Below are 288358 nucleotides of genomic sequence, written 5' to 3'. Positions count from 1 at the left end.
GTCTGTGGCATGTGAGCTTTAGCTTCCAAAGAGCACTATTAATAAACACACACAGATAAATAACATGGCACAATCAGTTAAATTCACATGGGGTTGGCTCTTACAATGTTTGCCTTTAAAGACAGATGATCTGTCTGTAAAGAGGTCTTTTTATCTGAGAAGAGGACAAGAAATATTTGGCCTGATCTTCATCATTAAAAAAAAAAAAAAAAAAAGGAAAAAAAAGAGTTTGGAGTTCAACAAGAAGCATAACTGGCCTGTGGAAACGCTTCGCTCGTGATCATCCGATGTTGCTGAAAGCACGTCAACCTCCTCGTGGTTGGGAGCGTCTGCTCCGCGTGCGCCCGGGCAGCGCCACCGGCGGGACGGCCAGCCCGGCGGGACGGGAAGTGGGACACCCCGTGGAAACGTTTCCGTGCTGGTTTTCTAGGTGGGATCTGCCTGTCTTCAGTAATTGTTCCTCTGGTAATTCTGCTGTCAAGTCGTGATTTTGGCTCAGTCAGATTATCATTAACATCTTTGGCCTATGGAATAACACACTGACTTTTTCTACTGAAATGCTGCTTACAAATAATGAACCGTATTCAATAGGAGTAGACATTTCTTGGAAGGGGAAAAAAGGTGCCTTTTTAGCCAATTGTACATCCTCAGAGATAGGCTGGTTTGTACAGACACTATAATAAGACTGAAAGCAAATGTCACTGAATTTGTAAGTCTGAAAATTAGATGGTGAAGTCTCCATTTAAATTAGTATGAAAACTGACCTTGGTTTTTCAGAGTTAGATAGGGTTTTCTCAGTCTTTATTTGCTGAAATGGAGGCCTGGTCTGGAGAGAACTGTGATAATGAGCAAGTTCCTTTTGTGCCATTGTAGTAATTCATATTTCAAATTAGTTAAGAAAAGAGGATCTGACTGCAAACAAATATTAGCAGAATTCAGAACATTTCTTTTTATCCCCAACAGGGACTGTCAATGTAGCATACACATTTTGAACATACTTCAGACTATATATCCTGAAAAAAAATGTAGTTTTTAAGATGAAACATTTTGATTAAACCAACTATTAAACAGGCATAGCAATCTTGTGTGTCAGGGGAAAGCATAAATATATGTGGAGAACCTGCATGTTTTACGTTTACTACCAATGGTTCAAAAATAATGTGATATTCTATTCCAGTCTACTGTAAATAAATTCAGTGGTCTCACTGATGTTAGTAAAGGGTATGTAGTATCAGGATAGATCAACATAGAAATTATCCCACAGTGATGTTTAAATCACTAAAGAAATAATTCTGTATAATACCGTCTCTTTTTTGTCTCTTTGTTTTCACTTTGTAATAAATATGAATTATTTGAGCATTAGCATATTGGCTGTAATTACCTTTCATCTTTCCCCTCTTGATTTAAATATTGCCAAACTCCATTAAAACAGCTGTGTGAAACCAGGAAATGGTTTACTAGTGAATTCCAAGTGTGTGTCTTTGCTGCAGTTTAAATTGAAAGGTTACAACAAGTCTTCTAATTGCTTCATATGTATTTTATTAATTGCACTTCTAATGTGTAGAGCACACTAAAACCTTAAAAAAAAAAAAGGCTGACTTCTGGTAAAGCATCAGATGTATCTGAATTGTGGTACGTCTGAATTATGGTCACAAAACATGATAACGTAAGAAAATGGTTCTGAGATCTATTAAAATACATTTGATGTGGGTCCAGCTCCCTCTTATTTTAACTGGCAGTGACATGCTCACCTCCGTTGCTCCATCTATCAGCCCCTTTGCTTCTCAGAGTAAGGGATCTTGGCAAATCCAAACCTGGATTGATGCAGCAAAGCATCTTCCCTTTGCCTTTGTGGGATGCGGTCTTCAGGAAAAGAATGCAGGAATTCTTCGTTACTTGGATGTATTTGTACCTCTTGATTCCTTCAGAAGGCATATTTATACTGCATCATTTCTCTAAAGAAGCATTGACAAGATGAAAAATGAAAGGCCTGTGAGTTAGAGAAAAATTAAGCCTGTAGGGCTCGTGATTAAGCCTTATCTTGTATCTTCAAAAATTGGTGAATAACAGCTGTAGAATAGGTATTTGCCTAATCCTGTACAATGTTGACTCCTCTGAGTGATAAAATACACCCTAAATAGCTACGTTGCAAGAAAATGCATTTTTCCCTTTTTTAATTAGTCAGAAAACTTACTCTGTTGAACCAAAGTCTCATCATTTAATCTTCACTCTGTCCAGTATTGTGATTACTTCCTGAAACACGTGTTAAGCTAATGGTGATACATCAGGACTTTCAGCAATGTTTGATGGGAATTAAATATGTCAGCTTTCAACCAGGCATCATAAAACAAAGACAAGGGAAACAAAGCTCGTTTTAAAGCAACTTACTTAGCGTCAGATTGGAACATTGATCGCTTTTTGGGAGGTTTCTTGGTATTATTACTATTTAGTCCTTAAAAGTGAAATGATGTCCTCCTAGGTCCAACACATGAAATTAAGAAGTGAGGGAGAAGAAGATGGGAAAATACAGTATCTTATCTATGAATGTTAGCCTTTTCCAAAAGAATTCTTATATTTGTTAAAATGGGTAGTGTTCAGCTCAGCAGCCAAAAAGACAATAGTTCAATTGCTTTGTTATTACTGATAAAGCAGGAGATACCTGTTAAACCCAGAACCTAATTCTCAGAGGGTTTTTTTTTTTTTTTTCACCTTACTTGTTTGTTATTTGGAGCTGAATGTGAAATATATATAAAGTATTAGAAATAAAATGGCATCCTTGACTGTTACTTGAGGGTCACATTTTGAATAGAATTTAGTGACTAAAATACAGCACAAGTAGAATTGTGACACTAAGTTAAAAACAAATACTGAAAGCCCTTTCCGCTGGAATTTTCATTCAATTCCACATTCCCTTTTGCCAGAAAACACACACAGGTACCTAAAAGGTCGTGGGCATGCAGCAGTTAAGTACATACTACATTCTGCTGCCCAAAACCTTCCCAAGAAGAGTATTTCCAAGACCCCTGTGAGGATGTTCTTGAAACAGAATTTCATCATCTCATGCATTCATACTGTGCCAGGAAGACTTTCATGTAAATAAAGCTTGGAACACAATCAGGCAATAAAAAAGAGGTATGTTACTTTTATAGATAAGGAATGTTTCCAGAGAGTTGAAAACTCCCCAAAATGTTTTTTAGAATATAGATAGACCATGGAGACTATTACTTCCTGAACTACCAAATCAGACATATTCCTGTGGTAGGTCAAATGTTGGTTGCACAGTATGCGGGCAGAGTTAGTGGCCAAAACTTATGCTGGTGTAAATTGACATAGATCTGTGAGCATAGTGTAGTCAATACTGATTTTATGAACTATCAATCTGCATTGTAGAGTTATTTCTATTTTCAGTTTTTGAGAAGAGATTCCGCCATGATACGAGTCCCAAAAGGCTTGACGGTTTCCTTTGCGAAACTATTTACATTCCTGGCACTGCCTAATAAAATTTTTATTCTGTTCTTTTGTGACGTTTTATTACTCACTTTTGAAACATCATGTTTTATTATCTTTTAGTCCTGTTATCAATACTGAGCAATAATAAGACAGTGATGACCGGTTTTAATAAGCCTATTACAGGGTTCTGTGTTGCTTTGACATGCGTAAGTGTAGTAAAATGGTTTATGAGAAACAAACAGCTGAGAAATATCACATTCATATCCTAGGAGATAAAGAGATTATTTGTGAGAAATAAATAATTGAACAAGACACAGTCTTGTGATTTCAGTTTCTGAACTCCTAAGAAACAACTATGAGTCCATTAGATGCTACAAGGCTTTACACTATGTATTTAGCATCTTTATGGTTTGGTACCACAAAAAAGCTTTGTGTGTACACGTGTTTTCATGTGAACATACCCACGCATAAATAATAATATAGATACATTAAAAGGGAGATTTATTTCTCTGAGCTGTCAGAGTCCTGAAGGACTAGGGGCTTCAAAGCATGAAAGGGCATCTGACATATATACGTGTAGCCACTCCTGACCTTATGGTGTTGAATGTTTGGGGAATATAACACCTAGGAATTAGTCCATGCCTACAACATTACCTTCCTAGGAATTTCGTGTGTTGGTGTATAGGAAAGGGAGAGATCTACTTGCACATATGTTTGCATCCTCTCTCATATAGTGACATGGAGCGTATATGCAGTTTTGCCACAAAGTCCTGGCCAGAGTGGTCTCTGCCACTGCCTCAGGTCTCCTCAGAAAGGTCCATGCCGAGCACAGAGGTTGACCCTGTTGTGATGGTTGTGGACGTTCATCTGCCTAGGCGAACAAGCCTGGACTTCCTTATGGACAAAGGTGCCTCAGTTGAGACTGAGCAGACGCCACAGAGCTCTCATTTAAGGATATTTGTTCACCTCTGGGTTCCTGTGTCTGTACTAACAGCTGGCAACATGGACATTTATTGGCTATTTTCTGTCAGTATGTCTCACTCGCTAACATCCTCACTACTCGGCTATTTGGACATTGATACTCTTCGGAGGAATACGTTTATTTTCAGAACCAAACTAATGTGACTGAAATAACTCATTATTCAACATTTAGAATATTTGTAAATATATAGAATAAACTGTAAGTATATCAATATTTTAATATTGACATTTATGTATTTTTTATATATTTATAAATATTTATTATTAGATATTTTAAAAAACACCAAGCCTCATAAAACTACAAATAATAAAAACCTGTAATTTGAAAGGAAATACACCTTTTTTAGTTTTTTTTAAATTCGCTCAGCTTCAGAAAACAGGAGGCTTGCTCTGTGGAGCCATCACTTCCCAAAACATAAGGGTAGCCACTACATCTTATTAAGGCAAATAGGAATGAGTCAGAGTGGTTACTTCACCAATCTGATGTACAGTAGCTGATGCATTGTAAATCAGTGATACTAGCTTAATGAGTGGTAATTTAAGAGCATAAGGAGTCACTAAGTAAGCTTGCTCTGGGGCACCGTGGAGACTGAAAGAGACCTTGAAATGTGAGCAAAGACACTTACCTCTGTTACTTATTTCTTCCTGTGTTCAGCTAGAGAAGACTTTGTACAGCCTCTGAATCTGCCTGTAGAAACAACATGAGATGTAGCTCAGACCGAAAGGTATCATAAATGTAAGTAACAGTTCCTATACTAAAAACTCTTACCTAATAATTTTTAGTGCATATTTTTACATTTTATTTTTATCTTCCTGTATGTACTTCAAATATCTTTTTGCATCTCATACTATTCTTTGGGAACACTAAAATAAAAATTATCATGAACCTTTCAAAGATAGAAAAATAGGCTGTAATAATCACCACACCAAAGATGTTCTTTTCATAAGCTACCATCAGAGTGTTTATGCACTATGCACTTATTCTAAGAAATAGCATACGTATTCCAAAGATAACATGCAGGGGAATCTCTCCAGTATATTTTAATTTATTTTATAAGTTGTTAGCATATATTCTAAATAACAGACATGGCTTGGGGATGTTTTTAAATATTTAATGTTGACATCCTATATATGGAAATATACAAAAGGAAGTTGTAACTGAAATAAGCCCAACACTTTGACTAATGTATTGACATTTATGCTTGAGAAAGTTCAGGCCTGGAAGCTCTTGCACAGCAAGTTAAAAGGCCAATACCAGCCTCTGACCCAAAAGGGAACATTGCAGTTCAGGCTCAATCAATTGAAAGTGCAGGGCAAAATATGCCTTTAGATGACACAGTTTGCATTACAAGGTACACAAATACATGTATTTTCCATCAAGCTGAGCTAATTCAAGTTTATATTTTGACTGTGTATGTAGAATAATTATAATTTATTTATGATCTATTAATCATATTGTTTCCACTGTGTAAGAAATCCTAATTAGGACCACTGTTTTTAAAAGGGAAACTCACAATTTCTTTTATTTCCTGTCATCAAAGGCACAAAAAGAACGCTTTTGTTTTTGTTTTGTTTTGCTTTGCTTTGGTTTCTTTTTTCATGCTCTGTTGAATGTCAAGAGGCCACACACTTCTGCTGTACAGTTGTGTCTTTTGAAGCCTCCGAAGAATTTCAAAATTCTCACGAAGGGTTTATTTCTCAGAAAACCCACTTCTCTCATGATGGCATGATTCCTGAGGGACCCATGATGCCATCCATAAGGGCTGTTATCTTACAAGCAAATTTATGGGAGGAGTCTGGAGAGTGGGGCAAACAGCATCAGATAATGCTTGGGAAGTTAATGTCTGCCCCAAGGCTTCATGGAGGGACAACACTATGAATAGAAACAGTCTTCAGCCTTGTTCCTGTTTCACCCTTCTGGCCCGCAGAGTCCAAGCTGCTGCCCCTAAGCGGAGCTCGAAGTGGAAGGGCAGAAAGCAGTAGACATTGGGGGACACAACGGCCTACAGATCGTGGCCACTAGTCGTTGTGGATTCCTAGTGGGAGATAACAGCTACCGTAAAAGACAAAGGAAAGCGATATTCAGAAGCACCAGCATATAAAAGTACATTAATATAATGAAGACGTTGGCCCAGATACTGCGCAGGAAGTCAGTGTTGCTCATTGATGCAGGGTTGCTTAAACTGCTTTAGTCGACAGAACTTTTCCCATAATACTTCCTTGGGCAGGAAGGGGTAGGGCTGTGGCAAGAGTACAGCAAATATGCTGTGGATTGCATAAATCTTTGCTGTTTTTCTAGCAAAGACCATCCTTAAAATTTCTTTGGTGTAATCCTGAGACCAGAATGGAAGCCAGGACTAAGTGATGCCAAGGCAGCCTTTGCACCATCCCGTGTAAGGCATATGTATGTTGTACATATGTGCCTCAGACATCACTGATGATCTGGGCAACAGAGCCTGGTCCTGCAATGTAAACAGTGCAAAACCTCCACTCTGCTTCCTTGGTCTCAAAGCATTGCTTGAGGTAAAAACTTAATATAACGTGATTGAAGCCAATCAATTTGTATACTGTCTGACAGAAAGAGGCATATGGTACATTAATTATACTTGCTTCCTGCATATTATTTTTTATTTCACCTCATATGAATATCTGTATCTTAGATTCATAGCAGAAATGTATATTCAGAGTGTGCAATGTGTGTGTACAGTGTGTTTACTGGTAGCCCATGACCTCATTTTCCCTCATTCCTGATCATAAAATTGCCTTGCTCAAAGCCTGGGGCATTAATGAATGTAAATATGCATTCATACTCTCCCTTGTCATTCCTGCTCTCTCTTGTCATATGCTTTATCCCTTTACATTAGGGAGAATCAGCAGGTTTTTGAATGTTGTAGGTATCAGAGCAGTGCTCGAGCAACCGTTGTGGAAGCCTCTGTTCTTTCAGATAAATTAGTAAAAGCAATGGGGTGGATCAGTCTTATTATAGGAAAATGTATTAAGGGATATTAATACAGTTAGGCTAAATAACACCATCAAGTTGGGAGATGTGTTTCTCAGGTTCAGGCTAATGGGCTGCAAGCACCAGACAGGAGTGCAGGTCACGTCTTTCGATGGTGAGTATGAAGGAAAATGAGGGATACTGCTGTGACTGAAAGACTTCCTCATACGAGGACTGAAGTCTCTCCTCAGCACCTGAATAGATAAAGTTTATTTTCCAAGGGAGCTTTCTTGTGTTTGCTGTATTTCAAAAGCAAGAAAACAAAACTGGCTGTGTTTACTGGTACAGTCTTTATAGAAATAAAGGACAGAAAAGCTATTTCTTAGATGTTAAGAGCCAAACAAAAGAATCCTGGGTCAAAGCTTACTTCTTTCATAGTCTTTTATTTCTTCAGTATGGATTTGATTTCTGCATAGATTTGATATTATCTAAACAGTTTTTCTTGAATGCTGTCATGTCATTCTCCATATGGGTCCAGCCAAAAGAATATTGACTCTTGACAGTTTTCCTCTAAGACTTTAAGGTATGTTTTCAAAGTGCCTCTAGGGTTTTCTGTTTCTTCTTATAGCTTAAAAGGCATCTTGCACATGCATTCTTTCTTTCTTTATCTTCATCAAAAATGAACAAAAGATGATGTGGATGGTGAGTTACAGTCATACATAAACCAAAAGTATATCTCAAATTATTACTGTGAAAACTCTCTGCTTTATTGAAGACAGTATTTACTGAAAACCCTTTTTGTATATCAATACTGTGAAAGTCACTAGGGGTTCAGCAAAAGAAGTAGCAATCCTTTTGTTGTTTTGACTATTCATTTAACAGAGTTGCCTGTGCATATAATGGACTGATAGTAGAGGTCTCTATACAAAGCGAGTTACTTAAGTGTATCCTAACTGACCACAGTGCTGCAGGTCCCTCTCTAAGGGTTTGAAAGGTCTTTCTGTAATGGCAAACAACTTGCACTAACTTCCTTGGATTCCAGAAATGCTAATCAGCAGTTCTAGTCTGCAGCACATTTATTACACCCTGACGTGCTGAAGACAGCCTGTTACAAATAGAACTGCCTAGTGAAAAATGCTGTTCCAGTGTTTTATAATAAAGTGCACCAATTAGATGCATTCATTAGGACAAACTGCTTGTCTTTTCTTATATTAGATCTTTTAAAAGGCACAATGCATTTCATAGCTCATTCTGCTCTGTATTATTATTAATTGAACAGAGCACATTACAAAGTTTTAATCCAATAACTGTAAATACATAATGAATAATATTTCCTTGGAGGCTATCAGCGTTGCAGCAGCCCTCCTCTACAACTTTGCATACTCAGAGTGAGATATATTATAGTAAAGTCCACTCTTCCCTTGCTACAGATTCCCCACAGGTATTGCAGGGACATCATCAGAGCAAGGAATACTGCGTGTGCCACAAAAGCCAAATTTGTCGTTTGTTAAATAGCAAATTAGGAGCCAGATCTAAAACGTAGCCTTTCAACTTCTTCATGTTGAAAAGGGTCATATGCACCAGTTCTTCATGTCTTGCAAATCCCTTGATGCCAAAAGGAAAACAATGTTTTAATTTTAGCAGCACGAGGATTCCTAACAGCAGCATATTATTTATAAAGGGCAAATGGCAAACACTAAATGAAGACAAAAGGAAACATTCTGTTCCTCTCTGGGGGAGCACAACATTATTATACAAGGTTGTGAATGGGCATAGTAAGATGAATTGAGCTGCTCTTCCTACTGACAAGAACATTACTTCTTAGATTCTTACTTATACATGAAATAGCTGGCACTCCCAAGTTACACTTACATAATGGATATGATCTACATCAAAAGGACCCTAAACTGAATAATAAAGATAGAGGTGCCTATAAACAAGAACACTCCAGGGCACGCTGAAGTTTCTTGTTTTTATTGTACGTAGTAATATTTTCATATAAAATAAGTACTTGAAGTAACTTATGTTAAGACAATACTCAGGGTGCTTAGCAGAGCTAATTAGCTTGATGACAAGTAGTATGTTAATATAGTCCTATGATCACTTAGGTAGTCCTGTGACTTCTGTTTCTGAGCTACCTTATGGTCAATCCGCAAAAAAATGGTCAGAGGGAGAGCTATGGTCTCTTGGTACTTATCCTTGTAGCTGTATCTGTTAACCTACTCAAAGTAACCACAACATCAGTTATTTTTAGAAATTTAGATTTATGCTCTTAATCAATGTGATGCAGGATTTTTAGGACCTAGGCCTTTGGCATCTATGGATAGCTGGTCCCATAGTATTCTTTTCCTAAGACCTTATCCTGTGACAATAGGAGAGAACTTCAAGAAGAGTTTTGCGCCTATTGCCCTTTGTGCCTGAAAATATCTGTCAACTGGCAAAATCCTAACACTTTTTAATCTAACAGGATCAGAGCATAAAGAAATGATGTATTAAGCTATATATTAGGTGATTAAAAATAATAATAAGGAAAACTATCAAAGTATGGCAGCTACTGAAAAACTGAAAGCCTTAGTACTGGGTTTCAGAACACGGTGAATCTTACATTTGCTATTCGTGGTTTTGGCAATATCACCAAATGCGTTATGTTTCTAAGTACTTTAAGACCCTGCAGATACCTGTGGTTATTAAAGGTTTCATTTGCTAATTTCTATCCCTTCATCGTCTTTCTATTAAATGCATGATGATGAGTCTGCAGAAACATAGTACTGTAACACATACCTTGTAAAACGTGGACAGTTAAGCTATAGTGCCATACTTAGTTCTGAAAGTAAAAATTACAGTGACGTGTGCTTTTACCTGACAGAATGAGACCAAATATTTACTTCATTAGGTTTAAATGGTTCTAGCCTGCCAATCAGGAAAATTTATAAATTTGAAGGTTGCATTGCTGTTGGCATATGCCATAAAATTCTTTTCTGTTGTAATAACTAGGGCTGGTTAGACTACATCATAATTTTCTTAAAGAAGGAACTTGCTACCTAAAGATGAAATTTAGACAGCTAATCCTAATTGTAACCGTAAAATCCAGCTCAACTACTGCCTAACTCTGGAGGTGTCTGACCTCCGTAGGTACCTTCTTTTGGATCAGAAGATTCCTCAGGTGTCAATAATTTGACTTTTAAGCCTATGAAGTTACAACTTTGTCAGTACAAGAGTGAACGGATTTGCAGCATATGGCTACAGCACGTTAGCTTTTTAAAGATGTCTAATGAAAAACTGAGGTTCACAGCAAATGCATTAGTAACAACTATTTTCATTTAATGACCTGCAGAAGAGTCAGAACATCAGCTCTACCCTATGTCCTCACACATGTTCATGCAGGCACACCCTGCAAAATACCCAAAGGGTGTGTGGGCACCAGCCTCAATCTAGTTCTGGGCTTAAACTTGAAAACAGAGAGGATTTCTTTCTAGAGGTATGTTTTAGAAGAAAAATAACCCATTTTTTAAAGCGCGAGGATAGGTCTCCATCTTGAGCAGAGTTTCCTGAGCAAGTCCTTCTGAATGGACATCAGAGTTCTGAGGAGTTCTTCTAAGAAGCAATGTGACATTTTCCAGGAAAATCTGCTATTAGAAAGCTGTAGATAAGAATACCACCCAGCTGCAGCTCCAGGGTGCATCTCCAGCAATCTCCAGGCACTGCATGGGGAGAGAGGGTTTGTAGAGAGGGTTCTGCGGTATGTAGAGCTGGCAGATACTAAAAACTCTGATGTTTGCCATTATGGAACTTAGGTCTGCTCTTCAGGTCAAACCTGGAAGTTTTCATCTGATAGGGAGAAGAGATAACTGCTTATACCTGGAAGCTTAAGAATTCCAGCTGGAGCATAAGAAACTCAGCTTTGTGCATCTTCTTCAAATTTAAATGCATGAAATGAAATAAATAAAATGCTTGAGTGAAACTTCTTCAGTAGACAAAGCACAGACTTAAACCTTGCTGCAGTATTCCAGATAACAATTTAGTTACATATCTACTTAAGCTGGCAGCATCTCTTGACCCTCCCTCCCCAAAATCATGTTTCAACATGCTCGTGAAATGATTACTCTAAGTTTTTTTCACCAGTATGCCATAAATATACATTTTAAAATGTTAAAAATACCTTTTAAGTGGAAAAGTCATCTTACAGTAAACCTCGAGTCTGTTCTAGTTAAAACACCGTATGGTTTATGTGTCATATGACTTTAGAAAAATGCTGCCATCCCTCAGTTGTAGATATTAAAAACAAAGTTGAAACACAGGGAGTCTTTAGCAGACAGGTTCAGGTATAAGAAACAACAAAAGAATTAGAACATACCATGTTGAGATTTCTTAATCAGAACAGATTATTTAGGAATAACTAATCATTTTATGTTGATCATCTCTCAGGTGTTGCTGGGTTATTTTTTAGTCCATGAATTACTGCTATACTGTGGATTGGGAAGAAGGATGCAATTTAGGTCACTGAAAACAGACTTGGTCTCTCCACCGGCAAATTCCAATGAAAATATTTTAATGAAATCTGGAACATTTCATAAATGCTTTCAATACATTTTTTAAAAATGGTCTTCTAAAATCTAGGTGGTATTTATTTCACCATTATGTATGTACAAGAGTTTCAAATTCTGTGTAACTTGTTCTTCTCCTATGGCTTTTACTGTCAATTGGACTCTTAACTCCCTTCAGCAATTTTGAAAATCTCAATTTGCAGCAATTATGATAAGAGCCATTACTTGATAGAAAGAAGAGTTAGTTAAGTTCAAGAAATGTATCTGTATTCCTTTTAAAATAATGAGCACACACAAATAAAAGAAAAGGCAAATTCCTGCCAGAAATCTACAACCCACTTTTTTTCAATTTGCATATTAAATTGTACATCTACCAGTTTCTGTTAATTCAGCAAAATATGAACTTTTTCTGAAAGTAATTACATTATTAGTCTACCTTGGCAGTAATGGTGGTGAAGTCCTAAGGTGAAGGTAGGAAGTAATCATATTTCTAACAGTGTCTTCTTTTTAATAATTATTTCTAAAATTATATGTAGCTCTTCTGCTCTTGAGAACTTTTCTCTCATCTTATGCACTGGGCCGTATTTAAACACTAGTAGCTAAAAACTAAAGCTAAAAATCTTTCTCAAGATCTTTTTTTTTTTTGTTACTACTTGTTCAGCATGTCTTAAGTCAATATTCTGATGCATTTTTCAGCTGTAAATTGCTTTACCAAGCATTATATTCCTTTTCATTAAAGTTTTCCTTACTAATTCATCTATTGTATATGTTATGAAAATAGAAATAATGCCCTTATTTACAAAAGCGTTGGCTTTTTTTTGAGAACAGGAACACTGTAAAAACAACAACAAAACCACCATCAAAGAAATGACGAGGAACAACCAACCACATCTCCACCTCCACCTATAGCTCTCACCAGGGAAGAGGTTTTCAAAATCTAACAGCCACAGTAGTGGTACACTACTGTGTACCAGTTACCACATGCTTTTTACTGAAGTTTTATCCTTGTGTTGCTTTCAGGTTTCTTTTGACCTTTATGTAGATTGTGAGCCCAGCCAAAGCACGCTGGAGTTAGTATTTGACCTCACTTTGTAGTGGACCGAAGCCACAAATCAGAACCTGACCCTTCTGCCCTTGAAGTTCGTGGCCAAAACTCCTCAAAAATATTAAAGCATCTGTATTAATGACAACTATATTAATATTAAAGTATTCCCCCTTCTCTCCTTACTGGTTAAAGAAGAAGAGCTTTGTTGGCTTTTTATTGACCATCTCTAGCAGTATTTTATTACTTTTTTTTTTCTCCCAATGGTGTGAATTTAAGGGAAAAGGTAATCCCGGAAATGTGGAGCCTACTTTAATCTCTCAGAAGACTGCCAGCTGCTGTTTATTGTATGTATTGACCAAAGGCTAGAAAAAATAGTTCTTTATCACAGGTCTCTTATGTTTAAATGGAAATAAAATGCTCCCTTTAGACATTCTCTTTTTTAACAGCTAGAAAGATGCTGAGCACATGTAAGCATAGAAACCAGAAAATAATAGTAATAATAATAATAAAACCAGAATAAGTTGTTGAGGCTGTTGAGGCTCCAGTGAATACAGTGAGACAGTGAAAATGAATTCCTTTTCATCCTGATGGTTTCATTTCATACCATATGCTGTTGCATGTTATGAGTCATTCCACTCTACACAACGAAAAGGCATACCACTATAATTTAGTGTGTTAACTCAATTCTTATTTTAAAACAAAATAAAATAGAAACAAAGGTAGAGAGATCAGTGTCAATGCTGTATTGTTATTTGTATCTTCCCACCTGTCATTAACACCATTGATTTATTCTAGGTCATGCAGGCATTAAGCAGTAACTAGTTGCTTTTGTTTAGACAAGTCATTCAATTTAGAACTTTAGCAATTACAGATTTTTAAAGGGGAAATTTAATTATCTCGTTTATAGCTTTTCTGGTTTTACTTCCAGAAATGTCATACTCCTAGCTGCATTTTTAACCTGTGATGTATTTCATTTAGTGCAGCTAGACTCTGCTTTGAACTACAGGACCTTCTTTCACCTTTTGAGTTTTCACAAATACTTAAGTCAGGAAATAATTCCCATTTAATATCTTTGAAATAGTACTGAGATTTGGAAATGTCTTCTGCGTACATGCACAAATAATGTAATGTCATTGAGAAAGCAACGTAATTAAGTCTTCTGTTCTCAAAGTCTTATTTTTCTTTTGATGAAGAAATTAAAGCAAGGTTACATATGCTACTTATACTGTCCTAGGGAATATTAACTTTAAGAAATACATTGAAATTTGAGGTGAACATATGAAGTAGGCACATAAAAGAGTTGTCAAAAAGAAAATGGAAACTCACTTGTACAAAACAAAGCCAGCGTTAGACGTAATTCAAGTTGATTGCTTGTTCCTCAATGAGCAGTATGGTGGAAGGAACATTTGCCATGTGAGTAGTTCAAAATGAGTAGAAATGATAAACTGTACTGTGCATTGCTAAGAGTACTTACATGACCTTGACTAGATACCAGAATCATTTAATATGATTAGTCATTTTTTTTCCACGACACCCGTTAAGAGTTTGCAAATGTTATCCTGACACTGCCAGAATCAGATTCTCATTGACCTCAATACGTCCAGAAAGGTTTTCTGGAAATTCTTTTGTTTTCCACGTGGTATCTTAGTATATTGGAAGCACAAGTGACTTGTTATTTCTTCAGTCAACCAAGGCAGTTTCTTGTATTATTAAAAAGTATTTATTCCTGTCACATTACTTTACAAAGTAGCATTTATTCTGTGCCAGATAATCCAATGAAACAAACTTTCAGTTTGTTGAAGGGTGGCTAGGTTGAAAAGATGACTTAGACAAGATCAAATTTCTTCTGTTGCATAAAGTAAACGTTAACTGAATTTATCCAGTCTGATCATTAAAATATTGAAGAATCTTGCAGTCAGAACTGTGAACTGTCGTGGCTGAGTCCAATGGATATAGTAATTATAGTAACAAAACTGCGTGTGTATGTGAATGTGTGTATATATGTGGTTAGGGTGTACTTCTGTTTACTGTCCTTGTAACTGTTGTAGTCGGTGGCGTGACTATGGATACATTTCGGAGAACGGAGGTTGCTCTAGTCTAGGCTCGTGGCGACGGGCACGGGCGGAGGGTGGCCGCCTGGGAGCGTCCCCAGCCCTGCTCCCCGTGCAGCGCAGCGCGGCAAGCGCTCCTTCCCCAAAGCGTGCCAGCACGCCTGCCCTGCTGCCGGGGCTGCAGGGGCTAAAAGCGATCCCTGCTTACTCCCAGCTGGAGCAAGTCTGCTGGGTAAATGGGGAAGGAGGAGTGAGAGAAATGCCTGATTTCGGCAGAATTCCCAGTGGGAGCAACAGGAAGAAAACACTAAAACGCTGAAAACTTTCATTATAGTACTTCACATTTTATTTGCTCTTTCTTGAAATATCAGAATTTCATTCTGACATTTTAAAAACAAAAAAAAATCATTTTTCTCTCTAATTTCCTTTTTTGTTATTGTTTACAGTCACTCTTAAGTAAATGGAAAGGAAAAGATAAAAGCATTTTAAATAGAGACATAATTTACATGTTCTGGTTTCACTCAAATACCTTTTTTTATTCACAAAAGAAAAAATCTTCTAGTTCAATCCTAACTATTTTCACATACTAATTGTTCTTGGACTGACCACTATAGTTTGCCCAGTTCTGCTTTTATACAGTTACTAGACAAGATTAAAGAAGTTGCTTACTAATGTAAATGAAAATCACCTTTCACAACATGAAAGGCATTACTGCAGTTTATATAACACTAGAGTTAGATTTTCAAAAAACAGATTGTAAAATGATGGTTTGACGTTATATTTGAACAGAATTTGAAACGTATCTAGCGGTTGAATTTTTGTTATTTGGGGGGGGTTGGTTTGTTGTTAAAGTCTGGTTGGTTGATAAAGTCTAAAGATTAATTAAAAATTGGAAGTAGACCTCTGATATTTGAGAATTGTGTAATAATATGGAAGGTGATTAAAAATAAAGATGTGGCAAGTCAATAATCAACAGTTAGAGTGCAAAAGTAACAGAAGTTACTGAATATTTCTATTCTATTTAAATAGAAACTGGCAAACACCAAATAGTTTGCAGATGATGCAAACTGTATTTTTACAACTATTGTTCTAGTCTGCCAGCTTAGAAACTCCTCGTACTTGTTGACTTCACATTTCTTTGTTGCAATATTTATAAACCTCCTCTCATGTGTCTTTTTAACGAAATGTGAATTAGCCAAATAATGAAGCTAAAATTGTAATCTGTTTGATAGCTGTTTGAATAGAAAATCAAAAACTTCCTGTTTTCCAGCCGTACACTGGAGACTGCCTTCTTTTACCAAAAGGTACTCGTTTTATTACTTGTAAAGATAAAGACTAATTAAATGTTACACAGCCTTTCAGTAATTCAAAAGCTCCCCTAATGAGGAGTACCATCCTTAAAAAAAAAAAAAAAAAAAAAAAAATGTTGTAACACGAACAGGTCTGAAGAGTGAACAGAGCCCTTAAGAAATACAGCAAACGCACTAGAAGGCATCTGAGGAGCGTGCAGTTTGCAGTTGCAGCTGACCTGGCGCGCACACACTCAGAGCAGCACTTGCGCAGTCGCCGTCACCGCGCTGGTGCACAGCACGAGGGCCCGGCCACGCTTTGGGAAACGTAGCGGTTTACGCTGTACTGCTCACACGGGAAGCTCAGGAGAACTGCTGGGCTCGAGCGCAGAAGGGTCTCTTTGGAGTGGTGCAGGGGGAGCCCCGGGAAGCCCCGGGGCAGCGGCTGGGCGAGCAGGCACCGAGGGAGCCGGGAGCAGGGCGCTTCTGGCTGCCTCTGCCCCGGCTGCCCGGCTGCTCCGGCGCTGGCAAGAGTCGGGGGCAACGAGCCCTGCTTGAAAGGGGCCAAGGAAGTGGCTCGTTTCTGCAGGCGCAGAGTCAGGGATGATCATGCTCCCCCTGCATTGACCTCTAAGGGCACCACTGAGCTTAATTACAAACTTTATCCACCTGTCTTCTGTTGGTATTTCTGAAAACTGCAAGTGATTGCAGTTCTTTGGGGGCAGGAGTTGAGTTTTCGTTCAGTTTTATATTTTAGTGCTTTACTGCAGTCAAGGTTATCCAAGATCCCTGCTGGGTCTCCTTAAGTAAAAGTGAATGAGGGGTTAATATCTCATCCTAGGAGTTTGGAATGACATTTGAGCATGAAAAGCAAGATGCATGTGAATGTGAACCTTTTCAAATTATATTTTCTGTGAACTTGTGCCAACTCGATTACAGAAACAGCTTTTGTACTGATCTGGTAAGTAAATTGCCTATTTGTTTTAAATCTAATACAAATGCTTAAATTTAGTGACGTGTGTATTGAATACATTCATTATTTCTTTGAGTATTGGTGGTTCTGTCATTTTTAAACAATCCGTTCTAGAAAATAATGTTAAGGAGGAAAAAATGACCTTTACTTAAGAACTCAAGAGTTACATATGAAAAGAATATGCAAAATGGAATTCAAGTTTTTTATGTAGTAGGACTACTGCAAAATCTTACTGCTAGCACTTAAAAGAGACTAAACTATATTTAGACTCTCCCTCTCATATTTCTAGAGTGACATGAAGTAGCCTAAATGTTAATGAGAATCATAGTCACCATAAATATTCTGATATTTATTACCCTGCATGGAAGATCAATAATCCTATGGTATCTTTATGTCACAGGTACTACCATTGCCATTGATAAGGTGGATAGACCTGGTGATGTTGGGTTGCATTCAAAAAAAGGCGAGGAGTGCAGCAGCTTGCTGACATCTGGATGTGCTAAGAGGTCATCCAGTAATGTCATGCCAGATGACATATCTATATATCCACCACATAAAAGAAAAAGAAAAAAAAAAAAAAAAAAAAGACTTTACTGTGTGCATCCTTGTCAGGAAATAAAAAGGCTTAGGGTGTCATTCACATGGAAGAAAAATAGACTTTGTAAAGGAGAAATCATAGTAACTTGAATCTTACTTTTAAATATTTTCTTTTCTTAAAAGAGGCAAATATTTTTTTTTTCTAAAATACAACAGACCAGGAATTTAAAACAGGAAGTTGCCTTTCAGTAACAAATACATGATAGACATACAATTACATTTGACTTAGTTATCTCATGTGCTTCCACAATAATGTTGGCAAAATTTGAGCTTCTAAAAGTCATGGAGTCTGAAAATCTTGTGTTTTAGTCTTTGGTGCTGGCAAGAATTAGTGGGAATTTTCTTCAAGGAAATTGTGCACAGTTATATTTCATATATGGGTTCCCTTAATATTGTACTGTTTTCCTGCAAACACTAACTCTTGCAAACATATATGTGCGATATGAGGTGATGATGGCTTTGAGTAATCACTGCATGAATATGATGGATAGAAAGAGAAGCATACATCCTACAGAGATCCTTATTTGTTGAATCATCATTGCACAGATTGTACCAATAAGCGGGTATAGAAATAGCTTTCCTTGAACTTTGTCAGCTATATGCAAGTATGGCAGAAAATCTCTTACTCAAAGAATTAGGTTTGTATTTATGTAGACTACTTAACTCCAATTTCCTTGTTTAGTAATTTTTTGCCAGAAATAGAGTGGGTTCTGTAAGCAAGCTGTGGTATAAATCTTGAATGACTGAGGCCTTTGAGAACATGTTGGAGTAATGGATTGAATATACAAGGTTGTGTATACAAGGTTGGCAGAATCTGTCAGTGTTTGGGAAAGCTGGAAAGCTTTGATTTGTGTGTGTTTAAATACCGGTGTGGATCTGTAAGGGGATTCTGTTGTGGGAATCTATAGTTTAAGTGATAGCATACTTAGAACATTAATCTGGTCCCTTGTTCTCATGGCTCATACCAGATTTCAAAGCAACTGAGGACAGTCATATATTCATTCTGTAAAGAACTCGAGTACTTTGAAGAGCTAAAAAACCACCACTCCGATGCAGAAAGTGATTACGTCCCTTGCAAAGTCATCTGGGTACATCTTCAGGCACTGCAATGCCCATATCTGTCATCTTGGCTTACACTTTTTTGACTTAACTTGATTGCACTCTTGCAGATAAGAGTCTTCTGACGCTCCATTTTCCCAGATGAGTTTTGTGGGCTGTAACTTCCAGCTCAGATGTGGTGATAAGCAGCCATGAGTGATAGGCTGCTAAGCCACTCCAGGGTGTCAGGAAGAGGACAGCTATCTGTGGCCTGAGTAAACCTGAGTGTCTGGGGCCTGGGTACGACCTTGGATGGGAATCTGAGGTGCCAGAAGAAAGAGAAAACTTCAGAGAGCTTTCAGAGAAAAGAATTTCTAGAAGGATGTTCTGCCCCATGAGCAGATCTTGTTGACTGAGAGGCTCCCCCGCCTCCTGAACAAACATATCCTGAAACACAGAAGTGTGAGTAATGGTTCATCCCCTCTGCTTAGTGCCAGTGCTTGAGAGACTGTGGTGTGCACTGACAGTGATCATTCTCAGCACATGATTTCTCCTAGGTGGATACATACTTCTGCAAGAGCAGCCTTTTGTAGAAGCGCATTGGAGAAGATGCTGCAGATGCCACTGCAGCAACCCTCCTGGACTTCTCTGGGCTTCTGCTCGTATGACATAGAGCTAGATCTATACTTCCTTGACAGACAAGTTGCCCTTGATTTCAGTTCAGTTAGGAAGATACTTCAGTCCTACCCAGGAAAGCATGATTATCCTACCTTCCAGCACATATCAAAAGAGAGAGAGGAAGGGGATGAGACAGGAGTCCAGATCTGAGCAAAAATAGTGTAGAGAAGGAAGAAGATATCTCCCCCATTTACTATTCTGGTAGGGAACACTTATGTAATGAATACCCTTCATGTCTCGTCCCCTTGAATACTGAACTCCTTCCTTGCTGGTAGGTAGATCTAGATAGACACACAGCAGGTAAATAGTTGTTATTGCCTTCATAGTCAGCATTCAGGGATAGCCTAGAGCAAGCTTCACTGGAGCCATTGCAAGGGCTTTTCTGAGAACTGGTCAGAGAGCTCTTCCCAGTTCCTTCTTTAAAAGGAGAAGACGTATAGGGGAAGTTTCTCATTCCCTAAACAAAAACAAATGTCTTAAAGAAAATTAAATATATTTTATATTATTAACCTTATGCTTCTCTCCAAGTTTATTGTACTGTAAAACTTCATCAGTAATTGGACCTTTCAATATCTTGTGGTCGATCACTTTCAAGTGAATTACTTAATTCATTGCAGCTTTTAACACAGACTCTCTTGCACAAAGGAGAAGTCAGATCTATTGTCTTCTCTGTGTTATGTTATTTAGCTTTATGAATAAGTTGAAAGGTATAATGATCATTTCTGGTGCCACAGAACAGAAGAGGAGCTTTGGGAGAAAGAAAACAGAAAAGTCAAATTACGTTTTTTAACATTGCTAACAATTTATAACATATTAGTTCTCTTTAATGAATATCCTCACATGCACCAGTGTCTTTAATCTTTAAGCTTGCAGGTATTTATTCATATTTATAATTCCAGACCACATGAATCGATTATTACACTGCGGTTTAATACCTGAACATTTGTGTAGGAAGCTTACAGAATCTGTAGAAAATTCACCATGCACTGCTATGTTTCAGTTCAACAGTGATATCCAACTCTTGGATAGTGCCCTTAGCTGATAGACAGCAAACCTACTACAACAAACCTCCAGAAACATATGTCACTTATTTCAGTGCAAAGCTAGCTTTTCATATTTTAAATTGCAGGTGAGATTGATTTGAACCAACCTGACCATGTTTGCAATGAAGTAGATTATGGACATTCATCTCTCTGGCTTCAGAGATCATATATGAAGGGTGGCTAGCTGGCAACGAATAGCTCCTCTAGAATCAGGCTATTTCAATAAAGTATTTGGGTCTAAACAATATGGCAGGAGTGTGTCCAGATCTTGGTTTCCCTGAAGCATCGTTGTGCTCATCTGGGCACCTCTCTCATGAACCTATTTAGCACTCACACTCAACTTTGCTTTCATAGGTATGGGGTCAGAACTCTTCATATCCCTCATGTTAGACATGTCCCCCCAAATTTAAGACATATATTGAAACAGAAAGCAAAATGAAATGTTGTGATACATAGTTTTCAAAATGCTTTGTTAGTTATTTATTATTTTGCATTTAAATTTTCATTTGAAGGTATATTTTAAAATGATACTAAGGATATTGGGTTCAGTGGTCTACATTTCCTGTACTCGGGGGAAGTATTATACTAATTGTTTGTTTGTTTGCTTTTTATTTAGCTCAGAAAATACATAACTGGTTGCTTTCTAATGACCTACTTTCAGGTGCTCAGTTTCTGACTTTTTGCTAAAGACAATGGCAAAATTCTTTATGAATTTTCAGAACCTTTCAAAGCGTCGGGCTGTATGGGAACAGTGAGGTCTCTTAAGAAAAAGAAATTCTTGCAACACCCTTTAACTATCTTAGGAAAGAAAACATTGGAAGAAAACAGTCAAGTTCTAAATTTGAGCAAATGTTTTGAAACAATAGTCAACTTGGATTTCAGTATTGTTCAATTATACCCAACATTAAATATCTAAAGCTAAGGATTGAAACAATAAGTTTATTGAAGACATCAACAAGAATCATTTATTGGTCTCATTGGTCAAAACATCTTACCTGAAGGATATCAAACATCAAAAAACATTGTCAGGTAAATCTGAGAAATGACTTGCTCCCTAACCTAGTCTGTTGGCATTCTCAAAGGTTATCATTATGTAATATTTTTGTTGAGACAGGCAATATTATCAACCAGTTTTTCATGAATTTTATGACATGCTAATTTCCCATCTGTCCCAAGTAATATAGACTCTACACTTTACATCATTCACTGTATCTTAATAGCAAAACTGAAGGAACAAAATGTCTGTTCACTCCTTCGGAAGGTGAGGTGCAGATAGGAATGTGCGTGTTGTTCGTAGGGGAGGGAGTGTTCCCTCTCAAACACCTCTCTAGCATCCGCTATCAATACCTTCATGTTAACAGTGATCAACATAAAAAAAATTCCCTGGTGTGGAAATTCAGGCCCAGACACTTACAGGATTTGTGATACTTATCCGTTGCAACTTCGGCAGGTGCAAACAGATGGCTGACATTTCTGTTAGACCATAAAATGCGGATAACTACTGTCCTGCTATGCCGAACTAGAATCAATTAAGTACGAAGCAGGATATCAGGCTATGAATCAGAAGTCCTTTGTTTCCTGTAAATTGCATAGATTTTTTTCATGTTTCTTTTCATGGAAGCCCCAGGGATAGCGCAAAAATCTGCAGAAGGAGGAGGTAAGCTCGGAGCTGTTTGAACTGGAGTTTAAGAGTGGGCTTCCCTGTTACAGCCTCTGAGAGCAGAACTCGTTCTGGAGGTTAGGGCCATTCCCCACCTCTGGTGTCTTGTTCCTTATCTTATGACCTGATGAACTCCTTTGGGTATTCTGCTGCTTCAGTTGCTTATACTATGCTCTTAATGGACCTGGGCTAAAACAGAAGCAAAACAAATAAAGATATCCTTATCTGAAATTATTTTTCAGAGCTTGATCATTTCACTAGTGCTCTTAAGAAAGCTGTGTCAAGGCAACTAATTGATACAGAAATCTGAAGAACAAATAGCTCCAAGAGACATTTAAGAGCTTTTTAGCTTGCTTTGGGAACTCAGAGTTTAATATTTGGATAGAACAAAACAGCTGTAAACAGAGGAAACTCAATGGAAAATGGCCTGAGGGCAGAAAAAAATATTGTGAAATGCAAAATTAAAGAAAAAAAAGGAGGAAAAAGATGATTAAGAATCTAAAAACAACCTAGTTTTCCTCCTACTTCTGATTTGCAAAGTAAAATGAAAAAGGAAGGTGTAAATATGGTAATAGATATTTCATTTCACGTCCTGCTCCTGTTTAATGTCTTCTGTTTTCTCAGAGTCTATCACAGTCCTTTGCTAATTACTGCCACAAAGCAGAATAAATGGCAAAGAGAAATAAGCAACAATCGTGTACAGGGTGTTTCTAGTGACATTATCTCAAAAGAATAAGTTGATTTGACGATATTTTAAATATGAGCTGGCAACTGCTAGTGAGCTTGCACTGCCTATTTTTAACCTTTAATTTATGAGAATGCTCTGAATAAAGATTAACTATCTTAACACTTACTTTTTAGTGCCTTGAAAATGAAGCTGTCATCATTAATAAAGTTGTCCGGTGTCGCAGTACTTCCCATAAGTTCCTGTTTGTCAGCTGATTATTCACTCTACCAGCACTTCAGCAAAGTCCTGGACCAGTGAGGCCTCTTCTCATGTTGCCCAAACTGGGAAGATTTTGTGTTCAAGATGATTCAGATTAAAATGAAAATTCACAAACACTCTTATAATGCTCTTCACAAGTGCTCTCAGCACAGACACTGAGACAGCTCAATTGCTCAGGACTGATTGCATTTATTAGTTAAATCTCTGAAAGAAAAATCATGGAAAGAACATGTTGGGTCCAGAGGAAGTGATCAAATCCAGAAAGGTTGCTGCTGTACATAAATGTTTAGATCCAGATTTACAAACTTCTTGAAGATGATAAAATTCTAAGCCTAAGTAAGTGTTTCCTGCTTTTTTTCCTTTACCTTTACTTTTTTTCCTGAAGTGCCTTCAGTGCCCCAAAGCATAGGATTTATGGAGTCTGAGGAGTGTGTGATATGAAAAACGTAAGTTCAGGCTGCTGAATGAAGCTGTGTATACTAAAAGAGCAGCCCAGTAAGATACAGCAGTTCATGGCTCTTTAGTCATCTCAGTATCACTTTTAAAATGTGCTTTAGCTTTGATGTATACTTTGTCATTCACTGGAGTAGGGTATGGAAGCCTGATCTGCCACCCACCCACTTATTCATTCACATAAGTACTGTAATATTCAGATTAAAGATTAAATATCATTATTCTTCCCCAACTACAATTACTATCCAAGTGAGGAACAATATTTTAAAATGTTATATTCAAGAGAGAAAAATGTTAAAAATGAGCAAAAACCAGATTGGTTCAAACTGATTTTTTTGTTTTGAGCCAAACTGAAAGATCAGTTATTTGCACAACCAAGAAAAATTTGATTTCCCATAGTTCCCTCACAAAGCAAGTAAAAGAAGGCAAGTACAAGTGAGTCTGTATGAGCAGACTAGGCCAAATCAATATTCACAGAGAAAAATTCATGTTGTATGGTTTATGCGAATTGATGTCAGTTAAAACCAAGGAAATATCTTTACATACTCCTAAGTAAAAACACCACATATGGCTTCAGTAATATAGCTTCTATACTGCTAAAAAAATCCAACTTTTTCCTGTCATCTTTTTTTAGGTGAAGAAAGCTGTTGAAGTTACATTTGTCAAAGCTTAATCTTATGTTGGAAGCACACAATGAAAACATAAAATGAGTTGCAAGAAATGCATATAGAGACTGATAGTCTGCTTCTTATGAATACTTTTAAATATGTATTTCCATTTACTTTCTCTGAAGTTAGAAAGAGCAATAAAAAGAAAACAGTGAATTTCTAGTTACCAGGTGGGCAGCTCTTGCAATGGAATTGGGAAGTAATTTATTTGATGGAAATGGCAAGATACACACCTGAGATGAGATGAAGACACTGGGGAGCACTGAAAGCAAGTTAAATGAAGGTGGAGTAAGGAAGAAAGAGGGGAAAAGGAGATAAAAAAGATGTTAGACCTCTGATGGCAATTTAGAAGGAATATAAGAGGCCTCAAATTCTATTTGCAAGACCCCAAAAGTAATATGATCACAGTGAGTTTTCTTTTCTAAACCCAAAAGAAAACATCAATGTTAATTTGTTCCTGGCATAAAAATCATGTAGGTAGGATAGGGGTTCTCCTTCACCGCTCATTCTTGAAGGCTGTTGTTCAAATTGCTAGCAAGTTGAACTGGACAGGATGTCTCATTTGTGAATTCATCTGCCAAAAAGTCATTTTCTGCACAGAAAGAACTGCTGCTCTTTCACCTAGGTGTAGCTTTCTTTTAAGACGGAGATGAAGAGTGTAACTGCCCCAGAGCGCATACCTTTCTCTCTCTCTCTCTCTCTCTCTTTTTTTTTCTTTTTTTGATATCTGTGCTTCTACCTGCAGTTTATTCATTGCTGTTGTTGATGTCCAAGCTCACCTTCTTTGCTGCATTAAGGTTATTGGCACTGTTATACCATCTTCCTTGGATATTTGCTGCACCTTTTACTGGCAACAGAGTGAATGGAAATTGTAATTCTGACATTAGTTAGCTGACAACCTATATATCACTGCAGAGCGGAGAGAATGTATTTCTAGTAAATCCTTCAGTGAGAGTGATTTTGACAGCTCTGTTGTGGCTGTTGGATTTGAACACTGAAAGAAAGCAGGGTATGTGGACCGTCTGAACATTACGTACGGTGAGAAAGCCATAAAAGACAAGCTGAAACTGCTAAGAACAGACCTCGTGGGTATGCCAGAGTGGAGGAAGTTGGGTGCGGGTCATCGCTTCGCTTTGGCAGAGCGCACGTACTGTTATATCTTGACAAAAAAAGAAACCTCCTAGAGCAATTCTTTGCTACAAATGAATACATAAGTTGCTGTCTTTAAGGCTGGTTAAAATTCTGAGGAAAAGAGCAATGATGCAGTTTTTTATACCCTGATTTTGCAAGGGGAAATGAAAATATTTATCAGTGATTAATAAGTTAGCCTGATTCTCACAAAAGGCTCCTTATTTGTCATGACTTTCCACAAAGCAGGGATGAATAAAATCAATAAATTAAAGAATGCCATGGCTTCTCAGAGTGAAAAAAAGGCAGAGGGTTGGAAGGAGAATTGGGGTGGTTGTAACTAATACGCTACTCTTCTTTCATGAGAGGCGAGGGGGGATCTTATCAATGTGTACAAGTACCTGAAGGGAGGGTGTCAAGGGGACGGGGACAAACTCTTTTCAGTTGTCCCATGTGACAGGACAGAGGCAATGGGCAGAAATCGAAGCACAGGAAGTTCCGCCTGACCGTGAGGGGGAATTTCTTCCCTGTGAGAGTGATGGAGCGCTGGACCAGGTTGCCCAGAGAGGTGGTGGAGTCTCCTTCCCTGGAGATCTTCAAGGCCCGCCTGGATGCAGCCCTGTCTAACATGCTCTAGGTGACTCTGTTTGAGCAGGGGGGTTGGACTAGATGGTCTCCAGAGGTCCCTTCCAACCTTATTGATTCTGTGATTCTATGAAAGCATGCCTGGGCATCACACCTCTGTTGGGTAAGAGATTGGACTGACTCTGTGCTGGATGGAAAACACTTAGCCTAGTACCGCTTCTGACATAGATTACTGACTGTTTGGAGATGCTTGAGGTTTAAAAATGAAGTTTGAAAGACCCTGGTTCCACTGACATCCAACATAAATTTACTGAAAGAACAGTACGTTTCTCAGGCCAGATTTCAAATGCTGTCAATACTGAAAGAAAAGTGCTGCATGGGAGATTAATAAGAAAACTCTGAGGAGTGCATTAGGGATGAAGAAAAGAACTGAACAAGAAGGAAAAAATCTCAGTCTGGATCTTGGAGATGATTGAGTATAGAAGGAAAGCAAGGCTGGAGGCTAGATCAAAGAGATGAACTAGCCAAAACTTAACCGCAGATGAGTAGAGCAAATATCTGGGTAGAGGAAGAATTAGAAGACAGCAATAGAGATTCAAAGAAGGTGTTTGATGTCACTGACAGGAAAAAAAGGGTGAGGTGCTGACATGCAGACAAGCAAGTGCTAGCTAGACAGATGAAAGAAGTCTGTGATGCACATATGAGAATAAAGAAGTATTAAAAGGTATTCATTGGATATGTAAAAAAAGACCATCTCCACTAAACCTGAAATACTACTCAAGAGGCAAAAGAATATAAAAATAGCAAGTCCGAGTAATGCACTAATAACATTTCTCAAGCAAGTAGAGAAATTGTTTCTGTCTGTATTGGCTTGGGGGTAACTGGAAAATGGACCCTTGCAAATGTGTACACTCCACACAAAAAAATTTATTTGAGTTGACATGTTCAGCTGAGTAGTATAGAGCCATAATTTTTTGAATCTGTGTTACATAGTATAAAATTATATCATAGGGTTACCTGAAGAAATACTGTAACAATATATGTAACAAAATAGCACAAAGCTAACAAAGCACAAAGGAACTAAAGGCAGTGTATATTCAGTTTGCCTTTAGTCATGTTTAGTCAAGTCAAAAGAAAATGACTAGAATAACATTAGGTTGGGAACCGAGAACTCAACCAAAATCTTCACGAGTTGAGGTCAGACAGCTAGATCAACCATAAACAACTCATATATGTATTTGTTACATTGGTTAGGATAAGAAAACTTGATTAGAAATAACTACATTTATTTTTGATTTATAGATAATAAATTTGTAGTGTATACAATTCTGTAAATATATATGCTAATATATACTAATGTGGTACTGTTCAAACAGCAGCTCATTCACCTTGTTGTTTTCAGCTAAATCCCATCCCAGATTTTAGTTCATTATTTCCCAAGTATTGCTATATTGGACATGATAATCAAACCTAAATGTTTGATAGCTTCTGTATACCTTTGATATAGAAAATCTGGGTTCTTTCCTATTTCTCTTGAAAGTACTCGGGTCTGATTTTCCTTACTGAAAACCAAGGCAACACATGCATTAATTTTGAGAGTACACAAACCTCGGTACAAAGATACTGACATTAAAAGGTCCAATTTTGTATGTTATCCCTCTTTGCCTCTTACAGTCTTTCATACCATTAATCTACCACAAGTCGTGCACCATCACTTTGTTCTTTTATTTCTCTGTGCAATGGCTTGATACCTGCGCCTTGTTGTTACTCTTCCAACATGCTTCTGTTAACTCTGTTACTTCCAGCCTCCTGTAGTTCTGCATTAATTTTGTTTCCTTATTTTGTTGTCCAGACCCCTGGAATTTCTATGCAAATACTACTTAATCGTTTATATGATAATATGTTTTTCTCTCTGTATCATTAAGGATAGGTCTTCTAGCTTTTCAGTGATGATTACACACTTTTTCTTTTCCTTTTTTTCTTTTTTTCCTTTTTTTATTTCCTGGGGAGATGCCAAGCTTCGGTACATCGGTTTTGGTTAACTTTCGTCCGTGTCAGCAATAGCCTCCAGTTTCTGTAGCCCACAATTATGTTGTAAATTAAATTCCATATGATTTCTCCAAAGTAGCTGATCTTATTTTCTGTATAATTTCTGCCAGGATATTTTTAAAGATTTTTTTTTTCCTTCAATCTTAAAAGAATTATCTAATGGTGTCTGTTATGTACTCATTATTTTTAAATTATGGACTGCATTTTGATTCGATCCATGCCAAAGTATGCTTATTTGATATGAAATAATAATTTGCACTTTGGTAATACCTTCTGCTTGAGCAAGTCAAATTGCTTTACAAATATTAATTACGCAACCCAACACTCTCTCTGATAGCGAAATGTAATTATTTCGGTTTGCAGACAGGTTAAAGCAGAGATACAGAGAAGCCACAGAGGAGCATCCAGATTTAGCTGTGAGAATTTATTTGCTCTCTGATTTAACTTGGCATAGCTGGGTTAATATTCCTCCAGCTGACTTTGGTGTCAACGGCTAGGTTACCTGCTGAGGTGTATTTCACACTAAAGGATTTATGAATACACCATTCCTGTAAGGTTTGTGAGGCTTTCTCTTAAGAACCGATTTACTCACTATCCAACTTTGAGCACTGTAGTCTTTATTGGATGTTTTTGTCCTCTCTCCCATGAAATTGTACCAGAACCTAGAGGTTTCCAGGAACATAGTGAGTGCTACAGATTTGAGCTATGAAGACTTAATTAAGGAAGCATGAGGACTAGCAAAAGCTCTTTCTCTCAAGTTCACTCTTCACCTCATAGTTATAATCTAAAAACCAACCTAGAAACCAAAGAAAATGTTAGAGGAGATAATAACATGTGGATAACCAGCACATGGGTTTCTCTGTAGGCTATGTTGGGAGCAAAGTGCCTGCTGCATATGGTAGTCTGCTTCTCCTTTTACTGATATATAGATAAATTAACTATACAGAGGAAAAATCCATTCTGGGTGCCATATTGCTGCATTTAAAACAGCATCTGCAAACTCCAGCCTGAAATTTACATAGCTAAAAATCCTAATTACAGACATATTTATGGGAATAAGGTACTCATATCCTGACTTATTTCAAGAGTTTTTTTGTTTTTGTCTGCTTAAATTAAATGTGTTTTAATAATTTTTTCAGTACTGAATGATGGTAATTTTTCTAAAACAAATTGAAATTTACCAGTACTTTTGCAGCAATATATATAACTGATCAAAATACTTCTCAAAAAGTTTTATTGGGGAAAAAACCCTGCATTTGTTTGTTTTGCTCCTTTCAATGATTTTCATAATTTCAGATTTTAAAAATATTTTGTCCTTGACATTGAGAAGAAATCCAACAAAAACTTCTTTGCTGTGCTTTTTTGACATACAGATTTCTGTTCTCTGGCATCTTCTGATGATGAAAAGCTTTTAGTCCAACTAACTACTCAATTGAAAGATTGAAAGTCTATGTAAGCTCAAATAATAGATTGTAAGCTTTTATATATTTTTTTCTTTTAATTGAGTCTTTGGCAGGTAAAAATGGTAACATTGATAGATTCAAAATTTAACTGTGATGACATATCCTGGATATAAAAAGAAGTTAGGGAAAAATAGAAATGAAACCATTCCAGAGGTAGTGTACACTAGGTAAAATACATTAACATATGTGCTGAGAAGAATGAAGGGGGAAAATGTGAGTCATGCCATAAAAATAAAATAAAATAAAATAAAATAAAATAAAAAACAGATTCAAAGGACTTCTGGTCTGAGTGTAGGACTGGAAAGCTTATATAACAGCACCTAATGAATTTCATTACCTTTAGAATTTCTGCAGCTGATGAGTGGGTTTATTTCAGACTGAAATTTTGGATTCAGATGCGAAAGTTCTCATACATCCTGATTTTTGGCACCTAGGAGCTTTTCGGGGATATGGCCCTTATGGCAGAAATATAAAATTCTTACTCAGGCTGCGTAACAAAGTATTCTACGAGGCTTTCACATTTTTCTACTTCCCATACATTGTGAGCACTTTGACTAACTTAATGGTGTATTGCAATACTCTTCCTGATGTTGAATAGTTACTTTCCACTATTTATTGTCTTAATGAAGTTAGATAAACTATTTTGGATGCTCATTGTAAGATCATCACAAACTGCTTCATACTGTGCCGAAGTCATCAGATTATTGTGAAAAATCACGTAAGCAACTCCATAATTATGTAAAAAATCAGATAAATGTATTCTATGAAATCTGTGCATTTTATGAACTGTTTTACTTGCTAGGAAGGCACTCTCTACCTATTTTTTTAATTTTTGGTTTACTCCCAGGCTTCTGTTTTGTTCTGGTTTAGTCCTTTCGCTTGGGAAATAACTGTACAGAGAGCGTCACCTACAGCTGGTTGAGGAGGCTTATTTACACCAGCTTGCCTTGCGTACTGTACTGGCTTCAGGTTTGTAATCAGTTCGTAGTTAGCGGGCGATCTGTCGGTTGTTAAGGAACTGAGGAACAAGGCTATATGCTGAGAATTAGTTTCCTCTTCCAAATTGTCATGTAGATGAAGATGGATTTATCATCAATAGCCTTTTGATAAGGCTACAATAGTAAAATAGAAGTGGATGCTTTGTTAGTGTTCCTGTCCTATCCACACATAAGCTTTGTAATTTTATCCAACTTGAATCTAGCTCGGTGGTATATTTCTTTAAATATCTCTTTGCATCTTCCCACCTGGCATTACTGACTTCAGTACTCCCATTTTACGGGTGTTGATAAGCAGCTACATAACAAATTTGTTCTTTTAGCTTGCATAGCCTGAGTGGGTTGTCAGGAAGTCCATAGCATCAAAAATATGATCCCATCCCCGTGAAGCACAATACTGCTTTTTCATTGTTTCATAATTTGGATGCATTTGGACAGTGGTATATTTGCTCATCTTGAATTATGAAAAAAATAAACACTGTAGCATCTTCAGCTGATAGTCTGTGAACCTGAAAATAAAAAGAGAGGCTTTATTTTACATATGATATATTTCTGTTGTTTGGATGGTTTTCCAGATAACCATCTGTAACAGAGAGAGGATGGCAGGAGATCTCTGATTTCTCATACTTGGTTGCCAAGATTCATGAATATCTGCTTAGTATGGCACCGAGCCTAACCAGAGGGTGGCTGGGCTCGCTCTCTCTCGCAGGCTTCAAAATGTGCTCAGAGCCTGCCTTTGGGCAAGCCCTCTGGCACGTAGGTAACAAATGTCTGTACATACGATTAAACTTCGTGTAGGATGGTATCTGCTAAAAAAGAAAGAGAGGAAAAACATAAAGCAAGGGAGCAGGGGAGGTAAAGAAGAAGGATAAATAGGGCAGTGGTGGAGAGCACAAAGCCAAATCTGACTGCCAGCAAAGGCAAATTGCCTCCGGTCCGCTGAAATCTAGGGAGGTTGTTTGGGCCAGAGTATCAAAGTGTGAATAATGGGTAATAATAAACTATAGCACCAAGGGAGACAGAAATCAGTCGGCTGAACTTAGGACACATGTTACCCAGTAAACTTAATAAATCAATAAGGTACTCCACAGGCTTGATCCAAAAGCAGTGTAAGGGCCCCCTCACATCTTCAGCAGGCTTTGGGTCCGCGCTAAAGGAATCCGTCTGTGCAGTTGTATCTGATCCGCAGCAACAACGGGCATCAGAGCAGCAGCAGTAAAATCCAAGGGATCTAGCAAAGATCTGGTAGGGTAAGAATGTTTTACTAATGAAACACAAAGGAAATAGGCAAACAAAATTTTTTCTCTATGGCAATCTCAAAACAAAATTCAGTTTAAGCCTAATTAACTATAGTGATAGATATATAATTATATGTATCTATCTATATATTATAGATGATCTCTCTATATGTTATATATATTTATGTATATAGTGTATATATATGTTATAATTATCCTTGTATCTTCAAATATTTGCTTTTTTTCTTTTCTTTTTTTTTTTTTTTTAGTTAGACTGTGGACATTTTAGTTAGATTGTAGACCCTTTTAACAAATCTATTCATTTCCCTTTTTCTATATTTGATAGAATAGGTGGAAGTTTCCTTGATCTCAGTAAGAAGATCAAATAAAATTAGTAAAAGAGATATTTGATATAATTACTATTTCAGTAGTTATTATTTTGTAGTGTATAATAGAATGTAATTCCAATTACATGATAACAAATAAAAACAGTGCTATATTAGCACTATTTTGATACTATGATATAAAAATCATGCTATGGATCCTTTCAATTAAGGTCATTATTTTGTTTTGATAAAAGGAGAACATTTCTATAGAAAAGACAAGATGTGGGCTGATTCCCAGAAGATGTGGGAAGAAAGATATAAAAATTCACATGCCAAAAATTTAAAATCTGCATTCTGAAGAGGTAAATTCCAAATGTGGAACATACTATAGTCTGATAAACGTTCTCTAACATTGCTGTGTTGTATTTCCTCTGAATCTATCCCCAACAACTTTCAAAATTCATGTGAGAATTCACATATTTTCATTTAAGGGGGCCAATTCCTTGTGACTGTGCTGCAACAGCTCCTGTATTGCTTTTCCAGCAATTTCATCCTTGACTCGTGCAAGAATTAGAGTTAATATTATGTAGTGGCTTATCAAAGAGGTAAGGAGCTGTCCCAGCTTTCAGTGATGGCTGTATACTTGTGAGAATCCAAAGCTTTCTATCATGTTCATGATCTCAAAATAAAAAAAAATGAAAAAAAAAAAAAAGAAAAAGAAAAAGAAAACCTAAACCAACCAACAGCACAAGGCCAGTTTTTCCCCCTCCGTGGCTTCAAAGTACCACCTCTGACACATTTTAACACCTTTTGACATCACTGAAGCAATTAAAAAAATGCTGTCTATCAATATTTGATCATTTGCTCCTTTTGATCACTCCTCAAGTGTGGGTGATTGTTCCTGACCTTCACCATCCCTTTCATCTCAGGGCTGGTGCTCAAGCACATTCCTGTACTTAGACTGTCCTGCTACTTAAAAATGTACTGCGCTTGTAGTAAACAATGATAAAAAAAATCACTAAAGCTACTCTTTTGTTCACTGTGGTGACATTTCCTCTAATTAAAATTTCATCTTTGAAGGTATTTGGGCCTCTCTAGTCTGTCTGGGACATGTTTGCCCTCAGCATTGCCTCAGGCCAAATGTATTTTTGTTGATACACTGAACAGCGCGCTGTCCTCAGTGACTGTGGGTATTCCCCACTGGTGGTTTATTTAGAAGAATATTTCACCAGAAAGTACTTTTTCTGAAATCTTTTCTTTTTTTCTTTTCTTTTTTCTTTTTTCTTTTTTTTCTTTTTCTTTTTTTTTTTTTTGAGAGAGAGAGAGAGTGAGAGAGAGAGTACACTGAGTGCCCCTCCATGCCATTTCTTATACAAATCAATGTGATTTTGTGTTCAAGGAAGAAGTTTTTTAACTGGTTATATGTAGAGATACAGTGAGACAGAGGGGACCGTGCTTCCACACAAGTCACGAGCCACTTGAAGAACTTGATCTTCATAGTATTTCTCTGTGGTTTGAACATCAACCTCAGTGAAATTCCTTTGTTTTAGAAGGGGAGGGATTTCTGACTTGCAGGACAAAGAACAATAAAATCCTATATGTAGCAAAAGGCCTTGTAGGCCTCATTTTATTGCTATACTGATAATATATGCCTTGAAGTCAAAAACTGTTTGCATCTTTTTTTTTTTTTTTTTTTTTTTTACCTTTCCTGTATCACCTTCCTCAGCAAGTGTCTCAGCAGCCAGATTGCAAAAGGTCATTTCTTCACACATGCATTACGTAGTACAGTCAAAGCCATAGTTTATTGACTTAAAAAGAGAAAGGCATGGATCATTGCAGACCGTAATGGAAGGATTTTTTCATTTACATTCAGATAATAGAGGCCAAAGGAAGGAATGTGTCCATATTGGTTATGCATCATAGATGCTTTTTTAATTCTTTTGGGAGAATAGAGTCTCATCATAATGAAAAGACTGCATGGGTTCCTTTAATCGTTGACTCTACTACAGCTCTGATATAATTTAGGAATATCATATTTCAGGAAAAACTGAGGCTACATTTTCAAGGGAATCTGATTATTCAGTAATTAACATTCTAAAACAATTTTATCATATTGAGAGACCTGGGCAAAGGTAGCTGCCTTCATTACTAGAAACTATCACTCTGCAAACTACTTCTCAAACTTCTTAAAAAAACACAACCTTTCTTTTTCAACTTCTACACTCAAATAAATGCAAGAGAAGCTTGCTGAAAGAAGTGACAAAGAGATGGGAAAAATAGGAACAAGCCTCCTGTGGATTAATGGCATTTCTGTGATTTAATTTCACTACTTCTAAATAAAATTATACTGTGAATAAAGCAATGTTACTGCTTCCGAAGTTATACACTTCGAAATTTCCTTGCCTTGCCAGTGGCAAGTGGCAACTCACAAGGAGCTGCTTTCTTTGCTAGGCTAAAACAATATAATAATGACAATAACAGTGTCATTTTAGAGACTATGAATGGTTTGGATCTCCTTATTACTTGAATTCAATGTATCTTACTGTTACGGACTCTTTACCATCATGCCTTGTTGGGTGTATTGTCATTTCCACTTTTGTAAATGAAAAATTTGAATATGAAACTGAGAAACTGGAATGACGACAGTATTTTATGCTGACTTTACACAGATGCAAATGAAACAAAGAAAATGCAAGAAACAAAGATAGTAGAGAGCAAGACCCATACTCTTCTGGTTTAAGATTTCAGCCTTTGCTTATGGGCTACAAAGTTCTCTTCTCTGTGACCTGTATAAATGCAGAATTCCTTTTAGGATATCGACTGCATTACTCTGGATTGACCTCAATATGAATCAAAACCTGACAGTGACAGGCAACCCCCTTAAATGACATCTATAGCCAAATGCTTGAAGAGCTAGGGATATTTGGCCCATAAGAAAAGTGGCTTACGCCTAAGGGAACTCCATGAAATTATTGCAATTATTTTCTTCTTAATTTTGAATATATTTTGTTAAGTGTTGACATAACATCTTCATAAGTTCTGAGATGGCCTATATTCCAGATGTTTTCCTTTATGCTTTTCTAAAAATTACATGAATCCCTGCTTACACTTTATCTCTGAAATGCTTAATTGTACAAGAGGTAGTGAAATTACATTTATTTGGCCCTGGAACCTTTTCCTTTGCAGAGTTTTGTATGGTTCAGGGTACTCAGACTAAACAATAAAAACCCATGCTTTGTTAGTGTGTTTGTCCATATGCTTCAGCAAGTTGTTTTAAGATATGATTTTGTTCCATACTTGGAAAGTACTGTTTTACCCACTCTACACACATATAAATTGCTCATGAAGGAAAAACAGTAGAGGAACAGGTCCCAAGGCTTCCCTTTTGCAAGTGAATAGGGCAGAAATTTTTTCTTCAGCAAATAGGGAAATGTACACAGAGCAAATCTAGCATTAGACAGAAAATGAGTTGCAAGAGTAATATGAAAACAAACTGCATTTTGAGCTTATTTGAACTTGAAAGAGTAGCAGTAGCCATATCTCACAAGTGAAATCTATTTGTTACTATTATTAGGTGTAATGTTTTATCTGGGGAGTTCAACTTGTATTTTAGATATCAAGAGGGCAGTCAGTCCTAACAGCTAAGGACCTGCAGTTGCCTTACTAGAGCCCGAGTTCATGTGTCTTTGCTTATAAAATGAGCAAATTTGCATATATATAAACCATACAAAAGCTCTTAATCCTTTCAAGCAGTAATTTCTTATGGCATGTAATCTTGTCTTCAGGCAAAATATTTGTTCAGATAAAACGTATTAGCAAACCAGGAGAGAATTGCAGAAAAGGCAAAGAGGAAATATTTTTGGACTCTTAAAAAATTAAACGTTCCTGTCTGGCAGTTTCTCCACCTCTTCGATACAACGGTGTTACGAAGGACTCTGTTCCAGTAAGGGTGCCGATTTGCTTTTTCAGGAAAGCCTTGAAGAAATCCGATCAACAAAAAAACCTGCATAAGAAGATACCTCATCTTTTCTGGAAACTTGCCAGAAACAAAGACGTCAAAGGCCTTTCTTAGCGGCTCTGCTTAGTGCAGGTAGGACTGCACCTGGCACTGGGTGCTGACAACAGCTGCTTCACCAGCATCCATAATCTGTACTGGTGGCTTCCTGGCAGTACCGGTGTGCCCTGAATGCAAAAAGCATCTGTTTCACATTTATTCATTTACTCAGATGGCATTATCTACATTACTTGCTACCTTTGGACACAAGACTCTCATTTATAATTCATAGTACACAGATGCTTACAGAGAGTAGAAGCTTTGGCTACATTACCTGTCACTCTTAGTATACTTTGTATTCATGGTGGGTAAATATACAAGTATGAAGCTGCCATATTGTGTATGACTATCTATAATGCATTAGCAAACAGTTGTTTGATCATTTATACTGTCATTCTTCATGGTTGAAATGATGTTGGAATGCAGAATGAAACAAACTATGGGTTCACCCTCTCACACCCGCTCAGCTTTTGTTTTCTTTTCTCCCTATCTCTTCTCTTCTTGTTGTTGTTGGTCCTGTTTAAGTTTTTGGTTTTTTTTTTTGTTTGTTTGTTTTTTTGAAAATGAAGGTGATTTTGTCTCCAATTGTTTCCTTTTGCTCTTCTCTTCGTATGATTATCATTCAGTACTCAGTCAGCTATTCAGTAAGTTCGCCAGTGCAGCTGGCTTCAGGAGAAGATGCTTCCTGTTCTTTGCCTTCATAGGCTCATAAATCCACCCTGCTGAGGATATTAAAGGGAGAAAAATACTCAGGCAGGAATAAAGCATATCAAAAAGAGAAAGTGAATGTAACTGGGGAAACATTTACTCAAGATTACATATTAAGCAATTTGCTCTTTAGTACTGAAGAAATATATAGAGAGAATATATTAACTGTACTTACCAAGAGCCCACTGCATCCATCAAACGCTGTTAAAAATGGTCATTTTTGAACAAGGAGAACATTCTGTATACCTTGTATTGTTTTTAAAAGCTATTTTTAGTGCAGTAAATATTAAAGAATGTCATTGTCCCTTGCATGAGTTCTCACTCATTTTTTAGGAGGGCAAGTTTGCCAGAGATGCTTGACTTAAGAACCCATTAAAATGAAAATGTACTCAGGAGCCTTGCAGGAACACTGCTTGAAGACATGGGCGCCAAGCATGCTTGGCAGCCTGGAAAGCTTGCAGAGCTCTCCTAACAGGAATGCCATCACATTAAAGAATTAGCATAGCCCCGGGCAACAGTTTTCTTTTTTTTTTTCAGTAGACGTGAATGACATTTTGTATCCGAGGCACATTTTTTTAATATTTCTCATCCACATATAAGATTTTTATGACTACATTAAAAAGCAAAAGGTTGGTTTGTTCCTCTTGACATTTGTTCTTACTTCTCTTTCTCACTGGGCACTACGTCTCAAATAAAGCTGCGATGTTCATCTCTTTTTCCACAACTTTCTCACTCCCTCCAAATAGCACCGCTGCCTCTGCTTCAGACTCTTTTTTCTCCTATGCAGAACCTGTTATGTTGTTTTTAAAATCTCCACCAGAAGCCCCAAATTCAGCAAAACTCTTTAAAAAATCCTTGTAAAGTCTCTTAATTTTTTAGCAGTGCCTCCAAGTCCACTCTTTGAAAATATAAATAAAAATATTAATAGAGATATGTTACAGCAAGAATCTGAATTTCAGTGTCTGAAAACCTAAAATAAACTTCTCTTTGCACTGACCCCTGTCTAAGGGAATTGAAGTGAGGGAAAATTGGAGAAATAATCACTCAGCAGCCTCATCAATCAAACCAGTAGTTTGACCTGCTAATTATTCCCACGTAGGGATACCTGAGAATTACAGATATTTGGCTCTTCTGACCACTCACCAAGGAAACATAGGTTATTGATTCTACTACATGAAAATAATCCACCTAACTCATTTTTTTCCCTTAGGAAATCTTCTTGCATAAAGGCCCCTGACAAAAAATGTATAGCCAAAAAACACAGCCGCTGACAGCCAAGCTTCATAATACCCTGGTAGACTCTGTTTTGTCCAATTAGTCTGTGAATCAGCAAGATAGGAAAAACAAATCTTTTCTCCATATCAGTTGAGCAGCTTATAAAAGATAAGATTAGATGATATCTTTGTTTATTAGGCTACGCAAAGCCTGCTGCGTCCCCATGAGCGGAGGAGAGACTGAGGCAAGTCACTGCTGTTATTTCTGGGTCCCTGCATACAGGCAGTAGAGGCTGAAACTACTCTGTTCTGGAGGCTGGAGCAAACTGCTCTTTTAGTCTCTTAATCACAGTCATTGCGCTCATTGCACCGAGGGTGTTTATGTGGGACAAGAACATAGTCATGACCTGGTTTGGGTGGTTTGTTTCTCAGTGCAAATCAGGAACAAGTGGTGCCTGGACTGTCCAGTGCCTGGGCAGTTACCGTACGTGATTTTGCAGAGATGAGCAAGGAGAAGAATGAGATACCCTGTTTCTATGCAGGACCATCCTACGATTTGTCCTAGCATACTCCAGAGAAAGATTCCAGTTTTAGAGACTGTGAACAACTAAGAACAGAAACGGAATGAATTAGGTCAAAGAGCCGCTAAACCATTTCAAGTGAGATCTCGAAAAATTTGTTTTTTAGGTTAGTTAATATGCTTGGGCTTTTGCTTGGTAATTATCCTGTAGGTGTTCAAATACCTTCTCTTTGACTTTCAATTCATAATTGGAGATTTTATTTAATTGTTGTGTGTATGTTATGATTTAGCATATATTTTTTACTTAATATATACAAATTTTCAGCAGCTGTGTCCTGGATATCTGAAACTTATTAGTGATTCTATATATATTTTATATATATATATATATGTATATGTATGTATATGAAGTTTCTATCAGTGTTATTAACATTAATTTTTCTTCTGAAGCATGTGGGAAAACTTTACTGCTAGTGCCTCCAAATGTTTGTATAGGGGGTATTTTTTTTCACTGCTAGCAGTGGTGCCTGCTGAACACTCAGATTCTAGTAGCATAACTTTAATGGCACAAAGCCTGAGAATCCTCATACATCACTGCAGTCTTCATTTTAAATCCATAAACACTCTGTAAAGACAGTTACAACAGATTTTCACACTTTCATAAAAAATGCACTGCACAATTTTGATTTTTTTTCTTCTTTCTTTAAGAAAGCCCCCATTGCCTCACAGTTCTAAGGCCACTTTGGTACGAGGATTTGTTATCTCAGCTGACAACTGCACTGAAGCTTATAATAAGAATCTCCTTCTTTCGCTCTAACAAGCAAATTCCCTGTTTTCCGAGAATCCTCTCTAGGAAGGCAGCACTGAATGTGTATCAGACTTGAAAAGAAAGCCTATCTACTCTGCCATTTTCACTTTTTATTTTTCTAATTTGCAACTCAGCTCACGTCCGGCTCGAAGAAGCAATTCTGCGTTGAAAATGCTGCAGCTGGTTTCCTCCAGTGCTCCCTCTATTCATAGCAAGAGAGGCAGTGGTGGGCTTACGCAAGATTGGCTTAAATGGGAAATCAATACTGGTTCCTCAGTCTCTACAAAAGAGCTGAACTGGGCTGGATTGGCTCCAAGGAGAAAAAAGAGTTGAGTGGAAAAAACTGGCCGCCAGTGGGATAGGTACTCTGTTGCATGCGAGGCTATTTGGGTCTATGCCACTGAACCCATCACACGAAGTCTGAGATAACCTGGCTTACCTCCTACCATCTGTTTTTGAACGGACGATAAATACTGGAAAAATAAAAGTTGGAGGCTTTTTTCCCCTAGGCATATATTAGCTTATAAATATATAAATGTTTCTGTTCAGCATCAGTAGGAATTTGTACCTCATCCTGTATTAACCAGCTACAAAAGGGATTGAAAACTTGTTCTGCAGATAAAAAGTGGAATCATCGGTGTGATTCCTTGTTCTACAGTTAAAGAGAAATATGTGATCTAATTAGCAATTCCATCAGACATTGCTCAGTGATTGGAACTTAGTTTCACAGGGTCTCACTTGACAAGACTTTCTATTTAATCTCTTGTATTTAAATTTTCTGTGGAATAAATCTCAATAAAATTCACATTTCTGAAATCCGTGGCTGTTTGCCATTTTGTTTAAATAGAAGGAAAAAACAGCAGTAATAGTGAAAACAGTGTAAAACAACTTCACTGTTGTGTTTCACTGGATGGTCAGTCCATTAGTTTGGTTATTCTTTAATGTTACTACTACTTTCCAGAATGTGTAACAGACTTTATGATCTGCCACTAGATTTTCTGTCATTATTTTGTAACTCTTCAAAATGGGAGAAGGATATTTTTACTGAGAATCCTTCCTGTACTGAAATCAGATCTCTATGCCTGCTACTCCCCAAATAGTCCTGGAGTTAGAAAAGAAAAGGATGAATATTATGGGGGAAAATTGACAAGATACAAAAATGACCGTGTTTTCATTTTGATTACCTCTATGATCTGAGTTTCAAAAAGCTTTATAATACTTGTATAATCAGTAAGTATGATTGAGGATTATAGGTAGGAAATTTTGGGATACAGTGAAAGAAATCTTTCAACATCAGTCACATTTGGATGTGCACCTAGAAGGCACCACATGTAAGTACAGGTTCTAAAACTAGGAAGGTAGCTGAGTTGAAAGAATATTCCATATTAAAACCACAGACATTTAAAATACGTGCTTAAAAGAACAGCATCTCTATTGTCTGCACAAGTAAATCTTTGTGAATAGTCAAATACTGCCTGAAATACTGTAAACTGTTTATTTTTCAAGATCCCACTGTTCTAATACAGTGAAGATGGTTATTCATGCTCTCCATTCTTATACAGTTTAAATTTTAATAGGTGTCTCAGTTTAGAGATCTTAAGTTTTCCTCTGGTATGATAAAGATCTGCTTACAATACTAAAAAAAGCTATCATCAGCAATGAAATCTTGAGCCAAACTGTGTATGTTTTATTTACGCAATTTGTTTTAGTGGAGTCAGTGTGATTACTCATGTGATCAAGGTGAATAACAATTATCTTCTTGTGTGTTATTTGACAACAATATGATTATTAATGTCTTTACAGAATTTCCTGAATAGAAGCACAAAAATGCATACAGTCTGAAGTATGGAATGAATGGAAAAGTTCACTGATACTCAGAAGAAGGTAAGGCAAAGGGGAAGGGAAAGGGGAAAAGATGAGAATAGAAGGGAAGGGCTTAATGTCTTTGAAAGTTGCATTTTGCTATCTCAAACACACAGGGAAAAGAGAAGAAAATAGCAATATATCTGAACTGAATTTGTTTATCAGTCATTATACCTGAGAATTACTGCATAATACCAGTCCAAGTGCTCAGCATCTTCAAATTCATGTTAACCAGTTCTTAGCGCCATTATTAGAATACTAGTCCCTTTTTCCCTCCCAGAAAGTTAAGCTGAGTAAGCGATGTGACCTCTTATTTTTCAATATCAAGCAACTTCTTCAGGATATGTTGCAGGTTATCGTTCTAATTCATTTTCAGTCTTGGCTGATCAGGAAAGATGGTACCATATAAAAGGAGTATTAGCATTTTCTAAGCTATGACATTCTGCATTTTATAACAGGAGAGGTTCACAGGGTCACTGCACTGCTTGAAATCTTTTTTTATTTTTTAAAACCAAGAGCTGTACTCTAGAAATAGAAGGAAAATGTCTCCACCTCAAAAGGATGCACTGTCTCAAAATCAAGGCAGATAGGGGAAGAGCCTTTATTAAGGACGTAACATAATTTCCAGATGTGAGGAGGGACTGACAAACAAGGACTTGCAGTCTGAGTTATTAGGAACCAGTGGGTTTGCTTTGTTCCCTCTCATCCATCTAATCAAGGAGAAGCCCTTACCGCCCTTCTCAGAGGTCCCCTAGTGACACCACACAAGGGAGAAAAAAAAATCACACACTTATCAGGCTCTTTGGGCTTTAAGGGACAAAGACTTTACTACTTCTCAGCTGCCTGAGGCAAATGGCCTTTCAGTGAAGCCCTGTGGAGTGGAGCGTGTAGACTGTGATTCAGGAAGGGGGCTTCACCCTGCTACCTGAGTCTGACTCATTTTTTGTAACAGCTAGACACTGCTTAGTGTGGCTGTCTGGTGGCTGGACATTAAATCATCTGTTCCTTTTTCTGTAGTGGGCTGCCTTGCTGACTCAGTGTCATCCTACCCATTTCCTGGAAGTTGTTATTTTTTGGGACACATTTTCTCATTGAGAACGGATATTTGGTTCTTCTGCAGGCCTTAAGTACAACAGTTCCCATGCTAGCTATTTCTTAGGACCTGAGAAAGTGATTCAGCTCTGACCAGAAAGCATCCATTTTCCTTATTCTCAGCTCCCAGACTTTCTCTATTTCTTTTGTTTTGGGGTAGGCAAGAGAAGATGCCTTAATTTACCATTCAGTACTTGAAATTCTACTCAAGTGCATTGTGACCTATTATTGGTCCACACTGTAAATTAAAAAATGTGTCTTCAGTTTCTGGATGGCAGTTCTCCAATGATCCTTCTCTGAGTAATTCTTTCCAGATTAAAGTAATGATTTGCTATTGTGATTAAAAGTCGGAAAAAAAATGTTCAGGAGTTTTCCAAGTTGAGGTTCTCTTACTTTCAAACACTAAATGTAAAGTCTGCATTTGCCTCTTTCTGTATATTGACTTACATACAGTTTCACAGGTTTGTAATATATCTTCATGCATTTCTAATGGCCAAGCCAAAATCTTTTAAAGCTCAACGATGTCCTCAGATATCAACAAAAAAAATTTAGTTCCCTTCGCCTAGCTACTCCACTTTTATATGGCTTTCTTTTCCTGACATCTGTTAAAGAATTTTCACATTGCTAATACGAGCTTGGATGTATTCTTTCTGGAAACTGATTTCTCCAACAGTATAAGTATCATACATACTATCATACAATGTATATATGTATGTGTGCATGCAGAACTTACTTTACTATCAATATTCAGTGGACTCCATGTGGGGTTGGGATGGTAACCACAACTGCTCAGATACAAGACAGACAAATTTTTCTTAAGTCTGAGAACCAAGGGCTTCCATGGCGTAGGGCTGCCAAGAAGCCAGGCTTGCACAGACTTTCCCCTCACTAAGAATCTTAAGAAGATTTATTTTCAACCAAGAGTAAAGCAAAATGAAAAAGTGGGATTGCCTGCCAGTTGGACAGATATGCCTAGAAATATAGACATATCTTTGTATATTGGGAGATGCAGGCAAGCAGTGTCTTCTAAGGTCAAGAACAGAGGCTGATTTGAAATGTCATTAGCGAAAAATTTACAATAGTTCTTGATCAGGTTACACTCTGCTCAGGTAAATTAATTTCACAAGTACATACACGCATCTTAAGTCTCCAGGATTTCAATGACTAAGAAACAAAGAGGGAGATAAACATTAAAAAATCAGCAAGTTTGAATATAAATCAACATTTTGAAGAGACCACAAACTATTTTTATATTTTAGATATAAGAATGCTTTCAGTCATCAAAGAGAATAGGCAAAGAAAAAACCCAGACTCTAAGGAAAAAATATTCCTATAATAATAGAGAGAGAGAAACAAAGACAAGAATAATGATACAGAATGATAAGGACCTTGTGAAATTTCATACCATACTTATTACTTATAGATTGTATTTGCCACTTTCATATATTATGATGAGAAAAGTCATAGATAAAGAAATAGCTTATAATCAGAGCACAAATGATTGTCATCTACTTTTAGGATAGGAAAAAATAGCTAAAATGATAGAGAAGATATTTCATATAATATTAAAAGCTGAACTATTGTTACGAACTTAGTGTAGTATAAAATGAAAGTCTGTGATCAGACCTATGTTACTAGTAACTGGTAATCTTTGAAGGTAGTGATAAGGTATTAGTAACACGGAAATCAAACTTCTAACTCCCATTAGTTTAAAAAATAGATGGTTTGCATGGTTTATTGTCACAAAGACCTGTAAAATTGGCAAAAAGCAGTATCTATATTGGAGGATGGGTGGAGGGGCTGCAATGAGAAAACTTTGTTCTTTGGTGACGCTGGTGAACTTCTCTATAGACACACACTCAACACATACATCAGTAACTACTAAAATGAACCTAAGTGGTTTTGACTGATTTAATCTGTGCTGTTTTTATTTCTTTTTACGTAAGCGGTTGTATTCTTTATATAAACATTGCCCCTTAGACTGAAACTTTCCTTCCATTTATGAGGGATTGGATAATTTTGCTTTGTAAATGTATAAATCTCTTGACACTTTTTGAACTAATGCTTGAGCAACAGATATTGCTTTGGCAAACATCATCTCAACTTAATCGATGCTTTAAATGGCTATCCCTTACTACTTACCAGTGATGGATCTTGCCCTCAGTGGGACTGATTACCAAATAGGGAACAAGAAACATATGCTCCAAATCACAGTTCAGTTTACTGAAAATGTTTGAACACTGACAGCAAATAGCAGTGTATCTACAAATGTGTGCATAAGCCTCTTCAAATCTCACAGGACATTAATTACCAGGTCTTCGATCTGCGTTAGAGATAAACAGACATTGAATTATCTATGGATTTTGAACCATCTGTGAACTCTATCACTGAAAGTTTTGAAATTTTCAAATCAAGTATGAAACCTTGTGAAATATGCAAATATGCTACTGTGGCATGTTTACTGCAGTGGACATTTATTGGCTGAAGTGATGTTTATTATACAGCTAGGTATAACGACAAAGAATTATTTCACTTCCTTAAAGAGCCTTTTTGCAGGAGCAGTGCGAAGTCACTGAATTAATGTTATGTCCTTCCACTGTAGTTTTCCCATTCAAGTAAGCACAGAATATCCACCATTTCCCTAGAACATGGACACTAGTTTATGTCTGCAGTTCTACATTAAATATGGGACATACACTAGTAAGTGTGGAATCAACAATGGCTATAATATTAAACCATGTATGTTTTAGGAGGACTGAGAATAGAATTTATCTATCTCTATATAGATATACATATGGTAAAATGAAAATATTATTTTCCCTAGAAAATGAAATCCATTATGGCTAAACAAAAGAGCAATAAAACAACATTATCAATGGAGGTGGCAAGAAGCTTAGATCTGCCTTAGATCAGCTGTGGTCATCCTGTCTATCCTTTTTGCAGTATGTAGGCAATAGAAGCATCAAAGTAAGTGATGACAACTCTGGGTTAGACTATCTCCTTCAGAAAGCCACTGATTCTTTAACTAAAGTCTTATGACAAGGAATTATCACAGCTCTAGTTATTTTTTCACATAGTTAATTACACTAATTGTTAACACACACCACCATTTTTTTGGTATGAAATTGTCTGGCTTGAAGTTGCAGTTGTTTAAGCTTGTTATGTCTATGTCTGCAGAAGAAACAAGCCACCTACAGATATCTTCTCTTCTTACGGACACAAGATGCACCATGTTGATACTCAGCTTCTTTACCAGCTCTTTAAACGCTTAAGTCCACCTGGTGGACTCTAGTTAAACGTTTAAGAAAGCACTCCTCAGTTTTTAGGATTTTACTAAGTTTCTATGCCATATGGCACATATGATAAACTGTCCAAAAGCTGATACCATTCCACAGCTAATGAGCAGTTGAGAATCTAATCTGAAACAGAAGCTGTGAAGGTCTTTCAGAAGTATTTCCAAAGTGGGCATTTCCCTGCTTGTTTCATCAACATGGTCTGATCTTTTCAGTGTGCTCTGAGAATGCCAAAGACAGAAGACAGCTGGCCTCGGAGAGAAAGAGAGAGGAAAAAAAGAGAATATATTTGTGTCCCGCACTACTTTAGATCCAGGAAATCTTGCCACAGACATAGCTGCAGAAGATGGTCAGCCAGGAAATCCAAATTGAGGCATATATACCTAGCAGTATGGGACTTCACAATAGCCCCACTGATATCATTGCTACAAAGAAACATGGGTAATTTTTTAGTTACACTAATAAAATCTTCAAGACTTAGGATTACAGTGATTAGAATCACTGTATTCAGGTTGCACAGCAACATATTAACATTCTTTGCAGACAGCAGTGGCTTTCTAAAAAAGTGCCAAGTGTACAAAAAGAAAGTTGACTATTATTTAAATGTGTTTACTAGAAACAATTGCTGTTTGAATATTACCTTTACTTTGCTTCAGAAGAAGTATTCAAAGGGAAATTTGAATTTATTCAGTAACATTCAAGAACATTTTTATAAATATGAAACACATTAAGCATAACTAAGTATAATCAAAACATGTAATAGTATTTTCAAAAGATCTAAATAATAAAATGGTACAGTTAGCACAACCATCTACTACATTGAGGTAGTAATCTGAATTTTTTTTTTTTTTTTTTTTTTTTTGTAGTTTTCTTCCTTGGCAGGGTATCACTTCATCAGTATCACGTCTATTCCTTTGCATAGGGCAGAACTGCAGGAGAGTTCTGAGAACTCTTCACACGCTTCTTTGTTCAGTGCTGAATTCCCAACACTGAAACGTTAGAAAACAAAACACTTAAAAGCCTCCCATATTCCAAATCCCAAACCAGTGGACTGAATAGTGTTTCTAGCAATGGTAGTGAGCAGAGATTGAAGAGTGCAGATGCAAAGACTCTGTTTTTATAAGCCACTTCGAAATTGTCCTGTGGCGCTTTCTGAATATAACAGGAGGTCACCCCCCACCCCGGGACGGCATCCCAAGGGCAGTGGATCTGCCGTGTCAGCTAGTGCCGCCAAGGTCCGAACTACAAACCTATTTCTTATGTCACCTTAGATAAGTGGTATTAAAAACTTATATTTATGAATATTTCTATTTTCAGATCTGTCACTGACCAAAATAAAGATTTTTTTGGGGGGGAAATGCACATTCTATGGGTACTGATTTTATATGCATTAGATTTTGAATGCTGAATAAAAGGGGGATGATTTGCAGGAGCAGGTATCAAGCAGTTTCTGAAAAACAGATCCTTTACCTGTCTTTTAAAGGGCATCTAAAAATCAAAACACAGGATGACCAGCCATATTTGAAAATTTAACTAAGCAGGCAAGCTGATTAGATTAAATTTCAAAGCCACACACTGTCAAAGTTTGAGCTATTTTAAATGCTAGTGGAAACTGATTGTCCACGTGCTGTAATTTCTGAGTCTTTCAGCCATTAGCTGTTAATATAGGATTAAAAATCAGCTCAGTCTCCTCTCATAGACAGACTCTTTCATTGTATTAGCAATTTCCAGTATGCCAAGGGCATAGTTGGAGATCATTTCAGATAGAAGGAGTGAAAGATTTCTTCAAGATATTTTTACTATGTCTAGGATATTTCCGCAAATTCTGATAATGTTGTATTTATATAACATATAAAATAGCTTTCTTTAATCAAATTTTGTATAACTCACAGATGAAGCAGTTAGATGTAGATCTTAGCGTCAGACTGTAGAACACAACTACAGTAAATAAAAAATACAGATTTCTTTCCATTCTCAGCTTTTCCATGACCATTGATTTCACTAGATATTCCCAGCTCCTACGGACACTTCTCAGTCAGAATAGAACTTGTCTCACAGATATGGTATACCTTCTTTTTAAAATAATACCCTGAATTTTAGATAAAAGCTTGGCATTATAAATGTACAAAGCATTCTGCCAGAGAGTGTAATAAATCTGCCTTCAACTATCACTCTGATGTATAATGTATAGCAAAAAAGAATAGAACCATTTTAAAAGAAATAGGCACTTTTCTGTGTTACTACCTTTACAGTCTTTCCTAACCTTTGAAATGAGGATGGACAGTTCCCAATCAGAAACAGGATAAGGGGCAAGCACTGTATTTAACTTCCTAACTTTGATTTTAGCAAGGGACTTCAAATAATGAAGATTAGCTTCACTTAGAAAAGAGAAAATATATATTCTTTTTTTTTCTGAGCACAGTCACTACACTTATTTCACGGTGAAGTCGTCCCTTTATGTGATAGTTCATTCACTGCCATTCCTTTCAAAATGTCACACACAGACTTTTACAATATAAGAAAACAAAAATCTGAAATGATCCTGTGATGGCTTTCAGATTTTGTACTTTGAGATATCTTTCATCTTTTCTTTATATGATGTATGCATGGCTTTCATTTCCAAACATGTTCCCAAGCAGCTTTATTTTTCATGTTAGAGAAGTCATATAATGAAAAAAAAAGGACCTTACCCATCTCTTTTAGTATTGGAAAGCTACATTTACCTTCAGCTCTCCCCTTCCACAAACAAGAGTTTGGGAAAGTATTATATTAAAAGAAGAGGGAGAGTTTTGCTTAGTTTTGCTTTCTTAATATAGTACAATTTTCTTTCTAACAGCAGAATAAGAATAAGGTTTTCAAATAGATTTGGATAGGAACTAATGGATTGAGGCAATCAAAGCTATTGAATTTCAGGGAAGTTAGAAATTAACTATAAGAGAATATTTTATGTTTTTATCTACACTATGCTTATAAAGAAATTCTAAAGCCATAAAATGTCACAGCCCATTGTTCCATATTATGAAACAAAATAATTATTGATAAAAATGCACTTCTATCAAACATAGTCTATTGAAAATTGAACCCATTTAATGTAGTCATATTCCTGTTACAACAGCAAGCTAGGAAACGGTGATACAGAAAAAATATGGGCACAGTCCTATACCCTTTATGTAAGCAATCCTTATGTGCACAAGCAGCCCTATTAATATTGATGGAACTAGTCGTGTGAATAATGACTACTGTGTAAGTCAGGGCTGCAGAATAAAATCACATATGACTTGCAATCTATTACATGGAATCTATTACAAAATCAGAAATAGAATCAAGTTTGCTGTGTATTCCTATGCTTTACTTATAGAATTAGGATTCTTGCTGTAGGGGTGGAATATAGAAACAGGAGAAGGAAAAAGGAATGTAAGGAAATATTCAGACTTTGGACTTGATTTCTTATTTGCAGGAATAGTCTCATTTTCTTTGATTGAAGCATTTACATTAACAGAGAATAATAGATAATAAAAGCTGCAGGACGTAGATCTTAATGGAAAAAATTCTTGACTGTGTTTTATTTTGTCACTGTTTTATTTTATTTTCCATTTTCCTGGTTAATATAATTAGTCATATGGATTATTCATCTCAGAGAACTCAGAAGTAGGAAGAAACAGAGCCTAGTTCCAGCTATCCCTCCTTAGCTACTCCCTAAGAAGAATCACAGTGGGGACATGCTTCCACTCAGATTCATAGTTTCATATTTGGAATGAACGACTGCTGCTTACTGCAGTGCTGATCATGCCCCATGCTTAGAAACACTGTCACTGCCTTAATGGGAGTCTATTATTTAATCTGTGATCTCCCTCATGTTACCAGGTTAAAAAAAGAAAGTTTCATATTCATTGTTTTTTCCTTCTCTCTGTAAAAGCAGGAGATTACCTCTTCCAACATTGTTTTCCTACCCCTTAACCCTGGCAAGGAGAGAAAGCGGAAGAATTTACTATTCTAATATAACACACAGTTCATTGTATGCATTAAAATATGCATGTCCTCTTCTTCAAAAGGCAGTTTTTGAATGATTCATGAAAAAAGTAATTACATCAATAAAAAAACAGGCTTGCTAAATTCACAAGAAAACACATTTTGGAATGTGCAGAATGGTCAGAAGAACTAACATTTTTGTTTTCTCTATTCTCATTCCCATTTTCTTTCCTTCTCTTTCCTCCCTCAACATTTCTGAGATTTCATATAGGAAGAAATCTTTTATCTTTATGTTGTCTCTCTCTAATACGCATGCAGGCTCCGTGTACATTGTAATCCACAAAAATGTTATTTATAAAGATTGCTACACCAGCAACATACATCAAAGGTATAAGCAAAGTGATAAAGTAAATTCCCTGCATGAAAATGTGCTAGATTTCTCCTAATATTAATTTGACAATAGAGGAAGAAACAAGGAAACTAAGGTCTAAAGCCATGGGAGTGTTTTAATCATCTATCTTATTCATAAAAATTGCCAAGAAGTGGAAGACAAGCATATATCTCATTTTGTTTTTCAGTTATTCTGAACAGTCCTAATGTCCTGTTGACATACTTATCATTCATCAAAGAAATGTAGTTGCTTCTGAAAGAATGCAGACTTTCCTATCACTACAGTTACTATTTCATCTTGGCGGGGGGGGGGGGGGGGGGGGGGGAAGAAGGATTAAACCACTGTCACCTACATTGGCTATTATTTAATTTAGCCCCCGACGATGATATATGTCATTTATAAACTTGTGTTCTTTTCCTGCTTTTTGCTTCTTGTTTCATATGGGCATAACAACGGTATCAAGCTTTGCTTTTACTCTGTTATCCTCTTAGCAGAACAGAAGCCATGACTTCCTCAAAAAATTCAGGCAATTCAGTGGGAAGATTTATACTGAAAGTAGTGGTAAAAAAAACCCATCCTCTTTTCTATGTGGGTATAAAAAATGAGAGAGCTGCTAAAAAAACAGATTACAGATTAATATATATCATCAACTGGATTATTACTGATCTTCAAAATGCCTCTGTAATTCATTCAGTTTATATTTCCTACATAGAGCACACAAGCTGAACTCCTTAACAGGAAGAATGAATTGCAGGTATCTTAATCATGTACATGTTTGAGGTGCCTTGAATAATATCCATCTGATTGCATTCTGTAGTGTAATTGTAGAGAACGGATGCCTTTAATAGCATTTGCCGACTGCTAATTTTGCCTTATGATACTTTGCTTGTAATCTTAGTAAAGAAAATCAGTGACTCTTCCTGTTTAATTCTGAATAATGCTCTTTGCATAATATGTTTGGGGAAATCATCACATGAATATTTCTTTGACTGAATACGTTATCCTACATAAATTAGGAAACATATTTGTATTTACTGTAAGACTATAAAATACATAAAACCAGTTGGAGACAACTAAAATATAAAAGTTTTCAAGTGAATACTTCTAGATTCTGTGCAAAAGGTTAGCATATTTATCAGAGATAAGCTTTGCTTCTTTCACCGATTAGAATGACAGGCTGTAGAAATGGGGCTTGATCATGTAAACTATTGTCTACATGAATTACTCTTAACATTATACGAGTGGTAAGTCCCAAAGAGTCAAGGTTTAAAAGATTTATTTCTTGGACCTGGAAGGTTTTTATTTATTTATTTTTTAATTCAAATCAGATTTACATCTCACATGCACTAGGACACTTCTCGTAGTTTGTCAGCTGCAGAGATCAGTATGTTGAGTAAGCAAGGTGAAATGGCTTTTGTGCAAATGAAAATGACACCCAGCATGGCTGATGGGTCTGCTTCTGATCGTTTACACCAGCGTTATGCGTCTGTAGCCCAAGTTTAATTGGCAGAGTTAATCATGATTGATCAGTCTCATGGTAAGGGAGGCGGCACACCCTCTTCTAAACTGAATACATTTTGGAGCCAGTGAGATGGTGGAGATATGTGACAGGCGCCCTGATTTTAAGGCCAGGCCTGACTCCAATGAAATTAGAAGCTGCTGCCAAGAAGCTTAGTGTTGTCGGGTCCTGGGCATTAAGCCACTGGAAAATAGCCACGTTGGATTTCTGTTCTGCTATGTCCTAGCTCACCCCACATGCTGGAAGGAGGCATGGAGATGCAGAGCCCAGCTGTAGCGCAGATGTATCTGCTCAGGCACATGCTTTCTGGAATACTTGTTTCTGGGTTATAGCACAAAGGGACCAAAACCCAGCTCTTGAATTTTTTATCCTATAACAAGTAAGCTTATTAACAGAAAAGAAAAACAAAATTAGGCAAAAGTGGAAATGTCGGTGTTCAATGCAGAACTGTAGACACCGGAGCATAAAATTCTAGGCTCCCTTTATAGTAAACAGAAAGACATAGGATAATTCAAAGGTTGATGGAGAGCTGTGAGCTGACTTAGGTGCACTGCTCTCCATTTGTTTTCTATTTGTAATCTTCATTTGGCTCTTTTACATGTTGGATGTGAGATAGCCACTTTTTCATCACGTGACACTTTCCTTGATTTCCGTATGTTTTCAAATCTAGTACTGGTAGAAGAAGTTGATACACCTTTTAATCTAAGATTTCACTTTTTCTGTCAAATCACTCTAAGTTTGTGTAATTGCAGATGCCTTTTCTACACTGTCACATTTTATTTCTGTAATTGTAGCTGTAGTGTGTTTTAATTGAAATAATAAAAGAAGACTTCACCTGTAAGGAACCTTTTAATTTTACAGTGTTATAAGTGTATAATGCTTATTTTGAAATGTGGTATTTTAATAGTTTAGAAAGCCTTTCCAAATCTTTCCTTAGTAGGCAATTGCTTGAACTGAATGAATAATTTTCATTTTCTACCAACCAACATTTTTCTAATGAAAGAAAATTGAAAATTTCCCAGCCAGTTCTAAATTTAAACAACTTAGCCTTACTGTGTTTGCACTTCTTTTGTGTCTGTTTTCCTCAAACACTACAGCAAATTAGTTTACTGAGAAAAATACTGGAAAAATAGCAAATAGCAATATAATAGTGGAAAATAATCATTACATCAACATTTCAGACTCTAATGACTAATAGACAGCAGAAACCTGATTTTGCTTATGCCATGTGACCTATGTGCCCATTTAAATCAGCTTGACTTAACATTTTAACTGAGATTACTTGTAAGCAAGCTACACAACTTCAGAATTATATAAAAAATGTGATCTATACTATCGGAACAGATACACACACATACAAATCATTTATTTAATCATTTATTTGGGAGAAAATTGAAATAGAAATGAAGTTGTGACTTTGTTATACAAATATCATTATTATGAGGTATTTGTTCACTTTCCACCAACAGATTTTCTCACTAAAGCAAGTTAAAAATCATAACTTAGATGCCTTTTTTAGTATAAGGCTTTATGAGCAGATTTACACATGGTGTACTTAGTTAGCACACTTGTTCATATGTCAGCCCACAGCCAATCCAAATTATTATGAGAGGAGAGGCAAGCACAATACACGCAATGTAAAACTGTCTATAAAACATTATGATATGATGAGGAGGGTTACTGGCTGCACATCTTGCTTGTTATTTAGAGTAATTACAAAAATTAGCTTTGGACATGGCCACAGATGTTTGAGGCTCATGATGTTCAGACCTGTCCTTTTTACTTGGACAGTTTGGTCCGGCCAGTGTTTAGCCTCACAGTCAACCATACAGCTCACGTCCCTACAAAGAGAAAACAAATGACCTGCATTTACAGTAGGCCTTAAATTAGCCAGGAGACTCAGCCTGATACGAAAGGTCAGTAAGAGAAGGATTTTAGACATACAAGTTTATTACACAAAAGAGCAATCATTTGATGATACTTATTACAGAGAAATGCAACCACTATTGAGCCACAAACCTGTTTTAAGTTCCACTCATTTGTGATAAACAATATATTTTTGTTTCCTTATTGTGAACACAGAAACTCTGCTTGTATTCTTAATACTGAATTTCAACACTGTATTGTCAGCCATATTTATTTAGCTATGAAGTATTTTGGAAAAATATTTTTAATTGAGCCAAAATAAGACTCAGTACACTCTAAGGAGCTTGGCATCTTACAAGAGCTTATGCATATGCATCCTACAGCAAGGTGTGTATCAGCTGTTAGTGCTGATAAAGGGGTGACAATGAACAACTCGGAAAATGACTAAAGAAAAAGATGATAGGTGTTCCCTGAATGAAAGAAAGCGTAATTGGTGAGCCAGAAAGGAGAGGGAGTGTTTGAAAATATGGGGACAGAGCCACCATTCAGAAACTAAAGATGGAGAATAGAAAGCAATTAGTTTTATGTTTTCTGTACCTACAAAGTCTACAGTTTCAGTAAACAAAACTTAGATTAAAAGGTTTAAAGATTAAAACAGGTTTACTTTCAGAAATAAGGACATACTTGCTTTCAGGCAAACCTACCTGCCAGAACACCTCTCAAGGTTGCTCAGATCTGTGCTGGTGGAAGTATGAGTTTACTGCTGGGATCAAAACTTCTAAAAGTCAAACTTTGAAAGGAATTTAGTTTTCAAGGAAGGAAATAGGCACCTTGTGAAATTTTCAGGAGGACCTAATTGTCTTATACTTACTGATCACCGAAGGAATTACTGTAGATGCTTAAATACTCTAAGAAAACCACACAGCCATAAATCCCTAGGCATCCAACTACCTGAAAATATTTGGTTCTCAGACCGTAGAGATATTTAAGAGAGAGATTCAAACACAGACTTAGTGAGCATCTTAGAAATCACGAAAAAAAGGTCACTAACTTTCTTAGCAGATTAACTTCTTTCTTATCATATTATGGTACATTCTATTGCACAGCTCTTTTTGAAATAGCCTACCACAACTGATGTGCAAAAAATAATGATTGACTAAGAAGAAACATGCTTTAAAAATTCAGGACAAGATATTTAGGCTAATAACATTTCTGAATAGCTTGTTTAGGAGAAAAGGTACTTATTTGTACATGTTTGGCAAGCATGCTATATTACATCTACATGAAAAAAAGAGCAGGAACAAGCAAAGCATTACATGATATTAAATTAGATCAGATGCTCTTCTTGAATAATGCATTCAGCTACATTTGTTCCAATTTCAGAACTGAAAAATAATTATTAACATGCTATATTTAAAATATGAAATATTTAACGAAACTGAAGATGTTAGCAATGAAAGACTGATTTCACAAAACCACTGAAAAGAAAACCATCAGAGAATTAAAAAACCAAGAATGTCAATTAAGAATATATCACTGACAAGGGATGCAACAGTACAGAAAGCTGTACAGACAAATTGTGTGTATTTCAGCCTGCACATGGTATATACAGGCAGACACTTATTTTGGTTTAGGACATTATTGTTTCAAGTATTAGTCCAGTAGTAATGTCTATACATTACAAGAGTGCTGAAGCTAAACTGGGACAACAGCAATTACTCTGGCAGATAATCAAATTTTAGTTTAATATGAGGGAGGAGGAATGACATTAATCAGCCCATGATGGAGTATGGTGGCATGTGATCCAGGTTAGGTTGCCAATCATGGCAGCAAGTGCCAGAGCAGTAAGAGTGGTAAGAAGAAATTAAATATTTTAGTTTTAGTGTAGTTGTCTGGTAGGGGAAAAAAATCCCTACTTCTTAAGGCCTTGGTATAATTTCTTCGTAAATGTTTTTTTCTATTGCAAATACCAAATGTGGAATACCGTAGAAATTCCATTAAGTTGTTTCAAATTTAAGATTAAGGAATATGTAAATGAAAGACATGTTATTTTTCATATAAAAGTGAATGTTCCAACATAAGCAGCCATGAGGAAATATCTTACAACATTATCAGTCATATAGAAAACCCTGACACGCCAGACTGTCTTCTATTCATCATAGCTACACTAACTTGAAAACAGTGTGGAGATCCAGGATTTAGCTCTGCTCTATGTAGGACTGCACATTTTTCCTTTCCTAACTATCATTTATTTTATGTAATGTAATTGAGATAAATTTCTGACACTACCATAGCCACGTGGTTATATTCAAGTTGGCTGACCTATGTAGGTCCTGTTGTTATGATGAGCTGAGGCAGCCTTAACAAAGCTAAATGTTTTAAAAAGCTTACTGTACAGATTTATCTGAGTCTAATAAGATTCTCAGTGGCTAGTTTTCAAATCAACCTCGGATATATATTGTAAAGTAGTACTTACGTGTAATCCAAATCTCCAGACTCTTGTTTTTGAAGTGGAAAGGAAAAAAATAAAATAACTTTGCATGTTGGGAGTGAACGTTGAAGTTAAGAAGAATTTATGTTTCAGTGATATAAACCTGATTATTCCATTTTCAGATACAGGGAGATTTGCATAGCATTTTAAGTATTTCTTAAAGGAAGTTTAGGAAATTCATCTGCTGTTTTTCTTTACAAAGTCTGCATTATGATTAGTTCTTGCAAAGAGTTATCTGTAGATCAATACATATCTGACAGGTTACGCACTGTCCCACTGTACCTGGGAACCAACTGAGCTTTTTCTTTCATTTGGGCAATTCTGTGTGATGGTTTTCCAGATGGAGTGTTTTTCATGATCTTCACATTCAGCTGTCGTACTGATTCAGTGATGCGTACACATGTGCTGGTATACCAGAAGTATTTTTTTATTATTATTTATTTTTGCTTTGCAGAAGTGCAAAATTCGAAATCGAGCCAAGGCAGGTCAGAGTTCACATTGACTGAGCTAACTGGTGCTTATCCTTCTTTCAAGCAGTGAAAACCTTAGATCGACTAGCAGTACACCGAAATAAACTGTATATCATAAATCAGAAATACTTGAGAGACAGCTGGGGCAAGGCTGGTATTCAGACTTCAGTGTTAGGAGTTGTCAGGTGGAATAGTACATTCATGACTTTTTTTCCCCCGTTTGCATCAGATACAGCTGTATTTTAATTATATTTTAATATAATCAAAACTAAGCCTTTAACATAAAAAAGATTTCCTATGGTTTACATTTGCACACTGCTCTCAGTTACATTATTGCTTACTCTATGAGATTTATAATGTTTAATATAGTTATCAATATGTTTTCCTTCCAAGGTCATTTAGACTTTGCTTACTATCTTCAGGTTGTTTGAAGGCACCCTATTAATATTTAAATGTATTTTTCTAATCTTTTGAATTCAAAACTACAATCACAGAATGTTGTTTCCTTTCTCCTTGTTTCTGTAGCTGCTTTTCATGGGTTTCACCCTCTTGCTGCTGCTGGAGAGGAGGATTTAAAGCGACAGATAACACAGCACTCGGATCAATTATTTTTACTGTATGGCTACTTTCTGCCCGTTTTTCAGGCCTGCTTCCCCCTCCCCCCCTCGTTTTCTTAAGTGGTTCAAACTCCTTTTAATTCATAAGGAAACGTGTTAGGCATAACATTTTTTTTTAAACCATGATATGTTATGATGTCTTCTTCAAATTGTATTCTTTCTTTGTGTAGATACTGCAGTGTTGGGAGCAATTAACATAACTCAGAGAACTAATTTCCTGTGGTTCTTTAACTCTGTATTTATGGCTTTCAAAAGAATGGATCTGTACTCTAAGGATTAGTACAGTCTATAAATTTTAGTTGTCAGAGTTCTTTCTTTTAAGGAATTAAGATAAGAAAAATTCAGTGGTGGTTGGAGATCTCAGGAAAAAAATACACTTTGTGCATTTTTTCCTTCTTTTTTCCTACATTAAAAACCATGCTTTTAAGTTTTATTACAGGAGTACTCATAAATCTTCCTTATAGCTGGGTCTATCACACAAATACCTTCCTTTCTGAATTTTTTTGGACCCAGATTAGCATGACCTAAACCCGGGCAGCATTCCAGTCGCATTCCTCGAGCCACGATCTGTCCTGCTGAAACTGGTCAGGGGGAACGAAGTTAACAATATTAACGTGGACATAAAACCATTCAGTTTGGTTCAGGTAACAACTTTTGCCAAGATAAGAGGTTCCCCGCCCTCCCCCCTTCCCCAAGGCTGAGCAGTTTGGGGGTGGGCGGAGGAGAGGGGTGGAATTCCCCAGGTGACGGTCCTTGAGGCCGTTAGTGGCCGTTGGAGCCGTTAAAGGCTCCTCAGTGCCCTGGCAGCAGCCTGGATCGCAACAGTACCTAAATCTGCTATTTGTACCGGGAAATTGTTGCTAAAAACCATGCATCCGAAATCGAGGTAAGTTCTGGGGCTGTAAATGCTCAATTGAGAAACATTTATTTGCCAAACCACTTTTAGTAACCCTTCTTAACTTGAAAAATGGCCAGATATAGTTTCTTGCTGTTTTGTACTCCTAAACGTCTAGATTTTTTTGTTGTTTCTTTAATGCTCTGTGCTTTGCTCATTCACTGATTCTTTAGCTATTAATCTTGTGAGATGTAGGGTTTTGTAAAAGGCTTTTTGAAAGAGAAAGATAGCAACAAGTGAATTTGCTTTATTCAGTATGGTGGTAATGTTTTCCAAGAACTTACAAGAATTTAATCAAATTAAGCAGGTATTCCCCTCCCCCCCCCCCCCCCCACACACACTTCTTTTCTTAATGGACTAGTGAGCTTTCAGGTGTTCTTTTCAAAGTCTCTCAAGCACCTAGCTGGCAGCCACAGAAGACAGTGTGAAAGGTCCTGTTGAGCAGAGCTTAACAGTTTTCTTCTTCCTATCAAACGGCCTTGCTTCCTTTGACCTTTAACAAGTCTCCAAAACAAAAGCCTCTCCAAGCTTATCTCCTTTTATGAAAAATTTGCAGGTTGTTGTAACTTAAAAAATGCTATCTGAGGATTCACCACTTTGGATGCATGTCATTGAGACTTAATGTTTTGTTCGTCAACTCTTATAACCGATTTCAGTTTTCATCTGTGCCTGTCTAGCTTTGCCTCTAATATCTCAAAGTTGTCATAAATAGGTAGGTGTGCTGCTCTTTCTCTATGAGAATAAATGCAAATGGAAGGAGTACGATTACTGTACTTAGGTTTCTGAAACTGTTTCGATTCGTAGACTCTCCTCTCCCTCATGATCTCTTTCTATACGAAGCAAAATAATTACTCACAAGGAAATATAAGTTTTAATGCATTTTAGCTGTTTTCTAATGTAATTTAGCAGTGACAATATTAGAGTAGCCAGTACCAGCAGATTTAGAGAAGTATTTTGTAACCAGCAATCGAAGACTATTGCTCAGACATTTCTATTCTTATAATTGTAAAATGGTTTCCTAATCTATTCTTATGCTTCTGTGTTGCTTACTTCTCTGGCTAAAAATCCTGATTATGTTTTTAAAATGGTTATAGTTTATATGAAGGAGTGGAGACATGCAATTTACTTATACACAAAACATGAAGCTAGGGTAAAAGTCTATCAATATGCATAATCTGGTTCTGGAAACTTCTGGTTAAGTGCTGATACACTCTGCACAGTTGGCCAAAATTCTTTGTTGGCTGTCGATAGCAGATACCACACACTGTATCTGTGTGCTTTTTTTTACCCTCTTATCGAGGGGGAGGAGGTGGGACTGAACAAAGAAACATCCTGCTGCCACCACCAGTAGGGTGCGGGGGGAATCCTACTTAATCAGATTCTGAAGATCTTACCACTGTTACTAGGAAAATAATTTTACTTTCTAATTGTATCTCTTAATCATACATACAATAAATAAGATGCTTTTTGAACATTGAATAAAAAACATTGTTATAGAATGTATATGTTCCATCATTCAGGCCACATGAAAAAGAGGAAGAAAAGGCTTTGAGGGAAAGGCTTTTAACTGTTGGCTACCTGCACTGTGCTGACAAAACCTACAAAGAATGCATTGGTGTGACTCCTGTGAGTCTAAATAGGATAAAATAGGATTCAAATTCAGCAGTAAAAGGGAAGGATGAAATAAAATCTTGTGAGCCTGTGTGGCCTGTCTGTAGCTACATAGTGGCCATGGAAATGGCTAAGACTTTAGGGGTGTGCTGCACTGTAAGGGTGTTTCTATTTATTGTATCCAGGTTCTACAGAGAACTAAAATATAGTTGTAGACACAGAAGGCTGCCATTTTCTCTGAAGAATCAGTAGGTGAATCAGTCACTTAGCTAACCAAAGAAGTTGTTTGGTCATGTTATACATTGTACCTACCTGTGGTGAGTTACTCCACAGGTGTGGAGTCCACAGAAAAGCAGATGCGTGAGCTAATAGTGTTTTGAGGGTAACAGGATTACTCAAACCTCTCATAACTAAGTGTTTCAAGATGTCATGAGAATCTGACAGACCCCAGTACATCACCTTCTTTCTGCCCTATTTCTAAGCTCTTGCTCGTAATTGTGGGAACCAGAAACTTCTCTCTTACTAATCAAAGTGGAGACAGATAGCATCAGCAAGCCTAAGCCTGTAATTTCCACGAACTCCCTCTTCCTGTGTCCCTCATCCTTTTGTGTGTATTTAGTATGTGATATGTAGTCAGAAGGCATAGGAGTTATGAATTAAAACTCAATAGACTAGCATGAGGGTATGTGGTGGTGCCTATAAGCCAATAGAAAGTATGCTGTGAAAGTTGCATAGCTTCCCAGCCCACTATCCGTATGCTGGCTGCTGTAGCTCAGAGTGTCTGCTGAGACTTTTCTAAGAGCACTGCCAGTGAGGCAGATTTGGCAAAAATCTTAAAAGTCAGAAGAAGGTGGAGGAAGGTGCAAATGTACAGAATGAATTCTGCCAGCAGTTACGTGTCCCAGCATGAATCAATTAGTCCTTTCTTATTCTCAAGTAAGTTTTGAGGTAGCTTGGCATGCGTAATAACTGACGCACAAAAGATACTTAGCACTCTCTTGTAGTGGTAATAATCTCCAACCCTATGGTGCAAACTAGGTACTTTAAAAGAATTTAGGGGAAGAAAAAGTAATTGAAAACTAGGTAGTTCTAAGGAATTCTGCTGTCCTAATCCCAGTCTGGTTTGAAGAGCAGAAAATGTGAGGTGTCTTAACGTCTGTGTATTCTCACTTACGGAACAGTTGGGATGTTTTTTGGTGTATGAAATTGGCTGAATCTCATTCTGCAAACTTTGTATCCAGGCTCGGAATGGTAAGCCAAATGAATACCTCATGGGGACTTGCATTTTAACTAGAGAGCTAAGGAAAAAAATGCTGTGCCTGTAGGACTTGCTGTCTGTCTCTCTTGTTGACAGTGTTCCACTTTATATAGATGAATACACATTCACTGGAGCGATGAGCTAAATGAGTTTGTGAATAGCATAAGTTACCCTGAAACTACAATTTTCATGTGAGGAAACTATTTTTGGAAAAAAGGTTGCCAAACCTCACTAGAAATAAGGTAGTGATAGACCCAGGCAATTAGAGCTTCCCATGCCTACTGCTTCCTTTAGTTTCTATTGTGATTAATTGCCGTAAAACAGAGATTAAAAAAGAAGGGAGCAAAGAGGGTGTTTTTTCTCCTCCTCCTCCTCCCCTTCCCCAATGGAAAAATTTATTCAAGCGTAGGCCTGAATCTCAGTATTTGCCATGTGTTGCAGATCTCTGAGTCTCTGCAGAACCCCATGAGCTTCAGTAATATGCTCTGCGGGGTCTCAGCTATGTGCCTTTGCAGGACCTTACATGCAGGCATTCTTCTTTAGCCACTACTGGTTGTCTCAGAGGCTGATTCATACCCTTTCCCTGGCCTAACTTTTCCCCTCTCAGATCTAGGGAGGGCTCCCATGGAGCTCAAGAATAGCCTCCTGTGTGGTGTCAGAAATAAAACCTGGGGACAGCTTGCAGAAGTGAAATTGAAATGCAATTTTTACTGCAGACACTGTAGGAAAACAGTCTGTTCCTTTTCTTTGTGTTCCACAGTCTCTCCTTAAATATTCACAGTACTTTCATACCTGCTGTATAGGGCTATCCACACAGGAGGAACACACCAGCTTGGGCATAATGCCATATCAGTACATCTCTGTGACTTCCAGGTCAGCTTTGGCTCTTATCCAGTCAGCTCAGGGAACCACTAGGGGTTGATCTGCACCTAGCCTAAAATACCTTGTGAGTATATTGTATTATACAACTACACGTGTCATGTTGTTGTACCTAACTTAAGTAATTTTTGGCTTTAGAAGTATCTCCTAAGAGAGAAGGCCAGTGCAATGCTATTACTTATTATTGCCCTTGTAATCCTGTCCTTGCTGGATTCTTTCTGAACTCTCAAATTCTCTAAGCTGTCAGGTAAAACAAACCACAAATAAAGAAAGGTTAGAATGTAAAATCTGCAGATCTGTGTTAAAATGCTACTTTGTCTACTACCAAAATCATATATTACAAAGGTGAAGGGAACCATTAGAGAACAGGTGCCCTGAATGAGGAAAGATTTCAGACCCTGGACCTAGAAGCCTCCTTGCTGATTTATTTAAGAAAACTGCAGTAGTTAGTACTTGATTCAAAGCAAAAACAGAGTTTCTCTACTCTTCATCTTCAAGTAAAGATGAATGAGCTTTCATAATGGACCTTGCCCTGCCAATAGGAATAAATGACTGTGATTTCTGAACATTTTCAAGGAGACCTGGAGACTCAATATGCAAAATCTTTCATTCTATCATTGAAAGTGCAGCCTTGGATTATTACTGACAGCCAAGATGCAGTTAAAGTAAAGGTCATGCAGACTATTGACAATAATAAATTCCAGGATTTGCTATCTTTTTGCTGAGGCCTGCATTAGGCCATGCATCAAAAGCCTGCATTAAAAAAAAAAATGGTTTGCTCTCGCCCAATAAAGAATGCAATATACATTTTTCAAGTTTGCTTTTTGAATGAACTAGTAAAAGCCTCTTGCATCTCACTTTCATCTTCTAAATTAACATACTGAGAACTGTGTACCAAACAATGACTTTAATCCTTTGAACCCACCCAAAATGTATAATTGAAGTTACATAAAATAATCTCTTGCTAGTAGGTGTAGAACTCAGCATGATGGCATATGTGAATAAAGACTGAATATAAATATTAGCAAGTTAATTCAGTTTTCAGCGTGTAAGCCTGAGGTAAAACGTCTTTAACATTGCAGGTTAACTAATTGCTTGTTCCTAATTGAGAAACAAATATCTGTTGCTTTGAAAGTCACAAATAGTAATAAAGATGTTGTAAACAAAGAAAAATTAAGTGGGCAAAAATGCAACATGCACAAAAACAATAACTGACAAAGTCTGTGTTTTGGTTATTGATGATGATGATAAACAGTATATGCAAGAACAACTATCTGAAATTAAGTAAGACTATCTAAATGAACTATAATTTCACTGCTAAAAGTATGAAACTTTCCTTTGAGAGTGTTACTGATTTCAGTTTTTGAAGGGAAAGCATCACTTTGAGTGTAATGGATGCATTTGGTTTTCATACGTAGATTTGTCAACATTGGATATTTATTACAATTTTATGAGTTGTTCAGAGTGTTAGTCCACAGGGGGCTACAGTATAAATGCAACCTTACCCTAACAAAAAGGGTTAAGAAAAGTTTTTGTAGCTGTCTACCTTTTGAGGCTGGCAAAATAAAATGCATGTGAAGTACCAGCTTGAGCAGGCAGCCTTGCTACAGGAGTGTTTGCCCAACAGAAGCTCAACGGACCCCATCAAGTAACAGAATTTTCAAGAGATGGTGGTAACTGCTGATTCAAACTGACAACCTAGAAATGGAAGATACTATTTTCTATTATCAGCTGCATGGGTTATTCTACTCTCACACTAAGTATAGAGGGAATTTACATAGTACATGCATCAAGTTTAAGGTACTGTTCAAGTGTGGATTTACTTTTGTATGCATCAGATTTTTAATGGTTGTATTTAATTAATCTCGTTTCAGCTAGGGTGTGGGGAAAGCAATAGAAAGAGTATCTTACAACTTAGCTCCTACATCACCTATAAACAAACATAATTAAGTATTTCTTGGAGCACACAGGACTATAAGAATGCATAGGGGATCTTCTGTTTCACACAGTTACTTCCCTCCTTCCTGCCCCTCCCCCCCATTAACTCGTGTAGGATTTGGCCCATAGATACAATTTAAAATTACAGAATACTTTCTATGTTCTAAGCTATTCCAGTGTTATCTCATTACATAATGGCTAAAATAAGGAAGGCATGTTTACTGACACAGTATCAGAGAGTTAAAGTAAATCAGTAGGACACGCAGAATGTTTGAAATTGCCATAGATATACTGAATAAAATAAGACTGTTAGATCAGACTGGACTTTCACCTGAGTGATACTAACTGAGTGTATGATAAGATGAATACTAAAACACGGTCAACTGAAGATCTTCATATTCTTTTGGAGCTGCAATTGGGTTATACTCTGACATTCCTTTAAAAATTCCTAAAACTAACTGTTCCTCCTTCCCACTTCTCTCTCTCCTCCAAAAAGTAAACACTCTAAATTTATAGTTTTCCCAATTGCTATGAAAATAATATACATTACTAGATAATCCAGAATTCAGATCTAAAACGTAAGAAGGGATAACAGGTGACATGACAACGAGCTGTGAAAGAAAAGTTGATCTTTCAGAGGCACTATAGGGACAATCAGCTCTTCTGTGTATATCGCTAGCCATTTTAAAGGTCATATTGGTTATGGAATACTGGGATTTAAGGCTTCATTTCTAGTAAATTCTAAGCACTCTCAGTTTTTGTTAGCAGGGGCTGAATAACCTTCAAAAAAGACCGTGTTTTCCTTTGTTTGCAGATTTCTTAATAATACAAAAGACTTTTGTACGAAAGGATTTTAAAAAAGAAACTCCTGCAGGAGTGAAAAATAGAAGAAAGACAGCATATACTATCTATGTATAAGTAATATAAGTAATCTTAATAGTCAATACATTGGTTTCAATACCTGGATACCAATGTTTTCTAGCTTGGAAAAAAAGCAAGGGGAGGAAAGTTTTCGACAAATAGAAGTTTTTAGCTTGGTTTTTGTAATGAGAATTTTAACCTCTTTTGATTATGTATCAAAAGAAAAATAACTTGGCTAGCTGTTTATAGCATTCCATGTATTAAATACTAACTTTCAGAAATAACAACTTTTATCAACTGATAAAAATTTAAAACTTAAAAGACAAACTGTCCTCGGTGTACTGCAAACACTACTTACAGGGAAGACCATTAGAGCTACTTCAAAGTAGAATATCTCTTAATAGTATGCGGAGGCCTGTAGGAGCAGGAGAAGAATGCTTATTTGCCTCCCCCCCCCCCCCCCCCCCCCCCCCCCCGGTCTCTTGCTAGTATTGCCCCTTCCAAATGCTTTGTTACTATGGTAACAATGATGTCATGGTTACAGCCCAGGCTTCTGCTAGTGCAAATACTAAAAGAGATCTAAATGTTGATTTATTAATTTTATTTTTATTTTTATTTTTTTGGTTGTAACCAGCTTTTAAACAGGGCAATTTTAAGCAGCCGAACTGGGTCCTAACACAAAGCCTGTCTTAAACACCACATCAGATTATTTCTGTGAGCTTTTCAGAGGGAATTAAGTTTTTCCCTTTATAAACTTCTATTACCAAACTTCCCAAGGTAACTGTGGTGAGCTCATGTCCCCCTTGAAGCTCTCCATTTGCATTATTTCCCTTTAAGAATTATACAAATTGACTTATTGTGCTATGATCCAGCTGTTAAAAAGAAATTTAGGTATGCTCAGAGGCAGGCCATTAGTACAAAAAAGTCTTTCTAACACACCCCGTTGCTGTGGTAGAAAATCCTGCTAACCTGAAGAATTGATCATTGATCACACTGGTCCTTGTCTCCCCTTTGATGCATCAGCAGTGTTTGGAGGTGGCTCAGGATCCTGAGGTTGCCTACACAGGTGTGCAGTGGCTATCTCAGGCTATCTCAACACATTATTGCTGTTTTTCAGGCAATTAGGCTCAGGGAACAATGTGTACTCAAAATGATGTGTATTGGAACTAAGTCTTGGAACTATCTTTTTTTTTTTTTTTTTTTTTTTTAATTAAATGGTTCTTTTTATGTATTCTAAATGTACCAAGGAGGCCTGTCAGCTGACCTGTGCTTTGAACCTTACCAAATGCATTTAAAAAGTTCTGATATATTGGAGACTTTGAGTCTAAACATAGTAGTTTTATTTTACTTCTGGGATTTGTTGGAGGAGGAGGAATAGATCTTGTGTGTATTTTTTTATTACTATTATTCCAAGTTAAAAAATTATATTGCTTACTCAATGCCCTAAAATGCCTTGCATGAATCATGAAATGATTGATAATAGAAATGTGATTGTATGTACACAGTATTCTCAAGATTCTCATGAGTTCACAAAAACACTTCTAAGATTTTTTTTTTTCTGTTGAAGTTTATTACAATGAATCAATTTTAAGACAGATTATGGCCTGCTTTGTATCATTCAGGATAAATTGCTGCTGTTTCTTCCCATGTCCTTGCATCATGACTATATTCTTTCTTTTGCAAAACAGGTGGTAGAAACTGATGGGTTGTACTTGCAAAGTCTTTTACACTACATGGCGCTTCAGAGCGGTCTTGTCTCCTGTGTTTTTTACATATGGCCTAAGTACCTTTTTCTGAAACTTTTTACCTGCTTTTGCTCAGTGAGGGTTCAGGTCTGTGAAGGCAAGCATTCAGAAACATTAATATTAATTTCCAGGCCCTGATCAAACATACTGAATTACAACTATGATGCTTCCAATTATGTAGCTTTCAGTGTTTTTAAAGCAGTATTGCTGTGGCAAGAAAGCTGCCAATTTCCTCTTGCCGATGGTTTCAATATCTCTGTATCTGCAGTCTGCTGTATGAGTTCTGTATTATTTGTGACTGCCCTTGTAATAAATATCCAAAGGGGCAGTCTTGGCAAGTGGGTAGGGATTGCTCACAGTAGACTGAGGCTACTAGTATGGCATCAACATCTTTCACTCACCACAGTGCTTAATTCTTCATATGCAAGTCTCTTCCACATCAGATGTGCATAAAAAGGTATGAATAACTGAGTGCAAGGGTGGTGGCTTGTTTTGTTGGCACAGCTACTTTAGATTTATATGAACTTTAATATATTGTTCAAGAATTCAGCTTTTGCTTCAGATATTCAGGTGTAAAAGAAGAAAATGGGCATCCTGCATAAACTTTGTCTAACAGTGAGTGAGCCGTAGCGTGTTGTAAAGTCCCTGAAATTACTGGTTGGATTTGTGATCCTGGAGATGAAAAAATGTCTTATATTTAGGCCTGATGATATGTAATGATATTTTTATTACATTTTGAATATAGTACACTACCAAAAGGATTCAGCTGCTTAAAATTAGGGTATTTGTGTTACAGGCCTTTATGTGGAAGTTGATTAGTAAAGATAAAAATCCATTTCCTTGCAGTGTACCCTTTTATGGTCATTGTCTCTTTTGAACAGTCAGGTGCAGAATCATCAAGTTGCAAATAGAGATCATATCAGTAGTTCTACATGATGATCTTTCATACAAGATACTTAAACAAAAGGCCTTCAAGGGATTGACTGGGTTGGATACAACCGAAGATCAATGAGCACAGCACTTGTGACGCTACTGGCTTTTCAGTTCCGTTTTCAGTGTGCTGAATGCTTAGCAGCATGTGGTCAGTATCTGACTTTCCAAAGTCACTAACTGAAAATACATGCTTTAAAATGGAATTCTACAATGTCTTACAAATCTGAAACAGGAAAGAGCCGTGCCTGAAGTTCTTAACTTTTGAGCTATCCTTCCTTGCTTCAAAGAGTGCCACAACTAGAGCTAGTTGCTGTATGCTAGGGTCCATGAAGCAGGAAGTCTGTTTTCTAAGTTACTGATCTAAAGTGTTTTCTCTGTAAGATTCAAGTGTCTCCAAGTTTAGTCCTTGAAAGAATTATTTCCCAAATTTTTACAGGTGAATATTGCAACATAATTGGGTTGATGCTTTTAAAAGTTTTATCTCCCTTTTCAAGGAGCTGATGTGCATGCTAGGTTTTCAGTGATACTGTGTTGTTCTCCCTTTGGATCATTACAAGTTACGTTACGTTACATTGGATCATTACACCTGAGTTATCCATGTCTCTTGCTTTTAGGGGGTTTGTAATCCCCCCCCCCCCCGTGAATTCTATATTTCTAGTGTTAACGCTGGATACAAATGTAGTATGTACCTTCTTTGCAAGATGTAGGTGTAGCTTCGAGTGTGTTTGTACCAATTTGACAAAGAAAACTTATGTTAATGTTTGAAACAGGCTGAGAACAAACCTAAGAAATTAATTTTTACAATTCTGTAAAACAAGTGTATAATTACAGTTTTACAGTTGGACAAACTCACAACTGAAGTTATATTTTATATATATATATATATATATAAAAGTTGTATTCAGGTATAATCTCATTTTTCATTTTGCTTTGAAAAAGTTAAAGGAAAAAGGAGATGAAAATAAAATTACAACCAAGAGAAAATGGGGGAAAGTGGAAAAAGATAAAGGAGCTGAGATCACAGAATACTAGAAACAAGAACAAAAAGTTCTCCTGAACCTGGAAAGATAGGAACTATTTCAGCATTTTACAGACTTGTTTCATCCTATCTTTTGGTCTGCAATATAGACTATAATGTATGTTATATCAACATACATGGGATTTTTAACATATGTTATAACATTAATTAGTGTATCAAAAAGTACATAGTAGCTACTGGTGTTATTTGACTTTAAAGGAAATGTTGCGGTGATGTGTGACTACACAGAAATAGAGTAAAAGGAGCTAGTTACTTACCAGATTTTTTTTTTTTTTTAATCCCTCATGCCTGACTCAAAGTAACTAATCCGTGGCCTTGCAGTCATTTTAATTTCAGTGTAATAGATTATCAAGACTATTCCACTTTATATCTATAGAATATTGCATAAGAAAACAATTTTAGACTAGCTTCATTCTAATCAGTCACTAAAAATATATTTCTATATTTCATTTTTAAATGAAACACTAACTGCAGCTTCCTGAGCAGGTAATATGAACAAAGCCACCAATGTGGGATTTACATAAATCAAAAGCAAACAGCTTTTCTAAAGGGTGTGGCCAAATGCTATCGAAGAAATAATATGTAGGTGGGCGATAAACTGCTTTTAAGTCTCACAGTATGGATTAGTTGTGGACTTTCTACAGAAAGAAGGAAGCTGAAAATTAATGGTTATCTACCTTTTCATGAATCTGGATACTAAAGTTTAAACTGATTCCAGAATGATGCTGACTAGTTTCCAAAAACAAACATTTTTACTCTTGGATGCAGTTGTGCATCGGTTTGTTCCTGGAGTCAGTCTGATGGCCTAACCCTGTGTTTTTCTTGTATATGGGATTTTTATGTAGGAACCAATTAAACTATTTGTATGAGGAAGGAATCAGAGTATGCAGAATCAGAGATGGGAAGAATGAAAATCTCCTATGAAAAGAATATGTTAGTAATATACTGAATAATTCTTTAGATGTTGCTGCTGGGAAAAGACCCTTCTGGAAAAACACTCACGTCTTACATGTCCCTGTATGGCAGGGTCTATGTTCCTTCTTATTTCTCAAGGCAAGAGTCTCTCTTGTTCTGAGGGATATTGCTGACTGTTAAGCAATGAGTACTCCGGTAGAAACTCTGCTATGCTTTAGCCAGCAAGGTGATATTTGTGGGGCTGAGGTAGAAGCATCAGGCAAAAGATGACTTTCTAGCCTGGTGAAGAAAGTTCTTAGCTAGAAACTGTAGATCTTCCTTTAAGGAGTAGGCTTTCAGAATTGATTATGTAGCTTATGGTAAATAACTACAGGATAAAAACAGAAATACTCCAGAAATCAGGGCCCAGATTCAGGCCTAGAACCATACTGGGTTTCTTCACCTTTTGAACACTACAGATTTTTTTTATATATATACATACACATATAGTTGCCCTCTTCAGGGCTTATTTTATGCCAAAAGTGCTCACGTTGCCAGTTGCATACTGAACACTTCCTAGGTCAGGATATTTGGGGCTCTGACCAAACTATTGGACTGGGCAGTACTTCTTGGCTTTAGATTTGGGCATATATGCTTATATGCTGGCTGCCTCCCCAGTGCATGCTAAGGAAAGCCCTAGGTCTGAGGGAAGGAAATCTCGGCAAGGAGGTTGGAGGGAGCTATGGCATACTTCAGCCCTGTCCCAGTTCTCTGCAATTCAGGGCTTAGAGCTACAGCTGTGCTGTGGCAAGCACCACTTGCATAGCTGAAAAGTAGCCAGAGGTATATCTAGGCTTCTGAATTAGCTTTGAGTAGACACTAAACCACTGGCAGCTTGGGCTGAGGCACTTCTGAAAAGCACAATAGGGCTTGTCCAAGGAGAGATGTTCTTAGATGTTAATCTTACTAAGGGTTTAGCCCTTGATTCTTATTTAAGAGGTGGTGATAACATTCTGCTTGCAGAGGGAAGGATTTTAATTGGTCTTGATCTTTAGGTGATGTGGTGTTTCTGTGGACTGCTAGTATTGTACATTTTCAAAAAAGTGTACTGTTCTAGGGTGAAATACTAATGTATAAATGTGTAGGAAAAGGAAGAGCCTCCTTAAAAGAGAACAGGCTCCAAAAATTACAGCCAAAACATCAATCCTTTCTTACCAAAGGACAATTAATTCCGCATATAGAATTTGGATTCTAACTGATCATAAATGTATTTTACTCCAAGGACTAATTTAGCAACCAGGGCAGTGGCTGTAATACTGTCCTCATCAGTTATATGATAGATAAAGGCATCTGACATTACCTTCATTTTTTGAAAAGTTTCCAACAGATTCTTCTGTCATTTTGTGACTGTGTTCGATCCTTAGCTTTCAAAAACAATAAAACATGTAATGACTTTGTAGTTACTAATACTGCATATTTATTAAGAACAAAAAATTGTATACCCTGAAGCATAATACTTCATTTATTGTTATTCAGAAGAGTAATACTATTTTTTCATGATGATTTGTTAGTTTAAAAGAACAACCTATTTGCAGAAAACCTGGGGTGAGTAGAGCATCTAATTGCTTTTCTGTAATGTGCATGAGAACGTCGCATTTCTTTTCTGCCTTCAAAAAGACTTAAACATAGTATGAAATTTCAGGAGGAATAATAAGCTAAACTTTTCTTAAGAATTTTCCTGTAGTAATATTTTACATGTTTAGTTATTTATAAAAACTAATTTTAATGCCTAAGCAGTGAGGGTATGTTGACCGTGGTTGAGCCAGGTATAAGCAGACATTTTTCTAGCTTTCTGTGTGCAGTTGTCAGTGTAGGTTAATCCAGACCTGACACAAGTCTCAGATTCACTGTAGGGCCTCTCAGCACAGACTATGCATGTTATGAATAGTGTCAGATAGTATGATGGTTTTGTTTTTGTGATGTAACAGCACCACTGTATCTAGCAGAAAATGCCATTTACTTTATTCTAGGTTGTGAACTTGGAGTACAGGTTTTAAAAACAGAAAAATAAAAAATTTCCATTTAAATATACCCATTAAAGTCCATTTAAAGGTGAAGATTGTTTGCCATCTTTCAGAAATGAAAGGTCATACTATTGTGACTCATAGGTTTTTATTAACTATAAAATAACACAGCAAAAAAAGTCATCAGTGAATTAATCCTGAAAAAAACCTCTACAACCTTTAAATGACACAACATAATATTGTCAGGTAGTCCAAATGTAATTTGAAAACTTGTTTCTTGCAAATACTGGATTTTGTGTGTTTTAGGGACTCTTTAGTTCTGAGACTTCAGCTGTGTGATACTCAGGTATAAACAATATAATACAATTTGATGTGGCTTATATAAGAATGTCATAACTTGCTTCTCTGCAAAGGGATTATACAATAATAAAAGCTGAACAAATTGACTGAAAATACTTTAAAACACACTTTTCTGGAAAGTTTTTTTTTTTTTTTTTTTTTTTTTGCACTCGAGCCAAATCATTCAAGATAAGATCCTATTAATATTGATGCATTGTATAATTCAGGAACCATCTAATAATTCCACTTGCTTTTTTTTCACTCTACTTTGAGCAGAATTTAGATAAAGAGCATGAAGACTTTCCTATTGCTTATAAGTAATAAGAAATTTATATAATTTATAAGCAAGGGAGATTTTAAGTCAGTCTATGGCCAGGTATCTAGAACTCAGAGAAGCAAAATCCCATGGCCACTGGCATCCACAGCATCACTATTTTAGCTCCTTCTAATTTTAAATTTGAGATGAGACCTTTAACAGACTAAAAGAATTGGCTCCAAAATGTCTGTTCTTAATCTGATTTATCCATCTTACTTGAGTAAGTCAGAGGGAGTTTTAACATTCCCTGGGACTTCTGGAACAGAATTGGATCTCTATGTATGACATGGTATGTTCCTCTACATCAATCTGATCTATTTGAGGTGTTTGATATGGGATTAAATGCACCATGCCACAGTGTCTGTCTTTTCTTCTTCTCTGACTCTAAGAGAGTATAGGGTGTCAAACTAAGATATGTATTATCTACAATCTAGAGTCTAAAGATAGGTATGAACTTTGCCTTCAGTACTCTCCAAGCTCCTGTCAGGTCAGTGAAAGGCCTGCCATTAAGTTCTGGGATCCCTAGTGAATCATCTGGGTGAACCTTAGACAAAAGACTGTTTAGCAAGACATTTCTGTTTGGGTTGGGAAAACAGTGTATAGAGTATGAAAGCTTAATGTATCAGAGAATATTTTTTTTCTTTCAAAGCAAAACATTATTGCAGCCTAGGATAACTAGTAGTGAGTCAACTCAGGCATTGAGTTCAGGGTTTTTATATATGTCTGAACTTGCACATCAACTGTGGGAAAATAACAGATTTTTATAAAACTTTGTTTTGTAAGATGCAGAGCAAGGAAATATCCTTGTATCTTGCATTTGATAAAGGCAAACAGACCTTTTTTTTGGGTATTTATTAATGGAAAAATTATGCTTTATTTTTGTTCTATAATTCACTTAGGTATAAATTTTTCAGTAGCCCGTTGAGTGTTTGCTTCTAATATGTTGCGTATCACAAGGAACCAAAAACTGCTGCTATATAGATGGGTGATTTAATTACTCTGCTCTAATGATATTGCCTGAAACTAATGTGCAAAGTATGAAAAAGAATTTTATATTCAGTAACCCTAGTTAATACTTGAGGGCTTTATCTGTCTCTATTTTTCCAATCAATGTAAACCTTAATTTAAGCCAGGTACAGTAAGGTCTTTTATGCTAAACTATGAAGAAATATTCATGGCTTTGATTAATAGTAACTGGAAAACAAGAGTTTGATTTGCTGCTTTTATTTAACATGCACAAAACTTCCTATCATATAATTGGGCATTATGCTGTCTATTCATTTTTAAAACCAAGTAGTGTGGCCATAGAGCAGAGACTTGCTTCAAAGAGTGGAAATATTACCAGTTTTGTTTTTTTTTTTGTTTTTTTTTTTTTTTGTTTGTTTGTTTCAATCTAGAATAATGCTGGAGCAAACATCCCAGTTGCTGAGTTGGCCCCCCCTCTTTTTTTTTAAAAAAAAAAAAACAACCAAGAGGAAAAAATACTGTCTATTATGACTTGCTCATCTTTTCAATAATGAGCCATTGTTAAACAGCAACATCTAATTCAAAATACACTGTAGGATATTTTTCTTTCATGCTACAGTTCTCTCTGTGGTACCCAAATCATACCGTAGTATTTACTAGTGACAGATTGCTTCTTGATGTGTACTAATTCAATATACTCTGCTTTTTTGCTTCCCTGTAATGGTTTATCTGTGTTCCCAAACAGTAACTCTTGATGATGGATGTAATGCAGAAGTAGACTTAGCCAGTAACCTAAGACTTAGGTTGTAGACTGTGGACTAGGTTAAGCTGTTTAACTGACCGTATGCCAGTAGTGTTCCCCTCCCTCCCCTCTCCCCCCCCCCCCCAAAAAAAAAAGAAAAAAAAAAAAAAAAAGCTTGTGACACCATTTTAAGACAGATTAAAAGCCTGCATAGTGTAAACATCGTATTTTTTAAAGTATATGATACTTAATATTATGTTAACCAAACTTAATCATGTGCCTACTCTCAGTATGAATGAAATCCCTAAACTTGGGAGGGCCTGCATGTGTTCTGTCTCTACTGAGGTATTCAACACTTAAACAGAAAGCCTGAGAGCTGAACAGTTACATGACAACTAGGTGATCCAAGATATCTACTGAAATATCTTGTGAATTCATTATGATTTAATTTAGAAGATTTAAAGTTTTCTAGAGAAAATCAACAGGTTTCTGTAGGATACAGTGGTTGCATATGTCTCTGACAGAAAGCAATACTTCAGATTCTAGAAGTGGATTGTTTTGGATAATTCCAAGAACTCTGAAAGTTATTACTTTTAAATACTGTTTCTAGTAATTGTGCAACTGGATGTGTGATACAGTAGGTGATGTTATAATCTGGTTTAATAGTTAGACTGATTGAAAAAAATCAGTTAAGTTTAGTAAGTTAGTAAATCGTGAAGATGGAATTGCTTCTTTAGATTTGCATTCTCAGCAGAAACATGGTACTTGTTTTCTGTCATGTCCTCCTGCCCTTTCTTGTCCCACTTACTTCACAGCAAAGGTCAAATCTTTCAGTGAATGATGGTTCACAGGTTATGAACTCTGGCAACCCTGGGCTGAATGCAGGAAGTGAAACCTGTGCCTAGTCACAGCTGGAAAAGGCTTTACTGTTGTTGTGGGTTTGTATGTAAGTATATGCATGTATATGTCTTATAAACATGAATAAACATATACAGATAATCTCATTCATAGTTGACATTTTTTCCATTTCAAGGATTCAGTTAGTCTTTTATCTCTGCTGATGTCTGCTGATGTCTACAAGTTAGATTCAGTAACAGTAATACATATTTAGATGCAGATAAGGATTCAGGTGCTAGCAGAGTTCTCAGCTGGAAGTCACTGAATGGACAAAATTACCAAAACCATCATTTATACTAACACTGTCAATGTGGAAAGCAAAAAAAAAAAAAAAAAAAAAAAAAAAAAAAAAAAATATATATATATATATATAAAAAAATTATATAGCTATGAGAAGAAAAAGTACTGCAGTCTGGGCTTTACCAAAATGCCTTGGGTTGTCTAAGGATTTTTGTTGAAGGGCATTATTTCTCAGCTAAATAATGCAGATAAATTGTATGCTTAGTACAGCTAAAGTATTTCTATCTGCAGTTCTCTTATTTTACTCTTATGTTCACCATTCTGAATATTTTTCTTACATATTAAACAGTAATGTTTAACAAAATATAAAAACTTCTGCACTGAAGATGCACCCATACTGTGTTTTTGAGGATACAACCATTACACGATATCTCATCTAAAAATCGTAGTTCCACTCAGTTAGCCCAGAAACAGCTATATTGCTTCCAGACCTAATCTAATACACTATGCATTACACCATATAGTCTTACACAGATCTTCGCTAACAGTAGTTCAAATGTATTTATGGGATATTATGAGTTTCATGCAATGATAGAGAATGTGCTTTATATTAAAATACAAATGACTTTTGTAATTTTAAATTAAAGCAATCAACAAGGTGGAGTTTAGCTAACAGACCTTCAGTCATGATCGCAGAACAGCTGAATTTATTCACATGCTGTTGATGTCACCTATGTTCTGGGAGAAGGGGAGAAGTATCATTTTGCAGGTATAACCATGAAACTAAGTTCAAACCTCAGCTACAGGCTTAGTTTCTTTTCAGAGAAAGATTAAGGCTTGTAACTATTCAGAGTTTAACTCCTCTTTTATGTAATTCTTCACAGGCACACATCAGTAACATTGAGTGATCTGCAAAAGCTGGTCCCAGTCAAATAATCTGTTTGCAGTTTTGGCAAGTAGGGGAAAAAAGTAAACTAACACAAAACCTGTGCAAATTATCCTTTCAGACTGGAGAAAGCTTCCTTAACGACTATGATCCTGAAATTTATTTTGGCATCACGCTGAATAAGCAGCTCAAAAGCAGTACCCAGTGCAACTCAGTAGTGTGTGTGAGAGCGAGCGAGCGCACTAGTGAGACCAATGTTGGCCTATTAAGAGATAGGAAATTATGGCTTATCAAAGCTTTTGAGAATTGAAAGGGATGTGTAGGGGGAGAGCTTTTTTTTTTCTTTTTTTTTTTTAAACATAGGAAGATGGATGCTACCGCCTGCTCCAATGATATAGTAAGATAAAATAAGAGAAATAGAAGCATGAGGAATTGCGCGTTTTTGTTTCTTGAGTAGTACTGTTTCGTTAGACAAAGATATCTTTAGAAGATCTTAGGAATGATGTGATATATTCTGGGTTGTATGAAGTGGATAGACCAAGCTGGAAGGCTTCTCAAAAGGTTCTGCTTTCTTCATAAAGACTCCCCAGGTTTGGCATGTGGGGTGAAGTTCTAGGGCCTGTGTTACATGATTGGGCAGAACTGTGCACTATGGACTTAGGGACCTGTGATGAGGAGGTGGAGGCAAACAGCAGCTTTATTGAAGTGCTGCCTCCGATAAGTACACAGTTACGGAAACCTGTGGAGAACTTCCCTGTGTGGCCTTCTATTGCAGTGGGAGCTATCTGTTCCAGCAATAATCAACAGGTATCAAACTGAACATATGCAGCTCTTTTGTGGAAAAGCTTATGGCCAGATATATCTACTGCTGCTTATCTCCAGTGAAATGAAATGTAAACCTCAGTGCTGCTGTTCACACTTTAACTTTAAATTCCTCTTCCTGAGCACGAATGTTTCTTGCATCATCTGTGTGTGTGTGTGTGTGTGTAGAGGAACTAACCACTCCCTTTGACAGACATGTGTATAAACACTTACACATGCATGGTCATATGTGTATATATACACAGGTATCTCATTAAAGAAATGCATTTTCTAAATACTAAGTTTCATGCATACTTAATTAATTCAGCCTCACACTTGGAATGTAATGTATTTTTTCTGTAATTACAGTATACAAAAATACCTTAACAAGGCAGTTGCCATGCATTCCACCTAGTATCACTTCATCATTCATGGTTTTATTATCAGAGCAATTAATTGCAGGTGAAGTCTTCCATACTTAGTATAAGGAATGTATGCATGTTTTTCATTGCTTTGCACATTTGTGCTCACCCTAGACATAGCAAGCTATTATTGATAATCAATTACTGTACAGTTTGTTTTATTGCCTACTTAAAAAAGCATCTTTGAAGATGACTAATTACCTATAAACAATATATTTATTGAGGGGAGCATCAATCGTAGCTCAGAGAAGGCTATTGAAATACTTCACAAACATAGTCAGCACTCTAAAACTTTCTCTTTTTCTTGATCAAAACTTCATAAGCTTCCTTCAAAATGCAGTTTTCTTCACTGGTCCCTAAACTACTAAATTTCTTTATCTTCTGTTTCTTTTGGAGGTACCTGAATAAGGCTGATGGTGGTGTGTGTGGGGGACCCTCAGAATCCTGAAATATGAAACTCATTCCATTTTGGCAGAGATGGTCAGTCATCATTGATGCCAGACAAATGGAGTGGAGTGTTGAATCATTTTTAAGAATGGAACAGAATCAGCCTCTTGTTATACTATGTGGCTGCATGTTGATCATAAACAGTGTTCTCGCCCAAGTCTGGTCTTAGCCTTTTCTTATCCTGTGTAGGAGCCCAAGCATAGATTAAGGTGCAAGGGATATGTCATCTTCAGACTCTTTATCTAGCCAATTTTCTGTTGGTTATTGTGGGAATTAACTCTAGAGCATTTGACAAAATAAAACCTTTTTGCTAAGAGCTATGGGAACAATACAAGCAGAGAAACAGAGAGGCATACATGCATTTGAGGGCAAAGGGATGGGAAGGTGAACTGAAATTTAGTTCTCAACTTTTCTTCATATAAGGTGTCTGGGTTTTGAAACAGTAAGAAATAAGAAGCAAAGCAAAGTTGGAGGGGGGAGAAGGGAGGCCAAAACAGCAAGTGATTGGAACAGTAAAGGGGGGAAGGCCAGACAGATGTATAAAATAGTTTCTGCCATACAATCTCCAAATAATATTATTTAAGTAGATACTTCAGTGATTTACTTATCACTGGTAACAGTCAACAGGATATACGTTAAAACATACACACGCATCTATAAATTTGTATTTCCATTTGCAAATGTCTAAAAATATCCAACCTGCTTGTGATAAGTGATACTGCATACAAATACTTGCTTATATTTATATTTTGTAAGACTTATTTTGAATGGAAGAGTCTTCATGAGCAACTGATTAAATCATGTTTCTGCCTTTACGTATACAATTCCAATGTCCTGATGACTTTACGCATTCATAATAAAATGTGTTAGTTAAAGTAATATTCTTAAATATTCAACAACCTTTGTTTATGCTGAATTGCATAAACAGAGGCACTTGTTTTTCTATTTACTTCACTGTTTAGTCTTGGCTTCTTGTAAAACAACATTGGGGAAAGAAGGAGTAGAAATGGAACGTATCTTGATCAACCCTTAATTGTTAACATCGTAGTCTTGCCAGTAAATAGTCATTTTTAACTGTGTGTGTGTGTATGTATATATATATATATTTTTTTTTTGATTCCCTTACTGATTTTTCAAGGTGCTGTTCTCAGTGCCTTTTACAGCAGCCATTCTCTCTTGCCTCCCTTATCCAAGAAAAAGAATTTAGAAAGCTCTCTCACCTTTGCTAAGGCTCATTTAGTAAACTTTGTCTGCTGGCTGTCTTCATAACACTGCATAGCATCTTCCCAGTTTCTCAAGGAAGAAGTCTATTTGATGTATTACTGAAAACAGTGGCAGAAAACACCTTAATGTTTACGCTGGGGCTTCCGATCTTACTAACGTTAGTTGAACATTGCTACAGGTTTTTCCAAAGATGTCTGTAGTAGATATGCCAGTGCTTTCTACAATGCTTATATTCTGAACAAAGTCAATCAGAGCACCATAAGATTTTTAGCTTGTCTCATGTAATACTGTGTTTGTTTTTAATATTGCCTTTACTATTTAAGAGTTTCCTTTCTCTCTGTTGCCTAGTTGAACAACGTGAATGGTAGAAAGTAGATGGCAATTCTTCCTGCTTTATAACTGTAGGGAAATATCAATGTTTGAACTGTATGTATTCATTGTAGGTATCTATCTATGACAGCTAATGGATGGTTTCTATCACACTGTTATACTTGCATTATATGATAGATATGCAAACATCTACAAAAATGAAAGTAAACTTCTAGAGCATCTGCTTCAAGATGCAGGTTAATATTGGTATGTTCTTTGCTCTTTCCAGTACAGTTTAAGCATTTGTTAGGTACCAGCTGCAGGGGAGACTTTTAACCTGCATGCCACTGACAAGCAAACTAAGCAGCTGAAAACATTACCAGCAAGGGAACCTTCAGATTGTCTGATAATTTGCTGTATTAAGTGTAGATAAGGAGCCTGGTTTTGATTTGATTTTGCCAATATTTTGATGTTGGCAGTGCTTCTAATTCCAATAATACAGTATTTTAATAATTACGAAGCTGAGACGTAGTTCATCACTTAACACTCTGGCTGATAAACTGTACTTAGGCATCTTGTGGATGCTGGACCATTCTTCATATTCTGTACATCTGATTGATACAGTATTACAGATTCAGAGTTTTTCTCTCCAGCTCTACTGCTCAATATTGGAAAAAATCCTTATTCATTTGATCTTACTACCTTTATTTACTTTTCTGATATTTACTTAATATTAAACTTCACATCTCTAATTTTTCTCTCCTCTTAAAGCAACTATTGATGTGACAAACAATGAACTAAACTTATGCTGTTTGGAAGGTACATTTAGTTGGACATCTCTGCCAACCTTTCTCTTCCTTCTGAAAAAGATTTAATTATTTGTGAATTGATCTCAATAGATGGATGTCAAGTCTGAAACACAGCTTCTCAATGACCCTTTGCTATACTGCTTATTAGCTTTTTTTTCAAATGTTTACCTTAAAATATTCTTCTTGCAGCTAAGTCCACTACAGCTTGTACTGTTTTCCTTAGCTAATGAGAATAATTGATCTTTTCTCTTTTCGTCATCCCTTTATCTATCTGTAGACAGTTACATCTATCCTCAGTCTTTCATTTGCTCTAGAATGAACATGCATTATTCTCTTAACCTTTCTCCATATGTCTTGAGGGCTTTTTCTCTCCAAACTGTTGAGCGTTTGGTTTCTTCTCAGAACTTTTTTGATTTGTCTGTCTATTTTGAAATGTAATGTCCAAAGAATGTGGTGCTTTAAATGAAGTCAAACTGTTGTGAGGAGGGGAAGGGCGGGGGAGGAAAGTAGTATTACAAGTCACTAGCTCCAATACAAACAGTGGAGCTTCTTTCATATTTGGTTGCTCTGACCAGTATAATTCTCAGTTGTTACTGTTTAATCAGCAGAAAAATGATCTTTGTTCTAATTAGAGCACTGACATTTCCCTTGCCTGCTTGTGTAGGTGTACTAGTTGGACTCCAGTTGAACTTTTTTGTTTTCCTGCCCCCTTTCATTTTTGATGGAAAACTGGTTGGCTGACTGTTCCATCAGTACTACTTGGTCTATCTGGCCACTGAAGTTGGTCTCAACCCAGAAAAAATAATTTGGGGGTCCATGCTCATGTATAGAGACACTCACATATATATGCTTTTTTTGTGCAGACACACAATGTGCCCAAAATATATAAACAATCTTTACTTATATTAAGACTTGACTCAAAGGATACTTCAGCATTCTGTCACAGATCTTGAAATTTCTACTGAGCAAAAGGATCATTAATGTCAAATTGTTTTGAATGAATAAAGGCTGAATAAGGACAGCATAGTGTGGAACTTGCTGATTCCATAAAAGTAAATTGGTGAGTGCGTTCTCTCTTCATTCTACAAAACATCAACCTAAATATTAACTAATTAAAAAATCCTGAACTAGTCTAACATCATCATCTCAGAAACTAATAAATTTTGCTTATTTAAAACTTCAGCTTATTGACTGACTGTATATTATCCTTATACTTGTAGAGGGTCCTTTTAGGGTGTATTTCTTTTTTTATTCTGGCAGTTCTGATTGAAATATAATCAATTTGAAATAAGGGAGTTAATAAGCAACGGCAGTGTAGCTTAAGTTTTGTATTTCTTAAGAAATATGTATTTTAATAATAAATTTCTCTCCCAACACCTTTAAACTGTAAAAGCACATCTAACTTTACACATGAAATACACTTCCTTCTTTAAAGTTTTGGCCAAAAACCAATTTTTATGCAATGTGGAAATTAAGAGACCAATTTACATCTATCTACCCTACTAGGATAGGGTAGAAAGTATACCAGAGTTTCTTAGAAATTCAACTAAAATTAGCATGTTACTTTCCAGAGCTCCTTTTCAGTTCATGCATCCAAGTGATGAAAAGTTACCTTGTTCTGATACTGAGATGGAAAAGAGCCACGGCTTTTCACCTGTAACCAAGATTTGGAAGCATTTCTTACTGTAGTTATATTTACTAGGATATCTGAACAAATTCGATTATTTTGGTTTTATTTATCTAAGAAGTTCATTTTTCTCATAAAGAGTGTGGAGTGATTTATGTCTCGATTTCTATTTGTGGGTTAAATTTAATTTGGGGGGGAAACTTATGCAAGTAAAAAAACTTTTAAATATTTGACAAAAATCAACATTTAAATTGTCTTGCCATTATTTTACTATTCACTACTCACCAATTTTGATTTAATACAAAATTGGCCATCCTGAAGTTCTGGAATTCTAGGTACTGGTGAGAAATTTTTGTGGACATTTGATGGAAATTGTTTTCCAATGACTTGCACACTTTTGGGAAGATCTTACCTACTGTCTCTTCAGTGCTGAATAGGTTAGAGATATAGATGTTACTTTTTCTCTAGGCCAAAATCAAGCAACTTAACACATGAATGAAATTTTAAAGCAAATCCTATTACAAGCAAAGATGTTTAACAGTGCTGTTGAAAAATTTCAAGTAGAGAAATTAAGCAGAGAAACATGACCAAAAAATGATAATCCAGTTTCATTTCCCTAATGAATTGCCTCAAACAGATACTATATTTGTGGAGTAAAACAGATTCAATTCCCTTTTGGGTTTACAACCCTAAATATTAGCTTAGGCAATTGAAAATCATTATCATAAGGCTAAATAGACAACTAAGCTAAATGGAAGTTGAGCTCCTTTCAACTTAAGCAATTCCTATTTTTGTGGTACTAGCAACTTTTATTTCCTCTTCTTGAGTTGGTTAATGATTTCTAGAATGGAAAGGAAATTGTTGTGCCAAGTACTGTGCTAAAGAGAATGGTAGTTCTGTTACAGTGCTTTATTCTGCAATAGAGAAGAACTTTGCAAGGCTCAGGTTTAAATGCAAAACTTTCCATGGAAAGTTTTCATTCTGGTATGAATCTAGTCTACCCAGATGGGTGGATATAAACCAAAGCTCTTTAATTTCCCTATGCCCAGTGACATCAAGGTGTGCTCTTGTGCCAGCACAATCTCTGTTGTAAAGATGTATGGTGATAAGCTGTATCAGTATAAGCATAATAAAATAGCGTCACAGTTAAACAGGGATGAGAGACAGGAAACTGTTCATTTAAAATCTGTTGGGATAAAGTAGTATGCTGTGGCTGATGAAGTGAAAGGCAGTGATCTTCCTGGTTCAGGAAAATTTGCTTCTTGTTTTCCCATCCTTCTCTGTGACAGCGCCCTATCACTTTGGAACCTTATTCAACCAGAGCAAATATTCATAAGGCTTGTTGCAGGTGATACTATTCAGTAATCCATACAGTTAGCAACTATTTGATTAGATTGTTCAATGTCATCAGCTTTATACTTCTAAAACCCAGCTGAGCGTTGCTGGATTGTTAGTTATAAAGCCTGTTTCTCAAATGCTGTATTTCCGTTGTGTGGGGTTTTTCTCCTTTTTTGATTTTATTTATTTATTTTTCTTACCGTGGAAGCTTTTGTCCCTTCTCATCCCTCAGCTCAATGGATAATTATATGAAGACTTCAAAAAGAACAGAAAAATAGGAGTAGGGAAGGTAGGGTATTTTTTTAACCTAATTATGAAAATTAATTCTATGTAGAGACAGTAAGCAATTAACATTTAAGAGGATAATTAAATTCAACAATAGGGCAATAATGTCGTTTACCACAGTAAAATAACATAGTGGTTCATGAAAACTTACTGCAAGTTTCAAAATGTAAGTTAACAAGGCCCTTGCACAGGCCTTAAGCTTATGTTGTTAGGCTGAGGCCATGTAATTGTGAATACAAACCTATTCATCTTAAACTGGTACTGCATATTGTAATTCATTAAGTTGTCCTTCTGTTGTAAAGGAACTACAAAATAAATGTGATGTCTCTGTTATATCTTGTTAACTGTGCTTAAGGGGAGGTATGCTGAAAGCCCCTGAAGATATGTAACATACTAAACCTAATCAGCCCCTTAAGGGCTTATCAGTCTTTTAAATTTATATCCTACAGCACTATTAATCATAAGTACCGTTATAATATCCATGATATCAGTGTTATTTGTGCATTGTAGAGTACACTTGTCACTATAGGTACAATAAGTTCTGTTACTTCAAATAAATTTACAGAAGATCACATGAAGCTAAGGGGAAGGAACTCCACTTCTTTGCTGTAGGAAGATATCAAAAAAAAAAAAAAGTGAGCTAATGATAGTTTATGTCAGCAAAGTGATATACTCATTTCCAATAAATACATTACAATTACTTTTGAAGGAGAAGATATGAAAAGAGGTCAAGAGGAGGGAAAAAAAAGCTTTCCATGATGGTAAAATCATATATATGAATTTTTTTACCTGACTCTTAAAAGACCTCCAACAAAACCTTGGTCTGCAGACACCCTCTGAAATCGAAGAGTTACTAATTCGTTAGAAACTGATCTCAATCTTAAAGTCCTGAGCTTTGAGACAGTTCAGACTTACCAGTTCTGCTCCATCTCTAATATTAAAGTTCCAAAGTTTTAGGCTTGATAGAAGTCAAGGTATATACTTGAAATACCAACCTCAGATGACACAGAAGTATGGCAAGTATCTCGTATAATATGTAACACCTTAGAAATGCTTTGAGCAGAGTAAGTGAATGTTTGAATGTAAGGGACAGTGGCAGCCCAAAGTGTGAAAGGGGAGCAATTCTCCATGTATGATAATCTCTTTTGGTAGAGGATGAAACTATGATATGTAAGGTCTTTAGAACTGGGATGCTAGACTGGAAGATAAGTAAGCATGTAGTATGCTGCAAAACAGAAATTGAGCTTTTAATAGTGATTCAACATTTCCATGTTTCCATTGTATTCCATTCCTGCCCATATGTAGTAGGTAGGTAAAATTACAGTTTAGTTTAAAATTGCTTCAGTTCTTGAGAAAATAATATTTAATATACTTTTTAATAATTTAAAATATACTTAAAACACAATTACATATTCTCAAAATTTAAAACTAGATCTAACTTTGAAAATAATTCAAAAATTCTGGAGACAAATAGAAATCAAGGTATTAACTTACACAGTGGGAAAAGTTTAAAAGGAGCAGGAGATCTAGAGCTATGAAGTGGAGAAGGAGAGACCCATTTCCTATAATGAAAGCTAGTTATATCACTGAGCTAGAAAGCTGTGAGATTTGAGTGTACATCTGTCTTTGCTGACCTTTCTGCACAAATGACCTGTGGGTTACTCTTTCAATGTTTGTGAAATATTTTTTTTTCCTCCTCTGCTTTAATTGCTTTCACTGTAAAACCTTTAGAGAGGCAAGGCTTGTCACTTAGGGAATTAGCATCTGTTTCAGTGGTGCTGTGATCTCAGGTAGAGACCTGGCCTTTACCTGGAACTCTCAGAAACCTGAAGTGTCCCTTGCTGTGGTTGCCAGAAGTGAGAAAGAGGTCTTTAATGTTCTTTGTTACTGAAAGTCTTCTTGAACTGTAAGATCAGATCTGTCCCACAACTGTAGGTTAAGTAAAAGAATAGTTCAGTTGCACTTCCATTGGTTTTTTTTTTTTTTTTTCTTAAATGAAGGATAAGAAGATACTTGCAGTATTGCTTCCTGACTTTCTATAGGTTGAAAAGTTACAGACCTGAGGAGGAAAACTATGTGATAAATAGAATTATATTGTAATGGAGAACAATTACACAACTCTGATCTGAAAGTGGTGACAAATTTTGTTTATGGAACTTGAAAATGAGTAAATAGAAATAAGGTTCTGTTCCTTCCTCACTGTAAGGTCAGCTGTGCCTCAGTTTCTTCTTCTCTATTGTAGTGGGTATAGTGTAATCACTCGGAATACTGGCTTTCAAAATAACATCATTCCACTTGTGTTAGATGATATTAAGGATAAAATGACTCTCTTGACTTTGTAATTTCACTGGAGCAGAACTAACTCCCGGACTTGTGTTACAGATTCTTAATGAAATACAACTTCCTCTTTTCAGGGTGATGACATTAAGTCAATGAATGGAGCTTTCAGGTAGAGGATTTCTGCTGAAATCCTGCTAAGTAGTGCACAGATCAAAATTATCAGACTCATCCTTAATGATAAAAACAATAGCAAAATCAACTTCATTTGCCCATGTGTGAAAATGGCAGTGTATATGCTCATTATTTGAAAATTACTCGTCTGCTTCAACTTCACTTAATTTTGTGAGCCTTAATGAGGAGTGAAAGAAGAGGGTAAGATTTGGCCCTATAGGGGTAGAATTTCAAAGGCAGAATTATGATTCAGGAGCCTGATGGTATTTGGATCTTTGAAATTATTCCTTAGAGGCTTTAGTCGGCTTCCTTGAGCACATTTTTCTCATTTGTAATAACAGTACTGAATTAGCTGATCAAGAATCCCCTACTGAAACAGAGGAATTCTCTCATGGGGTATGACTATCAGCGGCAAGCACAGTCTGAGTCAAGATCACAGCAAGCCAGTTACTGTCTCCTGATGGAGATTACCTACCTCACAACCACTGTGGTATGACCATTTCTTTGGCTCTGCTCAAAGCCTACTGTAAGAACACCTTTAAAAAATAAGCTTCAAAAACATTCCACCAAAGAGTGGCAGCCTCTATTCAGCAGGACTCTGGAGGGCAGCAAGTAGTGCCTTTAACATTTCCGCTGGAAACACATTTGGTTTATGATACCATACCAGGGCTGTGTTTATGACAGAACAGGAGCAATTGAGATACAGAAAGTATCACTCCTTCCTATGCTCTTTTGGGCTAAGATCTTTCCAAAAAACTTAATACAAAAATCAAGAGCAGCAACTATGGTACTGCAATTTTGGTTCTTCGTTGGAAAAGAATAGATCTAGTAGATCTACAATAGAAAGAATGGTAATAACATCTAACTGATGCTTTTGTTAAGAGTATCAGTTCAACAGACTAGGATTCAACCCTCAACCTATAAAGAAGTGAAGATATGATAGAAGTTTATGAAATTATGAATGTAGTGGAGAAGTTGAAAACTGTCAAAAGATCCTTTGTTCATAAATCAAACAAGCTATTACATGAAACTAGTAAGCAGCATATACAACAATTAAAAGATGCCTCCCTCCACAGTGCATAGCTACTACACCCCTCCTCACTGTGGACTCTTGTGGATTCTACAGGTTTGCTGCCCTCAGTAGGGGGACAGATTCATGGGAGGGGGGGAGCAAAAGAAGAGAGCAAAACAGTAAGGATCATTAAATACAATGGTACCAGTTCATCAGTTCAAACTTAGAAAATTCTATGTCAGAGCACTGAGAGCTAGGAAGAAGCAGACTCTTACCTAGGTGGTTATGGTTGTTCACTATCATTGATAGGTTAACAGGGCAAGATTAAACTTACCTTTCTTTTCCTCAAGTTGATAGTTAACTTATTTGTCTCCCTAGCTGAAAGTAGGTTTCAGATCAGGTCCTATGATTATATCTGGATTAAAAAATGCAGGAGAGTTGATACACAGAGAAACTAATCTGTTGTATTGCTCAAATAATCTAAGATAAATTACCTGATTTAAGAAATACTTTGCTTCATTCTTATGATTTAGGCATTTCTATTAAACTTGTTCTGTTGGCAACTTTGGGACCTACTCAGCAACTGATAGAGGTAATTAAACTACCATAGGTTTGTTGCTTAGAGCTCAGTCTCCAGTTATAAAAATGATTCTAGCTGTGTCATGCTTTAAGAAATCATGGACTAGTTTCTCTCAGGAAGGTGAGACCTGAGAAATATGAAAAATTGCATTCCAGAAACTAGAGAAACAGCATATAAAATCTAGAGCCTAAGTAAAGCATTTGATCTTTCTGAAATCCTGAACAGTCTTTCATTGAAATGTTCCTCCATTGACTGACACAGACTTTGGATCAGGCCCTTTTCTTTCTCTAAGGGACAAGGGAAGACCTGTAGTAACAGAACTAAAATTTACTTCATAGCCTTCAAAACTCTTGCTACCAGCTAAATTAATCTTTTGAGGATCCCAGTGGCATATATTAGGGAAGCATTTCATAAAGTGGACACTGAATCTTCCCCTCTGATGGCTGCTGTTATGCGTATTCAGACATTTAAGGAACAAGTTCACCTTAAATGCATTAGGGGGTTAATTAGGTTTTCAGTAAGCACTTCTCTAATTCCTCTTCCGTGCATAACACTTATCCTGGATCATTTGGGAATAGCTGGCCACTGTAAACATGAACCATGACAACTACAAGTAATATTGATAGTACAGAGATTTAAGGTTAAGGTCATTTAAAGATAATGTCTGTTCATCATTACTCAGTCGCATACAATGCATGTGGCCTAAGGAAGACATTTATTCTGTAACCTAATGAGGATGCTTCCAAGTATACTTCTACCTAAAGCTTTTCTTTTTTGGGAGGAGTGAGGGTGGGGGAGAGTGTGGACAGTGGACAATCTCATTTTGTTCAAGTTTATTGATGAATTTGATGCGCTGAATTTTTTTGAATACAAGAAATATCAAAGTACTGTTCCACAATGCTGCTTAAAAAATCAGACTTCTAAAGTTTTATGCAATGAGATTTTAGATATATCTAGACAGCAACTGAGATTTTCATTTGGGCTGTATGTTTAAACTTATCACCCTGTGGCTATACGTATTTTGCTTAGAGTACTATTTTTTTCAAAGGAATGCATCTTCCCCCCCCAGCAACATAGAGGTGTGTCTTTCCAGAGCATCACTATCCTCTTTGATTATTTCCTGGGGAAAATGGTAGAGAAACAGCAAAAACATTGTTCTCTTGTTAACATGGTTTCCTTAATTATGAGTAATTTAAAACAGGAGTAAATATGATGTTTGTACACTTCCTATACCTGCCTTTGATTTCTCAGATGAGAAAAAGTGTATTGCACGTTTCCTCTTGGAGTTTGCAACTGTTCACTGCATGTTATTCCCCCTGTTCAGACGCAGTGGGACCAGTTGCCCTTTATTTTACCCTGATAACGTGAACACTTATGGATCTAGGTAAATACATGCACATTGTAAACTTAGCCACATACATAAATGTTTGCAAGATCGTGCCTTAGCATATAAATTAGCACCTAATGTTGTTTGTCCTTAGTCATAGCACAATATGCCATGTGTATAGTTTTATTTTTCTAATGTACTGTGTCAGATTCCTGAGAATAGTGGAGTTGCATCAATATAGGGGGAAGAAAAATGAGAGCCATCTCCTATGCAGGTGTTAGGACTTTATTTCCATAACATGACTTATTAAAAATAAGTCATTGTTGTACAAGTTATTAAAATGCAATTGATACTTACTTCAAGCTCAATATTACCTAAATTCTATGTAGTTCTTTAAAATGAATATCTGATAAAAGAATGTAATCACAGTGCAACCAGGAGGAAAACAGGAGAACCTACTGAGTTGATAAAAGTATAGAACTGATATAGAGCGAGATGCGTTAAATTGCATATTTCTGTGTACCCAACAACGGTATATCTTGTTAAACAAAGTCCTTTTATTTAAATAATTGAATCCTAAAAAGAACAGAGGATACTACTGTAATACAATAGACTATCACCTAATCTGTTTCCTACATAGTGTGAAGAATACACTTTTAATGAAGTTGGTTGTGCCTTAAGAATTTGCCTGCAGATACTCGTGGGAATAGTTTTTACAGCTGGTGTCACTCTTAAATCCATGTGTGTTACAATGTCTTTTTTTCTCTGAACTGTGTGTCTTGCTTTCATAGACTTTTTTTGTGTGTGTGTGTGTGTGTTCATGGCCTAAGTTAACCACTTTGGCATTGGGGGAGGGGGGAAGTGAAATAGAAAAATTCTAAAAGGGAATTACCGTCTAGATTTTCCAAATTTATTTCCTAACCACTAAACGAAATGGTTGAGCTATCTTTTGCTTATTCTTTCTATATACCCCAGTGAATCTTGAATTCTTTGAAGCAAAGTGGCATGCCTTCAACCAAAGTATTAAGAATATCCTTCCCATATAGGCAGAATTTGGCTGTGGTTGATAATTATTGCATTCTTCAGAAAGATGCGTATTTGAATTTCCTCAAGCAAATGCAAGACTTGACCCTAAATCTCTTGTATTCCGGAGACTGACCCTAAATCTCTTGTATTCCGGAGAGTGACTATTAATGTGCAGAAAGTTCTTAAATGTAGCATTTTTTTTTCCTGGCTTGTCTTAAAGAGAATAGGGGCAGCCACTACCTCATCCTGCTGCTGTTATTCATCAGCCACATCCTGAGAACGTCTAATGGATCAACTGCTGCTACAGCCTACACTGAGACTGTACATTACTGTATTTTGTACATGTGCAGAGCCAGAATAGTGTGAACCCAGACAATCTGAAAGATAGAAATCAAGAAGTCTATTGAATCATCTTGAGATAGGCAGCAGCTTTGAATTTTAAAGACAATTTCAAGAAAATAGGCATCTGCCTAGTTTTCATGTTCACAATCCTAAACTGGAGTTTAATTTTGGCATTACAGTTCTATTTTAGATGCTAACTTGCACTCTTTATCTAATCTAGATGTTAAGAAACTTGGATTCCCTGGACTTCCCTTATAATGATTAAAGAGGAGGAGAAAAAACTCCCATAAAGACTTCTGAAACTATTTTATGTGAATTTGCCAGATATCTGGTTTGGGATTATAGAGAAATTTTTAGGTCAGAAGGCAAGTTTTTGAAATTATAAAAGCCTTTCCCTGAGATGTTTGCCCTGACAGGCAGGGTTGTATCAGCTTGCCTGCATAATCACTTCACACCCAAAACATGGAGCTTCTGCATACATAATACACTATTTACAATTAGGATACTCTAGGGACAGCACCTATGAAGGTACCCTGGTTTGGCTGAAACAAAGCTGAGAGATCTAGCTTTACATGCTTCCTGAAGGTAATGGATCGCACTTGACAGCACCCAACATTGCAATGTTTAGTACAATGCAAGCTTACTGAATAAAAATAGTTTTAAAGAAGAAAATTAGTTCCTCAGTCTTTACTGACATCGATACTGTTTCTGTCAAGCTACAACTACAGAAGCCAATGAAATTTTTGTAATCGGAATCTCTGTTTGAGGAAGTCTTGACCACTGCAATTTCCTCCAATAATCCATACCAACAAGGGGACCCTTGACCCTTATGTAACTGATGAAGTACCACTGTGATCTACTTTCTTTTTTTTAAAGAAAAGTCTTCACTGTCCAGTTAAAGCGATAGGGAAAGGGTAAGGAAAAAAGGTATTTAACTGGCTTGAATAGTCAGATTGCTAGGAATGTTACAGCTAATTGTAATATGGTGCAGACCTTTCAGGCCCACGTCCAGTGTATCTATCACTGAATTTCTTTCAAGTGAAAACTTTCCTGTTTATGTCTCTTCTCAGACTTCTAAGAAACAGGATTTTTCCCCTTCTAGTAGCCACCGAAGTGAGATCTGGAGCAAGAAGAATCATGCAAGATGTAAGAATTAGGTGTTGTATGAAAAGTAATTACTCTACAGATCCTGGAAAGAGCACAGCTGGGAAAGGACATGGAAAGAAAATGACATATTACCAAAGAAGCAGCAGTTTATGACTATTGCTAGAGAAGAATACTTCAGAGTGGGCTGGGTTGTGACTGTTAAATGCACTCGAAAAAAATCTGTAGATCTAAGAGCTATAGTCTATCAAGGGATTGTGTGTAAAACAGTCAAAACAACCCTTACAAAAAGGCTTAGAGACCATGGTGATAAACTGATTATGTCTTTTCAACTTTCATTTGCAACCTTATTACAGATAAAGACATTTAAAAATGAAGGTCCTTCATTTAAATACTACTGTATTCTTTATTATAGTTATATATATATTATATATATTAATTATATATTATATTCATTCCTTCTCCTTTTAACAAAAATATGTGAATGACCATATAGTCATACTGTAAAAGAGATGAGAACCTCAAAAAGGAATTGGAGAGATCAAGGACTAAAAATCTTCTAAGCATAAAGGTTAGATTTTATTTCATACCAGTACAGTATAGAAAATTCACTAGGCTGTGTTACAAGGAAAGACTTTCTTATCCCCACTTTGCTTACTAACTTATGAACTCAAGGAGAAACACTAAAGATGCTGTAACCTGAGGAATAGGCCACTCCCATTTGGAAATTATGCTGTTTTTGCCTTTCAGCACAAGAGAGAACAGCTGCAGTCCACTTGCCAAGGCAGAGGCCTGTTTAGCAGAGCAATGTGACATCAACCAATACCATAACAACTTTAATGCTTATCCTGTTGATCATCAATTCCCTTGGTCAGATCTTCTCACTATCCTCAATATCCAAGAACTTTTTCAGTGTAGTTCAGGAGAATCACAAGATTCAGCTTGAGGGGGTGTGTGTGTGTTTTTTTTTTTTTTTTTTTTTTAGTAACAGCTAGCATACAGTTTTATATGCATACAGATCTACCTCAGCTGTCTGTATTTAATTATTTTTTTTTTTACTTTTTTTGTGAATTTAGTTAAATGCATGGCCAGATACAAGCAATTGTTATTTTAGAATTTTTTAAAAAAGGGAAGTTATTTCTCCCCATATTTCCCAAACCAACATTTCATGACTCCTTCATTTTATACATGCTTTTTTTACAAGCATTTTCAACATCAGAGTTGACACACATTTATGACACTAGGTTAATGTTAGGCCTACATTTGGTACAAGGGGATTGGAACAGGCCTTGTATTCAAGTGCAATACTACCTGTGGTTTGATGAGTGGTCTATCAAATGAGCTTTTATTAAGCAACACTAGAACTTATCAAAAAAAGTGCAAAGCATGTTTTTCAAAGTCATTACCACAAGATTAAAAGATGATTAACAGTAATTTACACTTCACTTAGTGAGAAATACCTCTTCCTGTTTCCTTTTCTTCCTTCCTAATCATGTTTTTCCTTGTTTCCTATTATAAATGAATATTCCTTCAGAAATTTGGCAGCTATTCAACTCTCTTGGCATGGGAGCAGCACTGAAGATGGGCAGCTTCTAAGACCCTGATGCTATAATATGACTAGCAACTAGCACCTGTGTATAATGTTCAAATGTTAGAAATCATATTAAATACTGACTATAAATTCTGAATTCTCCTTCAGAAGATTATCCTGTAACCTAAAGAATAGGTCAGTAAGTCTTTGCTTTTCTCTTTTTGGAGGTGTTAACGGTGTTACAAAGTGCTGTAAATCAAAAAGAGAACCCTGAGTTGCAGACCTCGCTCAAATTGTAGTCGGACATGAGCCATAAGGCTGTAGAGGTGTTCTCTCTTGCTTCATGCTGGCTCTGGAACTTGTGCTATGAGTCACAGAAAGATGCACTACTTGCCATTTCTCTGTGCTGTATCCTAAGTAGCAGGTGCACTCTCTTGCAGCATGGGAGCCTGGTGTTCTCATCCTCCTGCCAGAAGGAGGATACGAAGCTGGCAGCCAGAGCCAGTGCTCTAACTAACTGGTCTTTTGAGGGGAAAGAAAACTAGTCTGCTACTAATGGATTTTTTGTAAATCGCTTGCTTCAGACAGCTCATTCCGAGAAGGCATGTGCTGGACCTCAGTAGAAGGCGATCATCTCCCTGAGTACTTGATTAGGTGCCAATACGAAGTTCCTTGGTCATGACTGGAAACTCTGCGAGCTAGCCTGCTCAGAACTGGAAACGATACTCAGCGGCAGTAGCAGGATGCTTTCCTTTCCATAGCGTACAGCCAGCATTATCTGGCTGTAAACTGTTACATTGCATAGGAAGACCTGTTCTTCATTGTTTTGTTAATCTAGTCCAAAAGACTTTAAGACTATTCTATGATGGGTGGGGCACCAAACTTAATTTTCCAGCTTTTAACAAATGCTTGTTAGTTATTGCTTGTTTAACAAATACCTGTACTGCTTTTAATGAGCCACTGGATATGTAATGTGTTAAGATGCACACAGATGAACTAGGGAATATTGCAATGAATTGAACCTAACAAATCTGACTAAACAGTGGAAACATGAAATCGAATAGCTGCTGTATTTAGTGAAGTCCAGCTTTCATTTTTTTCAAGATTAGCATTCTTGCTATTAGATCTTGGAATAAGCTACCTATAGCTGCCAAAGATCAGCCTTTGATGGAGGTAAAATGGCATGGCATTTTGTGTCCTACATAGTGCATCAGTGATGAATATTCCATTGGGGTGACCTAACACAGGGAAGATATTTTCTCCAGCTGGCTGACTTTCCACTTGAATGCTGACCATTAAAGGGAAGAAGAAAATAGCCCACAGTGCTGAAGATAATCTGATTCCGATTATAATAGAGCTCAGAGGAAAAGTCACAAAACAAATCCCTGCTTGGAAACAAACAAAAATAGCTGTTTATCCGAGCAGAAAAGTTGTACATACTTATTTTGAACTAAAACTGCATAATTCCAGATTGAATTTGAAAATTAGTTTTGGAGAAAGAAAAGAAAGTTTTGAACTGTCAGAATCATACTATTTGATCATTCTGAAGTGGAGCATTTCTGGTTTTGTAAGCCTGGGGGCTAGGGGGCTGACCTGTAATCTTTGTCTAATTCATAAAATAGACTTAAACTCTGAGGCATTTCATAGCTTTCAATAGTAGCCAGAGGCCTTCTGAGAAGAACCTTTCTCTGTTTCATCAGTTGAAACCCTTCTCCTGTGTATAGATCAATCCTAAGTATTAAAAAAAAAAAAAAAAAAAAAGCTCAATAGTCACATTCAGAGTATTTGAGAAAAGGGGTGAAGAAGAGAGACCAAATGCTTCTATTCTGGGTCAGTTGGTCTGAATTTGTTTCTTTGATTTTTCAAGTCAGTTGCTAAATTGAAAAATCAATTATTTACACATCTCTAACTATGCTTTTCTTCTGTTAGCTAATTGTTGGATACAGGCATTTCAGCTACTTTCCCTCTTGTCCAAGATGCTCAACCTCCTGTCTCTCACTCTGCTTTTATTTACCAGATTGTAAATGTGATAGCTGAATGGTGAATATATCAGTTTTTCACTGATCCTAAATTAGCATTTTCTTCTGGAAACTCTTCAGTCTCACTGTGATCTCTTTCCATTACTGAAATGGGACAGAAGGAAGTTGAAAAGGTGACTTTGAACAGTTTTTAAATCTTTCTGCACAATCACTGAGTATTTATAAGCAATTTATTTATAAAGCTATATGAAAATGTGTAGAGCAACATCTGTGGAAGATTATGATACCAGAGAGAGATTTGACTAGAAGGTAGGGTTCAGATCACTTGTATATTATGCCATTAAAGTTAGAAAGACTAAACTTCATGTGTGTGTTAATGCAAAAATGGATATGAAAAAGGACATATAAAGTTAGATTTTTATCTTTGATGTCAGCCACTCAATTGACTTGTAAATTGTTTGTGCGTCAGCAGTAGAGATGTATAAGAAAATGTGATGTAACATTTAGGTTCTAGTGTGAAAGTGTTAGTGAAGCAATCTGGAAATAGATGACTTAAGAAATCCCTTCTCACCTAACATACTTGAATCACATAGTCTAAAATGATCAATGGAGATTTTTTAATACAAATTCTGCTCAAACTCTTTAATGAGGCCCATCCCCATTCTAGCACCTTACAAGTGAGTGCTGATTAAGAGTCATCCCATTTTCTTACTGTTAAATTCTTTCCAACACAAAAAGATCAAACATACAAGATTATTCAAAAATTTCTTTGCTGTTCTGCTTAATAAAACAAGTGAAAGAAAGTGAATAGCAATCATGCATCTAAAAGACACAGTGCTATTCATAAAGCGTATTCTTTAGACTCCCAAAATTCTAATTAGAACTTTACAAAAGCAATAACAAAGATAGCAACTGGATTCTAAACTAATAATTCTAAGCTCAGTGCAAACAGGAAAGCCCTAGTGCCAGTAAAATAATGCAAGACACCTGTTTTGTATGGTACACATCAAAAGCAAGCCCAAAGGACAATAAATTTTAATATAATCATTATTAAATGTTTATTAGCCAAAGCTCCAAATATCAGGAAATGTATTGTACTAGGGAAACAACCATCTCCCAGACACAAAATCTTTGTTTTGATGATTAAAACTTGGGTTGCCAATAATCTTCTGGCCCAAGGTAACAAACATTATTACTGTACTTATAAAGTAATGAAAGCATATTTCTTATCATTCAATTTCCCTATTTATAATTTAAAGTGCACTTCTGTTCATCTATCTGTTTGAAATTAAATTCTTAAATTAAATACTTCATAGCTTTTTCATTCTCCTGGAGATACCAAAATCACTATCACAAAAAAAGTCTATTCAGAAATTGCAAAGAGAGGGATTCAAATGAAGAAACTCTGGAAAAGTTCATTAACGTTTTGAAGATATACAACATTACCTTGAGTAAGTTCAGGTGTGTTTTATTTATTTATTTGTCTCAGTTCTTGCATCTACAAAACAGGACTGGGTTCAAGTCAGGATCAAACTTACTCTTTAATTCTCATTTTGCCGGGAATGTTCTAACCAACAATCAATGGAGCTATACCGGAATGTGTCATTCTCATAGGCCTCACTTCCTGGCCACTTTATTACGTGCTATTAAGTATACATTGAGACAGAGAAAAGTATTTGAATCTCCTGTGTCTTAAAGGAATAGTAAATAAATGTAAATATGGATGGGTCTTCCCTGTAGTAAGAAAGGAAGGTGGGAACAAACCCTCCTTGTGCTTAGTGCTCTTCTGATAAATCACACTTGTAAAGCCTGCTTTTGATTGCTGCTGACATTTAATTGCTTATAGCTAGGTAAGATGTGGAGCTGGTTTAGGTAGAAAATTTAAAACCAGGTAATACAGAGCCGAAGTGATAGTAAAGTGAAAATCAGTAGGGACAGATTTCTAGTCTTCCCTGATGCTAGAGGAACAGGAAGTAGTGTTAGGAACTGGGGTTCTATTAAAGTAATGTTAAGTGTCTACTCCAGGCTCTTTAAGTTTGAGTATAATTCAATCTGTAGATTTTGTTCCTGGGGGAAACCCTTCGCTCTGCCCTGAAGTTGTGTGTCTTAAGGAGTGAAGGGAGGTTGCTATGTAATAGGGAATAGAAGCTACTGAATAGAAGTCACAAAAAGTAGGTTATAAAGTATCTTTGAACTGAGTGATTGCTGCTGATTTCAGATTAAACAAAAAGCAAACTCAGTTGGATAGCAAAAGTATTTTTTTATGCAGAACTTTGATAAATCAGTAGAATTAATTATTGAGATCAACTAAATTGAATAGTTCAGTTTTTTAAAGCTTTGACGTTACCGTAAATCAGTTAAGATGAAAAATAGATAGAGAAGACCTTCTACTAAAACTGAATAAATGGAAGTAGAATCTTGGAATTAATCGGTATATGAAAGGAAAGAGGACAACAAATGTTAAGAGAGAGAAAGTAAGACTTATTCTACGTAAAAAAGTGGATTTATAGAAGGAGAGGAAATGAAAAAAATAAAAGTAATAGGTCAAGTAAGCTAAGGTTAAAATGCAGAGCACTGTAAGAGTGCGGTTTTGAGAGCAGTTTTCCAAAGAGAATGCAACTTACTAGTCCTAAGGCAAAACTTGATAAGTATCTACTATACCCCTTATATCTTACAATATCTTAACTACAGGAGATTAAAAAAAGATACAAAGCTGTAAGATAAACTGATCTCATCCTTGCTATATCTCAAGTGGATATTCTAATCACTTGATGAAGATGGAGCTCTGGCATTCTCTTTTTCAGTCTTAGGTTGTTTTGTTTCTTTTATGGAAATGTTGCTGTTGTACTTTGCCAGAACTTGGTATTATAGACGTACTTGGAGAATGTCTACTAGACTAAAATCCCACTGATTTGCTTCTGATCAGTTAATGAAGAATTGATATCGATCTAATAAGTTTATTTAACATTCTCTTAGCTACACCTCCCAGTAATATAAATGAAAGCTGGCAGTATGTTGCAGTTCTGGGATCTTTGCATTCAAAACATACACACCTTTAATTTATTTGTAAGGAATGGACTGTGTCTTTGTCTACAGTGAAAATGAATTAAAAAACAAATATGGAATCTTTCTTTCCCATTTATTGCAATTTTTATAGGTTTCTTTAACCTCTGATTAGAGCAAACAGACAAATTGCTGAACACTAAAACATGTAGTATGTCTTGTCTGTAGTAGATCTGGTCTGACAAGAAGCAGGAAGGACAAATATCTATTCCAGAGTATTTTGTTCCTCATTATTCAAATAAATCTGCTTTTAAGGTTTGCTTCAAGGGGACTTCACCTCCAATGCAAGACAAATTACTTTATTTCAATGGCAGGTCTTCTATAAATGCATCTGTAAAATTGTCATTGTGAAATTCATGTTTTTTGCTTCAGTAATTTTCAGTATATATGTACACAGATTACAATTAAATGAAGAGTTGTATTTTTAAACTAGCAAGAATACTGTAATTTGATTCAAGTGGGTTATTTTCATGTTATGCATCATCGATGCTAAAAAGGTTCTGTTAGATAAGTCTTATACTGCAGCTGTGCAACCATTTTTGTTTATGTCTTCAAGATGCTCATTGTCCTCACTGGTCTTACATAGAGTTCTTAGCATTTATGATAATACAGAAGACAGGACAGAATTTGTTTCAGCTGTGTTAGCCTAACAGTTTTATAGAAGTAAGGTAATCAATTAAACCCACATTTTTGCTGATTTTGTAAGAGCAGCACCAATTTGTGAGGTAAGAAGATAATTGTTTCTACATTTTAATAGAGTAGACTTATACCTTGATGAAGAAATGTTTGAGAAATTATAGGAATATATCAGTTTAATTTGAACAAAAAATGAAATTCAGAAATAATATAATAAGTGCTATAGTGCTACCTTTTCGTTTGCACAAATGTGATTTAAAAGTGTAATTCCTCTTGGCTGTGGCTTACTTTGGGAAGTAAGAAGTTCCGTCTTCCAAAGCAAATAAGCATTGCGACTTGAAATTGCCGTGTAGAATACACAAGATGCTGAGCAACTCTATTCACAGGACCCTTACAGCAGGTGAAACAGTAGTACAGATCTCCTGTGGTGTCCCCTAATATTCCCCTCATCTCCTCTGGAGGCACTAATTTTGAGTCTGACAGTGTAGTCAGTCAGGAAACCCGGTTAATGCTTGTTTATTGTCTCTGCTGAGATCGCACTGATAAGCTCATACTGTGATGGTAGTTTCTGTAACACGGACACTCATCCAGCAGGAAAGGGACAAAGTCCACTGGAGTTTCAGACTAAGTTACTGAACAGCTGTACGTGATAATGACTTACATTCTAGAGGCACTATTTAATTAAGTGATCCTCATGATTTCACACAATTGTGAGGCCCTGCAACTTGTAAGAAATAAAGTGTTTTAAATATAGAAATTAACAAGCAGGAATTCCTAAATAGGATTAAACCAGCAGTTTTTTAATTTAAGGGTTTTCTTATGGAAACCTCCTTTATTCTAAAATAGGTATAATATTTTAGAACAAGAGCCAACACAAACTTAGGCATCCAGAGTAGAACTTGTGTGGAATCGCAAGAAAGGTGTGAGCCTAACTTTGAAAGCATCTAAAACGCACTGATTGCCTCCCTATTTCACTTTCTTGATCTCCATGTGCCAACAGTTCTGCCTCTGAGCATACTCTCTTCCTTTTTAAGTGCTTTTTCATCCTGGTATTTCTAAGAACCTAATTTGATTGGTGTGCTTGGAGAATGCTTACAGTAAACTGATAGGTTTGAGATACTTACAGAATGCCCTGAAAGTCCCTTTTATTCTTTCAAAGTGCATCTAGAAAAAGCAGAGGTGGGCTTAGAGGCAGTGACAGCTCTATCTAATCTTTTAGATCTCCAGAAATACCTATCTGCTATGCCTACATCTTCAAGCAAGGTAAAATTTGTATCTCTTGACTTGCAGATGCTGGATAGGAGGAGTCTTTTACCTTTCCAGTTGCAACAGTTCTGTTGTGCAGAGAAAAAATATTGAAATTCATTTGGCCAGGGAAAGGAAAACATTGCTAATAATTTATGATTAAAATACTCCCTAACTCTATCTGTGGATCTCATTTATTTATTTTTTGTGTGTGTGTGATTACTGGAATGTACAGACTGATTTATTATAGGAAATAGCATTTACACCTTCCCATGGATGCTTCTGGTATTCTAACACAGATGTTATTCTAATGTGCTTATACATGGTTTTCTTTCCATCTTATGATTTGCTGTCTGTGGAAGCAACTTTAATTCCCTCAGTAAGATGAACTTAAAAGCAGAAGTTTTACGAAGCACAATTTATAAATGTATATACGTTTTACTTAACATTTCTTAGCAACTCTGTTATCGAAGTTGTCTGACTGTAGGTCACAGCATAGCAGATTAGGGGTGTCTTCACATGTCCTGCTACTCTATTTATTTCAAGCCTCTTTCGTGTTACTCTGAAGGCACTATTTCTAGAGAATGGTACTTGAAGAGAAAAGTAAACTTGTCTGGATCTTTATTGAAGATATAAACAGTTATCTTCCCTCTGATAATTTAGGGAAGGGGCCAAGAGACTAAAGAAAATGTGGAGGAAAGGAAGAAAAAGACAGAAGGATAGCTAGTTCTGAAAACCAGGGAACTGAAATAATTATGGACTCTGTCTGAAGACAGACGTCGCTATCATTCAAAATAAGGCGAGACTAAGCCATACAAATTCTATAGATCTTAGATGTCCAAGAAGACTATGAGATATGGTTATGTTAACAAGATTTTTAGAATAGTGGAACAAATACAGCTTTGTAGCATCTGACTTATTTGTTTAGATTTTGGGAATGGGGATTTGGCTGTAATTTCCTAGAACAAAATTACTTTGGCTGTCATTTAAATCATATTGGGTTAGTCATTGCTAATCTTTATTGGAAATATAGCATCAGTATTTTAACTTACTGTTTGTTCTTGGAGGCGTATATTTTACATGCTTATTAGTCATCTTCATTTACTTAAAATGATTTTGTGCTACTGCTAAAAATATTACAGAGAAATAGGCTTTGATACAGAAGATACTATACTAAGCCCAATTCAGAATGCCTGTTTGGACAAGTTAGTGCAGTAAGGGGGGTACATTGTGATTTACACATACAATTTAATCAGCACCTGCAGTTGCTTTATGATTATTCCAGTGTTCCTCATAATGGCTAATAGGTTTTTAAGTAAATAGATCAGATGGTATTGAAAGCCTCAAAGATTCTAGGAAGATTTGTTGAATACTAGTAAAGGACAAGATTATATCCTCAGGTAAAGGAGAGTGTAAACTCTAATAATCAAGATAATCAAGATTAAAGGATGATACTGGAAGGGTGACATATTTCTAGCAAAGGAAACTCCATTTGTTTGGAGATGAAGGATAATTTTTTGCTATCCTATAGCAAACATTCAATACAAATAGCGACTCAGTCCTATTGTCAGGGGCTAGTTAAGGAAATGCTTGCTGGTCCCGTTTCTCCCTCAGCTGCTCTAGAACCCTGCTTAAAGTTAAGACGTCTTAGCCTGTGTAACCTAGCTTCTCCCTGTAAATCTATATTACCAATTTAGTTTGGCTTTCGTTAGGCCAGCAACTCAAATGCACCAGTAGAGATATCTGGAAAAAAATTTAGTTGTTTTATATTAGAAAATAGCTTCTTTTTTTTTTTCCTTCCAGAAGTATACATTGAGAATATGCTGAGAGTATACTTTCTTTTCATTGGAAGCTAATTTACAAAATGTTGTAGTTAAGTGGAAAGTATTTCCCTTTGAAGTTTTTCTTTTCAGTTGGTCTTTTCCTGTCAAATTGTTGTTTTGACTCTCCAGTGCTGCTCTTTCTGATGAGTATTATCTAGTCATGAAAATCATGTTTCCTGTTTTCCTAGAAATAAAAAAAGGGGACAGACCGCAAATATATGATTGGCATATACTTTCCATTTTCCCTTTCTCTTCTCAAAAGGAAGCTTATGATCATTAAGATCCAGTCTTAGGATTTAGTGCGTAAATGTCCCACTCAGCCACATGCAGCCAGATGTATATTATATAATTCAATCTACTTCAACTTTCTGATTTTCATTATTGCACTTATACTTACTGTGATGTCTATTTGAAACTTTCTAAATGCCAAAGGCTTCAACACTTTCTGCCTAAAGGAAACGTCAGAACTTTGACAGTCTGCTCAGCATTGATCTTGCAGTGCTTGTGCATTTACCTATGTGTCTAACATGACAAAAAACTTACATCAAGTGATGTAAGATGTTGACTGATGTAGAGAGTCAACAGATAGATACTCAAGGATCAATCTTTTCACTTCCAGATGGTTCAAATCAGTTCCGTGTATTTTTATGCTTTGGCTAAGTCTCGTAGATCTTACAGATTGTGGACAATCTTAAACTTTGTTTGCAAGTTTTTATTAGCTTTATTTTAAGAAGATACACTATGTAATGTCTAGCTGTATTCTTGTTTTTGAAACCAAATTAGATTTGAAATCTTTCCAGGAGATTCTCCAGTTCACCCAGGGTGGACAGAAAATATAAATAGTTCCCTTTGTTTTTACCTCTGATCTTGTCCTTGTTTAATTCTTGAACTCCTAATTTTGGTAAATGTGCAATTATGCTTCATGTTTTAAGAAAATACTGGGTATGACAGAAGGGGGATACAAAGTCAACATTTTGATCTTACAGAATAGTTCAGACACCATTAATCGTGATTATCTTAAGACATTTCTTTGGTTTACTCTTTATTTACTTTGTTATTTTGACAGGGGTTGTGTTCTGTTCACCAGTGTTGATAAACTCCTATTTCATTTGTGATTCAGTTCACTTTCATTGTGGGAGTAGCCTCCCTCTGGTTATTTAAATCCAAAAATAAGGGTGTATCTTAACAATGTGTATATTTCAGGGTTAACCATATAATATTAGTTAGTTCTGTAAGCTACTTCTGTTTATTGATTTATACTGCCAGTTATTTCCATTTTGATAATTTCAAATTACTGTAGTCATTAGTAAACTAAAAATAGATCAATACCATCATAAGTACACGATACAACTTGTAGTTAAGTATTATTTTAGATTTAAAAACAAAGTGTAAAACTTCTTAGATTCAATTTCTAGCAATTTATCCTGCAAAGCTTCTTTTAGCCTAATTATATTATGCTCACATATTTTTGCCATGCTGTCTTTCTGTAGGTATATTTTTGTCTCTAGCAGCAACTTGAAATAAGGAAGTACCCTGTACTTGAAAAAATATTAAATACTTATTTTGGAACTTGTAAGGGTATATTCCATTTATGTTCTGTATACTTATGACATAGGTGTTACAAAAGTTCATACTCTTATCTAATGTTTTTTTTCATACTCCTTCACCTTTAGATTTTAATGAGCTGTCCATATATCATGCCATTATGTTATTTACCCTTGGCATAAATTTCAGGTCTCTTTATGACTTTAATGAGATGCATAGTAAAAGCATCATCAATTTATATTAGATATTCCCCAGCTCCCTTTACGCTGATTCCCAAACTAAGTAGAATCAGCTTCAAAGAGCCCTAAATGCTAATTTTTATTGATGGCTACACAGGAAATTAGTAAACAACACATTCTGTGTTCCTATGATAAAAAACATATGCAGGAAAAATAATGGTTTATGATTGTATTATCTCTGGAGATTCAAATTTTTTTATCCTCTTTTTTAACCAAGTGAAACTGTGAATGGAAAGATTGTTAGATTTCAGTACAGCATTCTCTACTAGACATTTGCACTCTGAAATTATAAATCACTGCTATCATGCTTTTTGTTGATATTTTAACATTTGTAATTCATGCAGTTTTAGAATGCTGACACAGTGATTTCTCGGCCTTACAAATCCTGTCTAAGCTCATGAAAGTTCAAATTATACTATTCATATCCACAGCTAATTACGGATATGGAGATCCTCAGTTGATCACGTAGCAGGTGACCTTGGCCTTTTCTCAGAAAGTCCACAAAGGTATGGAGTGGTGTGGTATAGGGCCTAGCACAAAGATTAGCAGTAGAAGACAATGCTCTTGAACACATCGTATTTCTTTGTCTACTCTTCCTCTTGTATCTTGTCTCGAGACTATCTAGAAGAGATCTTGGTATTGAATGACTGAAATAATTTGTATCAATTATTGCAGAATAACAGAAATGAGGTTAATGGACTTGAGTGATGGAAATGATTCGAAGAAAAGATTTCTGACTTATGAGTGATTTTTAACTTGAATTTCTTCCCTGGGTTCTGTTTCCCCTTTATACTGCTTTGTGATCCACAAGTCTCATCAGTGTCACTCTGAAAAGCACAGAAAAAAGGCATGCCTGCTTTCATGCCAGAGTTCAGAGCTCTAGCACAATCCAGGAAGTGTAACTTTTGGTCATAGGAATTACCTTTTATCTGTGATAGTTAAAGGAGCAGCACAAGAGTGTTGTGACCGGTTACTCTAGTTCTGAAGTCTGGTGCAGTCCAAGTGCTGGCTCATGATTCTACTTTGCATTTGATCATGGTACTTTTTCAATCATACTGACATCCAATGTCAATCATGATTAAGCACAGCTCATTCCCATGATGGAACACAACTAAGAAGTAATCCATAAATGAAGTGTGGGTTTCTTTAAGGTTTTATTTGTAACTTTTGTTTTTACTAGTTTAGATACAGTCATATAACATACAGCTGTTCTGGCTGGCTTCCATTTTTCATCTCCTAAAAAGATGGGATGCATGTAATGTTGATCCCATATTTCTGAAAAGCAGGTTGCTTACACTGCTAAATGTAGAGACTTAAAAAACAACAACCAGAAATACATGGTTTCATGACTTATTTCTGATGTAAAATAATTTTGTGAAAGATATTTATAGATCACATGTATATTTAAAGTTGGCCTTTTTCTGTACAGTGCATGCTATGAAAACATAAGATTTAGAATAATTTGTAATTTTAAGCTGTGATATTTACTTGCATGATATTGGCAAGTAGAAAGCAATTGAGAAACATTCAAAGAAACTAATGACCACTTCATTATTTAATACTCTTGGGACGATTCAAAAGTCATTGGGGAAGACAAGAAAAGAGACAAAACACAGTGTTTAAGTGACCTAACACAGACTGACTTGAACTGATTATAGTAGTGTTATAGTGAACAATGAAAATGAACACTCGAGCGACTAAGACTGAAATTACTAAAATGTCAGTATTTTTCACTGTTCTGACCCTTAAATATTGGATGTTGTTTTAATATAAAAATCAAAAGCAATCCTTTGGATTAATACTGCTAAGGTGAAGTTTTGAATTAAGATACATAAATATTTCCTGTTTTTGTTAATGTACAAGTAGTGTATGCAAGAAAAGAATGTTGAATTTATTAAGCATCCCCATAATTACAGAATGATCCTTGTAGAATGAGCGTACGGTATTAGAGTACAGAATTAGAGTAAGGTAACTGCTTTGCTTTGCCTCAGAAATCATAGAATTGGTAAAATCGGAAGGGTCCTCTGGAAATCATCCAGACCAACCATCAAACAAGTAGTCCATAGGGGAATTGAACCCACGACCTTGGCATTATTAGCACCACACTCTAACCAACTGAGCTATACCTGCCCCAAAAGGTGCTTATTATTAAGAGAAATAGTAAAAATAATATGAAGTATATGTTGGCAAGGAAATACTAGGTGAGTTAAAACATCAGGAGGGTTTTGGTTGGTTGGTTTCTGTGTTTTTTTGGGGGTTGTTTTCTGTTATTTTTAGGAAATGCCAAATTACTGGTATTTCCAATCATATATTCTGTCCTATTCTAGAATCTGAAAGGAAGAAAAGTATTTCAAAGCTGTCCAGTGTTTTAAGTACAGTAGTTCTGTGGTATATTTCTTCTGTATGAGAGCTTGATCCTACAAGACAATCCGTTTTAGAGACATTATAGCTTTGCCCCATTAAGATTGGAGGAATAGCTGGAATTCAGCTACAGAGATGGGTAAGAATGCTGGAAATCCGAGAGTGGATCTGTGCTGAATTTTACATATTACTTGCTTTTCTTCCCCATCTTGCAGGAAACTTCTCCTCCCAGTGGAGTATCACAGTCAGCCCCCAGTGGTGGCCTGTTATTTCTTGGGAACTGCAAACCCCAGCAATAGTAATCAGCCCTGCTTCAAACAGCTTTAACTAATTCCCAAGTTTCATGTGGAGTTTAGTTCATTTAAAATTATGCCTCTTAGAGTTTTTATTTCCTAGCTTAAGTACTTGCAAAATCAAGTACTTGGCAGCTATTGCAAGTAATACAATACACACCTTCATAAAAATAAAGTAGTAATTTTACCAGCTTACTGTATTTTTTTCCAGTAGCAAGGTCGCTAAGAATCAGTATGGAGGGGTGGGTGGGTGGGTGGGGGGAAGCATCCTTTGCTGTCTTACCTGCTCTTTTTCATTCTTGTGTCTCATTTTGTTCTGAAGGATGTTTCAGCTCACTCTACTGAAATAGCCGTAAAGGGTAGTTAATGCCGATTAAAAAATAGTTGAAAAGAAGATGTAGCGGCAGAAGAAAATAGGAACGCTAGAAAAGGAATATTATATATTATAAAAATAAGTCCTGCTTCAAAATAGATGTGTGCAATGGCTTGTCTAGATTTTCTCCATTCCTTTAACAAAAAACTTTTCTAAAAGATCTTTAATGACAATTATTATCAAAGACCCTGTTCTGAAATCTTGACCCATGCTTCCTTTGGAAGTGTCAGAGTTACATTAACAGCTTTGAATTTCTAAATCTGTGTTATTGAAGTAGACATAGCTGCTCCCTTATGTAATAAAATAAATAAACAGCACATCATTTCTTATGGTGACTTGACTATAGCAACTAGAAACCTAATATGGTAATATCAAAATGACCTTTTTGTCTGATTTCTAGACAAATTGTTTTGTTTTACATTCCAATAATATCTCCTCTATGTATTGTTTTAACTTATGTTTTAACTTACGGGTCCACTTCCTGATTTAAATTTGGGTACATGCTTGCTGCAATTGCTCATGTGTGTATGGGTAGAGACAGAATCTGTAGATACAGAAAATTGTTTGGATGACTGTTATTGCCTACTTACAGATGTATTAAAGCAGGCCCAGTCGTGGTCTGTTCAAAATTACACTGAAAGCAAGTGGAATCTTTCCATTAATTTTATATTCACCTCAGGCTTTGGATTAGGGCCCAAATTCACATGCAGAATATAAGCACGTGAGTCATTTCTCTGTTAAAAATTAAGCTCTAGATATAAGAGTTACATAAAAAGTTGGTCTATAGCTAGATCAGCAGTCATTAGAAATGTCAGTTACTATAATTTCTAGTGTATTCTAATTTCTAGTGTATTCATAGGGAGTTCACATCCATAGACAACTCTGAAGGGGTATGTTGCCAATAAAAAACAAAACAAAACAAAAAAGCTTCGTAAAGGCTAGCTTTCCATTGTATTTGATTAGTACTCGTCTTCCCTTGACATAACTTGACATATACTGGCCTGATTACACTTTTGTCTTAGCATGACAAAAAGTACTTCTGACTTGATGTGCTAAAATGAGAAGAAATTCTAATGTGAAGAGTTGCAAGTGAAATATGCCAGATCTTCGGAGGCAAAGCAGAGTTTCTTTTATCAGCTGAGTTCTAACAGCCCGTAAGTGTGGGGAGTTGTGTGAATTCCGTTCTTTTCATACTTTACTGTTCTAACTTTAAATATTAGAAATCAGCAAACTCTGTAATGTAGGTAGCTAAGAGTGGAGCATTTTTGCCATGGCACCTACCAAAGTAAGGAAGGTGAAAGATGAAACAGCAACAGGCTGTGACTGTGTATCTTTCCTGAGCTGTAAGGTCAAACAGATGCGGAAGGCTGTTACAGGGTCTTTTCTAAGCATGTGGAGATTTTTGTTAGAGCTGTAGTCTTGCTTCCTCGGTGGAGTTGAGAGGAATCACAGTGGGCTTCCCCAGCTTTGCAGGTCTCTGGGTTGAGGTGTACTGAATGTATATTGCTTCTCAGTCTTTTGCTTAATATTTCCTCCTACTTGTATACTTGTGGGAGAAAAAGTAATGAAATAATAAGAAAAACGTTCAGTTCCCTTCTTGGTGTGGAGGGAAAAAAAAAAAAAAAAAAAAAAAAGAATAGGAAAGGCCTTTCCCACCCCTTTCTTCTGCCTTTCCCCCTAACTTTTCTATTTCTACTTCTTTCTCTTTTCTGTTCCTTTTCTCTCTTTATGTAATGAGATGAAAGCTCCAGAAAGAGATGCTGAAATGGATGATGGTAAGGGAGAGGCTCTGTTACATGAAGTGTTGACCCTCACCAGCTCCCAAATCTTGATATAGGAGGAAGGATCTGAGCATACCTTCTCCTCTTCTCCCTATATTTTCTTCTGTTTAATCTTTTTTCTACCTACATATTTTAAAGAACTAGAGATGATTCTGCATGCAGTCACACACCAAAAAAATCTTACTATGGCCTTTTTTTCTGTTTTGCTCTTCAATTTATGTGCAAACGTGATCAGTAAGATAAATGACAGCTGCTGCATGTGGGCAAAAAAAAAAAAAAATCTAGAACAATGGTTTTTGGTTATGTGCTTTTGCTTCTTGATATGCAACCTATACATCTAGGCAACCCATATGCATGTAGAACCCAAACAAAGAAAAGGAAGTTCTTGAGTGATGAGAAATGCTTTATCCATAATCACAGGCTATTATCCATCTAAAAGAAGAAAAAGCTACTAAAGTTTCCTTTGCTGCAAACATACATAGTTCAGTGAGTTCACTGAAAAATACTTGTCTTTTGGCATGACAATGTGTTTCCATTAGATAAACTATGACCCAACTCTACATCAAATTAATTCTCTTAAGGTGCCTTACCCTAAATGCAAAGGAAGCAGGGTAGGTTTAAGAATATTAAAGTAGCATCCCTTTATCTTCTGATAGAGACACAAAAGCAGTCTGGAATAAAGCCTTACATTTAAATCAGGAATGTAACCACAGAAATAAATTCTCTTCTGTAATGTGTGAAGACTGTACATTTTTAGTAGATATTCAACATACAGCTCAAACAGAAATTATGGACTTGGTGTAGAAACTATTATTAAGATATTTTGGAGCCTTTATACTCTGGGTTAATCAGAAACTGGTCCAAAATTGCCTGACCACTTTTAGCAGACCACCTCAATTGGACTATCCTAATACATTCCACCTCTCTTTATTGTACTTTTAATACCAGGCTGTTTTTGTTATCAGAATAAGTTTACACTGACTTCAAAATACTTTGTGAGTACATCCTAAATGATGCTCTTCAGTATTCTAAAGAATAACTATCATTTCACAACTTTTGATGGTGCTGTTTATGATAGTGTGGTAAGTGAGATTTTCTAATGCCATACTGTGATTAAGCCTAAAAACTTTACTACACTAAGTAGCTTGATAAGTTTAAGAGTTCTAACTAACCAAAATGGATGCAAACTGGTACAGAAAATTTCTGTTTCCATTATGCCCATTCTGCCTAATATGCCTGTTTCCACTCTCTGAGTGATTTTAGCTCATGCAAACCTATGAAATCAGATGAAATAAAAATGAGAATGCTTATCTTCGTAGTGTGACTGTATTCCATTGAGGATTCAGGGGCATACTGCAGAAAGTGTTTCTATTCACTGAATGCTCTGCGAAAAATTCTTCAGATGAGTAAGTGCAAGCTAAAGAAATTCAAGTACATTAATTACCTTTGCATTCAGTTTTTGAAAATGTTTGTTTTAAGCACTGAAAAATCTTTAAAAGTGTAAATAAGCCTTGGGGAGTTGTTTTCAGCTAATGACACAGAAAAGAGCTGAAGCAGCAGAATTCTCTTTCTAAAGTTCAGATTGATTGTCACTATATAACACTGTTTATAGCCTCTTTGGAAGAAAGAAAATATCACCTTTTAATATATGGTTATAATTTAATATTCCAAGCTGAGAGAGAAAGAAAGAAAACAAACTAAACAGCCCTCCCTACTTCCAAAACTTACTTTATGAAATAGAGGATTTTTTAAAAAATAATTTCAGCACTATTTTATGTCCAGAATCTAGCTTGCGGGTTTAGATTCAGTTGAGGCAATAAACTAGCATTTGTTTTTGTTTATGATAATGCAAACTGTGAAGAAAAAATATTAAGGATATATTTTCTTTCATTTGTTACTCACCAGTGGAGGACAAAAGACAGAAAATTAAAAGGGATTAAAAAATACATGCATTCACATTCAGAAGCTGGACTACTCAGTCATTAAAATAAAGTTGTAAGAGAGCCCTATTCTCAGCTTATATGGTTTACACGGGCTGAAAATAAATAGCAGTCATAATTTAAATGAAAATTCTGTTGGTTCAGATTGATCCAAGTCAGACCCCTCCAAACTGGAGCCTTTGTAAGTATGCAGACACTTACGGCATGTTTTGGCACAGGCCTGAGTGTACTGTGGTACATGGAAATCAAAGAGTCTATGCTTAAAATATAGGAAGATGTATGAAATGGGTGAAATTAGTGTCTTAGCCCTAGGTGTGGCTATGCAGGTTATATTTATATTGGCTCTCTAGAAGAGCCTCGAGCAGCGTGTGCCTCTGTGCAAGCCTGCAGGCACGGCCCCAGTGTGGCTGCAGTTTGTCTGCAGTGTGTGTGCGGCTCGTTGAACCTGGTGGGTTCACGTGGTGAGAGGTGTTGCTGCTCGGCTTATCCTCAGCAGCCTAAAGGCAGCTCCCAGCCTCTCTGCTAAACAATTACCTGGATAGAAATTCAGTGGGAAGCAGAACATCATGTTCCAATCTGGTCTTTCAGATCAATCTAAAGAGGGCTGCAATGCCTTCGGTATAATGTTAAAATATGTGATCTACTCCTACTACTGTTCTCTCAGCCAGCCACTTCGATCAAATGCTGGAATTAAGCATTAATTCAATCTATAATGGCTTTTGCTTCAAACTAGGGTAAATTTAATTTCTGCTTACAAAACAAAATATTTTATGCCATAGCTTATGCGCATGAGTACCCTTAAAGCTTTTTCACACTTACCACTTGAAAAGTCACAATTCACAGTCTTAAATTTTAGTTAACAGTCAAGAAACGTGTATTTTCTGCTGTGCAGTGAGCTGGAATGTGTGAGAAATGCACACTGTAGAGCTTGTTTTCCTTCTTGCCTGCTCTGCCTAGGTGAAATAAGGAATTGCTCCATTCAAATCAATTACCATTGGCCAGCACTTAGGCAAGGTGAAGTTGATTGGGGGAAATAGAGAAAACCTTGTTGTGGGAGTGGAAGAACTGGCAAGGGGTAGGGCCTTCAGAACAGGGCCCATCATAAAGCTGAAAAAAGAATAGCAAGACAACGCTGATGTTTAAACAGCTCCAAATAGAGAAGCTCCAAATAAACTATACGTGAACTCTACAATGGAAGCAGTTAAATATTTTTCTTTCTTCATCTGCTTGCCCTTTTCTGGGAGATGAGGTAGAATTACAGGTTCCAACAGTCAATCCATGACAGACAAATTCAAGCACCTTTTGTTTCAGTCACAGGACAATTGACATCTGACCTTCCATTCAAATAAACTTCGGTTTTTAACAGGGACACTGTGCTAGAAAAAAGAAGCTCTGACTGATTCAGATGTAGAGAAAAATATTTCAACAGTAGATAATTTAAAGACATACTTCTACTATTGCACTGCAGTCCCTAGTAAAGAGTAGTGGAGTAAATAAGAACTACAAGTTTTAGTTAAAAAAAAAATAATAAAAACCACTTGTTTTGTCTTGCGGTGGATTTGGACAAAAAGGATTATTTTTTTTTCCTTAAAAAATATGGAGATTGTAGGGAAGTAATTTTTATGTATTCCATAATGCTTCCATTTCTTACCAGCCTCTCTTCTTGTTCTACAGTAGGGTCAATTAACATCTTCTCTTGCCAGTAACAGGAAAAGGTCAGAAGTGAAATAAGAAAATACCGTCTTTCCTAAGGGAACAGATTCATAATATGGAAGGGAGCCTGTAATTTGGCAGCTGTAACTTTGGGAGGCTAAAGTTTAGTACAGGAAGAAATTGGAATGCCTCTTGGTTGGGGAAATAGTGGTCATCGGAAAATGCAGCTGACACGGTTTCTCTGCGTTGAGCTGACATCAGGGTGCTTGGTGCTGTCACTAAAAGAAGGCATGCAAAGGCTCTGTTTTATGCTATTGTCAGTTCTGCTTTTTTATCTCACATATCATGCTCAGAACTAATTGTGTTTACTGTGCTTCTGCAAAGCAGGTAGTGAACGTTTTGTAATTAACTAGGAACTTCCAATTCTTCTTTTTCTTCCAAACTACAGATAGGAGAGCATTCATTCTCATTCTCTCTCTGTGCATGCTTATTGATTTTTCTTTTTTCTTTTTTTTGTTGTTGTGCAGTGCTGATATGTCTTTAGTTAATGACCAGTATGACTGGCTGAGTTTTTAAGCTTTTGAGTTTGGAGATGGAGCAATGTTACATTTATAGGTATGTCACTATGTGGTGAGTTGAATTAACATAGTTCTCTCAGATTGGCTCAGAATTGCTTCATGTCATTATATTTATTTATTCAACACAAATATGCACAGATTACTAAGAATGAAGATAAGTTTTTTAAAAAACGGTGGAATAAGAAAAGAATGAAGGCAGGAATAAGGCTCAATCCAGGCTAGACCTTAATGCAACTGTATATGGCATTCAGTATCCAGTGTACTCCATTCATACCCACAGGGTAAGAAATGAAGTTCTTCTCTCTGCAGGATGATCATCTAGACTCTTGACTACATAGTGCAAGCTCCTGTAATTAATGTGATATTTGGACAAATCTGATCCTAAATCTATAATTTTCATTGACTACTGCTAGTGTATATTGAAAAAAAATAAAAAATTGCGATAAAATTTCTAAAAAGTGATCTTGTGTGTTCAGTTCAGTAGTGGAAATTGTTTTGGATCTTTATATGGTTAATAAGTATAAATATATAATATCGAATAGAATTATATATTTGTCTAAATTGGATTTCTGACGCTGGAACTGGGTAAAACAGGACTGAAAACAGGAAATATCTATGAAAAAAAAAATCCTCTTGCTGGAGATAACGGACATTAAGTTTCTTTAAGAAAAACTTCCGTGCTTATCAAGTCCATTGATCGTCTCTTGTTCCTTAAGGTAACTTTAGCTAGGAGGGTCGTAGTTACTGCCACAGTGGAATTTGTCTTGTGCTTATAAGTAAAGGAAGGCAAATCACATGTGCTTATAGTGGCACCAGTTGATGTAATTTTTTTTCTAATTTTAACTGTCAGAAAAATCATTCATTGTTCTTTGCTTGGGGATTACTTGTTTCAGGCCTTTCTAAACAATGTTTTTTTACTCTTCATGGGGTTTTTTTTGTCTATGTACTGAAGAGAAATCAATTATTCAACATTGCTGCCATCTATTTTTTTTATAATATTAAGAATAATTTGGTTAATGTTTGTCTGTTGAGAATATTTAAAAGTTATCGTCAGAATTAATGTCTGCTAACTGGACAAAGACCAAAGTGAGGGTCGTATTACAGACGTTAATTTCTTTGACAAAAGAAGATGGAAGAAATAGGAATGGAAACCAGAGAGAAGACAAACCATTTCCAGAAGGACCCCTGTGTTGCCTTGACGCAATTACTTTTGAGTAATTCATAGGTGCCAGGATCACGTGTGGCGTAGTTACCAGTGTTGTCATCCCCAGAAAAATCAGGTCATTTCTCCCCAGATAAACCTTTTTACAAGTATTTGTAGCCACAGACTATCACTACCAATTAAACCAAGCTGCTATTATGCTGCAGATTTTAGTAATAATGCAGTCATTGTAATATTGTGCAGTGAATTTGTCATTATCTTTTCTTATTTGTATATGCTGTCTTTTTCCCTATGCCTCTTGTGAAAATTGTTTAGTATAATGTTACCTGTATTGATAGGGTATTCACTGCAGCTATTGGGATTTACTAGAGAAATGAAGGTTTTTTCTTCTTTTAGCGAATAGCCTATTTGGACCTTTACCCATGCTTTGAAAATCCATGTCTGGAGCAGAAATGTTCTTTAATAGCCTCAAACAGTGTCTTTTGGGGGGGAGGGGTGGGGGGGAGTGTTTTTTTTTTTTTTTTTTTTTTTTTTTTTAGGTTGGAAAGACATTTCACACTTACATAGTCTAAATAGTAGTGCCTGATAGTTTTGATTTTCAGCTATAGCATTATTATTTCTGCTTGGGATAAAGGATTCTTTCACAGGTGTTTAATTTATGTGAGCTTTCTGTCCTTTCTCTCAGTTTCACCAATGAGTTTTCCAGAGAATGCAAACAATCAGCTAGAAAGTGGTCCTGGAGTTGTCTTTTGTGACCTTTATAATTGTCACCAATAAGAATGTATAGGAATTAACCTTTCAATGTACCATAAATACTCTGTGTATGTATATGTTTACTAACTAACAGAACGCTCATGATAGACTTGAGGAAGTAGGAGAGAAACTCTGAAACACATTAGAATTAAAATAATTAAAATATTCACCCTTCATTTGTTCCTCATAATTTGTTTTGCCACACTTGATAATTATGGAAGAGATTAAAAGGCTGCTTGTTCTCAGCTAGTCTCCTTTTTCTACTTGATCCCTACAGTGAAGTTGTACTGCTGAATTTGTGGTATCAAATTCATTTCCATAGCAGCACAGATTTTTCACTGTGGTTTCACGTAAGTACAGGGTTTTGACTTCACTATGGGGCTGAGCTGCTCTGAAGAGAGAAGGGAAAAGAAAAGAGAAAACCTCCGTGTGAAAGAGAACAAGTGCAAAAGCAAAGCATATGATGGACAGATCCAACAACTGTAACTCTCAGGAGTATTCCTCTCCTTACTTTAAGTCAATGGATCTACTCAGCTGAGTAGGGATTTCTTTCACGTTGTCCCACAGTGTGATCAAGCGTGTGTGTGTATATATGTGTGTGTTTACCTTCCTGAACACTGTCCATTCCCAAATATTACTTAGCAGGAAAAATTCTCCTTAAAACATGTATGAGAACTGCATTTGTATGTGAAATAATCCAGTTACATGCACTTTCTGATCACATCCTAAAAACCATAGCTGTTAACATACAGTATTTGGCAACGTACCCATAAATGAGTGCTAGAAGTGTGCACATAAAAATAATGAAAGTGTGATGTTTTCTGAGGCTAGTCACTAAATCATTATGGCAATAAAGTGTGTATTTAGAGAAATCTAAGCCAACACCAGTTACAGAAATGGGAAATTAAACCTTTGTAATGAGGACTGTTGTCCACTGCTCTGCTGAGAAATGAAAGACATTTTGATGATGGGTGCAGTGGACTAATGTTGGTCAGTCTCCTGGAAAATGGAATTATGCATAGCTGTTAAACTCTGATAAAATAAAGACCAAAGTCAGTCAGTGACAGGCAAATACCAATTGTAGTCTAAAGATTAGAAGTCTCAATTTTAAACATGGAGAGAGACTTTACAATGTTTAAAATTCTTCTACTGCTGTTTCTAAATATGCTAGTTTAACAGTGTACGATTTTTTTTCTTTTCTTTTTCTTTTCTTTTTTTTTTCCCCCATAGAGGGGAAAATTCTTCCAATCCTCCTAGTAAGAATCCTGTTCCATGCAAAAACCTTGTAATTATAATACCTAAAGCTCTTTTAAAACTGTATTAGATCTAAAATAGAAAGCATTTTTATTATTTTTGAGCCATGCTTTTCATTTTTCTTATTAAAAATGAGTTCTCAACATGAGCAGATAGATGAATGAATGACACTGTTGATAAAGACAGATAAAAGGTGTAGGAATAAAATGGCCCTTTCCTGCCCCCTGCTTCTTCTCTCAAAAATCCTACATCTGATTGATACAAGAACATATTTGACAATGAAAATAGATGGTGCGGGGATGAGAGAGTTAAGATACCTAGAACTATTTGTAGCAGTTTGGACTGTTCTTCAGTTTATAAAATGGTATTTTTGAGCTAAAATTTGTGCTTCCATATTAAAGTATGATGCACTTAGGCTGAACATCAGTCTACTTCTTTAAAATAATCTTAAGGAATGATTTACCTTTAAAGTAAAAATGCTTTTCTTTCTTAAATTAAAACAACAACAACAACAAATTCTTCTGTGATACCCAATCTAGAGCCAGAAGCCATTATGCTTTGTGAAATGTCAAGGATGGAGACCGCACCGTGACACTTTAAAAGGAAAATGATAAAAATCTCCTTTATAGATAGAAAACGCTATGCAAGAGGGAGGTGTTAAAATCATTTCTGAACACACTCTCTCTATTTAGTAGACTACTTCATGAGTTTACCTAAGCATTAGCTAAGATCTGACAGATGGTATGGAGGAGATCAAGGCCATGACCCCATGTCACATAACAGACTTAATTAACGTTTCTTTTTCCCTACCCATTCCATTCTCATGCTCCTGACGGGACATATAATGCACATAAAAGGGTGAAATCTAAGCTATGCACGTGGAAGAAAGTCCAATATTTTTAGTAATCTATCTTTGTTATAAAACCACAAATGGAAATAAATGGAGTGTAATTCACAAAAATAGAGGAAGTTACTTCAGCAGTGTTACCATGATGGATCATTTACTAAAGAAGACAAATTCATCACTCTTCTACCCTCAGATTACCAATTTTAGAAACACTTTATTATATTTCTGAATCGCTGTTTACTCATACAAAGATCACATATCTTCTGATGATTTAGAGTTTGCAGTTGCTGAGTGTGAACAGTTTCATCAACTCTGCAAAATACAGAAGAGAACAAAGCTCCTAGCAGACCTGATTTTGCATCTGTTTCACTTCCCTGCTATTTGTATACAAGCATTTGTCAAAAACATGAAAACGGGGAATTAGACTGTGCATTTGCAAAGGAACAGATTTCTAAATGAAACAATAACCTGAATTTGGGGTTTTTGTTGGGAAATTGGGAAATTTGTTCCCTTCCATTATAATTTACAGTTTAGCCTGGAAAGTTGTCATGCCAAAAAGGAGAAAGGTTCTGAAATGTGTAACTGGTGTCACTCAGAAAATAGATGGTCTTGATGGCTAAATAACATTGTAGGGGACAGCAGTATACTTCTGCTTACTAAATCATCAGTTTCATTTAATCTGGTCATTTTCCTTTTATTGTATGAATTGTATGAATCTCTTTTTGTATGAAGACATTGCACATGTGGAAGGAAGCCTTAGTAAAGTAAAAAGTAACTTTGATTTAGGCTAGAAAGTTAGGTATCATAGACTTGGATGGAAGTATATACCAGTGGGTAGACATGTAATGATGGGATGGAAAAAAGACAAAACAGAACTGTTTATGCAATGCATTTTATGGGAAGAGATTTATCAGTTTTGACTGTTTTCCTTTCTCTTTAATTATCTTGTGAGCACAGGTCATGTCAGGACCCAGTTCTGCAGGTGCATTTATGATTACACAAGCCCATGATGAAATTACAAGCTTGAGTCTCTGTTTTCCCTTGTTAATGCTTTGTCAAACTTCCAGATTTCTAAGATCAGGTTAATACCCTTCATGGTGATGTTATCATACAGGCAAAGTATATGTAGAGTGTTTCATCACCTATAGCAATGTCTTTCTAGCAATGCATATCTTTCATGTGGCACTTTATCAGGAATTGATGGTTGTTCCCCTCATTTACATCCTAAATACAAAACCCAGAAAACGAAACTGGATTATCTAAACTGAATATGAAGTCCTTCCAGGATTCTTTGCATTCTAGCCTTTGTTTTTTACAAGTTACTATCTCTTAGAGAGTTGAGATTGCATAAACAATGATCTTCATCTGTGTACCACACCTGATTTACAGAATTAGAAAATGTAAGGTACGTTGACTTACGTACTGGTTAGGAATGATCTGTGTTTGCTTTGCTTTGCTTTGCTTCAATGTTATTTTCTTTCTTTCTAGTCACAGAGCATACCAGGATACATTTAACTGATTTTGTCTGTGATTTGCAGAATGAAGTTAGAAAAAAGAAGTAGGTACTTTGTGTGTAGCCTTATTGCAAAAATATTTTTTCTTTCTAAAAGGAGGTCCCTGCATAGTACAAATTAAAATACATGGACAAGAAGTTAATATAGTTTCAAATCAAAATCCAGACCACAGTTTTAATCTATATTTAATTTATAAAGAACTACGTCTCACCTTCACAAATACAACAAGATTCCCTGAGGGGTCAGTTGGTGAGCGTTAATGTAGTATCGTACAGTGACCTGAACTGAGGTATGAGAAATAAGTTGCATACCTTTTGAAAATAAAAATATGTCAGTCACTCAGCTAGAATATAGAATATCTTTCATTTTACAGTTCTTTTCTATAGGGCTGAACTCAGAGTACTAAACTATTCATTTCTGTAAAGGGTAATTGAATCTATTCAGATTTATGTGCAAGGATGGCTCATACTCATTTAAAAATGTGTATTCAGTAAGGACATGCAGTTGAGCTACAAGGCAGAATTTAGAAAAACGTGTGTGTTAGATTGGATTGTGGTGATGCTTTCACAAGGACTTTCTAGCTTTCAGTTCAAAAAATGAGACGTGATTTAAAACAATAAGAGTTTTGGATAGGAGGATATGATTGGCTGTTTAACGACATATAAATAAGCACTGTAGAGCTTTCACCTGCCTACTAGCAAAAAAGCGAGATAAATAAATTAAAGCAAATAAACTAAAAAAAAAATCCTAAAATGAGATCCAGTGCTGATTCCCATTATGCTTCCTAATGATGCTCATTACAATCCTAACTACATTTTAATGCTGAAATGTAATGCCTCCATTCATCATCAGAATGAAATACAAATGCTGACAATTGACAAACTTAGTAATATAAAAGTTCACAGGACTCAAAACTCTCTCAGGGCATATTTGTTGGAAGAAAAGACAAAGCTGTGATGTTTGCTGCTCAGGTTTAAAGGAATGCCTCACTGGGCAAAAAAAAAAAAAAAAAAAAAAAAAAAGATGAAAACAAACAAAATATCCCAAACAGAAGTTTTTTTTTGTTTTTGTTTTTTGTTTTTGTTTTTTTTTTTTTTTTTAAGGGTGTAGGGGGGAAGCAATAGACCAGGCAAGGAACACAACAATCAGTATGGACAGGCTTTTAAGTGGTAGCTTTTGCTTGTGTTTTGCACTGAGCCCTGCTTTGCAAGACAGTACTTAATACTGAGAAAGTGGAGACAGAAGAGGAGAGGAAAACATGTTTGAGTGATTTTGATAAATTAGTTTGTGAGATGATAAATGGTACCAGCAGTTACATAAATTATAATCTTTCACTTTTATATCTGTCCCATTCAGAAGCATCCAGAAGTTATTAATATGCCTACCCGGTTAGAGTCACAAAATTATCAGTTGTCAATGCACACCTACATCTTACGATACGTTGTACATCTATAAAATTAATACTGTAAACTGATCTTCTTAAAGGGAGGAAAGATTGAAATTAATTTATTTTCTCACACTGCTTGGTTCCAAGGTTTGAAATATAAATATCCCAGGTGTTTTATGTTTTTTTATTACAATTTCTTATTCTCTCTGGTTACTTACTCAGTAATGTCCCAATAAATGTTAAGGTCTGTGATTTTACTGAATGAAAGATCTCTGTAGATTATCTGGGGTATCTTACTTACCCTGATAGCAAGAGAGTTGAATTCTTTTATGCTTGAAGTCTAATTCTCAGTTCTCCCACATAATCCAACCTTAAAGTAAACTGTAAGTTTAACAAAACCACTATTACTATATATGCTATAGTATGTTAATTCTGTGATTGTAACAGCAAACGCAATAAGAAATAAAAATTTCTTCTAAGATGCCATGGTTGGTGCACTTCATACAATAAACATGTCTTTGAGCTGAAACTGTAGTATACTTTCTTTTTCAATTACTATTATAACATCTGGCCATTAAATTCTAATATCTGGCCATTTTGAACCATGTCCTTTTTATGGTGGATTAAGATGAACCAAAGAGATTCTTTCTAGAAAATTGCATTGAATTTTTCTTCTGTACTTCACAGTTGACTGTTGGTTGTTTTCCCCGGTATCCAAGTTTTAGGTTATTATGTTTATTATATCAGAATTGTCTTTTTCCACTGTCCTTTACTTTCAAGTATTTACCATTTTATCTTCCTCTTTGCTTCTTTACCTTTGAGGGATTATTTACTTTTTTATTTTCTTTCTTTCTTTTCTTTCGTTTTCTTTTTTTTTCTTTATTTTTTCTTTCTTTTCCTTTTCTCCCCCCGTTCTCCCCCCCTTCTCCCCCTCTTTTCACTTATCTCATAAACCCACATTGGTTTCTTTAAACTAAAACTCTCGGATCTAAGTTGTCATCCCCTCAGAAAGTATTCTCAAGCACATCTGTCACAGTTCTTTAAACAGGGCAATAATCTGTTTGAAGTACTGATGGGGAGAGAGACATAAGGGTTATGTATCACTGTGGAGATAGGGAAGGCTTTTAGAAATAGGCACAGTGCATATACACATGTATGTGCATATATACGATTCTATATAGTGTGTGAGGGTGATTCTTTTGGAACAATTGCTAAAGCTGAACAGCAAATTGCACTCCTAAGACATTTGACTTTAGTATTATGTTAAAACTATTTAATCATAAAAAGAAATGTAAAGCTTACTTGTCTGTGCTTAATATTTGTCGGTAGCTTTCCTTTATTTGCAATGCTTTTTGTTCCAAAATCAATTTATTTCTCTCATTTGATGCTATTCCATCTGCACTTAAATTTATAATCCCTTAACAGAACCATAGCCACTATTACCAAATCTTACTGTTTATTAGATCTAGGACTATCTTGGCTCAAAAAAAAAAAAAAAAAAAAAAAAAAAAAAAAAAAAGCGATGAGGTAATCTACCAAGAGAAGACTAATTAAGGTTAAGAAGATATCCAAGAAATATATTTCCTTTTCCATCTGATAAATGACTGTGGGCTGTCATCCAGAGCTATTAGAAAGCTGCATAGAAATATATCTATAATAGAATTTTAGGACTTTTAACCAATATTAGATTGGCTAAACACCAATTTTGTGCTTAAAAAGGAGATCATGAAATCCTGAACAGTAAAACAGAAAATAAGAAAGTGTCTTCCTACTCAGCTTTCTTCAGGCACACACATGCAAAAAACTATGTCTTTTTTTCTCTGATATGAATCTTCATAATATTTATGTACTTCAAAAGTAGCAGCTAAAAAATTCTAAAAAATCTGTAGGTATGGGTACATGCTAGTATCTGCCCAATTTATGAACTTTCTTCTCTTCAATTGCTTGCAAAATCTGGGTTGAAAATGCTGTCATAATCCATTTATCTAGACACATTTTTTCTGGTAATATATTTGGACTTCAAATAAATGTACTGCATGTGATTGGATGATCTTGCCCTATAGCACTGTTGTGCAACTGTGAAAATTTTTCCTCATGAGTAGGAAGGAACTCTAACTTTTGTTCTTCTGGTGGTAATAAAAATGATTGACCACTGGTTTAGTTTTATAACCACACTCAACATTAGGATGCAAACCTGAAAATCCTCTTTTAGCTAGCCACTCTTTCTCTTGCTAGCAGTTTAACATGAGAGATCAACAAGAATCCTCGTCACTTACCGCCATGGGACACGGCGGGAGCTTACTAGCGACTTAGGATCTTTTGAAAATGGAAGTGCGTGAATGTTGGCTGTTGTCTAACTATTCAGAAACTGGAAGATCTGACTCAGTTTTCTTCCCATCAAGATTTGGTATACACACTAACTCTATTTTACTTGAGCAGGATTTACAAATGGCATAGTGTATATATATATATATATATATATATATATATTAGTCTTGGCATTCTTAAGAGTTTCCCAGAGGGTCATCAGTATTTAAGAATAATAATAATACAAAATACTGAAAGCATTGCAGGAAAAGCAAGAACTAAAGGGGCTCATGAAAGCTGACTGCTCTCTTCCTCCTAGAAGTAGTCTGGCAAGCTGATACTGCTGTGGTGCTCCTTGTACGTGTGGGATGTAGACAAAAGACAATTTTTGCCTATGGTGATATCATAGTATCAGCTTTCATGGACAGAACAGTCCTTTGAAATCTAAAAGCTAGTGCAAATAAAATCAGACACGTGCACATGGTGCACGCACACATACACAAATATGCCCCTCCCTCTGTGGAAGAGTTTATTAAAGTTAGCTACTGCTAAGGAGGTACAGCAACAGGATTCTAGCAAGAATTGTTTTTAAATCTCAGGTGTAATAAAAACAAAACTTTGCACAGCAAAACAATTTCTTACACTGCGTGATTTCAAGCAAACATCAAAATCTTTAAAAATGAACTTCTAATAATAAAACAACTTTTAGATTCATCTTGATCCTTTCTGTGTGCTCTTACTTGTGAGTCAGCGTGATTGATACTCAAGTTATTTCCTGAAATGTAAATGATTCAGGTAATCCCATTAGGAAAGATATGAAACTGTAAATTTCTTATGAAGTAAAAATTACAGTGCAGCCTGATGTCTGGAAAGCCATTTCGCAGCCTCAGAAAAAATTAAATTATAAAGACAAGCAGGAATATACAGCTTTAATATAGTCTATAAGCCTGTACTTGTGTAAGTGATACCAATTACCATTGATTGAAAGTCAGTGCTTCATGTTCATTAGACATTCTTGACTGCTTGTCCAAATGGCACCCAACTCTAGGAATTTGGAGTTTTCTTCTATACCCTGCACTGGATTTGCTGAGATTGCATTGAATCTGAGTGGCATGCAAAGGGATTTTGATCACCATAACAAAAGTGTATTTTTCATTTAATTTCTTTTCTGTTAGAACATTTCCAGATGGAATTCCTGATACACTGATACTTGTTTAGCAGTGGATATCATGCTCCATAGAATTGCACCTTGGTGATACTGTTATTTAAGCTCTAGCTTATACATTTTCCTTTCACGTTTCTTTTCATCAATGTGAGCAAGTATTATATTCTCTTTATGATAAAGATTATCTTCTTAAGACATGATTACAGAACTCCATTACATTGTTCCATGATCCAGAACTAGATTTTGTAATGATGTAACTGACCTTTAGAAAGTTAACTTTTGCCCATCAGAAGGCAGCCCTTTCAGTGGGAGAGATGCAAAGCAATGAAAGGCCTTATGCTCTTCATCTAGGGTGAAGTGGAAGAAAGGAATAGGAAAACCTAAATATTGGAGGGGTGAAAAGGATAACTAAGTGACATTTATCAATAATATTTTTTACAGGAAAACCTTCTAGTTTTCTTTTTAAAAGCTGAATAAACATTAGAGTAGAGATGACCCTGGTGTTACAGAGGATGTTGGATTCAGTGGAAGAGGTGGTCAGTTGGTTACTACAAGCTTTTCTTCTACTTCCTGAGCAGATGGTGACTTTTTTTTTCTTTCCAATTTATTAACAAGCTTATATTGGGGGCTGAGAGGTTGTTTGGGTTTAGGACTGATTACATCCTTTGCCTTATAACCCTTAGATTTTTAGTTACTCTGTAATGTGACACTTGCTAACATGCTCAAGATGGTCCTCTCTGATAGAACTGTCTTTGAACTTGCAGTTCATTCTGACTGTTTTAATTCAGTATTTTGCTATGGTCTTATTTTTCCTTCTTAAAATGTAAAGTTTGCTGAGATAAACTGTTCTTTTCATAAGTACTAATCAGCTGAACTTTGAGGATCCAGTACTTAAAGCGGAAAGGCATTTAGCCATATAACTATCTATCTATTTATCTATTTATTTATTTATTTACTAAGACATGGAGCAGCCTTTTCTATTCATTGGATATCCACAGATCCAATAGAGGTAGATCATCTCATCATGTTTTTTCTCAAACTTGCTTTTAAGCACTTAAGTATGGCCATTGAGTCCAATCTTGCGTTCTCCTAAGCAAACACATTATACGTTTTCCAAGAGAACGTATTAAGCTTAGCTTTTGAACAAGTTGTATTTCTTGTCTTCACTACTCCTACTGGAAGTATATTTCAGAACCTTGGTTATCAGGTGGATAATAATGTCTTATTTCTATTTTAAATTTAATAATGACCAGATAGCGACTTTTGTTTTTTACTACAACTATTTTATCTTTGCATAGATTTTTTTCTTCCTCTTTGTGGTAGTTATTCGCTGAATACAAGTGGTCATATTTTCTCTTCCTTCTAGAAAGGCTGAACAAAATGATTTTCACGCCTCATTGTCTGCATTTCTTTTATCAGTGGAAGGACCAGGTCTCTCAAGGAGGCTGAACTCAAGTTTATTTCAGTAGGAATTTGGGTCACCTATAGAGTACAGAGTCAAGCCAAATTGTGTCCTAAAGCCTGCAGTAGCAGAGCACCATCAGTAAACGAGCAGTGACTTGTCAAAGCACAAGTTACGCTGCATGCACTGCCATGCTCTACATGTATTGAATTTGTGATACATTGCATGATGCATAGGTTAAGAAAATATCAAAAAACAGGTAAAGTCAAAATTGAAGATGAGAAGATTTGAGAGTTAATACCTTCTAGAGAGTGTTAAACCTCAGGAAAATATTTCTTTACTTCTTAGGAAAGAAACTTAGGAAAGCTAAACATTTAGAACAGTTTAACATTCAGCAAAGATTCCTTATTTGAGTTGCTTCACCATGATGAATGCTTTTTGTTCATCAAAAATAGTGATATACTGTCTGCGATCAATAGTAATTTGTCTAGGGATTCTAATATGGATACATTCCATATTCCTCTTACTTTTTTGTTTCCAAAGAATTTCTAACGAAGTTAAGCAAAATAAATACACAGAAGTAATCTCTCTGGGATTTTATCGGTTGCATTTACAAGTGTAAGCTGATGGTCTACTATTAAAATGAGAGATATTTAGTTGGATTAATCTGCCTACCAATGTCAACAGCATTTAAAAAAAAATCTTAAAAAAGTACTTTATGTTAATAATGATGAGAGGTTAGATTTGGGGTCTCTCTTTTTGATGTTTCTGTTCTAGTTCCCTGATCTAGTTCATATAAGACACACCTCGATATCTTGCTGAGGATTTGTCTCATTAAAATTTTTGAATGCAATTCCTTATATTAGATATTGACAATCAAAATTTATATCTATTAAGTTGTATAAAAATAGATTTGTCAAATTGATTGCAGCTTGCTAAGCCTTCATATACTCTTATATCTCACTTATTCCTAAAGAATACTCATTTGCACAAACGTGCAGTGCATATACCACTTGGTCAATGTATGTATAAATATGGGGATAAAAATATTTACTATTCATCATCATTTCTCTAAATTTCCTTGCTTTGTACATATAAAGTAAGCTTTTTTTTGTTTCTTCTGAGGATATTAATCTTTGGCCAAGTGCTTCAGCATTAAGAAATTACAAACATTAGTAAAAAGGAAGGACAGGTGAATTAAAGAATGTCACATCTTACGCACAAATTTGAAAACAAATGAAGATCTGACATTTTATCTTTTAAGTCCAGTCAGTACATGATGAAGCACAAACAATACATTTTTCTTGGTTAGAAGAATTAGAGTACATTCATGTTTACTCTGGCAGTGAAGGGTGAGCTTCTAAAATGCATTTATTGTTAATTTCTGGCCATTAATTTTGAGTGACTCAAATCAATCAGTAGAAGAACACAGGAAATGTGTAAGACAAAGATTGTCATCTAATATATAGACATGTGCTCCTTTTCTGTTGTTTTACCTGACTACAGAAAATTACATTTTGCAGAGTATTTATATTGTTTTGAACTTACTCTAAAAACTGGATATAAAGCATTCAAAATTACACTAAAAGAGCTTTGCCAGAATTGATCAAATGTGGTTGAAATGAAATTTTGCCAGCTTTGAACACAGATTTCCTTTCTTCCAATATTTTAACATAAATCTGCCATACTTTTGAGCCAGCTTCTTGGCTGTGCTAATGATCTGAATAGTGGATGCTTTCAGTCCTTCCTGCACCAGCTATATGCAATGAAGATTATATTGATTCTATAATTACCAACTCTCATGTTTCACTTTTTTTTTAAAGGTTCAAAATACTTGAGAAAAGGGCCATACTCATATAGAGTGTTAGCTGGGCTTCACTGAGAGTCCTGAATTCTTAATTCATTTCTAACGATTTTCTGTTTACGTATTTCTTGGTGAGTTCCTGGAGAGGTTTCCTTGTTTAGAGGTATTAATAGCTCCTGACCAACTGGAGTTACCTTCCAAGTTTCTGTGTCAGAATAACTAAGATACTTTTTTGTGGTTTAAAGAGATTCACGTACAAGAGAAAATGAAGGTCTAATTTAAGAATTAAATCTTATAAATGTAAGGATTAAAGTTGAAAGAAAAAGAAATTTATAAACACTTAAACCGAATTTTTTAAAAGCACTATTTTCCCCCTTCTTGGTCTGACCTCTTTTGTTACAGCAATTTGTAATCATCTTTATAGAGTCTATACCTTTCTCTGTCCTATTCATCTTCACATTCTTTGTTGACATACCATAAAGACCTGTTTTTCACAAACTCTGTTCCAGTGCTCAGATCGGTCTATCTAAACAGACCATATGCACAACCTGTGTCTTCTTTGTGTTCCCTCTTACTTACAAAATAAAAATGATAAGCAGACCTATTTTTACAGAATGTCTTTTAAGCTAGAGTTAAACGCAAGATGCCTCTAAAACTGTTGATTGTGTGCCTGAAGAAGATCCATTCAGTCTGTGAATGCTAAATAATTAATATCAATATCAATGAATATCAATCAATATTTAATCAACTAATCATGAACTGATATTTGATCATTTTAAGTTTCTGACGCTGTGTGGCTTTTGCAAGTAGATTCACATGTTCATTTCTACAGAGATGTGTTGATTTCCCTGTGACAATTTCCATGATCATCCAGGTTTTGTTCTGTGGAAGAGTTTTCCAGAACACAAATTAAAACAGCTAGATTAAAAAAAAAAAAAAATATATTTCTGAGTCAGTTTAGTCTTCTTCTCTTGAGACTTCTCATTGATTTTCTACTAGAGTACTTAATTATTTATTTTTGTTGTTGCTATGTATGTTTCCTTCTTGTGGAGACTTTGAGTTATGTAGTGGTAAATAGGCATTTGCTTTCCTTCCTAAATCTGAAGTATTTTGTTGCAGTTTTTTTTTCTTTTTTTCATATTTTATAGAAATATAGATTTTATTCATAGTTGCTCTAACCTTGAAGTAATTTCTCTTTTTAAATAAGCAAAATGCATCCTTACCTTAAATTATATATAGAATTATCCAGTGCTGCCTGTCTTCTTTCCTGTTTTACAGTGAATATGCATAACACGTTTTTCTTTTAAAAGTCTTTTACTGCAAATCCTTGCCCATGATAATCAGCATGTGTATTCACCGTGCATAATATAATTGTTTTACTTGTTTGCCTCATTTCTTTCTCCCTCCCCAAACCAATCCACAGCATCCTTTGATTTCTTTATGTTATACATTTTTCACCATATAGACAGAAAATGGAAAAAAGTATGCTAAAGATTTAGCTACTTTCAGTTTGTTCCAGTGCTGATACTATATATGTTTGTGATTTTTTTCTGGATGGTAAATGGATTTACACATAATCATTTTTAAGGAGAATCTCAATGTTTTAAACTTTTAAAAATCTAGTTAATATTTTAAAGTTCAATTTCTAAGTCAATTCACTGTTTGTAAAGCAGTTCAATTCATAGGTTTCAATAGGTTCATAGGTTCAATAGGTTCAACATTCAAACCTCTGCACGTTGGTTCCACTTTAGATGCCACAGGGACCTAATCCTCACAAAAATGCTACTTGATCCCAGGAAAAAAGAAAAAAGAAAAGAAAAGAAAAAAAGAAAAAAGAAAAAAGATAAGGGATTGACCCTCTCCATGAAACCATGAAACAGCGTTCTGGGTTGCTGCCATTCAAATGAATAGAAACCGGCAGCAATTCTAACACCTTTCCAGTTTCAATTTTATTGCATCTGCAGGCATCATGCTAGAATGGTAAACATTTTAATGGTCAGACTCTGTCCACTTACACCATTACTATTTCCCTATTATCTCCTGTTTTTTGTGTGAAGCAGAAACGAAAAGGTGACAGATTGCTGAGAATGAAATGAATGGAGATACCATTTGCATTCATATCAGTTGAAACAAATCCCCTTCTTTCCTATTTCTTTGTTGTCTTTCAGAGACATCTCTTACAGCTTCTGAAAATCCATGAACCAGGCACTACATTTTGATAATACAGCTGAAATCGTATGCATTGGTGTATCACCAATTTGATAACACTAAACCTCTTTATAAATGCTGTGTATTGTTTTTTTTAATCTAAATTGATTCAGATTAATAGGAATTTTTAGCAATATAAAAGTGCTGAAAAGCTTTTTTTTTTTTTTTTTTTAGTGCTCTCTAAAACACCCACAACACAGAAAACCTGTCTAAAAGCTGATCACCCCATTTGCCCATTTACTTGCACATTTCTATTTATAATAGGCTTAGTTTTAGGTTGTCCTTATTCAAAGATGAATGTACATACTTTCATTTCTTTGGCTGTGTAAGATTGTGTTTATCAAACCATCTTTAAACTTAAGGGTGAGTTATGTATTCTTAATTGTATTCCCTCTCAATGCTGAATCATTTTAGAAGCATTCCCCTTACTAGGCTGTGTAGCTTACTTGGACTTCTCTTTCTTCACTCCCCCTTGCCTCTGAGGTTTTGAGTAGTAAGCAGTTTTTAAAACCACAGTTGTCAGTTAAGAAAAAAGGAACATTTTGAGCAAATTTTTATGGCTAAGAATTTCGTGTCCAAAGCTATCTTCTTAGCCTCTGTGGAAGAGATCTCAGCCCGCCTGGCACTCAGTCCTGCAGGAGAAGGACAAATAACAAAGGAAGACCGCAGTGAGGGCATTACAGCATCGGCTGTGCGAGCTCATGAGCCAGTCGTTTACACTTTACACTGGGAGATTAGCTTTAACAGTTACAGAGAGAGTCAGCATTCAGATGGTTACTGGGGAAAAAAACAAAAACAAAAACACTCTCTGCTCAATGCTGTTCATTGCCTGAAATAGATACTGTTTGAAATGACTTACCACCGAGGGATATCTTGTGTGGTGGGTTTGTGTGTGTGCTAAAGGAGATGCGTAGTCTGCAGTCACAGTACTGTAACTACAGCTGAAGCCCACTGGATTCTCTACAGAAAATGGCAGTACTTGAGGAGTAACTGAAGTACTGTACTCACATTTTTCGTATGTTCTTTTGGAGATGGCTGAGTTAACAGGAATTTTATTCTATGCTGTATGCACATACACAAAATGTATTAATCCAGAAAAGTTTTGTAGTGGGATAAAGCTGATTATTTTTAAGTTCCAGTAAACAAACAGACCCAGAGGAAGGAAGGCATCTGAATTGCCAGCAGCCCAGTAATGCCTACATTTAGGTGGGATGTGGAAGTCCCTGTCAAAACTGATTTTCCTATTTTCCAAATGAGTCTCTTAAACACTGAGTGATTGGTGGAGGTCTGCCCTCCCTACCTATATCTATATAGTGCAGTGCATCTTGGTTCATTAACCTCTGAGCTAATACCAGTCTAGGCAGATACTTTCTAAATGTTATAGTGCGGCTGTGTGGTCATAGTAGCTTGGATTCTGTAGTTCCATCAGGATTAGCATAGCTTAATCCTATAAATCTTTTGTCTCACACTCTGGTTCTGGAGGTGTAGTTTGCAGCAATTCAAGGACCTCTGTACCTTCTGCTCTGTGGGACGTAAATATGCTTTCTCTGTCCTGAAGACTGCTTTCTAGAAAAAGGTTTTATTGAAACCAGACACCCCCCCCCCCATTATTTTCACAAAGGAACATTTTCTGACAAAGTTCTGAAACATTTCCTATCAGCTTTTGGAGAAAGCAGTGAGTTTGTGCCTCTCTCTGAAAACTTTTTTTTTTTTTTTTTTTTTTTTTTACTAAATGTAAAAGGCTTTTAACACCATTAAGGGCACGGGTGGAGGGGCAGCCTTCTCAGATCTCACAGAGACCAATAGTCCTATTGAACAAGGGTTTAATTAGGGGAAGAGAGGAGTTACAGAGAAGCATTCTCCAGTCCTAACTACCTTTCAAAAAACAACTCCCGCCCTGCCCCATCCCAACTCCAAAAAACAAAAACCACCGTGGTAAAGCAGTTTAATGAGCATTACCCGCATCAAAATTACTCTGTTTCTTGCCCTAGACTCCTGCTATCCTCGTCACCAAGACTGGGGATGTGTAGGACGTACCATTCCTCCCCCCCACACTCACCCCACTGTGAGCAAGCATGCAGGGGCAGCACTGGGAGGAGGAGGCAGCATGCCCGGCAGGTGCCTCCCTACAGATGCAGCCTGTGCTGGGCAGGCACCTGGCTGTCAGAGCTGAAGAAGGCTTTAGGTGCAGTTTATGTGAGCTCCAGTATAAACTTTGGCATATGTGATACTGTGACGCTGGATTAAAACAAAATACTCTTACGGTATTTCTTGATATGTAGATATAAGTGTAGCTGGCTATCTGCAGTTATTTGTATTGCTCACCTTTTGCACGTGAAACTCAGAATATACCACACTTTTTATGACATCCTAGAGACATAGATTTCCTACCTCGACATAATCCCTGCATCTCTGAGACAGAAATAAAGGCATAGATCCAAATTCTTTATTTCTAAAAACCAAATTGCAACCCCAACAATAAGTACTCAGCTTTTCCCTGTGGTATATATATTAAGCTTTCTGGGAAAAGAAGCTTTAAAAAAATCACATAACATCCCAAAAAGCAGCATTTATGGTCTCACAGGCATGGAAAAGTCCCAATTCACAGCAAATTTTATACCATTTGAAAACTAACCATAGTCTCAAGCCAGAAAGCGTCATCTGAATACTCTCCAAGGTTGTTATAATTCTGATATGAATTTGGATTCAAATGTTGTGGCTGGCTCACATGAAATCAAATACAAACATGGATCCAAGCACTCTCAGCTTGCCAAAGTTTAAATCCAGATTTGGTCTGAATTGTTCTGCTCTGTTCTTTATTCTTACGTCTGCCCTTTTGTTAACCAAAACTGCCTTTTTCACTTATGACGCTAACATTAAGAGTATATTAGAAAAGAAGATTTTTTTCCAACACACACTCCATAAAATTCACTATGAGCCTGTGTTTGCCAGTTTCAGATTACATGAACAATTTCTTGCAATTTCGTGCAATTACAGGCACACTTCTGATCAGTCAGCTTTCAGGAGAACCATTTATATGTCACTGCACTCACTTGAGTAGTTAGTTTGGTTTCTAATAATGGTTATTTAGTAGTTTGGACTAAATTAATTAGACAATATAAATTGTAATTAATATTTACATAGTAAAATATATAGGGTTTCTTGTGTGTATGTGTGCGTGTGCATAGCCTGAATGGCTTCTAAAATTGTTCCTTCAGAGAAGTTCGTATGTTTATGTGTGGGGAGGGTGGGTATGTTTTTCTTGCAGCTCCCAAGTGATTGCAGAGGATTTATTGTCTCCACAGATTTGGTTCTTCTTACACTTATCCAAACTTGGATACATTACATTAAACCTTCACCCTATTTCTCTGATGTTTATGGAGGTTTTTCTATATTCCTTTTTCTGTTACTTCCCAACCTTGATATGCATATTCCCCAATGAGAAGTATTCACTATCCAAGTTAGATAAGCTGAACTAGCTATGCAGGAAGCCTTAAGCTGGTTTATGGCTAATCATCCTCGTGCTGAAGTTTTATAAATAATTTTCACCCTATCTAGTGTGTCCTCGATTTTTTTTTTTTTTTTTTTTTTTAATTTTGGTAGACCGAAATACAAATATTGTACTGATCAGAAGGTAGGAAACAAAGAATAGTTACACCATGGAAGTTTTTGGCACAAAATAAATGATATGGGCTTAAATGCAGGCTAGAATTCAAGAGGAGGAACAGAAAAATTCATAGAGGTCCATCATCAGTTGTTAAATACAATTGAACAAATTTAATGTCTGGCTCTGGAAATCATTAGTGTCTTTTGCAGTCAGGGAGTTTTATAAGACTTCTGTATACAATCTACTTGCCAGTATCTTATAACTGCCAAGGGTAAGATAGTGTGCGAGGTTTGCTTTTGGTCTGACCTGACAAAGGTTTGTCCATCCCTGCAAGACTATGTCCACTCTAGCTTTCCTCCCTTGCAGCCCTGGGAAACTTTTGTTTTTAGCAAAAACTCTAAGTACTTCATACTGCCATCCTTGATCTGCCAGCTAATTTCAACACAGTTAGCAGTGAGTGTGAATCTGCCTCCCCTGCCTCATATTGTTAACTCTTCCTCTAATACGCACTTTGAAGCATTCTTCTGATTCCTGCTCATATTTTCTATGGATAGATCACAACAGATAACATTTATCATAGATATTTTTCTTTGCTCCTTCAACATCTCATGAATCCACCAGCACAGTATTGGCTTTTGGATAATGCCAGTCTTTTTCTTTTGCCATAAAGGCTTTTGCAAAGCCACCCCATTATCCTCCTCCCAGTCCTTAAAACAACAGGTAGGAACTGAAGTCCTGTGTTTGTTACAGTTTAGTTACTGTGAAGCTCAGCATCCAGTGTGATCCAATGTGATTTTTATTTTGACTTTTTAAAGGATGAGGAATGCAACTACTTTCTTTATTTCTTTATTTGTTACTTTAAGGGCTGTGTCTCAGAGTCTGTTCAGTATCATGTATGCCTAGTATATGTATCATATATATCTAACCATGGCTACTGTACTCTGGCTAAGGTGGAACCTTGCAGTGGAGGGGAAATTGTTGTATCTGAGAGATTAAGTATACTTACTGAGAAAAGCCTCTGGAGCACATCGTGGGTCACGAGGAAAGACTGAGTTTGCAGAAGGAGTGGAGACTTGTAGACAGCAGATACACAGGTATACTGCAGAGGAGCTACGGTAACTGCAGAGCAGTTAAGCAGATAGAAGTGGCAGAAGGACATTTTTCCTAGGTATCTAGAGGAAGATGTGGGCATTTTTTCAGTCTAGAAAGCAGCAATTCATTAGAGGTTTCTTCACGAAGAAGAAGCATAAGAAAGGGGCCTTCTTTGCAAGGACACAGTAGGGATTGTTTATAAACCATCTGATTTCTTATTCAGGAGATCTGGGTTTTCTCCATTTAAGAAGTTTCTTGTTCTAGTGTAATAACAATATGTAATTTAAACTATCAGCAAAAATATAACAGAAGTGACTTTTCTCCTATATGCATACTGCATACACAGCCTTCTTTAGGAAATCAGGACTGCAGGGGTTGTGTATAATTTCTTTTCTATTTGTTGCATAATTTAGAAAATCTTAGTAATCCAAAACCTAAGCACTTCCATGAGCAACTCTTCCTGGAGAGAAACACTTTCTGTATTGCAGTAATAGGCAGAAATAAGTTTATAAAACAACTAAAGATACAATCATAATTTAAGAGCAAAATCTCAGCAAAGGTTCTGAATAGAGCACTCCATGTTCTCCAGAGAGATTGCCATTTTCCTTAATACATTGTTTGCACTTACAGCTGCTTTATGTGTACATTGACAATAAGACCAGCAATTGAAAGCAGACAGCAAGACAAGCATGACCAATAACACTTCACCACTTTACCAATACTTTAATAAAGTTGGAAGATCAATTCAATTTCTGACTTCTCTCAGAGAATTGTTGCCCAACAAGATACAGAATGATGAATGCTGATCTCTTAAAACCACTAAAGTATAAAGCGTTACAAAAGGTTTTTTTAATACAACTGTGTGATAAAGCAGGCTTCTGTTGATGAATCACAGTGATGTGGCTATCCTAAAGCTTATCTAAACTAGTGAAAAATGAAGTTATTAGTGAAAACAAAATGCAGATATTACCGAATATTGGAACATTTTTCTTTACACATTTCAGGTTGCATTTTCCACTCCCTGTGTGACATTTACATACACCAAGATGAAAATAAGATGTATAAACTTACTTTCTCCTCCCACCTCTACTAAGAATGAATTAATGAACCAAGAGAGATGAAATGCCATCTCCTTTTTAAAATGAGATTTGATTCCAAAGTAAGAGACAGTGCAATGACTGTCCTGTATGAAGTATAGAAAGAACAGGGCAGTTGTGATCCACATGCCACTTGATGTCTTTGAACAAATAAGAGTGGAGCAAGAAAGAAGAAAGAAATGATACAACCCTGTTGCCAGCCTAATACTTCTAATGTCCTATAATAATATTTCCTCACAAACCTTGAAGCCAAGTTGTTAAGACATGGCATACTTTTACCCTGCATGTTATTCTCAAGTCACAAGCCTGCATTCAAATTCTACTTGGAGCCCTTGATTTGTCCCTGACACTCTCTGGCTGTTTCAGGATTACTCTAGGGGTGCATGTTCACTCTCAGATTTACATGCAGTGTAAGCTAGTCTTTCTCTCCTGGATAAAAATGATGAGGAAAGAGTTGTGGACTCTTCCCCTGGAGTTCTCTTCCTCTTCACTCCTCTGAGGCAGGTTCACCCATCAAATGAGTGATGATACTGTTAGCCATCCTTGAGCTGATATTGCAAACTGGAACAGAAAGAGGAGAACTCACGTAACTACAATTGATCAATACAGTCTATTCTTAAGCATATTTTTAGATTCTTGCTAGGATTAGTCTGATGATAGCTTAATATAGTCTGATCTCACCTCAGGATACTGAAATGCCTTCATGCCTCTAGCTTGCGCAAAGCCTTCAGGCTTCAGGAGCTTCCAAGCAGCAGAGAACACTGAAGGATGGTTCTCATCAGTGCATATATGATGATAGTATCATCATATAGCAGTCGATAGGTTTGTGTTTTGCTTTACCTGCTACTTACTCACAAGTCAAAGTGAGGTTTTGGTCTTTTTCCACAAATTATCTTTTGTTTAACTGGACTGTCAAAAGATAGTTTGTCAAAAGCTTGAAGCAAGTGGCCCCCAACTTTTCTTCATTACCAAACCGCACTTTTCTTTGAGAGTGTTTCATCAGTGTAAGTCTTGATAATAATCTGAGTATGTGCAATGAATTTTCCGCAGGAACTGTGGTCCATCCAACTTTTTCATCTTTTGTTACTGACAGAAGGCATTTCTTTGGTGTGATACAACTAATTGATAATGTGTATTCAAAAAGAAAAATCCAAAGAAATAAGCCCAGAGCAGGCTGCCAAAAGAAGACACTCTACTGTGCATGTTGCTTTGTTCTGAAAAAGGCTAAGAGAAAAAAATAAGACTTAAAATTACATTATTTTGCTGTGGGAGATGCTGAGGTAACTATGTTTTTAAGCACAATATTAAATCTATATTTTTTAACAATGAAAAATATTATTATATAGAATTTTCCTCTACTGTATGTGTTTTGGCTTTTTGGATGGAAAAATATGAACTAGTCATACACAGATTTTTTTTTCACTGTAAGTTAAGTTAATTGACATTTGTCTTTCATGCATAAAATTCATGCTATTCGTATCAGAGAATGCTAGTTCTGAACAATGACCTTGTCACTGAGGACAGAGCTTTTTTTTCCCATTCCTGTAAGTGATTGCAGTGTAGTTAGAGCCAGTTTTATCATATGCTGTCAAATGCGTTTCAGAGCTGTGCTCATTTTGTATGGTGAGATGGAATAGGTTTAGCGTTGGCAGTTTTGCAGAGTCCAGATAAGTTTGAGATGCTGATGAGTTTCTTGAGTATTCCTAATTATCTTGAAGATCAACATAGTAGTGATAGGTTCACAAGATCATGGGCTAATTCAGATTGGAAGGGACCTCAGGAGGTCTCTAGTCCTTGCTCAGAGTAAGCTCAGCTGTGAGATCAAGCCAGGTCACTCAGCGCTTTATCCAGTTGGTCTTGAAAATCTGCAAGGATGGAGACTGAACAAATTCTCTGAGCAATTATTAAGATTATTCTGAAATGGACATTTGATTTCCATATTTGATCCACAAGCACAATCTTAAAGTAAATCTTCATTTTATTATGTGTTTGACAGGATTTGTGTTTGTGAAAAGTGGCAATTATTCCCCTATTTATAAGTACTCAAATTATCTAAGTCTTTCTTCTTTTACACTTCTTAGCTAAAATAGAAAAAAAAAGAGAAAGAGCTCAGGACAAGAAAATGGAAAGTGTGTATATTAGAGATGGATCTAGCCCCCCCCCCCCAAAAAAAAAAAAAAAGAAAAAAAAAGGAGTTTTCTTACAGAGTGAAACATCATCTTTCTGTCTGTGGGTGATATTAGGATCTATATCTGAAATTTTTTGAGATTCAGAGATCTTAGTCTTGAATCAAGATCATTTCATTTCATCTGATAGATTAGCCTTTGCAGTAACAGGGGTGAATGAAGGGCTATGAAAACAAGTTGTTGTTTTTTTTTTTTTTTTTTTTTTCAGAGCATGAATATGACATTAAATACCATTTGACTATAGGGAGCCTCTTCACCATTTGTAATGTCTCTCTAAAATATCGTCAGTAGGAAATTATTTTAAGCTCTTAATAATTAGCTTAATCCAGGGTTAAATATGAATTCAATCCTGTTTTATCAAAGATCCCAGGTAAGCTGTTTTGCTCTTCAAAATCTTAAAGAAATTAGCTAAGTAAAGATAGGGAGAGATCAGAAAAGAAATGAGGTTTTCTTTGTAAAATGTTTGCTACTGGAATTTTTGAAGCATGAATCTCTATAAAACAGAAATCTTACAGTATAATCATATAGTATTTGTTGAAAAGTTACTTGGTTAATAACATTTAAAAAACACTTCAGTATAAATATATATTAATTAAATCTATAGAGGGTGATTTCACCAGCTGAAAACGATGCAATCAATTACTTCTACTTACTACTTATTTTTGTCTGAGAAAAGTGAAAAGTAGTATTCTCACTTCTTTGGTTAATTAATCATGGTTGGAGTTCCATGAAATACAGGGTCTTATTCCCACAACCACCCTTGTATAAAATATGTATATGCTTTATCAGAGTAGGAAAGTATTCTGCAGCTTAGATGATCCATCAAACAGACAGCGCAGAGCAAGAATGGTACAAGTTTGTCATCCAAAAGTCAAATTTGTGATGGAAGGATTCACACCTTCACCATTTCCTTCACTGCACACAAACTCCATTTGATGAGAGTGACTTAGAATCCACTGCACTAGCTTGCCATGAATTGGACTGTCTTTCCAAAGGCCTGAGATTGATTAATAACGTACACAGAGTACTCTGGTCATCAGAGCAGAAATGAGGTAACTGAAAAATCTTGTCAAGCATGATAGAACCTGCAAATTTTTATCCAGTAAACACAGACGCCCCCCCCCCCCCCCCCAAAAATAATAAAAAAGAGTGGTTCTGGAGTGCCAAACATTGACTTTTGACTTCTGTCATAAAATAAGAAATCCTGAACTTAAACTTTCATTACAAAATATTTGCTTGCTTGGTGAATATGTTAAGTAAATTGTGAGAAAATTGTTCGGCTTTTCTTGTACCATTTATTCGGCTCAACATTTTTGTATGCATGGAAGGGAGGTGATTTTAATGTACAGATAGTGCTAATTATAAGCCTTTTTCATGGAATTTTTTTTCTGTGCTTAGTGTGCATTGTTTTTACAATATTGAGCTTGTTATTTGGGACACAGAGCACAGTTTGCTTAGCACAAAGGTCTTGTTTCTACTAGCATGCAGAGGAGATTTGGAAAGAGATAAAATGCAGTCACTGTGAAATGTCCCTTCTCTATATAATGCATCTCCCTTAACAGCAGGGAGTCATAGTAGTTGAAGTAATTAGGAAAGGCTTTGTTCCTTTCACCTAAAGGAGAATCCATGTGGTGGCAAAATACAGAAGAAAATTGCCAGACAACATGTATTGCAGTTCTCTATTTCCACCAGATTATTTTCTTCTTCAAAATGCTTACCACAGAATATTGATATCTTTAGCAAGCAACATTTATGCTTTGTTAGGGAGAATCTGTGGGTACACATTTGACCTTAAGCCTACATCAAAATTTGGGATATATAAACTGCTTCAAAATGGACTTACAGTAAGAAATATGAAGAAGTATGTCACTTCCCAAAGGCAGATTCTGCCACAGTTTTCAATGCAAAAGTCAAAATGCATCATTTCTTGATATATTTCCCAATGGACTGAGGATTGATTTGTACCAAGTTTTTTTTGCAGCAAATCAGTGTTTGTAAGTTCATGAAAAGTCCATGTAAATCAAAGCAAACAGTTAAAAATATGTCAATTATGAATCAAATAGAATTTCTCACTACTCAAATTGTTACACTAAAAGAAGAAATGGAAAAAGATGGGGAAAAAACAAGGCAATTGAGTGATGTTATCTTTTGTGTTTCAGTTTCACTGGGGAAAGAGGGTTCTGTCTCCCAAGCTAGCTGGCTTAAGTAGGGCTTCACTCAGAGATATTTTGTAGGTTCAGACTCATAGGAGACAAAGTCTGTGAGTCAAGGAATTAAAAAGAAACTTAGCAAAGACTAAAGACAATACAGTAATCAGTGCTCTAGATGAGGAAGAAAGGCAAGAAATGCCTATTTGTCCCTCTATCAAGCAGATAAATTGAAGTAATAATTATATAGATTTATATATAGAGAGAGTTATAGTTATAAATTCTTAGGCTCAAAAGGAAAGCAGGAAAGAAAATCAGTGAGTGACAGCAAGGAAAGTCAAAGTCATGACGTTTCTTGTATGATAATACCAGCTCTGTGCAGCTGCTTAGAAAATTTGCATGTAATATCAAGAAAAGAACATCTGCTGCTCAGTATGCAACAGACCACCAAAGTCGCTGTAGAGGAGAGGTGGGAGGAATGGATAGATAGGAACTACATCATGATAAGTGGAACAAGAAATGGCATCCCACTGAATGGCACAACCTCTATTAGCACTTTCTAAGTCATTTACTCCCACTTCTTGATCTGCAGGTAACATCCACTATGATAGAGGTAGCTGCCATGGACAAGTTAACGTGCTAGCAAATTGCCCCATATGGAATAATTTTCATTGAATAAGTGCTTTTCAGGACTTAGAAAATTCGTAATTTCAAAGCAACCAAATCCTTTATGCTAACTTGGGAAAACATTACCTAACAAACTTCCAACCAGTACCCAACTAGTATCAAGATACAACATGATAAAAAATTATGTCAGATAGAAGTGTGGAGAGCAGTGATGATACCAAAGCAAACGTATAAGGATCCATTTGTGACTAATCATACATAATGCAAGAGAAGGAAATTAGATGTATAAAAAAAGTTTTTGCTCCAGGCACATTTTTTTTTACTATCTTAAGGAGCTTTCTGTTGTTTATTTTTGTTCAGCTAAGTAGATCCTTTTCCTTTTAATGATTCACTTCTACAGCTAGAAGTTACGGCACAGAATTTTCAAATGAAGCTACAACCGAACAATGCAAATAAATATGTTTTTTTTTCTTTTCTGAGTATTTTGATAATTCAGAAGTTGGCTATTAAGAGTATATAAAATGTTACCTACAATTTCTTTATTTTACTTAATATACATACAGGTATGCACTGTTAGAAAAACATATTTTAAAGAGTGATATGCTATCTTTGTTTGGATTTCAGGTTATTTTAACACACTAGAACAGTACCTCTTGTCTTTCGTTAACATTCTGTACTTTCCATATTGAAGCAAAAATAATACTTCTGGTCTTTACAGAAACCCATTTATAATGAAGCAGTGCTTCAAACATGTTGGAATATGGGCTTTACTTTGAGAGGAGAAAAATTATCTAATAATCTAATAATAATTTTAAAATCTGTGATACCATCTGCGCAAAAGCCCCTGTAGTGCTGTGCTTTAGCACAGTATGGTTTGCCTGTAACATGATTGGGTGTCTTTAGTGGGCAGATGTTTCAGTAGTTTTGCTAACAGAATAACCTTTTTCTTTTCTACCATGCTATATGAAAGAAGTCCATTGCTGGAGAAAAGTGATGAAGTCAGTATTGCTGTTATAAAAAGGCCTTTTACTTACTGTATGCAGTAATTCTGGTGAGTGGATTTGGTAGAAATGGAGTGCATCAGCTTTAAAATATCATTTGGAGAATCTGGTTTATCAAATGCTTTTCTTCTTTTATCTCTATTCTTTAACATTGTCAGCACTCCATGGGAGCAGCTGAAAGAGAGGTGAATTTCCAAGTCTGCATGGCTTGCTGAGTAGTTTGGGAGAAAGGTGAGCAGAAGTTAGACATCTTCATCTTCCTGTAGACACAGTGCGTAGAATTAAAAGGAGGAGGGTTTTTCTCCCACTTCTGTCCTCTTTTCTGTGGAGGAAAACCAAGAGATTATTGTTAGTTATTTCTCTGGACCTAGAAAGCAAAGAAGACTCAGAATAAATATGTACCATAACAATGAAATGGAATCAAAATAATTCAAAATACTATAGCTATTGGTGACTCTTCAATGTCCCCTAAGTTTTTTTTAAGCCCTTATGTAGTGTGCTAACCTGAAGTCTAGAATACATGTAGTTACTGCACCAAATATCCATAACATACAAAAGGAAGACTTCTCAGAAATAAATACTTTTAGAGCATCCTATTGTGTGCTGAGGCATGCATGTTTATATATAAAACACTTTTCAAAGATATGTCTCATGTAAGAGACTTTCTGATACGCAACTTCTCATGAATATTTGCTTCCTGTGAGTCATACTTTATTTTGTAGTGGACTGTAGCAGCAGAACTTTGCTTTTATTAAAATGATAGCCTTGTTGACTATTCAGTGTTTGAAGTTATTTCATAACAAGGGTCACTTTGTGCCTCCTCTGTCATCGTGACCTTCAGATTATGTCTTTACTTTCCACTTCAGTAGAACATCCTGCTTTCATTTACTTGATGGTTCCATGGTTCAATAGCACTTAGAGAGATGTTGACAGCAAAAGGAAAAGTTTGAAAATATTCTTGTTAAAATTATGCCATCTATGTATACTGTATACCAAATTTATTTTCATTCTCTTTTATTTTCAAAATAAGGACAATTATTTAAAATGATAGCTTTTGTTTTGGTTCTTCAACAATTATTTTTTTGCTTTTTTCTTCTTTTTTTCCCCACTTTTTTCCCAGGTGAGCCATTTCTTAGGCTATAATTAAGGTTTATCTGTCCTTTTCCTACTAGAATTTAGTGTATCCAGCTTTATGAAGGTAATACTGGTATCTTTTGTAGATGTTGCAAATATTACATCCTCTGCTTACTTCCACTGACTTAAGAGTGCAGCCTGGAAAAAGACCACTGTCAGGTTATCTCTGTGTCTTGATAATCCCTAGCTGCTGTTTTGTCCAGTAGGAGCTATTTCTTCTAAAATGTGTTGGAGCAGCCTTCCCTGTGGGGTTGGCAGAAGTGCACAAACACTCCAGCACTCAGGGCAGCAAGCATAGCTTGCAGAATGCAATGCTGACTCAGCAAAATGTTGTCAAATCCAGATTCATGGCCTAGTGCGAGGAGGTGAATAAACCTTCTGTGGACCATGCAATTAAACCAAAATGTGAGAACTTGCTGGAACTGAATGCAATACTATATTTTTTAACTGAATTAAGTAACCATAACACATGATGAGCTCTTCAGTATTTCTGTATTGCTTCAGGCATCTGTTTAACTCTTCTTCATTGTAAAACTTACGCATGCATCCTAGAATTTCATGGTTTTTTCTTTTTAATAAAATTAACAGTGTTTGTGATGTGATGCCCTTTGACAGATACAATACAACATGAAACATATTTTACACCTTTGGGAATATATGATTACTTTCCCCCAGTTTCATCTGACGACAGTCTTGTCTGCTTTGGTCGGAATAACTATTTGTTATTCCAAACACTACCCCAAGGCACAGTAAAACACTCTAGTACTAAAGAAATCTATTTCTCGTATTACTTGGTGACCTATGTGATTGTGACTATGTTTTCTTGAAAACCATAGAACACATTGTTTGAACTGTCTCTCCCTGCATTTTTTAACTGTATTTCAGCCCTTTTCAATCAGGGATCAAAGAAGGGCACTCAAGTGAATTTACCTTATTAAAAGTTTATAATGACCTTCATGTAGCTAATGAAAGTGAGATTCATCTGTTCTGGCTTTATTTGATCTGTCACTAGCATTCAACATATTGGATTATGCACAGAAAATGCTCTTACAGAGCATTTCTTACAGACCTTGGCCGTCATCAGTATTTCAGGTCCAGGGCAGTGCACTCCCTTGCTTTGCATCGTATCTTCCTGAACATTCAGTTCAGGTGATTTATTCTAGTAAGAGGGGACAGTGGGATTTCTTATTTGTTGTTTCACAGCTTGTTGTTTTAGGCCTGCTTCTTTTTACCAACCTGCTCATGCATTGCTTCCTTCATATAGCTTATGTTATCGCTTCTGCGCAGATGACATACAGATTTCTAATTCCTGTTGGTGTTCTCAGATTTTGCCTTTGTATTTCTCTGCCTGCATCATTTCCATAACTGGATGCATGCTGATCTTTTATGACGAACAAAGAAGTAAAAAAGGATTCTTTTTAATCCTGTTGTTTGGGTTTTTTTGCTCCAAAGTGCCACATGTCTCAAACGCTACTTCTTTTTCCCTACTTCTGTAGTATTGTATGACAGTTATAAAATGTTCATTATAATTTGTTACATAATCAATACCTTGCAGATCAAAACTAGAGGGGTGTTTTTTCAGGTACGTTGCTTCTTTTATATACAAAATCTCTAGTATGTCCTCTAGTTTTTACTGCCTATGTTACAAATTAAAAAAATCTCCAAAATAACTGGTTCCAGATCTGCAAGTGAGGCAGAGCAGAAGTTTTAATATAAGAATACCACTTCTCAATCCAGTGACCTAAATTTTAGATTACAGCAAGTATGAAAGCCACTGTCTGCTTTTCTCCATGTGCAATCACATTTATGAGAGTTGACTTTGTAGACTTGCCCAGAATATCAATTCTTTATAAATTGTGTCTACTCTTTCTTTTTTCTAAACTGTAGGAGCTATAAATATGGTAAAAATACTTTAGAACAGGTTTTTCCTTTTTGGTGTCTTCTGTGTTAGAGTGTATTTACTATTAATAGCATAATTTGTCAACCTTTAATGTACTTCTAGTTTTGATTTAAATTTGATCTTCATTAATTTTTGAAGAATATCCACACTTTTGTTGCACACTATTTATCATTTAATTTTTGGCTCAGTACATGTTCTTTTTATTCAATATACTCTTTATGTTAAGAGACGTTTAAATTAATAAGGCAAAGTCACAGATTGATAACATTGCTATCATCATTGCCTTTCCCTTTCTGCAGTAATATGAATCAATATTTTAATTTTCTACCAATGCCATTCTTGTGCTTGTATAAAATATTGCTTTTATTTTTTTTATTTGCAGAAGGTTCCCAGCATAATAACCATAAATATACACCGTTACTATGATGGCACTAATAGTTTCCTATCTGCAAGGAACTATCCGCTCTGATATTTTTATCACTGGTGTGTAGGCATTCAGTAATAGTGGCTAATCTCGTGCTAGACTTACAGTGATGGCAGAAATTAGTGGGATGCTTGTGTTGAACTGGAGAACTAGCTTGATGAGGAGCGATGTAAATCCAGCATGAAAAACAAGAAAATGGTTAAAAATTGGACATAGGCTCTGGGAATATCTGTGCAGAATTCAGAGGTACAGTTAGAGGTAAGGCTGAAAATTGGGAAACCAGGTAGCATACGGGACAGATAGCATCCAAAGCGGGGAGCAGGCAAGATGATGAGCTAACAGGAGGAAGAGGTTTATTCCTACATCATTTAAGCAGCAATATAGCTCACTCTACAGTAGCCAGCAATTCATGAGAGACTGGACTTTCACAGACTGACAGTTGCAGGGCATATGCTGCAAAGTTAATTTGTACCTCAGCTTAGTCACTGCTTGAAAAGTAAATATTCAGCTGATGGGTAAATGGACTGTAGGTACATAAGGCTAACCTTGTTTACAAACTGTCAGCAAAAACTCATAGGGTTCTAACAGTGATGACCTGCAAGCTTGTTAAAACTCATAAGCTTGACCCATGTTATTTCCTAAGACTAACTGGTGTTGTACAGCTCTGTTGCATTGGGTAGGAGGTACACTCAATGAGGTTGGGTAGAAGCAGAGTGGAAACTTCAGCTGGCATGGGAGGAGTTTGTCAGATAAAGATATGTTGAGTTTTGTTGTATGCAAGCTGTATAAGATGAGAGAGAGCAATCTATTCTTTTGGAGGCTGAGAAACTGGAAGTGTTTTCCAATTCTTTATTTCCCTTTTGGGTATGCCGTCCCTCTCCCAGACCTCTCACTCTGTTCTCATACAGGCAATTTGGGTATTTTTTGCACAGGACCTGTTTCATTCCTTTAATCATCTGAAACACTTGACTTGTTGAAGTTGTATGTAATCACACACAGACAATGGCAGGAAATGCACTGATTAATGAATCGTATCTGTAGTCAACAGAAATTTCAGGCAGAGAGGCGTATAGTTTTGAGTGACTAAAATGATGCACTAGGGGGTTGTGGCACGGTGCCCTATAGTTATTTAGGCAGACATGCTTGAAGATAAGAAGAGCACCCAATTGGTCTTTTCCTGGGCTTAGACACCGAAAGCATGACAAGACATTATAAATGTCTTCAGGGATCATAAAAGGTGAACTTCCCTCATTACTGGGGAAAGGAGCTCCAGAATGATGAACAGGCAAAACTGCAACAGAGTTTGATGGGTGTATTTGGAGCAGAGGTCAGTGGCAAGAGACAGCATGAGGAAACTTGGGCTTAAGAACTGAGATCCTGAGCAGTCTGTAGTCACCTGATGTTTAGAGATTCTCTGGTAGATCCAGGAGGTGTGTACCAGAGACTGCTCTGTGGGACACCTGTGTAAGCAACCAGTGAGTGGCTGTGAGGAAAGCAACCAATTGCTAGACCTTTTGTCTAAAACTGTAGCTTACGGTCATGTGGCTTACCAGCTAATACACCCAAAGTTGAATTATTCAGAGAACTTCCCTATTCACATCTTTCCAGCACAACAGGTCTGGCAAAACCTACTGTGGTCTCTAGGCTGTTCATTATTCACTTAACCCATCTTGATTTTCACCCAAACAGTTCTTTTCATAAAAAATCTTCTGAAACTGATAGACTATTACGTTATGACTGGCGGGTTTGCATGTGTTCTGGTTCTGTTTTTCCCTTTCTTAAATATAGATAAGGCATCCGTTATTTTAATTCATAAAACCCACCTCACTTTGTTATATTTATTAAAAGTTCTTTTCCCATGTGCCTTCTTTCCTTATTTCATATCTGCAGTGCCAGTTGTTTGAATTTCTCAATTCAAGGCCCTTAGGTGCTTGATTTTTTGCTTTCATTGAGATGTTACAGTTTCCCTTTACCCTTCTTAATCCTAACATCATTGCTATTACTGTATTACTCTTATTCTTAGTTTGCTCCATTGTTAAGTACCAATATCCTCAATGAACACAGAAACAATATGTTTAGTTTAGAGGCTATAACTTTGGCTGAACTTCATCGAAAATCTGTCTTTTCTTCATTCTCCATTGCTCCCTTTTATGGCTTAAGTAACTTTTGGTATTTGTTAAATCTCCCTCTGGACGTATGTCTCAACTTAAATTCTGGTAATTTTCAGGTGATCTGTACATTTTGATATCTCAAAAGTATATTCTTGTTTTGATTCAGCCTTTTGGAATAGTTTTGTATTCTTTTGCAGTTGGAACCTTTTCCTTAGCACTTTTTTTTTTTTTTTTTTTTTTTTTTTTTCCCTGTTACTTATGCTGGCAATTTCTAGTAAGTTTTAAACTGTGCCTATGAAAACCTTTACTTTCTGCTCTAGTCAAGTACTTGAACTCCCCTATTGCCTTGTCTTTATTAGCTAGTTACTCTATCTTATTAAAGCTTGTCCTTTTGAAACTTAATAATCTCTTAACTTTGTGTTACTTAACCTGTTACTTAACCCAGTCAACTTGCTCTGCTATTATTTTTTTATTATATAATTCAATTAGATTGAATTTATTCTTGTTTTGTCATATAATACTGAATATATGCTAAAGTCAAATTAAAACAAAGTCTTCTCCTAGCTCTGTAACTTTTTTGTCACTGTTGACTATCCCATTATCAAAGTCTCATTATTAGTAGCTGTTACTAAAAGTTTGATTCTCTGGTCTTTACTTGCAAAGCTGTAGTATTTTGTAAGCATCTGTTTTCAGCATTTCTTTATATTATGTTGTTACAGAGATAACCACTATATTACAATTTGAACCTTAGGGTCTCTAGTAGATATCTAACTATATTCCAAGAGAATTTGTAGTGCTAATCTTTTGTGGCAAACACAAACAAAAATAGTCTGCTAGAAGAAAAAGAGTAACACGGTATAAAAACATCATCTCATAAGTTTGCTTCAGTGAAAAAGATTTTTGAGATGGTTTTATTAACCAGAGATTATGTGAATGAAATGATAGCTGTGAAGCAATATCCAACTGAATTTCATGAACCTCAGTGTTTTACAATGTCTGAAATTCCAGTTAAAATTTGAATTTTATATTCAGTGAAGTCTTGGTGAAATAGGCAGTAAATCACACTGAAATTTGATATTGTGTACATTAGAAGGCATAAAGCAATAAGCAGTGCAGTTGTGTACTCACTATTAACAAACACCATGAGCTGTTGTTTTGTGTCCATATTTAAAACATTCTCTTGTAAAACTTATGAATTTGGCACTGTAACAACTCCTACAGTAGAAATACTGGCTTTTTTCTCCCCTTTTTAGTATAGTATTTTTAGAATATGTTATCCTTCTATGCTGATGAATTGAAAAAATAGAACAGAACAATCTTTGCATTTTCTGACAAAAGTATTACCAGTGGAAAAGAAGGAAAGTTTTTCCCTCAATAATTTAATAATATTCCATAAAGAAAGGAATCTGAAATTAATTACTTTAATGATGTTACCTTCTAATTCCAGCACTTTCCATGGGTGTTTTCTAATGCATGTAATATATACATCCATTATGTCTTTCTCAATCATGACATTTCACAGGGCAATTAAAATGTTGAAGGAACCCAGGGCATCCGAGCATTTTTCAGAATTATTAGAAACAGACAGTATTGACTGTAAGAAGTATGATAACTTTAGAAATTTTATCACCGGTGTCGTATAAACATACACATTATTATTAAGAAAACTAGAGCATCTTTTACCCACTCATCTCTCTAATGTGAACCAATAAAACTTAAGAAATCAGTGTCTATTTCAGAACAGGAAATGAAAATAGTATTTTCCACTTGGATATTTTTCACCTTGATACAAAGCAAAAACTGTTAATATATGGAAAGACTACAATTTTAGACTCATGGGCAGATACAGAAGACCATCGTGGTAGGCAAAGCTTATGAAAAGAGTGTGAAATAAGCTTTTGGGTGCCCAATTCAGTGACAGGAAGGGGATCCTAGGACACTGCTGTGCTGAAACAAGGCTATGCGCATAAGGTTTGCTTTGCCTTTATAATCTAAGAACTCTCAATTCCAGCACCTAATATGTCCTGTCTGCTTTTGAAACAACTTTGGTCCCTGCAGTTCATCTGCTACTTGTTTGATTTTTTGGAGCGTTAAATTATGTGCTTTGGAGCTCACTTGAAAGTGCTACAGTGACGATACCTAAGTGAGGGGACCCAGCTCGTAAGCCTTGGTGCTCATGTCAGTTGTGTCCTCTGTTCATGCAGCGATGAATCTGAGTGTACGGCTTCTCCTGCACATCCCCATTTTCTGTGGAAGGAAACCACTCGGGGGGAAGGGAGCACCAGTGTGCTACACAAGACCTCTTTGGAAGGGGGGAGATTAATGGGTGTGTTGCTGACTGCAGGTAGGGCGGTAAGGGCCCAGCCTCGGGGTTATTGACTGCAGCAAAGAGGCTGCTCTTGGGATCTCAACAGATGCACTCTCAGACAAACAATATAAAAGGCCAAAGCAAACATTGCCCTAAAGACTCTCAACCATGCGTTATTGACAAGAAGAATAATTAACAAAAATGTGCCTGAAAAGCCAATGTGTTACAAGAAAACTGTAACCGTGTCTCTGACTCTTTCTCAGGTGTCCATATATAATAGAAATACATTAATAGTAGAAATATGCAGATAAGACATAAAAAGGAAAACACTTTTATTAAGAAACTACAGCTCTTAGAAAACAACAAGCTTAGAAAATTTTGGCTATTTGCAAACTGGATAAGAAACCCAAGTGGATGCTCCCACATAGTCATTATTCTGACCATTAGCCATTTCTTACCATCATTATTCTGACCATTAGCCATTTCTTACCATTTTTGCTTTGTTCTTGAAGTCTCTCTGAGCTACTGAGGCCTCTAACCCAACACACCCACAAAAACATTCCTCTTGCTGCTTAATTGTTCTCTAGGGCATCTTTATGGAGTTACAGATGTCTAATATGCAAACAACACATGATAAAGTCTGTTCCTAAGACATTGTGGGAGTGAGAAAGAAGTTGTAAAGCTTGTACAGTTTATCAAAAGTGCACATTTAATCTTTCTCTTGGGTTTAGCTGGCTTTAGGATTTCTGACTGTTATTTTATGCTGTTGTTTTAATTCACTCTTAGCTCCCCCAGAAGTCTTTCTCTAGCCTTGCTTCCTCCTGCAAGTGCTGCATGTCATCCACTGTCATGAACTTCTTCACTATATATATCGAGAAAGGACAAGGACACATCTTAAAAAAAAAAAATCTACACACAAGAAGGAGGGGAGAAGGAGGGAAATGTTGCAGAGCTCCCCTTCAGGAGTACAGTGACAGACGAGAAGAACGCATTTCAGCTGCAGAGGACATGGCATCTCTGGCTGGGATGGGTGGCAAACTTGAGGGAGGGAGGTATGGACTACTGATAAGACCTTGTAAAGTCAGGACAAATGTCAAGCCCATCTGAAGGGAAGGAACTAAGAATAGCAAAAAACAGAAGAAAGGGATTTGATATCTAAGGGAGTAGTCAAGAGTAGTAGCTTTTTGAGCAATGAGTCTTTCATTCAGTGGCAATATTAAAGAGAGAAGCTTATGGGAGAAGGGTGCCACCATGATATTTTATTTTTAAATCACTTAGTCCTTTACTATCTACTACCTTCTCTCTCTCTCTTTGTCTCCCTATTTTGAATAAAAGCTGAATGTATTTAGAAGCATTCTGAAGTGAAAAGTATACGTATTTTTATTATCAATGCCAAAATAAGAGTATTTTGAGTTTTCTGGAAATTCAGTTTTTACTGGTTGACTAATTACTAAATTTGTCCAGCAGTCACAAATATTTTCACAAACTGACTGATACCACAGATAATGGACTACTCTTGGGGGGAAAATATATATTTTATTAATGTTCTCAATACTCAATGCCCTATGGACACCTAGTGTGTCATGAAAGACAAATAAAATTTAAATAGTTTTTTTATGCAATAAAAAAATCGTATCTTCGTACCATGATATATGGCATATATTCCACTTCAGAGGAGGGTTCATATATCAAACATATCACATAGAGCTGTGCTCTTGAATTATTTATTTCTTTTGTAGCATGCATGCAGTATGTGATAGATTAAAGGACACAGCCCAAGTTACACTTGACATGTTAAAGCACTGATAGAGATATTACTTACAAAAGAAATATTATACAATCATAAGATTTCAACAGGGCCTGGTTTCTTTTTTCTCCTTTGAGGCAGAATAATAATAAATAAAAGCAAAATCTTGATGAAGGAGCTGAGGGTTGTATTTTCAAAGCAGTATCCTCCCTGTAGTTTTATCTAGGTGGGTACTCACACTGGTATTAAATCTTTCTGTTCAGAGCCAGTGTTCAGCTCATCTTAAAAGGACAGTGTGAGGCTTGACCTTTTTTGCAGCTCATATCCGCAAGTTAGTAGGGAATCATCCTATGCTGTGCTGTAAGATTTATTTGAAAAGCTATGTATTTCCACTGCACTTTGCTGGTAACTACAAAGGTATTGTACGGTCATATTGTGTGGGGACAAGCATCCAAAGAAGGTTACTGATAGCTGACTACAGTCAAAGTCTGTGTTTGTACAAACTTCTGGTATTTGTGCCATTTCATCTGTGGAGTCAGAAGTATAACCTCAGCAACCTTGCTGTCCATGAATGTCCCATGAACTATGCCTTGGAGAAAACTGACTGGAATATGCACACTAAAAGAAAGCCTTAGACTCAGAAACACTGGCTATGTTTCCCCTCTTCCTTTTGAAGGATACATTGAAAACCACACATTTTAAAGCTAAAGCGGATTAGATGTTTTAGGAGGAGGAAACCCCTAAAGAGGCGATACCTGACTTTTGGAAGACTCCAACTGTACTGTGTGATTAGCATGTTTTGCCTAAGCTTTGGAAGCTTTGGAAGCTTGAGTTCATACACAAAGGTGCGAGCATATTTGCATGCGTGTTTCATTCAGCTGCAAACTGTCAGGAAGGTGTATGTACACAGATTGCTACAGAGATAGCTATTAAATCATTTATAGATGAAGCTTTCAAATTTACATACTTAATTGCAGAGACTACACAAGTGAGATGCACAAAATGCAGATATATTGTTGTAAAAGAAAAAAGCATACCGTAGTTGCTGTGTGCACGTGTATAAAATTGGTATTTATTTTATTCATTCTGCCAAGATCCATGGAAAATGACAAAAAGATCTTATCTGTGCTTTCCTAGTAACAACTGAGGAAATAGTGGATAATTAATTGAAAATATTTTTTGCCACCTGAAAGTGGCAAAAACCTTCTTCTGTCACCTTCTTGTGTCAGATCAGTTTACATATCAAATATGTACTATGCAATAAGATATATTATGAAACTTAAGTATTTTTAATAGCTATTATTCTATCTTCTGTGGATAGAATAAAGAAATCACAATATATACCTGAGATGGCATGGAAATGCTATATGATGTTTTTACTTTTATGTGAAATATAAAATATCATTATACAATAACCCAAATTAATTTCATTTCTAAGAAAAGAAATGGCTATGGAAGCAACATTTCTTGCATCAAAGTCTGAGACCTACTTATTATGTATAGTTGAATCACAAATACTTTTCCAAAGAACAGAACAAATAATTTTTAAAAATTTATTTATTAATTTCTAGTGAAAAGGTAATCTGTATTTTTTGCCTTGGGGCACAAGATAGAAAACTGCATCTAAAATACCATGTTTATTTCTAAATAATACAGTACTGTATAGAAAAGTCATAAAAACAGAGACTGCAAATTGAATTCCAATAACTCTATCCTATGAAAAGCAAAAGCTTCATCTAGTAAATGGGAAAACATTATTGACAATTATATGCAAATTACCAGTCTTTTGGCAGGCTCTTCAAAACTATTATCTTATGGCAACTCTGTAAATTACACAGCTATGCAGCGATGTGGAATTGTTCATTATACTTTATTGATGCATTCACGTTGCATTATATTGGAATTTTTGCTATGGGTCTTAGGAGGCTTTTTTTTGTTTGGTTATTGTGGTTACATTTCTCTAGCATTTTGTACTTACCAACACCCTCAGAGTTATAACTCCCAAGTAACATCACTGTGTCAGAGGGAGTCAATTTTTATCAGCAACATCACCGTTCACACTTTACATCCTGAAAGAAAAGCCACCAAATATGCAGGCAAAAATAATGTGTCATTGGGTTACCATGAGACTTTGCTGGAGTCATCCTCCCTTTTCAAAACCCCATTTATTTGTCATCTCAGGTCACATACTCCTCCACGTGCCCCAAATTTAGTAGCCTACATTACTTCATGAGCTGAGAACGCAGTATTTTCCACTGCTGCTTTGCTACAGCATCTCTCTCCCCGCCTCTCTCTCTCTATTACAGCTTATATTTAATAAACGAGGAACAGGCACCCTGTTTATGTTTATTCATAACAAGTTTAGATGTTACTTTTGAAGATAAAGAAACAAGTTTGATGATATACAATATCAGCTACACGCTCTGCACTGATAGAAAACTTTAGCAATCAAGGAAAGATAAAAAGGTTTTGGAAAATTTAATCACATACTTCAAAGTAGGCTTAAGAACATATATTTCAGAAATTGAGATAAAATATGAATGTTTAATTTATCTTCCCTCTTTTTTACCTTGAGTGTTTCTGATTCTCTTGCTAATAACCTCATTGCTTCTGTCAGCCAACAGCTCCTTTTTTTTTAGGTAGAGGTTTTTTTCTTTCCTGAAGTAACTTTTATTGAAGAAAGAATCTTTTAATTAGCTTTTAGACTTCCAGAAGATGTGACTGGAGCTTAATTTTACTTGTGTAGAGGACACACGTTGTTTGGGGTGTCCTGGATAAGTCTCTGGTGTTGTTGGAAAGGAGGAAATTGATGAAAATGCAACCAGGTCACATGCAGCGACACTTAGGCCACGGTTCATCTCCAGTAGACAACTTCAGTTCAGGGGAAATGTCTGAAGGTTTAGTAACTTTAGCAACCTCCGTGTGATGCTAAGGATAGCCATGCTGTAATATTCCTTTCTGACTGTTTGTGTGGTATAATTTTTGGCAAGAGTTCAATTCACATTCTTTTTGCAAGTCCTGCTGAAATGAAATTCCTGTACATTTTGATGATGGTCTCAAAGGCCTCTTTCTTTTTCTGTCCTGTAGCTATAAAAATGGCAAACAGCAGACGAGGAGCGACCTTGGGCACCGTATTTCAGCCCTGTCTCCAGCTCAGTCGCCTGCCCACAAGTGCAACAGGCATGCGGAGGGCACAAAAAGCATGGCTAGGGTTGTTTGCAGGCACCCACTGAACTGGAAGCTTCATTTGCCTTTAGAGAGCATAATAGAGAAGGCACTAACTCATCCCTTTTAGGGTGAAATTTCAAATCCCTTGGTGTTGTCTTCACTCTACTGCTAAAATTAGCAGTTAAATAAAACTGACTGACTAGACAGCACTTAGTACAAAGCTGAAGATTTCTGAGAATTGTTTTTCGGGCTAAAGTTTAAAAAAGTTAAAAAGTTAAAAAAAAAGATCTAAGTTGCACAAGAGTAATTTTCTGGGGCAGGGAGGGAATCTTGAGAAAACCTATATGCTTTGCTCTGTTTAGCTTTTGTTTCTACTGGCTCCATAAGATGATCATGATAAAACAATGAAATCGAAGGGACAAGGTTTGTTTGTGGCAAATAGTGCTGACAGCCAAGTTGTTGGTTAATGTGGAAAGCTGCTGGCTTGGGCTGAGAGGCACTGAAAATGTAAGTAAGTAAGTGACCTTCCAAACACTGTGTTGCCACAGTTTTATGGGAATGATAGTAATACATCTTCTACTATTTTAGGTTTTGAAATTTGGAGACTTGACGGAGTGGACTGCTGCCTCTCTAGTACTGACTAGCATATTGAATTACTTGATCAGATGTGTGTGTTAGCTAAAATCCAGAGAACTTAAGAATCAAAGAAAGGGGGGTTGCCCCTCACATCCCCTGCTTTTCTTTGGTGCTCAAAAACAACTGATTCAAAAATAAGAGGAAATATCCCACATTTATGCTGTTCACCGTTCATTCACTACTTTGAAAGGAAAATGAAGCAGTCAGGCTCAGTGCTGCCCTGGAAGCTGCTGAAGAGCATGATCCTTGTGAAGAGTTTGGGGACATGCTTGTGGTGTCACGACTCTGGCTGAATGGAGAATCAGATTTCAAGGGTTCTTCTTGTGGGGAGAATATGTGAGGGCAGACAGCGTTCTCTTAAGTATGCAGGCCATCTGCAAATTTATTGCAGTTTAACATTACCTTTTAACATCCAGCCCGTGGCCAGGGTAAAATACTTAGCAGGCATAGTTCAGACAAACAAACAATAATTTCTTGAGCCACTTCAGGAATCAGACCATGTAAAGACATCAGTGTAAAGGTCATCCTTATGAACTTCAAATTCAAGCATAATTTTTAAAATAGAAAACTCAGTAATTTCAACAGGAACTCCATATATTATGTCTGAACAGCAGGACTGCTATTTCAGCATATTAGTACTGCTAAGTGACCTCCTGCTGGGTTTTGGGTCTGTGTAATGCCAGCTTTTCAGCATATCTGGCTTCCTTCCTAATACCACTGCCTCAGTACACTTTCCAGAGGGGAAAGCACACTTCCTAACAGCTAGAAGCTACCTACAAGGCATTCTGTCCTAGCCTTTCTTTTTTCTCAATTTTTCTCAGTTTTTCCCATTTTTCTTTTTCTTTAGCACTTCTCTCGACAGTAGAATGCACAGGCTCCCATGACAATTCCACAGTTACAGTTCATTTACAGCTGATTTTAGAAACAGTACAAGGAGAGTACTTTGAATAAGAGTATGTCTGCTACCTACATGGCTGAAACAGGGAACTGCACAAATCCAGACATTAAAATAAATAGAGAACCAGCCATTTTATGAAAACTCTAGAACCTTAAAACCTATATTTGTTTTGTATTTTACTTGATTATCTGAACCTGTTCTCACTTTTCTAGCAAATAACACAGAGAGAAATGCAAACAGACAAAAGGGAACACTAAAGAGGATTTAAAAAATGCATACAATTATAAAATATTATGAACAGTTTAGACTGAGAAAACCCTTTCCTTTGCCTTCTCTGCTTAGAATGAAACGCTGCAAATATTGTACCATGTACCTGGTGGCTTATCTATTGCTAATTCTGCGTTTTGCAAGAGGGGTGCAGCTGGAACATCAGGTTCCTTGTTTTTATCTTGTTGCAATAACATGGGGCATCTGCAGTCCTTTCTTGCATTATGTTTTCTTTCCGTGAGAGATCAATGGCAGCAGAACAGAGAAGTGTGACTTGACAAACCTGGAAATAGCTGTTTTCTCTAGCCCCCTTCAGAGAATATGTGGCTCTTGTAGCACTTGGAATTCTGCATGGCTAGAAGAAGCCAAATAATTTGACATAACAAAGCAGTGCACAACTTCAGCTTCCTAACAATGACTTAGTCGCTTGCCTGTCTTTCCGGCATCTGACAAGTGCCTCAGGAAAGGCAAACAACTCAGTGTGAGAGAGAAGGAAGGAGTATTAAATGCTGTTGATTTGGGTGGAGGGAAAAAAAAGCCTTTGCATAACAAATGAAAATAGAAATGCAAATCAGTTCCAAATTCTTAACATATCTGATAAGCAGTTGTATAAAAATAGAAACAGGAGATGATAAAGACCTTCAGCTATTCCGTATTCATACTCACTGTCAGCTTAGCCTTGCTTCACTTACCTACGTGCCTGTGTACACTGCTGGACACAAGCAGTGTCCATGCATCTCATCGGTCAGTTAGACCCTTCTGTGGTACATACAAACATCAGCTCCCAAACATCTATATTTGGAGATGCACTACTGATTAAAATTATATCATAGCAACTTATTTATGTGCATGGGTTAAAATAGTACTCAGCATTTCCTGATGCAAAATAAGAAAGCTATAACATGGGGGATTAAGGAGCTGAGAAAAACAGGAGGAAGAAGAACATAGTCTGAGCATATTATGTTGTTCAGTGATGTCAGCCTGCACAGATCGTTTGAGCTGATTGTGTTTGATATACCTAATGGTTGTTCTCTGAAAGCTATCTTTTAGCTATTCTACAGTCTAGAAAAACATCTTCTTACACTATCATTTTCACAGATACCTACTCCAGAGAGTTTTATGTAGTACGACTTAAAGGAAAGTAAGACAAAAACAAAAGACTGCTGAGTCCACTGGGTCTAAGATGACTTTTTAAGGAGGGGTGCTCTGCCAGCTTCCAGTGTGAAGGATCCCTGCTTCAGTGTCTGTCAACTCCTATGGTCAGTTACTTGAATGTTGACTTTTTTTTTTCCATTTGTTTTGTTTTTCTATAAAAAATGCGGTTTTTTTAAAGTATAGGCACCTTCTTTACTGCATTATGTTGTTATTCCTTATGGTACTATTATTGTTTCAGTACTCTGTAGAAGCACAAGCAACTTGAATTGTAGTGCAACTTGAATTTCCATTTCTATGCAAGGATATTGCAAGTGTTAAAATCTTTACTTAACCTGTTGTTCAAATAGATACCGTAACAACACACACATATATCTCCAACCATAGTATGTCCGAGGGAAAAATAATTTCTAAATGGAAATCCTGAAATAAGCTTTAGCATAAGTTCAGATCCTTCTAAATGATTTTGGTTTGCAAGATATATTATTTAGGATCACAAAGTTCTCCAGCCTCCTTAAAATCTTATCACTGAACATGACCTGATGACAGTGAATTCCACAGGTGTATTGCAGCTGCAAAATGAAAACCATTGCAAGATCTCAGATCAGCTTTCTAATTCATTATCAGTAGCTTAAACAGAGTGGTTTCTCTTGAGAAAATGTAACATAAACACTCCTTAGTTAGGTAGGATGTCTGTGAGATTATTCCTCATATGGGAAAAATATCTAGTAAATGCTGAACTTATTTCTTTTTCGCTTCTAATACAGTGTGTTTTGTAATTGCTTATACTTCTAGGGCTTAATCCTTGCATCAGTCAGCAAATCAAGTAATGGTATTAAACATCAATAAGACGCATAGAAACAAATGTTTTTCTTTCAAATAGCAGAATTATACTACATAAACGCTTTGGCTACTGTTATCCTCCATTTCCCTGTTGAAGACTGAAGAGGAGAATTTTATACTGATTTTTCTCCCTCAGCTTGCTAATTTCTGCACCAAGTTTGCTAGTTTGTGCCACCGTGAATAACGTGTTCAAGGCTGTGCTCAAGAAATTATGCTGTGTTGCATCTGGTGACTATCTAATGTTTGCAAAAGATCTCAGTACCTTACTTCTTCCTTTGCATGGTACAGCTGTGGTATTTCTGCAGAAGTGGCAGCTCTCTGTATCTGAGAGAAAATGGACAAAAAGATTGATGAAAAACTAGTGGTACACTAGGGCAGTAGACTCAGAGCCAATAAATCTGTGCTCTAGTTTTCTTCTCCACGTTTAAAACCTTGACATTTTGGTGAAAAATCAAAATTCTGTCTCTCAGAATGCAGACACTCTAGTCCTGGTATTGTGCTTCCTGGAAGCTGCTGGGAAATGCTCTATCCATGCTCATTGCTCCCTCTCGTCTCGCTATTTAAAACCACTACCTCGAATTCCTATCTAGTTTCCCTAACACCTACCACAGTGTACTTTCTTCTTACTGCAAGGCAATACATGATGAGATATCCTGATAGCCTCATTTTCTAATGTGTAAAACAATAGTTTTATTAAAATACTAATTTCCAAAGGGATGGTTTGAGAGTTTTTTCCTCTCAGAAACCTCATTTTTTCTCCTGTTTTTTCTGACAGTTTATTCATCTCACCTTGACCGAGTCATCGGTATAAATAATATTTCATTTTCTCCAGCTGCCAGTGGAATTATTTTTTTATGTGTCATTAGTGTAGGTTAGAAATAAGTAAAACTATATTTTTCCAAGCTGAAATTATCATTTATTACAGTCTATTATGCTGTATTTGATTCCCTATGTAGGCGAGAATATAAAGCTAACACTTTCCCCCCAATACTTGCATATGATTTTTAGTTTCTCTTCTCACATTTTGTACCTTTTTTCTCAATGTGGTTCCAGCCTGCCTTGCCTATGTACTGCTCTAATAGTAACTAACCACTAACTGATAGCCAGCTGACCAGCTCACTTTGTGCTTTTATCCGAGTAAGGAGGACAGGTCACCTCCCTGATGCCTCTTTCTCAGTCCAGCAGGAAGAGTGTTACGAATTTCTTCTAGGAATCTTCACAGCAGAGCAGAGGAAAGGAGACATATGACAGGTGCCTGCTCTTTTTGCATGTCTGCAAAGAAAATACACTTTGGATAGCAAGAGTGCATTTGCTTATGAGCTATTAAGCTGGAAGGGCAGAAGTCAAGATAAATATTTAATTGCAGAATGGAAATAGTAGCTTTTTCTGCTAGTCTCATGAGTATAGGTTTTGGCCGTTTCTGTAGCCTATTGAACTTCAAAATACACCTTGCAGATGACGTCTAATTTTATTTTATTTTCATTTTTTGTATACCTTAGAACAAAAAGCAGATTTCATATTACTTTCTGATTTTATCTGGACTATATCTGCTAGGAATCAAGTTACAGATTAGAATCTCAAGCAATGTGCTGAAAAACAGCCCTTGAAGTCTGATGAAATATGTGTGGATTGACTCAAGAAGCCTTTGAATTGTCAGTTAAGTTACTGTTGTGACCTAAGTGCTACTTTTCTGATCCTAATATTAATTTAGAGTCCAGGCACAAAACTGTTTATTAAAAAATTGCTATTTTGTATTATATCTGCAGTTGTTTTTCAGCATGCTGGTCTGTACTGTTCTTGGGCAAGTATTCAGAGTAGATGGTTGTTTTTCCTTAATTTAGCAACTCATAAATCCCTCTCATGACATATTCCTCTCCATTTATTTATAATGATTTCCTGAGAGCTACCAGGGACCGGTAAAAAACCTAGAGCACAGTTTACTAATGGCTTACATTAGTGAAATTTGTCAAAAATGTGGCAGCTGGTATATTTTGTGAATTATTCCATCTTACAGGAGTAATTCAAACATTTACTAAAAAGCACACTCTCCATTTTGGGCAAGCTGGAAGCTAAGAAGCAGCTAGTTTTGCAGGGCAAACTTACAGCTTGTGCCACATTTTATGTAAGCAGATGAGCTTCATTTTTTAATAGCACTATCTGTCACCCTTTGGTCATGAGTCTGAGTAAAAGCCATGGACCAGGAATACACCAAAAAGCAGGCACCAAGAATACAACAAAATTTCAGCAATAGGAAAAACATTTATTTCTTCGGGGTTTTTTTTTTTTCCCTCTCATCCATGATGCTAAGAGGTTACTGAGGCTCCTGTAAATGTCAGCAGCTTATGTCCTCACTAGTGTTTAGCATCCTGTAAAGCCTTCCACAGCTTTGGTGTTCACATGGTGCTTACCTATTACATAGAGTCAGTTCTCCCAGGTTAAAAAAAAAAGATAATTTATGCGACTTTATGTGTTCATCAATGTTTCTTTTTCTCCCCGTTATTTAGACACTCTTTTGTTCCTATTAGTTCTGATAGCAGCTTTTCCAGTTGAAGTAACATGGCGTGTAAAGTTAAAGTCAATTACAGCAGAATATCCGTGATGGATATCCTAGAGGAGATATGCTGTGCAGACACTGCAGGTCTCATTTCAAACTCAGAAGGCTACAATCTGAATTCGATGCACGCAGCCATTACGAATTAACATAAGATATGAAATCTCACTGATTTTGTATATAAAATATCAGTCCAGTAGCACCTGATGCCTAAAGTTCTGTTAGCAAAGTACACTCAGGTGAGAAATATTTCCAGGACTTTAGAAATTTTGGGAGCAAGAGAGAAGCTCTGTGACCTTGGATTGAGCAGATTTTTTGATGAACTTTAGCGGTGACTGAGACATATATAGGTATATGTATTTTTTTTACATGAAGTCTATGATTGACTTAAGCTGCCTGCAGAGTCTGCATAGAGATAACAGGTGATTCTGAGCTCTTTCACACTGCTTTCCTGCCATAGCCATGGCCCAAATCAACTTAAGTCCTTAAGTGCCTGGATCAGCGTGGAACCTGTGCCCAGGGTGTTCTGTTACGCGTGAGTGTTAACCCTACGTAAGGAAAGTGTTACAACATGAGGTACCTGTACAAGAGGGGACTATGGAGCAGGTGCAACAAGTCAGAGCAGTGGGAAGAGCCCAGGCGGGACAGTGTCCCTATGAGAAAGAACTGAGATCTAGGCCCTGGAAAAAGCTTCTTGCCTGCCCAGAACAAAAGTATAGTCACTCCTAATGTTAAGGCATGTGTTTTTCAGGAAGTGCAGCATTAGGCATAGTTTTGAGAGGTCTTTTTTTTCTTGGAAATCAGACACCCCTAAAGCAAAAATTTATTTTGAGAAATACAGTGGGATTATCCATATCTTACAAAATGAAACAATAATTTTCCTGATGAAACACTTTTTTTTCCCCTTCCTTTAACCCCTGGAATAAAAGTGCGAATCATATACATTGCTCAGCACATTCAAAAGAATTGTTTTGAGATAGTGATTAGCTTTTTGAAGGAAAGGACAGCTCCATTTCATAAGCTTTTTTTACCTACATAGTCCCCCAAATGGCACCATGAAAGTCAGCACTGATCCGTTTGTTGATACATTCCTTTGGGTAAGGTAAAATATTGTTAACAGTGTGTAATATTGACAAACACAAAAATATCTTAAATTTTTGTCCTCCACTAGTACTGAAGTAACTTCACTGATAACAGTAGGTTATCTAAGAGCAGCACAATGTTTTTGAAAGAGTAAATGAACAGCAAAGTATCAAACTGTTCTGGTTTAAGGATATGTAAATATTCTCACCCAAAAAAGCCAACCTTTGGACTTTTGTTTTGAGAAATATTGACTCTTTCCTAAGAATTTTTTTCATCTTAAAAAAAAAGTATTGGAGAGGTATCTAGAACCTACATATTCAGTGTCTCAGGTATTTTTCTTGGGGTATAGTACATGAGGGTGTGTGCTATGGTACATGTTAATGTCCAGCTCTAGGTAACATACTGAATAAAACTAGTGAGGATATGGCATGGTATGTTTTAATAGCACTGTAGTACGCACCATGGTACCTAGTGTTTGTCCCTGGAGATTTTGCGTGACAGTTGTTAGTGCACATGAAAGTCGAGGCTTTCATTTTGTTAAAAAAAAAAAGAAAAAAAAAAAAGAAAAAAAAGTGAAACGTGAAACAATCTCAACAACAGAGTGGGAGCTTTAAAAAGTAACAGGTTTACTCCAAGTAGTACTCCATTGCCTCCTATAGTAGCATTTAGGGGAATTATCAAAGGAAATAAGATGTGTGAGTTTTAATTTTCTCAGATAGAGAAGGTAATGAAACCTAGGTCCCACAAATTTGGGGTATATTGGTTAAAAGGTGGTATCACAGGATTCTTTGTAAAGCTACCCTTCAGAACTATTTGTTACCTCAAATTTTCTGTTTTGCATTTGTAAATATCTTGTGTATTACTAACACAGTGTTTTTCTTGCAAACACTGTATTCATTAGAAGGCGCAGAGCTCTAGTTTCTGTATCATGTGATTTTGACTTCCTAGCAGCCAGGGATAACAACAATCATTCAACATACTTGGTGGATGCAAATCCATTTGTGTATACATGCTGGGCTATGTAAGTAAGCATATTTTTTACAGGAAATACACCACTTTCAAGTATTTATCTATTGATTGCCTCAATCACTTTATTTGTAATTAAAACGCTTTCCAACTGAGAGAGGCCCATAGAAATATAAAATTATCTTAATTAATCTTCTTGAGATTTTGCCCACTAACCTAAAAAACAACCGTGTCTTATTTGTATGAAAGCTGTAGTTCTTTCAATGATATTATAAGCTATGGATGTAAATTGGTTTTCCACATTGTCTTTACCAGTCATAATAGAAAATCTAATGGAATTCAAAATCTGATTTTACGTATGCTGTGATCAGACAAAGTCAGAGAAGATTTGCATAACAAAATCCTACTACATTAGAGTATTATTATTATCTGTATTACATCAATCACTGTTCTACTTTCCTCAAGCTATAGTCAGCCTTTTCCCTTTCTGGCAAATTTTATACGTACTTTTACTTTCCTTTTGTGTATGTGCTAAGAATGGATGAATACAACAAAGTTGGCTTTCATCTCCATAATTAACACTTGCATGATGCATAAAATGTGAAAATTAGAAATGACAATGCAATCGCGGGGTGGAAGCTGAACCCGCCTGATCATTTCTTGTTTGAAACCACTTGACAGATCAACCCGTGGAGATTCGAGTTCTGCTTAGTGAAGTGTCAGTCGGGAGGCACATACTCCCTCACTCACCCTTTCTTCAGAGGCAGCTAGTCACGTCACTGCCAGCACGAAGGGCTTGCTGAGTTTGGTCTGCCCAGGGTAGGGCTGAGCATGGCTCAGCCAAATGATCTCAAACAACAGCCTCCAGACTGAGCACTGCAGCAGCCATTCGTAGGTAGAAGGACCCTAGTTTTTACTCTTTACTTCCCAGCTTCTGTGTACGCCAAGGACAAGAAGCCTTTGTTGGAGTGAAGTGAGATGGGGAATAATACGTTTTATGATTTCATTACTGTGTTTCAGTATTTGCCTGTGTTTACTTCCTTAAGCATAAATGAAAATTATTGAATTTGAAATCAGGTTTCACTAGGGAATGTAGCTATTTTATAAGGCTCAGATGAGAAATACTATAAATACTGTATGACTAGATAGCAAGGTGAGCAATCCAAAGATGAGTTATCAGTTGTTTTTTACAATTTATAAAAAGATTCTAAATATATATATAGACTGACCTGTTGCAATAAAAACTTTGAAGCACGTGACTGCCAAGAAAGAACAGAAGTCTGTGCTGTGTATTTAGCAGGCTTAAAGGAAAATGCAGTCTAAACAATACAGCATTTCCAAACTCCTGGTCTGAGTAAACACTCTAGCTACGTTTCAGCACAAGACTTAGTCACTGAACATTTCCTCTTGCTGAAAGCAGCTGTGGCTGATGCTGGCAACTTCCCATGGATCCTGTAGCAGAGACTTGCTCCAGAGCCCAGTTAACCTAGTTCTGTTTTGGGTAGGAGCTTTCAATGATGAGTGCACACAGTGAGGAGCTGCCTATGGGTCTCCAAATGAAATTGTAATAGTAATGGGGATCTGTTTTTAATGCCAGTGGCCAAATGGGACTGTAGTTTTTCTTATGATCTCTTGATGGTGGAGCATCTGGAGATAATAAATGGAAGATATTTAATGGGCATGTTATATATTGTACGTTATATAAGTGGGCATGTTTAACAGGCACCAGAATTAAACATTTATCTTTGCATTGGCAATATGTTAATAAAAAGACTTTGTAGTCTTGGTCATTGCAGATGAAGTCATTTCTTTTTCTTTTTTTCTTTTAAAATAACTCTTAGTGTATTACTGTCATTCTCCTTTCCACATGTATAAAGAGGGTCAAGGATAAAATAAAGTAAGAGTAATTTTTATGATTAGAAAGCCAACAATTGTGATACATTCAAAAACATTTTCTATTTCAGTTGTCATCGTTTGAAATGTATTTTAGTATCTTTGATTAATATGTGTGTCATAATTTCTAATTGCTGTGAAAGAGGTAGAATAGATTTGTGGGGGCTTAGATAAGTCTTTTGATGAGAGGAACAGGGAACAGATGACAGAAGTGATATACATGGGTAGCAAGTGAATATGAATCTCCCACACATCATGAGCACAAAGAAACAAACAAATAATATTGTAAACCAAAGCAAACATTTAAAGCACAGTATCTTTTAACTATTTTTACCACAATGTAAATTTACTGTTAATTTAATTAATATCAGCCAGATAGATTTTAATGTGTTAACATGTGAGCATGTGTGAATTCATCCAGATTTATATGAATGCATAGAAAATTTATTTAATATTTGTGCACAATTAGAACAATGATGTCATCATGCAAAGAGCTGTTCACAGTATTTAAGTACCTTATGACAAATACATATATTGGGTTTCTAAAGAATCTTCAATCAAAAAAACTGTCCCATTCTGCAGAGTATGTGATTTTTAAACAGAAGTGTTCAGCTGTTTCCAGTGCTGCTGTTGAGTAAAGAGCGGCACTGTAAAACACTCTCAACAGTAAAAAGTCAGATTTAATGCTGCTTCTCTGATCTGAATTATTGAAAGTCCAACTTTTAAGCCCCACTGTTTTACTGGGCTGTACAAGACCAGTTCTTTGCATGATGCTTTAGCAAAAAAGTACTAGAGCACGTAAAAAATTTAGATTCACCCAGTGATGTTTCCAAAAACACCTCACCATTATCTGTACTTCACACTCCCTAAATAACTTCTAAAATGTCTAATGGTAATAATATCTCAGGAGTAAAACAGGAAAAAATAATAATAAAAAAAAGCTGCGTTAACAAAAAATAGAGGATGACAGTAATTTGGGAATACTTTTTTCTTAATCTATCTGAGGATTCCCCAAACCTCGAAAACTGAGGTTTTGGAAGTCCTTGTTCAAAGACGGTAGCAGAGACTGACTGTAACCCAGTGGTAAGAGCATTCACCAGGCCCAGGAAAGGTCAAAGTTCATCTTCTATACTGCAGTTATTGATGTAAAGCAAAGATTGACAAGGTTAAGACTATCCAACAACTTCTTAGCCAAGGACAGAGAGTCTGAAATCCAAGTATCTTATCTGCTTTGATCGTAAGTTTTGTTCTCCAACACCTAAAACCTTAGATGATTGGCTACTATGAGATATTAAAAGAAATGTAGACAGCCACCAGTATCAACACTGGTATAAATCAGACTATCTGTGTATATATTTATACATCTGTGTGTATGTACCTGCACACACACCAACATATACCTATACATGCAATTTGGTACTGATATTTTCTGCTAAAAAAGTCAGAAATTTCCAACCTGTCATACCTACTTTTTGACAGCCACCAGGCTAATGTAAAAAGAGTGACATGCACCAGTGGGACTTCTTATTTTTAATTTGCTTTTTCTTTTAAGATTTAGTTAATACCAATTAGTGTTCCATATTTTATATAAAAGGTTCTATGTTTAGTGACTGTCAATCTCTCTTCTTTAAGTTGACTTAGAATAACGTAGTAAACATGATCTAATGCTTTTCAGAATATCCTCCAGCAGAATTAGGAATATAAGAACTAAAACTTCAATTATTTCTAGAACTAAAAACAAAATACGTGTGAAAACAATGTGAGAATGAAGAAAAAAACAATGAAAAGGTCCAATGACTTAGCATATCTGTATATCACAAAGACTGGGGAAAATGTCCAAACATTTGAAAATGTTTAAATTTAGCAGAAAAATACATTTTACTTGGCCCATCTAATTAAAGGAAGGTTATTTTGACAGGTTGATTTGAAAAATTCTTTTTTTTTTTTTTTTTTCCAATTCTCACCTATCCTGTAAGGTAATGAAAGACATTAGATTGAGAGTACTGAAAGTTTTAAAGAATTGGTGGTTCATCAGTGTTATTCAACACAAAGCTGCAGATTAGCTTCCCTCTGAAGAGCAGATACACTATTAAACAGGCTTATAGTCAGGTTCATGTGACTGAATTCTGACAACAAATCCCTGGGGTTTAGATGAAATTCCTGAAGAAAAGCCATGAGGATACTTTCTCTGTCTTGCTATACTGGCTTCATTTTACTCTGTGATAACCAGAACCTGAAAACTGCTGAACTGGGAATTAATTTTTAAAAATGGGCTTTGCATGCAGAAGTTCATTTCACTGTAATCTAGTGGGATCTGCTGCCAGGAATTCAGGACAAGTTCCTGGGCTCCGGGGGCAAACAGCGAGTATCCTCTCCAAAGGTAGTGCTGCTTTACTTTTGAAAAGCAGGTACTGAAAAGAAAACAAGAAATATGGGTAAACTGTACAGCCTTAAAACCTCTATGGAAAAGGAAAAGTCTCCCGAAAAATGCAAGGACACAAATAATGCAGTTTGTCTTTAGATAGGTCTTAAAGTGAAAAGGAGGCCGCAATTCGCACTGCCTAACTCTGACCACCTAAAACTGGCACCTCAGTTCTCACTGTAGCCAACGGAGTTAGACGCAGTCTTTTGAAAAGGAGGGTGAATCTCTCTGTCGACCTGTCCTGACCAAGATTATTCCTTTCCCAAAAGTAAGGACTATTTCTGTATGACTTCAGCTAAGTCAAGACTGTTCCCAGTTCCTTTATGGAGTTTGAAGTCCTTGTTCAATCATGCGTTGAGCTCCTGTGGGATACCTTACGCATCAAGCCCTTCTATTTACAAAGTTCATTTCAAGTTCAAGTATTGAAGAAAAGTAAATTTGGTCAGTGTAAGGACTTTGCTTCAGCTCTATTACCAAATACCAGATCCTCAGATTCCTCTCAGGAATGTGTGTTTTGTCTTTCCTGTGGTAAATTCCATAATTACACTTGCAAACTTCTCCCAGAGTGTTGAGATTCACCATAGTAGAACAAAAATATTTGTACTCTATTATAGGATTTTATTCACAAACCTAACTGTGACCTGTTCCTTCACGTTGTGCACGTACACATAAAGCCAATATTCTTCATTAACAACACATCAGACATACCTGTAACATATTATGTGCTATCCCAATTAATGGATATGCTGAACTTTGCTTTTTGCTATGCCTTTACTGATGATATTGTTGAAGATAGCAAAAGAAGCCATTAAAAATTTTTAGATTAATATTGAGATTTCAGGTTGCTTACTAGAATTTTCAGAGTGCAGTTGTTTAAATGCTCCTCTCTCTTCCTTATTGGTATAGAGCTTCTGATTATCTGTGTAACTGAACACCAGCTGTTTTCAAACTTCAGTTAAATATTATAGCACAGCCTCACCGGACTTACACCGTTACTGGTTGTTTTCTCTTTTGGTATCAGGACTCATTTTGATTTCAGATTATTTAATAGTGTTTTCTTCCTGCCTCCAGAAAAAAAAATCTCATTGGTCCTTTTTTTGTGTTTTTCCTTTCACCTAAAATCATTTCCACAACCAGGCCCCACTGCCTGCAGTAGCTTCATATGTCAAAAATTAGACAGTCACCAGCCTGCACCCTACTGCCTGTTCTGTTGCTCACCAGAGGCTACTGCAGAAGTTTACTCTGCACCCATCTATTTAAAGAGCAGGGGAAATTGTTTCAGAGGCTTGCGGTGTTAGCAGTCTTGATCCAGAAGTACAGCATTTGTTTATATTATTTTATTGTCTTTTGGTACCCACTGTAACTCCAAAACGTTCACATGACTGTGTTATCATCTAAAATAGATAATCATGCTGCTATAAAACTGCACTATGCAGTTGCAATGTTGTGCTTAGTACTTTTTCCCCACAGGTGGACATCTGTTGTTTTTCTTGTATATACATAAATGTGTGTGTGAGTGTATGTAGTATATATGTATATTTTATATTTGTGTATTTTATATATGTGTGTATATAGAAGCTGAGCTATGCTATTTCACATGAGCAGCCTTTGCCTCTCTCTTGTCTTTCTTCACAGTAAGTGTTCTTGCTTTGGTGATATAGCAGTGGATTAGGTTTCTGTTAATAATTTAGTGAGCCATGAGAGGATGGAAATGAGGGAAAAAACATAATTCTAAGCAGGACTAAGCAACATACTCTTCATAAAATTATACTGTAGTTTCTTACCACTTCTCAGCAGAAGGCCTATTTCACCTCAGCAATGTAGAAACCTCCTTTAATGCTCTGTTTTGCCTCATGATTTGAGTTAGGAAGCTGTGAAACAACATTTATTTGCAAGCTCAGATTATTTTTATTAGTAAGAGTGCATTTCTAGGGAACTGTTATCTCACAGAAATGTACATCTTTTCAAACTCCATGTTTTTCTGAAAGTTTTAAGCTCATTTCTCCCAAATGCATAGATACTGTATGAGATGGAATGGTGTAACTATACTGACTGTACTGGAGTTGCTACGAGGATGGTACAAAGTGCCCTTATTTACTCTTATTCTGTATTCTTCAGTATCATTATCCTTTACTGATAGATTGGTGCTGAATGTTTATTAGATTTTGACTTTGTATTTTCCTGGATGAAGCAAATATTAAAAGTTCATGGACTTTTTTCCCTCCTATTTTTACAAATGTTAAATATGAAAGTTGTCCTGAAAGAACGCTGATCTTGCAGTTAGGTTTAGCTCAGTTGGTTAGAGCGTGTTGTTAATAACGCCAAGCTGGTAGGTTTGATCCCTGTATGGGCCACTCGTTTGAGGGTTGGACTAGATGATCTCCAGAGGTCCCTTCCAACCTTACTGATTCTATGATCAAGTGTCAGAAGAAAGAATGCTGTCTCATACAAACTGTGTAGCACATTTCTCTCTGTATAACATAGAATCGTATCTTGCCTTGAAAAGCGGGGGTACCTCTTTCAAAATTTAGTCTAGTAACCTCTTTAAATACCTACTTTAAGTAGGTATGTAAGCTACAGCCCATAAAGCTTTATGATAACATGCAGTCACCATGTCTTTAATATTCCTGTAGCACAAATAGTGGTCTGTCCATTCTTCTCCATTGCTGCTTGCTCTCTTGCTAAATAATGAAATAATCCTCAGCCTAAGCTTGTTTCCTTCTTCTTGGAGAACTGGATCATTTTCAGAATCAGGCCATACATACATGAAGGATAATGATACTGAAGAATACAGAATAAGAGTAAATAAGGACACTTTGTACCATCCTCTTAGTAACTCCAGTACAGTCAGTATAGTTACACCGTTCCATCTCATACAGCAAAGAGTTCAGGTGTATCTGTGTTCTGCAGCATTTTCTTTTCTGGGATTATTGATTTATATGAACCTAGAATACATCCATAGTGTCTGAAGTTAAGTATACACAACAGCTACGTAAATTGAGTCATAACTTCTATTATTTCTAACACTTTCCCTGTGTAAGATCTTTGTGTAACATTTTTCCCAAAATGTAACATTGTAATGTCATGTACAGAAAAAGGGAGTGAATAGATTTTTGATTCTTTTGTTACAGGAATCCTGAATATGCTGACAAGGGAATTTAAAATTTACTGAATCAATCAGGCCAATCACTGATGACAGGAAAAACCAAAATACTTTTCTTCTGGGCAAAAGAAGGAATATTTTAGCTTTCATTTTTTTATTTGAAAAAGAAGTACAGGGAAGAGGTATATGTTCAGACTTCCTTTCTGGAAGTTAAAAAGACTTATCTTTTTCTTTATTTTGCCAGCACCTCTTGAGACTGTAAATGTGATATATTGGAGCTGACCTGGAATATAATCTGCTATTGAGATGTGTGTTTATCCAGTCCAGGTAATTATTTTCTTAAACATTCTGACATAATATATTTCTGAAATGCAAATACAAGCAAATGATAAACAGATAGGTAGAAATCACCCAGCTTAAAAAGCCAATCTGTATTCTTAAATCTTCAGAGTTTCAATTGTTTAGTCCTAATGCAAGAACACTGAAGTCTAATAGTCATGAGCAGGTAGCAATTGGAAATAAGAAATGAGAAAGATATGTAGAAATGACTTACATTGTTCCAGATCAGTGTGCAATTCAGATTGCTTGATCACAGGTAAGTTATGCAGCTGTCCATATGACGTAAGTTATCAAGTGGAAGCAGTAATTTGCTGGTGGTTTTTGTTGATAAGGATGTAGGGAAGTTATTTCATACTGAAGATTTGACAACATAATTGCTTAAGGTTTATGCGCATACATATTTTTGGATGAATACATTGCTGAGGTGCTTACATACCATTATTAAGAAATGTGACAATTTACAGTTAAGAAAATTATTGGTTATGATCCCTACAGTATTGTTAATTTTGATGGCTAAAATTTCTGTCACAAGACCAAGTGTTCTGCAGCTTATTGGCAAATATGAATAGTTTAAATGGCAAATTTGCAGAGAAAAGTCCTAAGTCTCTGAGTGACACATTCCAAGAGTAAGAAGTAAAATGTTTGAAAAATAAGTATTTCTGTTTTTCTGTTTTCAGAAAAAGTACAGTGGGGGTGCTGAGAGGATTTGGCATCATGTATTAGGAATTAGAGTAAAGAATTCAAAACATACAGTGGAATGTTTAAACTTGAACCTCCACCATAATCTATCAATATTTTCTCTTGAGGTTATTCCACTTAATATAATAGAAAGTTAGAACATTCAGAATTACCAATGTGCATGGAAGGAGTATCTTAAATTTGGATTGTGATCTCAAAAACTGAAAGAATCTATTGTTTGAAGACAGTCTTTAAAATGCTTTATATTAGTTTTATACATGTATAGTCAGAGGCATAAAATACAAGTAGAATGTGGAGCTAGAGTTGGATCTGTTTTGGATGAAGTCAACTTTAGTAATTATTTAGCACAAAACCACTGATACATTGCTGTTCTGTAAGTTTAAAAAATATACTATTGTTTTCCATTTATCCCCAGCATCCCTTTTATGCAATACAGACTAGTGGTAGTTCTCTGCTTTGACAGCTTTTCAGAAATAGTTATTAAATATTAGTAAAACTATGAGAATTTTGGAATCGTAAAAAATGTATGATTAAAAGTGTTATTTTTTCCGAAAGTGATTATAACAAAAAAGAGGACATCTAGCCCCTCTATACTTGCAATTTGACTGTGTGTACAGGGAAGGGTATGGATAACCAAACGCTTGTGGTAATAACAAGGAAGAAAAATAAAGTGTAAAAACACCATTGTTGACCTCAGACACAGGTGTGGGTGTCCGTGACACTCAGAAATGGCTGGGAATGATATGACCACCTTATAACTCTGAATATGGAATAGTCATTTAGGTATTGTGTGCAGTACTAAAAGATGGAGTCAGAAGACATTTATATTTCTTCATCATGTAGAAACATGAACAGAACAGACCTGGATGGCACATAGCATTAGATTTGAGGCTCTTCTGCTACTTACAAACATGCTCTGTATGGTATATATGTAAACAAGAAAATACAGTGGTTCAGAAATTAAAAAAAATTACATGTAGTTTCATTATTACGTTTAAAATATTGTGTTTCTGTTGCCAAATCCATTGACTTTAAAACCAGTGTAGTAGTGATAAGTAGTTTTCTACAGTTTACAAAGAAAAATATTCCTTGCTAACAGGTTTTAAACACTTATTGTAGGCATAACATCAAAAATAAGTAAGGAATAAATGATTGTTTTGTTAGCTTTCTCCTGCTATGTGAAGAATTAGAAAAGTTGTCCACTAGCATGGTGATGTAGTTGACCATATACTATGATCTCTAATATTTTGCGTCCAGTAATTATATGAAGAATGCTACGTTCTCTTTAAATGCTTTGCTTGGCAGTTCACAAGCCCTTTTCTTTCTCTTGTACTTTAAGGAATTATAAAACAATATTAATTTTTGTAAAATAGTACCACAGTGTGATGTTGGTTGGCTTCCCTTATTATTTGTCTTTCTTGTTGCTAATGAAGTAGCCACGTAAGAGCAAGGACTTACCTAGTAGGTCTGTATCTCATGCCTCCTACCCAGGTTCCCAAGTCATTACTAATGATTAGAACAACTAATAGGTATATAAGACACAAAATAAAAGCAATAGGGTGAGGTTTTACTGCAGTTCAGGGACATGGTTGCTCAGATCCTTAGGCAAAAAATCCATTACATATCTCAGTGAAAGAATGCGTATTTTCTTGCTTTCCAGAGTAAAAAATACTGACTGCAATAACAGTCTATTGAATCCACCTGGAATCTGAATGTGTATATTTTCTTTTATTAACAAGTATATTAAGTATATTAAGTATATTAAGTATATTATATAAGTCACTATATTAACTTTTTGTTATGCCTGCAGTGAAATCTTTTTACTAGTATCAGTTAATTTAATAAAACTGAAGTCTGTCATATATAGATGCTAAGTACAGAGAAAAAACACATGCTTAAAGGCTTTTAAAATCTGTATGTTTAAGTCTTTAAATTTGACTGAAGAGTTCTGTAGTCCCCTTACACTGAATCCCTCAGACTGTGGCAAATGCCTGGGCCTGGCTGAGCTGGGTTACAGCCGGGAAGGCACAACCCTGCCTTCCCTGGCGGTCCTGGGGGAGGAGGAAGGGAAGGAAGAGCAGGTTTTGCTCATCCTCCGTATGCCACGTTCTAAAGCAGTGGGTTCTGCCCTTCTCTGGAAAAAGCGCACACCCTCTTCGTTGGCCACCCACGCCGAGTGCTGGCCTCCGCTCTGTGCAAGGCTGCCCTCCTTTTTTCTCTGTTTGTTTTGTCTTTTAGCCTTTCTCTTTTTCATTCTTAGGTGGAGGCGGGGAGTCATAAAGGCTATATTGGCAGCTAAGTTGGAGAAAGAGGAGTTAATTATCCTTATCATTAAAAAAAGTCCTCGATTAAAAAAAGCTTTAAGTACTGTGAAGGTTTTATCTTACTAAGTCTTTGTATTCTGAGATCTAGAGCAAAACACATATTACTACTCTATATAATCCTTTCACTTTCTAAATTAACAACTGAGTGCTGAAATTCTGACTTTTCACTCAATCGTTAAAAATTAAAAACTTTGCAGTATTTAAAAAATACACATAACAAATATTAAGTTAAAGGAGAAAATAATAAAAAGGAAGGAAAAAAATGTCCCTTTGGAATGCTAATGTGGTTTGCATTCAAAGAAGAAGTCATTTTTGATTAACTAGCCATTTTTGATTAACAGTATTTCCCCACAAGGGTGGGTTGTAGATGATGAATAAATAATGTAATCAAATATTAAATTAACTTTATTTTAAAACATTATTTGCATGTTACTTTGAAAAAAAGCTTATTGATGTGGCATTTTGTTTACTGTTATTGTTCTGAGGCAATTTTATAATAAATAGAGAAAGAGATCAGTAATAGCATTCAGGCTTTCAACACAAATGCGTGTGTATTGATTATTTCTTTTTCTAATAAATCCATGAGCAGCTTTTGCACCTTTCTGCATCAGAAGTTCTTCTTTGTCAGAACTTACTGTTTTGGAGAGGATAGGGTCTTACAAAATTTTTATTCTCCATTTCTGTACAGAAACTCTCTTTATCATTTTGTATCACTTAAAAGAGAAGCAGCAAAGTCCTGTTTCTGACACAGTTATACCAGGAGGAAGGGTCATGCAATGTCACAGAAGAGTAGTGGTTGAAGGACATAGGCTACACTTACCTTGTCTACAGCGTTCTTCAGGGATTTTGATAAATTACTGCAGCCCACAGCCAGGGCCAGGGTTGGGGCAAAGAATCCGTGAGCTATAAATGGCCCTGCTCTCGGTTGCACTCCTGCAGACAGGAGCCGGCCTTCTGGCCTTCCATTCACAGCATGGGAAAGTAGTGTATTTTAGTAATACGGTACGTCACATTTCTGCCTAACCTCTTGTAAAACTGGTATGTTCTGTAGCAGGTTTCCAACAAAAACAGAGAAGGGTGGATGTCTTTTCTATTCTGGCACTCTGTGCTGTAAGGTCTTTCCAGTTAACAGCCTTGTAATATCATGGCACTCTTCTGTGATTCAGTTACTTGAACACTTTCAGGATGCTTTAGAATTGTATAACTATATAGAATGTGTCTCCTGAAGACAGTATTTCTTGGTCTTACGTGGTTTCATGATGGGTTCATTGATAAAACTTCAGAAGATTTAAAACGAAGCTTCTCCAAAGTAGCCCGTTGTTTCTGATTAACATGAACTGATTTGATGGAAGTGTTTCTCTAGCTCACTGGCAGGTCACTTGTGTAGTAAATTAAAGACTGAGGTTGCAGGCCTGACTGTAATTGAATTTATTTACTAGCTTGCGTTTCTGTTTATGGAGGTGAGCAATGGTTTCCATTACATGTTTTGTGTAGCAGTATAGCACACCTGCTTTTCAGAAGACTCTATCATCCAAGTAATCCAAATACTCCCTTGGATTGTCTTGTGTTTTATTGCAGAGGTCATTGCATCTTGTGCTAGATAAATATAAACAAAAGAGAGAGAGCATATAATAAATCCTGTTTAAATAAATAGTTAAAACTGGTGGTCCAAAATATAAAATAATCAGGACATCACTTGAATTTCTATGAAATGCTAAATAATTTTAAACAGTTGAGAAAGCTGAAACTATGGCAAGTGTAATAAAAATATTTCACTACTTACAGCTATGCAAAGCCCTTTACGCTCATAGAAAGCCACATCTAAATCCTATTGTAGCTATTAGTAAAATCTCTGATATACTGCAGGCAGGAATATTGGAAGTGGTTGTATTAACATTTTACAGTGGGAATTTTAAATAACTCATACGTGGAACAAAATGTTAAAGCAATGGAATAAATCTGTGCAATGGTACTTAATTTGTTTTATTGTAATATTTGATGTGATTTATTTGGAATCATTGCCAAATCTGATGGTGATGTGTGATACTTGAAAGATAACAGGACTGCCATGATTCTGAAAGTATTGGTGAAACATTCATTGCTAATGTTTTGGTCTCATTAGAAGCACCTGTATAGTTGAGAAAATGATATTTGATTTTGTGTTATATGATATTTTCTGATATCCGTATTTCAAATATACAAATAGAATTTTTCACCTTGCAAATAAGAAGTAGTAGATAGGGATAAAACACACACTTTTTTTTTCCCAAGACTTCAGTGTCTCGTAGGCTGGAGGAAATAGCCAAATATAGCTTTGGGATCTGAAACAAGCTGTTCTCTCAAACAGGTAGTTTGTAGAATGGTCCATGTCCCCCCCCCCCAAGATAACAGCTGTATCTAATTAATGTCCTTATGACAGTCAAATCACCATGGAAACAAGAATGGTTGCAGTCTGCTTGATTTATAGAAATTACACCTTTAACAAAGCATTTCTCGCTATTTCAAATTCTTACTTAATTAGAAAGAAAAGTAATCTGTACATCCAGCAGTTATTGGAGTTGTATTATTCACGGGTGTTAGCTTGTTTCATCTTATATTGGCTCTGCTTTGAGTGCCAACCTAATCTACTGGAGTTGTTACTTTGAGGGCAGGTAACCCTTCATATTATACAGTCTGTGATTACATAGTAGGGCAATATATGGACATCCTGTCCAGAAGCATGACCATGATTATGTTAAGAGAAATCTAAAAAGAAAAGGACATCAGTTACCCTCTTTCAAGGTTTTTTATTATTATTTTATATGGTTAATACCATACTGAAAATAGACATTGGATCCTCTATGCTTAACTAAAGATATTTGTCAAGCTTAGATACATTTGAAGAGTATGACCACAAGTGTTGTTGCACCTTCCTCTTACTTCCTATGCAGATACAGTGGGGGGACAAAGTCAGAAAGCCTACTTGCAATGATATCTAGAAATAAAAGAACCTTACAGCAGAAGTAATACATGATGGCACTAAGACCTGTCACACTAAATCATAAACCAAAGTGCCAACAGTTTGCTGCAGAAATTAGGAGGGGGGATACAAAAACAGCAAGCAGTTTGTGCACAATGATGTGTACAAACATACATAAGACATCTGTATGTACACTTTAAAACAGTAAACTAGAAAATAAAATTCAGTTGTAGACGGCAGCAGTTGTAAACAGCAGTATCTAACTTGAAAATGCTTGCTTACCTAGATGTGAGAAGCACGTCTCAATTTTAGAAGTCTTACTGATAGAAGAAGTGAAATAAATTAGACCCTGGAGTAAAGGAGATTAGTGCAGCCGAAATAAAGAAAAACACTATCATATTAATTAGATAACTTTCACACTGCACGTCATCGTGTTACCCTAGAAAACTACAAATGCACTTTAGCACCATTTAGTTAACTTACTTAGAAAGTAAATCACATGATCATTGCCTGAGTTCTGTCTCTGTATGTCTCTGCTTAGAAGGATAAACACCATTTCAGAAATTCCCAAATTTGCCAGCTGCTGTGTTCTGAAGTTCACCAATGACTGCCATTCCCTTCTTTTTCCTTTGCTCAATATGTTGTGAATATTTCAAGACAGAAATAGTTGTTAAACTGATCCTGAATAATAAACACTCACTCCCACTATCATTTTAGAAAAAACAAACTCTCTCTCAAGTGCCATCTGTGAAGAAGGTTAGAACAAATCTAATAATCAACTGTTGCAAGAAATGAAAGGGGAAATTAGTGCTATAGGCTTAAATATGAGACCATAACAAATGATTATTTAAAAATGATATTCTTAGTTAGTATTTATACCTTCTCTGTCTCAGTAACTGTGGCCTCCTACAAACAGTTGTGTTTACTATGAAGCCCAGATCAATCATCTTCGTGTCAAATATACACACTGTAGCTATGTTTATATGTGCTTAGGAACTAGCATAAAACACTATGTATATAAATATGTTCCATGAGTTATTCATCTCATCTATATACTACAGATCTATTATTTTCTTTATTATGAGATGGGAGGAAAATGAAAATGAGTATTGATGACAGGTCAAGCAATAGAACTACACTGTTTAATTTCTCTACTGAGAAAGTGCCCTTACTACTTGGACTGAAAAATCTGTAGCAAACTGAGGACATCTGTGCTGCCCAAGTGGTCTTCTATTATAGCTCAAATACAGAATCAAGTTTAATCAGATTCCTTCCCTCTACAATGATATATTTTAATGGAAAGAGATGGAAGATGATGATTGTGGCCAGAGAAGATGGGCAGAAATGCTCAATTACAGCTTTGCTGACATTCCTAGTAGTCAGATTAAGTGGCAGAAAAGAAGAATCAGCTGAAGAGCTTTGCATGTGTAAGTACAATTGTCCCTGGACATCAGGATCACAACTCGCATGAATGACGTTTTGCAGTATGGCTGAAGGAAAATTATCCAAGCCTTTTAAAGACAGCATTACCTCTAAGTGAATAGACTGATAGAGCTTTATTTTAGAATAACCAATAACTCACTAAATAGGTCACTGCCAAAAGATAGCATAGACTTCAAACCTTTTATTCACCTGATTCAGAATAAGGATTTGAGCTGAGGTTTCTTAGCATCCTAACAATAGAAATATATACCTCTTCTTTATTTCTGGCTTCTCAGCTCCACAGATACATCCTCAAATTTTCATCTTAATTCTGAATCGAGTTGGGAAGGGTAGAACTCTTTCATTTTGATACAGACACAACAATATGATTTACCCTTTTACATTTGGATTGATCTTTTTTGCTCCTCATTAAAACACTTTCATAAGTACTGATTAAGTGTTTTACATGTCATTTACCTTTAAAAATCACATTCAGTACAATCAACAAAATTGTTATAGGTTCTAGGTAGTATAAAATAGTCTATATTACACAGCTATGCAGCATTAATACACCTTTTAATGTGTTAAATAGGAAGGAAAACCTTTTACAACTATTGAAATATTTCACATCTTTATTTTAGAGACTAAAACAGATAAAGAAGGAATTTGTAGATTAAATGTTTTAGACTTAGCAAGGATAGCAGAGGTATCAAAAGGTCCATCAAGAGTTAGAGAGTATGTCTTTCCTTTTAAACTTACTCACAAGAAATCTTCTAAATCATAAACTGCACAAGTGTATAAAAACGGAAGCAGAAGAGGGAATTAACAGATTGCCTTTGATGACAAGATATGTTAGTGGAAGGACTCAGGAAAAGTCTCAGGGTCAAACTGACTATCCATGCATCTGTAGAACCCATGTCTAGTTAAGGTATGTCTGAAGGTCACTTTCTTGAGCTTATGACGTGCATAGTGAGCTATACAGCAGCTCAATATTACTTTGTTTCTATTAAGTAGTTTGAACTGCTTCTGTACATGCTTGGACTTGATGTCTGTTCACTATCTATTATCATTTCAGAAAGCAGTGTGCAGGCTGCTTCTTAGGCTGCTTTTAAAGAATAGTGAAGACATAACCCTACTGTCCAAATAAAAATACTCTCCTCTCCATATTTTCTAGGGATAATAAATTCTTCTTATGAAGATTTAATTTTTACCAATCACATGATTATGTCTCAGACAGCATACATACATAGGTAGTATATACTAGATCATTGTTTTAGATTCATTTTTGAATTCAATCATAAATTGTCATTAGAAGCATGCTATGTAGGCTGAAAGAAAACATCCTAAATCGGTTCCCTTAGGCTCACTTGTGTTTACTAACAGAAGCTAGGGAAACTTATCTGTAAACTCTCCATCCCGTATTTATTTCAAGACAATCCTAGTGCTTTAAGGTCTTAGTATATTTTATTACAGTCACCAGTCTTGAATTTGCCAAAGGAAGTATTACAGGACAGATCAGTGGTTAAGTATTGTGTTACTATCAGGGACATATGACCTTGAATCTCTTGCAGAGACTTCTAACGGAATAGGAAATCTGCCTTCAGAAAGATGTAGCAGCCACGGCTCATTGCTGTCTGTCTATCTGTCTGTTTGTGTGTGTGTATGTGTAAAAAATAAGTATTTTTCCCTAAAATTTAAGGCTAGTAAGGGCAAAATGAAAGACACTTTGTTATGCTTCTTATACGTATCATTCTAGATGATAGTAATTTTTACACATTTCTAGAAGAATGCAAACATTTTATTGTTATCCTGTGTTGTTTTAGAAACATAGTAAACTTCTGCGCTAACCTAAGTAGACAACCCTTTACCTTTTACAATGAATTATACAAGATTTTGCTCATGGCAGAATGAAAGACTGCGAGCCCACCTACTTTCCATGTCTGTGGGAGAGCATTTGCAATGATCTCATGATTCTTCTGAGCAGGGATGCTAGGTGGTGAAACTGCCCCCAGGGTCATGCTGCTTTGAACTCTGCACCTGTCAAAATGCTTGAGTATGGGCATACTTAACTGCAGGGAACAAACATACAACACATTATACAACACATATACGTATATACTCTTTAATCCTTACAAAAACATTTCGATTTATATATTGTTTGGGGTCTGTATATTTAGAAACTTTGTATAATTGGTCATGTAAATGCATCATGTTTCATTATTTGCCTGGCAATATTACTAAAGTGGTCTTTCTGTTGTACACCACATTCCAGATTTTATTTGGAGGACACTGTTTTCAATGTGTAGATATAGACACCCCTATCTGAATAGGGGAATGTGTTCAAGCATTGCTATATTTTATCCATCCCAGATTGGAACAAAAGTTTCCTGTCTCAGAAAAGAGCCCCTGTTCAAAACCCTAAAATTTCAATCAAAAACCAAGCGGTTTAATCAATCTGACCTGAAAAAAACTGAAAACTTTATTTCAGAATTTTCAAAGTCTTTTTTGTTTTGTTTTATTCCCTGAAAATGGAAATGATCTATTCCCATGAAAATTCTGGTTTTAATGAATGAAGATTTTTTTTTAAAGAAAAAGAATATATTCCCAGGATATACTTTTAGCACAGCTTTTTAATACACCTTTCAGCAGCAAAATGAAATTACTGATGCAATTCCATCTTTCAGGAATCCCATCTCAGACACCACTGAAGCACAAATACCTGATTAGAAGCTAGCAATTCTGCCTGAGCAAAATACTCTTGTTGAAAATATTAAAGCAGAGGAAAAAAAATGCTGGATACTTGCCATGGCTCCCTCAGAAACAACATCATGCAACCCATTAAAAAATAGAGCTATTTATAATGATACTTTCTAGTGACCCTAACACAAGTCATACAATGTTGTTTCAGATATTCTTTAATAAGCATTATAATATCTCATGTTAATGAGGTCAAAGAGCTCAGACAAGTGAAAGTCAGGTTTTTTTTTTAGTTTATCTGGTAATAGTTCAATATTCTGGTAAATGACCAGAAATGGCCTGTATGTATGTCATTAATGATCTACAATGTAGCATGGGGGTATAAGAACCAAACAGAAAGTTAGCTATTTAATATGAAGTACATAAGTGTGTAAATACAGTTGGTTTAACTTAGTCAGATAAAAAACCTCAGTGAATATTAAGCAAAATGTTTTGAGAGGGAAATGTACAAATAAAATACTAAAAATGGACTAATTTGTGACAAATTAAAATGAAAAAAAAGTTGAGACAAGACAAAATAGGGAACAAATCAATATTTGTAAGGAGTTTAGCTTGCTATGTAAACAAATATGCCTACTTCTAAATTCACTGCAAGATTTTAGAGAGAGATGGGTATGCATATGGTCTATATACTGATGTGAGATATTCCAAAGGAATCAGGTGTCATCTGGAATATACCATGTAGGGATCAAAATTTTCAAACTCAGGATTCATATCTAAATAGCTGAATGCATTATAATCACATTTCATTAAATTTTTACATTTTAAAAATGGTGACATGTCAGAAATGTAAATATAAAAATTGTGTATTCCTATGAACACATTAAACAATTGGAAAGAATTTCATGATCAGTGGATCTCAAATGATAGGAAAATGAAAGATGGTAAAAATAAAGCCAATGAATATTAAATGAAAAAAGTTATAAAAAAGAAAAAAAGGAAATTAGGAAATCAGTTTTGAAAGGGTATCTAATAACTTTGGTTTAATAGCTAGCTCTTTTTAAATAATATCAGTCTTTTCAGCTTGATCACATCCTAATGTGACTCAGTCCTTTATATTTTAATCAATGCTTTGATTGGTATTCAAATATTGTAGCCATCGTGATGAGATTAACATAAATGTAAATAATACTTAAATTCAAGACGGCTTGGAGGATTTTGTTAATGGCAAATGTAATAATCTGAATGTGTCTTGAATTGATGGTTTAGGAAATTAATGCACTCAGTTTCTCTTACAATAAAAATCTCATCACCCTGTGTTCAGACAATGTATCCACAATTTTGTGCACCTGGATACTACCATATAGTGTTCCCTGTAATTTACATGTGGCAGATGTGGTGTGATTGAGCTTTTAAATAACATCATGAGTTTATAAAATGAAGTTTTATATACATATAAAAATGAAGTTGGTGCAGAAGTGTAACACATTTTTTAAAATGTTCCCGATTACTCTGGCATATTTTTAATAAACTGTATCTACTAAGTCTCACCTGTAATTGGCACTTAACAAACATTCACAATGCTATCTCTCAGTGTATTAGGAGAGATCAAAGAGATACTGGGTCATTATGTAAAAAATGGTAACTAAGAGCAAGTAATTTTTAGGTTAATTTACATGTTCATTTTTATATATTGAATATTATTTAGTTTTCGCTGTTCTTTTAGTGTCTCATAAATTTGACTTAAGGGATCCTACACTTTTAAAAGCCATATACATTGTAAAGTAAGACATATATTTAACTGACTCATTGAATCTTTGTTGTGGCTAATGATTCCTCCAGCAATAATTACAAAAGGGAAAACATTTCTTTTTAGGAAATAATGTTCGTTAGCTTTTAAAGCTACTGTCACTGAAAAGAAAAATGTACTGAAATGTCTGCATTCTTTGATGAGTTCTTTAAGGGCATCATGTAACTTTAAATTAAACCAGTCAAATTTAACGCAATATATCATAGCCTTCAAAATACATTAACTGATTTGACTACAAAGGAAAATAAAGACATTCCATGCAGTTATGAGAAACTGATGTGCCAGGCTAAATTTCAGAAAGAAAATGATTGATTATTATAAAAATTGGAGTGAAGCTTTCCTCCTGCAAGTTACCAATATATATGATTATTAATGAAACATGACCAACTTTGAAAAAAAAAAGAAAAGAAAAAAAAGAACTATGCCATTAATAAACATTCACACCTTTGTTCACTAAGACACAGCGTAGGTCAAGGTTGAAAGCTGTATGCACTCAGCAATGAGGTATGGAGCTTCTAATGTTCTCTCTAAGTTTCCAGTGGGCTTGATGAAGTTCCAGTTAGAGTTGATGGGAGACTTGCCATTGATCTAGTTGACATAAGCCTCTACATTTTGTCAGTTATATCAATGGCAAGTCTCCACTTCTATGTGGGATATGCTGATTATTATATTTCATTTTGATTGTTGGGGAAACTTCTTTACCATTCATAGCATTTTCAGAGTTTTATTGTATATAATCAGCTGTGTGTCCTTCTATTAATCATTACAAGTTTCTCCTTTGAATGCGGTGATAAGAGTTTTAATAATTTTTATGTACTATTACTTCATTTACTATTGGAATTCAACGACTCTGAAACCCGACATATTGCACAATCTTATATGTACTGTTTCTGAAAAGTGTGACTAAGGAATGATACAGTAAACTTCGTATGCAAATAATATTCATCTTTCCCTGCCCCTTTAACTGTCATACAGATGATTTTCAAAGAGGCTTACAAAGAGCGATCAAGTTAAAAAAATACCATAGAAAAAACTTAAAAAAATACCATAGAAAATTTTCTTCCACGCATTCTGGCTCCATGTGCTTTTTTCCATAAGCACAAGGAAGAAGGAAATTAATTCTCTACCAGTTAAATAACATAAAAAGATGCACGGAATTAAAGAAACAGAATTTAATATCAACATCGAATTTCTTTATTAGTTATTCACTACAATCATATTACCTGGGCTACAAGATAGAGTTGTGTATCACGTAGTGAAAATCAAGAGTCTGAGCATGAAAACCGTGGTTTCTTTTTTGAATAGGTTTAACAAAATTTCGTTTTTAGTGGTACAAATAATTCCTATTCTGCAATGGAAGAACTTAAACTAGTATATTAAAAGACAGACTAGAATGAGATACAAGATGCATTTGAGTGTTTGCTATCTAATGGCACTGAAAGTATCATTTTTACCCCTTATATTCTGTGGTTTCACAGTCATTAAGTAAATCCTTTGATCTTTCACAACAATCTGAATATTGTTTGTCTGTTACCAAGAATTTGGCATAGCTTGCTCCAGATAAGGTTACTCCCTTAATTTCCTAGGCCAAAATGTATATTTTTGTTACGCAGGTATACTGTGAGATCCGTGCAAACATTTTCATTTGACTCCATTTTTCAGAATAGTGAATAAAGCATTCTGATTCTACATGTCTCTTCCTATATATCTAGTTAATTTTCTATTATCTCTTCATTTGTTTGAGTACTTAATGCATACAGTGGATATAAAGCACTGTCAGTCTAGTAATCAAATGGACTTTTCACTGCTCAGGTAATTACCTCCTGAATGATGATCATAAACCTTTTGAGTATCCCTATGTCCCTCCACCCACCTAAAATTTCATTTCTTAGGAAAAACTACATGGTATGATATGTTCTCAGAAGGGCAACAATTCCAGGCTGAGTAAAATGAAGCAAAAGGTGTGTTTTAGATCATAAGTGTGAAATCCTGTCCTCATTTGAAGTCATTTAAAATAACCCTTTTGAGTAAAAATTATCCTACTAACATTTCCATCTCATGCAAATAAGCTGAGCTGCAGCTCTTAGATCTCGCCTGAGTTCCATGAAAGGAAAAACGAAGTTTAACAGGCAAACAAATACCAGAATTTACAGGATGCCTTAAAAATTAAAAGCAGTGCCCCAAATTCCATTTCAACACTCACAGTACTTACAGAGCGAACCAAAGTTCAGTGTAAAATTCTTATGTTGTGAGCATGGGTTTGGCAAGCAGGGAGTTGCTATTTGGAGTAGATACGTTTCCAGTGATCTCAGTAAGGGACTCTTCATCCAACTTGTTACATTAATTTAGTTCAAAGATACAGGAAGGGAGCATAATGTCTGAATCAAAAAGTAGTTGTTGTCATATTAGTAAAGCAGGTAGAAAAGCAAAACACTCCACAGAGGTTTGCTTCCGTAGTGCAAATTCAATATGGATATGAAAAAAACCCCAAACCTCTGATGCGAAGATACTGCAGTAATCTATAAGAAATCAAAGCAGAATAGTTGCTTAAATTTGGTTGATTTAGATAATGAATATGTCAGACAAAATCCACTTAAAACAATGGCACATAAAGGTATACATTTTACTTATTATAATTGGCAATATGAAGCAAACAGCTTAAAAATTAAATTTCTGAGTTAATTTGGAAAAAAAAAAGTGTCTGGTGATTTCTACAAGTCCATACCAGAGGTTTTATCTTCTATCTATAAATCAGTTCTCTGAAGCATTCACAATTCCAGGGTTCCAAGATCTATCTAGTGACACAAGTAAACATATTATAACTGCCTTCAGTCTGAACTGAGATGGATGAATATAAGGATAATGAGAGAGGTCATGTCTGACGGGTCCAGTGAGACCCAATCTGGACTCAGACAGTATCTGCTAACAGATGTTTTTAGTGAACCTGGGGAAGCCAAAAACCAGAAGGAAAGTAAAGATTTAATGCTATGCCTCAGTAGTGCGTAATCTTCTAATTCCCATTCCTACTGTCATGTAGAGGTAGAAAGCTTAGTGAAGAAGGTAAAAATATAGAGGCCCAGTTAGCCATGACACTAAAAATCTGTATGATTTTCTCACAAAGGAACATACAAGATTTTCTATATGTAGTTTTCTAAAACATACTGTTCAAAGAAAGTATGTTTAAATTGACCGAATTTTTCTCTTTTTTTCACACTGATAGCCTACATGTTAAGTTATTTAGGCAGAGCTCTACCTGATTCTTAAACAGGTGTTGAAAAGTGCTTTAAAAGGTGAAAACAATAAATTCTGAGAGTGCCAGAAGTTGTGAGGCTGTACTCCTCTGCCAGCAGATCTGGGCTTTTACAAAGTGTAAAAGAGGTTATATGTACTGAAGCTTTAAAGAATGGTTACAATATACTGAAAATTTAAACACTGTGTGACTCAGCAAGGAAAAAATTTAAGCCTTGTGGTTTTTCTATAGTAATAGAGTTTCATTCTACATAAAAGGCACAGCATAAATCACGACAACATTAAATTTGTATGATAATTTATATATTTGTAAGGAGAATGCAGAGTGGATGTAGAACTTGATCATGGCAAACTTCTTCATTTCCTTAGAGCAAACATTTTATTCTCATGTTGGCTAATATGAGCCATAATGAAGAGGGGAGAGCCGTGAGTGTTTTGTGTCGCTTACTCTGCAGGGTGAGCACAGGGGAGTAAGATAAGAATCTTGAGCTGTTCACCTGATAAGGCATAACAGCCAGCAGTTTGGAGAACATTAGCCAGTAGACTTAAAACATAAAAAAGAGCAAGGAATCACATAGCGGCTTTATTAACCAAAAAGTTAAAATGACCCATGAAGCTATGAAAGCTTTGAAAATATAGAGGGTTGAGGTGAAGTACTCTGAGATGCATTTGTAAATGTTGAAGTGTTGTCAGCAGGGCTTTGGCCCTGAGTACACTGAAATGCAAATAGATGATTTTTGAACAAATTAAAACATAGCGACACAGAATCTGCAGCTGTGCTGTCTTTGGCTGAAGTATCTGAGCTTCCTTCATGAGTATATTACTTTGATCAGGAAAGATTGATTTTTTGTTTGTTTACTTGCTTGTTTATTTGCTTGTTTCCAGTCATTATTGTTAAAAACAGTTCCTCTTCTTTAAGGAGCAAGGACTGGCAGTATGTCAAAATCTCAGTATATTGTTATGCGGCTGGCATATGTACTAGGAGAAAAAAATGGAAATCAAAACTGTGATGCACCACTGCATGTCAGATATGCTTTGCAGAGATAAGAGAATCCCATTGCAAATGCTGATTTTTCAAAATTATTATAAATCATGACCAATATTCACTGAATGCTAAAAATTCAATAACAACATACACCATTTCAGTGACATTGCCCACAGAATTGATGTGATGCTCAGTTACTGCCTGGCAACCCTTCAGAATAAGGATATTTTTAATATCTCAGGTCATGTAAAACTAAACAGGTTAACTTAAAACCCTATGCACTATCATTTGTACAAACTGCCAATAACCATCACAAGGTAAGCATTTTTCTCCTGTGCTAGGGAATGCCACTAAGAGGATCATTTTTCTTCTCTCCTTGGATGAATCCAATTGTTTCACTCAATGGGACTTCAATTTAGCTAACAACATTCTGTGCACTCGAAGATAAGGCATGACCATGAGCAAAGACTAACACAGTTCTAAATAGAAATTCTTTAAATTCCTGGTTCTTACTATATGCCATACTTCAGAAATGAGCAAATCCGTATATATAGGTGCACAAAAAACACTGTCGTCGGGAAATAATAATCCTGTACAAGACTCAAGAGCATTTTGATAGTCATTTGTAATGTGGGAATCTTTCAGTCACATTGTGAATGTGAACATTAGAGGCTAGAATTTCCCTGGAATTTGATGTTGCAACAACACAAAGTTAATGTAAAGCTCTGCACAACATCCACTCATAGTGAGAGAGAGAGGGAATAAAAGAAAGAAAGACCTTTAAACAAATATGGGAGATGTCATTCATGTATTTTTCCTTATGTATGTTCTACATTTTAATGATGCAATTATTTCATAAGATATACATTCGAATAATCTAGGGAACTTTGCCTAGATCAATATTAGAAAATTAAAGAGTGTCAGAATTGAGTTCCTCATGATGTTTTAAAACTTGTAGAAATATCCGTTTGTCAAGTTAACTCAAATTTTCATTTATTAATTAGCAAGATCACATCTTTGGAGGAAGACTCCATTCAAAATGATGCAGTTCAGTTATTTTTTTACTGTTAGGCTTAATTTTGCTCTATTCTCAGATTTCATAAATAGATGTTCAGTGAGTGGAGAAGAAGGGAGAGCAATGGGACGTATGTGACATGTGGGTTAGAACTAGTAGCATGTGGATTATGTCCAAGATCATTCTTTACAACAGCCTATATTTGTTTACCAGCCATGGAGATCCAATTTGATAAGAAATACATAGGTTTTCAGAAATGTTAGAAAGACAGAAAGAGTCAACTCTCAATTATCCAAGCTGTGAATTATTCATGTCAGGAAGGTGAAAAAAAACATAGAGCCAGCAGAACTGTATGAATGTACCCATATTGTTTCCAACAATAAGACAGCTGCCTTCAGGTAGTGACTCTAGGAGGCCTAATTAAGTCAAGTACAGTGTTTTGCGAGCCTCTGTATCTTGCTTTGGTCCAGATCATGTCTTCTCTAATCAATCCTCTTGCCTAAACAAGCATAGACACGTGGCTCTTCAGGAGCCTGGGTCTGTCGTGGCTGGAGATGAGTCAGGGCTAATATGCCGTGTTAGAGATGAGATGACTCTTGCAGAAAGCCACCTGCAGAACTCTGCTGTGCTCTCTTCAGTGCTTTAGGTTCTGAGTAGGACAGCCTAAAATGATTTTCTGAGTTTGGGCTGCATTTCCCCATAGCTAATAAACCTTAGGGCGCAGTTTGCTGCTAGCCAACTGCAAGAGCTCATTAGGTTCACAGCAGCCAGGTCCGACAGAACCACCTTTGGACTCAGGCCAATAAACCTGGCTGAAGCCAAAGTGCTTCTTTGAAGAGATGCTGAAGTTACTGTCCCCTGCTCTCTAATAGATTAATAACTATTCTCATTTCTTTCTAATACACAGTTTTAAAGTTAAGAATCCTTCATTTAGCAATTGCACCACTAGTATGAAATTTCATCATTCTTGCTGCAAGGAAATATAATAGAAGCTGTTACTGTTCAGAAGCATCTATGGGAATCAATTAGAAATAAATGAAGCTTCTGCTGCTAGTTGAAGATATATAGCATACACACATATACAAACATGTGGCTTTATTAGTGAACATGAATTTGCTTACCTAGCTTGTTTTTACAGTGATGGGAAAGAAGTCTTTAATGATCTCAACCAGTCTTGGTGCATTTCTGTTTTGCTTTTCTTTTTCTACAGTGGAGTTAAAGACCTTTATTTATCACAATCAGAAATGACAAGAAGACTTACATAGTGCCTATTTGTATAAAGAGCTTTTTAATAATGTTAGCATTCAAATTTATACTCAAATTAGGAACTGAGTTTCCTTTATTCGTTATTGAGCTTCACAATTCTGAGAAAGTTCTCAGAATTTATAATGGCAAAATAAAACTCTGTACTTGTCATATAGTCTCCCTTACATACCCTTTTTATCACCTCAGTTGCTGTTTTTGTGACAAATCACACCTAAAGTCACCTTTTCTGGTCATTTTGAAATGTCTATGAATCAGGTAGAAGATTGCTCTGAAGAACCAGCTGGGGATTCCTCTTACACAAATGAATTTCCAGGTGACACAGTCCAACATAATTTTTTTTCCTCCCTTTCTGCTTGTACTTTAGTGTTAAGTAAGACTTAGCAGAGCATATGTCAGGAGCATGACTGAAGAGTGTTACTCCCTTGAGATCTTGGACTGGAGACTTGGATTTCAGCAAAATTTTGAATCAATTATAGAAAGGAAATATGGCACAAAGCTGTTTCTCTCCTGTCTGCTCTTTCATATGATGAGAGTAGTCTGCTGCAAGTTTATTGTTTCTTCAAAGAGGTAGGGAACTTTTGAGCTTAAGACTCAAATTTTTTAGAAATACTGGAGGAGTAGATACCTGTTTAGTGTATATCTCTGCAGAAATTCTATCAAATAAATCTATTAATATCCTCTCAAAATGTTTTGGGGAATTGAAGTTTGACAACTAAAAATACATATGAGGTTACAATGCCAATTTTACGCTGTTTTCATTGTCCTTTTACTAAAATTCCAAGTCAAAGGATCAATGAGATTAATCTTTAATCACACAGTAATTTCCACAGAAGACATCAAAACTGGCCGAGCCCATGCTGTCTTACAAGAGCTGAGTTTTCTGGAATGAGTGTTTTTTCAGGGGCAGAGTAAATCTCGCTGGAAGAGTAAATACCAGTGCATTTGAAGACAGAAAATTGACGAGAGCTTGCTAGCTTAACTAGCCTCCCTCTGATTACCTTTAAGAAACATAGTTTCAATGAATACTCCAAATACTATTTATCTGACTTCCTGTTTGCCTTGAAGTTTTGGCAAAATGTAATCTTAGGAAACTGAAAACAAGTCGTATTTGATCTAAAGCTTTGATTGTTCCTGTATTTTTTCCCACGCCAAATATCATGATTCTTTCCCTCAAAACTTCTGAACATAGACCTTCCTAGCATGTATGCTCCACTCTGCAACTTGCACCGTTATCACTACTGGGTGTAGAGCTGCCTGTCTGAAGATTGTCCTTTACTTTGCAGGTCACACTTGTAGTCAGAATATGAAGCTGACTTCATGAGCCATCATTGTGCCTTGTCTTTTCTTCTCAGCTTTCAGACACTCACTGCTACCAGTCCTTGTTTAGCATCTGCCTTAAAAATAGTCAGACAGTTTGGTTATGAATGCACCAATTCACAATAGCAATAATGTAAGTAATATGTCTCCTCTAGCAGGGGGCCCTGAACTCATTCTCTCTTCACAGTATTTGGTAACATAAAAGGAGCTGTATTCTGATCTACTTTATTGTAGGAGTCTAATACTTTATGAATTTGATTTGGGCAGACTTCCAGTAAAAAAATAGACTTCCTTTGTAAAAGGGGATTACAAAACTCTACAGTTAAAGTCAATGTGAAGTTTTATGAATAACTTTGCTTTGGCTGTTATTCTAGATTTTTCTAATAAACCTTATAAGAATGTTCTAAAGAACTTACTAGAAAATGGTAATTTCCCAAGGCTTTTTGATATAGTTATACAAAATGCAATATACAAATATTTGTAGAAGCATATGCAAATTGTTATTTCTAAGCATCCTATAAAATCAGTATAGATGTATACGAAATTCCTATGTTTTAATTCTTTCTAGGACACTATTGATTTTAGTTCATGTCTGATATAATTTACAATAGGAATATCTATCTTTTTTAAAGTAAGATCATTTACTTATAGTTCAGAAGTACATAGCCTGGCTTGAGTGACACCAAGAAGTAAAGGTGAGATAGCTTATTTAATTCATTCCAGTTTGAGTAATCAGAAGCTTCTTACTACAGTTGATTCAAGTTAATTTAGAATATCTAAATCAGCACTTTCTTTTCCTATTTATCTTCCCTCTTTCTCTTCTAATATATCCACTTCAGTGCTTCTTTAGTACAAGTTCTCACATATCACTTGGATACGGAAATGAGTTCAAACAGGTGTCCAAATGCTCTTTGGGATCATGTCTAATATTATGTGGAAATCACACTGAAGCTAAATTCTCATCTTTTAATTTTTTGACAATCCCACGAGAAAGTTCTGAAGAACTTAATAGAAGTCAGTAGTTTCTGCAGACCTTATTTTCTGAACAGGATAGAAGGAAAAGTTGCCAAAAATCACTTTCTCACTCAACTTCCTTCTCAGCAGTTTTGTATAGGTCTCACGTTAGCATAGATACAGGGCTGAAATAATTTTTATGTTACTGAATTCCATAGCAAAGGATAACTGAAGTCTCTGAAGTCCAACTGCAAATAATATCTCTTGTGACAACACGTCTACCATACTCCCTATGCTGTCTGCTACTGCTTTGCTAGGCTGTCTGGGCATTTTCCCAGAATGAGAATCTTTTGGGCTGCAAATAGTAGCTGTGTGGCTGCATTAGGCTGCATATAAATTCCCACTATTGTATTTTGTCAGACCACAAATATTGTGTAAGTACTCCTGATTCTGCAGCTTGCCCTTCATGAGCAGCTTGTTGTGAAAGAAGACATTTTGAACCTAAAGAAAGACTGACTTTTAAAAAAAGTTTATGCAGGGCAGTTAGTTGCTTTTGGTTTATTATGCAAGTCATGATAATATCCAAAGCTGTTCTCAGTGTTTTCAGTACCATGATGAATAATAATAAAGCTTTTTTTCTATCCTACCTCACTTTTTAACTTTCGTGTTATGGAACTGTGGAACTGGAAGTGCAGATTTCATTTCTGGTAAGAAATCTGATATGCTACATTGCATGAAATGAGGATATTTGCCATTTGACTGCAGATGTCTGTAAGGCATTGACACTTAATTGGTGAAAAAGAGACCTCAAGAAAAAGCACAGCTTCTCTTTCTGTTGCTCATAACCTGCTGCTCTGTTAAAGAACAACAAGTTAATAAGGAGGAAAAATCTCAGTAGTTCTGAATAGCTGTGCCTGTGTGGGCCTCATTTGCTGGCTAATCCTTTTTTTTCTTTATTTCCAAAATACATTAAAAAATATATCTGATCAATTCCCAAGCAAGAATTTGATAAGCATAACAGCCTTTCTTTACTTCTAAGTTTAAACATAATTCCGAAAGACATAATTTCAGTCCAAACAGGATACATTTCAACATATGCCAGGTAGATACTAGTCAGACCCCTTTTACTCTTCAGATGAATTCCTGAATGTCACATGTGAGGTTTTGAATTAAGTTTGCTTGTGGATCACAGCTGTAAGAAGAAAATTTGAAAGAAAAAATAAACCCCTATTTATCTGTTGCTATTTTTGACTTTCTGCTTAACTGTAGCACTCTTTTTTCCATCCTTCCCTCCACCTCTTTACCTTTTCTCCAGCTGTCCTGGTTCAGACATCTAGAAAAGCTGCCTGAGTAAAGTAGTGAGCTAATGCAAAGGCTTCCATGGCCCTGTGTTTCCAAAAGAGTGAACCTGGCTCTTAGAGATGCAGATTATCAGAGAGATTAAATCATCCTCTTCAACACCACCAGCCATGTTCTGTATTCCTTGTGTGAAGTCAAAGAGGATTTTGGTATGCAGAGATCGAACCCTTAGTAGAACAGCTTCATTGTTGTCATATCGAAAAATGATTTGCCATTTTACAATAGGTGGGAGGAGGGGAGAACCCAAATACTTTGCAATTAATTTATAAGCTATTCTGAGGTTCACCTGGCGATGGTTTAGAAGAAGAGTCATTTACAATGCAAGTATCAATAGATGGCTACGATTTTTTGCTGATGTGGTGGTGTAATACACTAAAAGGGCTCCCCTTCATTCCTAAAGGGGTTATTTCAGAGCAACATTTACATTTGTGGTATTGATTAAATAAATAGATAGTTGCCAAATACCTCTGTGTAATAGTTTCATAAATAACAGCAGCTGCTCTATAATTCCCATATAATATGAAGTGTGTATCTAGTCCTTTAAACAGGAGTCTTTGTGGGAAGAGATGAACTACTTGAGCATAGGGCAGATGAAGAAAGCTTCCAATAATTACAATGGAAAAGAAAGTAATCTGATACAGGCAGGTTTCTGCCCCTCTATTAATGCTTTGCAGAGCTGAGATTTTCTGAGCCTTCTGTGGCCATTGTATTTCTTCAGTCTTAACATGAAGGGTTCAGTAAAATTCTCCCCAAATCCTGCTTTTCGAATATTACAAGATGACATAGTAACTGGGCCGACAGATTTCAAATTGTCATGTAAATTTTCCCAGCATTAGCTTTCAGACTTTATTATTGCTTTATAATATTCATTGCTCTTAAGCTTCTTATTTATAGAGGCAGTCTATGTATTTGGAATAACTGTGGTAAATGGAGAGATTAAGGTAATATTTCTTGTAACAAAACCTCTTTGTTTGGGAGCCAGTAAAAAGCTAGTTTTTATTTATTTATTTATGCTTGTATATTTGTGTGTGCATGTATTTTAATTTCAGTAAGTACAGGCAAGCTTACTGAAGCACTTGCAGATTAGAATTATTACACTTCTCCCAGGCCATCAGACATCCTTTGAAGCTAATCTTGAAAATATATGTAAGATACTATAAAGGTTCATGTAAATACCAGAAGAAAATAGAATGTCATTGAGAGCTTTGGATAAATATCCCCCATCGTTCCTTGCAGCTTCAAAACAGGATGAACACATTTTTTATAAAGAAACATATTATTCACCATCTTGAAAATATGATATTTGCTATTTTATTGAGTACATTTCCATAATGTTAGCAGATAATATGTCAGTTCTGGATTGAACTTGCAACTCGTATTTTAAATTTGAATTTGTAATATTTGTGTCATATTGCCAGTACAAAACTGCTGTTCTTTCTTACAGTTATGAAGGATTTTTATTTCATTGCATTTCATGCTTATTTATTTCTGTGATTTGCAAAGTATATTATATTTGTATTTCTTCTCAACCAGCACAGTCTATGTGCTCTAGGAAATGTGATTAGAAAAGAGATAGTCTTCTAAACTGTCAGCCTTTTCAGAATGTCTTATAACAAATGCAGATGAGGAATTATTTTAATTATTTTAAATTATTTATATAACTCTTGTGCAAATGCAAACTATTTTGTAAAGTTGTTTATAATTTTAAAGTTATTTTACAAACATTAAATATCAATGGAATTAAAGGACACATTTTAATATTCTTCAATAACTTATAGCTGTTGTCTGTTAGCTTTTTTGATTTTTCTAAAGATAATTTACTTATGTAGTTTTGAAAAGTATTGTCTATGTGAAGCACAAGAGCATAGTTTTCATCCATGCAGACAGCAAGTGCACTTACAGCTACTTTCCCATTGGATATGTACATATATATGTGCATGTGTATGCACACATCCGCATATGCGCAGGTGTATTTGTGTGTAGGGCTATGAAAAGAATGAAAGCAGTGCAGTGAAAACCCAGAAGGGAGTACTGATTACCTGTTACCCATATTTAATTGATCATAACAGGAGCCTAATGATCTCAAACAGTAACGCTTTAAGTTCACTCTGCAAGTTTGCCGGGTCAGAAATCTGCAGAGAAAGGCAGTTGACCACATGCATTCATTCTGAAGTAGCATAAAATGCTACTCTTAAATGAGGTGCCACTCATAAAAACCACTGTTGTGATTCTGTAGACTTGTTGATGTAATGGGATCTGAAAGAGACAAACCCCAGGCAGAGATTTACTTCATGTTTTTGTGGCGCTTCATCTGGAATCTTTCCACTGGGGTTTTGGGGAGACTTATACTCCACTTTCCTATTTCTGCATTCTGTCATCCTCACTCCCACCCTCTCTTCCTTCCTTGCCTCCTTGCTTCTTTTCCTTCTTTCCCTTCCTTTCTCCTTCTCTCCCTTGGAAATTGTCAAACATCATCAGGAGAAGCTTTCCTTTGAGCATTTAAGCTTCAAAAACCACACAGGTTTCTGTCAGCTTTGTGCTTGAAACTATTACTGCCTTAAACATATTGTGTCCTGACATGAGACTGATTTTTTTTTTCTAAACCCACAGCCTGTAAATGATTCTGTGATGCTTTCTTTTGAGTAATACATGAGAAGGATGTTCTGATATGCTATTCAAACACTAGTTCATTCTAAGTCAGAGGAACTACAGCTGACGTTATAGATATTTTTATGTGGGACAAATGCTGTAACAATGGTTGTATAGATAAAAATGTTCCTACTATCTGGCCAAGAAAGACAAGAATTCTCTTAGTTAATAAGTAGGACAAAAATTCATAAATAGTACAAAGCATGAAGCGTGCTAAGGAAATTAAATGGAAAGGGAGTTAGATAAGAAAAGGAACATCTTTTCCTATCAGTTCATATTTACTTAAATATTTATCTCTGACCTCTCTATAAAGCATGATTTTCATTGTGCAGAAAGTCCCTGAAGAGATATGTTCTACCCTTTCACATAACAAAAGCAATGAAGCAAACACAAGTGCAACCGGAACAAACATCATGACAGCCAGTTGGCCCAACCATGGAAAGATGTTTTGCTTTCATCTGCAGCATCAGAATACCAAGTAGCTTATAGGCATGATATGCTTCTGCCTAATGCTCACATGTGACACTAATGGCACCCTTTAAGAAAGTTAGCATTGTCATTAAGTCAGTCTTCAGAAAGCCTCTCCAGGAGACCCCAAGAGCAGAATGAATTCTGTGATCTGGATATTAAACTTCCCGATTAAATTAAAGTTTTATCTTAATGCAGGGAACTCAGAGAAGCTCTAAAATCATGTTGGTATTAGTACAATTTTATATTTTATTAACTTTGTTTTACTTTCAAGTGAGTATTTGGATTAATTCTTACTTTATTTAGGTGCTAATTCACGCTTTTCATGGACACCTGCTTTTAGGCAGATGCTGGTAGCACTAGACTGTAACATATGCTGGTAGCACTAGACTGTGACATTATCATAAATGACTTAAATACCTTGCATCTCCTCACAGATGCAGTATATGCTGTGACTGTATATGGTTCTATGAGGTATGGTTCATACATATGGTACTATGTATCTCTCAGATAATTTCCTGAACCAGAAGGAATCCACATGGATATTCCTTATTTAATATTTCTTTAATAGTTGATGATGAGCTTGGTAGTCAAAATGAAAAGTTTCATTTCGGTTAACAACAAGAAATAATTAAAATTATTCCTGACTTAAGGCAAACATTCTGAAGGAGGCCACCTTCAATTTGAATACTTGTGTACTTCTGCTAGCGGGAAAAGATTTAGCATAAAAATATATCACATTCCTTTCATTTTGGATTAACATATGTCACTGAATTTTAGTTAGCTATAGTTTATGTACTTGCTGTTGAACTTTCTAATGTAATATGTCTATATGTGTGTTTTACTGCTGTTTTCTCACCAGCATAGCAGTTTCATGCATTGTATCAACCTCAGTACAAGTGGTCTCTTTATGTTACGGATCAAAAGAAAAAGAATGGCAAATTGTTTTCCAAAGTATTAGCAAAAAGCTTATTTCCCCAGAACAGTGGAGTCCAGGTAGCTGGAAGGATGTCTTTCAGACTGTCAGATCTCCAGAGCTGGTGTGCAGTTTCAGTTCAACAATTATTCTCAATCGCACTTTGTAGCTCCTTGACTGCAAGTTGAGCATCCCGACTGTACTCTGTGACTAGAATGGCTTTGAAAAGGAAAGGGAGAGAAATCTTCACCTCCACACTGATTTCCTTTCTGCAGTGAAGACCCTGGTTCATGTTGCTGAAAACCAACAATTAGTAGTCAAATCAGAGACCTCTGTGGCCTTCTGATTCAATACCATACTGAAATACAGATTGTAGCACTACAAAGTAATAGCCTGCCTGATGCAATGAATGAGGTCTAATGTCCTTAGTCCATGTCAGTGCTCCAGTAAAATTAAAAAGCAATGTAAAGTTCCTTTGGGCCTGTTCCACTGTATTAGTATGCAGTGACATGTACTAACAAGGCATCTGTAACAAGTGCTGTTGGTTTCGTTTACAGACCTGCCAATAGCGGCTAGCAATGGCCCATGAAAAGCCATTATACACTGGCCCGTAAAACCACACAAAATTTTCATTATGTTTCTCTTAAAAAGTGCTTGTTTTGCAGGATGGAGTCCATGTCAATAAAATGGATTGAATGTCACTTAAACCAAGTGACGTGCTAATCTCCTGGAGGCCTTGTGTCCTTAATCTCTACAGGACACAAGTCAGTTTAGAAGCATGAGCTGTTCTCACAGGTAGCAACTATTGAGCTCTTTAATGTAAATTCAAAGGCAAAGCTTATCAGTGTGTTTCAGAAATTGCTTCAGTGTGGTTGCTGTCTATGGGAAAAAAATCCCCACACTTCCCCCAAAATCCCTGGGCAACTTCCAAGCTTTCACTGTGCCCGCAAGCACCTTTTAATTATAAAGAAATTGGTTTTGGTGATATGTGCCCTGTGACCAATTGGATTAGAGGCATTTCTTCTGGCTATTATTAAGCTAACTTGACTATTGCCCTTGTGTAGCTAAGCATGATCAAAATATAAAATATGGGAAAGTGTCTCAATTATGAACTATACTACAGTGCTCCAGCCTACAAAATTCTTCAGTTCATTTAAAAAAAAAGGGGGGCTTCAATGACTAGTAATACTATAATGAAAGGGCCGAATAATAGGCACAGGATCAAGGATACTGTAGCTCATTGGGAGAAGTTACAAAGGCTATTGAATGATTCAGACGGGCTTTTTAACATTTCAGTGAGCCAGTTATTATTAGACAACAGATAGGGCTGTTTGTTAGAAATCTGTAGACGATCTGTGAAATCTTATAAGGATCAAAAGTTCTCCTTGGAATGATTGTAATAATCTGCTAAGCATTCTTACTATAATATACTGAAATACATTTTCTGTTGTGTATTCCTTTTCCATTTGTATTTATCCTCTACCTCTGCTAAACAACAAGTAAAAAAGCATATTATGCTTGCTATAAATTACAAACACAATCACTTTTCTATTCATTTTATATATAGCAAGTTTTTCAATGGGGAGCTGCTCTGTGAATCAAACTTCAAAGCTTGTGACTTAAAGTCAAAAATGAGGAGCAGAATGCTCATCTCTAATTCTGACATTCTGATCTATCTCCCTCCAAAATCATTAAAACCAGTGTGAGTGGATGGTCTGCATTTATTGTTCCATCATTGTTGTTTACTAGGAGCAGTGCAAAATACAGCCTTTGTGGCTGTGCATGGCTATATTTGGTGGAGATTAAATGATGCCAGAGAGCCAACACTATAAAGTATTTTTATTTCTCATACCAAGCGTGAGGAGGGGGTGAAATGGGAGCAAGAACAGGACATTTAAGAGACCTGAAATTTGTTCATCAGAGAAGGAGAGTATTCTGTTTGGTAGCACAAGAGGTGATCATAAACAGTCACTTCAGAACAAGCTCCAGCTAAAATAAATGATTATCAGAAAAAAAATGCCAAAGGTATTAAAAGAAAGTACCTGAAGGGATTTTCATCCTTTCCCATGATAGGTCACCACACACTGAAGAAATTTTACTGACGCACAAAGGTGACAGTATCGCAGCTAGTCTTACCTCTTTATAGCATTTGCATCACTATGAATAATGTGACCTGGTGGGCAAATTTGATCAAGTTTTACCATGCCCTGCCTTTAAAAAAGGCAGCAATTCGCCCAAGTTCTCATTCTGTGAAAGGAGAAATGGTGTTACTCAGATCCCCCCACTCATGGCACACAGAACTGGGAGCCACTTAACCAACATTTCTCCTGTTGCTGAAAACTGGAAGCTAATTTATAATTTCCCAAATAAAATTGCTTAGAGTCAGTTTGTACTCATGCGTTCAGACCATATTATTTTCCTTTAGTATGAATAACTGCTCCTCCTTTCTAGTCTTTTCATTTTGAGATCGTTATAAGCCAGTTTGCCTCCTTCATAGCCATTTTTCTAGGCTAAATAGCCAAGGATAAAAAGGCTCTTGTTTTATGATGTGCTCTATAGTCCTTTGATCATTCTAGTAGTCCTCCACTCCATTTGATCCAATTTAAATTCTTAATTTTAAAGAAGGCTTATCAGAAATATGTGCAGAATTAAAATTTGAGGTCTCATCAGTGACTTAAATAGCTACATTATCATTTGCTAATTTCTACTGGAGATATCTTGTTTGATATGCCTTTGGATTACATTCATCTCTTGTGTATTATTACACAGTATCTAAAAATCAGTATTACACAAGACAGCTAAAATTTCCCTATCTGTGATGCACTATTACATCCATATTTTTCTCTGTCTTTAGGAATGAGAATAGAAAATAATTCTTGTTAGTAGCCTGTAAAATCTTGCACTTTGTGTTAGGTGATTTTATCTCATATCTGTGTCCCATCCTCAATGCTGTCCATAATATATCCAGCTCTCTCGCTGTTATTGATTCCCTTCAACATTGTATCATGAAGAAATATAATTAGTATCCAACTATTTTGTGCCAAGGTTAGTAGTACAATTATTAAATAAGATTGATCCTAAAGGAGAGTACAGAGAGCTCAACTATTGATCTCATTCTTGTAGAGCTGTTTGTTCAGGATGACCTACATCTTGTCTCCTCTGGTGAGGTCCTCCGGCATTTGGCGTGTCTTGTACTAATGCCCATCTTTTCCAAGGTATAGAACATATTCTTGCTATATTAAACATTTTACTGAAATTATATTACATATGGCTAAAAAAGTTGTTGATCTCTTAACAGTGTAGTACAATTTATCCTGAGCAATTCCATAGACTAATTTTGAGTTTTAGTTAATCATGCTTTCAAAGTAATGATCCAAAATTCTATACACTATGAACAAAAAAAAAGTGTCACTTTGCCATGTAAATTTGTAATACCATGTCATTTTTTACATAAAATGGGTGAAATTCCACCATCTTCTTTGTTGGACTCTATAAGGAACATAAAAAAGTAGGACATGGGAGTGGGTGGGATATCCTTCTTCTTGTGCTATTCTAATCTGCAGTCATCTATTCCAAAGGTTTTATCATTGGCAGGAATAGGGAATAGGTCTCAGTCACAAATCCCATGTCTTAATCACAGGACCATCCTTGACATCGGTCTAGCTTTGTTTTTTTGAAACATGAATTTGCTACAAATTCATCCACTTAACCTCTAGCATCATGTATTAAAGTAATTGTGCCGTTAGTAACATCCTTTTGCTTGCAAAATGTGTATCCCTTCTCCTGCAGATTATATGGAAAGTGAGTAATCCCTGCAGAGATAGAAGTTGCAGAATTTCTTCTGAAACATAATTTAATAGGACTTAGTAAAAGTGTTCACGCTGATGAGAACAAGTAGAGCTCTGCAGTTTCTTGGCCTGTGTGCCTTGTGAGGAGGTTGAAGATGATGATCCATACCAGTTTGGGATATATGATAAGGATGGTGAGGAGTTAATGATTCTTCGGAACAAGGTGCTCTATGCCAGCACTGTGCAGCTGTAATGAATTGGCTTGAACATCAGCAGCATAAAGTAATTTAAGATTAAATTTTACAGCTCATATTTTTACAGTTTGCATTACCCAATATTACAAGATATCTCCATCTCATATTTCACACCATTTAGCACTAATTCTGATTTTCACTGAAATCCCTTCTTCTTGGCCCAAAGAGATGTCATATGTGGGAAGCTAAAAGCAAGGATAAATACGTTTAGAAACATGAACTAGAACTGTCTTCAGCTGAATATATTTTTAATCATCTTATTTGGCAACTGTTAAATTATCCAAATCATATCCAGTTTCTAACATTCTGTTAGTGCAACATGAAACAGTTCTTCTTTTGCAAGCATCTCAATGTTTCTTCATTCTTTGGGGATATCAGAAAAAGATGCATCTTTAAACAGGAATACCATGCTTTTATGGTAAATATAAACTTTATTTCCTTCTGAGTTAGTAAGGTAATAAGTAGGAAGTGATGAAGCTGATAATATAAACTCAACAAAAAGTACATACTGACCATAAATCAACTTCCACTCAGATTATTTATTGCTGTTCTGGTTTATTTCCTCTGAAGCACCCCAAACAACAGGTTATGTCAATCAAACACATACTTTATATAATACCATTTGTTTTATATATTTAATTAGTTGGAAAAAAAGTGCAGAATCTTGTTTTATTGAACAACATTAACATCTTTCCATGAATGAACATCCTTTAGTGGGAAGGTAGGCACATGCAAGACTTTTTTTTTTTTAACCAGCCGTGTTTTTCAGCTCTTGCTTTTTCTCCTCTGTTGTTTCACATTTTCTGTTTGTGGCTCTGACTGGAGTGGAGACCTGACCCAGGCTAAAATCAGTCTCAAAGGGGGCTTTTCTTATTGTTGTTAGGACCTGCAGATGATATTGTTTTAGCATGGCAGGGTGGGAGTTGGAAAGAGCAGTATGGAGGTGAGGCAAGAAGAAACACTGCTTAAACCAGAACTGCTGCTTAAGAAAATGTTTCCATGCTGCACCCTAAAGCAAATGTAAAATGAGTCCATTGCCAGAACAATAACAAAATAATGCTTTTGCTTCTACAGGATTTTTCCTGGGGAGGAAAAGTGGTGCTGGAAAAATAAAATTTAAAAAAGGTGAAAAGGAGATAAAACTTTTCAGATTTTAAATGTACAGGCTTACCTTTGCTTAGGAGAAATCTTCTGGCACTGACATTTGTCTCCAGAGTGTTCAGATTTTAACATACTTCTGCAGCCTTCAAACTGATGTTCAACAATTGGAAAATACTTTCTGCTTTGAATGAAAATTGGTCTTGAATTCTTCTGTTGAGTTGGATTTACTATCCTTCTACACCTGTTTTTAGGCAGTGAAAACAAAAGCCAGACTGACAGGCCGTTAGTGTATTTGGACAGAGGGATGACTAGAGAGAAATACCTTGAGGGGCAAATATTGAAATACAAAAGCCTGCTTGGAAGAGAAAAATCTTGCAGAAAACTGATTTACAAAGTAGTAGCATAATCTGTTAATAGCTGTGCAAAGTTTAAAGTGATACAAGGTCAATATGCTAGGAGGCTAAATTAGTACTAGGTACACAAAGCAGTTATACAAATAATCCTGCTGTGGAAACAGCTGACACTCCAAACAACAAAAGGAAAGCATTTATATACTGAAACTTTTCAGTGTTGCCTTTGTAAGGTCTCCTTAAACTTCTCCGCTAACTATTGCTTTAGGTCATGGTTTTGCATGTGACTGTTTTTTAATTTAGACTTTTCCTTTCATTGGAATATTATCCAGGAGACTCCAAACTGTCACCTACTGTGAGGACTTTAATACTCTTACTGCTTGCTCACTTAAAATCTCACTGTCATTCTAGTGGTTTTACGGCCTCTCGGAAACTATTCTTTCCTTCTGATATTTGACAACAGTATTGCCTAACCATATGCTTCTGAAATTGTACTTTCAGCCCCCTCCTTTTCCTTAACAAAAATATAAAGGAAATGGGCTTTTATAGGCTTCAGAACCCTGTAAATAGGGGTCTTAAAATACTCTAGAAGCAATAAAAAAGCCAACAGTATTTTTGTGGGTTGAAACTAAGCTGAGTAAACTGTTCCTTTTTCAGATGCTACCAAATGCTTTTTTTAAAATAGACTGCTACAGGCTTTATTTTTTTATGTACTTTTACTAGGTCATGGAGACAAAGTTGTTTCCTTTTAAGAATAAATGAAAAAATAAACCCTTCCATTTAAATTTATTTATTACAATTACATTTGCAAATAATTTTATCTTACAGATTTGTATTTGCTTCTGAAGAAAGCAAAAGATAAAATGAACAGTTTTTTGAGACACTGAGGCATCTGCTCTGGAGAAATAGAAAACACTTTTTTGTGATTACTAAGAGGAAAGCTATGACAGAATATCAGCACAGGCTTTTGTTGACTCTTTATGGAACATAGAACAATCAGAACAAAATCAAACTTTTACAACAATGATCTCTGAGGGGAAATCCTCAGGCTTACAAAGCATGCATGTCAAGAGAATAATTTGCACTGAGTGTGGTTAATAAACTGGTTATGAGGATTTTAAATTAACTATCAAGTTAATGTGGATTATTTCTTGTTGTGTTTTGATGGAGGGGAAACTGGGGTGAACTGTGTCTTTAAGAATCTCTGGTTTGAGCCAGTTAAAGCTACCATTTTCTGCAGAGCTTGTGACTTGAGATAATGAAGCAGGTTCTTGCCACCCTTTTGACTTTGAATGGTGTCTAAACAATGTACACACAAATAAACACTATCAAGGTAAATTCCCTTTGAGGAAACATCAATGTTTCAGTCAAACATCAGTGAATCCATTCCGAAATGACTAGTAGATTGGTCTGAGGGTGAATTTAGCTACTATTCTTCATCTGGCCTGCTTATGGTAGGTTATTATACTCCTTTAAGAAGCACAGAAGTTGCAATAACAGTGTTTGAAATCCATGCTCAACTCTTCTTCCAAGGCATACACGTATTCCTGAGTTTTGCTTTGTGAGGCCTGTCAGTGTGCATGCTCGCAAGCCTGGAGAGCAGATCTGGAGAAGCACTTCCAATGGGTTTTTCAAAACAGCCGAAAGATTTCCTGTCCTCTCACTGCACCTACCAAAAGGAAGGTTCTCTTCCTATTTGTGGCTAGGTGCTTTGGGGACTACCTCAGTTTCATGCCGCAAAAATTAGGAATTTGCATTTCTGCCACAGGCCTACAACTCCTAGGATGTTTGTGATGATTTCTTGCTATATCCATGGGCTGGAGAGGGAACCTCCCAAAGAGCAAGTAATAACTGAACCACAAGCACCACTTAACTGGTTGAAGAGTTCTTAGCAAGAAAAACCTGCGGAAGGGAGGAGGGGTTGCGGAATATGTTCTCTTTTAATCTGTAATAGGTATCGGACTGCTTGCTGTCCACATTAATCTGGAGAAGATGTGTAGGCAAAACATGTGTCAGTAAAACATACATAAACAGTAACTCTTCATCACTGTTCTGTCTTCAGCTCAAATTATGGACATATCACCTTCCTAGCTTGCTTTAGGTTATCATATGTTGCAGCTGTTTTATGATACGCTGTGTTCCAATGAGTGAATCTTGAAACATATTGGTACTGCTACTTATCCTTATTTCTTCCACCTACAGCTTTTTGCAGCACAATTGCCTGAGTCATCAAACCTAGTAATCAAACAGCATAAGCATGTAAATTTATATTTGTATCAATTGCATAACCTATAGATACATAACAGTGAATATATTCACTGGGTGAAGAGTTTGATCCTATTGTTTTTCCTGTCACTTGAGAGAAAGACAACATGAAAGAGATGCAGTGTATTTGAAGATAGAAAGGATTGCATATATCTTAAAATTTTAAATAGAGTATTCAAGTGAAGTTATTTCCCCTAAAAGATATTTTAACATTGCTAATGCTAACAGCAGCTCATTCTTTTCTTATGTACTCACCCATCTCTGAAATCAGAGCATGGTATAAAACCTGCTACAGAGAGCTTCTTTTGAAAAAACAAGCTTTAGTACCCATAAAAGGTTGTCCAGAGAACTGATAATCATGTTGAGATTTAAACAAGACAGTTTGTAATATCTGAGTGCTGATAAAGCTTTTTGGAATCTCCATAATCAAAAACTGTTTGGAGCGATCTTTGAAATATAATGGCAAATAAAACTGTGGCTGTAGAACACTAAGCATAGAAAAATGAAGCTATAAACAGAGCCATTACTAATTTTTACAGTTTTCCTAATATGGATAATTGCACAGAGTATTACTTCAGCTGCCAAGATGATATAACCAAATAGAGCTGCATTTTCAAAGAATACATTTTGAGGGCTCAGTGTGGTGCACATTTCTTCTTACACTGTATCTGTTCTCCTTTTCACTATGTAAATAGCTTCTAACGGCTCTTCTTTCCTTCTACCCTTCAAACATTGGCCTTTGTAACATGAAAAAGGTAGTTCCAAGAGCAAGCCTATTTTGCTGAAGCTGAAATAACCCACCTCAAACTAGATCTGCAAACCTAACCCTGTAATTGAAAATCATCACAGATCTTTTATGAATTTTGATTCCTCATATTCTCAAAGGTGCTTCCTTTTGTTATGTTTTACTAACTATAAGCGAGAAACTCAAGCTTGTATATGCAAATAACAGCTGAGATAGAGAAGAGAAGAAGCCGTATTCTCCTTGCCTTCCCTGGATAGTGATCAGTGAGAGCTGAGCAGTACCCAACAATACCTGCACTTTTCCACAAACCAGCTTCCCATCTACATTGGCTATGAGATCTGTGATGCACATATTTTCAGTTCTACACCCCTAAACTGCTGCTGTCTTTAGCAGAGGCATTTCTGATTTCTATCACCTATTGTCATACTGCATTTAAGGTACCTTTTATCTGGTTTATTTATTCTTAGTCACTTATATTTGTAAGTAAGCCTTTGCAGGTTAAATACGACCTCTCCAAATCTGCTACTTTTAGGAAGGTACAAGAGATCAGAGTGATTTCACTAAACACATCATCTTTATATACCAAGGCTTATTCCAAATTACACACAGGCATATTCCAGTGTGTAGTAATGAGAAAAGAAAACAGAAGCTGCAAAATAAGATACAAAACCTAGGAAATACCAGTGCTGAAGTTGTCAGCCCATGTTTTAACTTAGACCCTTTGCAGATATGAATTACCATACGTTATTCAGTTGCGTACTACTTTGTTCGTAATCTTTTTCCCCATTTATCAAAGATACGTATTGCATTCAGTACACTGTTTGTACCATGCTGCAGCTCTTTTCCACCTCCTGATTGCCTCTCACCTACGTTCCAGCAGACTGCATCTGCCACATCCTTCAAGGGGCCCTATCAAGCTCCCGGCAAGAACGTTTGAACTTTAGTTTTATCGTCTTAGAGAGGTCATTCCATTGATTGCATCAAACATAATCTTGGATGAAACCAATATAGCTTCTACCAGAGTAAATATTAAAGGTTAAGCCCCACATTTTAGAAGTCCTGTGCTGTGTAATATTTAGGCAGGCCTAGAGAAGGCAGCATTTTTAGAGCTCACACAGGTTGAAAGTAGCATTGTTGGGGGATGACCATCCCCTCTCATATCTAAGGACAACAGATGATTTGCGCATGTTTATAGCATCAGATGGATAATGCATCATATTAACACAGGCCAGTAAATCATATTTTTCTCCTGTCATATCTCTGTGCTTGAACACCTGAACAGAATCTGTATATAAACTTTAACCCCTCCCTACACACACTGTCTTGGCTGATATCTGACTGGCAATTTTAACTAAAACAGGCAGCTGTAGCCTGAGGAGAGACCTTTGTCATCATTGTTTTGCCATGCAATTACAACCAAAGGACAAAGCTGCCTGTCATTGGCCCCACTCTTGAACCTTCCCCGTTTTTTGGGAGCTCCAGGCTGTGAGGATCCCTGTGGAGAGTTATCTTGGGGGACTGAATGCTGCCACGGACATGACTAATCGCTTCCCTCTAGCGGGGAGGGACAGATCAGCACACTCAGGGTTTTGTCCGGGCACAGCTCCAGCATCCACAGTCATGCACTTAGGCAGCAATCTTTTACTGGAGATCTTTACTTGGGTTTATTATTTCTGCTGAATTCTAGCCAATGAGTGAAAATTCCCACTAGGAGGTGGGAGGAAAATAAGTAGGAAGAAATAGAAAATAGAAAGGATAAAGGACAGGATAAATTGAGCGACATCCAGCATATTTGGAACCAAAAATGAGAAAGTAATCATCCACTCCTAAAACGTAACAGGATTTATTTTAAACTCCGACTGATTGTACACAGAAGGCAGTCAGAAAGTACAATAGCATTCTCCTAAGCATCAATTAGTGAGCATTGTAAAGCACAGGCCCAGTGAGGTGAGAAATTGTATGTAATTTTTAGGTGTGTAACACAGGTGTTTCTCTTTTGGAAACAAATCCAGTCTGCAAAGAACAGAGGAAAATATTTGGGATTTAACAGGAAGCTGGAGGCCCAGGATAATGTCAGCATACTTTTTTGCATTAAAAGAAGCTGTTCCTCAGTAATGTTTATTAAGAATTTTCTGGGAGGAGGAAAAGCACATATTAATTAACTCATCTTTTTCTGAAACAATTTCCTTACAAAATGAAAATGCCCCAGCGTGTAAGAAGGCAGGTCTCCATACTTTATTTCAAAGTTGCAGAAAGTCTGCCGATCTTAGAATAGCTTTTCTGTCGATCATCCATTAGGAGAGGTACTCACTGTGAGACTAGAGAAAGTTGTAGTCTGATTTTGCACATTTACACGCTCAAGTGGAGGCTGGCTCTATTTATACCTTGAGGTTTATAAAATACAAAAGGGTACTTTCGTTCAGAAATGTACAATCACATATCAGAGGTGTTCCTTTCCTCTTTTTCGTGTGTTTTTTACAGGGGACGTTAAAACCTGCAAAGTCTTGAGACTTGCTTGTGTGAAGTGTGTGGATAAAATTGAGCTTACTTGTCAGAGATTAAAAACGTAAGGAAACAAAAGCTGCCAGTTTATCAGTTGAACTGTTTCTTCCAGTGGGTGCCTAACTGATTATCTGGAAGCTGCCCCTATGCAGTGATGTGCTCTGCTGCATGCTGCTGTTCCCACCCTCCAAACTGGCTCAGCTCTAGGGTCCTCGCACAGCTTCACAGTGTCCTGACAACTGCCTTAACACACTTAGGGGATAAACTATCTTTCCTGTACACTTCTTCAATTCAAATAACAGCATTAGTAAATTAGGTGTCAACATTATTGTCAGGACATTCTTAAGGAGGAGGATGATGAGATGAGTAAAATGGTGATGAGCCCAAGTGGTGTCACCAAGCTCAGTAGCTTCCTTCCACAGCAGGCAGCAGCGGGAAGAAGCACTGTGATCCCCAGTGGCTGCCTTGAATCATAAATAGAAGATTTAGTAAATGCAGATACAACACAGGTGCTTTAAAATAGATGTCCTTGCATGTATATAACACTTTCATAATATACATGTAGAGTAATTTTTCTTGTTAGATTTTTTAAAGGCAGTGAGAATTATTTTAGGGCATAAATGAAACATGCTCATATCTGAGTGCCTTAAAATATATGTCTGCATGATTCTTATCTAGAATTAGCTGGGAACATTCAGTGAGAACATATTGGTGAAGCCAAAGCTCTAAATTAAGCTCCTGTTTGGTGATTGACTAGTAAAAGAAATTCACAGAAATGTTATGGATAAACAGCATACTATATTTATGTAAAGAGTAGGGAATAAATGGTTTCTAGAAAATAAAATAGGTTTAAATTTAAAATGAGGAAAAGATGAAGATTAGGAGATTAGTATTAGTGTTGCTAGAAGGAAATGCTTTGATCGTTCAATGGAAACAAAATTTTTTTAATAAAACAAATAATATTCAAGATGGAAATCCAAGTGAGTGTCTTTTGATTCTTCAGTGTTAAAACTGACAAGAGAGGAGGCTATCTGCAATTTAATATTTCTGTGATATTTGAGGGAAAGGGCTAGGTTCCTAGATTATTATTTTTTCAAGACTAGCTATTTAAATATATGAAACACTTCACAATTCTTGTTATAAAAAATGAAAAATCAAAGTGAATTCACATTCCTCGTTTGAGAGAATGGGTTAGAAAAGGAAAAATTACAGTTAGTGGTTGCCCTCATTTTAGACTTGAAGCAGACTGTGATGGAAACTACACTGTGAAATAAATTATTCCTTTTTAATTACGTGCAATAGGAGTTATACCTTTATCTATAAAATCAAAGTAACTGATAGATGAGAGAAATGTTGACTTATTTAATGGTTAAACTGACTTACACCTTCAATTCATAAAACATGGAAGAAGATTTGATCATCTTTTACTACAGTGAAGGAGTCTGAGAAGCCTGACATGCTGACAGATTGCATTCAGCAACATACTTCTCCAGGGAAAACACAGATTCTTATTTTGAAAGATGCAGATACTGCTCGAATATGACTAACTATCAAATGTTCATTAGGGACAATAAAAATCATTCTCAGTGACTATAATGTTATTAGATGTCATCTGAACTTTGGATAATTTTCATTCTTGTTTGGGAATGAAGAGATTCTGTCATCCAGGCTCACTTGTCTTTTGGGCTTGTGCTCTCATTTTGGACAGCAGGAGAGCAGCTCTGCAGAGAAAGACCTGGGAGTGCTGGTGGATGACACATTGACCATGAGCCAGCAATGAGCCCTTGTGGCCAGGAAGGCCAATGGTCTCCCGGGCTGGATTAGGAAGACTGTTGCCAGCAGGTCGAGGGAGGTGATCCTGCCCTACTCAGCCCTGGTGAGGCCTCATCTCAAGTACTGTGTCCAGTTCTGGGCTCCCCAGTCCAAGAGAGACATGGAGCTACTGGAGAGAGTCCAGCGGAGGGCTACAAGGATGATCAGAGGGCTGGAGCACCTGCCCTAGGAGGAACGGCTGTGAGAGCTGGGCCTCGTCAGCCTGGGGAAGAGAAGACTGAGGGGGGATCTTATCAATGTGTCCAAGTACCTGAAGGGAGGGTGTCAAGAGAATGGGGACAAACTCTTTTCAGTTGTCCCATGCAAAAGGGCAAGAGGCAATGGGCAAAAATTGAAGCACAGGAAGTTCCACCTGAACGTGAGGGGGAATTTCTTCCCTGTGAGAGTGACGGAGCACTGGAGCAGGTTGCCCAGAGAGGTGGTGGAGTCTCCTTCTCTGGAGATCTTCAAGGCCCGCCTGGATGCAACCCTGTCTAACATGCTCTGGGTGACCCTGCTGGAGCAGGGGGGTTGGACTAGATGATCTCCAGAGGTCCCTTCCAACCTTACTGATCCTGTGATTCTATGATTTTTACACAGATAGGGCTATCTGGAACTTCCATTTGTTCTAGCACTTATTGTGCTCCAAATCACTAAGAACATGAAAACAAACCTACTGTCCTGAGCTGGTCTAGAGATCCATCTAACCCGCTATTTAGGCTCTAACAGCATCCAGTAGCTCACTGCAGAAGAAGGAGGGTAGAAACAGGACAAACACAGATTTATAACTGTGTGGTATGGTCTTCGGCCCCTAACAATCTCCTTCATAAAACTGCTGCGCAGTTACGTATATGTACAAGGCTTAATGTAATACTCAACAAAACAGACAGAATTTAGCTCAAAGATTTTTTTTAAGTAACACCATTTTAAGAAAAAAATAGTAAGACTATTTAATAAAAGATACACTACTTTCTCCTAGCCCTTCTCATTCCCCTGTCCTCAAGCCCTATCTCAAGTCTTATTTAAATCTATCATCAAGAAATAAATGCAGACATAAAAATAATAATAGTATAGAAATAAATCAAATGAATTATTTGTACAAAGTGTAATTAAATAAGGCAATGCCACTTAAATGCAAACTTAGTACCAACTAATAAAATATAAACAGTGCTTATTTAATTAGATTAATATATTGTTTAAAATCTTTATGAATTATTCAATATATTGATTCATCTATAAGTAACACAGAATATTTATGTTTTGGTTGAGTGTATATAATGTCAATCTCTTTGGCACATAACAGATAGATACACTATCCAGAGAAGAGACAGTATGTTCTGAAAGGGGCTAAGGATTAAGAACCAGAGTTAAAAAAGACTTTGGCTATTTAAATAAATATTGATGGCTATTTAAATAAATTGGATTTAAGCATGTACGTGCAAAATTATGAGTCTCTGAAAAGAAAAAGAAAGCAAGAGAGAAAGTGAAAGAGAGAGAGAGAGGAGAAGGACAGGAGAGGAAAAGAAAAAAGGGCTGGTTTATTTTATCCTAAAGAAACATGTACAAGAGTGACAGGGAATACCCCCAAAACCAGATTTATTTAGGAAATGAAGGGAATGGAAGATTCATTCGTCTTTTTTCTAGCACTGCTTTTTTGCAGTTCCTACTTAGCTGGTAGGCTGGTTTTGATACAGTCCTCCAATAGCCTTTACAGAGGAAGATTTGTCCAGGACATGGCCAGAGAACTACAGTGTATTTGATTTAGGTTTCATTTGAACCTTGTGACTCTAGTCATCTAAGTATATGAGGGTTTCTTATTAAGTAAATGGGTAAGTTAATAGTGGTCAGATTTGCAGTTTGAGCCGTATCTTTAAGCTACTTAAAATGTTGACCAAAAGGTTAACATAAGCGTATTGAGGACAGCCATTACCAGATGCCTAGAGATCACAGATATCATTCATAGATGTGGATCAGCACATAAGATACATAAAATATATTATGAAATACTTGGTCTTTTCTTTACTTGATCATTCTATTTAAAAAGCAGACTTTGGCTGTACAATGATATTTTGATCATAGGAAATCAAGGGTGGCAGCAGTGGAAAAAGTAGACTGTAGTCCTTCTATTAGAACTCCTATATATATTTTACTTTATATATATATACATATATGCATATATATTTATATATATGTATAATGCATGCCTACCTACATATATTTCATATGTATATGTACACACATATTTCACAACTGCTTTGTAAATCATGCTTTAAATCTTGAAAGCTGCTTTTGCAATGGGCTTATATTTAAAATTAGATAGTATGCCCAAGGACATGAGATTGGGAAGGCAAACGTCATCAAGACTCCTCAGAGAGTTTATATCTAGTATGACTTATAGAGTGTGAGGCTTTAAGCCATTTCATTTCCTTTTCTAAAGTTAAAAGTGACAATGTTGGATTTAGCTTGTCTCAGAGGTTAGCAAAATGTGTAATAAGCCTTTTTGCCATTACTAATGACTGGTGTTTGATAGAAGAAGACTAATTCAGTCAAACCCGTCATGAAGTTGTGATAGTGGGTTATATAAGTTTCTTCTCTAAAAGACCCAAAAGCAAACATACATATTTCAGATGATCCACTTATGGGGCCCTCGTTAGTTTCTCAGGTTTCCAGCCTGTTATTCTTAAAATAAAGTATTTGGCAAGTTCTAAGAATTTTTTCAGATTCAAACTAGTGAATGCCAAAGGTTTATGGAGTTCTTTATCAATTCTTGCTGTCTATAATGTATGACTGGTCTAATACCAGCAAAGCAGCAGCAGATACCTGCATTCCATTTTCATGTGTTTTTTGGCAAAAATGGGTTTTTCTCTTAAATGTGTGTTTCATAGATCTTATTCAGACAAACTTGTTTTTCATAGATTTTGTAAAGGTTGCTATCAGAAGGAACCCCTAGATCACTTAAGCCGTCCTTCTGCAAGGCTCATATCCTATCAATGTGTTTCTCAGGCTTTAGCAACAAGGTTTTGTATCTTGAAGATCACGACAGAAAATAATGTTTGCCAAAAGGTTTGTTCACTAAAAGTCTCAAATATTAATAGCTCTGTTGATAATGATAGCAGTTGATCCCTTTTAACTTATTCTGTGAATTTTGAGTTAAATCTTTGCTTATTATTACTTATTCATGAAGGTAGTTTTTTTCTGTAAAGTGCTTCATAAACATTAAACAAAATGCCTTGGGAAAAGCTCAGTATACTATGCCAACACAATTCCGTTAACTTTTGGATCCATAATCCCCTCAAAGAGAACAGAATGACAGTATCTATCTTCTTTGAAGCCAAGCTGATGGGCAGCACTTATACTTACAATCTCTAATCCATAATGATTTTTACCTGTGAACAAAGATCAGGCTGACCAGTCTATTGTTCCTAGTTATTCTTTGTAGTCTTCTTAAATATTCAAAGATCAGTAGTCCTCTAGATCTTTGTAATTTTCCCGATTTTCTGAAAGCTGTTAGATATAAACATTAGGGAATCCAAAATATCTTTTGCTATTCCTGACATTTGTCTGTTACTTTTTCTCTTAGTTCAAAAATACTTACTTAAGACATTGACTAATAATATCCTGTCTTAGAGCTGGTGGCAGCATTTTTACTGCAGTGACTTAATGTCATTCATACAAAGTCATTCACCTGTTGTATCTGTGGATCCATTTTTTCCAGTCTTGGTGCTTTAGAAGTAGTTCTCGCTTCTCAGCCATGTAGATAATACTTGTGTGTGAAAAGTTTTTTATCTTTTTTTTAATCCTTACTGAACACCTTATTAATTTTTCTCTGTGGTCCCAGTCTTCTTTCTGCCTTATTCCAGGAATACTGAAAGATAAGCAGGTTGAAGTATCTCATAGGATAAGAAGTATTCCATGAAGTGTCATATGTACTTATTACCTAATACATATTAAAAAAGAAATACACAGTTTCCCATTTTTCTGACTAGTCACAGCCTTCTGTCTGATACCTGATGCTTATAATGTCACTTAATAATTAATAGTTTAAAATATGATGTTCCAATGTTCCAATATTCCACTAGCTGAAGGGGGATACAAGACATTTAATCTAGTTATCTTATTTAAAAACCCCTGTCATCCTGAAAAACTGAAGAGGGGTGGCAATAAGCCAAGGAAGAAACTGCAGAGCAGAAATAGATTTCTTTTAGCCAAAATTAATGATAATTCACCTTCCTTTTTTTCCTGTACACCTTAGAATAATGGGCTAGGTCGCATAGGACAAATTTTTAGAAGAAATCCTTGTGAAATCTGTCAGTGATCTTGGTGCTTGAACAGAATGTGAATTTCTGTCAATTTGTTGTTATGACAATCTAGTTTATAGTCTCTACAAAGGCTGATTTCTGTTTTCTAATTTAGATTTAAATATGAAACATTATTCAAAAGCATCCCAGGAGCTTGTTGAGTACAGAATGACCAGGAAGGGAGATAAACTGTGCTTTCTGCTGAGTTTTGAACACCCATGGTCACGAGCTCTTAGCAGGTAGCTTCTCTTCAAAGAAAAACACCAGGTTTCATCTGCATTATAGCTGTTATGTTCCAAAGGTAGCTTAGCTTCCTTCATGGTTTTCTTTCACCTAGGATGCTAAATTGGGAGATTTTAATGTGAAACTAAAAACGTCCTTGTATTTGGCCCTTTTGAAGTGCAATTGAGCAAGATGGTGAAAAGGCCAGCAGAGAAGAGCTAAGAAAATAGCATAGACTATTCAGGGCTGATTTTGATAAATTTACATTCACTATCATAAAACAAAATATAACAACAAACCACTGACAACAGTCATTGACATACTCATTTAAGTTTTACTGAATCTTGTTTAGAGAACCAGAATAATAACAGCAAAGTATGGTTTATTGTTTTGTAACAACAAACTATTTTGGTATCATTTTATGCTTTTGTAGAAATAAATGTCTGCAAATGACAATCTAGAATGACAGATGCAAGGAATGAGTAGTAGCGTGATAACTGACACTACATATCTTGTTGCTTATAAATTGGTGTTAAATTAATCTCCATTCGTAATGGAATAAGAGCCTAGGTCGACATGGTAACATTTCTAGATGCAAAAATCACACTTGATAGTATTCTAATGAATAAGAAGTCATAAATCTACTTAGGGTGAATCTGCATATTTCTGAAGTCATTCACCTATACCAAGGATTCAGGTTTGTTTTCTGCCAAATGCATTCTAAACTTTATTAAAGCCATTTTGAAGCATTTCACTCTGTATGAGTGCTAGTATTTCATCTCTTCAGGCACACCCAAAGGCGTGTATGCCAAAAGCCCAATAATGCTTTATACTATTTCCAGCCAAATTGAAAAATGCTGCAGTTGTATAATAGCAACATACATATATTTACACCCGCTTATGCTTACATAAATAAAGCTACTTAAACTTTTTCATAGTCAGGTCAGATTTAGTTTGACATTAAGTGAAAGAGCAGGTCAGTCTTTTAACTGCATCTTTAAGCTCATTTTTAGTATCGCAGTATTACTTCCTGTGGTTTGTTTTTACAGACATTCATTTTAATTTATCCTTTTTCTGAGTTTATGTCAAACATAATCTTTTCACCATCTGCATGTAGTCTCTCATATGTACTCATGATATTATTTCTCTTGCCATAAATAGAAATCGTAACTGTACTTACTAACCTACACTATAATTGGCATTGACTATAACTGTTTGCATGATTAGTCGCAGTGTTTATGTCACACATAGTGTGTTAATTTTAAGTAATGTTTGTTGTATGCAATTAGTTGCTTAAGGAGTCAATTTACTGATGGCAGTTAGCCTTATTCTCTGTAACACTTCTTATATGATGAGCCTAGATATAACTGATATCCCAGGAAAGATAGGTTTGTCCCTAGATGTACAGTGGATGGGAGTTCACCAAAGCCTGTCTTAGCCCTTTCCGTTCCATATAGAATGAATAAAAATGAATAAAACCCTACACATTTTGCATACTAGAAGAAATGCAGTGACAAATAGGATACAGAAAAGAGGTAATCCCATTGTGTTTCAAAATGTAAGGACCAAATATATCCTGAATAATGTTCAGGACTATTTATTCTGAAACTTTCTAAAGAATTATTCGGAGATTTTATCTATTTTTTCTTTCAAGGTTAATTAAAAGAGCAACCTCAGTTTTCTGTAAACATTACAGAGATAACAGTAACATAACAGAGATAACAGCCCCAAAGCTCCCCAAATCTCCCAGAGTAAGTGCAGCTTCTTACAATTCTGTATTTAAGGTGTTGCATTATTTAGGGAAAGAGACTGGCTTTCCCACAGCTATGGAGATCCAGTAACCATTTTTCGTTTTTAGGAGCACTATCAGAACCAGTTGCCTTTCTCTCTGTATATTTATTTCTCTTCATAGTCAGTCTGGTTTGTTTTAGAGGATTCTACAGGATTAAAGATATTCCTTTTATTTGCTTCTGGCCAGAGAACATTATCCTTGTGTACTGTTCCCCAGAGCCGAGTTTCAAATTTGAAGATCTCAGCAGAACAGAATAAAACAAGGGGTCTGATACGTGAAGAGATGTCATCAGAGAGCATAATAGCTCTGAACTCATACAAATACTGGCAAAGCTAACATACTGCAGTATATTTTTCAGGTTCAGGATTTAATCAATTAATAATATGCTTGTTCTGGTTATTTTGCATGTAGAAAGGTGACTGGACATGTAAAATAACCACAACTGGCAAATTAATTATTGATTACAGTGCAGTCTTCAACTAAATGCAAAATTAAACATTTATTCTGATCAATAAATGATGTGACAGTTGTGGTTGTTCTCTATGTCAGCTTGTATTTCCATATATCTGTGTCTAGATTAACCTGCCTGAGTGCAGAGCAGTGGAGAGACGTTTTGTTATCTAGGACAGGAGGACAGTTTGGCACTGCTCCCTTCCCCTACTTGTCTTCCCTGGTGTTTCATCGCTGAGCCGCTGGGGTGCCTGAGGTTTCCTCTTCTGTGAGGAGGGAGCTTCTCTCCCAGAGCTGCAGCCTGGCTCCAGCAGGGATTTTCCCAGATGTCCCCTCCTTGCCTCCTTCTGCCTTTGGGGGAGTAAACTCTTTTTAGAGATTATACATGGCAGAGAAGGGAAGAGCTGGTTACTGTTATTGCACTCACCTTCCCCATTTAATTCCCCCCCTCCAGAGAAAAGCTAATGATTTTTATCTCGGGTTTCCTAAGGCACTCCTTGAGTGTTTCACTCTTGGTATGCTTCCATTTCATCAAGCCTCAGTTAAGAGGTATTACTCTTAGCTTGAGATAATTGAAGGAGGAGAGGGGTAAGGTAATTGCACCTGTTTTCCACAAGAAACCAGATAAAATGAGAGAGCCTGCTTCACTTGTTCAGTGCCAAAACCAAACATGCTGCTTGTGCATTTGCAGTTGAAAAATTGTGTTCGGGCTGTCTGCCTGAGGAATGAAATCCAAGAGAAGAAAGCTTTGGAAAAGATGATCTTTCTGTCTGTAGGCTTTGGATCAGGATAGAGTTGCAAAGTAAAACCCATTTTTGAAAAGTACATCTTTTGAATGGTGTGTGGCATACTCAGATTGCTTCAATGGGAAAAATAAAGTTTTCTAATGAACAGTCAACTAGTTTGGAATTCTATTATGAGGATAATTTATAGGGTTGTAAGTATTTTGCACCTGCCTCCAGGAATGAAATGCGTATGATTTATGCATCTGGAACACCAAAAAACCAAAAATAAATAAATAAATTAAAAAAAAAGAAGAAGAAAAAAGAAAAAGAGAACTGTCTGATCCTTTCCCTTCAAGACAACATATCATTTCGAGAAGTAACTGTTTGAGGTTAATTTAGATCACATCAATCTGTATTACTTGACCTTTTCAGAATAAACAGAACCAAAAAGTGACTACACAAAAAAGTCAATCTTAAAGCCAATTACATTAATAGCATCTGATGTGTAAATGGATGTTTATTATTAAAAAAAAATCACTGCAATAAAGCTGAGGGGCATTTAAAGACAGGAGATGTCTAATTGTAGCATATCCAGTAATGAAATCACAGTCAGCCTAGTAGCTGATTAAGGTTAATTTGAATCACATCAATGTGGATTAACTTGGCCTTTGCAGAATGAACAACACCTTTGTGCCAACATGATCAATTAGTCCCCTTAACTTCATATGTCTGCCTGGAAAGGTTAGATTTATTAGTTATCAGGATAACCACTTGGAGATTAAAATCTTAGGTTTCTATGATTTTTTCATCACACCCTAAGGAAAGAGAGAAAAGCAAATATGCAACTTTTAAAATCTCAGTACAGCTGAGTGTTTTATCTAATAAACTTCCAAAATCAAGTTTATCCTAACATTTAGATAAAAGGGTGGAGACTGGGCATGTAATGGAATTGTGTTACCGTATCTACAAAGGACTGTCCATACATACGCTTCTATACAACTGTTCAAGCAATCTAGTCTCAGCTGAAAATACTTTTCACAAAAGCCTACTGAAAATGTCTTTCACAAAGGGAAATCTCTGCAGTAAACAAGCACTCTACATCAAATCTAAGTTTTTTGTCTTACCTTCTCCCTGTCCCCCAACCCAGTATGTGGGAATGTTAAGAAGAGAGGAGGCAGTGTTCAGAATGAATGCTGGTAAAGACCCTCGCAGTACCAGATGCCAGTGATGACCACAAGGGCTGGCTGTCATCAGCTATGATATTTGTGATGGAATTGTTTCATATTCCTCTCCATCTATTTCCCATCTGCAGAATAGAACTCTGCACAGGAAAGAAGTTATATGTGTATATGTATCAAATTATTGCAAAATTTTCCAAGAAAAGATTCTGAAGATTGTACGGCTGGCTTTTACAGCTCAGAATGTGTGAGTAAGCGTTATTGTCTCCATCGTCTATATATTGATACCGCCTTTGGACCCACTAATAACAAATAAGCAAAATGCCTGAGAGTACAGTTATATAGGCTCACTGGCAAACACACCTTACCCAATAAATAGCAATTCAAGATTATACTCACTTGACTCACTGCTAGAAAAATCAATGATAACAGTGACGACAAATTTGATATCTGACAGCATATGGTGGACTGAAGTTCCTGGAAGAATGTTATACCTCCAATTTGTGCAAGACAGGGACAAACAGTTCAGTGGATTAATCTGAATCATTTCCTTTCTTCTTTTGATAGAGTTAAGCACTGCTGAGTTGTGTTTCTGATTCACCGTATTCTTGGAGTTCTGAAGCTGGAGCAGTATGTCGAATGCAGACAGTGGCACTGCCTATTGGCTTGCACCAGAATACGTCACAGTTTGTTTTTTATGGTAAGGTAGATGCAAGATATTGCCTGTAGACAAGCTGCATTCAGTAAAGCTGAGGGCATTAGAAATTACATTCTTTTTATGCATTCAATGTTTTCCTAATGCTCTCCAGAAGGGTGAAATTATGTTGTAGCCACGGTAATTATTCATTGTCTAAATAATGTTAGAGATTAGCCCTGCACAGAAGTCTTTGGTTACACTTTATAGGGTGTATATGTCTTTCTCATACAGAGGAACACAGTGTTGGTGGCTATAAACTGTCATCAGCTCAGCCTGCTATACCCAAGCTATAAAGTCCTTCTGCAAGGTTGAGCTTAGCATTGGTGCAGTAATGTTTAAATGTGGCTATACTGCTTTCAGGCAAAAGTAACATCTGTACAACAGTAACACTGGTGCTCTTCAGATCCCACATAGCTGAAATAATGGCAATGTCAGACCTACACAGCTCTGCAGGTGGACAGAGAAAATGCCGCATCTATTCAGGCAGATCAATGGTCTTTGCAAAATCTACACCTTTGTTTTTCCTAGCTCAAGTTTGTTATGATTTACAGAGATGGTACAGAAGGAACAGAGAAAGTAAAGACATCATGGCCTCTGTAAAATATGACATGACTGAAAATTTTGGAAAACCTATTCTTTTAGACATTAATGAGCAAATTTACCAAGCTGGGGCAGGAGGAATGAAAACGTAGGTAATCACCAGTTCCAGCTTAAAGCTGAGAGAACTAGCACAAGCAGAAGATGGTGATACCTGCAGCTGCCTAATTTAATTGTGGGTTAGCTCACATAGCTCTGTATTAAATGCATTTTGTTCCACAGAGAAGAGAAATATCCGTTCAAAAGGAAGAAGGCTCTTCATGCAGAGTGGCAGCCCTGTCATCTGCTGTGTATTCTGTCACAGTAGAAAGAGTGGGATGGTAAACAAATCGTGAGGTACCATCCGTGTCACATGAACCATTCTCCCATGCATTCTCCCACCCATTCTCAATCACAGAATAATCTACTTGCAGTTAAAACTAATGCTTACATGGAAATAGAAAAGCAATAGTTCGTTTTATTCTTTTTGTTTTGTTACGAATGGTGTTACATCTATTTTTTAAATTACTTTTATTCTTCCAGTCTTATCTAGAAAACCAATATGAGGCTGGAATCCTGACCTACTAGATAGATGTGCACATTTAGAGTCAAAAGAGTGTTCATTACTCAGTGGATGTTTGTTCTTCCCCCTGTCTCCCTTCCCAGCCATCTGTTCTGCTTCTCTCAGCTGGAAATCAGGCACAGAGTCGGCACCGCTTGTTCCACCAGCTCTCCACCTACCAGCTGCAAATACTTTGCTGACTACCAGTTACTTGTGGAACACAATTTGGGGACTGCCAACTGAGAAGCATTAACAGTATATTTCTCGCTCATGGACAGTCACTGCTGTCTTTTCAGAATACTCTCTACTGATACCCTCTCAGAACTGTCAATCTGTACTCTATCTGGAGCAATCCAGACAAAAGTAGTGACTCATTAACTTAATGGCATTTCTAGAAAAGGTTGCATCAAACAGCAATATACTTCTTGAGAATGAATAAAATGGAAATTGCACATAAGAATACATGGAACTGCTTTAAAGCATATATCATCAGTGGCCTCACGCAGATTCTGCACATTAAGGCTGACACATAAAATCATATCTTGTTTCAACTTTGAAAATGATGTTAAAATATGTTGTACGTATGTTCTTACCAGAATCATCTCTTAAATGATGCACTAAGTTCTGCATAAATAGGAGGCTGAAAATCAGTTCTATTAAGTTTGCTTTGTAAAAAAGCCACTCAGACCAGTTTTCCTTTTGTCTGTGTTACCATCTTCGGTTTTAAAGTGACTGCCTGGAAGCAGAAACAACTCAGTTCAGCAACAAATATGATTTGCTGATGATGTCTAACTTCATTTTCAAGGCGGAAATTTTGGAATAAACTATCATTTCTTCTTCACATAACTCAGTTTGCTGTTGCCACTGTCATCTCTTCTGTGCAGGCCAACAAATGTGTGCTGTGTATAAGACATCTTGGATTGCTATTTGGGTACAAACATATGGAGTCAACAAATGACTTAAACATTACAGCTGTAAAACTGAAACCTGTGAAATCAGCCAAGTATTATTCAGTCATGCTTGACAGTACTTGAAATATAAACCATGTTAAACAAATGGCTCCTTTCAAGCCCACCAAAAAGACAAGGAGAAGGAACAAGAGCCAAGAAGTGAGAAAAAAACGAAAATATTCAGGAGTGAAAATCACATAAACAAATGTGAAAACCCTGGGACTTTAAGGAAGCTGATTCTTAATTGATTTCAAACAGGTAATCAAAATATTTTTGCTTTTTTATAAGTTCATTTACTGTTTCTGTAGATTTTATCATATATAATATATATGGTATATATAATCTAACTAGGTTACATATTTGTATATGTACAGATGTAAAACATCAGGCATATTTCAAGGATACATTCCTTACATCAATTTTATAATATTTAGCAAAACAAAATGCTACATTTTGTGATGACTTCTTCAATATCCATCAATCTCTCCTATCATATTTGTTTTTCTCCTGTGAGCAATCTAAGTTAGCTTTCAACAGGGCCTAAAGCTGATCTAAAAACTTTAACAAAAGGGAGATTAATGTGGAGTAACTCTGATTTCTTCTTTGTATGTAACACTGGTTAGGCTATATTATAAAATGAAGGAAACAAAGGGTGATAACTAAAATACCATGAAGTAGTTTGCATATCAGCTTGCTACTTAGTACTTAGGGAAAAAAAAAATAAAATAAAAAAAGGAAAAAGAGAGAGAGAACTGCTTAAGAATTTGTTTTCTTAAGAACAGGCTCAGGTCTTACAAAGTTTACACTTAACATTTGTGGGGTTTTTTATATGACATTGTTCTTCCTTTTTTATGAGTGAAAGTTTTTTACTGTAGTTTCTAGCAAAATGAAGCAAATATTGAAAAGAATAACAAGTGAAAATGCCATGGGTAAACACTTGCAGCTGTTACCAGTTGGTGAAGTTGGAGCAAACTGCAGCAGCCTTGTACCAGAGCTGAGACAGATAATAAAAGCAGTGCATAAGGTTTCCATGGCAACTCCCAGCTTAACCCTGCCCACACACTGTTCTGCTCTGCACAGCTGAATGTGAGCACCAGAACGGTTAGCTCCTTGCTTCAGAAGGGTTGGGATTTGTCGGGACGGTGGGGAGAATGTGTGAGAGGTACAAAATTACAAGGAAATAGATTACAGAGGTCTGATAAAACTACCAGGCTGGTCTTGCTTCTAGCTGTGCTTTTGAATGCAGTGCTGGGACCAGAGCGGTCCACTCTAGCTGGCGCTGCCTCTCTGACCCCCTGCTTAGTCTCAGTTGATTCCCATGCATCTTCTCAGCACCTGAAACTACATGTTATCCATTGTTTCCTTGGACTTTCCCCATGTATTTCCAGGCTGATCTGTTTTCTTCTGGCTTGCATTTAAAGGATAAATATGGCAGAGCAGCAAACACGTCTTTGTTCGGAAATTTGCATGGTATGCAGCCCAGGGTGGCCTTCAGCCACGACTAGGACTGAAGGGCACTGTGGCAAAGCAAATGATAATTCTCATATGGGAAAAGGGTCTTCAGGAACTCTGAATTGCAGTCATATTGCACTCCAACATTCTTGCTTGCTAAAATAAGGCATTTCCAACCCTGTAGTGAAGCAATGAATATACATGTAATAATATACTTCATATGTGTATGTGTCTCTATATTGCTGAAGTAGCATAAAAATCAGCTATTTTATTATTGGTATGAAATTTATCTCTGAATGTGGACAGATTTTCCACTTCCTTTTAATACAGTGAATACAAAAGAAAACCCATGCCCCATCTCTTGTCCGTGAAGGATTATAATTCTCAGTTAGCTTTTTCCCTTAGTTTTTTCTGCATGACCAAAGGAGTCACACCAGACAGCTCCCATTATCACAATTTGGACAATCCCACTTGCGATGCTTCACGGCAGTATCTTTCAGTTGTTCTGAACTCCCTGTGACCCACATATATCTTCTTCCTCTTTGCTTGTTGAGTCAACAATTACACTATGTTGACGAACTCCAAAAAAAGAGAAACGGATATCTGCATTTGCTTTTAAGTCTCAGTGTTTTCTGAATAAGAAAGAAGCCCATGGCAATTTATGCCCTGCTGAAATACAGTTATCTTAACTGATATATGGGGATTACCATAATATTTCCTATTAAGTCTATGAGATTTTCCTTCCATTTCCATAGATAAAAAAATGGTAGTACATTATCACCAGCAACATTGCAGGCTCTGACTTCAGCTATAAAAATAAAAACCTAGCTGCATACATAAATAATGTTAGTATTGCTGCTGTTAGGTGGTGCTGACCAAAGGATGCAGTCTCGGTGGTCTAAGATTATGTTGAAATTACTGAACCTCTAAATTTACTTTAGAGATGCTCCTTATTGAAAATACCCCAACTAGCTCTGCCAGATTCAGAAGTTCACCAGATTTCATCATTAATGGTTCTAACACAGCCAACAACATCATGAATCAAAACACAGATGGCACAGTTTCCCTCTAGCTTTTTAATTCATACAGGGTGACAAATACACTACATTAAGGTGGTGCTCAATCACTGTTCATTTTTCTCTATTTCTCACCAAGTAACAAAATTCATTATGTGATAAATTTGTTACCATTCTTCTATGCTAGTTGCAGGAAACTTCATTCTACAGTATGAAAATACAGTTCAGAGACATTATTTGATTTAATTACTTTGTTTTCAAACACAAGGGCTGTGATTATTTTTCTTCACAAATTGTCATCTCCTAACCTGGAGCCTACACTACTGTTTCCCTTGTGCTCTCCTCTTCCATTCCCTCTACCTGCACTAGTAAATCTCTTCCCATCTCTTCAGTTGTATTATTTTTAGTACCTCATTCCCCAAAAAATGAAGATTATAGCCAACTAACATGGTATTTCCTTTTCTTTTGCATTACGTAAATCCCTCAATGCATTAACCACTTTGATCCCCCTCAAAAATAAAAAAAAAAAAAATCAAAAACCAGAAAAAGTAAAGAAAAAATATATTTCTTTCTGAAGTGATGCTGTTTTTTCACTTCTGCATTCAAACACTAATTCTAATTCAACAAAGGATTGCACATTGCCACAGTGAGCAAATTTTTGCATTGCTATCACAATGGTTTTCCAAAATAGTTTTTAAGAATGCTATTAACTTCTGAGACTATTACAAATAAGTTATATCAGGGGGCAGAGCTCAGAATAAAGAGATGACTCTAAATCATCTCTCCTCAGGTGTTTAAAAACAACAACAACAAATCTCTCCAAAAAAAGGAAGTGTATCCAGACATCATCTATTCATTGTAGTCCAAATCCAAAAAAGCCCTTAAAGGCATATTTTGAATGACTGGGGCAGAGGAAGGTATCCAATACTTTTTCTTTGTATTTTCCTTAAAGATTACATAACTTAAAAAAAAAAAAAAAAAAAAAAGAACAGTTCCTCCAAAGAATGTTTCTTGAGTGCCTTATATACACTTCCAGAGCAATCAGTACATTATAGAAGACCTGCACTGTTACAGTGAGGACATCTTGCATCCTACTTAGGAACACAGCTTCTTATTGTTTAAAAAAAAAAAAAAAAAAATTCCTCTTCCACAAAAGTAATAGGTTTTGTACTAAAATGCCACTTTAACAAATTATTCTAAACAAATGAAATGGTAAGCAAGAAAATTATATGCTTTTATGATACTCAAAAGTAAGCAGCCACCTGCAGAGCTGGGATCTGAGAGAGATTACTAAAGTTTGGTGAATAGTTTGAAATTGAACTGCAGCCAATGAAAACAGCACAATTTTTATGTAACGATAAACTTTTTCCTTCTGTATGTGTGTGCTGGATAGCTTTTATTGCATTAGACCTTACAGTATTATCTAACTGCATTGTGTCAAAATGATGTTACATGTTGAATGAAGATAGTGAGTGCTGAGCACAGAAATAAAGGAAAGGAAATCCTGTTTTCTAAATGCAATTTCTGCTTCTTCAGAGTAAATTTGAGCATAAGGAGTCAGTCTGATAAGAAATAACAGATTTGAAGTATAGAAATGGACATTATATATGTAGAGAATTGTATGACCCCAGTTCAGTGTCACAATAGAAGAGCAATAGGTGGGATTCAGGAATTCCTCAGCCAAACATTTCTCTCCTCTTATTTGCCTGAATGACACAAATTTATCATAGTTCTACTGCTTATCACTGGCCCTGCTTTTGGAGAACATTTAAATATGGCAATAAAAAGGAACCTAATATTTGAAAAGGTACTGTCCAAAATTACATGAATAATAATCTAGTAGCTGTTGAAACTTAAATACTTAGTTTCAAATTGCTGAATTAAAAAAAGAAAAACTTAAAAAGATATATTTAAATGAAATAGACTTTTTAATGAAATTACATTTTTTAAATCTAAGAAACTGTAAATATTTGATTCCTTTATCAGCAACTTAACTGCTATGAATTTTCATGACAAGAGGCAATGAATTTTCATGACAAGAGTTTCACAAACTGAAATACAGGAAGGTCTATCAGAATGTGCTGTAGGTGACCCTGTGGAGCAAGGGAGTTGGATTACATGGTTTCTAGAGGTCCCTTCCAATCTTAACCATTCTGTGATTCTGTGAATTTTCTAATGCTGATGAAGGTCCCTTCCAGAGAAGAGCAAAGAGTAAGAGCTGAGACTAAATTACATGAAAAGATACTATTTCACTCCTGATTTTGTTTTCTGATCTTCACTTGCTCAAATTTTGTGTCTATTTGTTTTTTTTTGTTGTTGTTTATTTGCAAAATAATAGTGATGAAATCATGCACCATGTAATAGACATATCATACAGCTGGATGACCCTGTTTTAAAAATGCTGTTTCACGTTATTTCAGTTTTATCACTTTTTTCTTCCTTTTCTGAATAGAGCTAAGCAAAAGGCGACAGTTCCTCTAAGAGTGCAGAATGGCCTTCAAAATTATATGGAAACAAACTAGAATCAAGACCAAAAAAAAAAAAAAAAAAAAGACCAAGATGTATGTGCTTGAGCATTTCTGCAGGAATATTGCGGAGACATCCATTCACACTCCCTCAAGAGCTGGGACTGCAGATTTACTTGGGAGCAGTGTGTGGATGGCTGCTGGCACAGCAGATCTGTTTCATGAGCAGTGTAGCCCTGCTCAGAGTCACAGCCTGTGCTGTAATGGGCTGTGTTGCTTTGATATTTGTATCTACTTGAGTCTTCACTAGTTGGAGAAACTCTGCATCACCCACCAGTGTGCAAAGCAGGCACACTGGTTTGGAGTGGAAACATCTGTCATGGAGCAGATGCTTGAAAGTTCCTGCTCAGTGATTTGGTCACTCAGAGCTACTGAAGAGCTCTCTCATTGCCTCTCATCTTTCCTTCCTAACTCCTACCGCACGGAGACATAACACAAGAACTTGTTCTTTCTAGCAAAATGTGTATGAAACATTTCTTCTGTCCTTTTATTATAAATAAACCAGAGACAGAATAAAGTACAACAAACCTTTCCTGTGACAGTTTTATAGAAACCAAAATATTTACAATGAATATAAACAACATTTTCCCATCCTGTTACGACCTGTGAATCTACACCTAAATTACATTCAGGAAATACTTAGTGTCTTAAGTATCTTAAAGGGTTCTTTTCCAAAGCTGAATACAACCCTGAACAAGAGTGGAGATGGAAAATAAGTTGCCTGCTGTAATGTATAAGAATATGTGTGGAATAAGTAAGAATATTATATGTGAATTAAATGTCTAAGAGCATTTAATTAGATACCCCCAAACTATATATGCTTGCACTCAAGGAAATAATCTTCTTCAATTAAACAAATCCTAGAATGTGGCAGTAGCAAGTTATATAAACCAGAAGATGAAATATGAATGAAAGAAAGTACAGATGAATTTCTACTAGTTAAAGGCAAGGGTGATTGTTTTCTTCAGGTCTGATCCAGGGATGTGTGTGTGCTGGCTGACAGCAGAGCGATTGCCCAGCTGGCTCTTTCTCCCTCCTGCAGGTGGGCCACATAGCATGGGTAACAGCTGAGCTTCCCCTGAATGCTGGCTGTTAGGGGAGGTTTCAGAAAAGAATGATTTAAGTCAGTAGTATTGTGAAAGTTTCTGAAAAGAGTTAGTGGGATGAGTTTGAGAGTTACAGATAAGTAACCTGGGACTAGTGCTTACAAAATTGCTGCTGATGGAGCACAAAGAGCAAAGGCCTAGGTGTAGGTAATGGAACTCATGTCAACTACTTTAATGCAGTAGCACATCAGTAGAGCCAAATAAGCTCTGCTTCTTAAGCACAAATTTATTTTAACCACAAATTTATTGAAAATAACTTCATTAACATTAGTTATGTGGCATATGCTTTTTTAAAAAAGATATTTTGCTTAGAAAAACAAACAAAACCACCCTCCTGTGCATAATCACTTCCGTTATTATAGAACAGGCTCTCAAGCACAATTCAGATTTCTCTTCCCTGTGCTTGCTTCATAGGCTCTGGGCTTTGGCTCGTGCTCCGCTGGCTGATGATGTGGAGCACCTGAGAGCTTGGGGGTGGGGCTCTGTGGGTCAAAAGAGAAACAGAAGATTCCTGGAGAGGAAGCAGGGGAAGAGGTAGGAGTTTCTGTAATTCTCAGCAGATTCACTTTGAAGTGAAGTGTGGGGAAGATGAGGAAGAATAGAAAAACAACTGGTCTATGAGGAAGTTGGAAGGTCCTGAGGGATTTTATTGTGGTCAGGGATTCTCGCAAGGTGACAAGCTGGTGGGATTGCTTTCACACTTGCTGTAATGTGTTAAGTAAAAAGCTCAGTGTGTGGGGCTCGTGGCATCAGTGAGCATGTGGTGTTGGGTGCTACTGGTGAAGAGGTGACAGAGCACAAGACTTCAGGTAAGCCTAGTAGATGCATGTTTTATCTCAATGTTGAAATGGTATTTTATTTATGCAGGGTCCTTTCTTGTTGTGGATCTTGAGAGTAGAGAAGGAGATTCTTAATCTGGATGAGGTAGGGCCTGTTTTAGAAGCCTTATGACTAAATAAGGCATAAGAAATTAAAAAGAGGAACTATACTTAAATGACTATAGGTCTTTTCATTGTGGTTTAGTAGTGTCCTGTTCTTGACCTGATGCTATTCGGTATTTTCACTAAGTGAAATATTGCTGTGAGAACTTTGTGAGAACTGAGGTGGTGTTGTGCAATAATAATGTAGATGAATTAGATGGGATTTGTTAGACAAATTCACTTGAACATCTATTTAAATGCTCTCAAAGTTAAGTTCTGTGTGTAGATGTAGCCTGTTTTCTTTATTCCTATGAAATGTAGTTGCCTAATCTGAAATAAAGAGGCTTTGAAAAAGCTCTGGAAAAGTAACAGAGCTCTTGAGTACCTGTTTTGATGCTTTGGCAGTGTTTACATTTGATTAGTAAAATCCAGGGTAATGGAGCAGGAGTAAAGATGTGGAATTTGTAGTGCATTCAGTTGGTATTATTCTGTTGTTAAAAGTTAAAGGTACTGGAAACAAAGGAATAATTCAGATAAGAGTTGCAAGGATAATTTATGATCTAGAACACAGATATAACAGCAAAAATAAAGACTAGTTTACTTGAAAGAAAACTAATATGTAATACAATAGTAGTCTCAATATTTGTTTTGCTGTTTGCTGTTCTTTGTATCCCAAGAACTGTATGAGTCTGGGATTTTGTTTGCTTGCTTTGTGAAAACATTTGTTCTATGTTTATATTTGGAACCTCTTAACTTATGTGTACACTTACTGATGCACGTCCATCTCTATACTCTATGAGGCTAGAATTTGGGGGTATTTATTTTAAAGAGTAACACTGTATAGGACAGCTGATAAACAAATTTATTTGTTGTCTAACAACTTTTGTTATTACTAAGTTCATATTGACAAAATAGACTTTTTTAAACCACCTCAGCTTTGATAGCTTCCAAATTCCAACCAGTTTTAATGTAGACACATATAACTTGATCCTAGATTACATCCATCTAACCTAGTCGGATGTATACTCCTTCTAAATCCTGAGGAGAAATACCTTTTTGCCTGAAAAGGTGCAAGACGGATCCTGTGAATATTCTGTATCACAGTCTTGCCAAAATATATGCAATTCCTTTCTCCTAAATACATGGAAAAGACAGTACTGTTGCAGAAAGAAAACTAGAATTTTTAGGTAGGTAAAAAAACTAATGCAAGGTAACTGTGCCAGCTTTAGAAAGAATGTGTGTAGATTATTTCAAATTTAACACAAACTAGAAACACAAATTAGAAATAGTGAGTTCTAACCAACCTGTTCTCAGTATTTTAGCCAGAAAGTTTTGCAGCACACCTGTATTAGAGGAGCTAAATGTTACAATTTTGAGTTCTGAAAGGTGTACATCTATGTACACTGTTATACATGAAAAAGATGCATTTTCAGAGTAAAATGCTCTTATTTTTACTGAGAAATCTCAGAAGTTGGCTCAACATTTTTGAGTAGCTGTATCAGATTAAAACTACTTCTCAATGTTTGCTTTTCAAGTGCATGGAAAAAGCCATGCTTTTTGTGATTCTCTCAAGGGAGGTGTTTTTGTGTCAAAAATTGTGTATAGGTGTTTTTTTGGTCTATTTGAGAGCAAGTAAGACAGAAGTACTTAGGCCTGATGCTCCATTTGCTTTTGCTCAGTCCCGCATTATGTAAGATAATTGTGTGTTGTCAGCCTTGCAACCTCTGATCATGTTGACAAGGATAATCACGAAGGTGTGAATGTGATGCTTTGCTTTCTCTTGAAAGCTAAGAGAAATCACTAGCTGACCTGTAACCCAGACTGTAGTCCAGCTGAGAGTGATCCGTGATAATGGCAGCGGATGCTTGCCTGCAAATGTTACTGAACCTCATCCTCACCCCATTATGGAAGGGACTTATAACTGGGAGGCTTTGTGGCAGCGAGGAGAAAGTTGACATCCGTGTTCTGGGCTTTGTCAGAAATAGGAAGTTGGAAACCTCCTGGCAACAGTCTCTGTACCACTGTATAACAGCAGCCTTAAGAGTCTGAAGTTTTATCTGCAAAATACCGTGTGTATGTATTAAATGCTGGGGTTTTTTTAATAGGACGGAGACATATGGCTGGTTTAGAAGGCTTTATGGATCTGTTTTTGAGCTGTTTAGTTCTATAGTTCCTATCTAATCTATTGGAAAATTAGGATGTTTCTATGTGTAGGTTTGACGGTGTTGCTGTTAGACATTCTTGTAGCTACTTAAATCTGTTTTTATATTATTTGTCTATTTTTTATATTTAGAAATATTTTCAGTCATGGACCTGAATAACAAAACTCGTGATTCTTAAACAAAAAACCCCCATAAAACTCGGCAACGTTGCATCCTGCCTTAAACTTGAGGAGACTTACAGCATCCATCTGAAAGCTTTAAGTACATCTCAGGAAAGACTTTGCCAGAAATATTTTTCTAAAGTATCTCTTCAAATCTCTTCAAACTTTACAGCCGTTACTTTTTCCTCTCCAGTTCCAGACAGAGAAGGAAAGAATCTTAAGCAGTGCCATAATCCAGATGAGTTCAGGGACAGAGTGCTCAGTGTTCTATATGTCTTACTACAGGAAGCTCATATGAAGAGAGTACCATGACTAAGTATTAGAGCTAGGAATATCTTAGAGTTACTGTCAATAACAGTTCAAAGTTTTATTTCCCCCCACAGAGTGGATATAAAGGCAGGAGGGAAAACTGGGATGCAGTGTATATCAAGTTCATGTTGATAATAATCAGTTGAAAATCAGTTTCTCAGTTGAAAATCAGTTTCTCAGCCCAATCTGGCTCATGCCAAGAATATGCTGTGGGATATTGTCAGTTTAAAAGACAGGAATACTATAGTTGAAAGCTTTTATATAAAAAGTTTACAGTAGAAGACAGTGATAATGATGAATACACTTCAGACTACTTCTGTAAGGATACTAACCACAAGGATATTTTAATTGCTTGGCTAGGATATTTTAATTGTTTAACCAATTTGCTACAAAAGCAGAAGCCCATCCATGTCTCTAAAATTCATATGTATGTTGTACCTATATGGTAGGTCATTATGATGTGCTTTAGAAATTAGGACCTTAAAATGTACAACATGTACTACTGTAGTTTAATGGGCTGTCGACTGTCCAGGCAGATCCAATACAAAGTCAGGCATGTCTTTAATTTTCAAAGAACATAATAAAAGAAGTGAATATATTTAGTTAGGCAGTACAAAACAAGTGAATGAGAATACTGTTTTTTTTTTGTCCTATCTTGAATTAGATAGCTAAAATTTTAGCTATCTATGTGCTGAAACATGTACATAGTTATTGAAGAATTTACTGAAACACAAGTGCTGATTTGGCACTATTTAATAGGGACTTACATGAACTCATTATTTGCTCAGAGCTTTTTAATTTCCTAGATTTTTAAAAATGTACTTATGTTATTATGGATACTTTGTACCATAAGAAGAAATCAGTTTTGGACTGCATAAAAACTTGAGTCCCTGAGAGCAGAATGATGGGCTTTTTTGATAGGAATTCCATATGCATATTTTTTTGTTTAGTAATAGTTATTTTAAATAAATTTATTTCATGCTTGCAACAAGAAATTACTGAGCTTTACTTTCTGTAAATTCACAAGCTGCTTAGTAGTCCTAAAACCTAGCTCTCTAAGTTGTTTTAATACATGCATAGGTAATGATTGCTTTAATCACTGCGTCTGTCCTCTTTCTGTTCTTCTCATGGCTGTTTAGCCCAACACACAGATGTACTCTGTCACTTCTATGCGAACAGCTATAAAATGACAATGTTATGAATTAGAATAATCCTTGCTATTCGTTTTACAGAGGGGAATATAGCTATGTATCCCCTTTTACTCTTTGGTAGTCCTCAAGATTTGTGTTGACTAAAAGGATTATCACAGAACAAGTGATCAAGTACTGCCTGTTTTGCTCCTTCCAGTAATAAAGTTGGTAATAGAGATTCTCAAAAGACTGACCCAAGGAACAGCTGTTTTGAGTGCTAGTATTGTTGGTAATATGTATGACTTCAGTTTCATGGCCAAATTGCTTATCCAGACATGAAGAAAATAATGCTTGCTTCTTCTCCTTCCCCTTCCCCTTTTCTAGCCTATTTCTGCTATTCAAACTTCAGTTTGCCCTTTACATTAAATTATTCACTTGGAACCAGTTTGTACATTGTGTTATTTTTAAGATCTTAACCTTTATTTTTGCAAAATTTTGAAGAAAAATGTCATTCAGTGTTCTGTTTTAGTTGGAATTGTGTGTTGTACATATAGCACAAATACAGATCACTAAATTAAAAGCATTTTTAAACAATCAAATTTGTTCAACACATTAAAGTTAAATACTTGAGTGGAGGGATGGGGAAGACTGGTATATGCTAATTTGTGTCTGAGCCATGCATCCTCAACCTGAAGACTGTCACTTAACACTCAGTACATTATATCTTAGCAGATAGCATGACTTTCCAGATTTCAAGGCCTGATTCTCTTTGGACTAAGGGAGTAGCAATGCTCTCTGCCCTGAGGGAGGAAGTGGTATGCATGGCATTCTTCAGACAGTACATGGTGTTATTTAGAACTCTGTTGTAGCCTTGATAAATGTCACGATCCAATTGTGCGGTGGTCTTACGGAGTGATGGGTTGGTGCAGATCTGGATCTTTAGAATAATGGTAGGGCTAGATGAGCTGTCCTACAAAAATTATGGTTGTTACTGGTTTTAGTAGAAATCATTACAATGACAGTTTCTCTATGGTGATTATATAACCACATCATGATGTGCTGCAAACTCTTTTAAATAAAGTGGAATAGAAGGAAAAGAAGTGGAACTGAGCAGTTTTGCATGTTTCTATGCTTTCTGTCTTTTTGTAAAATGTGTACTGTGTGTTTGAGCAGAGGTCTCAGAGTTGTAGTGAAGTCACCTTCAATTTCCAGAAAAATATTATAAGAGTTTAAGCACTCAGAAGATAATGTGGAGTTGCTAAGATTAAATTATGCCAAGTCAATCTAATTTCTTTCTGTGGCTGGGTAATGAGCCCTGCAGACCAAAGAGAAGCTGTAAAGTTTAGAGTACTTGCGTGACACTCTCATAAGCAAATTAGGGAAACTACTTCTAGGTGAGTGCAAAGCTAATTAGAAAGCTGCATTCTGAGAGTATTATCTGTCAAACTGGAAGATACGCAGGATGCAATCTTTGTGGGTCTCCTATATTGGGTTATAGGCACAACTTTTCATTAATAACTTGTATGATAAAAAATCACTAAGCTTACTAAATTATTAGATAATACTGTTATATGAAGAACTGCAGGTACAGATAGGAATAGCTGAAGTACAGAAATGTCCTGTAAGGAGCATTGTGTGAAATGTCAAGTTTGAGTATGAGGTAGTTCCAGCTGAGTTTCTACCACATAAATATGAACAAAGTAATAGATAGTTAGGTAGAAGAGCTACCAAAAGTATCAGTGGGCTGCAGGCTGAGTATATGAGTATTCTTGTAAAAGGTGAACTTCAGACTGGAATGAGTAAACAGGATCATAGGATCAGTAAGGTTGGAAGGGACCTCTGGAGACCATCTAGTCCAACCCCCCTGCTCCAGCAGGGTCACCCAGAGCATGGTAGACAGGGTTGCATCCAGGCGGGCCTTGAAGATTTCCAGAGAAGGAGACTCCACCACCTCTCTGGGCAACCTGGCTCTGGGCTCCGTCACTCTCCCAGGGAGGAAATTCCCCCTCACGGTCAGACGGAACTTCCTGTGCTTCAATTTCTGCCCATTGCCTCTTGCCCTTTTGCATGGGACAACTGAAAAGAGTTTGTCCCCGTCCCCTTGACACCCTCCCTTCAGGTACTTGGACACACTGATCAGATCCCCCCTCAGTCTTCTCTTCCCCAGGCTGACGAGGCCCAGCTCTCACAGCCGTTCCTCCTAGGGCAGGTGCTCCAGCCCTCTGATCATCCTTGTAGCCCTACGCTGGACTCTCTCCAGTAGCTCCATGTCTCTCTCGGACTGGGGAGCCCAGAACTGGACGCAGTACTTGAGATGAGGCCTCCCCAGGGCTGAGTAGAGGGGCAGGATCACCTCCCCTGACCTGCTGGCAACACTCTTCCTAATGCAGCCTGGGAGACCATTGGCTTTCTTGGCCACAAGGGCACCTTGCTGGCTCATGGTCAATGTGTCATCCACCAGCACTCCCAGGTCCTCCTCTGCAGAGCTCCCCCAGCCTGTACTGGTGCATGGGGTTGTTCCTGCCTAGGTGCAGGACTCTGCACTTGCCCTTGTTGAACCATCTGTCTCTTGAAATAATCTTTCTTGTCTGCTGAATGCTGGCTTTTGCACAACAGTCTGTTCAGGTTTGGGCAGCACACCTTAGCAAGATTCTCTCCATTTAAACCATTTACTTTTTACTGTCTTCCCTCTTTCATCTCTTTCCTCATGCTTACCAGTATTTTAGATCTAAAAGTTTGCTGAGTCTAGAGAAAATGAGATTTGGATGGCACAAAGTCTTCAGAAATACTAATCTCTTCCTGTTTGGAAGAGCTGTGTCTTGTGGATAGTATGAGTAGTGTTAGGCTTCAGGAAGCATCTTTTAATGAAATAGATTGCAAAGCATGGGAGTAAACTGCTTTAAAAGATTTGGAAATACTATTTATATTTCAAAACTCTCTCTTTTTTTTCATAAGGGGAATGTCTTAGATTTTTTTTATAGCATTTTGAGATGGTTGTATTCACTTCAAACCTATTTTCTATAATTTAATGACATGTGACTCCAAATCTTCCTTTAGCCATCACCATGAAGGTTTCTGAGAGTGAAGCCATGCAGTATAAGCTCATAGCTGGGCTGTCCCTTTATCGTGTTGAAGTGCTTGCAGTGTCATCTTGTGAACATAAAACAATTTTGTTAGTGTTCTTTCTATTTAAAAAGCCTTTTATAATGAAGATTTGGGGAGGCAGTTGACACTGGACATGAAAAGAAAATACTATTGGAACTTAGCTACTGTAGAGACATTTACATTTCTATTCAAACAGGCTTATGTGTTGCAGTAGCTGTATCAAGTGTGGTTAGTCTGTACATGTATTCCTATATTGAAGCTTTTCAGCCAGTATTTGAACAATTTTATCCACAAATTAACACTATAAGTGTTAATGTCGGATGTCAAAAGATAATCTGTCTACAGCTCATTCAGCAGCTCTTTTTATCATATAAATTCTTAAATAGCTTGTATATCTGGGGCACTTTAATAAAGCATATAACATCTATATTACCTCTAATTTCAAGCTTCCACATTTAACTTTAAAAAGGCTCTTATAGTAGCTGGTCTGCAGTTACAACTTTTTTGTGTGTGTTTGAAAGAAAACCGTAACCTCGGATAACTGAAAGATGAATGCAGCTGACTCAACTGTCAAATCTGGAGAATTTTTCTAGAAAAGTGGGATTGCTAGAAATGCTGTAATGGAAGAATGAAGACATATGAGAGGGTGAAGAGACAGATTTGAAGATGAAATTTTCTTTTTAGACCTCCATTCAACACAGTCATTCTTTCTTTGCCGTTGTTTGGCGTCTGTGTTTTTTCCACTAAATTAATGTGACACATCTAGATTAGAAAAAGGCAAATCTTGAAAGTGTTTTAAATGTGAAGTTTAGGGCAAAACAGACCAGATTTTTTTACTTAAAGCTAGTATAACTCTATTAACATTAAAGAGGCGAGAATAATTTGCATAAGCTATGCAGCTGACCTTTTGTTCTTGTAAAAGTTTATAATAATTTACAATTTAATATCATATGTAGTTTTTAAAACTAATATCCTTTTAAATGTTTCTGTGATAAAGATGACTTTGCTTTTAACTATCATGAAAGTCCAGACTAAAGCAAACTATAACCTAATCAAAATACATCAAAAATACAGCTCGTTTATTAGGTAAATTCTGATTTATCAAGTGTCCTTGAATTTGAGTTGCTTCTGATCTTGCATCAAAAATTCTCCTTGTGCCTTCTGCAACACTCATTATTGCTCGTTAAGGGTTGAGATCTAAAAATGAGAGGTAAACGTCAGATTTTGAAAAGCAACTGCATTTTCCTCTTAGAAATCATTCTTTTCAGGCATCAAACTGGATTCAAGCTTTGAAAGAGGGTGGCTATGATTGGGCATCATGGATACAGACAGGCAAGTTTCACATACGTAAACATGAAAAAGAACCATTCGTGTTCTTATACTCAGTTTTCTATGGGATCATCTCATCCCTGTAAAAGCAGTATATTTCTTACTTCAAACCCCATCACTGAAGGGTCAGAATCTAATAATCTTAGAAAGCCAAAAGAACAGTTGTTTATTTCTAGTAAAATATACTCACTGAAAGTGTACTGTAAAAATCTGTCTAAATTAATACTATCTCACTGTGAAAAGCTCTATTCACAGATGAAAACGAATCTGAGATTTAAAAAAACATGGCCAATATATGCTGAACCCGAAAATGAAAAGAGAAATTCCAGTAGATTGCTCCAGCTTAAATTACAGCATTCTTGAGCATAATGGGGCTGGTTGTGAGCCTAACAGTATGGGCTACTTTCATTCTTTGCTTTAGATGTCAATAACAGTAATCTACTTCTGTCCTTGTCTAAAAATAAATTCTGGCTTGAGTCTCCATTTAGAGCTGAAAAGTATTTCTTGTCCTGCGGAGGTGTGAAGACTTTGAGCTTCGGTAACTGAGCACATATTTTAATCTATCCTATAATAACGGGTGGTCCCTTACCCACCTTTCTTCAAAGAACAGACTTGTACAAATTGCGTTGCCTTTACTGTGGAATAAGAGCACAGACTCAGGCTGTGGGTGTGCTTGGGAGTTTGCCATGTGGTCATATCGGTACCCTCCCCGCGGCTTCCTTAAAGTATGGCTGCTGCTTCCAAAGAGGATCTTAGCAGGCATCAGGCAGGCAGTTACACTGTGGGGCTGTTTTCAGAGCCCCCAAAGGAGCATGTTAACATAATAAAAAGGTGTCAGGGCCTTACTAATACTCTTACTATATTATTGTATTTCCTTTCTCCCAAATGGATGTACTTCAATTAACATGACTCAGTGTATATAAAAGCTATGGATATTTTACTCATTGAGATCTGTATAGGTAAGACAGGCCTGAATCATTTTCACTACAAGGATGTTGTGCAATTCATTTCTTTAACCATGTGCCTTGAGTACCTTGAGTCTGTCACAAATGTTTGGAAACTTTTCTTTTTATGTGGACTTCCATAAAAAATGGAAGTCCTTGGGAATATGTCTATATATGTATGTATTGTAACAAGTTGAGTTCTTTCTGCCTGATTTCTGTTGATTTTTTTTTTTCCCCAAAATGTATATCTGTTTGCAGCTGCTGCCTCTATAATACTGATTAACATTAACTGATATTAGTTGAGTAACAAACAGGAAAAGGAATTTGATTACAGACAGATATTCTGCTGGTGAAAATGCCACTAAACATATAATACTCGTAGAGTCTGAAAGGCCTTTATTTAAAAAATGATGTAAGTATGAAATAATCTGTAACCCATCAATAACCCAAAAATAAAGTGATTTGGGAGGAATTAAAATTAAATGGATGTTTCTTTGCATTGAGAATGAAAGGCAAGGTGAAGAAATGTCAAGTACTTGCCAGCTGGACAACCTGAAGGCTCCAATCCGCTTCAGAGAGAACCTGTACAATGTGGTGTCATCTATTTCTCAAGCATCTCAGATAAGTTTGGTTGTGGAAGCATTAATAAAAAAGACAAACTGTTGTGACATACTCAGGTTTAAATTATGTATTGCTCTTATATGAAGGTTCTGTTTTTCTCTTAATGATTAAAACAATGCAGATTTCAGTGAATTATTCTTCCCCTATTTCTCTGCCCTCTTGAAAGATGAATCGTGAGACTTTTGTAATAGGTACTGCCAATCTTCAGTCTAAGCTATCGTGATCCAGGTGCCAGGCAAGCTTACTTATAGAGAGTAGCCACTTCTTATAAGCTGGTTTAAGATAATTGTGTATTTGCTGTCAGAAAAGTCTGTGAACGCAACCATTCTGTTTAAATGGCAGCTCATCTGTTGGTATGTGTGCAGTGTTGAAGTAAGCAAGGAAATAATCACTGAATGGGGATCTCTTCTTTGTCATCTTCCATAAATTCTGATCAAATCATAGGTGAGCATTTGCATAGCCACAGTTCACTGCATCCAAGGCATCAGCCTTTGGTGCTGACTTTGGGATTTGTGCTGTTTGCTGATTAATTGGACTGATGAAGAATTCATTTACTTCCGTTAACATCTATCACTGTTTTGAATGCTGGTGCCAAATAGTTTATTTGCTGTCTCTTCCCTAAAATACCTCCTTCCTCTTAAGAATCTGGATTAATTTCTCCTCCTTATTTTTCTTTTCTTCCTTATTTTTATCTGGCTGCAGCATACTGTTGAAAGACAAGTACATATTTTTAGTGAGAACTTAAACAAAAACCCACAAAATAGAATTCAGACTGAAATATCTTTGTCTCTTTTCTACATCTCTTCCTTTTCTTAAAAAGCATTTACATGGAATTAGAAAATAAACTGTTTTCTAGGCATTCTGTGACTGATCGCACTAGTAAGTATTCTGATACAAAAAAGCTCCATGCTTCTGGTAATATGCCAAGCGATTATAATACACTGTAGATGCTTCAGTTGATGGCAATGTCTCATAAAAATTCAGATTTTGGTGAGAGAACTGTTCTGTTTCAGTGATACTAACAGGAATAAAGGTCAGAATTACTATTCTGGCACTTTGATTTGCCCTACCTGTCCGAGGGCCCTCCACAAAACTTTGGCTTGCTCTTCACCTTGAGCATGGGGAGGGCTCTTCACTTAAAGAGCCTTTGTGTGTTAAATTTATTGTGCTTGAAGCACTAGGCAAGTCCTCTGTTTAGCAGTACTGAAGAACTTGGACGTGTGCTTAAATACTTTGGGGAGTCCTACTTAAGTTCTTAAGTCATTTTATAATGAAGGAACAAATAGTAATTCCTGATGGTACATATGGATGCAGTAAAACAGACTTTGATTGCTTTAGTCACTAATGGACTACAGGTCTTCAATAAGCAGTTGCTTTACGGCCCAGCAATAAAATTGTTGGGCTCTATTTCAATGTATCCTGCAAGAAAATCTTGTCTCTCCTCTGCTTAGAAAGTTGCAGGCGTCAATCTACTGTGGGTACCCCGGCCCCTTGGGCCCAGGACCAGTCCTGTGTGCCAGCCCTAGCCTCTGACTTCTTCCCATGAGCTGACTCTCCCTTAATCCGAGTTTATTGCCTCGTTTGTTAGGAGCTGGTTGTCTCCTGATGGCCGTGTGCTCAACTGAGAATGATGTGAGACCCCACCAGGAGGTGAGGTCTCCTTTGCCAAGTGAGTGTCTCTTAATTGCCTGCCCCGAAAATGAGCCATAGAGAATGAACAGCTCTCTGAGCTGTCTGTGGCAGAAGAGAATTGAAACAGTTGTCTTGCTTTCAGCCATTTCTTCCTTTGCCTACTTTTGGTAAATTGATTTCGATACCAAATTGATTCAGAAGTTTGCATAATCTATGGCCAAAATAACCTGTGCTCTGTGAACAGATCACTAAAGAGTAAAGAAGTTTTGCTATTCAACTTCAGTAGCACAAAGACTCTCAATGTTAGTAGTCTCAATCTCAGAGCTTTAGGAAGCTGTGACAAGATGAGCGTTTAACTTCTCCTGGGCATTGCATATTTCATTTTGCCCTAATGGGTTATTTCTGGCAAGATGACACTTGGAAAGAAGAGTATCTTTAGACTGGTGTGTAGTCAGAAAGTAAGAACAGTCATTCTGAAATGCTTAAAAAAAATCATTTATAATAAATTTGTGTGTGTATGTATATACACACATATATATGCACACACTTAAGCCTCTTCCTTTCTTTCTTTCTTTTTTTTTTTTTTTTTTAAAGACCCAATCATGAATAGCAACATCTGCAATTTCATCTTGAGCTCTAATTTTAAATTAGAGAACTTCCTCTAAATTTTGCTTGAGGGGAGGTGGGCAGGAGTCACTTTTCTCAAGAAATTCCAAGGTGGTCCCAGGGGTTGCATCTCGAATGTAAATGGACAAAACGTTCACTTTAATTTTTTTCCTGCTCTTTGTTGAAAAGTAATTTCTACATGCTTTATGTGTTAGACTTATCTCAAATGTCACTCAAGATATTTTCTCATTTATAACTGTTTTCTGTTGCTTCTTCAGTAATTCCAGTCTATTGCCTTTTAGCACTTCTTGCCTACTGGCAGATGCAACATATTCAGGTCATGTGAGTTTATTCAGTGTAGAGATTTTGGGAGAGGAGTGGGGGGAATGCTCAAGTGAGTAGCTTAATTTTAACTTGAACTGCTAACAACAGTAGAAAATGAGCTTCTCAGTGAAGATTTTTTTTTCTACTAAAACTTTAATTTCTGTCTTTTAACTAAACCCTATGATCAAAATAATTCAGTGTGATTATATGGCTAAACTTGAAATAAGTTTTTTCTACATTTTAACTTTCAAATCAGTCTGTCTTATGTAATTAATGCAAACAGCGATGCATGGTAGCATTTCATATGTAAGCTTTTCAATTAATTTACAGCATTTAAAAACAGTGAACTTCTATAAGTTTATTTGTCCAAAATATGGACATGTGAGACGTGATGGTTGATGTTATAGCAAGCTAAACATCTTTATGGAAGCAATGTCGTGGATGACAGTATGGGAGTTCTTTTTGTGTGTGTGCTTTTTTTTTTTTTGGGGGGGGGGGGGGCTTTTTCTCACCTGAGAAAGTCTAAGTGAACTGTTGATAATATCACTGCTGAGATATGGTGTTCCTCAGTTTTCTCTTTCAGAGATCTCCAGGGAGATATGACCCTCGTTTGCTATAATGGGGAACACTCTCAAACCTTGCAAAGTTGCTGCTGCAGCGAAATCTTTCCTTCCTTCAGAGAAAGATCAGTCAGGAGATCTATAAAATAGGGAGGGTAGCATGAACCTAGGTTGCTCCATCCCACCTCTAAGGTAAACTTTGTTACTCCTGTCCTTTCCTAATGCTTTTTCTTTAAGTAGCAGTGATCAATCAATGTACTTACAGATTTCCTTTTGAGATTTCTTTTAGTTCAGTTATCTCCTCATTAATGGCAGATGTTGCCATCATCCTTGAAATAAACAACCAATATATAAATGGAAGCGGTAGAATTCTGTTCTAAAATTGTCTAATGCCTTTGCACAGAAGGATATTTCAGTCGTTTTATTGCAGGTGAATGTTAACCCTTTCAATTCAAGCAGCTGTGTCAGATAGGATTTTCCCCCACCTCAACCTTTCTTGCTAAATAGCAGACAAAACCGCTTTCTAAATAAACAAAGCTGGAAAAGGTATCTCTTATTTGCTTGAGACTCTGCAGAACTCTTGCATTATTGTTGTATTTGTGCATTTTGCAGGGAGACGTGATATTTAGCAAGGGATTCTCTGATGGATCAGCCAAGGTTTTGCTCTCCGTGAGGTTCCATACAAATTGCTGCTGTTCTCTTAAAATTGAGGAATTCGCTTATACTTAGATGTGATAGAGAGAGTTGCTGAAAGTGTAAGACTGCTGTACTGTAGTGATGCCTAATAGATCTTTGAAATAGAGAGGATCTTGTTTTGTTCTTTCACCTGCGGTTCTGGGTGAGTTCCAGGAGTTTCTGACTGGGCCTCAGTGGAGAGAGAGATGAGAGACAGTGAGAAAGAACAGGTTTTGGAAATAAAGAGTTTCATAACAGAGTATAATGTTATGCCAAGCCAGGAATAAGAGACAGATTGTGTTTAAAAAATAAAATAAGGTCAAATGACAGAAAATGGAGGGAAGGTGAAGAGAGCCAGAATGAGTTTAAAAGGTGAAAACTATGACTCAAATAACATCACTGAGACTACAAGGTCTAAGCAAAAGTCTCTATTATGCCATGTTGCATAACCTCAGCATTGCTAATGTCAGTCTCCTTCCACTAAAATGTCTCAGCTGTCCCCCAGTAAAATGCCTTTTTTTCTAGGCTTGTGAAAGGGTCCCTGGAAATCAGATGTATGCTACATTTTGTAACACCAGCCCTAAAGGAATGTTTGTTCTTTCCAGATTAAGCAGAGGTTTTGACTTACAAAAAGCATATCTCTCCTTTAATAGAAGGGGAAGAGTCATACATAAATTCAAAACATCTGGATATTGTATGTAAATATCGAGTACTGCAATAATGGATGCACTAAAAACTTAGAATAGTTTACCTTATTCTAAACTACAGATCAGATTTACTAAACAATTTGCTTTAAACTTATTCCCAAGACTGGCCTCTTCTGTTAGGAACACCAGTGTGTTCATTCATGCAACTTGAGATACCTGGTAAAATGTAGATAGTAATATAATGAATAGTACTAGCAAGAAAATGTTGTATTGTACCAAATCAGCCCCTGTTGAGCTTGGGGCAGCTGTAGAGGTCTATGACTGCTTCCTCTGTCTAATAAATTAAATAATTCTTTGAAAGCAAAATAAAATGACACTTGTAGCTTTCTCCCTAAAAAGCATTGAGAAAACTATTTCTGATGCTCCTTTTATAGTATCTGAAATGCCATGCGTAAATAATAACTATGCATTTATTTTCAGAGAAAGACCATAGAAATTGATAGTCTTGGCTACCATATTTCTGTGTGATTCCTGAGGGCAGGAGACTTGGTGTCACTCTTGAGCAGCCTTTACCACTTTATTCCATTAGCAGTCACTGGAGTTACACAAGTATAACAGAGTAAAGTCCAAACAAAAATGATAGGAGGGCATATTTGTACATGGTAAACAAATAATGTACTTCCATGAATTTATGTGCTTTTTCAAACTCGGCATGAAATGGAACACAAGTAAAATCACAATTTCTGGAAAATCCATCAGACTTCAATTAAAAACAAAGCAAAAGAACAACAACACCAACAATCTTTGCACGAAAAGAGATCTTGTGGTGAGGGTCTTGATGCTAAAACTGTTCCTGGAAGTCAAGGACATTGGTTTTTGCCCCAGCTCAGCACCTGGGAATTGCTATGAAATAAACTCAGATAACAAATGAGGGACCTGGTCATTATTTATCAGGCAAGTCTTGTTAATCAAAAGCTTACAGTCCCATTGTTTCCAGTATTAAAGGCTATTTGTTGCCTTTTTAAAAGAAGGCAGATTTTTAGCGCTTTCAAGAAAACAGAACTGAAGCATGTTGAAAACTTTAATAATCTCTGTAGAACCACTCTCTTGAAAAGAGTCCGCTGTTTCTCCCTTCTTGTGATTCTTCCTTCTGCAAACTAATTTCTGTTTTGGTCTTTCAGAAGGCTCAATGAATTTCAGATTTTATGACATAGGAAATAACTAGATGATGAGCAATCAACTTCTTTCTTTACTTTTCCAAAACTATGTAACTTTAACTGCTGCTAAGATAAAGTTAAAACTACACTTCAGTGAAAATTAAATATTTTGGTTTTAAACAAATCTCTTTGAAACTCCTCTCCCCTCCCCCCCCCCCATGATCCTATTTCATTTATTTTTTAATATCCCTTTTTAAATAAAACCCTGAAGAACTGCCAAGTTGACCTCAACTGTGAGTGATGTCTGCAGATAACTGGGTTATGATTTTTGGCTGAGGAACAGAGCTAACATTTTTAGAGTACCTACTGTTCAGTGGCTTTTGAGATGCTTAAGCAAAAGACAGCTATTTATTTTGAATGTAAGCAATGAATAAGAAAGAAATTTAGCATAATCAAACGCTTACTACAAACCATTCTTAAGCAAGAATAGAAAACCTACAGCCCTTAATACAAAAATAAAGCACCATCTGTTTCTTTTCATACTATTAACAATAGATAAATGCACATTTCTTACATATTAATTCCTGAGTTGAATAAACATAGGGTTATTTAGAATTATATATGGGACTGTTCTCTAAGAATTAATTAGTTGCTTTCATTTTAATGTTTTGCATTTTTTTCTCTTCCTATTGGCAATGTCATAGTGAACTTTGGAACTTGAATGAGGACCAGCTTTCAAACCCTTCTTACATAGCATCAAACATGCTTAAAGCCATAGCATCGCTGGAGAGCCAAAGCTGTGCTAGAGAATGCATTGAAGAGACTCTAGATCTGCTCTCCACAATCCTAGCTGGAAGTGAAAATCCTAGCTGGAAGTGAAAATAGGAGCTAGACTAACTTGGACTCTGGGATGGTTACTAGGAAACTGTGGAATTGTGCAACACACTTAGCTGTGCATTTTGACACTGGTATCAGCCTAAGTGTAATGTGCCTGGTGTAGGTCTAGAATGATGATAAAGACTACTAAGTCTCTGTATATATCTACTAGGAAGAGCTGACTAGCAGTAGCTGTACAATGTTTTCAAGAGAATCTGGAAATTGCCCTTTGTTCAAGGTAAACTTGCCATTTTAGGGAGAAGATGGGGGGGCTGTGAAACAAGGAGGTTTTGGATCCTAGGAAACTTGGTTAGATACCTTAAGATGCCCAGGATCTGGTATTAATAGAGTGATTGTTTTCTCTATTAGAGGCTTTAAAGGAAGAAAGCTTAAGTTGCTGGTCCTTTTTAACTGTCTCTGTTGGATAACCCCCTGCCCTTATTCTGCAGCATTTTATATTTACTTAGAAATTCAAGTTTTGGTTAAATTGGCTTAACTGCAGTCTCTCAACACTCTCTCTCAACTTTTCAGACTCTTCATTAATAAAGCTAAGAGAAGCTCATCCTTTCCTGGGATGATACAGATGTACCCATCCCACTGTGAGGGGCTTCCTGTCAGTCTGTGAGAGCTCATTCTCTACCTTTTGCTTGATTAACAAAATGTAGCTTGCTCCTTTATCTGGACTCAGTCTGGATCTCTCCTGTGCAGTGTGACTAAGCCCTGCTTGCTCACTCTGCCTACTACCTGACAAAATCACCCTGCATGCTGTGGCTTGTCTCCCACCTGCACTATCCTCTCTACACACCAGCTGATGAATAGCAGGGTTCTGTCCCTGGATCCTCAACCTCTATTTGAAGCAGTACATGCATACACAGAGGTCTGTGAGTTGGGGAAAGCAAATGCACAGTGTGGGTGTTTCTTGAACTGAGTAAAACAAAATATCCATGATAGATAGCTAAGCTGCCTGGAGTCAGAAATGGACTTGAATGTTACTGTGACTAATAACCTCAAATGTATCTTGGAATCAGTGCCTTGGAAAATGAGTCTCTATATACCATGTGGTAGTATCTTTTCTTTCCTTACCCCACCTACTGGTGTTTTCTAGGATACAAACCTCCTTATCTGTCCTGTATCCAGTTACTGACCATGCTGAATTGTTTTTCACAGAATCACAGAGTGGTTAAGGCTGAAAGGCACCTCTGGGGACTGTCTAGTCTAATCCCCCCCCTGCTCAAAGCCAAGTCAACTAGAGCAGATTGCTCAGAGCCGCATCCAGTCGAATTTTGAATATATCCAAGGATAGAAACTCCACACAATATCTCTGAGCAACCTGTTCCAACACCTGAGCACCCCCATAGTGAAAAAGGTTTTTTCTAGTTGAGCAGTGTCTCCTGTATTTCAGTTTGTGCCTCTTGTCCTGTTGCTAAGCATCACTAAGAGTCTGGCTCGATCTTTATTTCTCTTTCGTCTCTGCCCCCTTCAGTCAGGTATTTATTTATGCACATAGGATCCCCTCAGCCACCTCTTTTCCAGGCTAAACAGTCCCTTTTTTTCTCTCATCTGGTCCACATAAAACAGAGGCTCCATCCTTAATCATCTCTGTGGCCCTTTGCTGGACCCTTTCCAGGATGTTCATGTTCTTCTAGTTGGGAGCCCAGAACTGGGCCCAGCACTCCAGGTGTGGTCTTACCAGTGCAGAGGAGAGGAAAAGGATCACTTCCCTTGACCTTCAGTCAGTGCTCTTTGTAATGCACCCCAGGATGCCGTTAGCCTCCTTTACCATAAAGGCTTGTTACTGGCTAATGTTTGACTTGTGCTCCAGGGCCCACAGGTCTTTTCTGCAAAGCTGCTATCTGGCTGATCAGCTTCCAGGCTGTACTAGTACATGGGGTTATTCCTCCCCAGGTGCAGGACTGTGTTTCTTTTTGTTGAACATCCTGAGGTTCCCATTTCTTCAGCCTATTGAGGCAGCACAACCATCTGCTGCTTTATCAGCGACTCCTCACAGTTTTGTATCGTCTGCAGGCTTGCTGAAGGTGCAATCTGTCCCATCATCCCTGTCATTAATGAAGATGTTAAACAGTACTGGTGCCAGTATCGACCACTGTGAGACACCATCAGTGACTAACCTCCAGCTGGACTTTGTGCTGCCAGTCACAACCATTTGAGCCTGGCACTTCAGCCAGTTTTCAGTCCACCTCACTGTCCACTTATCTAGTCTGTACTTCATTCATTTGTCCATAGGGATGTTATGGAGACATTTGTGCAAAACTGATCTGGGTTTGGACACGGGACTGTGAAGTGGGATGGCTGAGGACTGGGGAAGCGTTCAGTTCTGCTGCAGTTTTGGTCAAAAGATAGGGCAAGTAGCAAGGGTGAAGATGCTCTATTTTGGCTATGGCATTTGACCCTGAGGGGAAGTTCTTAATCTGTGCTTTGGATATATGAGAGAGGGTCATATCCTTGAATATTTCTTAATGTTCCATAGGAGCATAATAAAAAATGGAAAATACAAAATTTTGTTTAAAACTTCATCGTAAGAGTATTCTCTTACATATAAACTGGATATCCTGTGGTTTATGACTGCATTAAATACTGTTATATAGCATTACCTGCAACATTAAATGCAGCTGTAAAATATTCCTTCAGTATCTCAAGAACAATAAAGATACCACCTATAAGAAAGTGAATAATAATTAGCATTTTTTTGTGTGTAGAAATACTGAACTGTGCTACTCTCCAGTCTTATAAAAGTACACAGTTTATGTTGAATTCCTACAGTTTACTGTCATCTCTGGAGTGTAATTAAATTACCTCTTACTTAACTGGGATAAATGAGACATTTGCCTATCCAGATGCCTAATATACTTGTTTAATTTCCATGTTCTGTCCTCTTCTCTTTCAAAAGCAAATACTTGCATCTTGTCATTTTTAGAAAGAAACAAACAAAAATGAATGCAACTGTTCATGTCAGTAATATGTTGAACTGAGATTCTGTTATTAGACACGTGAGCTATTTAAGCAAGACTCTTTATATACATAGACTTCTAGTTCCATAACTCATCTGCTTAAAACTACTTTAAAAATGTTGTCAATGTCATCTCCATTATTGAGATAGCAAGCAAACCTATTTGATAGTGGTACAAGCAACTAAACTACACATTTGCTGGACTACAACAATTAAATTTATAAATACAATTAACTTTATTTCATCACTGGATGTACAGTTTGGAATCCCACATAAAGGATTCTGCAGAGTGCAGCTCAAAAATGAAAGTAGCTCTTCTGTGATTGAGAGAAGAAAATTTTTCTTAGTTTTGTGTGAAACAGATGGAAAGCAAATTCTGTTTTGTTTATTAGAGAATAGGCTGAAACTACCGTTGCAACTTATTTCATATTCAGCAAATATACTAAACAGGATGGAATCAAACGCAGCCCTCAGAATGGACGGGCGATGATTAGTTACTGAGGCATCAGTACTCTAATATTCTGAAGCGTTTCCCTGTTTCCCCTTCTTCATATTCTTACGTCCCCTTTGATCGGAATCTCTGATATGCATGAAGTCTTTCCACTTAGTTGTCCTAAGGTGTCATGCTAAAATAAAACTATTAAAGCTTACTACCCTTTCCAACTTTACAAGTTTCAATCTGAATACATCCTTATTTCATATACAATCAATATCCAATATTTTTACATGCAATGAAGCATAATGCTCTGTAGATCAGAGAAGCCCGTATTTCATTTACTTGCAGTTTATGGTTGCATCCTGTACTCTCAAAATTCAATCTCTTCATAAAATGAAAGATTTCTAAAGAGTCAGCCTCTGCTTGGTTTCCTAGATTTGTGAATAAATCAGACCATAAGTGACCTAAATTTTTTCATCAGCAGGCTTCTCTACTCTCTCATTTGCACTATGTCATGCTTGGTATTATCCTGTGTAGAGCTCAGGAAAGGCAACCTAAGCTGAGATGAGGCCTGCTCGCTTCATATGCAGTGTCCTCTGCTCCTGTCCCTGTGGTACAAGTGCCTGTACCCTTAGCATAGGAAGTCTTTCCTGCTGTAACAAGTGTGTCGTTCTGTACAAGCTGCTGTCACTTGGATGTGTTCCTGTGTCCCTTGAAAGCACCAGATGAAAGCTTCCTTCAGCCCTTGTTTGTGCAAATGTAACACAAATCTTCCCCACTGCACTGAAGGAACTGCCCAGTATCTGACAACGATATCTGCTTCATCTTGTACTGTCCTCTCTTTTTTACTTAAAATACTGAATATTTTCCTTTTATTACCTTATCAGTGTTTTACCCTCTTATCCATGAAATATAATTCTCTCACTAGTTTTCCAACGAATTATTTTTTATTAAGCACTTTGTAAAGCTTTTGGTTTAGCTATGTAAGCTTTTATTGTTTCTTTTTTTGTTGTTGTTGAACGAAGAAAACTATGCAGTCCTTCAGCAAAGTTTCATGTTTATGTCCATTGTTTCCTCTATTCGTGACTTTACACACACTATTGCAGGTTGTATAGCATTATTATATTGTATTCTGAACATGATTTTCCTCTTATGTGGGGAAGTCTTTCTTCAGACAGATGGATTCATAATTGATAAAGAAAAGGTCAGATAGTTGTAGCAGACAATTTTTTTAAAGAGTTTTCATTGGAAGAGTTCTGCAAGTCTGTTGTTTGTTTCATTACTGGAACCCTGCAAATGAGTGCAAAATGCATCCTGCTTTCTGTATGAGCCTGCAGAAACAATTATCACATGAAATACTTGTTTCCATCTTCCTCAATGTCTTTTGTTCTTTGCCCAGCCATGTTATTTAAATACCAAGACAGTATTAAAGTATTCATGTTAGAGAGTAAGCATTTTTATTCTCTTCTGTTACAGACATGATCAAATACAAATAATAAAATAATTAGCTGCTTCTGGTTTATAAACCTGGTTTAATTTATGGTGGAGAAGAACTAACTTGGTGGTTGCATTGAGGTTGACTACCTTTCAGCTACGCACCATGGCTACTCTTGGCATATGTAAAGATTGCTTGGGATCCCTAAGAAACCATGGAAACAACTTCTTGTGTTAGCACCAGTGCCACTTCACTCTGTTTCTCTTCCAAATAAATATTACAGTCACAAAAGACAAGTTTGCTGCTGTGGATAGTAAAATTTACTTTGCTAAGCAGCTCTCTTCATTACAGAAATATGACACATCCTGAGAATTTCCTAAATAAATAAAAGCTAAATATTAAAGATGTCAACATAATCTAGCTTGAACATAATCTGAAATTAGAGTTTAGAATATTTCTGGCTGTTACAAAGTTACACAAAAATGATAGTGTCATATGTGTGGTAGAACAGACAATTAATATATTCTGTTAAAAAAGAAAATCCCCCCCTTTTTTTTTTAATGGGTAAGATTCTCTGTTCATTATATAATCTGCCTTTTGCCAGAATAAAAGGAGTGATTCTGCATGTAGTTGATTCTCCTTTCTACAGATGTCACTGCTTGGAGGAGATGAGAGGCAATACATTTCAGGCATATCCAGTAGGGTGCTCCCTCAAGATTTCATTCATGACATGTTTTGTTTCTTAGGCTGACCAAACTCTGCAGAGCTTCAAAGTCAATATAAAGAAGGATTTCATTACTGTTTTGACTGCTTTTGGCTACTTCTTGAATGAGCTTAAGATTTGCAAATATATTGTTTTATTATTGTATTGATTTTATTCATCTGCATGTATGCAACTACTGTACCTTTTTGCTGAATGTGAGTGATTAGATAGAAAGTATCCATGATGCTAGTCTCCAGAAATACTTCCTTCCCAATTGATTGATTTAATTGCAAGTCATTAGAGTTCGGATGTCCATTTAACATATAAATAGACAGTTTATAGCTCAGTCACTTTCCAAAACATGGCTTAATTAGGAAGTGACTATTTCTGACAGCAGCATTGCAGTAATTAAAAACAAACTCGTGTTCATGTTTTTACATTTATTATATATTCCATTATATAAGGCAAAACAGGAGAATAGGACAAAATTGAAAGAAATACAGTGTAAGGAATGGGCTCTTTCTGCCAAGTTCAGACTTACACCACTAATGTTTACTTTCTTCTTCTTCTTTAAAAACTTAAGCATTTAAAGATAAAAGCCCTCCCACACCATGTGTGCTCTTACTTCTCAGTTTTATTCAACTTTGTACTTTAAGTAATTGAGCAAATTTTCTTTAAGTGTACTAACTTAGTAGAATTAGCAGCTTCTTATATAAGGCTAGGCACTCATTTCGAATAAAGTGAAGATGTTTAATGGACCACAAAAGCAGTGCAAGGCGGGGATTCTTTTTATTTATTCATTTATTAAAAAAAAAAGGTTTGTATGTAGGAGAGAAGGGGGAGAATGTGGACACTTGGGAAAAGGCCTCTGTTCACACATCCTCCACCTACTAGCTCCACTCCACCATAGCTAGATCAGTGGACATGTTATATGTGATCATTGAGACAGTTAGAAGTGCCCTATCCCTCTTAAAACACAGAGGGGAGGAAAACAAAAGGTGAACTGGAAACAACCGCTGCAGAGAAGGACAACTGAACAGGCCCTAAGGGTATGCTTGTGGTAAAAGAAATTGTCACTGTAACTGTGACTTCGTTACTTATACAGGAAAAAAGTAACTGTTTATTATCAAAATCTGGACTATAAAATAATAGCCACTACTTGCTAGCATAACTAGTCTGTAGCCAAACATTATGCAGGTTTAGATGGAATAGAGGGAATCACTTAAGGAGAAAATTTGTGTTTGTTCCCTTCCTTCTCCTCACTTTGGTCCAGCCTGATAAGGTTCTGGACAAGGTTCTGATGAGGTTCTCTGTTCTGGACTTAACGATTGTGCATATTCAGGAAAATGGCTGTGGTATCATCTTGTCAAAATATAGGCTATCCTTATTTAAAGGATGTGTTCAATGATACATATTCCTCATATTTCAATAGAGCATGGGCTCACTATTATGTTACAATCTTTGCTTCTTTGAAAACAAAACAAAAGTCTTTCCATGAGGGCAGGAGAGAGAAGGGTTTCTGTTTAAGTTGGCTATCATATGTTATCTTTCCTAAGGCAAAGTAATCATATACTGAAGATAAGAGGTTTTAGTTCTATGTCTAGAAAAATCAGGAAACAAGAATCCCTCCCAGTGGGAAAGCAAGGTACACTGCTGACCTTGTCTAATTTACCTTAAGGTAAGATTGAAAAGCTTTGTTAGGTGGTTCTTTCTTTCACGTTGTGCTTTTTCTACCTTTCCTTCATTTATCTTACATCTTATCCATATCCTGAGGTGAAAACATCAAATTTATCTTCGAGTGAAGACAACTCTTTAAAAAGAATCTGAATCACTAAGGCCAAGCCCAGAAGCAACTAGAGGCAATTAGGAACACTTTCTTTAAAACTCGCACCCAACCTATGCCTGCTTAACTTGGGAGATCAGAGAAATATAGCTGGAGGAAAAAGGTACTAATAGCTACCAGATCTAACAAACCATAAAGGTGTGCACAGGAGCACTGTGGCAATATTGACTGTGTGTTCATTAAGGACGTGAGTTCCAGATGATGAAAGCATTACTTTTCTTGGAGAAATTTTATTACTTAAAATGGTGGGTAAAGCTACTCTGCTTTCTTTTAATGGTAAAAATGTGCAGAATTGTTGGCCTCAAACTATTTCTGAAATGAAGTTTTCAGTATGTTCTATAATTAGACGTAAGAAAGCTTAATCGCTGCCTCCAAAGCTAGGAAGCAATCAGGAGCATTAAGATTAATAAGTACTAATGACACTCATTTCACTTTTGATGACTAATACTGACATCCTTGTATTTTTAATGTATTTGAAGCAGGAGTTGATATAATTTTAACAATGAAAAAATCTAATCCCTTTGTGAGACTAATTTTTCTGAATTTTTCTTAGTTCTAGTAATTGTGGCTTAGTGTTTGTATTCTTCTGTTCTGGCAGACTTTACAACAAAGTGCACCAAATCAATCCTTGACCAAATAATTTACCATCAAATCAGGTGGCTTTGAAGTTTGAGTTAATTGATTCTAACGCTTTCAGTGTTCTTTGTCTTTGATCTAAGCTATTCTACAGAGTAAGAAAATGGAGTTTAGACTTGAGATGTTAAAGGACAATCTGAGTAATGGGTTTCAGTAGCTGCATTGATATACAGTACTGATGCAGCATGAATGATATTAGCCACGTCTGGTGATATTTTCTACTTGCAATGTTTTAATGATAGCCATTTGAAAAGTAACAACTCCCTAAGAAAAACTTGTCTCAGTGTCGTTTAAAATACTGTTAAAACAATCTCTTGTTCTCCTTGCTATACCATAAAAGGAGATAGAGCAATGTTACATTTATGTATGTGTTTGTTTTTTGGGGAGTCTTGAATGCTGAGACTTAATGCTCTGGTGATCAGCATTGTGACTTGCACTCTCAGCTAGCAACGGTGAGCCTGTCTGTCAGATTACCAGATTCATTAGTTTCCTGGCTATTTACACATGAGCTTTATCCAAGCTTTTGCTGAAGCAAAAGACTGCGGTCAGAGCAAGTTCATATTTTTAGTGCCCTGTTGCCAGATAGAGCCTGCTAGAGACTCCAGAAGGTGTCGAGAAGGGAAGGCAAAGCGCAAGCAACGTGTCTGTCCAACTGAATCTGTGTAAGCTTTGCGGGCTGCTTCTCTGCAGCCCAGTTTGGTGCTTAGTTGTGCAGGTGGCATTAACTTGCTGTCTTTTGGTTGGGCTAGACCACAGTGCTGCTACCTGGTAAAGGCATAATACAGTGGGGAGCTCCCAATGAGCGGTGATGCTACTGGCTGCAAACTGGGACCTTACAGCTGTGCCTAGGCCTCAAAACCCAGTTCTCTGTCAGGTTAATGCCATGAATTTGAATTTTCTGTCATAAAGGTGTAGAAACTCAACATTGTTCGTTCCCACAGCAACCACAACTAAACCAATAGTCCCATTTATGACAAATCATTGAAGGTACTGCATAAGGGTGTATATATAGAGATAAAAATATTGTGTCCATTATACATAGGGAAGCTGCTTGTATTGCATTCACATGATATCTTATGTTTTAAAGCACAAATTTATGTTGTAAACTTCAAAATATCTGTAGGTGGAATTAAAAACAGTTTAAATACAGAAAATTTAGTCCTTTTTGTTACTGCAGAGTTGAGAATTCTGTTCTTTTCAAAAAGCTACTTTTTCTTGTAGTATAAGTACAGATATTTGAAAAATAAAGCTTTCTAAGATACATGTATGTATTAAAATAAACAAATTTGAAACGAGAAACAGTGGCCTCATAGCAGGAGGAAAAAGGTTTAGTGCAACTAAATACCATAAACACTTTGGAATGTAGTACAGAGTGTTATACTGAAGAGCAATTTATTGGATTGAAACAGCAGACTCGTTTTACTGAAAATCTGAAAATTCTTTGTATTGGGCACATATGTATCTCTGGTTTCTTAAGATTACATGTGAGAATTCCCAATTCATCAGCAAAGGTTTAGTCTAAGAGAAAAATGGAAAATTGTATAATCAAAGATATTTCATGCTATATTTGATGCTAAACAATTGTTGGACTTTTCTTAGTTTTTGTTGTTGTTAAGTAAATCATTTGCTGACTTCTCAGTGTGTGGTGGGTTTTTTCTTTTCTTCTCCACTCTCTCCCCACCCACAACTGAAAAGAGGCAGAAAAAGCAATTAATTGTATTTTATATTTGGCCAATATCTGAAGTTAAGGGGAAAATACAGTAATGGAAAAAATGCATCTTAAAGCACTATGACTCTGGGCCAAAAGGAAATGTGACCTCTAGTAAAAGGCAAGAAGCAACTGTTCTTCTTCAGTAGCAAAACATGCAAACAGTCTGAGAAAGAGCTCAAATACTTTAAAGACTATCAATCTAATCAAGTTTTAAGTTAGTCATTCTTCTCATTCAGTCAACTTTGACTTATGCTGAGTCATTTTTATTTTTCTTCCACTTATCAGACCACCTAATTTGACTAGATCTGGTCTTTTTATATGACTGCTTTGTTTCACTTGCTTACACTTGTGGTTTTTCTGCCTCTTAGTTTTTCATCTTGGGCAACAACCTATTTCTTTCTCCTGTATCTAAGATTAGACAGAGCCCCCAGTAGTTTGTGCTGGCCATCCTGAATGCTTGAGAGGGCCAGGAGATTTGTGAAAGGCAGAATGAAGATGAGGAAAAACTGAACTTGCTAGCCAATAGTGTAATTAAGTGTTCTTTATCCTTTTTACAATATTTGTATTGGCAGCATTTCATTAGGGATTTATAGCCATCTGTCTAACACATTTATTGCGTATGTTAGGATGTTGCAAGTTAAAAAGGCTTTGGAGCCAGAAGAAATCCCTCTGCTGTGTATATCCCCACACCTGACTTTCCTGAGGATAAACAAAGTTTCATGAATCTGCTATGTCACTTATAACACTTCAAAATACTGTCTTGACAGATGCCACGTCAGTGGGCATTAATCAGAGCCAACAGCATGATAACGCCCAAAATGTCATTCCAGCCTGTGTTTTGCACTACAAACAGCAAAAACAATCTTCTGCTGTTTTGTAGTTTGACATTTTTAATGCATGCTCTTTTCTTTGTTTAGCTTTAAAACACTTTTCACTGGCCTTCTAAGACTTTTAATGGTACGTACCTGTTACTAACTTGTGCTTGATCTGTTTGAGCTCCTTTGTATTGTATTCCTTAAAGAGCAAGGGAAGCCGGAGCATGTGTGTATTTCCTGCTGCCTCACCTATTGCTCGGTTTTGTGTGTGGAACGAATGATGCAGAATGCTGCAACAAAAGCAAAATTTTACTGTGACCATGTGTAAATTACAGTGCTTCCCCAAAGTGTCGCTCATGGAAAAGAGGTGGAATCTCGCGCAGTGAGGGTAGATCAGCGATCTGTGGCAGAAGTGGGAGTTTGCTGGTTTGGTACCCGACCTTACTGTGAAAAGGTATTGAATGCTTTTCTCTCGACTGAAACTGTACTTATTTTTCACTGTACGCTTTCAATATCCATCTATCAGCCTTATATTGTTTTATTTTGTATTTCCCTGGGTCTGTGTCCTCCAGCACAACAAAATAGTAATCGTAATTTAGAGTATGGAAACTTTCTCATCAGATGAAGTCCAGCTAAAATTAAAATTGCTAATACAATGGAGCCCCTGAAATGAGGAGAAAAATCTTTTTATTGTAAAAATTTAAACAAAGCTCAAGGGTGTCCTGGGTCGGCCTCCCGGCCTTGTGGTGGTTTCCTGCAGTTGGCAGCTCCCTCTGGTTTGAAGGACAGCTTCCTGTCCTCCTCCCCGTCCCCCTGATTTCACAATGAAGCGCTCACGATGACATTAGTTTTGAAAAACAGCACAGATCAAGAGCACAGCCTAACAGGAATTAATCATGGTGGGAATAATTCTTAGCTGGATCATGAAACAAATAAAACTGAGAATAAATTGAGAAAAGTAAAGAATTGGACCCATCTGTATTGGGAAGTGCAGGTTCTGATTTGTACTAAAATGGTATCATTGGGGTCATGTTATATTTCGAATCACTCTAAAATTTTATGGATCTTAAACTGTTCTCTGAATTCTGCTCGGACTACTATTTGCTACAAAGCTGTGAAAATCAAATTTAACCCCTTTCACTGAAACTACAAAGTGCTGTTGCTGTTTAGTCTAGAACTTTTAACTCCTCCCTTAAGTGACCAACATCAATACCACCAACTTTTTGTTGTTGCTGTTGGCAAAGGATGAAAACAGACTATTTTGTAAATATCTCACTTGTACCTAAAATTTTCCCTCCCACACCACTGTCACTACAGTCTGTTTCCTCATAGATCAAAAGCTTGACAGCGTGCCAAGCAGCCATGCTTCGTATCAGGCGCTTTGCGGGGCAGAAAAGAATCTGCTGGCAAGCAAGGGAGGGAGGTGAGGGAGCCGGCAGGGAGGGCGCGGCGGCGCGGTATCCAGCTATCCTTCTTGCGCTGCCATCTCCTGCGCGTAACGGTCTCCTGGGAGCCCCACGCTTCACTCTTTCCTTCTGACAGCTCCCCAGGCCTGTCACTGCTAGTAGTGACATAGCTGAGAATGAATCAAAGCAGAATTACTGTTTTGGAAAAATATATCCTGGGTTGCAAAATGGGATCTGCTGGATCAAAACCTCTCTCTTTCTCTTCCCCCCCACCCCAGCCTTGTTCTTTTTCTCTTTCCTCCCCTTCAAGAAAATGAATAGCAAGTGTTAGAGCAGTCAGTCGATACAGTCTTTCTCTGGCATAACCTCTCTCTGAGGACACTGTCCCTTCCTTCCGTTATGAAACGTGTAACCATTTCTCAGTGTGTTTCTGAATCCTTTACGTATTAACTTTACATAGTATAAGCTAATGTACTGATCTGGAGTCTGACCGAATGACTGCTACGTCGCTGACGTCCGTGTGGGCTGCCGTTTCTTGTATGATTGCTCTGCCGCCTGTCACTTACACGTAGCTGTGCTGACTCTTCAGGCTTTGTACTTTCAGCTTGTATGAAGCATATGTTGTTTTTCTGTACACAGGCATCTCAAAGACTTTCTCAGCTGCTTTTCTATCATCCTTGAGTCCAAATTACTACCGTCAATTATACATGAAAGCTAGGTGAGATCAAAGCCTTCCCTTAGTCCTGCTACTTGTGCATCTGCTTTACCAGTAGAAATGCAAAAGCAAACTTCTCTTTTAGGATGGTCTTTTTCAGTTTAACCCTAGATCGTTTTATCAAAATGATCATCTCGGTAGCTTCATAATATTGTACGTTGTTTAATGAAGAACACCTATAGGCTTGTAAACGCAAAAAGAATTTGAAGTGCGTGCGAAGAATATTTTATAAAGAGTATTTTCATGATTTCCTTCAATGTTTGAAAAGGACTTTACCTACCCTAGGAGATAGTAATGAATCAGGTCATTTCAGGGTAAGATAGCCAAGAGAGTGATTTTTTTTTGGGGGGGGGGGGGTCATAATTGAAAACTGAGATAATAATCAAAGGTGAAACATAGACCTTGTTGTTTATTTCAGCAGAAATTCTGGTATATCTTCCCTTAATACTCTCGGTATAACCACTGACAATGTGTTTTATGCATATGCTACCAAGGAAAATGAAGACAAAACTTTCAAATGGAATACATCTAAGCACAATTTTTTCCAAGCTAAAGATACCTGAATTCAACAATTTTAAGAATTTTAAAATATTCCTGTTACAACTGTGCTGATTTAAAGTAAATCTATGCATTTCAGTTCTAACTTTAATTTGATGAAATATCTTCTTACAATGAAGAGCCCTACTTGGCTATTGAAATGCTCAGTGTTCCATTTTACCAATATGTGCTTCCTGATACATTGCTCCCTTTACAAAGATAATAGATAAAGCAAAAATATTTTCTGGTTACCTAGTCTTGTTGGAGAAAGTTGTGATGAAGCTCTTGTGAGGAGTCGTGTAATGCACTGCTGTGATCATAATATTCAAGGATTTATAGTTTAATAGGCAGAGTCACGTGAGCTCCTTCGGTCTAGAGTTAAAGCTTCTTTGTATAGGGATTTCTCCAATGTAGTGATTTTAATTCCCGATGGATTTTGTCATTAAGCATTATAATTTAGCTCATGTCAGCTAGCACTCTAATAAAAGGAACTTTTGGTGCTTTTGTTTTCTGATTGTTTGAGCTGTTGGGGGTAGAGTCAGAATAAAATTTATACAAAATACTCTATTTGTCTGTTAAATTAAAAACTGCTCAGTAGGATGTTCATTCTGAAGATTTTGAAAGTACGTGCACAGCAGTAAATCTCATTTATAGGGGACAACAAGGGAAAAAGACCACTCTATTGCTAATATCTCTATTAGTGCTATACTTAATGCGTGTAATGCATCTCTATCACCATTTGTGATTAATTCTGAATCATCATCAGTCATTCTGTTTTTTCAGACATTTGAATCTCTAACAATTGCAAGCTATTTGAGGCCTACTGCTTTTATTTGCTGTAATTCAAAGAGGCTACTTTGATATCAGTGACATCTTATGTTCTCTTTCAAAGAATTTAACTATGTCAAAGTCCTCTAGACATGTGGACTTGCGCATGCACCCACATGCGTTTTCACTTGCATGCACACCAGGTTAATTATTTCACTGTATGAAATTTAACATGGTACTGGCTATAGAAATGACAGCTTTGTACACATCCTGATTCACTTTGGAAATGCTTTTATCTTGTTGTTTGTGCTAATCTAGAGAAGAAAGAAGCTTTACGTGGCATCATTTCAAAGGCAAGGCATATCTGTTCTTGTTTCACAGATCTGTAAAGTGTAATTGTACATCTGAAATCTTTTCAGGAAGAATGTTATATGCCTCAGTATATGCTTATTAAAAATGTACTTTCCAAATTGAATTCAATACTCTAATTAGACTAGTTAAGGAATTTGGATGATTTTCTGACTTCAGGTGAGCCTGTTTAAATTCAGGGTGTCTCCACTCACTACACTGATGTTATTCTTGGTTTATACTAATGCAGTGTCAGTCAGAGCTTGGCTTTTAAGAGGTTGGCCTAGTACAAGTACGAAGAATGAAATCAAGACTGTGATACTTCGAAGCATCTCGTTATATAGGTCTTCCTTACTTGGAGAAAAGCAAAGACAAGACAAGTGAGAGAACAGACAGTTTTGTTGCTGTTCTGCACTAAGGAAACCCCCCCCCTTTTTTTTTTTTTTTGTTTTGTAAAACTCAGACCAGACTTTGTGTTTATCAGAACAGTCAGTGCTCAGGGTAGCAGGGTACACATCTGGCATCAAAAGATGGTGATTTGGTGGACTGCAAATTTTGTTTTCCACATCTAAGGTGAGCACAGCATATATGGCTGATGATTGTTTGTTCTTAGGTGCATCTTCCTCTCTTCTCTGCTTGCTATTATTTTCATTTTTTTATTTTTGTTTTCCAGTAAAGGGGATAGCTTTGCAGCATAGTGGCTAGGGTAGATCCCTGGGATGAAGTTAAATGAGGTATTCAGCATTCCACTTAAGTACTCGCATTTTTTTTTACAGATTTACTTATTTTGGAGGCAAGAAAAAAAATGGGCTCTTTCTCCCTCTCTCCTCTTCTAGCCAGAAATGACTGTCTTATTTAAACTGGTTCATACATTCCTTCAGGTAATACAATCTTTATGGGAAAAAAAAAAAAAAAAAGAACTTTCATCAGAAAATCCCTGACTAGTTGTATTCCCTGGGGACCATATCTGCTGGATTTCAGTTTCTTTGTTTGACACATTGGCACAAGAAAAGACTCTAATAAGATGAAGAAGTTAGCCAACCATTCTTTCTCTACGGCCCTCTGATGAGCAAAATTTTCTTATATAGTTATGTGGTAATTATTCTGATTAAGAATACTATGTTTTTCAGTGGTTCTAGCTGTGAATCCCTTCCTGTTGATTGGTAGAAGACTTGTAAATACCACACACAAATATCAGTAAGTATCTCTTTTCTCCAACAAATTGTGTGGTTTTTTTCCTTAACCATTTCTTGCTTTCAAACGCAGTAGAAAAACATAGTAAGTTGTATTCAGAATGTTTATTTTATAATACCTCTAGGAGAAACATCCAAAAAATAAACTGTAAGTTGTAGGAAACAGTTTGCTGTCATCAGTGGTTTACTGTCAACTGTTAGGCTTCATTGCTTTAAAAACAATTAGTACTGTCTTGTGAATTTAATTATACGCTGGCTGTGGTGCTGGACACTTTTGTCAGAAGGTTAGGACCAAAAAAAACTTTACTGTTTAATTCAGCACTTGGAAGCTTCCCATTTTTGTTCTGTGTCTTCCAGTAATATTTTTCAAGTCATCATTACTACCTCACAGCATTTAAAAACTTGAATCTGATCCTTTAACTGAACAACTGAAAACATTTTTGCTTGCCTATAATCATTCAACAAAAGTTTTTTTTTTCACTATTGGGACAGAAGCATACCAAAATATTAGAACTTGACTTTGCTGCTGCTGTGTGTGTGTATAAATATAATTAAATATTGGAAGCTTTAAAAAAAAAAATGACTTTAGAATCTTATGTTTGGTGCATAGGAGTACAGAAAAGGAAGGGTGGGGGGCAGGAGAAAGGGGAAGGTGGAGATCCGATGATCTCTTGCTGATGAATTAGTCTATGGTGATTTAATAGTTTCTAGGAAAACTTAAAAGCAGTTGTGAGGTCGTTCCTACTTATACCAGTCCCCCAGATAGTCTAATGGTCGAAGACTATATATTCTTGAGGATTTTAGAAGGGCTTGTTTGTTTGAATTTCAGTGTTTATAGTTTGCATGATGTGGATTGTAGTTCTGATCCACAGTTTATCACGGTTTTCAGAAAGGTTTCTGTAGTCTATAGAAGATTTTGTAATAGATGCAGTGTCAGTACTTGATCAGTAACCACTATGATACTGGACTAGCAATGAAGCTCTGCAATTTTTATTTGACTGAATGGAAAACGATTGAATTGTAAATGGTAAAGCAAAAACAATTTGTTATCGCTGTATTCGGCATTACCCACCTGGTACTACCTCTCTGTACATGATGGCAAACTAATCTCAAATTTAACTTTATATAAAATTCTGCTTTATTTTTTTTTTAATTTTTATTGCAGTAACAGAATAACTAGGAAAGTTTGGATTTCCGTGCATTTGTAAAGAAACAACACTTTCTGACTAATGAAAATCTTGAGTCTCACAGATAAACTGTAAATACTTCAAAAAGTGCGTGTTAAGGGTGGGAATTCTTTCAGGGTGACATTAGCAACACTGGCACAAACTGCAGCACATTTTAAATTAACTTATTTTTCTTTTTCCCAAGTTTACAATGCATGCAAAATGCTGATATGGTTCAGAGAGCTGCTCATACAATGCAATGGAAGCAGAGTTAGCATTAAGTTTATCCCAGCATGTGAGATGTGAGGAGAGAAAAAAGCTTTTACCCTCTGTTTCCACAGCCCTGGATTCAAGATAAAAGGATATGGTTTAAATTAAAATTACAAAATGAGAACGAGCCCCCAAGTGCAGGGAGCACTGAGTCTGCCTCTCGCCCACTTCCTTGCCTTCAGACTTGTGTGCCCGTTCACATTGTACTGCCTTATTATCATATTGTTTGCTTTGAATGTAAAATATTGGGGGTGACATTGGTGCTGCGTTGTCACCAGTGCCATTCTGCAGTAGACAGTTAAAGCTAGTGCGAAAAAGCTGCAGTCTGCAAGAATGCTGGCAGAACTCGGAGTTTGGGCAAGTGAACTGTATTAATTAATACCAACTGGTCTGCACATACCAGGCAGTAATATCTGGAAAACATTAACACAGAAAACCTCCATTAACCCAGACTTATAAATTTAGAAACCAGGCAGGTCATTAAAGTACTTATCTTCCTAGTAAATCATGTCTTAAAGAGTGCTGTGCAAATGATCAACTTAACCAGGACATAACCAAGACTGTCTTTTTTTCTATAAAGACTTGCATACTTTTTAATGACAGATTTGAATTGATTGAGAGAGAAAAGAAATAAAAATTTAACTTTTACAGTAGTTCAAAAGAACAGTTGTAGGGGCAGAATATTTCTATTTCTGAACATTGTTACTTCGTCTGACTGGTTATTTGTCCTTTTTTTTCCACTTTTAATATTTTACATGTGATAATTCTTTTAGTAAGAGTGAGAAATTTAACAATAGTGTACGAGAGGAAGAACTGAGTCTCTACCTGCTTTTTATTTATTTTTTTTTCCCAAAGGCTGATTCCAGCTACTACACAAGTCACTCAAATCTCTGGTAATAAAACAGCCCTTTTTTCTGTTACCTCAGAATCCATGCTGTTTTGTTCCACACCCTTTGCCTTTCTTTGCAAGTCCTTCTAGAACGTGATCTGTGTGGGCAAGAACCAAACTTTGCCATTTCTCCCTCTCATGCTATTTCTCTGTATAGATGTGGGGCTTATTTTCTTGCTCTTTATCTAACAGCAATAGTATTGGCATATGGCTCAGCCTTCTACCAGAAAACCAATGAATTGTTGTTGTGTTTTTTATTTGTTTGTGAGTTTTTTTTTCCTCTTAACTTTCTATCCTTTGATCTTCAAGGAACTCCCACTGGAGTAGTCTAGAGAATCACTAAGACGTATGTAACTGCCTGATGTTGCCTCTGTCCGTTAAAGGCTTCCAGCTATGTGCTCTGTCACTTATGTCATCTTTCATCTTTGCATGCTGTCCATGCTATTTCTGGCATCTCTCTTCCTCTCTAACTTTGTGTACCCAGCTGATAGTTTTTCCTGACCCAATGAGAACAAATCATTGCTATGTAATTGCAGTAATCGATATCCTTTAGAGACCTCAATGTCTTTTTGCTCTGATACAATAGAAGTAGGGCAAGGAACACCAGTTTGTGTTGCCTCCTCTCGGTGGGAGCATATCGTATTGTGATTATATTCTAATGAACTTGATCCTTATATTAGAAAATGAGATCTAGGCATGTATTTAATAAATAGATGCATATTTGAAACACTCAGAGGCATACAATTTTAGAGCATACTTGCATACAAACTACTGGTTTGGATAGATGCATGGCAAAATAGTTCACATGTATATTTATGTTACTAATTATCAGAGAAAGATGAAACATTCCAACATACCTACAAAATGCTTTAGAAACTTGCCTGTTCTTTTGTGTGACTCTTTACTTTTTAAATTATTTTCTCGGGTAGAAGCATAGTCTGTACATAATCTGAAGGTTAAAAAGGATTGCAAAGAACATAGAACAGTAGCTGAAATACTCTGGTTCACATTAGACATAACCTACTAGCATAGGTTTATCTGTCATCTTAAGCAGGCACTGAGGAGGAAAATGGTATCCAGTTTTCAAATATGAGTTTATTTCTGTTCATAGAAAGAGGCAGAAAATATTGGTAAATCTGACATTTGAGCTACTACTCTACCTCTTCTTTTCGTATTTGACGTATCTCATAATTATGCAGTATAACATCACATCAAAGCTCATGAAAATTTTCTTTCTTGTATTTCTAAAGTTTCTCAGTAAAATCCCTTGCCAACAGCAGAATGGATATTTCTGTGTTAGCTGTATATGTGCTATTTTTGTATTTTTCTGAAGAAAAGTGGTTGCATGGATTTTGCTTTCAGCATTCCCTGCAATTATTCCAAATCAGATCTTCACTGTAATTAAACAGATGACTTTCATTAGTTGCAAAGTAAGTTGTTTCCTGCTCAGAAAGTTAGCAACAGTTACTAGTTGTTAGTGTGTAATCAGGAAAGATCAAGTTAGTTGGCTACCAAAAGTGAGCTGAGACAAAGCTGCTTTTCGGAATATGTCCATAGCTTGGAACACCAAGTTTCTCTTATTGTGATTGATTCCTGGTTCCGTATTGTTTGTTACTTTTGAGTAATAACATATTTACTGGATATTCACTGAAATGACCTGTGAATAATGTAAATAGATGTAATTTTGGTACAGTGGCTGTTCATGAAATTGTGTGTAAGCCATTAATATTCTAGAAAATCAGTTACATCCAAAGACTAAACTGGAAAGTATCAGTCAAATTTGTAGTCATTTGTAGCTGAGTGTGTCTGTGTGCACATGCACACATGCAGGTGTACACAGGCGCATTCACTTGCGCTTGCATGCTTGCACCCATTCCTGTACAAATATATTGGTGGACGTAAAGGATTGTTGATGAAGAATTGTCATTCAATGGTTAAAATATTTAATAAGCGTTCTTCATCAGATTAAAAAAAAAGAAATTCGTAACAAATCTCATGCTATTCGTGAAAAATCTTTTCCTCTTGTTTCAATTTATACGGCTACAGCCTATTATGAACTGTAAGATCCTTTTCTGTGATTTGAATAATGTTGAGGTGTTTATTTGCTTCATAGTTATATTAGTGTCTGCCTTTAAAGGAATTAAAGACGACAGATTCCATTATTTTTGTCTCATCACTATTAAAGATAGGTAACGTGCATGAAAGTCAGTCAAATGTATTTTGAAAATTGCTCAGGTTTTGCTTTTCAATAGCAATATATCATAGACCAAACTCTAAAAATATCTTGATGTTGACCGACAATGTATCATTTCCTTTATAAGATTCCTTTAGCTTTCTTAATGCTTAGTCCTAAACAATCTCCCCTCCACCCCCTGCAAGACAAAACCGTAGACAATTCTTTAAGCAATTGCAGCCTTTTCAAAGCTGTTTCCTGATAGTGGCAAGATAATAAAAATTATGTATGCAATTCGGACCTTTCAAAAATGTCCCTTTTCAAAAAGTTTCCTAACTTGGGCTCAGTGATGAAGCTGTGTGATACTTGGGATGGGAAGGGAAATTTATGGGGCACCAGACGTCTCATAATATTTACATTTCCTTAGTTGTCTGTTCAGTGATAGTAAGCATATGATACAGCCTGCAATAATTTATTAACTCTCCAAAAACAGGTGAATATATTAAAAAGGTACTATAGTAGAAAATAATGCAAGACCCAGATACTAAAAAGGGAAATAACTGAAGTGAGTTATTTTCAAAAAGATTTTTTTTTTTCTTAAAAAGCGGGGGGGGGGGGGGGTGAGGAAGAGTCTATTCTTGTGCTGAAGCATCCTACACACTTGTATTATTGTCGGAGTTTTCTTTTTTATTCAGAGAGCCTGATATACTGTGGAATTTAGTACTCCTTGGTTATTTTTCAAGTAAAGCAGCAACAGATTGGTACCATTCCTAAGAAAATATGAATGACTTTTTTTATTGTATTGGAACAAATGATAAAAATCTCATTTTTAACGACGTTATTTTTTACCAGTTGCTCCCAAAACACTGTATTAGTGGATCAGATCATAAACACTTTAATGCATCATGGAAAATACCGAATATAGGCCCATATGCTTTTTAAGATGCATTAGAGAGAAACTTGGGTACTCCCAACAACAGGCGCACATTAGCTCTGCTTTTTCTTTTCAAGCTAAAATACGCTTTCTTCCAAGACAATACAATAAGGTGTTTTAATTATCTGAGTATATTTTGAGTAGGCAGTACAGCAGTTCATACAATCCATCAGGTTTTTGTAATATATCTGAGATGTGCATTGTTTCAAAAGTTAGAAGAAAGCAGTGAAGGTTTGTTTGTTTTTTTTTTTTTTTTTTCTTTTAGGAAAAAAAAAAAGCTTTGAAAATGGAAAGGTAGAAGAAAACAGTAAGAGTTTGTAATTCTTGAAAAATGGAAGACTGCAAAACAAATAAGAAAAAACATTCTTTTTTAAAAAAGCAAAGAACTTGTAGGCACACCTTTCTGAGAGAATATCCCAAAGGAAAGGTAACATAGTAAATTTTGAGTTAATACTTGAAAAATAGCAGCTGTAAACTGAAAAAAGACAAAGTGGTATGAGACAAGTATGGCAGCATTAAGAACCCTTTAAACAGGAGCAACTTAACCTGTGAAGCTCTTGAAGGCCCTCAATGCTGTCAGACCATTTTGGATAATTAGTCATTGGATGCTGTCTGTAAATGTAAATCAACTAGACTGTATTTTTTTCAACTCTGTATTTCATTTACTTTGTGGAAACATCTTCTGGAAATTTGAACAAAAGTCTCTTTCTCACCTTTTTACAATGAAAGAAAATCACTGTCTCATTTAACTAGCCCTTCAGTAAAGGGCATTACCTTCTAATTAAGTTATTTTTTAAAAAAACATAGTTTTTTTTGCAAAATTCTTATGTGTCTATTTAAAAGATGGCTTTTCTCTAGGCTGAGCTATCCTGACAACAGCAGGCACCACTCACAGGGCAGCAAGGCAAGCCAAGTGTCTCCTGAGAACAGTGGTTGCACCACTACCGCGCTTTCAAGGTTACGTGTGTGTACACACACACACACACACGTATTTAACAGAGTGAAAAGAATGAACAACCTTCAAAACCATTTTTAACAGTGTGTGCAATCACTTTGTAAAGGTGTTGATGGCTTGTGCTCTGTTTCTTTTTTTTTTTTCTAGTCTCCTGTTGAAGTTGCAAATATATAATAGGAAACAGGAGAAGGTAGGTGATGAAATTATTCACCAGTAGTGTCAAGGTGGCGAGCAGTTAAAATAAAAAACATTTAAAGGAATATACTTCTTGTTTAAGGGAAATAAATTCTGTAAACTTGGATAATGAGTGTGTTAGGAGAAAAATGCAGGAACCAAGTTCTCTTCTATCATTTTGCTGTTGCAGATAGACATAACAAACATGTATAGAAATTCAAATGTCTTGAATTCTGGCTTCTTATGCCCAAGAAGGACTGAGTAGCCTTTGAGATTATGTTTTTTTAAAAAAAAAAACACCACACAAGTAGGATAACGTAATAGGATAATGATAAAGGATAGCATGTACCATATTAAAAGGTTGCTTTAAAAAACATCTCCTTTTAGAAGTAGACAGATTATTCCTATGACTGTTACCTTTCATTAGGCACCTCTGAAACACTGAAGTTGCCAGTAACATTAGAAAAAATAGTATTTCATATTAAAATATTTATAGTTTGCTATAATCACAGTTAAAAACAAAAATAACTTGTTGCCCACAAGTAGGCTTAACTGAGTTGAAAGCTGCATCTTTTTGCCACATTTTGCTGCAGTAGTAGCATGTGCAGTGAAACTGTTCTCATAATGAATTGTTTGGTGGTCCAAGGCAACATCATGACTTCAGGGTGGATGCACATGCAATGTGCTCATACATTGATCATTCTGACCAAGGACTTTTCTCATGCATTCTCTGATTCTTTCCATCATTCATATATGGCTGCCTTTCCAGAAGTGTCCTATATCTGCTGGTGCGTGTACTGGATGTGTCCTGACAAGGAGCTGAGGTATAGCTAGCACATATATGTGGATTTCAGCTTTCACCTCTCCTGTAGCATGGATATCTGCCCTTGTTGGCTAGATAGCTCCTCCATAAGGCAGTAAAACGTGCTTGTTGATTTTATGAAATGTGATTGTTCTTTCATCTGTTCAAAACTATATTTTAAAGTTAACAAATACCTGTCAGAGCGTATTCTAAATATAAAGTTAGATCAGAAGGCTATTAAACAAAGGATATTGCTAGTCCTTTAGATGTATATATGAAAAAGAAGGTGGGAGAAAAAATGTAGCTAAAGTTGTAACCAACTAACAAAATAAATGATGTGGGATTTCTGTGCTTCCAGAAGAAAAAACTGGAGTGTAATGTTAAATACACTTCTTAAAGTGCACATTTGAACTTTCAAGTAAAATAGGAATGGCTGTACCAATTACATCAAAGCTGTTTGTTTATCATGTTAGCTGTTTCCAGTATATAGCAAGCATTAGTTAGATAACAAATATGGGTAAAATGGGTGTCAGTGCCCATTCTTTAGTTTATAGTGTATTATTTTAAGAGCTTCCTTTGCAGAGAATGGTAATAGAAATGTTAAGATGAATAGCAGCTGAGTGGGAACCTAAATTAGCAGCTCATGTAGAGCCTAGCACAGCACCTCCAGTGTGGCTTCTCAGGACAGCCTGCAACTATGGAAAAAAATGAATATTCAGCTTGCATTTCATTCTAAAATGTTACCAAATTTTGCTATGTTAAAGTCTGTCTGTATTTAATTTGTGTTGCTTTTGGTAATGGAGAATTTCTCAAATTTAATACTTCAGAAAGTGGCTATTCCTATCCAAGTTCTGTGGTCTCGTTGCAATGATTTTTAGGTCCAGCTCTTTCCTGATACCATAGAAAAAAACTGTCTGTAGAACAGTGAAGTTGGTCAGGGAAAAGGAAAGTTCACAGCAGAGTTTATGTTGTAAAAGAAGTGCAGATAAATGCTGCTGTTCCTTTCTCCTGATTACCCCTGCAAACTGAATGATTACATGCTTTCTTGTGTTTGGGTCTCAGTATTATTATAAAGGACCTTCACGTCCTACTGACTTTAGTGCGAGTTGAAAGCACTCAGCACTAAAGCGCTTTTGGAGTCCTTCCAACAAGTTGTCAGAAAATCTTCATTAAATTTTCATGAACTTGGGTCGTCTTCATCGTTGGTTTCAAATATGTCATGCTGAATATAGGTGTGACTTTCACCAAGTTGTTCTCAAATGCATAGATAGAATTAATATATTTTCATATTTTGCAATATATGAAATGAGTAAATTTAAGGGAGACTAGCCCAGATGCATGCAGTGGATTTCTGCAAAGAGAATTTCCCTCTCTGGAGCACCATGGAAATATCTGAGAGAAATTTTTTGCCTTCTTTGTTATCAAGATAGGAATCTGGAATGTAGGTTAGAACTCAGGTTCAGTTTAGGGCCATAGCTCACAATCACTGGAAAAGTCATTTTCTGGAAGGGGTAGAGGGGGTTTAATCTCCCTCCTGCATGAATCAAGAGTGGAAGTAGGAGAGAATTCAGCTTTATTAGGCTTGGAAGTAATGGGGAGAATTGTTTTACTGGTAATTCTTCCTAAATTATTGCTTTGTTGCTTTCTAAACCTGCTTCTAAAGTTACTAGCTCAAATATCTACTTGTTATTTTACTTATTTATTTTTAGAGCAATTGGCTTTAAATCCAGTGAGCTATGTAGACTTATCAATCTTTGGGCTTGACTAATGATATCTTTAATGAAGCTTCTAAGCCCTTCACATTTCTCTAATGCCTAAGATTGTGAGTTGGCTTGTGTTACATTTGCTACCAGCATGGCTGTGGCCTACTTTCAGTGTGGGAGACATTTAGATAATAAGAACAGGCAGCTTGCCCTGTGCCAGGGAGTATTTGCATTTTGCTTTGGAAAACGCAGGGTGGGTTGCATGTGACTGTGAGAGAGAACAAGTGCCGAGAGCTTTGGAGGTTTGCGCGTGCGGTGCAGGGAGGGCTTTGGCGTGATGCTGCTATGAGGCCTCCCCATCCAGGAGGTTCCACATTTGAGACTGAGTCTGATACTTGCACTTGGATCCCTGTTGCTGGGCGTTCCTGTCATGTTGCAAAACACATGAAGTCCGGAAAAGGAGTTGAGATTTCAGCTTCAGGAGATGCTTCCAAATGGGCTGTGACGGTCTAAGAAACCCAAAGACTATAGGTAAATTTCCACTCAGAAGAGAAGAGAGAAAAATGAAAAACAAATGCATACCTCCCTCACAAACAGAAAAATGCATAACTAACCAAAAACTTCCCCCCAGCCTCCCCTAAACCTTACCTTAGAAAATGACCAAGATAATTTTAGGTGCCTAAATTCATAATTGCAAAAGCCAGGACTCAGTATGCTTGTTTCTGTATTTTCATTGGTTTACATCCTGCTGCCTGGTGGAATTTAGAAATGGACAGAATAACAGCCACATCTCCCTTGGGGACCTGCACTAAGACTTTGGGTGACTGTGTTCAAAGTGCAGCTAGCACCAAGTGATAATCTGATTTCTCCCAAACTTGTGTCATGAAATGATAGGAAGGACCTAACCTGCTTAAAACAGGACAACGCAGAAGCTGGAGGATTTGGCTATGACGAGGAGACCTGGCTTCAAACTGAGAGCGTTGAAATGTGCATCTGCTAGGCAGGTGCCAGTAACCATCCATCTATAGGACGCTTCTCTGTCGGAGCTCTACTACTGAGCAGAAGCGAATGAAAGATTAACGTAGCTGGAGGGAAAGAATACAAAAGCAAACGTGATGACAGCTTTGCAGCTGGGGTGCTTTCAAGACTGTTAGTGGTTCTGGTCCCTGTTATGCAAATGTCTTATGCATTTTAACATTAAGCAACCGTTGGAATAAAAATGTGTTTCTTGGTTCTGTTTTCTTTTCTTTTTTTTTTTTTTTTCTTAAAGCAGATTTTTAATGTTTCTGCCACTAGTTGATCTCCAGAGAAAGACTTTTTTTTCACAGGACTGTTCCTGTGCATCTGTATATCATCCTAGCTGCAGGAATATCTCAGTCATGATTTTTCTTTTTCTTTTTCTTTTTTTTTTCTCCTTTTTTTTGTGCGTGGGAGGCTTGATTTTACGTACGGCTCACAGGTTATCAGGGAGAAGAGTTATTTGTTTTGCTTGGGGTGTTTTCAAATAGTATTTCTTGATTATTCTTACTTGTAAAAAGTATATTGTGTATTTGTAATAGATACATTGTTTACCATGCAAGTCGAGCAAAGATACTTACTATGGAAAGCTGTGTGTGTTGGCTCTGGGATTATTTTCATCCTCTGCCTTTTTTTTTTTTTTTTGATAAAATTAATTTGTTGTTGTTGTTACTCAATACTTATTTCTGTTGTATAAAAGATAGGGAACTGTTTTGTAATTTTTTGTTTTTTCTTCTTGATCATGATAAATGTTTATCATGTGTTGAGCATATTAAATAGGGAGAGAAAAAGAGCAAGAAAAAGCAGAAGACAGGTTTATATATATATATATATATATATATATTTTTTATCCAGACACAAACTTGAGAATCTCAAATGCATATTTTTTATCCATTTTTTTTTCCTCAGGGTAACTGGAGGTAACCTTAGAAGCCTGTGATGCGTTTTTCCTCTCTGTCATAGCTGCCCATTTTTAACTTCTGAAATGTGATGGGCTTACAAATTTCCAGTGTGTAAAAAGTAAGAAGCTGAAAATACCTATTTAGGACAAATTGATTGAAGGTATACCCTTTATCAATAAAATTTCTCTGGTTGCTAGAGGTTATGTATTATATTATAGAATTTTCTGTCAAAAAAGAGGAAATGAAGAAAAACTATCCATAGAAATAGGATGACCCCCCCAAGCTTTTCTGACTTCAGTGACAGAGTCCCAACCTACTCATAACTTAATATGAAAAACAATTAGTTTGTAGAGAGAATGACAGATGATTGAGTGTTTTTTTTTTTTTTTTTTTTGGGGGGGGGGTGGAGGGTTTAAATGCCTTGCTAGCTATTGCTGTTACATTTGTAAAGCCAATATTAGCAAAATTGCACAACTTAATCCCCAAGAGCAAGTGTGAAAACTTACAGAAATTTGTGCTAAAGGGTGGCTTTCAGCTCACCGTGGAAGTAAACAGTTTGGCAGGAGTGACGTTAAGTTGAAGAATGTTCTTTCAGTAGTGAAGTGTCCAGTGCCAAGAGACACTTGTGTTTCTTTTGTGACTTAAAATGGAAATCATCTGCAGCTCAGAAGAAGCTGTACTTGATAAACAGTATTTCCTACTGGGAGGAGGGGGGAGGGGAGAAAAGAGCTAGCCTTTTGAAAAATTGAGGGCTCTAATACAAACGTACAGTTTTAGTGAGTTTTAAAAATAAAATAAGCCCTCTAATACGGATGTTGCAACTTTTCTCAGCACTCTTAGGCTTCAAATGTCTGCTATAGAGTTTTTCTGGCTGTGACTGCTCATGTAAGCAGCTCTACTTGTTTGCTTTAATGGAAGCATCTGTTATTACCTTTAGCGTACTTTGGAGTAGTGTATTGCAGGGTGGGCACTTGCTAAGGTATTTCAATGCACTACATAGGGTGCTGGGGCAAGGAGATCGGGGCATTATTTTGCTTTTAGATTTTCATGTCACTGAGTGGAGACTCCTTTCCTGTTAACCACTTATCTTGAAATCACTTTTAATCAGACTAAGTTTAAACCTAAAGTACTAATTCATAACATATTTCAGATATTTGTGAAATATTCATAAGGGGCATAAGTGTGCGGGGGGGGGAGGGAAGCTGATCAGAATCTGATGTGGAACTTGAAAGTTTTCTTCTCCCCTCTTGTATTCAGAAGACTTGCTGTAGTCGCTTTTCATCTTCGCCTTTCGGGAACTGTACCTTCCAGTGTTTTTTTCTTTTCTCTTTTTTTTTTTTTCTTTCTTTCTTTCTCTCTTTTTTTTAAGAGAGGGTCTTTGTGAAACAGAATAGCTTTTTACAACAGATCTTGTTCTTTCAATCCTCTCCATTTACCCCTGTCATCTTCTTGATTTCCCCAAATTCTGATTTTAAATTAGTAGAGCTCAGGAACTGCTTGCTCTCGAATGTCTGGTAATGCCCAGGTTCTGAGTAGTTAGAGCAGTGCTGTTCTCAGCATTGCAATACCTGCAGTGCAGGCATGCTGCTCGCAGTGCAGTTCTCTCTCATAAAGAGCTGACCAGCCTCTCCTCGTGATACCGATAAGGTGGGATCTTCCCAAGTCACCTGAGCAGGAGGATGTCAATGGTTTGAGTGTTTATGTCTTTATAGGACAATCCACCTAGCACAGGGTGGTTTTTCTACTATGCCAGCTAGAGCAGATTTACATGCTTCTCTTACTGAGGTGCAACCTTGAACTCCGTATAAAACATCTAAGGACTGCAAGAATATAGTCCTGTATGATGCCAATTATTTTTGGGTGCTATGAACAACCATGGTTTCTGAACTCAGTTTGCCTATAAGAGCACCTCTCTCCTGGTGTTGTGCAAGAAGTGAATAATTATGATTGAGTAAAAAACCGGAATGTCAAGATACAGATGTAGTGTTTAGAATGCGTGTACATTAATGCTTTTAATAAATATACTAGCTATAATAACAGCAGTTACTGTTCTGTCTGTAGCAGTAAGGATTTTGAGGAAGAAGTTCTCTTACAAGCTTTATTTTTTCCAGTTGATGGAATTATGAAAAAATCATTTTTTCCTCTAAGAAAACAGATCTGTAAAACTGGAGAGATATTCAGCTGCTGAGCTTGCATCATGGGAATGATTTTTATTGATTGAAAACAACTCTTTGTTGTTACTGTTGTTTTAAATGCATCTTTTTTAAAAACTTGTAAACAGCTAGAATTAATTCGTGAAAACGAGCATGGCAAGTAGGAGAGGGGAAAAAAATGTAGCAACTAGGTGTGTAAGTCAAAACAGTGCAGTGCCCCAAACCATTGCTCATCTGCTACCTAAGTCTTGCAGGCTCCTAAGCTCCCAGAGCAATCCTGTTCACTTTAAAGTTTCACCAGGCATCGTGTGCACCTCGCTTATAATCCCCCAAATGGACGTTCTCCCATCTAAGCCTCTTGAAGACAGACCTGCCTGGTAGGTGCTCTAGGGAGGCACCATCCTGCACGGACGAGATCAAGCTCAGTCCCAACGTGCAGCAGCAGCTTTGGGGTCCTTTTATAACTGAGCCTGCTTGAGGACTAGTTTTCCTTTCTGTGTGTTAGTGCCGTGGCGAGAGTGCTCATCCAGGCACGGCGGTGGGTACGTACTGCTTTCCTCTGCCTGAAGGGCCTCGCCACCTGCTCAGGAGCTTTTCCGAGGATTTCTTTTTTACCCTTGCAATTGAAACTGTGCTTAACTCACCCTTCTCCTAGGCAGAGAGCTCAGGCATGCTTTTGCAGGTCTCAAGATTACTTTCTAGGAGACTGAGTTACTAAGGTGCTGTAAAGATTTGTTCGGAGGAGATTGAATTAATTTAATCAGAGCTGACAATCGCTGGTTGTGCTTCGTGTTAACAGAATGATAGAATGTACTGAAATATGCTGCCAGCAGAACATTTGGTATGATTGTTTATTTCTCATACCATGCTTGATATGCTCATTAAAAATAAGAGATCCTTCTGGACAAATTAATTCTTTTCTTGGATTGGCTGTGCTTCTTTAGATGAGTTATGAGTAGAAGTCAAATATTTTATGACAGAATATGTTCATTTTGCTGTTGGATTAGAGGAATGCTATTTTTCTGTGCTTAAGAATTTGTTAGCTCATTCAAAAATAAAGCTGCTAGCAATGTAGCTATAATTTTATTTCAAAACAATAGATTTAAGCATATTACTGAAGTGATGAACATATGTCCATTTCAGGCTGTTCATAGATTTATACTCGAGCAAGCCCAGCATGAATACAAAAGATAGAAAAAAAGCACTGAATTAGTAAAACTTTCCAGCTCAATCCCCCCATAAAGAATGAGGAGGGTAGGTCTGTTTTACCACATCCTAGAGCTTGAGATGCAGAAACTGATGTAATATTAGCTACTAATTATAAATGAAATAGAATGTAAGGTAGTTTTACTGAACTGAGACTTTTTTTTAACGTGTGCAGATAACTGAATTAAAGAAACATTTGTGCTGCGGGTACTGAGAGAAGAAAGGGAAGCCAGTCAGCTCTAAGTGACCCAAGCCAATCAGTGCTAAATTGCATCACTAAAACCAAATTTTTAGAACATTACTATTTTTACCTTTTGTTAATAAACAAATACTGTAAGATAGCTGATGGTAGCAAATCTGTACGCAGAGTTGTATTTGTGGTGGATACTTGCTTATATGTTTGTAAAATGCTGTGGAGAATACAGTCAAAATGATGATATAGTTCCTCTGTAGTATTCAAGTAAGTATCTCTGAAAACATAAAACCAAAAGGGCAAGAAATATGGAACTCGAGCTTTCCTGCTCGCTAGTCAGTATGTTTTAGCAGAGTTGTGGGCAGGAGGATAGAGAAAATGATGAGACTCATGGAGGGTAAAGGAAATAAGGAGAAAGAGAGACTCTGTTCAAAAGAATAAAAGAGTAAGTCAGTGGCTTTATACTGCTAAAAGAAAGGATGTTCTGTGAGTAATGTTTTGTGCATTTTGAAAATGGGTGAGTTTATATGCTTGTGGAAATAAAATATAAACAGAATATTGAAGTCAATGGGAGCTGTTTCTTTAGTTGAAGCATCTTTGGCACAGAAAGAGACAACTTGGTTAGAGCGTTAGTGTATTTGGTTAGGGCCAGGGTATTACGGCCACAGTGCTGTAGGAGAAGTTGTTGTGCTGGGGGACCAGAAACGTGCCCGCAGAGAACAGAGCTAAAGACGCTGGCTTCTCTCTCTCTCCCTTGCTCTGCCTCTCTGTGCGTACACACACGCTGCAGATGCATCAACAAAGCTTTTAAACTGATGTTTAATACATGCCTCTGCTGAATGAACTAGAGCTGAATATCTCTCTTCCTGGGGGCTGCTATCTTCATTGGAAGAGGTGGGAACTGGAAGTGGACTTTTTTTAATCCTTCTCTTGTTTTCTTTCCTGTTGTTCTGCTATTTTATTTGTTTACTCTTCTATATAGTCAGGGTTCCTGACATATGCGACTTCATTCCTTCAACAGTTTTGGCTATTTTATACCCATTAGGCATAGACTTGATGCTTTCTCAGCTAATCATTAATCATTGCTGTAGATGCGCATGGTGAAGAGTTGGTGATTATGGCAATGCCGCACTGGACAATGTTTGCCAAAGTGATGCTGTGCTGAAACAGTGGTTGGAAAGCACTTTGCACTAAGTTTTTCTGCTCCTTTTACATTTTACCTATATCTATTTGTTTGTGTGTGTGCCTGTATGCACATATATACACACACATATATGCAGCAACTGCTGTGCTGGTTACTTTTCCACTAAATAAAAGTAGTGGAAGTGCAGAGTCAGCGTGGAACTTGACTATCAGTTGTGCTTGGATAGGGCAGGTCTGGCATAGGTCTGGGCGTCAAAATCCATCTTAATGAAATGATCAGTACACAGGCTTGAACATCTGAGTTACATGTTTGATTTGTTTTTCTGTTATGCAGCTCAATTTACAAACCATTACTAAAAAAACCCATGGAAAATACTACATTATGTATCACTTAACTCTCTGGCCAATCATAATACTCAATTGTGCATTTTCAGTCTTTAATTTGCCTCTATATTCGCAAGAAAAAAGCAAAGTAAGAAACACACTTAAATATAAATGCAGAACAGATGTACTAAACCAACAGTCTTAAATGATTTTGAAGATTCATAACTCCTCATCTCTGACAATGTTTTCCAGTAGGTGTTTCCTAAATCTGGCTTTATATGAAGCAACACTGCAAAATGAATTCCTTGTATCCGAATTTTTATAATAATTATGCTAGAGAAATAAAATATTAAAAATGAATTTATGAATACCTCTTAGTGTCTTAGTTACAATACATGCACATATGTGTATGATATACTTTCATAGAAGAACAGTTTTCATGGGAGACAAAACACCATCAAATCTCTTCTGTTTTTCCACTCCATTTTATATTCCCTGCTGTTTGGCGCCCACTCATACATTAGCTTGCCAAAAGAGTAGCTTGACAATTAGGTATGTTAGCACAATTATGCATTTTATAAACTATGCAAAATAAAGCCCTCGGTGGTATGATGAATAATCTTTTCTCTTGACGTTTTTTCTAATTATTTTTAAGCAATGCGCCTATTGTAGCTTCATCGGTATGATACTGCAGTATACAGCATTATCAAAGGAAATGGGATCTTATGCTTCAGAGAATAAACTGGTTTGTACAGTCCTAAAGAGGTTGTTATATTTGTGCATCACCATAGTGCTAGAGGACTTTCCAAGTGTGTCTAACATCTGTCGCTATTTGCTCTCTTACTCCCTTTTCCAGAGAGGAAAGTGCGTGCAGCAGAAAATCTTGTTTTGGTGAGATTTTGGAATTGTTCTGTGTCTACTTGCTTGTAATCACTTGGGAACACATAGCCAAGAAAGTCTTTGTGGAGAACAGTGTTCTCATTTGCTGAGGGGGTTTATCCCATAAATATGGACCAGCCCCCAAGAAAACTGTCTTGCATGAAGGTAAACCTTGGTAGTATTGCGGCTAGAATCACAGTGCTGAAGTAGCTTAACTGCTTATCGCTGTTTTCATTTTAGTACTTTGGATGACTTTGAACTGGTGCCTCTGTCCATTGCTTACCCTGAAGACAGAAACCAAGACCTTGAATTTCATTTCGGCTTCTATCTGTAGTCAGTGTAGGGCAAAAAGGAGTAGATAGGACAAGTCTGTGTATCTTTGTTTTCTCAGCAGATGTGCCGTAGGGTTCAGTACTAGTTAGGACCTTCTAACAGATGCATGTTTCAATTTGTAGCCTTGACATATGGACAGGAATGTCCTGGACATGCTGAGTGGCAGGAGGCAGAACTTGATAGTGTTCAGACAGGATAAAGTATGTCCTCCACTTTCTATTTACTTATTTCACCACACTCATTGACTGGTATTTTTTGTATTTTGAATGCAGCGACAGTCATCTTCAGTCTTTGCCTTTTTTTTTTTTTTTTTTTTTTTTTTTTTTTTTTTTTTTTTTTTTTTTTTTTTGCAGTTCTTGCTTTGTATTCACATCATCTTGCTCATTTAAAAAAAAAAAGTTTAAGGGAAGATTAACAAGTCATTATCGTGCAAGGTTTCTCCAGGGCTAGGGAATTTATTTGCTGTTTTGGGGCACTGGCAAATATTCTCTGCAATACATCTTTCTTCCTCGTGTTAAGAGCTTCCTGCCTGGCTTTGGAGCCACAGTGAAGGATCACCTTGTTAGCCTGCCTGTGATGCGCTGAGCAGTGTAAGAGTGTTCCCCGATCCTCGCTTCAAAAATCACCAAGGAAACAAAGTGCCGGCTTGTTTGTCAGTTGTGAAGTGAACTGTAACACAAGTAGATTAAGGTAATGTGAAATACTGCAAACTTCATAGGAAAAGGTGTACAGAAACAAAGAAAATTGTGCGCAACGTTCTGTATGAATGTGGTTCTTCCCTCATTTCAGGAGATCAGCCTGTCCTGGGTCCTTGGGCAAACAGAAGCAACTAGGTCATTACTGCACAGAAGAATAAATTTTACTTCCTAATTTTAGAAACTTGGCTGCTTTGGTTTGCTTTTGCTTCCCTTTTCTCTTCCTCCTGTCCTTCGCTGTTTCCCTCGCCGCTGGGGCGTCCCAGGAGCCGCGCGTGGCTGCAGGGTGGGAGGTGCGAGGGGGCACGGCACGGTGCTGCGCAGCCGCCCGCTCTGCGCAGCCTTGCCGTGCTTTTTTCTTAGCCGCCGCTGAGTGAGATACGGCGCCGGGGCAGACTGACCAGTTCAGAGCTGTGACAGGCGATTTCCCCTCTCTTTGAGGACCACTGTGGTAATCCCAGCTGTCTGCTTGCCTGCTGGCATCATTAACAGTTACTTTTTAAAAAGAAGTGTCCTACTGAAGGTGGATTATTTAGTGTTTTATTCATTGTTCCTATTTTGTGTTTTGTATATTCATGGAATGGAGCAATCTGTAGCAATCGGGGATATATTTTATTTACCAAATCTGATTCATCTGTCATGCATTTTGCACATCTGTTTAACATATTTTGCTGCTTCTTGTTTTCCTTTTTATTCTGCATTCTAATGGGGAACAAACTTGAAATCAAGAAACCTAGAATTATTTTTCTGAATTCTTTGCTTTTACTCTAATATATTTACAGATCATTTTGCTTGGACCTTCACAATGCCATTTTATAAACCTTTAATAATAATAAATCAATTTCTAATTCTAATAATTCTAATTTCTAATTTTCTAATTAATTTTTGCTCAAAAAAGCAAAACCAATTTAAAGAAATAGGAATATTCTAATGGAAATGAAGTAAATTAAGTTATGCACTTAGGTAGGTAAGTAGGTAGTAAAACAAATTTTAGATTTTGTCTATTATATTCATTAAAGTAAAGATACAAATCTGAAGTGTAAGCTCATGTACTTTCTTCATTTTATGTGTGTAAGTGGGCAGCTAGGTGTATACCAACCAGGTGTCTTCTATTTTCCCTCCAGGAGGAGGACGGGATTGTCACTGGCTTTAAGATTCTTTTTGTATTTGATTGCCTCTGTACACAAGTCACTAAAAAAAGCTTTATCCCACTGCTTTGTGACAACCTGTGTGCATCAGAGTGATATAGTTGATGAATTATTGAGGTTATTTTCCATGAATGTCAAAACAATGTCTAATCTAAAACATCTAATTTTATTTCTAATGACTAATCCAATCTAATTTTAATCTAATCTAATTTTATTTTAGTTTAATTCCATTTATTTATTTATTTTGAGAATTTGTGTGTGTTCCTCACTGTGTTAGGCAAAGGCATGAATTGCACCTGCTGCAGGGAGATGATGCGAAAGAGGCAATGCTACTAGATAACTCCAGCTGAGACAGACTATTATCAGCCTTCAGCTATTGCTAGGGACATCTGCAAACAAGTGTTTTGTGCTGTGGTTTAGCGTGCTACTAACTGGCAAGGATCTGAAAATCACATCTTCCTCTCCCACTGACAAAGGGCTCAGGGTTTTCCTTTGGCTTTTTTCTGGTATCTGTTTATGTGCAACACCTGTAAATAGATTTCTGATGTTTTAAATGTGCTAACTTTGTTACTGTGAAGTTTTACAGACATTGCCGTGCTTGGTAACACAGTCATTTCTAGGACGATCGCTGCTAAGTCATTGTCTGGTAGTCATACGTTTATTTTCATCTCCCTTCCCCTCAGTCTTCCTAACTCCTATAATCATGGAAATTGTGAATAGTATCTGAAATACTGCAACTTCTCTTGGGAGAGTTGGATTAGTGGGTTCCTCCCCCATTTTATGATTGAAAGGCTTCCCAAGACGTATCAGTAGTCTCAAAGGCAATATCCATTCTTGGATGTAAATATAACAAATGCAACACATAATGCCTCCCTTAAACTATGTAGTGCTTGAAAACAATAAAGATAATAATCACAGTGAGGTGAAGTGTTTCAGAATAAAACTGTAATGATGAGTTACTGAAATACAACAGCAGCTGTCTCAGAGCATATTTATTTCCAGTGTTTGGGATTTTTTTACATCCCTCCCCTCTTTGTCTTTCATGCCCATGGTAGTTATTTCAGTTAGATCAGTCTGCTGTGCCTTTACCACGTTTGTTACGGGAACTAATTGCAATGTTTTGCGTGGAAGTAACTCTAGGAAAGATATGTTAGTTCAGCAAGGTATAGTTCTAGTGGGGGAAAAAACAGCAGGGGAAAACACCTCGGGTCCCTTCACCCTCCTCTTCCTGCTGCAGCCCAAGGCACCTTCCTGCTTTCTCTGCCCCTCACAAATGGCAAGCAGGACGTGTGCTGTGGTTTCCACCTCTTTGAGCAGTAGCTACAGTCAAACATAAAAGGGAAAAGAAATGCTCTTCCTTCAGTAATGCCAATCGCTTATAAAAGCAGCAATTAGACACATCAGTGCTGGACAGTCAATACTAGTAGTTTTGATTCAGTCTTAGGTAGTAAGAAAGCAGAGGGCACAAAGGGGAAAAGTTTTTGACAATTTTTTTTCATTCTTTTGGTAAGAACTCACCAAAACTTTTAAATCGGCAGAAATAGTATGGGGAATACAATCATATGTTTTCAAACCAATAATAATGCACCGTCTAAAACCTCAAACTTTCTCTAGTTGTCCAACTTTACTTTTTTAAGGTAGATTATAAAGAAAATTTTCATCTAACACTCAATTTGCAGGACCACTCTTTTAAATAAGCACTAAGGTGTTGTGAAAGCTTTCATTTTTGCAGTAAAATTCACCTTATAAATTGACAAGTACATCCTCATTAAATCTCCTGATCCTGACCTTTGGCATATGAGAGTACTGATCGTCAAATACTGCATTCCCTCTCAAAATATTACATTGAGAAATTGTTATAGGCAGCTTGCATTTATAGGTAAGCATCTGGTCTCAGATTAAATCACTCCTCAGCCTTTCTATTTATTTTGACTCTTCTGTGCTACCAGGCACTCAAACAACTTTGTCAATAATAGAAAAGACACTTTTTCTATCCGCAGGTAGAGATAATTGCATGCTCTCATACGATGACAAGACTGGACCACAATGAAGCACAACTTTATGATTTTATGTTCAGTTATTAAAGCATATAATGCTGGAAAAAAAACTGAAAGTGTGCCACCCGGTACAAAGCATTGTTAGCACATAGTTTGTAAAGATACTAGAAATACAGATTTAGTTTTAAATCACTTTTGCACATCCATAAGGATGAAAATACACAGAGAATATACTAGGTAGAAACCTGCAAAATTGTAGACAAAAAAGGCAGAAGCAAATGGAATCCAGGTATATTATTGCTAGATAGAAAGGAGCTGACTGGAAGAGTGTGTGTTTTCTTTTGTTCTTTTTCCCCGGATGTCCAAGCATCTTCTCTAGAAGGCTGTGGTGTAAAAGGAGAGCCACCACTAAGGTGGGTTATATGAGGTAGGGGAGCTATCGTGGCAATAATCTGGACTTCACCCTTTAATTTACTTTATGGCTGCCTTGCTTTAGAGTGGGATTTAGGCTCAATGAAGTGAATGCCTGAGCAGCTGTCCTAAGCATGTTTCTTCTTTGCCTGAGGTTTTGAACTCTGACAAGAACATGTTTGAGATAGGGGTAGTGAAAGGAAACTTGTTCCTGCTAAGTGCTACCAAACTCTTGCCATGGAAATATAGGCAATATTTCTTACCATGGGAAAAAACAAACAAACAAACAAAAAAACCCACCCAATTTACTGTTGCCGTAGAGATAGGGACAAAAATTGAGAGATACTATCCAAATGCTTTTAGGTCATCATGTGTAATCTTTCATTTTAAATTTAAAGCAACAACTCATATTATTTCTTCAGCACAGACTTTTATAGTCTGTTATGTTGCCAGGAATTATGAATGCAGATAAGCACTGTGTGTTGCACTTCTTTAGGTGAAGGTGGTATGTGTAAAATTTAAGATTATTTTAATCGTTAAATAATGTTAAATCATTAATGTTTAATGGTATTTTTCTTGGAAATGAAGTAATAACATTAGATTCTCTTCTTCCACTTAAAAGAATTTGAAGAGAATGAAAAGAAAATAAACTGCCCTCATACATTTTGTTCTTCTGATTTCTCACATACCATCAGAATTAACATGTGTGTCTGTAAAAGACTGATACAGAACTTTGCATGATCTCATCTGGTGATAACTTTTTTGCCTTGAATTCCAAAAGCAGTTAGATATGGCCAGCGCATGGTTTATGGAGCTATTAATACATACTCTTCAGGTATTGCCAAGTGCCTTCATCTGCTCAAGCCATACTTTAATGGTCTCATAAAACATGCCCTGGAGTGTCTTTGGAGTGTTAATATGCTCTTCCACTTGAGAATTTCATCTCTAAAAAGATAAACTCTTTCAATACAATTTTTATAGTAGAAGAATTAGAGTAATTAATCTAATAGATGGTAAAATGCATTATTTAAACTGGAATGATTTGTTGTGCTTTCTTATTTTAAACCTATTTCTGATTCATGTGTTTTTGTAATGTAATTCAATGTTAATGTGATTCAACATTGCAGTCAATGTCAACATCACTAAACATTCTTCATCTTTTAAAGCACACTCAGAACTTGTTCTGCATTGTTTCATCTGATTTCCTCACCCTTTCAGCTCAACATCTGAATCCACCTGTTTTTCTTTTTTTCTTTTTTTTTTTTTCTTTTTCTTTTTTTTTTTTTTTTTGCTGGCATGAGTGCTCCTTCCAGCTTTTATTTTCCACTACCAAAATAACTTAAAAAAAGATCAGGAAGTGCAGTGTGTAACAGTCTATTTATTGCAACTCTTGTTAAAGAACAAAAAATGTGAAAGTCGCCCTGATACCTTAAAGACTCTGTTAAAGTAAGTTGCAGCAAGGCAATGTTTTTTAAATTCTCCTATCCAGACACCATGGTGGTCAACATAAATGGCTTACACTGCTTCACAATTTTTCTTTTCAGTTGAAAGCAGACTAAATAAGGAACATTAAAGCTATGTTTTACTTTGTTTCCATAAAAGGCCACACTGTTACAAAATAAATTAACTTGAAATGCTCTTTGGTTAATTAATTGAGACGCTTAATTTGTTCTCACTTCACTACTCAGGTTTCAAGAAGGTAGAGAAAGAAAGGATGGATAGATTAAAGAGAAGGGAAAAGGCTATTTAAAAATTAGTCTTTAATTCCAAACAGTCTTTGAATTGATTTGTAACAAATGCCTTACAAGTAAGAACGAAAGATTTTTGCTGCTGCTGTTCTTCCTGCTCTTTTACTCTGCTCTTCTTTCAGTTATCCTTAGTCTTTGGGCAGGAGAGGCATATAATGGAAAACTACATTATTCATGTAATAAGAATAGTTCTTAGATACAGTTGTGTTTACAACCTTATTAGAGACCCAGAAGAAGAGATAAAACTGCTTGTTAACATTAAGGGTGGGTGATAATATACTGTGAGGAGCTGCAAGCAAACCAGTTAAGATTTAAGGAAAAAAAAAAGGACAAAAGAGAAGGAAGAAAACTTAAAATATAAACTGAACATGAAAAGGGAAGATGAATATACTGAGTAGAAATAAATCATTGCATAGACATTACTGTAGATATATTCCTTGAAAATCTTTTCTTTCAAGTAAGTATAGTGGATACCTAAAGTGTTTGTGGGAAGGAAGCTACGAAAGGTCAGAATTTGCAATGTGACAAGGCAGACTTTTAAGGATTTCAGTTTGTGGTTTCATATATCCCTACACTATGGATTAGAGAAATAAATCTCTTTTCTCTATATAGCTCAAATGATGATCATACATAGCAGATGAGAAACCTTAGGGTAAATACTCAACTGATAGATAGATGGATACTATCACTTTGCTGCAATCAGTGGGATTTTGGCAATCTGTACTTGCTGAAGGTCAGCTCAGCATCTCCCAAAAGATGAGAAGTGCTATCTGGGGAGGGGGGGGAGAAAATCATGTTCTGGAGGGGAAAGATTTATGAGATATTGTCTGAATTGATCAAATTAACTCTTAATAAAATGAGATTTTTTTAAAAAGGAAAATGTAAATTAAATAACAAATAAAGCTTCTCAAGACTGAGATGCCTTAGATTATGGAAAAGTCTCACAGTGCAAGTATGACATCGAATTATCACCAGTTTAGGGGATAAATTGAGATCAGTAAGATATGTGAGAGATCATGAATTAGAATACTTTTATATATCCTCACTTTTTGTGAAATGGATTCTTGATTTTGTACTTTGTACTGTAAGTAACTTAAAAAGTAATCCTAAACACTAAGTTCTTTCCAAACACAGGGACTTCAGGAGCTATGCTGACATTACATTTACATTTATCATTTCTAGGGGTGGAGGGGAAGTACATCTCAAATCTGCTTAACATAAGCATTTCAGTAATTTATTGTAATTAACAGAATAAATTCTGTTAATAGAGGACCGAATTAAAAACATCTAGTGCCATGTACAATACATCTACACATTCTGTATGCAAAGTTATATTAAAAACATATATGTAAAGGAATTTTTTTTGGTGCTATCTTAAAGTCACTTAAACCAGTATGATCCTACTGATCCAATGTGCTCTCTTAATTAAGCCTTCACTGAATCAAACCTAATATCTTTGTCAAATAAGGTCAGACTTACATGTATCAATGTCAGAACTATTAAAGATAGTTCACAGCTGAAACAGAAGGAAAAGAAAAGCTTTCTAAGGCTGAGTAGTAGAGTGGCTTGTTTGAAAACCTTTAGATCAGAAAGCATGTTTGCAAGCAGCAAAGAAAAAATTTTCTTATACAAAGCCAGATACTATTTTATAGAGGAATAGACCATGCATAGACAGAGTGGAGAAGTGTCACAGCTTGCAGTTGTCCTTTAGGTCCAACCCTTTTGGTAGGAGATTATGCTGATGGTAGGTCAATGTGAGAGAGTACATAGAGTCAAGGCAGAGCTTCACTGCGTTGTTGTTGGCAGGTAGCAGTCATGGATACGTGGCGAAAGAAGTATTTGAGCAAGTAAGCACATAGGAATATTCTTCCCACACAATTTGAGTGCAGAGATGCCTTCATGTTTGCGAATGTAATGTCATCTCCTACGACTTTGTATAAATGCTTTCTGGAATCTTATAGCTACCTAGTATTTAGTTCTCCGTAATTCAGTATTACAAAAGCCTTCTATCTTCCTTGCTGTAGTGGCTCAGTGTCACCAAGCAGCTTTGTGACTTTTTTGGTCACCTGCTTCCTGCACAGTTTTTTCAACAACGTAGTGAAAATCACAGGAGTAGCATGGCATCCTGCCAGGCTCAGCTGATATGCCCAACTGTGACGGAATCTCACTGTCTAGTCTTGTCTTTGCTTTTCATCTTCTCATTGGGTCCACTAGAGGACCTCTCTTTGAGAGCATCAGCTTAATGCCCAGTGGCAACCAAAAGAATGCTTGATATTTTTCCTCAAATTGGAATGTCCACAGATATTCTTGTTATATTAATGTAAGGGACTTCCACGTGGAAGTCCTCGTCTTCCCTTTTTTTCCCTCACAGAGAGAAAAGCCTGAGGGCTCTGAGAAGGTTGTCTGGCTCCTGAGGAGCAGGGAGGGAAAGTGCAGTAGCTTCTTCCTTTTCTGTTGTGAAAACTTCACCAGAGGAGTTTTATTGTGCTCCAAGTCCCAGTGCTGGACTGACATTCTCTTCCACAGTCCCTATACTCCATCCTCACACCTCAGTAACGATGCTGAGTGTGCCTTAAACTGTCTAATCTGCAGATATAATGCTAGAGTCTTTTTTAAAATATACTTGAAGTGTTTCAGTTTCAGCTATCCGAATAGGTTATTTTTGGATCTTGGGCATCAAAGCAATTATTCTTTTTTCCAGGTCACGCTCTATCTATAAGGTCCGTTAAATAAATATTTGACAGTAGATAATTGAGATTAGAGTACAAGGAGAGCTTCGTAGCACTTTGAATCACAGATGTCCCTGTGATTTTGTGTAGGTACAATCAGAGAAAGGTTTTGAGGAGACGCTCTTTGGCATGGGTAAGGCAGGTGCCTGGCTGGTGGGCCCTGGCTGACAGCACTCCTGAATCTCAAAGTGACTTTAACTCACTTGTTTTCTGTCTTGGAGTAATTGAAAGCAGTGAAGATGAGTTCATATGTTAGATGTAGCCTGTCATCTCTAGCAGCCTTTTGGTAGCCTTTCACTCATGCTACATTAATAATACCCTCTGGCTGATTTGGGAATGTGCATGGGTGACTGTATATGTTAGTGTATAGAGAGAGTAAAAACGACATCTCAGGGAGAAATGGAGTGGAAATCCCTTAACTAGTGTTACTTTGAAATCAACATTGATTTGTGATGTGCAGCAGCAAATTTGCTTACTGGTGTTCCTGAAAGCCCTGTTGCAGTTTAAGAAAAGGATGCTGGAGTAACTGGTGTGGTAGTAATAATAGGTGCTGTTATTTACACTGGCCTTGCTGTTATTCCCAAAATGCTGATTTTGTTTCCTTCATCGTACACTATTTCATTTCTAAAAGTCCTCTGTCAAGGGTGTCTTCCTCCCACTCTAACTAGCTCCTGTACGGAAAAGTTCCTAAAAGTACAAAATGCTGTGAATGCTTGGTATCACACTTTACCCCTGTCATGTGTTGTGGAAGAGAAGTAGAACAGATTTGCAGTGCACTGTATTGCAGCTTTTTCCTTGGGTTCAGTGGGGTGAAAGCTTGAGCTGCTTTACATGAATACCAACATATAGAGAGGATAAGGTTTCTTAAAATTATCTTTATTTGTATTTTAATTTTTTAGTCATATTGTAAAAATATTTAAAAAATAAATTGGAAATCAGATCTCATCTGAATGAAATAATTAATTTGCAATACCAATTTCCTGTCTTTTGAAATCCTATTAAGCTTTGATTATATTTGTTAGGTAGACATTCTACTTCTACTGTTGACAGTCTCATCTCTACATAAATGTATGTATGTAATATATCTTAGATCATAAATCTCATATCATAAACAGAAGGAAAAAGTGAGGCAGTGAAGGGAAAGTGTGTTCTGAATAATGAACAATAACAAGAAAAAAAATCTGTTTTCATCTCTCTAATTTCTAATAATAAGATAGGATCATTTCCTATCTTATTCCCTGTTCTTTTAACTTTTTTTGTTGGAAAAAATTTTTAACTATAGAGACAATTCTCATGAAACATGTTATGTACTTGAAGCTTTAGGAGAAGGAATTAGTTCTAAGGGAAATTTGCTTGGCATAAGCCTTTTTTTTTTTTTTTTTTTTTTTTGGTGAGTAGTAATAAATGGGGCATGATAAAACACCCCCTTTTAAACTTTTTTTTTTTTAATGATAAAGATGAGATCTGATACAGAAGTTCTGAAAGATGTCCAGATTATTTCAGAGCTGAATTGGTTGTGTTCTTTAATGTCAGCGTTTATTTGCTGTTTTACTAATCTTAAGAGATTTTGTAACATTCCCAAGATTGAAAGATCTCCTTATCTCACCTCTGCTTACTCAGCTATCCATGACTTAGATCTATATTCAGTGTCAGAAGCTGGCTTGTTTTCCCTGTCATTCCCTAAAACCTAGCTTCAGTATGGATGAAAAATGCTCTTGCAATGACAATAAAAGATGCCCTTTTACATCTTCTACATGTATAGTAAAAATAATATCTCCTCCTGAAGGAAATGGTACCTGACCATTAAGAATATGTAGTCCTTGAGGCTCTGTGATCTTTACTCAACACATTTCCCATAAGACTGAATTTAGTTGTTTTAGTCTTTATAATAAATGAATTACATTAGTGTTGTACTAAAAGTTTGCATAAACAAGAAGGAAGGACTTGCTATCAAACCATATTTATCTATCCAGATTTCAAACAAAAATAAATTAAAACATCACACTATATTTGGCTTTCTAGTGTCAGATCTAATTATAGTGTTACTTTCTTCACATCACAATAAAAATGATAATTATTTCATTCCGATGAATTGGGTACTTAAAAACAATTTTCTTAATGGTAATACACATTTAAATAAATCAAAACTGTTAATTTAATTCAGAGAGTGAAAACAAAAAAGTTATCTTTTGCAAGAGTCTTTCAGAAAGAAGTCTTGCCGTCAGATAGGCAACTTGGCTTATCTTTTCATATCTACTTTCATTATCTCTTATTTCTTAATATGTCTACTCCTATAAATTGGGTAATCAGACATGTAAAATATTTGGATGTTAAGGTGGCTTCATAAGAATCAATAGGATAGTAAAACTAAATGATAGGTTAAAATATGCTTTTTCTCATAGTAGTTAATTGAGCCTGATTAGTAGACCTATTCTATTTCTGAATACATTGATTGTAGTCAGAATGATCACCATTAAAACTCTTCAGGTGCAGGAATGACTTCTTTATAAAGAAGTTTCCAGCTTGTATGTATTCTTTTTTCCATGTTGTAGCTCTTTTTAACAAGAAAAGTTAGGAAGTGCTCCAACACTGAAATAACTCTAAATTTATCTAAACTGTATCTGTAAATCATTATCTAATGTAATGATTATATTAAAGTCAAAAAGCAGTGTCCCTTGTATTATGTGTCATGTCAAGATTACATAGATTACAAATTAGCGGATAAATTGAAGCAGAAATTGTGAGAATAAAAGGAAATGCTAAAATACTTCAACTGACGCACACTATCAGTAAAATGGAACAGAATCTGGTTTAAAAACTACTATTTAAATTAATAGAATACCAAGCCTCTCTTTAGCAATCTGCAAATGATGGCATTGTGGTGAATTAAGAGTTATGCTTGGCTGTTTCTTTCATCACCAGTCTTTCATCTCCCCTCTCTGTCTCCCTTTTGTCCAAACGTCACGTGCTGGATGTAACAGCTGTGGGCAGCTCCAAACTCTGTTGTTTCTCAGTCTAGATACTGCTGACCAAGTGGGGTTCAGATCTCTGTTTGGTACTTTTAATTGCCAATGTACTAAAGAGCTATTTATTATTATTTCAGTAACACTGTTACTTGTTCTGCTTTGGAGAAATTGTCAAATATCATGGTAATTTTTATTTTACGTAAACACCATAAAGCATGTGTATACATCATACACAAAACCATGGTATCCAGTTAAACCTATAGATGCAGATAAAAAGCAAGGAGAGATGTAAGTATTCAGAATATGTATTGGGGATTTCAAACAAAACATCTCCCATCAATGCATTAAAATGATTTTCTACAGTTGCTTTTCCTCAGAAGCAAAACTTCTTTTGATATCACGATACATTTTTAATCTAATACAAAACAGCAGGGCCTACCCTAACCAGCTTGAAATGAATTTATTTTTAGGAAGAAATTTATTCAAGAGCTTAGAAATCTTAGGTTTTTCCCCAGCCTTAGGGGGTTACGGTGGTATGCAGACTCACAACATTAACAAATGTTTTTTTTGTCAGTAAATGTTTTACAGCTGCATTGAGCAGGGTGCCAGACAAAACTCAGTCCCTCTCCATGACCGTGGCCAGCAGAATGCACTAGGACAGTGTACCAATAAAGCAACTGTTGCCTTTCCATAAGCTCTCCCATCCTCCAAAGCAGGGGCGTAAGGACTCAAAGGAGAGGTGATGCTGTCTTTATATTCGCAGCCCTCAGTAAATTTCTCTTCTGTGAATTTTTCAGTCACCTTCAGTCTTGTAAATTTATTGCATTTACAATGTTATGAATCTACAGTGTTATTGAAAGGACTTCCGTATTTTAGCTACGTGTGTGAATAATCATCTGCCTTTGCTGCTTTTGAATCAAAGTCCTACTACCCTCATGTGATGGTCCCAGAGTAACAATTACTACATTCACTTTTCACACCAGGAGACAAGGATACAGGGGAAGAGCCTCTTTCCTAAAATTGTGTATTGGAGCGTTAGTAAACGGAAAGTTAAAAACAAAATATGTTACTACCTTTTGACTCACTGTGCATGGAAATACCCATGAAAACCATGAAAAGCCTAACAACCCTCTAGCTAGAAGTGTTTGCTGCTTCAAACTAAAATACCCTGAGACTTAGGCGTAGAAAAGATGCTATGTATTTGCAAGGTAGTGGTTAACATGAGGACTTAAGTGCTATTGATACAGTCTAAAGAAAAGGGAACAGCATTTTAAAAAGACTACGGTTTTGCTAGTTTGCTGCTAGTTTGCGTTCCTTAATGATTCCTCCCCCACCCCCCCCCAAAAAAAAAAAAAAAAAAAAAAAGGCATGCGTATTAAAGTGTTGTAGAAACCAGGACAACAAATGCTGAATGTTTAAAGAGATGCTTTGCATAATGGAAATTGGCACCAAAAGGATACTTGATCAAACTGATTCGGTGGTGGTGCTTCCAAGCTTGCTGGGTTTTTTAGATGATTCTGTGGATTGAATCTCTTTTAGCCACTGTGTCTCAAATGAATTAAGATACGAAGGATTCGGAAATATTAGAGGAGGGAAAAATTTGTTTCCTGTAATACCAGTAATTAAGAAATGCCTATTCTGTCATTACAAATGCAATCACAGGTTCTGTGGCAGCAGGAGTGGGCGGTACTGGAAGAAGGACTGTGGCTTCTGTAGATCTCAAAAGCTCAGACGTGGAAATGATAGACCTGCAAGAGGATTTATATGGTTTTGGATTAAACACTTTCTTTAGAGATTGAAATAGACTAGAACTCAATCACAGATTATGTATTTCAAGATACTGAAAAAGAATATAATTTGTTTTTTCTCTTTGAACTGTTGTTATTACTATAATAATCATTGTTTCTGTAAAAAGATTTTATACAGGTTTACCTGAGGCTGGAAATCTGGTTACTAGTACTTATCCTTTAAAAGCAATTCCTCATGACCTGCTTTTGATCTTGCATTTACTTCTGCATTGGTTTAGAATGACTAATTCTGATTTAACTAAATTGATTCAGAGGAAACACTGAACTTTAATCTTTACAACGTGACCATGGTATAGTGACACCAATTATCTTGCAGTTATATTTTTGAGTTGCTGTCCATTGTAGCACTCCTCTTATCAATAATACTAAAGCTTGTAATCATTGATGA

The 288358-nt window shown here is 36.4% G+C and overlaps 1 long non-coding RNA gene across 1 annotated transcript; it reads left to right on the top strand.

The window, feature by feature from the left end:
* Window positions 1-57831: 57831 nt before the first annotated feature.
* On the top strand, window positions 57832-216390 carry LOC134140326 (uncharacterized). The gene is made up of 3 exons (XR_009958386.1): window positions 57832-57899; window positions 168031-168113; window positions 216264-216390. It is a non-coding gene; the product is annotated as an uncharacterized LOC134140326 (long non-coding RNA).
* The last annotated feature ends 71968 nt before the right edge of the window (window positions 216391-288358 follow it).

Source organism: Rhea pennata, chromosome 4, assembly GCF_028389875.1.
Source record: "Rhea pennata isolate bPtePen1 chromosome 4, bPtePen1.pri, whole genome shotgun sequence".
NCBI lineage: Eukaryota > Metazoa > Chordata > Aves > Rheiformes > Rheidae > Rhea > Rhea pennata.
This window is presented reverse-complemented; position numbering and strand designations above follow the sequence as displayed.